The following is a 245,089-nucleotide window of genomic DNA, read 5'->3' as shown; positions in this document are numbered from 1 at the left end:
ATCCACTTCTCCGCACTGAACCAAAGATGACTCCGGAGGCTCTGTCTGACAAAGCTGTGTGTTGATTACCAAAAAGCTGCTGAGGCCCTAAATCCCAGTCTATTCTGTTTGTGGGAATGTAATTTAATATTAATACAGTTGCATCGCTTAAGTATTCTCCATTGAAGATTTCAAATTATATCACAATTATTAATGAGTTAAGATTCACAACATTTCTGTGAGGTAGGTACATATTGCTTATGGATGGGGAACTGATGCACAAAGGAGTGACTTTCTGAGCGTCACAGAGATGTCTGTGGCAGAGCCAGGAACAGAATCCAGATCTCCCAAGTCCCATCCCAGTGCTTTCCCCAAAAAACTATCTTTCCCATATAAAATACTTATGGAAAAATTAAAGATGTTTCCCCTTTTGTTTTCCTTTCTGGGCACATGAATGTGAGGGAAGATGGGGTGGCTAACCAGTTATGACCTATGTGCCCTCTTAATCAGATCTACATAAGTTGGAAACTTGCTCAGGCAATCAGTTGGCTATGTCAATCCAAACTGATTTCTGAGAGAGGAAATAAACAGTTAATCATGTAGCTCGGGCTTGTCCTTGCTTGCAGGTACTTCAGAGGGTGCAAAGAAACAATCGGGCAAATTCCCCACTGGTCTCAACGGGTGCATCTCCAATTAAGTTTCTCCAGTGGTGTTTCTTCCGCATATGCTAGCAGTGAATTTATCTCAGTGACTTCTTGTGAATACTTGCTACCATTGCTCTCAGCACTCAGTAATAGGGAGTTATGCCAATCACCCATTTCTCACTGCTGATGGTAAAAAAAATGAAGGGGAAAAGTTAAAGGCAGGGGGGGAAGTTGGAGCATGCCATCATTTCTGAGAGGTGCACCATACTGCCATTTCCCTCCCACTTGTCTGATCACTGATTTCATTCTACTCTGGATTGTAAAGGTATGTCAGACTGCAAGGATTATAAGATTTTGTTTTGCTTTTAATTGCCTAGGTTCTTTCAGTTTATGAAGCGTTTTCTTATTCTTTTTCCAAAAGCAGAGGTTCTAATGGTCTTACCTTTGTGGTCTTCTTGACTGGACAAGGAGGCAATCTAGTTGGAAGGAAAGTACTTGCTGTGTGTCTCCAGCAGAGCTGAGCTTGCTTATATATACTTTAAGTTGTATACCATATACAGATTTTAGATTTCAGCGTCATGAAGGGGGAATGGTGTCGAATGAACTTGCCTAACTAATCATCTTACACTATTTTTATCTCAAGAGAATACATATGATATTTGCAAATGAAATAAGATAAGTGGCAAGATATGTAGAAAGGACAGCGTTGTATTAAATTTCTTCTGATTTAAGCAGAAAATATCAACTTCTTCATATGATCTAGGCCACAAATGAACAATCTAATACATTTGATCCCAGTACTCAGATGAACTGAAGCTGGACCGAATCTTGATGAGATGCATTAGATAGATGCATTAGATAAACATTTTAATGTGATAACTTGTTATATTATTGTAGACAAGGCTTGGGGTAAAGGAAAAAAAGGAAATTAAAGTTTACTCATGTAAGGAATATTGCCATACTGAAATTTTGGGTAGCATACAGTTTAAGGAGAATAATAGTCATTCTCACAAGGATTTTGGGGCTGTTGTCACTTTAAAAACAGTGACTGTAATGCTGCAATAGGTAAAATAATATTATGCCAGTCCATCTGAACAGCAAAAAGCATCTATTTCTGTAATGGTTGAGGAATTTGGTTTGTTCCTGATCAGAACCTGAGAATTCTTTAAAGTTAAGAAGCAGCTCCCACGTTTAGCTGTGTTATGTCTGAGTTATAGGAATGGCCTGATCTATTTAGCTGTCTCTGAGATGAAAGCCCCTGAGCTTCAGCTTGAGGGATCTTTGCATTTATAATAAAAAAGAGGTGAAATTTTCTGAAGCATCACTGCAGAGGACACTCTGAAAGCGATGTCTTTACAATTTTTAAGCTGTTTTCAGATCTCTTTTAGGTATCTAATCCTCTTAATTTTTTTCCCCATTGCTGTTTTCCAGAGTTGCTATGGTACACTTTTCAAAAATTTAAATAACTGAGAAACAATTGAATTGTCTGAATTTTCTTTCATGAGATGTAATGTACAAATATGGCAGTGCCTAGGTTTAGTTGATTTATTTCAGAAACTGTTAATTTCTGCTAGAAAAATTACCCTCCATTTTTTTTTCAAATCAGAAAATGGCCCACATTGTGCCAGCAACTGATATGAAATCAGGGGGGAGTCCTGCATAAAAATGGATGGCATAATATTGGCTAATGAAACTAAGTTAAGGAGAAAGGCAAAATCTGCTAAAACTCTGGGATGGCATGAGTATAAATGAGAATTTGAACCACGGGTGTCTATGTCAGAGGATGCTTTCAATTTTTGAAGCAATAGCATCTCATCTTGCTCAGAGCTAATTCCACATATGTTAACCCCTCACCCCCATTCTTCTATTTAAAAATAGCATTGATTACTATTATTTGTTTTAGTGACTGGGTCCCATAACCATTAGTCTGCGCTTAAGTGTGTGAACCACTTGAGGACAGAAATGTGTTTTTGTTTTCCAATGGATTGTAGCCAGATGATTCCTTTTGTTTGCTGTAATTTTCAGGACAGATCCTGAATCAAATGATTTACAGCCCCAGACAGTTGAACTGTGGTTAGACTCTGGCAAATTTTGGAGCCTGGTTTGCACTGAAGTTGGAGGCAGCAGAGATCCAAAACATGTGCAGTGGCTGGCAGGATGAAATGCACAGAGATCATGTAACACTATTTACAGCCAGCCTCCAACAGCCATTTTAGCAGCAAGTGCTACTTTAGAGACTGCAAAACACATCTGTCTGTCTGGCTGATTTTTATTTTTTTTCATCAAAGCCTGTTAATAGCCTTCCAGCAGCCACCCAATTTAGCAGGCGGAGGGAGATCTGTATAGCATTAGGAAACAGCAGGAAGTAAGGAAAGGATGATCCCCTTCAGACAGACAGATTCCTTCTGAGGGACAGTTTAGACCAAGGGACCTGCACCATTTCAATCCTCTTACATCTGGTTGCCTGCTATAGGATTTCTTGTTTAATGCATGAAGAAGCAATGGTATAAATACTGTTCTCTTTCCATTTTAGGCCTCCAGTCTTGATTATGATTTTAACCCTGCTAGTGCCAAAATTATCTTCTCCCCCCAGGTCAAAAGGCCACATTTTAGATGAGAGGACATTAAGTTGCTCTCCTTTGGAAATCAGGATCTGTGGGGCCATCAAAATCCTCCCCTCTGCCCCCCTCCCCATTTCCTCCCCACCTGTGTAGTGTGCTGTGCCAGTTGCACTCATCAAATCAGGGAATAGAAATCATACCACGTGACTTACTTCACCAATCATATATAACCAATACTATTTGAATAGTGAAAACAAAGTATTCATTCAGCTTGTAAAATATTTTGAGATCCTACAAGACAAAAGTGGTCCCAGTGGCCTAATGGATAAGGCATTGGCCTTCTAAGCCAGAGGCTGTGGGTTCAATTCTATCCCATTTGTGGTGAAGTGCTTCTTTGTTTAATAGGCAGCAGGTTTAAAACAAACAAAAGGAAGTATTTCTTCACACAACACATGGTCAACTTGTGGAACTCTTTGCCAGAGGATGTTGTGAAGGCCAAGACTATAATCGGATTCAAAAAAGAACTATATACATTCATGGAGGCTAGGTCAATCAATGGCTATTGGGCAGGGATGGTGTTCGGTAGCCTCTGTTTGACAGAAGCTGTGAATGTTCATTCCCTCACGGGTACCTGGCATTGGCCACTGGCGGAAGACAAAATATTGGGCTAGGTGGACCTTTGGTCTGACCCAGTATGGCCTTTCTTACATAAATCACATAAATTTATTATTATGCCAGTGTACCATCCTGTTTGTTGAACAGATATTCTAGGTTTGAGAGCACTCAGTTGTTCTGTTTTCTATTGTATAACATTGTACGGAGAAGTTTTTACTTTCTGTGAAGGTGATTGTAGAGTCACAACTTTCAGTAATTGCCAGGGATTCTAGCAGACAGACTGTAACTGTATCGTACATGGGAACATTTGTATTAAAGTATTTTCCCTCAAGAAGGTAGTGAAAGAGAAGCATGTAAATAGCTGCTTTGCTGGCAGGAAGCAGTGCATGAAAATCAAATAAGATTTGGCTTATTTTGTGCAGACTTTAATTAACTATAACAATTGTTAGATAACTTACTGTATGGTGATAAATTGATGTTACTGTCTGAAGCCACATACGTACAATTTATGTGATTGATTTTAAGAGGTGCTGAGCACTCAGACCTCCCATTGACTTCAACCAAACTAACCATATATATACTAATTACAAACCTTTCTACCTAGAGTCAGACCTTACTCTTCTTATTTATGTGAGTCAATGGGATTACACCTTATTCATACGAGACAATGGGATTATTTGCATAATACAAGCAATATTTCTATTTAGCCCCTCATCCGTGATTTGCTAAAGATGAGTGCCAACCCTGGGTCCAAAACTTTAGGGAAACTTGGATCCAGATCTGAATGTCACATCTGGGCTCTATCATGCTAATGGCCTCAGATCTGATCACACCTGCACTTGGAGGTTTTCATGTCTGAATCCACTCTGTAGATCATTCCCATTTCTAATGCTTACTAAACGAGTGTGCATGTGAAGGAAGTAAGAAAAAGGCTTTTTCAGATAAAGACTTCCTAGATGAATGATACATTAATCCATTTCATCCACTGGATTCATTCATGAATCCATTTAATAAAACATTTGAACTTCAGGGTGATTGTTTCTGTGGTTTGAAAACCCTACACAGACCACATCAGAAAAATACAGCAACCTGCCTGCCATAATACTAAAGTCAAAAGCTACTTCATTACCTAGTGGAATGCCACCTGCAAGGATCCTAACAAGATGGCCAATGTAAATGTAGGCGAGGGATAACCTTACCATTAGTTGTGTGGGAAAATAACTTCAGCTACACCAAAGCAATTTTCAACACATGAAGAAAATATTTTATATCTAAGTCATAAGCAAAAGTTAATGATTAAAAGAAAAGAGCTACTTGATGTTTGTCTGGCCAGTTTTTTCCTCCTAAGTGTAAAAACAATAGGATAATCAAAGGAGGCCATTATTCATGCACAGGCAACCTACAGAGCTGGTTGTAGCTTTGCACTGTGCCCACACCTTAGAGCAAAGTTTTCTTTAATAGCCTAGAGAGACTCAACATAAGTCACTACAAGTGCACTGAACCTGCAACTTTTACTTATGTAGTAATCAGCTGAAGATATTGGGACTATTTGCATGAGTGTTGCAGAAATCAGCATAATATTGACCACAGCAGTAAGGAAGCTCTTTGGGGCAGGGACCTTTTTTGATTTTGTGTTTGTACAGCACCTAGCACCCTGGTGGCCTGGGCCATGACCAGGGCTCCCAGGAACTACAGTAATAAATAATAATGTAATTGTATGTCAGATTTAGAAAGTTACCAGAAAATTACAAAAATGGATGTGGCATAGTTGTCAGCAAACCCTTCCAGACATAGAGGGCCTGATTCTCAGTTACACAAGGCTGCTTACACTACTCTGGCATGTAAAGAGGCTTTAACAAGGGAATAAATTACATTTACACTCACTTTAATGCCACTTTATGCTACCAGAGCAATGTAAAGGGGCCTCAGGGCAACTGACAATCTGATCCAATAAGCCTACGGCCAGATTTTGTCCCACATCAACATAATTATTATAAATAACAATTCCTGGGATCAGTGAAACTGCATTGGAAAAGGTCTGTTGTCATTGAAAAGGCCTGCAAATAACTGCCTCAGCAAAAAATTGTTAGTCACAGGAGACTGTCAGACATACTAATATTTGAGATGAATCCAGGTTTATTTTTTGGGCCGTATCACAATGTAAATCGGGGTAACTCCATGGAAGCCAGTGCGGCTAGAACTGTATGAAATCAGAAGCAGGCCCATTATTTCAACAATGCCCTCATCTGATGATGATATTATTGCTGAAATGCAATGCATTCGTTTTTCCTATAACTGAGTTACCTGTCAAGCCCATACATTTCTAGCTTACTGAAAGCATGTTTGCTATAATAAAAATGTTTCCTGCCATAAAAATTAACCTTACAGATGCTGTCTCCAGTGCACAAAAACTACCAAAGCACTAACAATAATCAGAAAGAGAAACATAGAAAAATAAGATGAATTAAAACGGAAGCTGATACTACGGATGTAATGATATCGGATATGGAAGCATTAAGTCTTTAGAAACAAGAATTCATCCAGCATTTTAATGCTAAGCCTGGTTTAATCAAATAGTGCATCAATAATAATGATTCAGTTGTTCAAATATTTAAAGGATCAGTGGCATGAAAAAACAGAAAAGGGTATTGTCCTTTCTATACAGTACTGTATTTGTACTGTAGTTCATGAGCATTACCACTTGTATTGGTGTCCAGATCTCCTGCTGATTTCAGGCTTTATTATAGACTGCAGAACAATGTAAACAGAAAATGTGAGTCCCTATTATTTAGAGATGCTGAGTTCCCAGTTGTGGACAAGCTAGGTGACTTTCACAGTGGCTTCTACTAGCAAATTGCTCTAGTCAGTGGGAGTAAAGTAAAACGGCTTACTCTTCTTGAAGGGAACATATTTCTTTTCACATATGTTGCTCTGTTGATTGATTAAATGCATTTATCAGGTGATAAATTAATACACATAAAGATTCATTTACACAAATTGTGATTGCCATAGATGCAGTTGGATAATAGCACTGACTGCATTTTGCTAACATTTCCAAGATCTAAAAGAGACATTTTCTTAAGCTAGGACTTTTTGGGGGAAAAGGTTAACTGAAGCTCTACCATGTGAAGCCTCCCTCATTATTAAGAATATAAGGCTATAAATGACTAGGTATTATAAAGGAAATTTCTATGAAATGTCCAGAAATTGACCATGAGCTTTTGATACCCTTTCTGCAGACACTGGCAAGTAAAATTGGAGTGATGCTTGAGTGGCTCTATTATTTTCTAAGATAACCCAGAGAGCAGCATGAGGCAATTGCTGTTTTGCCATGAGTGGTCTCTTCTGTGGGTTGCCATAAAGTTCTGTTCTTTCACCCCTTCTATTCACTGATTAAGTGAGGCTGCTTGGGCAGATAGTGAGGCAAGTTGGGTGAAAGAGCCATTAGGCTACAGACAAGCATCAGCTCTACTTCTCCTTTTCATCAAATCTGAACATTGAAGTCTTTCTGGTCTCCAGTTGTCTACTGAAGGCTTTAACTAGATGAAGATTGGCTGGCTAAATCTCAGTCCTGCCAAGACAAAGGCATTGCTGGATGACTGGGAGGAAATGTCCAGAGGAAAGTGTTACCTCAGTTTCACTAGAAACCAACCCAGAGTTACACTTACATTGGTTTTATTAAACGCCGCTATTGGATCAAACAGAAAAGGAATGGAGCTTATTCATGCACGCACACATTCATCGCATTCATACCCTCATGCACCCACACACTCACGCAGGCGGAGAGTTATTGGAGACAGCAGAGGAAGCCGAGAAGCCAAAGCATAGTAGATCTGGTGTGTCCACCTGTGGTCACGGATCCAGGCCAGCGAGCAGGTCAAGAAGAATAGAGCTTGTGAGCATGCTTTCTTCCTTTTATTGGAACTGGGCAGCTCTGAGTTTTCCTTCTGTGCCCATCACCAAGAAGCATTCCCAGACCTCATTCTTTTCATGCATACCAGGTTCTTCTTTTCTTTAAGGCACCCCGTGATTGCCTTCTCTGGGCAGATTACATCACACTCCTGGCTCCTGGCTCTTTTCTCCTTGCAGTTTCTCTCGGTCCAGTCTCACACACACTCCCTTGTTCACGCTCCCTTATCCCTCACATACACACCCTTTTTCATACTCCCTTATTGTGTGATGGAATGTTGCAAAGCTCAGAGGTTACACAGGTAGTAACTAAAAAGGTTACAAAGCTTACAAAAGTTACAAAATTTAAAAGGCTATGCTAATAATGACTAAAAGTAACAGAGTTTGCAAAAGGTTACAAAACTAAATGATCATACTAGCAATGACTGAAAAGTTACAAATTTTACAATCGCATTCTACTGGATTGAGCAGAGGCTTTACACAACAGAAAGTATAATGTTGATATAATGGGAATTGGTTCACCTTTTGTTAACAAGGTCCTAGAGGTTTTCCTGTATACTAATCTGCTTTTAAAGGGCCAAGAAGTAGATGAAGCCAAAAGCACTTTCTATAATCTGTGCTTGGCAAGGAAGTTCTGACGTTATCACACAGGTACAGATTTTACCACAGTAATGGGTACCTTTGTCACCATCTGAATGGATTACTGCAATATGTTCTTTATGGGGGCATGTCTGAAGGCCACTTGGAAGCCTGGGCTGATACTGAATGCTCTGCCCACTCATTTTGCCATGTTTCTTGAAGAAAGGATGTGACTTCTGTGCTCCACAGTCTCATCAATCCCTTTCTCGATGAAATTTAAGATGTTGGATTTAGTCTGAGAAGCCCTGCTGGTTTTGGGTCCTGACTCTCCTAGAAAACATCTACTTTGTGTGTTCTTTCCTGAGAGAACAGCCAAGGTGCTTAAGGCAGGCAGTGTTGCCAACTCATCAGTGATTTTGACTCCTGCAAAAGCCAGTCTCATTTAGGTGATTTCCAGTCTTGCCCCCACTAATTGCCTCTATTCCCCATTTGCCCACCTCCTGGGAAACAGCATCAATCAGGGCTGCTGCAGGGGCCAGGCAGACCTCTCTCCCTGCCCTTCAGGAGCCAGAGACATTTTTGGGTAGAGACAGGGGAGAGGGAGCAGCTGACAACATTTTCACAGGAGAGGAGGGGAAGGAAGGAATAGAAAGAGCCCAGCAGCTCAGTTCCCTTCTTTCCTCTTCCTTACTGTGGGAAAAAAAAATAGGTTGGCTCCTCCCTGCTCTTCATCCTTCCCCAGATCAACACCAATAGCACCAACTGGATATAGTTCAGCACAACTCCTGATGGGAAGACAACTCAGAACTACTGTTCCAATTTTGGAACAGAACCTATCTCCAGAGTGGCCAGGCATGAAAAAAAGTAGCCAGACCAGATAAAGAGGCAAAAAGACCTTACAAATACTCTTATAAAAGACATCACTCAGCTAGAGAACTGCAGGGTCTAGAACCTAGTGACTGTGCTTGTGTCAAATTGGATAAAGAAATAGGATGAAGAACTCCAGCTGTTGTAAAGAAAAAGAATTGACCACCCAGGTTATATGTGATCAAGACCAAAATAGTTCAGCAGAAACTGTTGACATTTACATTTGGTCCCCCAAAAGAACAATCAACAGTGCAAATTCTACAGATGGCAGATGCAGAACAAGAAGAAGACAACTCCAAGATTCCAAATGGACCAGAGATGATCATTGCAATTAATGGACAGCCAGATGACCAAGTTGTTACGTGTTCAGATCTTGTAATTAGAAAACCAGTATGTTTCGGAGACACTTTACAGACTGAGCCGTATTGAATTTTAAAGATAGTGTGATAGTGTACATTTTGTAAATGGTAGGAAGGTAAAACTTAAAGGGGGGAGAGGTAATGGAATGCTAAAATGTATGATACTGTTTAGTCACTAGAGGGCGCCATGTGCAACATACTTTAACAAGTTTCAGAGTAACAGCCGTGTTAGTCTGTATTTGCAAAAAGAAAAGAGTACTTGTGGCACCTTAGAGACTAACCAATTTATTTGAGCATAAGCTTTCATGAGCTACAGCTCACTTCATCGGATGCATACTGTGGAAAGTATAGAAGATCTTTTTATACACACAAAGCATGAAAAAATGGGTGTTTACCACTACAAAAGGTTTCCTCTCCCCCCACCCCACTCTCCTGCTGGTAATAGCTTATCTAAAGTGATCACTCTCCTTACAATGTGTATGATAATCAAGGTGGGCCATTTCCAGCACAAATCCAGGGTTTAACAAGAACGTCTGGGGGGGGGGTAGGAAAAAACAAGGGGAAATAGGTTACCTTGCATAATGACTTAGCCACTCCCAGTCTCTATTCAAGTCTAAGTTAATAGTATCCAATTTGCAAATGAATTCCCAATTCAACAGTCTCTCACTGGAGTCTGGTTTTGAAGTTTTTTTGTGACCAGAGAGATTGAAGTGTTCTCCGACTGGTTTTGTGCCAGCAATGCCCCTCTGCCATGTACATTGGTCAAACTGGACAGTCTCTACGTAAAAGAATAAATGGACACAAATCAGATGTCAAGAATTATAACATTCATACACCAGTTGGAGAACACTTCAATCTCTCTGGTCACGCAATTACAGACATGAAAGTTGCGATATTACAACAAAAAAACTTCAAAACCAGACTCCAGCGAGAGACTGTTGAATTGGAATTCATTTGCAAATTGGATACAATTAACTTAGGCTTGAATAGAGACTGGGAGTGGCTAAGTCATTATGCAAGGTAACCTATTTCCCCTGGTTTTTTCCTACCCCCCCCCCCCCCCAGACGTTCTTGTTAAACCCTGGATTTGTGCTGGAAATGAGAGTGATCACTTTAGATAAGCTATTACCAACAGGAGAGTGAACCTGGATTTGTGCTGGAAATGGCCCACCTTGATTATCATACACATTGTAAGGAAAGTGATCACTTTAGATAAGCTATTACCAGCAGGAGAGTGGGGTGGGGGGAGAGAAAACCTTTTGTAGTGGTAAACACCCATTTTTTCATGGTTTGTGTGTATAAAAAGATCTTCTATACTTTCCACAGTATGCATCCGATGAAGTGAGCTGTAGCTCATGAAAGCTTATGCTCAAATAAATTGGTTAGTCTCTAAGGTGCCACAAATACTTTAACAAGCTCACAACAGCCATTTCTGGTGATACATTAAATGTCTTAAGATAAACACATCTCTGATGTATTCTCAGGGAAGGACACTCTGTAGCCATTCCATATCTGGTACAAAAGCCTGACCTGCTAGTAGCAGCCCTGCAACCTACCATGTACAAGGTGTACATCACACCCTGCCCATTCCTGCAACACCATGCCTGAGAAGAGTGAGGGGGAGTGAAGAATGCCTGAAACTGTGCCTGGGAATAGGGAAAGGGAGACCATAATGCAGCAGACCCCCAGTCCTGGGAGTGAGTTAAGAACCCCTGGAACTGCAGGAGGAGCAGCAGTATGCAGAAGGGCAAGACGCAGATGTGGGATGGGGGGGGCAAAATTGATGTGGGAGTAGAGGGGGTATGTAATTAATTGCTGGGATGGGCAGTGTCACAAAGTGACACTGGCCCTTTAAGAAGGAAGAGGCCAGTGCACTTGTGACTCATTACCAGCCTCCCAGTTTGGCTTATAAGTGGGAACCTGGGCTCAAGGGAGCAGGGGGAGAGACTGGGCAAGTTGTAGACCTGGAGAGCAGCCTGAGAGTCAGTCAGGAAAGGGGACAGGTGAGAGCTGCCTGTGGAGAAAAGAAGAGTCTCAGCACAGGAGAGCTGGTACAGAGAACCATTGGGAAGAGCAAACATTGATGGTGAGGAGTGATCAGACCTGGGGAAGCCGTGCTGAGTTAAAGGAGAGGTCATGCTGAGGCCCCAAGGAAGAAGGAGAAGGACCAGCCTGGTTAGGGGAAGCTAAGCCTAAAACAAGAGAGTTGATGCAGGTGGCTCTCAGGAACAGGGGAAGGACTCATAGGCAAGGAGGCCTAGGTCAGTGGAATACTCAGAGAAACCCCCTTGTAGCAGGCCTATAGGCACCACTTTGTGATTTGCCAGGGGGGTGCTCTATCCCCTGCTCCGCCCCAGCCCCCACCCCTGCCCGCCCTGCCTCTTCCCACCCCGCTCCACCCTCTGCCCCAAGTGGGCCCTGCCCTCACTCAGCCCCCTCCCTCCAGAACTTCCTGCACACCACTGAACAGCTGATCGCTGTGGGTGGGAGGTGCTGGGAGGGAGGGGGAGGTGCTAATGGGTAGGGCCCACCAGCAGGTGGGAGGCACTGGGGGGGGAGGAGCTGATCAGCGGGGTTGCCGGTGGGTGTTGAACACACACTCTTTTTTTAGTCAGTGCCTATGAGCAGGCCTGAGTGGAGGGCTGCAGTGAGTCAAGCCCATGACAAGGGTTTGGTCCTGGAGGGAAATTCCCTGGGCAAGGATACCACTCACAGGCAGGGAGACCTGGCTGAGTGGAACATTGCAGGGAGCTATGTCACAGGACTTGGAGCCCTGCCTTGGGGCTACTAGAGAAGGATCATGGGAGATAAATGAATCTTGGAGCTCTCAGGCAGATGGCCTAAGGAGTGGAGCCCTGGAATAATGGCAGAAAAAGTCTGGAAACAGACTGGAGATGGACTTTTGAGAGGGGATGCTGCAAATGATATCCCAGGATGGGGCCTGGAAAACTGATGTGAAGCTGTTATACTTTGGGGAGAGTGGTTTTATCATATGGATTGTGTGGAATATTGAACATGTACAGGAATAAATTATGCCTAGAGGAGGGCTTTTCAATTGGACATTTTGAGAAACTATGTTCTTTTTTGTGGCTGCAAGAAGGGGGGAAACTGAAGCAAGGGCACTTGTTGTTTTGTGGCCTGTCAAAAAACGGTGCTCTGAGGAGGTTCTGTCTTATGACAGGCAGATGTGGGGTTGGTTGGGCACATAATTAAGTAGAATTGTGGGGTTTGAGGAGAAGCTGGAAGCTCGCCACCATCAGGCAGCCAGCAAGAACTCCAGCTGCGGGTTCCAGAATCAACCTACTCTGTAAATTTGCAAGAGCTGGTAACAGTAGCTGCCACATACATGGTGGAAGAGTTCAAAAAACAGTATAATCTTATGATTTTTGGACATTTGGAATTGGTAATACTGGGTAGCAGCTCCTATATGTGAACATCATGAAGCTGAGATGCACTCAGCATGCTTTATGAACTCTTTTATATAAAAATTCCCATGGGATTCATAGAATCTTGACTGAGTTTCACAGGATGTAATTCAGGGTAGGATTTATCCTGACATTTTTACTCAAATGTTAATTATTTCTGTACAATATGAGGTTACAGAAATTAGATCATCATATTAAGCCTGTACTAACCATTTCCCCAGATCTAATATTTCAAAATGCTGTGGAAAAGGTAATTTCAGAATACCAAATCTCAGCTATTTCCTGAAAGATCTAATACTTAGAGCTTTCATTAATAGTCATGTTGAAAAATGCTTGCTTGTCAGTGCAAAAAATTCTCTAAGGTTGAGGATCACATACCTTTAGAATGGACGGAGTAGTTGACAGTTTAGACAGCAGTTTCAATTATGCAATGAATCCGATTATGAACAATAGAATACTTTGGCATAGGAAACTGTGTATTATTAGAAGTTAAACCTACCAGGATGAGCATCTCGAGTCATGTTTGGGAGAAATGTTAGAGAAGGTCTAAAGTTCATGAATACTTGGGCATCCAAGCAGTCAGATATTTTGGTATTAAGCAAACAACTGGATACCACAAAGTAGATAAAGAAGCATATGTCAAAAAAATATTGTTCTGTCTGCCAGGAAAGTGAGCCTACTGAGATGAAGTTAATAAGCCCTCAACAATCAAGGGACTGATTGCGGTAGAAATGTCATTGGGATATTGATGGCCACAGTAAAAAGGATACCAGGACCCTCCCCCCCTTTTTTTTTTTGGTAAACTTCTTCCAAAATCTCAAGCAGTTGTTAATAAATCTGGAAATTGACCATGTGCCATATAAATGATCTGTCGTCGTTATCATTCTGTGATGCTCCAAACTTCTGGGCACTTTGCAGTAGAAATAAAAGGACATTGGTCCTGCCCTGAAGATCTTAAATTCTAAGTACAGCCATGATGCATCACTATGGGTGTCAAAAGAGAAAGGGGGAAAAGAAAGGTATCAGCAAGAAGATCATCAAGATACTCAATTAAGGCACGTTCACACCATGCAGGAATAACTGTTTGAGGGAATCCAAATTCAAGATGGAGATATTCAAATCCACTCTGGCTACAGTCAACAAAGCGGGTTTTCTGTCATCAACAGGATGAGCAGGATGCCTACTGAGGCCTTGACTACACACAAAAGCTGCACTGATTTAACTAAATCGGTTTAGTTAAAATGCTGTAACCTGTTGTGTGGACACTATTAAACTGATGCATTTGCCTTGTCTGAACACTCTTAAATTGGTTTAAGAATGCCTTATAGCAATTTATTTAAACCAGTTATTTAAACTGATGCAAATTTTGCATGCAGACAAGGTGCTGGAAATACCCATTCACATCTCATGGAAGATTTCTTCAGTTTACCTTTGGACTGCACCATTCCCAATACAGATCATTCTTGATGCCTCTACCAGATCAAGGCATGTATTAAAAATTGGATGCAATCTGGAATTCTCACCAACAGAATGATCCATACGTATAATTCTGCAGAGGGCAGAATCTGGTAGCTCTTCTTTTGCCTCTTATTAGCCTAATTGATACTCCTTTTATAGACAAAACTCCCACTGACTTCTCTGGGAATTCTGTGGTGTAATGAGTGCTGGAAAGGGCTTCATGTGTGCACAGAAATCCTTTAATATGTCTTCTAGTGACCTGCAAAAAAAAAAAAAGGAAAAAAACAATTGGGTGAGTACCCTCTTTTGCAGATTTATGTTGCATAAAGAAGGCCTGAAAGATGGTGACAATTTTTTTTTCTGCTCATTTTTACCTTGTAAATATCAGAGATGTTGTCTTTCCTAGTTTTGCTGGAGGTTTCAAATATAGACTGAATTTTCTCAGCCTTTATTTGAAGGGGCAGGGGTGTTAAGTCTTTAGCAAAGACTTCCTTTCTTCCAAATGTTTCTCACTTAAGGTCCAGCATTTAAGTGGCATTAACAAAAGCAACCGAAAAGCATAGCGGGTGAAATCCTGGGCCCACTGATAACTATGATAAAACTCGTACTGACTGGACTTGGGGGAGGGTTTCACTCACAGTTTTTAACTGTTGGAATAAGAATAACTTCCCTTTTCAATTAAGGTTGACAAGCAGGTTTCACTTGCATGGTATCCTTATGTTATAGGGTATCAGTTCTCCACAGTGCTTAATTTGTAATGAAAGAGGTGCCAGGGCTCAAGCAATTTTTTTTACATTCATAACTGATGCAGCAAGCCCAGAAGTGTTGGGGCTATGAACTGCCAAGCCTAGAAGTGCCGGTGTAAGCCCTGTCACAAATTAAGCACTGGTTCTCCAGTCTCCATAGAGTCTTCCAGGAAAAACAGGATAGATCAGGGATCAGCAACCTTTGGCACATGGCCCACCAGGGAAAGCCTCTGGCGGGCCGGGACGGTTTGTTTACCTGTAGCTCCCACTAGCCACGGTTTGCCGTCCCAGGCCAATGGGGGCTGTGGGAAGGGTGGCCAGCATATCCCTTGTCCCGCGCCACTTCCTGCAGCCCCCATTGGCCTTGGATGGTGAACCGCAGCCAATGGGAGCTGCAATCAGCCAAACCTGCAGACACTACAGGTAAATAAACCGTCCCAGCCTGCCAGCTGCTTTCCCTGGTGGGCCACATGCCAAAGGTTGCTGATCCCTGGGATAGATGAACCTTTAACAACAAATCTTTCAAGCCCACTTCATACCTAATAAAGTAGCTCACACCCATACACAGAGAGACACACACAGACACGCACGCACACAAATTCAAACCCCAAGGCACATACCCAATTTCTCACCCCTTTAAACACTCTCGCACCAATCCTCCCATTGCTTTGCACCACCCCACTGGTGCAGAGCACCCTTAAACCAGATGGATATGGCCCCTCAAGGATCTCCTGTGCATAGAGGATTCCTCAGGTGACAGAGCTGCAGATGCTGACAAAGACGGTGTGGCCCGGGCTCCCCAGGATTTCCTGGGGATCTCCAGCTGCCATAGTGTACCCTCGTGGCCATTGCCAAATGGTGCAGGTTGGTGCTGGCTCAGGATCAGGGCAGCACAAAGGGCATCTTTATGCCTGCTAATTCAGCTTTGCCGAGTGCTCCCCAGTGAATTACCAGGCTGGGGTTCTGGCTCTCTATTTTTTTTCCTCTTCCTTACAGAGATAACATCTCATTAAATATCATTGAGGAAAGTTTGACCTTTTTTTTGTGTTTGTTATGTAAAATAATGAGAGCACACAATTTAAACAGAGCACTGTTTTGTTTCTCCTTCAGTGACCTTATCTTGTGGACCACTAAGGGAGAGCACTGTATTGTAGGTCAACTGAAACTACTGTTTTTTTAAGACCCCACTAATGGAGATTAGGAATAAAACTAAATATCCTAATCTACTGTGGTACTTGACCAATCCATTAGCCAGCTGAGCGCTCCCACTTAATGCTTGTAATGACACAGGTTTGATGAAAGAAATTCAGAAGCGAGCTAATATATTTGCTGAGCCTGTAATTATCTGTGTCACGAAACCAAACAGCACTGCACCTGCGCTGCAGAGAAGATGTGGAAGCTTTAGAACGTGTACGCATATTGCAGCTGAGAAATGATTGCCAACGTTCGCTATTAAAGCTACAAAAGGGATTTGCGTGTATGTATCTTACGGATTTATTTTCTCTGAGAGGCTATTTCAGGGAGGGGAGTGAGCATGGGTTACGTAAGGACTGCTGACTCCATTTAGAATTAAATGGATTTGAGTCAATGGATGCTTTTCTGACATGATTCCCCCTCGCCCCTCTCCTCTCCCCTTCCCGCCTCCCCAAATCAGTAGGTTTCATTATTCCATCTCAATTTAGGACCATTTTAAGTTGTCTGATGAATTTGACAATTCAGCTGGTCCTCTACTGTTTCAGCTACTAAGGAAATTCCAGTGGGGATCTGCTGGATCAAATGTCTTACATCTCAGTTGACCCAAATCCCCCATGCTGGCTTTAGCACCATTAGGGAACTTTGCAGACTTGGTGGCTGACAGGCTTGTTTACCTGCTCACAGCACAGACTTTCATTAAAAAAAGATAACAGGTATTAGAAACCTCAGAGAATTTCAAAGGGACAGAGACGTTAACATTTTTATTTCTCATTATTGTCCAGTGTGGTTTTTTTAATAGCATTGAAATGAACAGAAATTACAAGGAGATTAATGGGCCCCTTTCTGTTTCTGGGACACTTTCAGAGTTAACTCACAAAAAAAAGGACCACGTTGATGAGAGGAAATCACTGTGGATCTCAGAAATGACTGTATCGGCTTTTTAGGCTGTGGATTACGTGCCTCATTTACACTGTACTCGTTCTGAGCAGAGTTGAATGACACAGTGGTAAAAACTCCAACGCCAGCTTGTGCTGCTGTTAGCATGGAGGGGGAGCTGCCTTTGTGCTATTGCTATGGTGGGAAAACCTGACAAAAAACTGAATGTTGCTACAGCAATGGAGGCTTTCAGAAAGCACAGACTTTCAGGCAAGCTAAGTAAACCTAGTTGATGTTAGAACGCCTTCATAGATCCCTGACAGGGGTGTAATGTTACAAACATCTCAGCGTAGTTAAGGCTGACACATGCTTTCAAGCATAGTGAGAGTTTAGGGCTATATTTAACAAAAACTCTGAGTTCTGCGCTTTGGTGATGTGCCTGTGTGTCTAAGAACCTGAGACTGACAAATTCTCTGTAGCTTCGCTTTCTCATGAGTTGCTCTGAGCAGGACTGCAGTTTCATCAGGTTGTACTTGTTTGAGGCAAGGGATGTGGCCTCAAGGTGAACCTGTTGAAGGTATTTTATTTAATCACAGCCAATTTTTAAGCCTCCAAGTAGCAGGAGAGAGTGCCTTCATTCTCTCATCTTAGTCCAGACAATGAATGCAGCAGCATTTCCTTTCTCCTCAGAGGAATGAGCATGTGTAGGACAGGGCTTACTCTACAGGTACAGTGCCACAAATTATGGAAGGGGGGCATGGGGTCATTACAACTTTTTGTCTCTCCTCCAAGGATGACATCAAAATTTGGTCCATATATGGCACTTGGCCTGTAATGAAGTAGCACTAAAATGACCAACTGAGCGAGTACCAAGAGAAAAAAGATGTTGACACCAGAGGGAAGGCGTGGTAAAAGGCAAAAATGGCAACCTTTCCACTGTCAGGTTTCAGAGTAGCAGCCGTGTTAGTCTGTATTCGCAAAAAGAAAAGGAGGACTTGTGGCACCTTAGAGACTAACCAATTTATTTGATCATAAGCTTTCCTGAGCTACAGCTCGCTTCATCGGATGCATTCAGTGGAAAATACAGTGAGGAGATTTATATACACACAGCACATGAAAAAATGGGTGTTATCATACACACTGTAGGGAGAGTGATCGCTTAAGATGAGCTATTACCAGCAGGAGACCCGGGGGGGGCAAAACCTTTTGTAGTGATAATCAAGGTGGGCCATTTCCAGCAGTTAACAGGAACGTCCGAGGAGCAGTGGGGGGTGGGGGAAATAAACATGGGGAAATAGTTTTACTTTGTGTAATGACACATCCACTCCCAGTCTCTATTCAAGCCTAAGTTAATTGTATCCAGTTTGCAAATTAATTCCAATTCAGCAGTCTCTCGTTGGAGTCTGTTTTTGAAGGCTTTTTGTTCTAATATTGCAACCTTTAGGTCTGAAATCGAGTGACCAGAGAGATTGAAGTGTACTCCAACTGGTTTATGAATGTTATAATTCTTGACATCTGATTTGTGTCCATTTATTCTTTTACGTAGAGACTGTCCAGTTTGACCAACGTACATGGCAGAGGGGCATTGCTGGCACATGATGGCATATATCACATTGGTAGATGTTCAGGTGAACGAGCCTCTGATAGTGTGGCTGATGTGATTAGGCCCCATTATAGATATGCTGACACAGTTGGCAACGGGCTTTGTTGCAAGGATAGGTTCCTGGGTTAGTGGTTCTGTTGTGTGGTGTGTGGTTGCTGGTGAGTATTTGCTTCAGGTTGGGGGGCTGTCTGTTGGCAAGGACTGGCCTGTCTCCCAAGATTTGTGAGAGTGATGGGTCGTCCTTCAGGATAGGTTGTAGATCCTTCATGATGCGTTGGAGGGGTTGTAGTTGGGGGCTGAAGGTGATGGCTAGTGGCGTTCTGTCATTATCTTTGTTGGGCCTGACCTGTAGTAGGTGACTTCTGGGTACTCTTCTGGCTCTGTCAATTTGTTTCTTCACTTCAGCAGGTGGGTATTGTAGTTGTAAGAATGCTTGATAGAGATCTTGTAGGTGTTTGTCTCTGTCTGAGGGGTTGGAGCAAATGCGGTTGTATCGTAGAGCTTGGCTGTAGACCATGGATCGTGTGGTGTGGTCTGGGTGAAAGCTGGAAGCATGTAAGTAGGAATAGCGGTCAGTTGGTTTCCGGTATAGGGTGGTGTTTATGTGACCATCACTTATTAGCACCATAGTGTCCAGGAAGTGGATCTCTTGTGTGGACTGGTCCAGGCTGAGGTTGATTTTGGGATGGAAATTGTTGAAATCATGGTGGAATTCCTCAAGGGCTTCTTTTCCATGGGTCCAGATGATGAAGATGTCATCAATGTAGCGCAAGTAGAGTAGGGGCGTTAGGGGACGAGAGCTGAGGAAGCGTTGTTCTAAGTCAGCCATAAAAATGTTGGCATACTGTGGGGCCATGCGGGTACTGATTTGAAGGTATACATTGTCTCTAAATGTGAAATAGTTATGGGTGAGGACAAAGTCAAAGTTCAGCCACCAGGTTTGCCGTGACATTATCGGGGATACTGTTCCTGACGGCTTATAGTCCATCTTTGTGTGGAATGTTGGTGTAGAGGGCTTCTACATTCAAAGTGGCCAGGATGGTGTTTTCAGGAAGATCACCGATGGATTGTAGTTTCCTCAGGAAGTCAGTGGTGTCTTGAAAATAGCTGGGAGTGCTGGTAGCGTAGGGCCTGAGGAGGGAGTCTACATATCCAGACAATCCTGCTGTCAGGGTGCCAATGCCTGAGATGATGGGGCATCCAGGATTTCCAGGTTTACGGATCTTGGGTAGCAGATAGAATGCCCCAGGTCGGGGTTCCAGGGATGTGTCTGTGTGGATTTGTTCTTGTGGTTTTTCAGGGAGTTTCTTGAGCAAATGCTGTAGTTTTTTTTGGTAATCCTCAGTGGGATCAGAGGGTAATGGCTTGTAGAAAGTGGTGTTGGAGAGCTGCCTAGCAGCCTCTTGCTCATATTCCGACCTATTCATGATGATGACAGCACCTCCTTTGTCAGCCTTTTTGATTATGGTGTCAGAGTTGTTTGACGCTGTGGATGGCATGGTGTTCTGCATGGCTGAGGTTATGGGGCAAGTGATGCTGCTTTTCCACAATTTCAGCCCATGCATGTCAGCGGAAGCACTCTATGTAGAAGTCCAGTCTATTGTTTCGACCGTCAGGAGGAGTCCACCTAGAATCCTTCTTTTTGTATTGTTGTTAGGAAGGTCTCTGTGGATTGGTATGTTGTTCAGAGGTGTGTTGGAAATATTCCTTGAGTCGGAGACTTCTCAAATAGGATTCTAGGTCACCACAGAACTGTATCATGTTCATGGGGGTGGAGGGGCAGAAGGAGAGGCCCCGAGATAGCCCAGCAGAAGAATCTGTCCTAAGAGTATAGTTGGATAGATTGACAATATTGCTGGGTGGGTTAAGGGAACCATTGCTGTGACCTCTTGTGGCATGTAGTAGTTTAGATAGTTTAGTGTCCTTTTTCTTTTGTAGAGAAGCAAAGTGTGTGTTGTAAATGGCTTGTCTAGTTTTTGTAAAGTCCAGCCACGAGGAAGTTTGTGTGGAAGGTTGGTTTTTTATGAGAGTATCCAGTTTTGAGAGCTCATTCTTTATCTTTCCCTGTTTGCTGTAGAGGATGTTGATCAGGTGGTTCCGCAGTTTCTTTGAGAGCGTGTGGCACAAGCTGTCAGCATAGTCTGTGTGGTATGTAGATTGTAATGGATTTTTTACCTTCAGTCCTTTTGGTACGATGTCCATCTGTTTGCATTTGGAAAGGAAGATGATGTCTGTCTGTATCTGTACGAGTTTTTTCATGAAGTTGATAGATTTCCACTCCATATGGCTAAACGCAGTGCCTTGTATAATGACAGGTTACAGAGTAGCAGCCGTGTTAGTCTGTATTTGCAAAAAGAAAAGGAGTACTAGTGGCAACTTAGAGACCTTAGAAACCAATTTTTAAGCCTCCAGGTAGCAGGAGAGAGTGCCTTCATTCTCTCATCTTAGTCCAGACAATGAATGCAGCAGCATTTCCTTTCTCCTCAGAGGAATGAGCATGTATAGGACAGGGCTTACTCTGCAGGTACAGTGCCACAAGTAACCACATTTGTTCCAACCCATCAGACAAAGACAAACACCTACAAGATCTCTATCAAGAGTTCTTACAACTACAATACCCATCTGCTGAAGTGAAGAAACAAATTGACAGAGCCAGAAGAGTACCCAGAAGTCACCTACTACAGGACAGGCCCAACAAAGATAATGACAGAACGCCACTAGCCATCACCTTCAGCCCCCAACTACAACCCCTCCAACGCATCATCAAGGATCTACAACCTATCCTGAAGGACGACCCATCACTCTCACAAATCTTGGGAGGCAGGCCAGTCCTTGCCAACAGACAGCCCCCCAACCTGAAGCAAATACTCACCAGCAACCACACACCACACAACAGAACCACTAACCCAGGAACCTGTCCTTGCAACAAAGCCCGTTGCCAACTGTGTCAACATATCTATAATGGGGCCTAATCACATCAGCCACACTATCAGAGGCTCGTTCACCTGAACATCTACCAATGTGATATATGCCATCATGTGCCAGCAATGCCCCTCTGCCATGTACGTTGGTCAAACTGGACAGTCTCTACGTAAAAGAATAAATGGACACAAATCAGATGTCAAGAATTATAACATTCATAAACCAGTTGGAGTACACTTCAATCTCTCTGGTCACTCGATTTCAGACCTAAAGGTTGCAATATTAGAACAAAAAGCCTTCAAAAACAGACTCCAACGAGAGACTGCTGAATTGGAATTAATTTGCAAACTGGATACAATTAACTTAGGCTTGAATAGAGACTGGGAGTGGATGTGTCATTACACAAAGTAAAACTATTTCCCCATGTTTATTTCCCCCACCCCCCACTGCTCCTCGGACGTTCCTGTTAACTGCTGGAAATGGCCCACCTTGATTATCACTACAAAAGGTTTTGCCCCCCCCGGGTCTCCTGCTGGTAATAGCTCATCTTAAGCGATCACTCTCCCTACAGTGTGTATGATAACACCCATTTTTTCATGTGCTGTGTGTATATAAATCTCCTCACTGTATTTTCCACTGAATGCATCCGATGAAGCGAGCTGTAGCTCAGGAAAGCTTATGATCAGATAAATTGGTTAGTCTCTACGGAGCCACTAGTACTCCTTTTCTTTTCCCACTGTCAGTTACCCTTAAAGGGAAACACACATTTCTGTCTGAGCTCTGCTACCAGGCAGCACCAGATCAGCACAAAAGTGTTATAACCATAGAAACAGACCACACCCATTTCTATGGTCTAACAGCAAGTGATGTATCAGCAGCATTTTTAACCCCATCTATGCAAGATGCAACAAAGGGTGTTTCTTATGCGGATCTGACAGATACCAAGAACCTGTTTTTGTCTTTATCTCATGATAAGTAGCATTACACAACAGGGTGCAGATTTTCAGAAGAGCTCAGTGTATTGAGTGCTGAGCTCTTCTAAAAATCTGTGCGTAGGTGTCACAACGAGTGTGGCTTCATGCCGAGCACTTTGGAAACTCAGCCTGAATTATAGGTTCTGAGCACTTGAAAAATCTGCTCACTCTCCTATCATAGGACTATGTATTCTCTGCATTTTGCCCACTTCCAAGCATATGCAACTGATGTCTTAGACTCCATCACGTTGACTCCTTCGTGGCTGGGCTTGTCCGATGGGCTTGCATTCACATTGAGCACCTGCGGGCTGTACACTTATGTGACAATGGTTAGACACCCCCACCTAGTTTTCATAGATGTGCAGGCACCAAGTGGACCACACCCTATATTTATTTTTCAGTCTTGTTTTGCTGGTTGCCTACTGGTTGCCTTACTCTACAGAGAGTAGTCCTATTTACTTTCATGGGACTCATGGAGTATGGTATTGTTCAATGCAAATAACAGTCTGGTCCTACATAAGTTACTTACCCTCTCTGCTCTGGCACCTCATTTGTAAAATCGGGATAACTACTTACAGAGATATTATTGTAAGGATTTGTTAGTTAATATTAAATGAAAGTGCGATGTAATTGCTAAGTATAGGCCAAATTCTTCTGTTTTAACTCAACTGTAATTCCCAATGAAGGCAGAATTTGGCCCTATATTAATACTGGGATGAGCAAGGTGCCATCCTAACAGAAGACCATGAGTACAGCCAGCCCAGTATCCATCTTTGACTTTAGTTCAAGCTGGAGTTGCCTAGTTCTCCTGAAAATCAGGCCCAACATGTCTCAAGTTGCGCACCCAATCAGTAGCCGCTTTTGAAAATGGTGAAATGTGGGGCTCTTGTGTCAGGCTGCAGGCACAGAAAGGCAGCTCTGCAGGTGCACAGTCAGAAAGCTTTCTCGACATTCACGACTGACTAGTAACTTAGGGTGAAACCTTGGCCCCACTGAAGTCAGTAGAAGTTTTGCCATTTACTGCAAGGGGGACAGAACTTGTTTTTTGTAAATGGAAGTTTACCTTCTGCAGGCAAGTTCTGCTCTAGAGTGAATTCTGTCAGTTCTGCAGCCATAGAGTTGCAGAAAACATGATATCTGCATTAGTAACAGTAAGGTCTGTAGAACCAATCTCTTAATTTCCATTTTTTAACCAGAAATAGCTCAAATTCTTTTAGTGTTTTGGGTTTTTTAGAGATTTAATTTGTCATAGCACTGAAGCATAGTATGCATATATGAGGCAAAAACATGTCTTGTCAAGAATGAATTTAGAATCCTCATACAGCTAATCTGTTCCTTATTAGAATATTTTTACTTTCTAGTCTTGCAAAGCTTTTTAATTGCTCTGCATTGAGAATGTGGCCTTCTAATTAGATATTAAAATGTAAATCCCCCCAGCTGAACTACATGCAAAATATTATCCTCTAAAGTCAGTGACACTTAGACAGGATTTTCTCCTTGTACACTGAAAGGCAGATAGGCTCAGTGGGTATCTGATAGCCATGTCAAATCTTTCATTATGGCTTTTGGTTTTTTAGATTGGGGGGGCGGCACAAGAATGGTTAGAGCAGGGGGCTGAGTGTCAGAATTCCTGGATTCTGTTTTTGCCTCATCCATTTACACTGAGACCAAGGGCAGTTCTTCACAGTACCCACTTTGTGCATCACTGCAATCATCTGAAAACGGCCATAGTAATACTTAACTACCTCACAGGGATGTGACAAGGGTTAATTAATGTTTATAAAGTACTCTGAGATCCCCAAACTTAAGCTGCTATAGAAGTGCAATGTATAATTATAATAATCAGTCATTTGTCATTGACATTAATTACTCCATCTCACCAGACATGGCTTCTCTGTGTAAATGGAGCTTACCCCTGGGCAGCCCCATAGCCCATCTGAGACTCCCTTGAACACCTGTTTCATCCCTCTTTATTCCCTCGCCTCCAGGTTCATGTGGCATAGTGACCATCACTTCTGTATTGGCCAAAGAATAGATGAGACTGCAGAGTGAAATGGTGTTGGAATGTCTGGAGTGTTTCCAGACCTGAGCCAGGGAAATTCCATTGCTTCTTGCAGAGAGCCCTGGCTGCAGCAAGATTTAATCTTCCCAGCAGAGAAAACATTTAGGGTTTATAGCAGGGGTGGCCAAACTTACTGGCCCTCTGAACTACCCGGGAGCTGGGGCTTGGGGCTTCAGCCCCATTCCTGCTGAAGCCCCGAGCCCCAGCAGGTGCGCTCTGCATGGCTGAAGCCCCAAGACAGCATCACCCCACTGCAAGGCAGAGGTCCTGAGCTCCCCACAAAGTCTGCTAGGCAGAGAAGGGTGTGTGTGCAGGGGCGGGCCTGCAAACCACACTTTAATGGTAAAAGAGCCGCAAGCCACAGTTTGGCCACCCCTGATTTATAGGCACAAACATATGACATTTATAGATGCCTGCTCTACAGAGAGTTTTCCTATTTCCATTGAAGTCAAGAGCATAACTCCCATTGACTTCAGTGCAGTCGGATCTGGACCATAGTCCTTGATAGATATGTTTCCTATTAATAATATGGTCTAATTAGTGCTGCTCAACTGCTTGAGGAGCTGGATCCAAGAGTAACATAAGGTGCCGATCATTAGCATCAATTCTTCCCTGTTCCTCTACTAATTTAATTTACATGAACACAAGAATGGCCATACTGAGTCAGACCAATGGTCCATCTAGCCCAGTATCCTGTATTCCAACAGTGGCCACTGCCAGATGCTTCAGAGGGAATGAACAGGGCAATTTATCAAGTTATTCATCCCTTGTCATCCTGTCTGTGCTTCTAGTTAAAGGTTAAATGGTGTCTGTATTATTTTTAGGCTCTAAAAACTACCCACAATACCTACTACCTGTCTTATTATTGTTATTAGTGAAAGTGTGTATTGTGATTGTGCCAAAAGGCCCCATCAGCCTTTGGGCCCCATTATGCTAGGCTCTGTACAGACAGTTACAGAGACAGTCCTTGCCCACAGAGAGCTTGCAATGTATCTTTATCCAGCAAAGTTAACAAGCATTCAGATTATTTATACTAATGAGAAAGGCAAGTGCTAAACACAGAATAGATTCTGAGTTCTAACCTTGGCTCTGACCCTGACTCTTTCTGTGGCCCTGGGCAATTATTATAATTTATTTGTATTGTGATAGCTGCATGAGGTCCCTGTCAGGAAGTCAGTGCTGCCATTTTGCTAGGTGCTGAAAACACACACATAATAAAATGATAGTCTGTGGCTAAAGGAGCTTACAACCTAAAGGCCAGATTGTGTTATACTCATGCAGGTTGGACAGAACCTTACTCTACAGAGAGTAGTCCTATTTACTTTCATGGGACTCATGGAATATGGTATTGTTCAATGCAAATAACAGTCTGGCCCTACATAAGTTACTTACCCTCTCTGCTCTGGCACCTCATTTGTAAAATTGGGATAACTACTTACAGAGATATTATTGTAAGGATTTGTTAGTTAATATTAAATGAAAGTGCGATGTAATTGTTAAGTATAGGCCAAATTCTTCTGTTTTAACTCAGCTGTAATTCCCAATGAAGGCAGAATTTGGCCCTATATTAATACTGGGATGAATCCTGAAGGAAGTCCTTATTCTTTATGTAGGCAGAGATCCCACTGGAAGCTAATTGGACTTTTGCCTGATGTGATGGGGTGTTCACCTCACACAAGTTCTAGAAGGTTAAGATGGCTAAGTGGGCCAGTTAGCTGCCCAGGCTGCACCTGGAGAAAGAGACAGGGAGTAGGAATTAAGTAGAACAGGCTCAGCTGGGTAGGAACAGGCCCTAAATAAGCCAGGAAGCTGGTGACAGAAGGGGGCTGGAGGGAAGGAGTCTTCAATTTCCCTGGGAGGAAGGCTTGTGGCTTGGCAAGCCCAGAGAAGTGGGAGAGCCAGAAAGGTAGGCAAGACTCAGGGGAAAAGCAATGAGGTATGGGGTAGGTCAAACCTTGGCTGCTGATGAAAGGGCCCCTGACCTGGGATCCGGAGTAGAGAGCAGGCCCAGGTCCCCCTACCAGTCATTGACCAAGTGGCACTGATGAGCAGGAAGACTCCCTGAGCCCCTTTGTCAAGAAGGGCTTTGATACCCTGGAATGAGGGAGCATGTATGATGACCTGGCTGGATGGCTGAGTCATGAAAGGAGGCTGCAGTGCCTTGAATGAGAGGGGGTCCACAGGGTGAGAGGACAATGGGAGAGGCACCACCAGGGGAGAGTGCAATGCCTGGCTGGAGCTAATCCCCAGGATAGCCAGCAGGAGGCACCACCAGCAGTGAGTGAACTCTGTGACACCTGAGTAAGGACTGATTAATGACCTTAGGCCCAGTGTGTATATATCATGGATTCTCCCAATTATCAGCATGATACATGCTGCATTTTGAACTGCAGCACTCCCTCCTGAGCCAGTAATTGAGTCATAAGGATAACAATAACAAAGAGTTTAGGTTTAATTCAGAATAACAAACATTGTTAGTCTTCATCAGTAACTTAGTGTCCTCAGGTTCATCTTGGGTTGGAGAGTGAAAAGAATATTGTTATGGATGGTGAAGAATTGCATAAATATATTTGTGCACTTTCTAATTTTGTCTTATGGTGTTGGGTTGCATTGGGTTAAGTTGCATAATGGTAAGTAAAGTAACTGGATACAATCCAGCGTCAAGCAATGCATGAAAGAGGCACTTTCACCCCCAGTGGGTGGAAATCTGTATCAGCAGGAAACAGATATTCCAGTACTACTTGTGAGTAGTTGGAGATCTGCATGCACTTTGATACCCACATTCTTTTAAAATGAATCATTCTTTAATGCAGACATAAGATACTGAGCTTACTGAAACTAACAAGCCACATGCTGACATTGAGCTAGATTAACCCAGGATCTTTACTGACTTCTGTCTATGTACTGTGACAAAGCTCTGTCCTTGTCTCCATGGGTCCCACGTTTCCTGGCAGATTTTGCTGGCCTCAGAGGCTCACTGTGACCCTCCACATAACCCTTCTCTCTCTAGAGACAAGAATCACAATCTACTGAGCCATTTTCATCATAAGCCAGCAAGGGAGGTGAGAAGCTATCCTCCCTTGCACAGTCTTTGTTGTCTCCCAGTCTCAGCAATTAATCGGGGAACGGGGGGAGGGCAAAGGGAGGTGCCCAGGCCAGCCCTCTACTCCAGGCTCCAGCCCAGGGACCCTAATAGTATCAGCTATGGTAGCTGACCTTTTAGAAACATGACACAAACAATTCCCTGGGCTACTTCCCCACAGCAGCCCCCACTTCCTCAAGCTCCACTTCACTCTTACCTCAGGGCCTCCTTCCTTGTGCCTGATTATGGTGCATACTGCTCAGTCTCTCCAACAGCACAACTTCCTCCCACAGCTCCTGACTAACTGGGAGGCTTTTAACTAGGTTCAGCCAGTCCCTGATTGGCTTCAGGTGTCCCAATCAACCTGGCATTCTCCCTGCCTTCTAGAAAGTTCTTAATTGGCCCCAGGTGTCTTGACTGACCTGGAGCAGCTGCCATTTAATTTATTTTGGTACCAGGGATTTGTTTAGCCTGGAGCTAATATATCTATCTCCCACTACTTTTCTATAGCCATCTGGCCTTGCCCCGTCACAGTACTTATATGGCTCTCATCACTGTAGTATAAGTGCTGGCTGAGCAGGAGCTGTGGTTAAAGTAGGGGTGACACAACATACTATTCTGGCCAGCAAGTTTGTGTCAGAAACAGGATCAGAACTCAGGTCTCTTAACACCTTCTCCCAAACTCCATTTACTAGACTATGGTGCCTGCAAAGCTGCCTTGCTTTTGTTTTACCATTTGAATCCTCAGAAGAACACATGACCAAAACTCAGCAGCCAGTTCAGTCACTCTTTTTCCAGAGGCTGGGACCTGGGGGCCTGAATTTTAGTCTGTGATCCTACAGAGTTCTGTTCACCATATATGCCCACTAGAAATTCATGTTCACAGCAGTTATGCTGGCAATCAGGAAAGTGAAGAGTTGGAACAAATCACACCCCAAGAGAAGATATTCAAGAACAAATTATGGCAGTTCTTATGCAGGCAAAATGTCCAATAAAACCAAAAGTAATTTTGCCATGGACTTCAATTGGAGCAGGGCTTTGGCCCATATCCAATTTATCTTCCCAATACGTAACCTTACAACAACATGATCTTCAAAGGATTTCTAAATTATTTTAAGTTTAAAAGCATCATCCCTTATATTCCTCTTGCACCTTTCACCCTGAAGGACTCTGAAGCACTCTAAAAATAAACTGAAATACCAAGGATCACTAAAGTGAAGTCAGATCCTTTCCTGTGGAAAGAAATTAGCCCCTTCAGTTTCTAAGAAATTATGTTTTTTAAATAATTTTTTTTAAAAAAATCACGCATTGGATAGAAAATGATTGTCTATCTTGCTTTACTGGACACTTGCCCACCAATTGCTCTGATGGAGGAAAAACACAGCAGTAATTGAGAGAGAGCTAAGATTCCAGAATGGATTTCCTGTTTGTTTGGGACAGTTCTTTCTAAGACCATGTGATCCTTGATGTAGCAGTGATATTGCAATATGCAGAAGTGCAATAATGTATGTAGGACACAACAATCAGTTTATTCCAGGAGATGAGGTGCGGGCCTGTCGACCTCACTGACTAACCTATTGCAAAAGTTAGCTAAAATCATGCACTGAAAACATCAAAATTCTGTAAACTTTTTTAATGTCTGTGCTCTAACCTAAAAAAAATGCAGCTGATTCATTTAACCTTCTCAAGTGAAGATTTTGGTACCTAACTTTGGCTCAGAATAACTTTTTTATGGCTGAGTTACAAAACCTATCAAAAATGGACTTTGTATTGGAAAAGCTAACAGATCTTTAACTGTTGTGGTACTTACTGGTTGCTACTCAAATATGCAGTGGGTAGCTTTGTCCTACAACATGAGACTCTCTTCCAAACCCTTGGGTTTGCTTACTTGCTTGCATTAACTTCATTTACATATGGGGAATGGAACAGACTAAGGGTATGTCTATGCTACGAAATTAGGTCGAATTTATAAAACTTGATTTTTAGAAAGCGATTTTATATAGTCAACTGTGTGTGTCCCCGCTAAGCGCATTAAGTCGAGGGAGTGTGTCCACAGTACCGAGGCTAGTGTTGACTTGTGGAGCGTTGCACTGTTGGTAGCTATCCCACAGTTCCCGCAGTCTCTGCCGCCCATTGGAATTCTGGGTTAAGCTCCCAGTGCCTGATGGGCAAAAACATTGTCGTGGGTGGTTTTGGGTACATGTCGTCAGTCACCCCTCCCTCCGTCAAAGCAAGGCAGACAATCGTTTCTCGCCTTTTTTCCGTGCGGGCGCCATACTGCTTTCCGCAGACAGTGCAGTAGGACTGCTAACCGTCGTCATCGAACCACCACTTCCGCTGCCACTCTGCTCTCCTGCTCTTGTCTCGATAGTGAATTTCTCCATGTTGTCTCTCATGGGCTCCCGCTTCTGCTGCCACTCTGCTCTCCTGGTTGTCTCGCAGGGCAGCGTCCACTGCAACTCTGCTTGGCTGCTCTTGTCTCGCCATAATATGGCAAGCGTGCAGCCCGCTCAGCTGTTGTGTCCTGGCAGCAGATGGTGCAGTAGGTCTGCAAACCATCGTCATTGAACAACCGCTTTCGCTGCCACTCTGCTCTCCTGCAGACGCCATAACATGGCAAGCATGGAGCCCGCTCAGATCACCGTGGCAGTTATGAGCATTGTAAACACCTCGCGCATTATCCTGCAGTATATACAGAACCAGCAAAAGCAGACAAGGAGGCGACTGCAGCGCAGTGATGAGAGTGATGAGGACATGGACACAGACTTCTCTCAAAGCATGGGCCCTGGCAATTTGGCCATCCTGGTGGCAATGGGGCAGGCTCATGCCTTGGAACGCCGGTTCTGGGCCAGTGAAACAAGCACAGACTGGTGGGACCGCATAGTGTTGCAGGTCTGGGATGATTCCCAGTGGCTGCAAAACTTTCGCATGCATAAGGGCACTTTCATGGAACTTTGACTTGCTTTCCCCTGTCCTGAAGTGCAAGAATACCAAGATGAGTGCAGCCCTCACAGTTCACAAGTGAGTGGTGATAGCCATCTGGAAGCTTGCAATGCCAGACAGCTACTGGTCTGTCGGGAATCAATTTGGAGTGGGCAAATCTACTGTGGGGGCTGCTGTGATCCAAGTAGCCAACACAATCACTGAGCTGCTGCTATCAAGGGTAGTGACTCTGGGAAATGTGCAGGTCATAGTGGATGGCTTTGCTGCAAAGAGATTCCCTAACTATGGTGGGGCGATAGACAGAACCCATATCCCTATCTTGGGACCGGACCACCAAGGCAGCCAGTACATAAACTGCAAGGGGTACTTTTCAATGGTGCTGCAAGCACTGGTGGATCACAAGGGATGTTTCACCAACATCAGCGTGGGATGGCTGGGAAAGGTACATGACGCTCACATCTTCAGGAACTCTGGTCTGTATGAACAGCTGCAGCAAGGGACTTACTTTCCAGACCAAAAAATAACCGTTGGGGATGTTGAAATGCCTATAGTTATCCTTGGGGACCCAGCCTACCCCTTAATGCCATGGCTCATGAAGCTGTACACAGGCAGCCTGGACAGTAGTCAGGAGCTGTTCAACTATAGGCTGAGCAAGTGCAGAATGGTGGTAGAATGTGCACTTGGACATTTAAAAGCGCGCTGGCGCAGTTTTCTCACTCAGTTAGACCTCAGCGAAACCAATATTCCCATTGTTATTGCTGCTTGCTCTGTGCTCCACAATATCTGTGAGAGTAAGGGGGAGATGTTTATGGCAGGGTGGGAAGTTGAGGCAAATTGCCTGACCGCTGATTATGTGCTGCAAGACACCAGGGCGATTAGAAGAGCACAGCAGGGCATGCTGCGCATCAGAGAAGCTTTGAAAACCAGTTTCGTGGCTGACCAGACTACAGTGTGACAGTTCTATTTGTTTCTCCTTGATGAAAACCCACCCCGTTGGTTCACTCTACTTCCCTGTAAGCCAACTGCCCTCCCCTCCCCCCTTCAATCACCACTTGCAGACACAATAAAGTCATTGTTTCAAAATCACAAATTCTTTATTAATTTATCACACAAATAGGGGAATAACTGCCATGGTAGCCCGGGAGGGATTGGGGAGGAGGCAAGCACCCGGTGGGGTGGTGGATGAGGGGAGGAGGGAAGGACAAGGCCACACTGCACTTCAAAACTTATTGAATGCCAGCCTTCTGTTGCGTGGGCAGTCCTCTGAAGTGGAGTGGTTGGGTGCCTGGAGGCCCCCCCCCCAATTTTGGGGCATCTGGGTGTGGAGGCTATGGAACTTGAGGAGGAAGGTGGTTGATTACACAGGGGCTCCAGTGGCAGACTGTACCTTTCCTGCACCTCAACCATATGCTGGAGCATATCAGTTTGATCCTCCAGCAGCCTCAGCATTGCATCCTGCCTCCTTTCATCATGCTGCTGCCACCTCTCCTGTTGCTCCAGCCGTCTGTCCTCACTTTCATTTTTTGCTTTCCTGGACTCTGCCATTGTCTGCCTCCACGCATTCTGCTGGGCTCTTTCAGTTTGGGTGGACTGCATGAGCTCAGAGAACATTTCATCGCAAGTGCGTTTTTTTTCGCCTTCTTATCTGCGCTAGCCTCTAGGACGGAGATGCTGGTCGCAGCGTTGAAACATTTGCAGCTGCAGGAGGAAAAAAGGAGATTAAAATTGAAAAACACATATTGGCCGTTTAAAAGGAGGGGCTGATGTTTTTGGGTTAACGTGCAGCACAAACCCAACTAACCCCCCCGCCCCAATTCTCTGGGATGATCGCTTCACCCCTCCCCCCACCGCGTGGCTAACAGCGAGGATGATTTCTTTTCAGCCACAGGCAAACAGTCCAGCAGGAAAGGCCACCTCTGCATGTCCCCTGAATAAAATTCCCATATTTCAACCAGGTGACCATGAATGATATCACTCTCCTGAGGATAACACAGAGAGATAAAGAACAGATGTTGCTTGAATGCCAGCAAACACTGGGACCACACATTGCCATGCTTTCTTATGCAATGATTCCAGACTACGTGCTACTGGCCTGCCATGGTAAAGTGTCCTACCATGGAGGACACTTTAAGGCTGCCCTCCCCAGAAACCTCTTGTAAAGGCTTTGGGAGTACCTCTAGGACAGCTTCATTGAGATGTCCCTGGAGGATTTCCACCCCATCCCCAGACACGCTAACAGACTTTTCCAGTAGCTGTACTGGCCGTGAATGCATCCCAAGTCATCAGGGCAAATCAATCATTAAACACGCTTGCTTTTAAACCATGTATTATATTTACAAAGGTACACTCACCAGAGCTGCCTTCTCCTCCTTCAAGGTCCAGGAGCCCGGTTGGGAGGGTATTGGATCCAGGGTGACAAAAACGTCCTGGCTGTTGGAGAGAACAGTTTCTCCGCTTGCCTGGTGTGCACCATCTTCATCATCCCCCAAATCCTCATGCCTGTTGCATGAAACTCACCCCTTGCAGCAGTCCACATACACGGGTGGGGCAGAAGTAGGGGCACCCCCTAGAACTGCATGCAGCTCATCATAGAAGTGGCATGTCTGGGGCTCTGACCTCGAGAGGGTGTTTGCCTCTTGGGTTTTTTGGTAGGCTTGCCTAAGCTCCTCAAGCTTCATGCGGCACTGCTGCGGGTACCTGTGATAGCTTCTGTCCTTCTCTGTCCTTGGAGATTTTTTCAAATATTTTGGCATTTCGTCTTTTGGAATGGAGTTCTGATAGCACAGATTTGTCTCCCCATACAGCGATCAGATCCAGTACCTCCTGTTCAGTCCATGCTGGAGCTCTTTTGAGATTCTGGGACTGCATGGTCCCTCTGCTGATTAGCTTGCCACACTGGCCAAACAGGAAATGAAATTCAAAAGTTCATGGGGCTTTTCGTGTCTACCTGCCCAGTGCATCCAAGTTCAGAGTGCTGTCCAGAACGATCACAATGGAGCACTGTGGGATAGCTCCCGGAGGCCAATACCATCGAATTGTGTCCACACTAACCCAAATTCAACCTGGTGATGTCGATTTCAGCACTAATCCCCTCATCGGGGAGGAGTACAGAAATTGATCTTAAGAGCCCATTAAGTCGACAAAAATGGCTTCATTGTGTGGACGGGTGCAGGGTTAAATCGATCTAAAGCTGCTAAATTCAACCTAAACTCGTAGTGTAGACCAGGGCTAACTGGCAATTCCTTGTAGGATAAATTTAGAAATGCATCTGTATGGCATTTAATGATTTAGGGCCTGATCCTGAGTAACTGCAACTTCCATTCCCCATAGTGGGGGATTGAGGGCATTCAGCACCTTACTTAAATTGCACTTCTTCATGGGTGGGTGTAATGGGGCCAGACTCACCCCTGCAGCACCTCCTGCTGGTCTCTCAGGGAATTAGCTCTTCCAGCCTCCAGAGCACCCTCTGCAGGCCAGTGTCCTGCTTGCCCCTGCCCATGTCCCTTCCAGACCCTGGTGCCCCTTTTTTCCCCAGGGTGCTGCCCCCTGGCAGTACCCCCACCATCTCTGGGTCTCCCCCTCCAAGGGGAACCCTTACCCACTATCCCCTCCACACCTCAGTCTTTGGCTACTGCCAGTCACTGTTGAGCCCCCACACACTGAGGCAGACTGCAGTGTATAAGCCAATCATCACAGGCAAGGGATGGTTTGACCTGCTGCCTCTGCCTACCCATGGGCTGCCCCCTGCAACCCCAGTACCTATCTTAGGCTGTCTGCCGGGCCTGCAGCCTGGGGCTTTTCCAGTCTGGAGCCTCCCAGCTCCTCTGGCCTTCCCTAGCCCTGCTTCACCTTAGGTACCCAGGTATGCTCCCCAACAGCCAGGCCCTTCTCCCTCTAAAGGCAGAGAGAGAGTCTGTCTGCTCCTGGCCCACTGCCCTCTTATAAGAGCCAGCTGAGCCCTGATTGGGGTGTGGCCACAGATGAGCCTGCTTCCCCCAATCAACCTGGGAACTGCCTGCTCCCAGCCACAGCCCTCTTCTGGGCTATTTTAAGTCCTTTAAGGCCGGAGCGGGTGACCACCCTGCTACACGTCCGCTGGCTCCCTCGACAGCTTTGAGGAGCAGTGGGCGCTGTCCGGGGTTCTCTGCTCGGTATCCCCATCCGGTCTCCTCATTTTGAACCTCTGACCCTCACTCCGATCCCTGTTTTTCATTAGTTGTCCCCCGTAATCAGTTGGTCCCTGGGTCCAGTAGTCCCTCCCGCTAGGCTGGAAGAGGGGCCTTCAGCAGTAGGTGGGCTTGCACCCGCCCACTTCCTGGGTTTTTCCAATAGACCCCGCTACGGTGGGGTGTGCTACATGTGCTTGGAGATTGTCTGGAATGAAGATCCTCTTAATATCGTTAAAGGGAGTGATGCAGATCAGGCAATCTCTGCTAGAACAGTAGAGGAACTCATCTAGGTGATAAACTAGGCTAGCAAGGATGGCTGTGAACTAAAGAGGAATCTGTAAATCCCATCCCCCTGACCAAACACAAGTAGCCAGCCTTGTCACAGAGCTATTCCACAGAAGCTACAAGGCAAAGAATCCTCCCCCATCTATAGAATTTCAGCAGAGCCACTCCAGAGCCCCTTGGGCACCTCGGAAGTTGCTGTAACACCTGCTGCTCCTGCAGGCGCACTCCACAGGGAGCAATGGCAGTGGATTTGCACAGTGGAGCAAACTTGCTTCACTCTCAAACCCTTCCCACTGCCTGGGTACATGCAGGACACTGACCATGGAAGTGGGCTCTGCAAGGGTGTGCTGACTTCACCATTTGGATTCCTTAAATCCTGCCATACCTGGTAGTGGAATCTCACAGGTTAGACTGTGTCTAGGGCCCTCTGTGGTCATAGAGAAGGCAGGATGTGCCCCTAACAGCAAATGCCATAAAACTAGACTGTAATAGAAGAGAATGAATTGAGTTGCTAAAGGCATGCCTGTGACAGATTTAAAAAAATGTAACTAATCAAATTCTGACAAGGCATTAAGGAGGAAAGAAGCGAAAGCATTTCTGAGCTGTCTGAACTAAGGCTAGATCCATGCAAAATAAGGAGAGGTTCTTATGTATAAACACAATCTGATCTTTTAGCTGGCATTACATAAAGATAAGGCACATGACTGAAATGCTACTATATAACAACCATTGACTTCAATGGGAGCGGGACCAGGCTCCAAATGTGCTGTTGATCAGAGTGGTAGCATGAATGCAGGAGGACAGAACTAAATAATAAGATTTGAGACACATGCTGCGAGATAAAATGCAATCTAAATTAATGCAGAGGGCCTAATCCTGTTAATCTAATACTCATCCAAGTAGTTCTATTGACTTCTATGGGAAGTGACTTGATTATGTAAGTAAAGCAAATTATAACTTGGCCAGCTCTATAGACAAGAGACGCACAGTGGGCATGGTTACAACATATTTAAAATCCCATTGAAGTTGATGAGAGCCTTTCTATTGATTTCAATAGGCTTTGTATCAGGTCCCACATCCTTTGAAGATAACCATACAAATTCACCCTCTCAACAGACAGCTGGACAAAGAGCAATGGTCACAAATTGAGAAAATAAATGTTCAGGGAGAGATCAGCGGTGTTTAATTGGCTGGCTTTCGCTATGGAGGTTGAAATGAAATATCTGTTCATGAAGGGGATGCCAATACTTGACATTACAATAAAAGCAGACAGTCCCTCCCTGAATTGCCCAGTATAGTGTGGCTCTGCTTCTTCCCCAGTGCATTGCTTCTGAGCCACAACTGAGCCTTTTCAAACAGTCTCAATCCATTTACTCCTGAGAGAGACCTCATGTTCACATTTTAGACAATAGTGAATTAGATCCTTTAGCTAGACTAATGCAGTGCACAGATGCATGTTCTCAAGGAGTAATATTCCTCCTACCTTAGGGCTAGATCCACCTCCCAGTGCAGTGGTAGTAAAATCAGACTTAAACAATAGCTAACTACATTTGCTCACCGAAAGCCAGTGAGGCAGACAGAGTGATGAGGCACAATCACTGCTGACATTCAAAAAAGTTAGATAAGTAGAGCCCTGCAAATCTGCGGATATCTGCTTTATATCCGCGGACCATGTTTGCGGATCACGGATCAGATGCAGACACAAATTTTGTATCTGCATGGGGATCTATAGATGAGGGGTTAGTGGAAACAATGTAGGAAGGGATCCTGGTAAATGCAAGGTATCAGACTCCATGACCCAACACTGTCCCCTGGCCCTGCTCTTTGTGATTCCTGGGAAACTGTATCATGGAAGGAGTGAATGGGAGAAACTATATAAACTGAAGAGAAACTAGTGAAAAATATGAAGAAAAAAGTATGGGAAGTATGAAATGATTCAGAATATAGATATAAAATGAGAGTGAAAAAAATAAACAAGACCCTGCACATCAGACTGCACTTTTGGGATAGCCCTGTCTTCACAGCCATCATCTCAGCTCTTTCGCCAGTGAGAACAGTCGAAGGGTGGCAGGTCTGTAAATATTAAGGAATCTTGAGCCACAAGCTCTTGTAGACTTGACGCCTGTGTGTAATCGTGTCTCCTTGCTGATATTTTTCTGTGCCTCAGCTTCAGTTACAGTGTTTTGCTTAGTAAGACTTGTTAAGATGCAAGCCCTCTAAACCTAGGTGATTTGTCAACTTTGATTTAGAAAATACTTGCCTAAGGACTAAGATGTAATTTTGTGAAATATTCACCCAGCTTGGCTTCCAGCCACCAAACCATCTGTATCCCTGCGCAACCTCTCGCCATTTGTGTGTACAGGCTCTCTGTGTTAGAGATGCTTCAAAGAAGGCTAGTGAGTGCCACCTTGTGGCTTCTTTGGATGCAGACACAGTCTCTGTGGTTGCTTGGGGGTGGTGGGTGTTCTCTGCAGCAGCCCAAGGAAAAAGGTGGATTCCGTTTGTGTGTTAAAACATAATACCCTAACAAGGTGCTGCTGGGGCTCAACCCATGAGTCACTGTGTGTAACTGGCAAGAAGAGAGCTCCAGAACTTTATCTGCCTATAGTAACATTCCCCTTTATCTAGGGTGACCAGATGTCCCAATATGCGGGGCTTTGTCTGATATAGGCGCCTATTACCCCCTCAATCGCCATTGCAATATTTCACACTTCCTATCTGCATCAGACTTGCTATCAAATAATTTGGGAAAACTTATGTCTGCTACTGTGCTAAGCTGTTTTATGGGAGCAAAGGAGAAGGGCAGGCTCATCCGCATGTGCTGATTGGCCACCCAGTCCTGCTTTGCAGTGGGAAAATCAGCATGAGAGGAAAATGTCAGCAGCAAACTCAGTGAAGTCAGTCTGGCAAAGTCTCTGTTGTGCTATCCCCACCCTCTGTTGTATCTGTATCAGATCTCTGTTGTATCTACCTGTTGTCTCCTCTGTCATACTTAAATTATAAGCTCCTTGGGACAGAAGCTGTCTTTCTGTTCTCTGTTTGTACAGCACCTACCACAATGGGGGCCAGGTTCATGACTGGGGCTCGTCGGGTATGCCTACACTGCAATAAAATACCCACAGCAGGCCCGGGTCAGCAGACTTGGGCTCACAGGGCTCAAGTTGTGGGGCTGTAAGATTGCTCTCAGACCACAGGGTCGGAGACCCCAGGCTCCAGCCCAAGTCCTAATGTCTACACTGCACTTTTATAGCCCTGCAGCATGAACCCAGCGAGCTCAGGCCAGCCGAGGGTATTTTATTGCAATGTAGACATACACTGCTACCAAATTATAATAACAATAGAGGGAGAGGTTTGAGTCCTGGCAGAGGAGGCCTTTCAGCTTTCTAGTGGCAAAAAAGCAAAATTATTTACTTTTAGTCTGATCAGCTTCTATTGGAGAACAAGGAAAGCAATGATGAAAGAATAAATGACAGAGAGAACACAGTATGTTATTCTCTAATCCCATCTCAGCCTCACAGCACCACCCCTAGAAGACAAGCAGAGGCTCTCCACAGGTCAGTGTGCAGTACAAAGATAATAGAATCGCAGATTCACTCTTACATGTACAAACAAGGGCCCAGCAGTCTTAGGGCCAACAGTCAATGGGCAAACCCCCTGGATTCCACAGTCTCTCAGCAAAGAACTGTTCCTCTCCACTGTGACTCCTGGACTCCCTTCCCCCTGCCAGCACAACTTCTGCAGGAGCCTTTCTCCTACTGACTTCTTGGCCTGTTCCTGTATGGAACATGCACTGGAGATATTTAACATTACCACAGAGCTTCTTCCCAGGGGCTGAATTTTCCCACTAAGGGTATGAGTAATTCCCATTGTTGTCAGTGGACCTATTCATCCCCTCTTACTGAAATCCCTCAGAGAGCCCCAGTGGGCGGGGTTTGCCCCACTCAGAAAAGACCCCAAAGTTGCTCCGGTACAGAAGATCCTCATGGATCTACTTATATCCTGCCAAACTGCAGGATCCAGTGGAGGAGATGGCACTGCAGACATGACTGAGTCCATTCTGTATAGCAGAGTGACTATGGTGAACATGCTTTAAGGAGCACAATGAATTCTCAAGATGAGCTGGATCTGCAAAGTCTTCATAGACAAAGTTATTGACTATGCTTCTTATATGGAAAGGTTAAAGAGAAAATGAAAGAACACCACTGTTCCAAAATCTGGTAAACTTTATTGTTCTGGGGATTATTGTTAATCAATTAGTTGGTTGTTGTTATTTTATTTATTATGTACTCATTAGTGCTTGTGGTGTGTTAGACGCTTTCCAGACATACAAGAAGAGATGTTCCCGGCCCAAGGCGCTTACAGTGGGCTAGGAACTTTTTTCAGTTTGACTTGAAGAGAAAAAATAAGGAAAAGATAGGATTTTGCCAACTGAGTAAAGTCAAGTGGCTGGGTATTGGAAACATATTATGTAAATATTAATGGCAGGTTTCTTTCTTTGTAAACTAGGTGGGGAAGGAGGTAGGAGTGGAAAAGAACATTAATTTCGTGCATCCATCCATGCTGCAGCAGTTCAGAGAGTCACCTCTGGCCGGCACAAAAGCTGTGTCCATGAATTTCTGTAGTGTGGATGGTAGCTGATTTTTCTTAAGATCCCCATCACGTACCATACTGTGATAAGGGAAATAAGGACAATCCAGGGAATTACAGACCAGTCAGCTTAACTTCTGTACCTGGAAAGATAATGGAGCAAATAATTAAGCAATCAATTTGCAAACATCTAGAAGATAATAAGGTGATAAATAACAGTCAGCATGGATTTGTCAAAAACAAATAGCGTGAAACCAACCTGATCGCTTTCTTTGACAGGGTAACAAGCCTTGTGGATGCGGGGGGAAGCTAGACATGGTATAACTTGATTTTAGTAAAGCTTTTGATACTGTTCCGCATGACCTTCTCATAAATAAACTAGGGAAATGTAACCTAGATGGAGTTACTATAAGATGGTGCAAAACTGGTTGGAAAACTGCCCCTAGAGAGTAGTTATCAGTGGTACACAGTCATGCTGGAAGGGGATAACAAGTGGGGTCCCGCAGGGATCAGTTCTGGATCTGGTTCTGTTCAATTTCTTCATCTGTGATTTAGATAATGGCATAGAGAGTACACTTATAAAGTTTGCGGATGGTACCAAGCTGGGAGGGGTTGCAAGTGCTTTGGAGGATAGGATTAAAATCCAAAATGATGGGCAAACTGGAGAAATGGTCTGAAGTAAATAGGATGAAATTCAATAAGGACAAATGCAAAGTACTCCACTTAGGAAGGAACAATCAGTTGCACAGATACAAAATGGGAAATAACTGCCTAGGAAGGAGTATTGGGGAAAGGGATCTGGGGTCATAGTGGACCACAAGCTAAATATGGGTCAACCGTGTAATGCTGTTGCAAAAAAAGTGAACATCATTCTGGGATGTATTAGCAGGAGTGTTGTAAGCAAGACACAAGAAGTAATTCTTCCACTCTACTCCGCTCTGATTAGGCTTCAACTGGAATATTGTGTCCAGTTCTGGGCATCACATTTCAGGAAGGATGTGGACAAATTGGAGAGAATCCAGAGAAGAGTGACAAAAATGATTAAAGGTCTAGAAAATATGACCTATGATGGAAGATTGAGAAAATTGGGTTTGTTTAGTTTGCAAAAGAGAAGACTGGGGGTTGGGTGGGGGGGGACATGATAACAGTTTGCAAGTACGTAAAAGGTTGTTAAGGAGGAGGGAGAAAAATTGTTTTTCTTAACCTCTGAGGATAGGACAAAAAGCAATGGGAGGTTAAGGTTGGACATTAGGAAAAATTTCCTAACTGTCAGGGTGGTTAAGCACTGGAATAAATTGCCTAGGGAGGTTGGGGAATCTAGATCATTGGAGATTTTTTAAGAGCAGGTTAGACAAACACCTGTCAGAAATAGTCTAGGTAATTAGTCCTGCCATGAGTGTAGGGGACTGAACTAGATGACCTCTCGAAGTCCCTTCCATTTCTATGATTCTGTGATTCTAAGGGTATGTCTACACTATGAAATTAGGTCGATATAAAAGAAGTCGATTTTTAGAAATCAATTTTATACAGTCGATTGCGTATGTCTACACTAAGTGCATTAAGTCGGCGGAGTGCGTCCTCACTACTGTGGCTAGCATCAATTTATGGAGCAGTGCACTGTGGGTAGCTATCCCACAGTTCCCGCAGTCTCCACCACCCATTGGAATTCTGGGTTAAGCTCCCAGTGCCTGATGGGGCAAAAACATTGTCGCGGGTGGTTTTGGCTACATGTTGTCAGTTGCCCCTCTCTCTGTGAAAGCAATGGCAGACAATCGTTTTGCACCTTTTTTCCATGCGGACGCCATACTGCTTTCAGCAGACAGTGCAGTAGGACTGCTAACCGTTGTCATCCACCGCTTCCGCTGCAACTCTGCTCTGCTGCTATTGTCTCAATAGCAAATTTCTCCATGTTGTCTGTCGTGGGCTCCCAGGTACGTGTGTTCTTCCTTGGGAAATGTGCGCGGTGCTAACTGTTGTCCTCCACTGCTTCCGCTGCAACTCTGCTCTCCTACTCTCATGAATCCATCTTGCAGGTCCTCTTGTCTTTCTCTTTAAATATCTATTCTCGTGACGTCTGTCTTCAGCCACCGCTTCCGCTGCAACTCTGCTCTCCTGCAGACGCCATACCAGGGCAAACATGGAGCCCGCTCAGATCACCATGGCAGTTATGAGCATTGTAAGCACCTTGTGCATTATACTGCAGTATGTGCAGAACCAGAACCTGCAAAAGCAGGCAAGGAGGCGATGGCAGCACGGTGACGAGAGTGATGAAGACATGGACACAGACTTCTCCCAAAGTATGGGCCTCGGCAGTTTGGCCATCCTAGTGGCAGTGGGGCAGGCTCATGCCTTGGAACACCGATTCTGGGCCCGGAAAACAATCACAGACTGGTGGGACCACATAGTGTTGTGGGTCTGGGATGATTCCCAGTAGCTGCAAAACTTTTGCATGCATAAGGGCACTTTCATGGAACTTTGTGACTTGCTTTCCCCTGCCCTGAAGTGCAAAAATACCAAGATGAGTGCAGCCCTCACAGTTCACAAGCGAGTGGTGATAGCCCTCTGGAAGCTTGCAAAGCCAGACAGCTACCGGTCGGTCGGGAATCAATTTGGAGTGGGCAAATCTACTGTGGGGGCTGCTGTGATCCAAGTAGCCAACACAATCACTGAGCTGCTGCTATCAAGGGTAGTGACTCTGGGAAATGTGCAGGTCATAGTGGATGGCTTTGCTGCAATGGGATTCCCTAACTATGGTGTGGCGATAGACAGAACGCATATCCCTATCTTAGAACCGGACCACCTTGGGAGCCAGTACGTAAACCGCAAGGGGTACTTTTCAATGGTGCTGCAAGCACTGGTGGATCACAAGGCACATTTCACCAGCATCAATGTGGTATGGCTGGGAAAGGTACATGACACTTGCATCTTCAGGAACTCTGGTCTGTTTGAACAGCTGCAGCAAGAGACTTACTTTCCAGACCAGAAAATAACCATTGGGGATGTTGAAATGCTTATAGTTATCCTTGGGGACTCAGCCTACCCCTTAATGCTGTGGCTCATGAAGCCATAAACAGGCAGCCTGGACAGTAGTCAGGAGCTGTTCAACTATAGGCTGAGCAAGTGCAGAATGGTGGTAGAATGTGCACTTGGACATTTAAAAGCGCGCTGGTGCAGTTTTCTGACTTGGTTAGACCTCAGCAAATCCAGTATTCCCATTGTTATTGCTGCTTGCTCTGTGCTCCACAATATCTGTGAGAGTAAGGGGGAGACATTTATGGTGGGGTGGGAGGTTGAGGCAAATCGCCTGACTGCTGATTATGTGCAGCAAGACACCAGGGCGATTAGAAGCGCACAGCAGGGCATGCTGCGCATCAGAGAAGCTTTGAAAACCAGTTTCATGACCGGCCAGGCTACAGTGTGACAGTTCTGTTTGTTTCTCCTTGATGAAACCCCCCCCCCCTTCGTTCACTCTACTTCCCTGTAAGCCAACCACCCCCCCCTTCGATCACCGCTTGCAGAGGCAATAAAGTCATTGTTGTTTCAAAATCATGAAGTCTTTATTAATTCATCACACAAATAGGGGGATAACTGCCAAAGTAGCCCAGGAGGGGTGGGGGAGGAGGCAAGCACCCGGTGGGGTGGTGGATGAGGGGAGGAGGGAAGGACAAGGCCACACTGCACTTCAAAACTTATTGAATGCCAGCCTTCTGTTGCTTGGGCAGTCCTCTGGGGTGGAGTGGTTGGGTGCCCAGAGGCCCACCCCCCCAGCGTTCTTGGGTGTCTGGGTGTGGAGGCTATGGAACTTGGGGAAGAGGACGGGTGGTTACATAGGGGCTGCAGTGGCAGTCTGTGCTCCGACTGCCTTTCCTGAAGCTCCACCAGAAGCCGGACCATATCAGTTTGATCCCCCAGTAGCCTCAACATTGCATCCTGCTTCCTTTCATCACGCTGCCACCACCTCTTCTCTTGCTCCCGCAACCTGTCATCTTGCTCATCCCTCCTGTCCTCGCATTCATTTTCTGCTTTCCTGGACTCTGCCATTGTTTGCCTCCACACATTCTGCTGAGCTTTTTCAGTGCAGGAGGACTGCATGAGCTCAGAGAATATTTCATCGTGAGTGCATTTTTTTCGCCTTCTTATCTGTGCTAGTCTCTGGGACGGAGATGATAGCGGGAGCGTTGAAACATTTGCAGCTGCGGGAGGGAAAAAAAGGGAGAGTAGTATTTAAAAAGACATTTTAGAGAACAATGGGTTGACTCTTTCACAGTGAACCAAGCTGTTAACATTACATAGCACATGTGCTTTCGGTACAAGGTCGCATTTTGCCTGCTATATTGAGGACCTGCCAGTTTGGTGTGAGAGATCACACACGCAGGTCCGGGCAACAGAATTCGGCTTGCAGACAGCCATGGTAAGCCACAGTCTTTCGGCTTCTTCAACCTTCATAACATGTGGGAATGGTTTCAAACAGCAGCACCCTCCTTTCCCATACCAAGCACCCATTGGGTTGGCCATTTAAAAGGAGGGGCTGTGGTTTTCGGGTTAACGTGCAGGACAAACCCAATGAAGCCCCCCCCCAATTCTCTGGGATGATTGCTTCACCCCTCCTCCCACTGTGTGACTAGTATCAGGGAAGATCCCTGCCAGCTAAACAGCTCAGCATGAACAGGCCCTCCCCCGACCACATGGCTAGAAGCGGGGATGATTTCTTTTCAGCCACAGGCAAACAGCCCAGCAGGAACGGCCACCTCTGAATGTCCCCTTAATAATATCCCTGGAGGATTTCCGCTCCATCCCCAGACACGTTAACGGACTTTTCCAGTAGCTGGCCGCGAATGCATCCCAAGTCTTCAGGGCAAATTAATCATTAAACGCGCTTGCTTTTAAACCATGTATTATATTTACAAAGGTACACTCACCAGAGGTGCCTTCTCTGGCTTCATGGTCTGGGAGCCCACCTTGGGAGGGTATTGGCTCCAGGGTGATAAACAGTTCCTGGCTGTTGGGGAGAACGGTTTCTCCGCTTGCCTGTTGTGTGCTGTCCTCCTCCTCCTCCATCTTCCTCATCCCCCAAATCCTCATCCCTGTTGCTTGAGACTCACCCCTTGCAGGTGTCCACAGACAGGGGTGGGGTAATGGTAGGGGCACCCCCTAGAATTGCATGCAGCTCATCACAGAAGCAGCATGTCTGGGGCTCAGACCCGGAGCGGCCGTTTGCCTCTTTGTTTTTTTGGTAGGCTTGCGTGAGCTCCTTAATTTTCATGCGGCACTGCTGCGGTTCCCTGTTGTAGCCTTTGTCCATCAAAACCTTGGAGATTTTTTCAAATATATTGGCATTTAGTCTTTTAGAATAAGAAAATGAGTACTAGTGGCACCTTAGAGACTAACCAATTTATTTGAGCATAATGCTTCCGATGAAGTGAGCTGTAGCTCACGAAAGCTTATGCTCAAATAAATTGGTTAGTCTCTAAGGTGCCACTAGTACTCCTTTTCTTTTTGCGAATACAGACTAACACGACTGCTACTCTGAAACCAGTCTTTTGGAATGGAGTTCTGATAGCACGCATTTGTCTCCCCATACAGCGATCAGATCCAGTACCTCCCGTTCAGTCCATGCTGGAGCTCTTTTGTGATTCTGGGACTGCATGGTCACCTCTGCTGATGAACTCACCACACTGGTCAAAAAGGAAATGAAATTCAAAAGTTCCCGGTGCTTTTCCTGTGTACCTGGCTAGTGCATCTGAGTTGAAAGTGCTGTCCAGAATGATCACAATGGAGCACTGTGGGATAGCTCCCGGAGGCCAATCTGTCAAATTGTGTCCACGCTACCCCAAATTCGACCAGGCAATGTCAATTTCAGTGCTTATCCCCTCATCGGGGAGGAGTACAGAAATCGATTTTAAGAGCCCTTTAAGTCAACAAAAATGGCTTCGTCGTGTGGACGGGTGCAGGGTTAAATCAATCTAATGCTGCTAAATTCAACCTAAACTCGTAGTGTAGACCAGGGCTAAGACAGTGGAGAATCAATAAAACAGAGATCATAGATTGTGGACCAAGGACACTTGAAAGGAAAATAATCAACTGAGATCCCCAAATCTATAATAATGGGTGTGGTTCCAACCTGACTTCCACAGGGTTCACTGGTGTAACCCCTTTGACTACAGTATAGTTACTCCTGATTTACTCCAAGGTAAATGAGATCAGAATCACACCCAATGATCTGAGAAAAAGCAAGAAACCAAGGAATGGTTTTATTGAGAGTTTGGTTGTAAGACTGTGTAGGATAAAGTAACAAAGCAAGAGTAGTGCAATGAATGGAAGATGAGAGTCCTAGACTGGAATAGTTTAAGGGCAGTATGTCAGGCTCTGCTTTCAGTTTACATATGCCACCCCACTGGAGCCAAAGCAGCAGCACACATGGAACTGAGAATTTGGCCCAGGGGAGTTACACCTGGGATTGAACTCCTGAGTTCTAATCTTGGCCATGGCACTGACTCTGTGTAGGATTGGGCATATCCAGGGTGGCTTTCAAAGGGGATGTCTGGGACATGCAGGAGAGAAGTCATATTGTCTTTGGCCACTCAGGTAACTGAATATTTTTCAGAGGTGAGGATGTGCTGTACTCAACACTTGATAATTCAGATGCCTCTCTAGGCACCTAGACTGCCCTAGTGCTCATGTTCCCCCACTGCACTCAGGCAGCAGGATTTTCAGAAGGAAGCTGTGACAGGGTACCTAACTACTGTTTTGCTCAGTTGTTGGCAAATGCTGGAGATTTGCTTTAGTATCCTGGGCTCCCAGCAGGAAACCAGGCTGGGTCTATTGTTCTGGGAGAGATCCACATAGAATTAGGAATAATTTAGGACATCACAGAAAGACAAGGGGCTTGTCCTTCATTTTTAATCTACCTGCTCAGGGTACCTGCAGGAGGAGTGTGCAGAAAAGAGATGGACTCCACATAAAGGGTTAGTGCAGGATATTTTCACTCACAGGCAATCAGTTTCTTGTAGGAATGTAAGTCCAAATCAGGAAATAACCTTTGCCAGCATCACAACAAACTGCTCAGGGGTCTCTGTCACCCCTCAACATGGTGAATTCCACTCTGTGAGCTACGAGACTGACTGTGAAATGGCCATGAGCTGAGGACACTCAATTTTTTCGGTACACAGGGTCAGTACCCAGGGTCACCACCCGGGGAGAGCTCTCCTCGGATTACCAGAAATCAACTGTGCCCCATGCTCAACCAGCCACCTGCCAGCCTTGGACTTGGGTTCTTCCGAAGAATAGGCGCCAACATCATGGAGGAATTCACTCAGAGTGCCAGTTTCAGTGGGGACAGGGGAAGGGGCCTCCGGGCTGGGACAGGGGGTTGGGGTGCAGGAGCAGGTGGGGGCTCTGGCTGGGGTTGCAGGCTCTGAGGTGGGGCTGGGGATGAGGGGTTTGAGGTGCAGGAGGGAGCTTCAGGCTGGGGGGTGGGTCAAAGGGGTTCAGGGTGTGGAAGGGGGATCTGGGCTGGGGAAGGGGGTTGGTATGCAGGAGGGGGTGAGGGCTGTGTCTGGGGGTGTGGGCTCTGGGGATGAGGGGTTCAGGGTGTGGGAGGGGGCTGTGGGTTGAGGCAGAGGGTTGGGGTTTAGGGGGGTGAGGGTTTCATCTGGGGGTGCAGGCTCTGGGGTGGGGCCAAGGATGAGGAGTTTGGGGTGCAGGAGGAGGCTCTGGGTTTGGGGGTCTCAGGGTTGGGGCATGGGCTTACCTCCAGCGGCTTCCGATCAACGGCGCAGCAGGGCAGGGCGGGAGGGCTAAGACAGGATTCCTGCCTTTCCTGACTCCGCACTGCACCCCAGAAGCGGCCAGCAGGTCTGGCTCCTAGGCAGAGGCATGGCAGGTGGCTCTGCGCACTGCTCTCGCTCGCAGGCACCACCCCTGCAGATTCACCTGTGGGAGTGCTGAGCTGGTGCTTGGGGCGGGGGCAGCACCCGGAGCCCAGTGGCCCCCCGGCCTAGGAGCTGGCCCTGCTGGCCACTTCCGGGTCACAGCATGGTGCCAGGACAGGTAGGGACTAGCCTGCCTTAGCTCTGCAGCACCGCTGATCGGACTTTTAACAGCCCGGTCAGCAGTGCTGACCGGAGCCACCAGGGTCCCCTTTTGACCAGGTGTTCTGGTCGAAAACCAGACACCTGGTCACCCATCCCAGTACCAGAAATTTGCTTCTCAACAATTAGTACTGGGCAAATGTCAGATGGAAAATAATTTGCTTAGAAATTACCTAGTTGATTGTTCTACTTTCCCTGGGCAGGCAGGGCCAAACACACCCAGCTGCCCCTGGCAGAGAGCAGCTCTGAAACTGATTTCACAATATGCTTTTCTATGCTAGCGAAGGGGACTATATAGTGTGGCTGGAGCCCAGAGAAAAAGTTCTGCAGTGACAGGAAGGAGTTATGTTTGTCTCTTCCTGATTCAGGGTGAGACTTCTGCCATGCTACTCTGGTAACACTCTCTCTCCTTCGTCTTTTACCACTGGCTGCAATGCATTGTGCCCGGTTTCTCAGGGATGTAAAATTACATTAGACAGAAGGGCGAGAGCAGGGAAACGTTCAGTGAACCAGCCCTAGCTTTCAAAGGCAGGGTAATTTGTATCTGATTAATCTTCAGACCCATCCGATCACATCCAAAATAGCTCAACTCCTCTCTGAAGATAACATTCCCAGCAACACATGCCTCAGCCATTTCACGTTGTTTACAACTTAGCAGCTCACTTGCAGTCGCTTCATCCCCCAGGCGTTGTATTTCTTCATATAGCAAGGGCTTAGACTTGTGGTGTGAAAGCGACTACATTATTAGGTGTGACTGAGATGATGATGCTCCTAATGTGTGGCTGATGCACATCATTGACCGTGTTCTACTGCCTCTGTGCTCACATTCTTCATTTTAGTGTGTTGTTTACAAGAATGATTAGCCCTGATCTATAATTTTACAGCTATAAGGAGCTTTAAGTTAAGTGTGAATAAAACCTCACAACACCCTGGTGAGGCCTGTAAACATTGCTTTCCCCACTTTTAAGGGTTGCTGGGCCATTAAAAGTCCGGTCAGAGGCGCAGCCGGGCTAAGGCAGACTCCCTGCCTGCTGGAGCTCTGCGCGGCTCCCAGAAGCAGCGGCATGTCCCCACTCCATCTCCTAGGTGTAGGGGCAGCCAGGGGGCTCTGCCCAGTGCCCCCATCCCAAGTGCCAGCTCTGCAGCTCCTATTGGCCAGGAACTGCGGCCAATGGGAGCTGCAGGGGTGGTGCCTGAGGACAGGGCAGTGCACAGCAGAGACATCTGGCTGCGCCTCCGCATAGGAGCTAGAGGGGGGATATGCTGCTGCTTCTGGGAGCCGCCTGAGGAAAGCACCGGCTGGAGCCTGCACCCCTGGCCCTCTCCAGCACTCCAAACCCCTGCCCCAGCCTTGATCCTCCTCCCACCCTCCTCCCACCTCGACCCCAGCCCAGAGCATCCTCCTGCGCCCCAAACCCCTCATCCCCAGCCCCACCCCAGAATCTGCTCCCCCAGCCAGAGCCCTCACCCCCTCTCGTATCCCAACCCACTGCCTCAGCCTGGAGCCCCCTCCCATACCCTGAACTCCTCATTTCTGGTCCAACCCTAGAATGCACACCCCGAGTCGGAGCTGTAGGCCTCTCCCTCACCCCAGCCCCCTGAGCCAGCCTGGTGAAAATGAGCAAGTGAGTGAGGGTGCAGAGAGCGAGCGATGGGGGATGGAGTGAACGGGTGCAGGGCCTCGAAGAAGGGGCGGGGCAAGGATGTTTGGTTTTGTGCGAGTAGAAAGTTGTCAACCCTACCACTTCTCAAAGGGAGGAGCTGGGGCAGTGAGGATAGTACTTTTCAAGCCTGAAATGGCTTTTTGTGCACTCTGTCTGGGTTTCATTGTGTGGATGCCTGCCCAGGAATTTCAGAGCAGGTGTTTAGTCAAAGTCACATCCCCCAAGCACTCAGAGGACTGAATGCTGCAAGAAGGTGGTCTGGGGCATGGTTTAGAGGCACAGCACAAATACGACAGTGTCCTTAGATTCACAAGAATGATCTGTGAAGAGGACTTTGACTTTTAGATGTCTGAATTGGACTGGTGGATCATTAGTACACGTCCTCCAAAAAGACTGATAGGATATTGTTGGTGTGCCCGTGTGCTAGGTGCTGTACAAAGACAGAACAAAGAGACAGCCCTTGTTCCAAAGAGCTTACAATCTAAAGTGCTATCCAGTCAGAATAGTGTCATTTTACATTCTCTTTGCTGTTGCTTTGCATTCATGTACTTGACTACATTAGGTGCAGGGAAGCAGTGAATTGGGGCCATTGTGTTAAAGAACATAAATCAAGAAAACCTGCCAAAGTGGTAGGCTTTGAAAAAATACTTGAAAGTTGCGCTTGCTGAGCCAGTTTGTTCAAACACTAGCTCTTTGGAGGTGTGGATAAAAAATACTGATTTAAATCAAAGATTAAAATTACCCTGAAAAAACTTCTAAATACCCACATCTTGGATATTCGTGCACCTCATCTATTTAATGGGTAAACATTACAATATGGATTTTCTTATTCAAACATTTCCCATTCAGCATTATTTTCTGCTTTCACTGGATATTTACATCACTTTTTCAGGTCAGTCATGATCAAGTTCTGTTATGCTCTGATTATTATTGATAGACAAGACCTGAGTTGTGTAAACTGGGGACCTTGGTTTAGTTTCTAGTGGAAAAAATGTCTCCACCTCAAAACCCCCAGCACAACTGGCACTAACTAGCACTTGCTGGAAGCTTTAAGAGAAGGGCCAAGGACTGAACAGTGAATGACCTACCCTTTCCAGCTCTCACTCCAGGTCTGGTTTGAGGCTCATTGGTACGTGTGAGGAAATGGTGTGGCGAATCCTATAATTTTGATGCCTGTGTTGCAGAGACAGGATTTTAGTCTCTAGCTGTCAGTCCAGTTCTTTTCACCAGCGCTACATTCATTCAATATCTATAACAAGGAACTTTGCAATGGGATCCTGCCTTGTGATTTTAACCCTTTCAGATTTCAGCCAATTTTTGTATTTGGGCAATAGTAGCAGACCCAAGCCACTGTCCTCGAACTGGATCTTCGTGGGTAGACCTTTGTGGACACATGGATCCCTGCAGAGATCTGACTGCAGGATCAATGTCCAAAAACTCCCAAGTTTAACATACCACAAGGCTGGAAAGGCCTGATCCAGTAATCTATATCTTTGTTCTATAATCTGAAGCCAGATAGCATAATCTTCCAAATTAGTTTTTGGGTTCAGGTACTCATGGGTTATGGTTAGGAAAGATCCCACTGTCCTCGCCTGTCATTGTTGGATCCATTAGAAGTCAGAAAAACAGATTATTTGAGTGATCATGTGCTTATTTTTCCAAAAACAAATCTTGTGTGGTGTTCCTGGTGCCAATGAAAATACAGAAACATTTCTTTTAAAAAGGAGCCTATCCTATGGTGCAAAGTTCAGTTCTCTTTCCTCCACAGTGTGGATGTATTTTAGAACTATGGTCCAGCTGTAATGGGTTTTAAAATAAATAAAGTTACAACTTTCTGTGATTTACCTCTTTAGGTTTCAAATTGCCGAAGAGGTGTTAGTATGTGTATGCGCAAAAAGGAGAATGCTAGTGTCTTGTTGAAAATATGGAATAACTTGTCCAACAAGAACCATTGTTTTTATTTTAAAGGTATGCTCCACATATTGTAAACAAACAAACAAAAAGTAATTGCTACATATTGTTAAATGCTTTAGTTTGACTCATCTCAGTTTTATAAACAGCATTGGCTGGGGAACTAATTCCATCAGAGTCAGTGGAGAGAAAATTGAGGGAAAACTCTATTCACAACAAATCAGGATTTAACTGGAAAGTTATCATTACTGTATCAGAGGCTGTTTGAAGGTCATGTTGCTTGGAATAACTGGAAGGCTTGTAACTGACAACAATCATCTTTCTGACAGAAGCTCACTCTTTGAAATTTAATGTGAAGTTTTCCGTAGGCCCCTATTTCTTTTCCAAACAGCTTTGTATTTCCCCTTTACTGTGCTTCCTCTTTCTCTCTCCCAATTAGCTTCATATTTCCATCATTTTTTTAAAAAAGCAAACAACTGAGGATGAAGGAATCTAAAGGGATGCAAGTTGTACCTTATTCCCACTCTCTCCACGTGTATATCAGCCAACCTTGGCCCTCTTGAATTATTTAGACTTACTTTCTTAAGACTATCTTGTGCCTTTAGGCACAGCCCTGACAAAGGGTAGATGAACAAGCTGGGCCACCCAAGGGGTAGTCCTGAGAGACATGGGGACTTGGACACATCTCTGAGGCACAGTTTTCTCCCTATGTCCTCACTGCACAAGGGAGAGGAAGGGTGCAGTAATTTGCTCCTGGTCTAACCCTTTTTTCTCCCCACCTGTCCGCTCCACATTCTCCTGCGCACAGCTGGACCCCAGATCTGAGTGGCCCATGCAGGGGCCTAAGGTGGAGTGCTACTTCCCTTTACACCTCTGCAGAGGCACAGCCTAACTCTCTGTAAACACTTCATACCTTCCTCATAGGATCTGACCCTTAAGATGCTCACTATTCTTTCTCCCCCACATTCTGGCTTATCTTGCACTCCCATGTAATGGGAGGAGGATGGGGGAAGGAATGCGGGAAGCTGTGATGAAAAGGAGTAAATGTTCAGAACCATGTTCTTTGGGGACGTGCTCCAGTTCTCAGAGGTGGACAAAACCATGAGTCAGAAGGGAGTGGAGTAGTAAACAGAACAGAAAAAGGACATGGTTACAGGAAATGTGGGTATGTCATGCCCATTGGCCAGAGTTTTGCATGCTGAGCATTCAAAATGTCAGACCTCCTAGATGCTCATCACTTATTCCAGCCACAAGCAGGAGTGTGTAGTTTCTCTGGGCCCTCTGTGCAACTTCCACCCGAGCTAGCCTGTGGAAATGGGAAACAGAGAACCAGGCTTTGGCTGAAGCAGCTCAGGGCTCTGTGGCAGCCTTTGGCAGGAGCCAGTAGGGTACAGACAGTACCTCCTGTCATAGGTGCCGACTTTTACTTTTCCCCAGGGGTGCTCCACTCCCGCTCCGCCCCTTCCCCTAAGGCCCCGCCTTTGCTCTGCCTCTTTCTGCCCCTGCTCCGCACCCTCCGCCAAGGCCCCACTCTCGCTTCGCCTCTTCCCGTCCCCAAACCACCTATCAGCTGTTTGACGGCATCCCCAATAAGCTGTTTGGTGGCACCCCAGATTAGCTGATGCGGGGGCGCCACCAAACAGCTGTGGCTGGTGGGTGCTGAGTACCCACTATTTTTTTCCGTGGGTGCTTCAGCCCCGGAGTACCCAGGGAGTCGACGCCCATGCCTCCTGCCCTTGGCATTCGTCTGTGATGTTCTGGAAGGCTCCCTATGTTAGCACGGCCTCTGCCTCAGAATCTTCATCTGCTGTGGTGAGGGATCAAGTAACTGAATGGGGGCTGGGGCCCTTATTGTGGCTGTTTTCTCCTCAGAGGATCTGCCCATCCAAGGAATCTGGGTTGGAGTGCAGAATAGATCAGGATGCAGGCTCTTTATTGCCAGGTCTGTGTTTACAAGCTGGAGCAAAGCACTTTCAACAGAGAACATATGTATAAACCCATCCCCTGTTATGGGACCAGCTACTGGTTGAGCACTGTTGACAGGGAGGGCAGCTCTAGCAACCATTTTCACAGTGACACCTGCAACATCTATGTCCAAATGCCAGGCAGAGGGAACTCAAAACCAGTTCCACTGCTGGCCTTGCTTGTGCACAGAGGTCAATGGAGGAGATTGGTGAAGGCCACAAGGCTAACAGCTACATGGGAATTTAACATGAGGTGAAGTGTTAATTTCCTTGGCATAAATAACATTTTCTATTAACGTACGTTCAATGATTCAGCATTTCCGAGACACATCACTAAAATAAAGTGTGTGGAGGTTTGTGAGGGATGGAGACTATATTTGGATCTAAAATAAAAGGCACCCATCAGTGTGTGGAATGGCTGAAACGTACGATTCTACTAAGCAGAGAGGACAGGTGTTAGCCCTGCTTCTAAAATATCAGCTGAGCAGTAAACTGGGCAGCAGAAGCCAGCCATGTTTAATCCATATATTGGTGGCCATTGGGAAATGGGAATGTTAAAGGCCATTCTATCTCTGTGCCAGAACCGAGTACCTGGATTTCTAATTAAGAGCAATGGCTGAAAAGACTGATCTGGCACAATTGAGCACCTGGGTTGCCTTCAAATGAGAATGTCTTTCTTTACAAGCTGCTTCCTATAACATCACACTATAGATTGCGCTTGTGATATAGCTTTATAAATTGTCAAGATAACCACAGTCCTCTTTACACAAGGTCAATGTAGAAGTTGTCATTTTGTTGGGCAGCTTTCGAGCCACCTGCTGAAGGCAGGTATACATAGCACAAGCAAAAGATCATATCTTATTTTGATATGACTTCATCACAAGGGTTTATTAGACTGAAAACAGCTTTTAATTACTAATGACACGCTTAATCCACCTCTGCTTTATTTAGCCTAAAGGGAAGTTTCAAGAGGAAGTGTTTTTACCCTTTCTGATACAACTTCTTGGCATATATAGGTCATCTTTCTCCAGTTACACAGAATCCTTAAATGCAAAAAAAGTTTGGATGTATAAAATCATTTGGATCTGTTGATATGCACTTGGCAGGAAATGAATATTACTGTTAATAGTGCGTTCATCCAGTATAATCTCTTGTGATAATTTGTAGTCAATTTAGAATGATTGTCATGTGGAATATATCAGAATAATCTCAAATAATATATCTCTTTGATATTGTAACACATATCCTACTAATAGGAGCGTTTGGAAGGGTTCACATGGATCCAAAAGCCATAGTAGGTTTGTGGCACAAGTGTCTATCTATATGTGTCTATCTTGCACACCTAAACTACAGACTCTTTCCCCAGTGCTGGATCATCTATTAACATATTTCACTCAGATTAAAAGAAACAAAATATAGAGAGCCAGACCCTTGGGTGGTGTAAACTGAAATAGCTCTATTAAAGTCAATGGCTCTATCCTAATTTCCATCTTCTTAGGATCAGGTCCCTATAATTTGTTATTGGTTCTTACAGAAAAACAAACAAAAACCCCACACCACAGGAGGAATAAATTATGCTTTACACTGTTATTTTATTGTGTGACATAAGCAAAACAATAAAATAAATGTGTAGGTCTAAACATTGTGCAGTAAAGAGGAATTTAGTAAATAGTTTTGGATTAAACAAATTGTTTTTAAATATTCTTTATCAAAGACAAATAGTGAGATAGTTTTGGCATCCCCAATGCACTTCCTTACTACTACTTTTACCAGAAACCAAGGAGCGAGCATGTATGAGTGAATTAAGTTACATTCTTAAGCAGAGTGTGAAGAGAGTTTTTTCCAAAAATATTCTGAATTTTTAATAGTGTAATATCACTGACAGTCCTTCCGATCTGGTATGAGATCACTGTGGGGCAGGAAAGTGAATGCCTGGTAAGATTGCCAATGTTGATTGGATGTATTCCTGGCAGTTTCATCACGATATAATCTTTCATTCAAAACTAATCTTTAATTCCTGGAGACTCCAGGACAATCCTGGCAGGTTGGCAACCCTACCAGGGTATGTTTGAAGATGACACTCCATCTGTCTTAGCCCTGGTCTACGCTAGGACTTTAGGTCGAATTTAGCAGCATTAAATCGATGTAAACCTGCACCTGTTCACACGATGAAGCCCTTTATTTCGACTTAAAGGGCTCTTAAAATCGATTTCCTTACTCCACCCCTGACAAGTGGATTAGCGCTTAAATTGGCCTTGCCGGGTCGAATTTGAGGTACTGTGGACACAATTCGATGGTACTGGCCTCCGGGAGCTATCCCAGAGTGCTCCATTTTGACCGCTCTGGACAGCACTCTCAACTCAGATGCACTGGCCAGGTAGACAGGAAAAGAACCGCGAACTTTTGAATCTCATTTCCTGTTTGGTCAGCGTGGCAAGCTGCAGGTGACCATGCAGAGCTCATCAGCAGAGGTGACCACGATGGAGTCTCAGAATCGCAAAAGAGCTCCAGCATGGACCGAACGGGAGGTACGGGATCTGATCGCTGTATGGGGAGAGGAATCCGTGCTATCAGAACTCCGTTCCAGTTTTCGAAATGCCAAAATCTTTGTCAAAATCTCCCAGGGCATGAAGGACAGAGGCCATAACAGGGACCCGAAGCAGTGCCGCGTGAAACTTAAGGAGCTGAGGCAAGCCTACCAGAAAACCAGAGAGGCGAACGGCCGCTCCGGGTCAGAGCCCCAAACATGCCGCTTCTATGATGAGCTGCATGCCATTTTAGGGGGTTCAGCCACCACTACCCCAGCCGTGTTGTTTGACTCCTTCAATGGAGATGGAGGCAATACGGAAGCAGGTTTTGGGGACGAAGAAGATGATGATGATGAGGAGGTTGTAGATAGCTCACAGCAAGCAAGCGGAGAAACCGGTTTTCCCGACAGCCAGGAACTGTTTCTCACCCTGGACCTGGAACCAGTACCCCCCGAACCCACCCAAGGCTGCCTCCTGGACCCAGCAGGCGGAGAAGGGACCTCCGGTGAGTGTACCTTTTAAAATACTATACATGGTTTAAAAGCAAGCATGTGAAAGGATTACTTTGCCCTGGCATTCACGGTTCTCCTGGATATACTCCCAAAGCCTTTGCAAAAGGTTTCTGGGGAGGGCAGACTTATTGCGTCCTTCATGGTAGGACACTTTACCACTCCAGGCCAGTAACACGTACTCGGGAATCATTGTACAACAAAGCATTGCAGTGTATGTTTGCTGGCGTTCAAACAACATCCGTTCTTTATCTCTCTGTGTTATCCTCAGGAGAGTGAGATATAATCCATGGTCACCTGGTTGAAATAGGGTGCTTTTCTTCAGGGGACACTCAGAGGAGCCCATTCCTGCTGGGCTGTTTGCCTGCGGCTGAACAGAAATGTTCCCCGCTGTTAGCCACAGGGAGGGGGGAGGGTTGAGGGGGTAGCCACGCGGTGGGGGGAGGCAAAATGCGACCTTGTAACAAAAGCACATGTGCTATGTATGTAATGTTAACAGCAAGGTTTACCCTGAAAGAGTGTAGCCAGTGTTTTATAAAATGTGTCTTTTTAAATACCGCTGTCCTTTTTTTTTTCTCCACCAGCTGCATGTGTTTCAATGATCACAGGATCTTCCCTTCCCAGAGGCTAGTGAAGATTAGAAAGAAAAAAAAAAAGCACTCGAGATGAAATGTTCTCCGAGCTCATGCTGTCCTCCCACACTGATAGAGCACAGATGAATGCGTGAAGGCAAATAATGTCAGAGTGCAGGAAAGCACAAAATGACCGGGAGGAGAGGTGGCGGGCTGAAGAGAGTAAGTGGCGGGCTGAAGAGAGGGCTGAAGCTCGAATGTGGCGGCAGTGTGATGAGAGGAGGCAGGATTCAATGCTGAGGCTGCTGGAGGACCAAACCAGTATGCTCCAGTGTATGGTTGAGCTGCAGCAAAGGCAGCTGGAGCACAGACTGCCACTACAGCCCCTGTGTAACCAACCGCCCTCCTCCCCAAGTTCCATAGCCTCCACACCCAGACGCCCAAGAACGCGGTGGGGGGGCCACTGGCCAACCAGCCACTCCGCCACAGAGGATTGCCCCCCAAAAAAGAAGGCTGTCATTCAATAAATTTTAAAGTTGTAAACTTTTAAAGTGCTGTGTGGCATTTTCCTTCCCTCCTCCACCACCCCTCCTGGGCTACCTTGGTAGTCATCCCCCTATTTGTGTGATGAATGAATAAAGAATGCATGAATGTGAAGCAACAATGACTTTATTGCCTCTGCAAGCGGTGATCGAAGGGAGGAGGAGAGGGTGGTTAGCTTACAGGGAAGTAGAGTGAACCAAGGGGCGGGGGGTTTCATCAAGGAGAAACAAACAGAACTTTCACACCGTAGCCTGGCCAGTCATGAAACTGGTTTTCAAAGCCTCTCTGATGCGTACCGCGCCCTCCTGTGCTCTTCTAACCGCCCTGGTATCTGGCTGCGTGTAACCAGCAGCCAGGCGATTTGCCTCAACCTCCCACCCCGCCATAAACGTCTCCCCCTTACTCTCACAGATATTGTGGAGCACACAGCAAGCAGTAATAACAGTGGGAATATTGGTTTTGCTGAGGTCTAAGCAAGTCAGTAAACTGCGCCAGCGCGCCTTTAAACATCCAAATGCACATTCTACCACCATTCTGCACTTGCTCAGCCTGTAGTTGAACAGCTCCTGACTACTGTCCAGGCTGCCTGTGTACGGCTTCATGAGCCATGGCATTAAGGGGTAGGCTGGGTCCCCATGGATACATATAGGCATTTCAACATCCGCAACAGTTATTTTCTGGTCTGGGAATAAAGTCCCTTCTTGCAGCTTTTGAAACAGACCAGAGTTCCTGAAGATGCGAGCATCATGTACCTTTCCTGGCCATCCCACGTTGATGTCGGTGAAACGTCCCTTGTGATCCACCAGAGCTTGCAGCACTATTGAAAAGTACCCCTTGCGGTTTATGTACTCGGCGGCTTGGTGCTCCGGTGCCAAGATAGGGATATGGGTTCCGTCTATGGCCCCACCACAGTTAGGGAATCCCATTGCAGCAAAGCCATCCACCATGACCTGCACATTTCCCAGGGTCACTACCCTTGATATCAGCAGATCTTTGATTGCGTGGGCTACTTGCATCACAGCAGCCCCAACAGTAGATTTGCCCACTCCAAATTGATTCTCAACTGACCGGTAGCTGTCTGGCGTTGCAAGCTTCCACAGGGCTATCGCCACTCGCTTCTCAACTGTGAGGGCTGCTCTCATCTTGGTATTCATGCACTTCAGGGCAGGGGAAAGCAAGTCACAAAGTTCCATGAAAGTGCCCTTACGCATGCGAAAGTTTCGCAGCCACTGGGAATCGTCCCAGACCTGCAACACTATGCGGTCCCACCAGTCTGTGCTTGTTTCCCGAGCCCAGAATTGGCGTTCCACAGCATGAACCTGCCCCATTAGCACCATGATGCATGCATTGGCAGGGCCCATGCTTTCAGAGAAATCTGTGTCCATGTCCTGATCACTCACGTGACCGCGCTGACGTCGCCTCCTCGCCCGGTATCGCTTTGCCAGGTTCTGGTGCTGCATATACTGCTGGATAATGCGTGTGGTGTTTAATGTGCTCCTAATTGCCAAAGTGAGCTGAGCGGCCTCCATGCTTGCCTTGGTATGGCGTCCGCACAGAAAAAAGGCGCGGAATGATTGTCTGCCGTTGCTCTGACGGAGGGAGGGGCGACTGACGACACGGCTTACAGGGTTGGCTTCAGGGAGCTAAAATCAACAAAGGGGGTGGCTTTACATCAAGGAGTATTTCAGGCAGGACTTCACGGAGGGTTCCAATAAGAAATGGTGCACCTAAGTTATTGTTCTTATTGGAACAAGGAGGTTAGCCTGGCCTCTGGTTGATACATGGCTAGATTTACCTCGCTGCACCTTCTCTGTGAGTGACTGCAGTGTAACCTAGAGAAATGAGTCCCCTAGACGGGGGAGGAGGCAAATGAGTACAAAACAAATCTGGTCTATTTCTTGTTTTGATCCACTCCATCTATCTTTTACATCTTTAGCTGGCAGCAGACGGTGCAAAAGGACTGCATGCCATCCACATCTCATGGCTGCTCGGCAGAAGACGGTGCAATAGGATTGCTAGCCATCCTCATCTCTTGCCTGCCTGGCAGAAGATGGTGCAATATGACTGCTAGCCATCGTCATCTCTTGCCTGCCCGGCAGAAGATGGTACAATACGACTGCTAGCCATCGTCATCTCTTGCCTGCCCGGCAGAAGATGGTACAGTACGACTGCTAGCAATCCGTATTGCCTGCCTGCTCACCATAAGACGGTTCAATAGGACTGACTGCAGGATTAAAGAGAATGACCTGGTAAAGTCACTCCAAATTTAGTCCCTGCCCCATGTCTGCCCAGGCGCTCCCAGCCGACGTGGCCAGGAGCACCTCGGACATGACGAGGACGGCTACCAGTCATACTGCACCGTCTGCTGCCAGAAGGCAATGGGTTGCTGCTACTGTGTAGCAATGCAGTACTGCGTCTGCCAGCACCCAGGAGACATACGGTGACGGTTACCCGAGCGGGCTCCATGCTTGCGGTGGTATGACGTCTGCACAGGTAACTCAGGAAAAAAGGCGCGAAAGGATTGTCTGCCCTTGCCTTCACGGAGGGAGGGAGGGAACGGGGGCCTGACAATATGTATCTAGAACCACCCGCGACAATGTTTTAGCCCCATCAGAGTGCTCCATTGTGACTGCTCTGGACAGCACTCTCAACTCAGATGCACGATTGTTTGCCGTTGCTCTGACGCAGGGAGGGGCGACTGAGGACACGACTTACAGGGTTGGCTTCAGGGAGCTAAAATCAACAAAGGGGGTGGCTTTACATCAAGGAGTATTTCAGGCAGGACTTCACGGAGGGTTCCAATAAGAAATGGTGCACCTAAGTTATTGTTCTTATTGGAACAAGGAGGTTAGCCTGGCCTCTGATTGATACATGGCTAGATTTACCTTGCTGCACCTTCTCTGTGAGTGACTGCAGTGTGACCTAGAGGAATGAGTCCCCTAGACAGGGGAGGAGGCAAATGAGTACAAAACAAATCTGGTCTATTTCTTGTTTTGATCCACTCCATCTATCTTTTACATCTTTGGCTGGCAGCAGACGGTGCAGAAGGACTGCATGCCATCCACATCTCTTGCCTGCCCGGCAGAAGATGGTACAATACGATTGCTAGCCATCGTCATCTCTTGCCTGCCTGGCAGAAGATGGTACAGTACGACTGCTAGCAATCCATATTGCCTGCCTGCTCACCATAAGACGGTTCAATAGGACTGACTGCAGGACTAAAGAGAATGACCTGGTCAAGTCACTCCAAATTTAGTCCCTGCGCCCATGTCTGCCCAGGCGCTCCCAGCCGACGTGGCCAGGAGCACCTCGGACATGACGAGGACGGCTACCAGTCGTACTGTACCGTCTGCTGCCAGAAGGCAATGGGTTGCTGCTACTGTGTAGCAATGCCGTACCGCGTCTGCCAGCACCCAGGAGACATACGGTGATGGTTACCTGAGCGGGCTCCATGCTTGCGGTGGTATGGCGTCTGCACAGGTAACTCAGGAAAAAAGGCGCGAAACGATTGTCTGCCCTTGCTTTCATGGAGGGAGGGAGGGAAGGGGGGCCTGACGATATGTACCCAGAACCACCCGCGACAATGTTTCAGCCCCATCAGGCATTGGGATCTCAACCCAGAATTCCAATGGGCAGCGGAGACTGCAGGAACTGTGGGATAGCTACCCACAGTGCAACACTCCGGAAGTCGACTCTAGCCTCGGTACTGTGGAAGCACTCCGCCGAGTTAATGCACTTAATGCACTTAGAGCATTTTCTGTGGGGACACACACACTCGAATATATAAAACCGATTTCTAAAAAACCGACTTCTATAAATTCGACCTAATTTCGTAGTGTAGACATACCCTTATAAGTAAAAAGGCTTTATTTTTAAATTCTGACAGCACCTCTTCCTCCCAATATTTACTGAAATCAGGGGCAGGGCAGGAAGCACGTAATAAAATCAGCCAGGTAAGGCAGGCAGTTTCAAAGGACAGGAGTATAGTTAGGGTTGGAGAGGTTTGATTTTTTTTTTAAAATGGATTTCAGAAGATAACATCAGGGACTTGAGCCATAAGATTCAATGTTGGATCCAATTTCTGAATACCCCAAGAAGTGTGGTGTTTTGGTCAGGGGTTTTAGACTGGTATTTCTTTCTCAGGTGTGTGTGTGATTAAAAACACAACTTGTCAACTAGTACTTGTTACTAATTCCATATTTATTGTTTGTAGAAATTAAGATTCTTAAGACTCAAATAATATCAGAATAGTTGATAATCATAACATTTTATACTGTTCATACTAATGTTTAGATTCTATGGTGATTGGTATCCTATACATTCGTTTGATACATTTATCAACTGACAGTTCTAATTGACCGCAAAAGAAGGAAGCAATTCTCTATAAGTGCATCAGGTAGTTTTAGTGATAGACAATTTTTTGTGTGTTCTTGAATGGAGGGAAATTGACAGTTACCAATATTTACTGGTTTCAGAGTAGCAGCCGTGTTAGTCTGTATTCGCAAAAAGAAAAAGGAGTACTTGTAGCACCTTAGAGACTAACAAATTTATTTGAGCATAAGCTTTGCATCCGTTGAAGTGAGCTGTAGCTCACGAAAGCTCATGCTCAAATAAATTTGTTAGTCTCTAAGGTGCCACAGGTACTCCTTTTCTTTTTGCAATATTTACTGAATAAAATCAGATCTTTCTAATCAGACTTCACCAAGGGGAGCAAGGATAAGCATCTTGAAAAACACCTTCAATTTCTTGTGCTTGAGGAGCAGCTGCTCTAGCAACATGGGCTCATTGCCCAGATTGTCACAGAATGCACTGATGCAGACATGGGACAAATGAGTAACTTAAATCACATGAGCAGTCCCACTCACACGCCTGTTTGCATGACTGTGCAGCATAGGTCCTGGAACTAGGAGTCCTTGGGGTGCTACCGCACCCCTGGCTTGAAGTGGTTTCCCTCATATACAGGGTTTACAGTTTGGTTCGATGGCTCTCAGCACCCCCACTATACAAATTGTTCCAGCACCCCTGCTGCGCAGCGTGCCCAGAGCTGTACAGTGCAGTATTGTAGAAGGGGCACCATCACTTTCTGTGGACCCGCTTGTCGGTGAGTGAGGCTCTGTTGTGAACTGCCTTAGTTTCATAGGTGCTGGTGCTGCGGGTGCTGCTGCACCACCTGGCTTGAAGAGGTTTCCATTATACGCAGGGTTTACAGTTCGGTTCAATGGCTCTCAGCACCGCCACTATACAAATTGTTCCAGCACCTCTGCTTAGTTTCCTCTCCTGAATGAAGTATCAATGAGGTCACTTAAGCAGCCTGCTCAAGGAGATGCAAAACACTCTATTTTACAGCTGTGTATCTCCCTTTAAAAAAGCCTTCTGAAAGGAACACTCACACAAGGGTTTCAAGCAGTGGTAGGCAACCTGCGGCCCGTCAAGGTAATCTGATTGCGGGCCCTGAGACATTTTGCTGATGTTGACTGTCTGCAGGCATGGCCCCCTACAGCTCCCAGTGGCTGCGGTTCGCTGTTCCCTGGAGGGCTGGCTCTAGGATTTTTGCTACCCCAAGCAAAACAAAATTTTGGCCAGCCCCGCTTTTTTTTGGTGCCCCCCCTGCCCCCAGCTCCGCCCCTACTCTGCCCCTTCCCAACTCCTTCCCCAAATCCCAGCCCCGCCTCCTCCCCCGGGCATACCGCATTTCCCCCTCCCCCCCCCCCCGCAACCCCCTGCCCTAGCTCACCTCCGCTCTGCCTGTTCCCCTGAACACGCCACCGCTCCGCTTCTCCCCCCTCCCTCTCAGGTGAGGGAGAGGCAGCGCGTTCAGGGGAACAGGCAGAGCGGAGGTGAGCAAGGATAGGGGGGAGCGTAGGAAGTAATGGAGGGGGGGGATAGAGGAACTGCTCCCCGCCCCAGCTCACCTCCGCCGTCTCCCTCGAGTGCGCCACCGCTCCGCTTCCTCTCCCTCCCTCCCTCCTTCCCAGGCTTGTTGCGCGAAACAGCTGTTTCGCACGCGGCAAGCCTGGGAGGGAGGGAGGGAGGGAGGGGGGAGAAGCGGAGCAGATGCGGCGCGCCCAGAGGAGCAGGCAGAGCAGAGGCGAGCTGGGGCGGCGGGGGCACATTTCTAGGGGTGGCATGGCCGGGGCCGAAATGCCGCCCCTAGAAATGTGCCGCCCCAAGCACCTGCTTGTTTTGCTGGTGCCTAGAGCCAGCCCTGGTTCCTGGCCAATGGGAGCCGTAGGGGGTCGTGCATGCAGACTGTCAACGTCAGCAGAACGTTTTGCGGCCTGCAGGTTGCCCACCACTGGTTTAAATGCTCTTACCTTTAACTCATAAAGCCCACATAACAGTCCCCAAACAAGACTTGAGCTTCCAGCCGCTGCTTCTTCTGCTGTAAGGCTTCAGGCTTCTCAGCTGTCTGGAGAGCTCTGTCGTCTCTCCCTTGTTTGCTTAGTGTCTTTCCCAGTCCTCCCTGCCTGGAAAGCTTTATAGTCTTTCTCCTGTTTGTTCAGAGTCTCTCTGGGTGCACCTGTGCAGTGAGCAGTAGCAAGTCTCATAGCCTGGGTTAACAAAGTCAGGCTCGCACTATGGCACTGAAAATAGCCGTGTAAACATTGCTGCTTGGGTTGGAGCTCGGCTCTCTCCTCCAGGCTGAACCACGTATACACAACTATTTTTAGCTCCATACCACAAGCCTGAGTCTGCAGACCCAGGCTCTGAGACTCACCACTGCTTGCTGTGTAGAGCCACCCTGCCACATCTCCCTACCTGGAGAGTTTTTTGCAATCTTTCTCCTGCTTGTCCAGGGTCTCACCCAGGCTTCCCCACCTGGAAAACTTTTGCCTAGTTCAGCTCACTAAGGCTGTGTCTACACTGGAGACCTGACAGTAGCACAGCTGTACCGGTGCAGTTACGCTGCTGTAAGATCTCTCACGTAGCCACTCTGTGCTGACAGGAGAGAGCTCTCCCAACGACATAATTACATCACCTCCTATGAGCGGCGGTAGCTATGGTGGCAGGAGAAGCTCTCCTACCCACATAGCGCTGTGCACATTCCCACTTATGCCAGTGAAACTTATATCACTCAGGGGTGTGTTTTTTTAAATCCCTGAGTGACGTAAATTGTAGTATAGACATGGCTTAAAAGCTTCCTTTCTTCTCTAGAGCTGTTCTTTTCTCCTCAGGAGCTTTTTTTTTTTTTCCCCAACTAAGCTCTCCTAAGCCTTTTATTAGGCCCAGGTGCTCCTTTTTTAATTACCTGTCTTCCAGCTACTTAAGCAGTTCACTGTTTCCTGGTGGACCTGGTTTGGTTTATTCCCTTCAAGTAGGCTGGGCATCTGACTCCTTTAAAGGGCCAGCCCTGTGACGGGTATATGTGGCCATGCAAATACCATTGCAGTTCTGTTGTGGCAGGAAAAAAAAAAATTGCGGTGTGATTGTGCTGAACTGTGTTAGGTCTAATTGTCAGGCGTGTGTGTGTCAGCACCCACTTGGACAAACATAATTATGTCTTCAGTGCTCATGATCTCTCTTTCTCATCATCATGGTATCAGAGCACATTAATTCATAAGAGTCTTCAAACATTTTGATTGCTCTGTGAACTGTTTCTGCCCCATTCAGAGAGTTAATTATTATTACTAAAAAGGACATGAAGGGGATATACATGAACAGAGGCCTTTTGATCCTGGATGATCTTTAGACTCTGAAGGCTGCTGTGGTGATGAAAGGGAACCATCGTTTGTTTTGGATTTTTTTTAAGTAACTAGTTAAAATTAATAAATAAACCTTTAAAATAAGACATTTTCTATCATTGTCAAGCTGCCTTTTAAAGGAGTCAGCAGCTTGTCTCTAGAAAGTTGTTCATTGAGTAGGGCATTAGACTTTGCTCCTTGTTTTTTACATCTATACTAACAAATCCCCGTGGCTTTTTTTATTCTGTTTTAATTTTCTGCTGTCATTCGAGATATTACAGTGCCCTATTGATACCTTACATAGCTACATCTGTGTTATGCATTGATATTTAAATAATTCAGAGATGAATCCAAACAAAAATCCTGAATCCAAATGCTTCACATCTTTGAGGTTTTAAAAATCTGGGTCCAGATTGAATCTTGTGTCTTAACCCCATGCTATTAAAAAAACAAGCCTCCAGCCCCAAAAGGTATACACTCCCTGATATACACTCCTTGGACATATCACCTTGTAGTCTGCTGTCCTCTTTATTCTGAGGTCAACTTCCTTCCACTTCCATGTAACCCCAGAGTTGGCAAATTTCCTTCTGGTCCTGCATAGTTTGCTGGCAATGCAGGAACTTGAATGCTATGGACAGCAACATTCAGGGGTGGGAAAAGGATAAACAAGATCCAAAGTCACCAGTAATTCAAGGCTTCACCCATCTCCCACAACACTTTTCCTCCCAAGTGCATTCCTTCCAACCTTGAATTCTTGATCTTTCCCCCAAGTGTGGCAGCTAAGCTCAGAGAGTTTGTGGGCAGCAAAATCATCTGTGTTGCTGCAACTCAGCCTGCTGCTCTGAACTTCTCACTCACTGTTCCCTCTGGGTCTCCTCTGAATTTGAGACCATTTTTCATGTGACAGCACAGTATATTCAGCGGGTCTAAGCCTGAATCCTTTATTCATACTAAACTCTCATTGAAATTTGGGGGGTAGAAGGAGAGTCTTATGGTTAAGGCACTGGACTGGAACTCAGCTGATTTGGGCTCAATTTCTGGCTCAGCCTTGGGCAAGTCCCTTAGTGTTTTTGTGCTTCAGATTCCTCACCTGTAAAATGAAGATAATAATACTGTTACAAACCTTAATGTTTATAAAGTAAGTTGAGATCAGTGGATTGAAGGTGATATATAGAAATGGAAAATAATCAGTCAGTGGGAGTTTTGATTGAGAAAGTACTGCTGGATAGGGCCCAGGTACAGCAATGTTTTTGTAAGAGACTTCTCATACTGTTGCTCTCTTTCAAACAGCCCAGACATTCGGATTATGATCTGTGTGTTTATTATAGACTTATATCTATAGCATTAGTTTGTTAGAATATCTGCAAATCATATTATACCCTCTTTTCAAAGTTTGCCTTCCTCTGTTGATTGGATTTGTGAGCTCTGTGGTCAAGAGACCCAAGTCCCAGGCATGGCTGCACTCACATGGACCTCCTTGCAGGATCACAGCTTGAGAGACTGTCTTTGCTGGAAGCTCACTTGGATACTTGCTTACACCAACATGGGATTAATGTATATAAAACTGGTTCCACAAACATTTAACATTACAATCCACCCATGTCAATTTGCAGCTAGATCTTTCTTTTTCCTGGAATGGTTAATTCTGCAATCTTTGGAGGATTCTGCTGAGTCTAGGGTTGCCGCCCATTCAGTTTTCACCTGGACAGTCTGGTTTTCGGCTTCTGTGTCTAGGTGCCATTTGACAAGCCCTGATGTCCAGTTTTGTTTATTTGGGGGGGAGAAGAGGTGGAGCAGGGGTTGGGCCTTGGGGGGAAGAGGCAGAGAATGGGGCAGGGCCTCGAGGGAAGAAGTGGAGTAAGGCGGGGCCTTGGAGGGAAGAAGCAGAGCAGGGGATGGGGCTTCGGGGGTCCAGTTACCAGCCCTGAGAAAGGTGGAAACACTAGCTGAGTTTGTGTGCTCAAATAAAAATTCATAGGGCCTGATGCGGTCATGGTTATTCAGTTGAGCAGACCCAGTGGTCCAGTTCCTGAAAGGTACTGAGCACATGCTACAACCAGTGCCTTCAGTGAGAGTATTGCTTGGGTAAGTACCAGAGGTGAAAGTAAGCCGGTCTGGTCCGGTCCGGCGTACTGGCAAGAGCCAGTATGCCGTGCCGGACCGGACCGGCTTCCCCAGCGGTGATTTAAAGGGCCCAGTGCTCCTGCCACTGCGGGGAGCCCTGGGCCCTTTAAATCACCTCCGGAGCTCCGGCAGTGGCGCTTGGGCGGCACTTTAAAGGGCCCTGGGCTCCCTGCAGTGGCAGGAGCACCGGGCCCTTTAAATCACCCCTGAGCCCTGGATCTCCCAGCCGCCTCTGCAGCAGGGTGATTTAAAGGCCCCAGGTCTCCCAGCCACAGCCCAGGGGCCTTTAAATTGCCTGTTCTGGTTGAGGCCACGCCTCTTCCTGTTGAGGCCACGCCCCCACTCAGGACTCCGGTGTACTGGTAAATCCTTTAAGTTACTTTCACCCCTGGTAAGTACTGAATAAAAACTTCATTGTCTGATCTATTGACTTTACTGGCTCTATTAGTGTGAGTTAGGTCTCAGGATCTGGCCTACAACATGGTAATAATTTCTTTGCATTCTGTTTAAAGCATTAGTTGGTCTATATTAGGGCTGTCAAGGGATTAAAAAAATTAATCGGGATTAATCGCATGATTAATTGTGCTGTTAAACAATAATAGAAAACCACTTATTTAAATATTTTTGGATGTTTTCTACATTTTCAAATATATTGATTTCAATTACAACACAGAATACGCGTACAGTGCTCACTTTATATTTATTTTTGATTAAAAATATTTGCACTGTAAAAAACAAAAGAATAGTATTTTTCAATTCACCTACTACAAGTACTGTAGTGCAATCTCTTTATCATGAAAGTTGAACTTACAAATGTAGAATTATGTACAAAAAAGAAAGGCATTAAAAAATAAAACAATGTAAAACTTTAGAGCCTACAAGTCCACGCAGTCCTACTTCAGCCAATCGCTCAGACAAACAAGTTTGATTGCAATTTGCAGGAAATAATGCTGCCTGCTTCTTATTTACAATGTCACCTGAAAGCGAGAGCAGGCGTTCGCATGGCACGGGTGTTGCCGGCATTGCAAGATATTTATATACCAGATGCGCTAAAGATTTATATGTCCCTTCATGCTTCAACCACCCTGATGACGGATTCTGCTTGATAACGACCCAAAGCAGAGCAGACCAGCGCATGTTCATTTTCATCATCTGAGTCAGATGCCACCAGCAGAAGGTTAATTTTCTTTTTTGATGGTTCGGGTTCTGTAGTTTCCACATCTGAGTGTTGGCCTTTTAAGACTTCTGAAAGCATGCTCCACACCTCGTCCCTCTCAGATTTTTGGATGGCACTTCAGATTCTTAAACCTTGGGTCGAGTGCTGTAGCTATTTTTAGAAATCTCACATTGGTACCTTTTTTGCGTTTTGTCAAATCTGCTGTGAAAGTGTTCTTAAAATGAACATGTGCTGGGTCATCATCTGAGACTGCAATTACATGAAATATATGGCAGAATGCGGGTAAAACAGAACAGGAGACATGTAATTCTTTCCCTAGGAGTTCAGTCACAAATTTAATTAACACGTTATTTTCTTAATGAGCATCATCAGCATGGAAGCATGTCCTCTGGAACAGTGGTTGAAGCATGAAGGGGCATACGAATGTTTAACATATCTGGCACATAAATACCTTGCAACGCTGGCTACAAAAGTGCCATGTGGACGCCTTTTCTCACTTTCAGGTGACCTTATAAATAAGAAGCAGGCAGCAGTATCTCCTGTAAATGAAAACAAACTTGTTTGTCTTAGTGATGGGCTGAACAAAAAGTAGGACTGAGTGGACTTGTAGGCTCTAAAGTTTTACATTGTTTTGTTTTTGAGTGCAGTTGTGTAACAAAACAAATCTACATTTGTAAGTTACACTTTCATGATAAACAGATTGCACTACAGTACTTGTAGGAGGTGAATTGAAAAATACCCTTTATTTTGTTTATCATCTTTACAGTGCAAATATTTGTAATAAAAATAATATAAAGTGAGCACTGTACACTTTGTATTCTGTGTTGTAATAGAAATCAATAGATTTGAAAATGTAGAAAAACATCCAAAATATTTAATAAATTTCAATTGGTATTCTATTGTTTCATAGTGCGATTAATTGCGATTAATATTTTTTTTAGTTAATTGCGTGAGTTAAGTGTGATTAATCGACAGCCCTAGTCTATATACATATCTATTTAAACAAACATTGTAGTAGATACTCATTTGATTAACTAGTTTCTTACTATATGTAGTGCTCCTGCCATACTGTGTCTGGACTAGAATGTTCTAACTTTGCACAGAGTTCAAGTATAATATTTACTAAAAACAAATGGAAGGGGGAAGCAAAAACCTTATAATACAGTACAGACATGAAAGTTATGCAACAGGGAGCAAAGACCAAGCCTCTGCGATTGTGTTGACTAAACACCTCCTACAAGGTCATGAGTGCCCTTGGTTAAGTCAGTGGGAGTTGATGATACTCAGTACCTTGTCATATTGAGGCGATAGGGATATAATAGTTTATCTGGGCCAACAGAGATGTATTATATTAATTTTCACAGGCATTTCAGAAACAGATACAAATCCAAATCAGAAACTGCATTAGTCAAGAAGATAATAAATACTTAAAGAAATATGCCAATGGCTTCAGGACTATTATTTAACTTATTTTAAAATTACTGGGCACTTCTAGATTCTGCAGACTCAATTTTCAACCAGCATCCAAAAATGTGTGTGCACAATTTTCAGGAGCACCTGTTTGTGTAATCCTTTTGCCTAACAAAGAGATATCTCTTTAAGAGACCCGGGGGGGAGGTAGGAGTTAACTGTGTCTGGGTCATTGTTTTGTTTTTTTTTTCTTAAACTTTGAATATGTTTAATATGGAAAACCACAGAAGATGGTTTTGTTACAGCTGCACATTTTTCACGGAACATAGATGCAATGACACGTTGGCACCTGGATCATCGCAGGTTCACTTGTACTGTACATTCACAATAATGGGCAGCAAGCAGAGCTTGGAATCCAAAAAGAAACTGCACTGTTCTTCCAGCTGAACGATGGAGACAGATGGTTGCTAGGCAGATTAAGCACTCCACATCCAGAAGCTTCTGGAATTGGGTGTGGTAGTTTTGGGTATGCTCCAATAAGTTCCCCGTTGTTAGGGTCAGACTTCATGAGCGCAAGCAGTCAAGGCAGCTGCTTTGCAGAAGGCCATGTGTTCTGTGTGAGTTGGGAGAAGCTAAGCCCAGGAGCAGAAAGCAGGCTATTATCCCTAACTCTGAAGCATTTTGCAGCAGCCCCTCTAACGGAAGCCTGGGCAATGCTAATTACAGCAAGGGGAAATTAGGAGGGAAAAATAACTTCTATTTTAATTGTATGCTTTGAATGTTGTTTTGATTTTAGCCAAACTGTTCCAGTTAAATTGTCTCAACTAGTCTGATTCACCACCTTTTCTTTAAATGTAGTAATGGGGAAAGAGTCATTTATATTTTGCTATTCTCAATTTTATATTTTCTTGTAACAGGGTTTTCTTTAAATCTATACACGTAACTGAGGAAGCACTGGGAGGGAGGCGGAGGAACGGGGACATGGAAGGGAGGGGGAGGGGGAGCTTGGCTGCTGGTGGAGTCGGCGCCTATGGCGGGCCACAGGAAATAACTCCGCCACGTGTTTGAGACCCCTGGTTTTGAAGCTACTCTTCCATAGCCAATTTTTTGCGGGATCCATAAAACCACATTTTGTATTCTCATGCTGGCTCTGCAAAGCAGTTAACTATGAAACCCTATCCCTAGAGCTGTAAAAACACCATCAAGCTACTCTGAAGCCAAATAAATGAAAGTTGTTGTTAAACAAAGTCAGCCATGTTAACTTCAGCCCCATTTAAAATCAATGGGGAAACAATTAGTTTGTTACACTGGAAAAGACAAAAATAAGTGGAAAAAATATGTTGTTTGCAAACAATAGAGACAAAAAACCCTGCACCGGACAGTCTATTTTTATGGGGGGAAATCCGCATCATCATTCAAGATAATGCAAAATAAATGAAAAGTCTAAAAGTTAAAATAGTGATCTAGGAATAAGGAGATCCAGGGGCCACTTCCAGTTATGCCACTGATTCTCTGTGTTCTGCAGTTACTAATCTTTCTGGGCCTGATTCTCAGTTACTCTATGGACTCTTTATGCCACTCTGGCAACATAAAAGGGCCTTCAAGTGGGGAAAAAACAACATCCTGAGTATGTGTCCTACCTAGCTGGAGCAGAGCTGACGCTTCTTCCAGCCCAGCTGCTCCAATTTATACAGGGTCTAAAAAGCCCTTGCCTAGCCTCTCCATCCTGCCTCATGTACAGAAATGGAGCAACTGAGAATCAGGCTCTCTGTCTGTTTCCTCAGCTGTAAAGTAGGAATGATAATACTTATGTACATATCAGTGGGGTCATGAGGCTTAATTAGCAAATGTTTGTAAAGCACTCTGAGGTCCTCAGATGGAGGGTATTGCAGAAGTGGAAAATATTTACTCAAGTAAAATAAAATATATTAATCAAATCAATAATAAATAGTGCTTTGCACTTCTATAGCAAGGTGTAATGCAAATATCTCAGATTGCTTCAGAGATATTAATTAATTTAGTCTCACAATAGCCCCATGGTGCAAGGAAGTATTATGCCCAATTTACAGATGGAGAAACAGAGGCACAGAGAGCTTAAGTGACTTGCTTACAATCACATCGTTCATCTCAAGGAGAGCTGGTAAAATAACCCAGTACTCATGACTCCCAGTTCTCTGCTCTAGCTGCTAGACAACACTCCTTCCAAACGAATAAAATTATCAGAAGCATTTAAGAAAATCTGCCAGAAATAAAACACTACACATCCCTCAGTTGATCCAATTATCTCTCTCTAAAAAAAGTTTTTTAACACCTCCCACACATAACAGCAATTTGGCAACGTTAACAGTGCATAATCAAGAAACAGGAGGCTGTGCTATTGGGTATGCATATCCCATTCTGTGTATGAGATTTTTACTTCATTTTAATAAATATAAATGTTTGGAAATGTTTAATTTTTAAGTGTCTACTGGACTATTTGTCGTAATACTACTCATTGTATTAGGCTAATATAGTTGCTACAAATGTCTCACTGCAGAAACATCTGTAGGTAGATTGTACAATTCCTGGTGATGAGGGTAGATTTTTGCATCTTTGTCGCTCTGATAGTTATTTTTCTGAAGGTGAAGAGCAACACGGGCAAGTAGTTAAAGCATGGGACTGGGAGTTAGATTTTCTGTATTCTACTCCTGGCTTTACTGACTTACTCTGTACTTTATTATCACTCACAGTACCTTATTGTATCACAATTAGAAAATGGCATTGGGAAACTTTGCACTCTGACTAGTACCTCTGATGATATCCGAGCATAACACCCAGAATATTGTTGTAACTTGGCGTCTTATTGGTTTAAAGGCCTGATGTTCAGTTATGATAAGTGGATTGTGAAATAAATGTATCTGCTGTATATAAGAAACACTAGCTGCTTGTTGTCTCACTGCTGAAATGAGAACACCCTTATATTGTAAACTTATGAAATGGCTACAGATGTATCTATAATCCTACTGTATGTAGACACCTTGATACTATGGTGATTGGCACATTAGACATGCCTACACAGATATGTAGTAGATGGGGTCTTTTATCACATCTGCAATGATAGTGCTGTAGTCTGGATTAGAATCATAGAATATCAGGGTTGGAAGGGACCTCAGGAGGTCATCTAGTCCAACCCCCTGCTCAAAGCAGGACTAATCCCCAACTAAATCATCCCAGCCAGGGCTTTGTCAAGTCTGACCTTAAAAACTTCTAAGGAAGGAGATTCCACCACCGCCCTAGGTAACGCATTCCAGTGTTTCACCACCCTCCTAGTGAAAAAGTTTTTCCTAATATCCAACCTAAACCTCCCCCACTGCAACTTGAGACCATTACTCCTTGTCCTGTCATCTGCTACCACCGAGAACAGTCTAGAGCCATCCTCTTTGGAAGCCCCTTTCAGGTATTTGAAAGCAGCTATCAAATCCCCCCTCATTCTTCTCTTCCGCAGACTAACCAATCCCAGTTCCCTCAGCCTCTGCTCATAACTCATGTGTTCCAGTCCCCTAATCATTTTTGTTGCCCTCCGCTGGACTCTTTCCAATTTTTCCACATCCTTCTTGTAGTGTGGGGCCCAAAACTGGACACAGTACTCCAGATGAGGCCTCACCAATGTCGAAGAGAGGGGAACGATCACGTCCCTCGATCTGCTGGGCAATGCCCCTACATATACATCCCAAAATGCCATTGGCCTTCTTGGCAACAAGGGCACACTGTTGACTCATATCCAGCTTCTCGTCCACTGTAACCCCTAGGTCCTTTTCTGCAGAACTGCTGCCGAGCCATTCGGTCCCTAGTCTGTAGCAGTGCATGGGATTCTTCCGTCCTAAGTGCAGGACTCTGCACTTGTCCTTGTGGAACCTCATCAGATTTCTTTTGGCCCAATCCTCTAATTTGTCTAGGGCCCTCTGTATCCTATCCTATAATGATATCCTATTCTATAATGATAGAAAATGTGGACCCAATGTGAGATAGAGGGAGCCAGAAGGGGCCCAATACAAATATCCTTGTGACACAAGAACCCCTCAATGCTGCTATGTACATTCTGGTAACCAAAGAATGTCATGTGAAGTCATAAATGAAAGGCAGGGTCACTCTGGTCAGTAATATCATTGTCAAATGTATGTACAGATACTGTAGGAAGTTACATATCTATACTGAAAACATTTTAAAGACTGTGTGAAGGCAGGGTTGACAAACTGGTTTTCAGTCAGACAAAAGATGTTTATTCAAGTGTCTGTTTGGCAGCATGTAAATTAAGCATTGTAAGATAACACAATAGATGGACATTCACATTCAAAGTCAACAGGGAAGAGCACACAGCTAAAACAAGCAATGGTTGGGTTATATTGTCTCTGAGTACATACAATTAACTTTGGAGATATAAGGAGAAGGCAAAAAGGATATCCCCTTATCCTGTACCTAGAAAGTAAACTTGCAGTGTGTTTATATTCATCAAAATGGGATCACAATCAGCTTTGGCTGAAGATGCTGCAGAAGGCTTTGGGTGAGATAAACTTCTTTAGACTGGAGGTTAACCTGTTAAGTTTAGTCTCTAGAAAGCATGTTATGATTTTGTTTTTTTATATGTAATCTTTTGTTTACATTATCCTTACACACTATTTCTTGAATCTTTGGTAATAAACTTATCCTTGTGTTCACTATAAATATATCTAAGTGCTGTGATATTAAACAAAGTGCTGATCCTGAGTTGAATCATAGAAGCTGGTATGTACACTGTTCCCTTGGGGACAGGAGACCTGCTTTTTCTGTGAGCGTTCAGTGCATCTGAGGTTGGACACTACAGGGGAACACTTATAAGGCACTTGGGGAGTAAGAGAAAAATCAGGGCCAGATATTTTAGGGTGAAAGGAACTGCTTATCCACCTAGTTCCTCTCCTTCCTAAGGTTAAGAATGACTAGTTTTCAAAAGTTATGTCTGTGCTGTACATAGCCTTGTAACTACTATGATTTTATTTTCTGTGTACAGCACTGTGATCAGTCCCACTTACTGAGGGTGTTACCCACTGTAAACTTTCTCCACAGAGACTACAATGGTAAACTAATAATGAAAAAATCAGGTGTTCTGGCGCATCACACCTCAACCCTCTGAAACATGCCTTCTACATTACTGTCCTTTGGTCATTCTCCTGTTCCTCCCTCAAGTCATGTCTCTGGGCAGAGTTCCTCATGTCCACTGGCTCCCTGATGCCTTCTGAGGAGCAGTGGGCGCTCTCTGCTCAGGGTCCCCCTCTGGATCCCTGATTTTTATTTGTTGCTCCCTGAAATTATTTGATGCCTGGGTCTGGTGGCTCCTCCCCTTAAGATGAAGGAGGGAGGGGCTCCTGCCTATCCCCAGTGCTTCAGTAGGTGCACTATGATGGGGTGTCTACCGCACACAAGGCCTGATTAGGCAAAAAAAGGCCAATTAACTCTGTGATAGGCTGAACCTGGAGAACAGTCAGGGCTGATAAGTCCTAATGGCTGATGAAACCCAGGCGGGGGAGGAGCTGGGCTAGGCATAAAGAGAGGAAGTTGGTGGTAAGGGGGAGGAATGGGACTCTTTAGAGAAGATGGGTGTTGGTAAGAGACAAGGAGGAGTCCTAGGGGAACAAACCCTGGGATCCTGCCTGGGAATATAGACTTTGGCAAGAACACGAGAGAGTGTGAAGTAGCCATGGGGAGCAGAGGAGGCTCCAGTGGTAACCTGGGGTAGGATGGACAGGTATCTGGTGTTTGACCATAAAGTCTGGTCAAAAAGGGGACCTGACAGTGTCCAGTTAGATCTACTGACTGGACACCCAAAGTCAGTTACTGTGGGTGGGGGAGGCACTTGGTCATCATCTGCACCATTCCCTACTCAGATGGGGCTGTCGCTTACTTGCATCGGGCAGCTGCAGCTCCCAGCCCTAGCTCTGCAAGTGAGTCCCTCCTGACCTGGGGAGAGGTGGGGTAGGAGGGGTGTCTTTGGGGAAGAAGTGGGGCAGGTGTGAGGCCTTGGGGGGAAGAAATGGATGTGACACTGTACCTCCAAGCAGCATCCTGGAACCTCCATATTCACCACTGTCATATAATTATGATATGGTTTGTACAAAATATGCCTTGTGAGTAGGATGACCAGATAGCAAGTGTGAAAAATCATGACTGGGGTGAGGGATAATAGGTTCCTATATAAGAAAAAGCCCCGAATATCAGGACTGTCCCTATAAAGTTGGGACGTCTGATCACCTACGTACTCGTGAGGTATCATTTTCAAAGTCTTGATCTGTTGAACATATGTGCTATCATTGTTTGTGAAGTTATGAAGTTTTACTATGTGTGTGTTACTGAAATATGTTGTGAGTTTGGGAACACCCACAACCAGCCTTTCAGGCACAACAATGGAGTAGCCAGAGGTGCTGATGGCCCATTAAAGGGAAGCCACACTCCCAACAACTATCCCAGGAACTGAATACAATGGAGACTTCTCAGAGAGAGTATATATACAATGGAGGCTGCTTGATCCACATCATAGCAAAATATCTTTCCAGCAAGCTGGAAGAAACTATAAAAGAAGGGGAGTGACATCATGACTTGGCCTCACTCCCCCCACAACTCAACACCTGGAAATAGGTCTGCGGGACAAAGATTTTGAACTGGGGAGGTGGTCTTGTGATGGAGGAGAGTTCCAGCCTGTATGTGACCTGTTTGTACTATCGATCAGGGTTAGACACCGCTTGACCCAAATCCTGTTTAGTTTATAAAACTAAGACTATGAATCTGTTTTATTTCTTAGATAATCAACTTTGATCTCTATGCTCACTACTTATGATCACTTAAAAATCTATCTTTCTGTAGTTAATAAACCTGTTTTATATAAACAGTCTGTTTTGGTTGAAGTGCTTGGGAAATCTCAGCTCTGTGTACAAAGGCTAGTGTATGTCCTCTCCACGTTGAGGGAGGGGTGGATTGGGTAATGAACTTACACTGGTCAGGCTTCTGACCAAATCAAGATGGTATATTCCGAGGGTGCAAGGCTGGGGAGCTAGGGGAATTGGCTGGAGGCTCTCTATTGTTGGTTCATGAGTGGCTGGGAGAAGCATTCATGTAACTCAGTTGGGTGTGTTCCTGCCTGTGGATATCTGTGTACGTGCAGTACCTGCCAGAGGTTTGTAGCTTGTCACAGCATCACAGTGTGAGAGGGATACCCCAGGTTGGTGGGACAGAGGTCTCAGCAGTCCCACAGTTCAGGTTGCACCCCAGGCAAAGGTGGAGTGGGGGAGGTTCCATATCTCCTGCTGGAGTGTCCGGTTTTTAAATATTACAAAGTTGGCAACCTAACCTGAGGGGGCAGGAAAGGGGGCAGAAGACAGGAAAGAAGGTAGGAAAGAGCCCAGGGAAACAGTGACAGGGTCTGATATTGGGTAGACTGTGGTTGCTGGGGCACAGGATTCCTGGGCTGGGATCTGGAGTAGATGGTGGGCCTGGATTCCCCTACTAGCCACTGGGAAAGTGGTACAGTCTGGGCAGTGAATTGGAAGACTGGCTGGGACAGTTAGGGACTGTGATACCCTGGAAGGGGAATACTATAGTGACCTGGCGGGAAGGCCAAGCCACGAAGAGGGAGCACACTGTCATAAGGAGGGAGTAACCGGACCTCAGAGAGAGAGAGAGACCACAGGGTGAGCAATTGAAGGAGGGGGCATCAGACTGGTCAAAAGCTAAGCTCCAATGAGCCACACGGAGGTGTCCCTGAAGTGAGTAGTGAACCCTGTCACATCCACCTTAATATTTATAGTCTGTGTGAAGGAGCAGCTGCAATTTTCTGAGGCAGAGTTAATGTAGTATATTACAAATGAGACACATGGTCTAGTCTCTCTCATGGAAAGCTTACTTTTTGTTCTTTTCTTGTTTTCCCTCCATCTAAAATAAGTTATTCAGATTGAAGCTATATGGTTCTTATTTGTACATGGAAAAAGGGTAATATTATTCCACAAACACATTCATTTTAGGGCTAACTTGTGCCCTCCAATTTCTGAGATATGCACTGATAGTCAAATAAAGGAAGCTCTGGAATGGTCTACTGCTGGTTTTTAAGAACTCACACCAGACAGTATGGAGCTTTAACAATACAGTAAATGTATTCTAAAATCAAAATTAAGATTTTTTTCTGCATAGTATTGTGCAAGCAAAATATTTCTGAGAAAAAGGAAAACTAATTAGAACACCTTAAAAATATGGGTCAGTTGGTAATAAAATTGATGCCATCAAGCCAGTGATAGGATATTTAAAGGAGACACAGAGTAGCTGGAGTTGAAGTGGATCCTCTTTTGTGGGACAAAATGACCTTAGAAAAAAATTGCTTTAAGGCATCGGAAGGATTTGGGTTTGTGTGTTGTCCTGGACATAATGTCATAATTTCTATTTAGTTCATATAACTTTGAAGTCTTACCTGTGCAGTTAATGAATATATCTTTAGACGATTTGTGCTCTGAAAGCCATTATCTAATCTTGATGTAATTAGCCTTTTCTGTGAATTATTGGGAAACTGGGAATCTAATTTGCATATGTCTCAACTTTTCCTCATTATATATAGAACCTCATTGATTAGGATTAAAACACCCATTTATTCCATTTAATACTGCCACCTTGCTTTTACTTATTGTAATTTTTAAAATTCAGAAGAATTCTGAACCTAAAACATAAGAACCTGTACCTTATTTCTACATCATCTGGTGTTTCTCATTTTCATGTAGAGTGTCCTTTATCGAGATCATGTTCTGCATTGGAAATCTACATGGAGACGATATTAAGGTGTGTGTGCCCATTTGTGACTGTCCTTGTCACGCTGCTTTCCATGTGAACTAGTCCTTCCAAGGGTACAAATAATCCAAGTTTAGGGGGCACTGATAGGGTGGAGGTATATGTGTATTATTGTCCCATTCTCGAGCTGAGAGGCTGGTCAAAGTTTGGGGCTCTGGGGTGTTCCAGCTGGGAACAGAAATAGGCATTTCTTTGCAGTTTTGTTTAGCTACGAAGAAGGTACACACAGTGCACGGGGCATTTGACCCGGGGAAGCCAGAAGGGTTTAAACTACACCCAGGTCTAGGCCAGGCCCAGGTGGCAGCTCAGGCGCATGCTGACCTGAGTGGGGACGCAGACACAGGCAAGGTGTGACGAGAGGGACCACACCACTGCTCGTGACAGGAGGAGAACCGTGGCTCCAGCCTTGGCGTCTCAGGGGATGGACCCATGATAACAGGGGTTCCTAGCCACCAGCTGGGACCTGTTGGTGGCACGTGCTAGGGAGCTGCGGCCAGAGGAGACAGTGGGGCCCGGCATCCCCCGCTACAGTGAAGGGTCAAGGACCTGGGGTTCCCCAGCGGGTACTGCTCTCCCCCTCCCTGCAGGGGGCGCTGCTCTCACTTCCCCTTCCTCCTTCCAGGGGGCGCTACTATCCCGCCTCCTCCCACCTATCTTCTTTGCGCACCCGCTTCCTTTTAGTCCCACCTCCTGAGTCTGCGGTGCGGTAGTCTCGAGTTAGCTCCGCCCCTTTGTACCTCACTAGCCAAATCCGAAACGCACACTGATTGGTAGACCTGCTTGTCAATCCCGCGTTCGCCCCACCTCACTTCCCTGCTCGGGGCGGGTTGGGCTGCCAAGCGGGGATTAATCTTCCGGGGCGCGAAGATTGGTGTATAGGAATGTCAATCGTCGATTAGCTCCACCCCTCACGGTCAGGTAGCACGGAAGATGGCGGCGGCTGCGGCTGCGGAGGCCGGTTGGGTTCTGTGAGGGGGAAGGGGGATTGCGGGGTCCGATGCCGGAGACCGCCGGGCCGTGGCGGAGGGGGGAAGCGGCCGCTGGGGGCGCTCGCCAGAGACCCTGAGAGCCAAGTCCCCGTGTCCGGCGTTGAACGTTGGGGCCTGGAGCGGGCGAGATGCGGTGGCGGCTCTGCGGCGGGAGCGGGCAGCGGCGGGGGGCGCTGCTGCCCCTCGGACCCGGGCTCGGACTCAGGCTTTTTTTCCTCTGGCTGCTGCTGCTGCTGCTGGAAGACGGCGAGGCGGCTCCGCTTCCGCAAACAGGTGCAGGTGAGAAAGGGGTCGGAAGCGCCTCGCGTAAGGGGGTCCGGAGCCAGGGGAGCAGGGCGCGGTGGGATGAGGGGCGAGACAGGTGGGGGGAGAAGGGGGGACCTGCTGTGCGGGGGGGCTGGGGATGAGAGACCTGCTCTGGATGTGTGTGTGGGGGGGAGGGGTGCGAGAGGGGAGAGACTTGGTGTGCAAGGGGGTCAGAAGGGTTACGGGGGTGGGGGGGAGGAGAGACCTGCTGTGCACGGGGACTGGGGCGGACTGTGGGGGCGGAGAGACCTGTTGTGTGATGAGGTTATGGGAGGGAGGAGGAGGAGGGAGACGTGTTGTGTGAGGGGGCTGTGATGTGTAGTGGTTTGAGGGGGCTGGCCCGGAACGATGAGGCAGATCTGGAAGGGAATAAACTGGGAGGAGCAGTAAGGAGGGGGGTGAGACACCCACCATAATCCTTGCTGAGGTGTTCATTGTGATTTGGGGAGGACAGGAAGACTGGAGTCTTGGGGGCTAGGTGATCCATGGTGGGGGTGGGAAAGCAGGATCAAGTGTATCCAGTAAATTCTCCCAATATAATTTTGGTAACATTTGTATTATTTGGAGTCAGGGAGGAGCTGCTCCCCTTCCTTGTTCCACCTACAGGGTGTCACATTTAGCTAGGTGTGTTGTTATGGTATGTGCTAAGGGTTTTACCTTCTCTGAAGCATCAGGTATTGGCTATTGACCGAGTCAGAATCCTAGATTAGTTGGTCCGGTGTTCTGATCCAGTTGGGCAAATCATGTGCTTGTATCATTATTAAATGTTGTCTTACTATTTATCTAAGTCTCTGGAGCTGTTGAGTTTTGTGGTTTCAGAGTAGCAGCTGTGTTAGTGCGTATCCGCAAAAAGAACAGGAGTACTTGTGGCACCTTATCTATTTCCACAGTTTTAAGTTCTTTGTATGGCTTCTACCTCTGTTGCCCTCAGCTATGAGACCTTTGTGTGATTCTCTCTTTCTTTTTTTCTAATTTTGGGAATGAATCACTGAGACTAACAGGCAGAGGGTGGAGGCGCCCTAGTACAGATGTTGCTTACCCTGTTTCTGGCCAGATTGCTGTAATTTTTTACTTGCTGCTTGTGGTTTATCTTTGCCTGTCACACTTGTTTGCTGGCTGTCAGCCTCCATTGGGTTTTCCTCCTATTTTCCTGTACACCAATTTAAAATATGGTTTGGAGGGAAAAAACCCCTCTGTGTTGGTAGTATAATTTGGTTTTAAAGATCTTTCTAGTGGTGATGGGAATGATGTAGCTTATTTATTTATTTGTATTATATTAGGGGCTAGAAGCCCTAACTGAGCCTGGGACCCCACTTTGCTAGGCACTGTACAAAAGCATAGTAAAAATGATCCCTGCCCCAAAGAGCTTTCAGTTGAAATAGACAATATGGTCAAAGTGTGGGCGAAAGAGATACAGCATGCAAGCAGAGATTGGGATCTGATGGACAGAGATTAAATGCTTTGTCCAAGGTCCCACAAGAATTCTGTAGCAAAACTGGGGACGGAACTCAGTTCCCCTCTATTTTAGGCCAGAGCCATAACCAAAAAACCACTCTTTCTCCTGAATTTTCTTCTGAGTAAGTAATTCTAAATTGTTTATAAAGCACTTTTTTAGTTTATGTAAAGATGAATATTTGAAGAGGAGAAATTGGTAAATGTATATGCTGCTTAAGAACGGAATGGCAGTTTTCTCACCTGTGAATCTTAGGAAGGTTATCCAAATAGGATAAATTTGTCAACAGGCTGTATGACTTCTACATGGCAAATTCAGTTTTGTGATTTTTCCTTCCTTTCCTAACTGGAATGCAGGGTTTGTTTTTCTAGAGTGATCTCAAAAGCAGAAGACTTTTTTCCTGATTATGTTGGACTCATTCTCAAAGTATCTCTGCTTTGTTTTTTTGTTTAAGTTCCTCTTTACTATCAGTATTATGCAGTATATCTTACAAAGCTAGAAACTCAAAACATTAGTTTTTAGTGCTAATAACAAGCTTTATCCTCAGTCTGGAAGATTGGGGCCAAAACTGAATAGATGCTATATGGGATATAGTAATAAAGATGTATTAATAATAACAACCTAAACATGATGTGCCATGTACAGTGCAGTTAAAGAGATACTAATGTATAGAGCCCTTCGCTTGAGAAACGAAGTTATTACTGAATGGAGTATTGTAGCTCTGCATGAATTCAGTGTTAGACCAAAAGACATTGAATACTTAATAGACCAGTTGAACTCAACCTTTTTCATACTGAGGATGCCAGGTGTCAGTAGATCACAACTACCACTTCCCATTTTGTGACCCCCAACTTGAGTTTTCATGTTCTGTCTCTGGAAGTAAGCATTCAAAGCAAGCCAGTGCTGATCAGTATAATATTCTGCAAGAGTAGAGGAATGTTCAACATGGAAAATTCTGGGGTCTTCTCTGAGCTTAACCAAAAGATTGATTTTTGCCATGAGAAAGTCAGTGAACTTTGGTGTGGAAAGGGGAACTGCTGATGTTTCCTAGCCATTTCTTTGCATAAAATAGTGGAGGTGTGCATTGGTTTTACCCCTTAATAAATGTCAAAACTGTTACAGTATCATAGTATCTTTTTCAGTTCCACTGGCATCCTCTTTACTTCCAAAGCTGCTTAGCGTATTCACTGAACAATGTGTTCAAATGGTTTGGTGAGTAAGAGACTGACTTCTAGTCCCAAGGCTGCTATGAGAGTTTCTGTCATGGATCAAATAAATTGGTTAGTCTCTAAGGTGCCACAAGTACTCCTTGTCATGGCTCAGGCACTGTCAGTGTAAATATCAGTACAGCAATACCAATCCAGCAGCAAGAACGAGTTGTTAGAAAGCTTTCCTTTTTTTCTCCTGTAGAATAACCTGGTAGTGGACAAAAAAATTGGCAGTCCTCATGTATGAGCCCTTTTCACTTGCACCAAACAAATGCTAAAAATTGGGTAGAAGACCCATCTGTAATTTTATCCTGTTGTATTGAGTAGCTCTGTTCCCAAACGTCTGCAGCCGTGTCACAAATTCATCAGGTGACTGCATCATGAAGAGAAAGTGCTTTGACTGGCTGACAGCAGTAGATTCCAACACAACATTTAATGACATTTGAAACAGTCTGCAGTGTTTCCCATGTTTTGAAGCTAGCAGCTTTCATTATTTGCAGTGACAAAGTATGATGCTCAGGGGGAAGTCGTGCTTACAAAATTGCTGCTGTTAAGTCATATAGGTTTGTAAATCTGTAAGCTTTTGCTTGAATGATTCAGTCGGTTTCTTTCATAAAGATGGATGATTGGTCTCCAACGAGCTCAGTTGTCCCTCTTTTTGATGTCTGTATGCATGCCTCAGAATCCTTTGCCAGCTATTGTGACTGGTCCTTTGAAGAATTTTGGTAGCTAACAAGCATTCGGGGTGTGTGTGTGTGTGTTTGTGTGTGTGCGTGTGCGTGTGCGTGTGCATGCATGCCCTGAGGCCATGAGAGGTAAGTGAGGAAGGGGTAGGAAAAACTGCTCTGTTGCCAGACTTTCTTGAACAGTGTAGGGAACAGGTACTGTAATCAAGTTAACTTCCCTTTAAAGCTAAAGCTGAAGACAAATTACAGGCAGTTCCCAGCAAGACAGATGGACAAAAAGATTACATCGGACACATGACTAGAAAAAGTTGAATTCCATGTTAAAAATAATGCTGCATTTTGTGGCATCATGGAAACAAGCTAAATTCCATGACCACAGAATTGCAGAGTCGCCATGGCCTTGATTGAGATGAATGAGGCAGTTCATACCTCTTGGAGTTATTGTTTTTCAGGCTGTTTGGAGACTCAGACAGCCATTCCTGCATCAATTTACATTTGGCTCAGATTTTTGGCGTTATCTTCCCAACCATAAGGGTTAAAAATACACTTTTTTTTAAACAAACCAACCAACAAAAAAGGGGGAGGAAAGGGAGGAAAAAAAAAAAGATGACTGTGATCCCCTGGTGATTGCAGCCCAGAGATTGAGTGCCACTGTGGTACACACAAGAAAAAGTTACATGGGAAGGGAAAGAGTGGCTGAATAAAGCACCAGCTAAAAGTAGATTGACCAAGATCAAGTTAGTTGATGCTGTGAATGTAAAACCGAAGATAAAAATATGGATGGTAACATGCATAATAATTGAGAGCTGGAGTGAATGCTTAATCTTTAGTCAGGGAAAAGTAGATGTCTGATGCTTTCGGATTTACCCAGTATTCCTTCAGCACAGAGAAGTCCATAGAATGAAGCATAGTTGTTAGCTGTGCTTGGAGCCTGTGGAGCATCAGTGGTTTTAAACCTGAACACCTTAGGATGAGAGGGCTGTCTTGTAAAGTTTTTATATTTTGTGTGGCACAGAGCTAAAGGGGTTGGGGGAGATTACTCTTCTGTAAAGATCTGTGTTTGCAAACCAATCTACTGCACCACCATTTGACACTTCTATGTTAGCACCTGGTTGACTTAAGTCCAAAATCAAATCCCTTTCCAATGTTGCCAGCTTCTATCCTCATATCTGACCTTATACTCTTAAAACTTAACTCAGTCCCCTCCCCCCCCAAATGAAAATAATTGAAATTAACATGATTATGTACCTCCCATAGAACAAAATGTCTGTCATGATTATAATTCCAGAGTCCCTGTCAAGTAATAAAAAGAAGGAACAGAAATTCCAAAAATAAATTCTCTGCTGTGAAACTTGAATAGGTGGTAGAATTTTTTCTGAGAGTGGGTGTGTCTGACTTTATATGTATGAAGAGTTATTGTGAAAATGCTAAATAAAAGAAATGGGTTTTGCATTTAATTCCATATGCTGAAAGGTTGACTGTCATGTTGCTTTCGCAGGAATAAGTTCCATTGTCTGGGTCTGGCTCTCATGAAAAGAGTTCTGTTGGTGTTCACGGGCCGGTGTCGGTTGCCAGTTTTGCAGTTCCAATGGAGTGTAGCTGTTAAAGGTGGTCATGGTCAATAACTGGGAGATGATCTGCTATCTATGTTAGGCCACTTTTGGAGAGGGTTTTGAATATTAGGGTGGACGCCTGGAAATAGACTGCATATTTAATGGAGAGTCAATGTTAAGAGCAGAGCATTGAGTGTGGTGTGTTCATAACCACCTACATGGGACTGTTGCATTTTGTACTAATTGAAGCTCTTTCAGAGTATGGCTTCATTTCTAGTTAGAACCTGCAGTAATCTAGTTTGGTGATCACTGTGGCCAGATGTATGCCTCATAGGATGAGGTATAATCTTCTACACATCTGTAAGTGGAAGTGAGAGACTCTCTGTCATGGGCAGTTGAGAAGGACCACGGGGACAACTTTACAATCAATTGGCTGGTGCCCCCGACAATAGGCGATGTTATTGAGGAGGCAAGTCCTTAAAAGCATTTCCTTCTTAGAACTAGTGTCTGCTATGTCTTGCCTTGGTTCATCTTAAGCTAGCTGCTTTTGAAGTAGGTGCTGTTCTTCAGTAGGTCTTGGAAGATCTGGGAGACGATGGTGTTGAAATCTGCCATTAGGAGATGTGAACTGTGTATTGGTAGAATTTCAACTTGTGTTGTCTACCCAGCTTTCTTCAAGTTGAGGAATTGTAGTTGAATCTCTTGTCTACCTCTGATGGTTATCACTTACTTTTATATCTAATTTAAATTGTGAAGCACTCGGAGTTAATTTCTGCGAGTCCCATGCCATATCTGCCCCACTATACAGGTAACAAAATGGGATATTTAGTAATCTTCAGCTAGGTGCTATAGAATTTGTATATTCTTGGAACTAAGCTGTTTAGGTGGTTAATCAGGCTTTTTGTAGCCTTCCCAGGGAAAAGGGAAGGATTAGAGCCACACCTATCAAAGTAGATAAGATTATACATCCTGCCATATTATGTGATAGCACATGCTTCTGTTCTTAAATGTCTTAGGGTTCACCCAACTAGGGAGGTGGTAATTTCAAGGGCATTTGTCTGCTATATGTACTTAATCTGTAATCTGTGTGTGAAGTTTAATTCACAGATTCATGGATCACTATTCTCTCACAATGTATCAACAGCAGATGCTGTTTCAATCCTTGCTCAACTGCAGCAGGATCCACGTGGCCAATGACAGGCTAGGGTGCTTTAGATATACACTCTGGTTTGCTGTGCAGTAAATTGCCATATAGATAAGCCCTTTAACATCTGAGTTTTAAAAAGCCTGTGTGAGAGGTTCAGATGTAACCTAATAAAAACTCCTGTATGTGGTTATATCTTTCTGTTGTTTTATGGGCACATTGAAATGAGGGAACATGTTTAGTCTCCACTTGAAATAGTTTCAGTGGTCTGAAATATATTATTTTTTCAAAATACTAGCATTGTGCTGAAGTTACCACATCAGCAGAAGTCAGATAAATTGGTAGTGTATTTTCTTACTGAGTACCAGTTGCTAATAGATGTTTGCAGTACAATATAAGACAAATAAGAGCTACCTGAAGCTGTATGAAGAGCGTGTTTTAATTTTCTTTATTTTCTTTTAAAAGAGATTGAACTTCAGGTTACATTCCTTCACCAGTTCCTGTTAACCTGTGCTTGTTGCTTGATTGCAGTGTGTCAGAAGATGATGAGTGGTGCTTTCTGAGTAACAGACCTAGTGTAAAACATATACATTCTGTAATTTTAAGGGCTGTTTGATTTTATTATGCAATGATATATTCTATTGTGCCACTGCAGAAATAGCTGTTAAAGGCATTATCCTGAGAAAAATTGTTGTTTTTGACTAAGAGTTGCTCAACAGAGCACAGGAGAAAAAATGCAGGATGACAGGAATGGGGCGCGCAACGGAATGCGCTTCAGAGTCTGTCATTCTGAATCTAGGACAGTCTACTGATGGTATTGTTTTGTTTTAACCTACAAATCGGGCCTTATCAAGAATATGTATTGTGACATAGTTTTAAACAGGCTAACTGGTTTAAGGTCCTAGCCTGTCATCTATATGCATTCAAAACTCATGGACTTGAGTAAGAAAATACTAGGAATGGCACCATCATGTTTCCATGTCTATGCATGCTATGGTCCTGTAGATATTTAGATAGATCTTAAAATGTATTTTGGAGACTTTGTAGAACAAATAAAGGTCTGATATGGTCCTTCTCCTGAACTGCTAACAATCTAAGAATCAAGACTTATGAAGAAGTCAGGTAGAATTTCCAGAATATTTCTCCATTTGAAAACAATTGCTAACATGGAAGAAAAGTCGAAGCCCCTGTAGTTTCTCACCAATAGGTCTCCTGTTTGGATTTACACTTTACCCCAGAGCCATTGACATTTGCAAAACCATATAATCAATTTTACAGATACACATGAGATTGCACGCTTCAAACATGTGCTCTCAGTAATACCTTGATAAGACAAGCCCTCAAATAATACATTGTCCAGAAACAGAGAGGCCTGATACTTATAAGTATGAAGAAATGAACTGAAAAACCAAAGAATGGCCATAGAACTACCTGGAACACCTATCTAAGTATTTCAGAATAATAGAGACTACTCTGGATCTGACTCAGTGTCAGAAAAAAAAAAAGAAAGCTGTTGTCCACTATCACATTAGTATTGTGATGTTAACTCTCAGTAGTAATATTGCTCACTCCCTACATGCTCGCCCCAATTCACCTTGCTTACGGATTCTATTTGTGTCCTCCATTGGGCCTCACAAGCTACCATTGCCCTATTTTAATCCTAAGTGTGTAGATGCATATGTGAAATAAGTGTTCCCTTCAGGTTTTTACCTTGCTCAGTGCATGTTCAGTTGATACTCTTATGACAACTTCAAGATTAGTACTGTAGTAGCTTACCTGCATTCTGCCATATATTTCATGTTGCATCAGTTTTGGATGATGACCCAGCACGTGTTCATTTTAAGAACACTTTCACTGCAGATTTGACAAAAGGCAAAGAAGGTACCAATGTGAGATTTCTAAAGATAGCTACAGTACTTGACCCAAGGTTTAAGAATTTGAAGTGCTTTCCAAAAGCTGAGAGGGATGAGGTGTGGAACATGCTTTCAGAAGTCTTAAAAGAGCAGTATTCCAATGCGGAAACTACAGAACCTGAACTACCAACAAAGAAAATCAAATTTCTGCTGGTGGCATCTGACTCAGATGATGAAAATGAACATGCGTTGGTCTGCACTGCTTTGGATCCTTATCGAGCAGAACCCATTATCAGCATGGATGCATGTCCTCTGGAATGGTGGTTGAAACATGAAGGGACACATGAATCTTTAGCGCATCTGACATGTAAATATCTTGCGACGCTGGCTACAAGAGTGCCATGCGAATGCCTGTTCTCACTTTCAGGTGATGTAAACAAGAAGTGGGCAGCATTATCTCCTGCAAATGTAAACAAACTTGTTTGTCTGAGTGATTGGTTGAACAAGAAGTAGGACTGAGTGGACTTTGTTTTGTTTTTGAATGCAGTTTTTTGTACATAATTCTACATTTGTAAGTTCAACTTTCCCGATAGAGATAGCATTATAGTACTTGTATTAGGCAAATTGAAATACTATTTTTTTTACTGTGTAAATATTTGTAATAGAAAATAAATATAAAGTGAGCACTGTACACTTTGAATTCTTTGTTGTAATTGAAATCAATATATTTGAAAATGTAGAAAACACCCCCAAATATTTAAATAGATGATATTCTATTATTAACAGCTCGATTAATTGTGATTAATTTTTTAGTTGCTTGACAGCCCTCCTTGAAATGTATACATTTGAATTTTTACTAAAAACATTAACTGAAACTATAGCATAACTTTCCATCGAATGTGTAGGATTGCAATAAAATGAATTTAGCTGAGAGGGAGACAGTCAACCCTGATAGGCTGAATGATTAACACAGTGTTCACTTTTATTTGCAAATAACTTTACTGTTAACTACAGATGTTCAACATAGATCTGTACACTGTGGGTTAGAACATTTCTCATGTGTATGCAGCTTCCAGTATACTGTACCCTACAATGTTTTTTATTTGCCTCTTTATTTCTAATAGAAGAAAGTGGTGAAAATCTGATCTGTGGTTATAAGCTCATAGCATCGTATTTATATGTAAAGATCATAGCGTCTAACCGCTACATAATGCTCTAAGATTTTTGAAAAAATCATATTTTGTGTATTAATGACTTACAATCTAATATGCTTGCACAGATGTCATTTTGGAAAGTAACATATTTGCTTTTGCTGGCATTACCTTCAATTATAAAATTGCCTGACTTATGTTTAAAATAATGTTAAGTTAATCATGGTAACCATGTGGTAATAGGAACACGCTGGATTTTGTATTTGTATTTAGTGATTTTAGTGCAGTAGTAGTGAAGCAATATTCTTCCATGGCATTCATCATGCAGAGATGAAAGATTTCAGTTCCCCCAAATAAGACCAAATTTTGGAGCTTCTACTCACATTTTAAGTAGCATTTATTCATCTGTTATCCTAAATGCCTAAAAGTTGCAGTCCATAGTGGCTTAAAAGAAAATAGTTTAAGTGAAGCATATGTATTTCACCTATTATTTTGTAATGTTTGGAATTACAGAGCTCTTCCTTCTCCCTCTCTCTGGAATTTCTGTGCTCAGCTCTCTATTCTGAGGTTGTCATCTTCTACCGCTTTTTCTTCCCCCTTCACTAGCTTCCCCAATTGATTGCTGTAGCTTCACATTCTTCCCAATTCATTTTCAAGGGATTATGTTGGAGTGGGCAAACTTTTTGGCCCGAGGGCCACATCGGGTTTGCGAAACGGTATGGAGGGTCGAGCAGGGAAGGCTGTGTATCTGCAAACAGCCTGGTCCCCATCACCTGTCCACCCCCTCCCACTTCCCGCCCCCTGACTGTCCCCCTCAGGACCCTCCCCTGCTCCTTGTCCTCTGACTGCCCCCTCCCGGGACTCCCTGACCCATCCAACCCCCCGCCATCTCCCCTGACTACCCCCTCCCGGGACCCCCATCCCTAACTGCCCCCCCCCAGGATCCCACCCCCTATCCAACCCCCCCTGCTCCCTGTCTCCTGACTGCCACCCCCCCCAACCTCCGCCCTATCCAGCTGCCCCCTGTCTGCCCCCCGGGACCTCCTGCCCCTTACCCAACCCTCTCCTCCCCCCACCCCCTTACCTTGCTGCTCAGAGCGGCAGGACAGGCTTATTTGAAAGCCTGGGAGGTGGGCGGGTGCAAACCGCACTGCCCACTTGGCGGCGTGACTGTGGTGGAGAGGGGACAGTGGGGGGCGGGGCCGGGGCTGGGGTCTAGCCTCCCTGGCTGGGAGCTCAGGAGCTGGGCAGGACGGTCCCGCTGGCCGTAGTTTTCCCACCTCCGGATTATGTGAAGAGGAGACAGATATTACCAAAGGGCTTTTGAAAAAATCTGATTTGTATATAAACACTTTTTCTAGCTTTTAGACTCCAATGCTGTTAAGATATTCTTCTGAAAGCTACTTTGCATATTTTAAAACTGGCATTCATAGTCCTTAATGAGCCCCTTTTTAATGTAAATTGCATAGACAATGCACTTAGTATGTTAATTCAGTAGTAAACAAAGCTCATAAACATGACTTCCTTCACTCCCTGTATCCAGTTCTAAAATGTGGTAAGCACAACAGTAAAAGAGTAGACAGAAAGTTTGGATTCTCAGACATGAAGAATTAAGTCATGAGGATTTGGAAACAAGTAGTTCAGAAAACTTTATAAGTGGGTATACAGGTTTTAGCAGTTCTAGCCACCTATAACTTTTACTAATCCCGTTTCCATTGTTAAAAAGGTACTATATCCCGAGTATACTTTTTTATTGTTAACTGCAAACTGATGGTTCAATAGACATCTATGTGTTCATTATGTACTTTCATCAGACAAATATACAATATTTTGGGATAATCCAAAGAAAATCTATTTTCAAATCCCAATATTTGATGCAGTCTAAGATTGTTTCATGCTATTATTTTATATTTCAGTGTCATAGATGGAACTGCTGTGGTTCTTGACTTAGTATATGTCTGTCTTCAGAAGCAAATAGGAAATTCCAGTCTAGGTTTGTGTCTCATTTCTCCTCTCCCACGTTTAGTGACAGAACAGACCGTGTGATGATAGCCAATTTGTAATGTTGCAAGTAGTTTTTCTATATTGTGAAAGGAGATGGTAACATTTCACAGGGAACACATTTTGGACTGTACAGCCAGCCTACCTATTGAAGAAAAACCTTTCAAAGATTTGCTTGAATTAGTCTGGTGTTGCTTCCTTCACAAGGAGCATTTTAGGTGCAGTCAATCTCCAGTAAAAATCAACCTAGATTATATAGTATTGCCAAATCAGATTTTTCTGAAAGTATACTTAACACATGTCTTTCCTAATGGTCCTACATTTTATGATTTGGTTTAAATTAGAAGGTCAAAGTAAATTCTTCAGCTCTCCAGTTAAGGTTATCTCAAATTGATTGCAGCACCTGAGAAACCACAGTAATCTTACTACTTATATCTCAGGTTCAACAGAATATGAAGTAAACAATTTTCAGTGCTCTACGTAAGGTTACTGATGACAGAGTGCTGGCTAACTGGTTTTACGAATGGGCTGTTGAGCATCTTTTCTCTAATTATATTAACAGTACTTGTCTAACACAAATTAAAGTCTGCTTTTTACCAGTCCAGTTTGATTGCTTGAGAAATAATTTTTCAAAATTAGCAAGAGCAAAAATTCCAAACTTCATGAAAAGAATGTGTCTGATCTCCAAGAGTGAATGACTTTAATTTGTGTGTTTCGTGAATAACTGAAAAGTAAAGTAAGAGTAGTCCACTTTTAAATCAGCTGTATTTCTTACCCTCTTTCCACATTTAACAACTCTTTTGGAGGACTACTATGTTTCAAATAGGCTGTTTTTCTTGATTAAAGTACTGAGATACTGTTTTTGTACCTCCATTCAATATAGCTAGAATAATGTTTTCAAAATTTAACATGTTAGTTTGAGCTAGGATTCATATTCTTTAAACTGTAATGAGTTATTGTTTTGTTGCCTGTTTAAATACTTCCCTCAGTTAATTTTCCTGTTGACAGATATTTTTTCCCTTTAAAGAGTTAGAATTTCTCCGCCTCATGTTAAGATACAGATGAGGGTTTTAGGTTTCTTTTGTCTATGGGAGAACTCCTTTTTCATGGAATTTAATATCACATGATACTGGTGAACACCCCACCCGTATTACAAAAAAAAAGTCTTGCTAAATTAGAAACGCTATTTTGTTTTGTTTTTTTTAAATGCCACTACAAGTAGGGTATCTTTCCTGAATTTTATAGAACTGCAGTAGGCAAAAAAACAAGGTATTAAGGACCTGAGCAGGTATGTAACTTTTATTCAAACAAATAGTCCCATTGAGGGCAATGGGATTTCTCATGTGCTTAAAATTAAGCATGTGTATGAGTGTTTGTAACAACAAGGGCTAAAATTTTATTTTCATTAAGAACGTCTTTTTAGCTGGCATCAAACCTGTCACTTCAAAACAATATTGCATTTGTGTTAACAGTGCAAAGTTATTTAGATTTTTAGTACATTAACAAAGTTATTGTGAACTTTTTTTATACACACAGGCCAAAATTGTACCAAAGCGTGGGATTTTAAAAGCACCTACATGATTTAGGTACAAGTCCTATTGAGTTTAGACTGCAAACCCTGACAGAATATAGCCTGGTCAAAGCGTTTCAGCTTTCTTGACTTGTGGAAGTTGAATTCGTTGTGGGGGGAGTGGTGTTTGCAAATAAAGCATGGACTGTTTGCTTAACTGTCTTGGGTTTGTGGTGTTTCAGTAGTAAGCATGTTAATGAGACTTGGGTTTGTCCTTTTCAGCAGATGAACATTTTAAGGGTGGAACCTCTTAAAGTAGTTTAAAAACAAAAAAGTCTGTAAAATCTGAAACTGAAGAAACAAGTACAGAGTATATTTTTTAAAACCCTGTTCGAGCATTAAGTTTCTCTCCTTGTAAAACTGTTGTCTTAATCGTCGACCTCAGTCACAGAAAAATATATACTAATTAATTTTTATAAACTACATATTTTTAAAATAGGCTTTTCATAAATCAGAATGTCATGATTGTAATATTTGATGTCTTTTGACCAGATAGTAGGAATAAATAAAGAAATAAACTTTTTACCGCTAGAAAGGGTGAGATTCCTGGCCAGTCACAAGATATAGAAACTTATAACTATCACTGGTTTTTGACTGAATATAGAGGATCTGATAGTGCTGTTCTGGTGATTCAAAGAAGAGTGCCTGTTACACTACTTTTTGTTGCCAGAGCAGTGAAGAGCACCCTAATTGTAAATATAGCCCACAAAGTGTAATTTTCAGTCAGTGCTTTTACCTGAAACACAGCTAGGAGGGAAAGAAGGAAAGTTTTATGCAACTTTTTTATTTAAAAGGCAGTTACTTCTAAGTTTCAAGTAGCTTTCAATCATCCTAGAGGAAATGGATTTGTGGGCAGAGAGGTCTAAGGTACAAAGTAAACCTACAAACAGGTATACTGATTCATCAGTCATTTTCAAAATTTCTTGTTTTAAACATCTGTAAATTTTACATTTTCAGTGTTACAGGTACTGTTGCTTTCAGAATTCAGAAAATCTGGGTGTGTGTGTGTGTAACTTCGTATACTATACCCAGCCTTATTAATTGAGGAAACTTGAGTCAGAGATGTGGAATAGATTATGCGACAAATTGCTGACATTTCTAAATTATTACAAATGGAAAAATATATAGGCATTATGTAGAAGACTTTATTTGAATGCATATAATTTGTTTTGCTACCAGAGCTCTTTCCGTGCCTGGCTACATAATTCTGACTCAAAGGCAATAGTTGAGTAACCCTGTGGTGTACTAAGATGTCTGTTGTGTTCAAATAAATAGTCAATATTTACAATAGTGGCGTGCGTGTAATCTAATTAGATTAGCATGCTTAGAGCCATTTTGAGGGAATAAATCAAAGCCACCAACTACAGCTGAAGTCTCTTAACGTCTGAACTTGTTATAATTTCTGCATTAATAATTCATACTTCTATTGTCTGAGTAAAAATGTTTAAACGTTGTAAAATACACCAATATGATCTTTGTAAGCCATATTTTGATTCATTATGTCAACTGAATTAATTTTAAAATGTGTACAGAATAAGTGAGGGGTTCTTTTTCAGTTTAACTCTCATGCTGAAGACCAAGGCAAAAATCTGTTTTACAATTAATCTGTTAAAGCTTCAACACTTAAAACCCTGGAAAGAATATGGAAAAGGTAGAAACAGACGTTTATACGTATTTTCTCTGTAACAAATAGTTGACCTTCAATAAGTAAAGTAGTTGTGTCAGAAATAAAATTCCTTTGATTGTAGACCTACACTGTTTTTGTTCAGATTACTTGAACATTGTCCACAGTAATTGAAGGTTATCTTTAGGGACAATTAGTTGACTACTTTTTCCTTTCAAGTTCTGACCCTATATCAAGATGTCATTTTGGGTGGATGTTCTTAGTTATTAAAGTGTTTCAGAGTGCATTTGGTTTCAAGGTGTAGCTTTTGATGTTAGTAAAATTTTATGGAAACAAGGGAGGCTTTGTGCACTTGAATTAGTACAATATTTTTAAAAGACTGTAGTATCTTTAAAAAAAAAAAAAGACAAATTAACTCAATTTCTTAGGCTTTCCTAAGCTTGGTTACTAGTCGACTAGGGTGGTTTTATAGATGTCAGTTTTGATCTAAATGGTATTATATAATGTTCTTAATCTGCGGTATTCCAGCTGTCCCTCCCTAGCCCATTCCATTATTTTTGTGTATTACAGTGGTTACTTAGTATTAAAAGTGAATGGGAAGTTAATTTAGCAGTCACTCAAGACTTCCAAATAGACATTAATATTTTCTAATTGAAAATATGTTCTCCTGACCAAATCAGGTATTCCCTTGCTGCATATGCAAGGTCAGAAAAGTCATAGAATCATTATGTATTGATGTGTTGGACCAGAAAGGGAAAGTTTACAGGCGGGCAACAAAAGAAAATGTTGAATCATTTTGTGCCTTGGAGTACTGACATTCTGCAGCAAAACACTGGCAGAACTGGTGAGTCTGCAATTGAGAGGATCCACTGGCTTTAACCCCTTTGTTTGGAGGAACGCAGCAGGCATTAACATGCTCTCCTGTTGGGTTTGGGTTGGGAAGCAGATTACACCACCTCCAAACCCCTGCCTAAATTTACTGCAGAGGAGCTCACTTATTCAGGTTGACTAGGTTTCCTGGGATGGAGAATTCCTTTAAATGTTCACAAAGGAGCCAATAGTTTTAAAAACTATGTAAGGTGAAAAAGAATGGTACAAGATGCATCCCTTTAGTAGCACCACAGGCCACATTCAGGTTAAGGAACCGAACCTCTCTTGGTAGTGATGTTACTCTAACGTAATTCCTACTCTACTCAGCTTGCCTTGCCATCCTTGTCACCCAGCCTACCTTTTCTTCATTTCTCAACACTGTGCTCCTACTCAAACACACTACTTCTACCCCATCCCACAATCATGCTCCTCCCGATTCCCTAGTTGACAGCCCCTACATATACCCATTCACGCTGTACTTGTCTGGACACTCAAATAGTACTGTTTATTTGTACTGTGGTAGTACCCCGCCATGGTCCAACACCCTATTGTGCTCGGCTTTGTATTTAATAGTCCTAGAACAAAAAGAGGGTTCCTGTCCTAAAGAGTTTATAGTATAAATAGAATCTTTGGTGCTAACTTTTCACAAATGAAGTAAGGAATGACCAGGTTAAGGTAGAAGAGGTGTGTAGTGCTCCATAACTCTTAATTGTACACTAACATAGAGTCCATAATTCTGAGTTAAAACTGCACTCTAATCTTTTACAGCAATATTACTGGTCTTCATATTAGGGCTGTCAAGCGATTTAAAAAAAATTAATAGCGATTAATTTGTGTGATTAATCGTGCTGTTAAACAATAATATAATACCATTTATTTAAATATTTTTGGATGTTTTCCACGTTTTCAAATATATTGATTTCAGTTACAACACAAAATACAAAGTATACATTGATCACTTTATATTTATTTTTGATTACGAATATTTGCACCTAATACAAGTACTGTAGTTCAATCTCTTTATCATGAAAGATGAGTTTACAAATGTAGAATTATGTACAAAAAATAAGACAATGTACAACTTTAGAGCCTACAAGTCCATTCAGTCCTATTTCTCGTTTAGCCAATCACTCAGACAAACAAGTTTGTTTACATTTGCAGGAGATAATGCTGCCCGCTTTTTTACAATGTCATCTGAAAGTGAGAACAGACATTCGCATGGCACTGTTGTAGCCAGCATTGCAAGATATTTACGTGCTAGATGCTCTAAAGATTCATATATACCCTCGTGCTTCGACCACCATTCCAGAGGACATTCATGCTGATAACGGGTTCTGCGTGATAATGATCCAAAGCAGTGCAGACCATTGCATGTTCATTTGAGTCCGATACCACCGGCAGAAGGTTGTTTTTCTTTTTTTGGTGGTTCAAGTTGTGGTTGTTTCTGCATTGGAGTGTTGCTCTTTTAAGACTTCTGAAAGCATGTTCCACACCTCGTCCCTCTCAGATTTTGGAAGGCACTTCAGATTCTTAAACCTTAGGTCGAGTGCTCTAGCTATCTTTAGAAATCTCACATCGGTACCTTCTTTGCCTTTTGTCAGATCTGCAGTGAAAGTGTTCTTGAAATGAACAACATGTGCTGGGTCATCATCCAAAACTGCTGTAATATATGGCAGAATGCAGGTAAAACGCAGAGCAGGAGACATACAATTCTCCCCCAAGGAGTTCGGTCAAAAATTTAATTAACACACTTTTTAATGAGCATCATCAGTATGGAAGCATGTCCTCTGGAATGGTGGCTGAAGCATGAAGGGACATATGAATGTTTAGCATATCTGGCACGTAAATGCCTCGTAACACTGGCTACAAAAGCACTATGTGAATGCAGGTTCTCACTTTCAGGTGACATTGTAAATAAAAAAGCGGGCAGCATTATCTCCTGTAAATGTAAACAAACTTGTTTGACTTAGTGATTGGCTGAACAAGAAATAGGACTGAGTGGACTTGTAGGCTCTAAAGTTTAACATTTTTTGTTTTTGAGTGCTGTTATGCAACCAAAAAAAGTCTACATTTGTAAGTGGCACTTTGACGATAAAGAGATTGAACTACAGTACTTGTTTGAGGTGAATTAAAAAATACTATATATTTTGTTTCTTTTACAGTACAAATATTTGTAATAAAAATAATAGTGAGAACTGTACACTTTATATTTTGTGCTGTAATTGAAATCAATATATTTGAAAATGTATAAGAAAAACATTGCAAATGTTGAATAAATTTCAGTTGGTATTCTGTTATTGTTTAACAGTGCGATTAAAACTGCAATTACTCGCGATTAATGTTTTTGAGTTAATTGCATGAGTTAACTGCGATTAATTGACAGCTCTACTTTTTTTCCTCCCCAAAACAACCCTTTCTCACATTTTATAAGGGTTTTCATTACATGTACTTTGGTGCGCGTGCAAAGTCCTTGCCTTGCTCTTATAATTGGCCATTCATCTGCAACCTGAAAGACTGTATGTCTTGACATTTTGGATTGTAACAACTCCCAGATTTATCCTTTGGATTTATGGTCAATTATGCCAGCTCTCATGTTCATGTTTGTATTTCCTTAACCTTTTTACAGTGTTTTGAATAACTTGTGTTCATGAATGTGAGACAAATGACAAGGGGTAGCATTCTTGTTTACAGTGTTGTAGCTGTGTTGGTCCATATCGTGAAAGAAAACCTGCACAATGCTTTAAAAAGCTTAAAAGCATAACTTTGCTGGACACTAAAAGTCATGGACTCAGTAAAAAGACATTGGATTTATGGCTCAGTAGAACAATATGTAACTCACTAATGCTCCTTTATCTTATGACTGTGAGGTATTAACTGCCCACTTCGCCTTTAATGGTCTCTTGTAACATGTGTTAACTCAGGGGTACACAACCTATGGCATATATGCCAAAGGCAGCACGAGAGCTGATTTTCAGTGGCACTCAGACTGGGTCCTGGCCACTGGTCCGGGGGGCTCTGCATTTTAATTTCATTTTAAATGAAGCTTCTTAAACATTTTAAAAACCTTATTTACTTTATATACAACAATAGTTTAGTTATAGATTAAAGACTTTATAGAAAGAGCCTTCTAAAAACGTTAAAATGTATTACTGGCATGCGAAACCTTAAATTAGAGTGAATAAATGAAGACTCGGCACACCACTTCCGAAAGGTTGCCGTCCCCTGTGTTAACTCCTTTGCTTAATGGTTTGTTCCACCTTGTATATAGCTGTGGCACTCCGAGTACCTTTCCAAGACTTGAAGAGCTTTGTGTAAGCTCAAAAGCTTGTCTGTTTTGCCAACAGAAGTTGGTCCAATAAAAGATTACATCATCCACCTTGTCTCTCATAAGGGCTAGCATTGGGAATAGAAAAGCAGTGTTCTGTACCAGCTTTCCCACATAACTGTCATCTTCCAGCTATAGATATTTCCTGGGCTTGTTCCTTCATGATATAATTTGTGACAACTGAGAACTAATTTAAGACTTCTAAGCAAGTTTGACCTACATTGAAATAACTTTTGCAGACCTGAATTCTGTCTGTTGCACATGTCCACTAGCCTGGTTTTTATATTGCCCTTCTGTTCCCCTTTTGGCTCTGTCCTCTTCACTCTTGCTTTGTTTTGCAGTGGCATTGGCTCCCAGCAGTCTTCCATAGTCATCTCTATCATGTCTATGTTGTCCTATGTGCTCTTAAGGCTCTTCTGATATTTACTGGATGCCAGCTCAAGCTGTGTCAAAAACTGAATTAATCGTTCTCCCGAAGTTCTCCCTTATTTTATCATTTTCAACATCTTTATTAGTCTCCCTTTCCACATGTCAGCAAGCTTGCTGTTATATTTGGCTCCTTTCTCTTGTTCCATCTCATAAACTTGATCACTAAATTCTGTCAGTTTTGTCCCTGACGTTTAAGATGTTCTCGTTCCTCTGTTCGCACTGTAAAAATTTTGTTCAGTCCTAAATCTTCCACTTCATTTCTTTGGCCTTCCTAACACTTGAATCACCTTCAGCTTCACTACAAAATGATTGAGTGTGATTGTAACATCATGTAATGCCAGTGGCTGAAGCAGGTTGGGGCAGTCCAGAGCGCACCTTCAGGAAGTGTTGAAGTTGACGTTCAAAGTTTACCGGGTTGATTTGCCTGCGGAACTGGTAGGGTCCTAGGTGCTCGTTATCCAGCTTATGTGCAAGCAACTCATTTTGAGTTATTTGTCTGTTAGCCATACTTCAGCCCTACTGCAAATGTAGGGCCCTCCTGCCGGTGATAGTGACCATGGTGTTTGTATAGTGCCTTGGCTGCATCTGTTTTGTTTCAGCTCTTCCTGTATTTGATGAATATGACGACACAGATCTAAGGCAGTAGGAACTATGAATGCTGTGGATAGTGTGGGGTGGGAACAGAAGTGGAAGCCGTAAGTGGCAAAATGTGGGCTCATCTTGGTCAAGGCGTGGTCTGCATTGTTGTATGTGAGTTGTGCCATATGGAAGTTGTAAAGCCCAGTAATTCTGGTGGTAATTTGTGAAGCACTTAGGGTATAGGTCCAATTCCTGGTTCAGTCTTTCTGATTGACTGTTTATTTGTGGATGGTAGGCAGTTGGTGAATAGAGATGCACCTCTAGTAGGTGGCATGCCTCCTGCCAAACCCGAGATATGAACTAGGATCACCGGTCTGAAGTGGAAGGCTGTAGAGCAAGGGTGGGAAACCTTTTTTCTATCATGGGCCATTGAGCCACAGAAAAAATCAATTGCAGGCCTCACACACAAGTAAAAAGCAACTTAAATTAATATCAGGTTTCAGAGTAACAGCCGTGTTAGTCTGTATTCGTAAAAAGAAAAGGAGTACTTGTGGCACCTTAGAGAGTAACCAGTTTATTTGAGCATGAGCTTTCGTGAGCTACAGCTCACTTCATCGGATGCATAGCATATCGTGGAAACTGCAGAAGACATGTTCTGCAGTTTCCACGATATGCTATGCATCCGATGAAGTGAGCTGTAGCTCACGAAAGCTCATGCTCAGATAAACTGGTTAGTCTCTAAGGTGCCACAAGTACTCCTTTTCTTTTTAAATTAATATATTTCTCCCTCAAAATAAAATAAACATTCAACTCGCTGGTTTTTTTAGTATGATAGCAGTTTTTCACACTACAACCCTTGCAACCCGAACACCACCGTAGGCATGGGGACACTACTGGCTGCTCCCCACTAGAGCACTGGAAGCACGTGAGGGCCGAGGACGAGATATGCGCTGCTGGGCTCCAGCACTGGCTGTTGTAGGGTCACAACGCACTAGAGTGGCTGGAGGCTTCACCTTGCCCCAGTGTTGCTGTTACAGCTGCTGTCTGCAGCTTACCTCCTTCCGGCTACTGTCATAGGTCTATATGTTTAGAAATACTTGCTACAGGCTGGATGAAATTAAGCAATGGGCTGGATACAGCCCGCGGGCTGTAGGTTCCCACCCCTGCCATAGAGGGAGAACGTGCATGATGAGGAGACTAGCAGTATCCTCGGCTGTGGGAAGAAGTGCCCCAGTAACGAAAGGCACTGCTTTTGTCAGTTGATCCATTACTATCAATGTGGTTTGGTGTGTCTCAGGTTCTGTTAGCTTGATGACTAAGTCCGTTGTAATATTGGCCAAAGGCCTTGAGGGGGTCTTGGTGGGTGATTTGCTCCTAGGGGCTCAGCATCCCCTTGGGCTCCTTTGATGCCATACGTATTGGGTCCATACCATTTTGGAGTAGGATGAGCTTAGGAGGAGACTGAGCAGTGTGAGCAAACTAATGCCCAGTGCCTGAAGTGGGTTAGGGGCAGTCCAGAGCTGTGCTCAAGTGGTGCATGGGTGGTCTGGTATTCAGGAGGTCAACTGCTATTAGAAGGAGTACAGAGCTATGGTCGGAGTTCTTGTAGGGGAGTTTGTAGCTGGGAGATCCAGTGTGAAGGACTGGGTTGGCAGGATAGGTGGGCGAGGTCAGATGAGGCAGCAGGGCAACAAGGCCAGGTGGTCTAGGCAGCAACCAATGGGCAAAAACATGTTGCTCAGACAGCTTCCTCTTCCTGTTGGGGTCTTTATATAGTCCAGGTATCCAATGGGAATGCTGCCTGTCCACCCAATCAGGGGTTTGGGGTGTAATTCCTTTGGAACTGTAGATCCTTAGCACTAATGCTGCTGGTTGGGGCAGTGGCTCAGCATTACTGCCACGGCACAGAGGCTGGGAATGTGGTTTAGGTACCCAGCAGGCCTGAATTCAATACTGGGGTCCTGTTACAGCAGGCACCCTCTCTGAAAATCCCTTCACTGGCTTTCTGGCCTCCCAAATAAAATTCAAACTCCTCATTCTTGCATTGAAAGTAACCCTCAACTTAAATCTTCTTACTTCCCTGATTACTTATTTATTTATTTTTTACTTAGGCCCACTAGTTTCCCCTTCACACAATCCAAACCATCTCTTTTTGTGTGTCTGCCTCTTTTCCTTCTTTCATACGTGGAACTGACTCATCTAGTCAAACATACTTCCCTTTTAAATACTCATTAAAAAGTATTGCAAACTATTTTGTTACGTATGTGTATATATAGCTTCATATTTCTTTTAAAAATAAATTCTCATTCTGAAGATGTATGTCTTGGCATCCTCCCAATTAACTATATGAACATGTCTGTCTTTGCCCTGGTTCTCACTCCTTGTCCCTCCCTGTGTTGTCCTCTTAATGCAGCTATTCTGGCAAGGACTTAATTTGTTTGTTTGGTAAAATGTCATGCAAATCTGTAACTATGTACGTGATAACCCAGTTTATCTATATGCAGTATTTTTGGACTTTTTTCATAACGTCCCTAGTAAAAAGCAGTTGATCCTAATCTATTATACATGTGCAATGCTGCAAAGGAAGGTGTAAAAACTTCTAGGTATTTGCCAATATGTCATATTTCTCCACAAGCCACGCTTAATTCTGTGGATGTGAACAGGAATTATCAGAAGCACTGAGGGTATGTCTACACTGCAATTGAATAACTGTGCTGACCCGGGCAATAGGGGTATAAAATTGCAGTATAGGTTTTCGGGCTTGAGACGAACCTCCGAAATCCCCAAAAAAGAGAGGGTCCTGGAGCTTGGGCTCCAGCCCGGGCCCAAATGTCTATACTAGTTTTACAGCCCCACAAGCCCGAATCAGCTGATGGGTCAGCCATAGGTGTTTAATTGCAGCATAGATATATACCCTAAAATGTATTTGTCTTGCAAAGTAAATAGTGATAGGCAGTGTATGTTTTAAAGAGTTTTAAACTTTAAGACTTAAATAAATTTGTTTAAAACTGCATATGTGTTTATTTCTAGGGGAAACAGCTGCAGCTGAAGTTTCTTCCTCTCTTGTGGCTTTGGCTGCATGTAGTTTAGTAGTCCTGGTAATACTACTTGTGAACTGTGTGTCCTGCTGTAAAGATCCAGAGATAGACTTCAAGGTAAGCATTGAAATTAAAAATGATACAAAAGTAATCTGGGATGGATAATGATATAACTAATGTACAAATGATTCAGAATATCACTCTACAGTGGATGTGATTTAAACATTTTTCCTCTCCTGAAAGGGCCAAATTCTGCACTTGCTTAGATGCTATGCAATACCACTGAACACAAATAAGTGCAGAACTTGGCCCAGAGTGCATACTACAGCAAGTTACTTGTAATTTACTACAGTAAAAAGTTTATCTTAAGTGTATATATTTGCTAATAATTTTACTAGTTGTTTAATGCTTTGCAAGACTACATGATAAAGATCAGTTTTTCCTATATTGTCCTTGTTTTGTTTGTCTAATTGCCATTTTTACGTATTGACAGGATTACAGAACTTCTTTTAAGTCATTAGAAGGTACAGCCTAACAATAGCTAAACTCTACCTAGTGGAAAAATTCTGATTAGTATTCAAATACAGCTATCTTTGTGACCTCTGTGAATTTGGAATTACTTCGAATCACTGGAAGTGAAGCTTAGGCTCAGCTGCTTTGAGATAATGTAGATGTTCGATTAAGTTATTTACATCATCTGAGGCAACATCTTTTGAAATCTTTCTGTAATTTTTAGCATATCAGACTAGCAGTGCTTCTACCTCATAACACTGTGATTAAATGAAAAAAGAATAAAGTTATTGCTACTGATTTGTTTTTGGAAATGCAGGACTTCTGGGAATCTTGTCTTCAAATGAAGTCCTTTTTTAAAATGGAAGTGGTTTGTTGAAAAGAATAAATTTGTTCAACTACTAGAGAACGTGAAAAGACATTAGATCAAAATGATTTAAAAAAAAAAAACCCCAAAAACCACTTAAATATATTATAACACACATTGCAGTTGTCTCTGGATGGGGCTGTTTGTCACTCTGGAGCTGCTAATTCTGATAAGTTTTCATGTTCAAATCTGATGCACTGTGAAAGAATATATTAGCCTTCCAGTTTGAAGGCAGTAAGATTCCTTGTATCGTGGTTTCCTAACATCTTTGCCCTTGCAGGAATTCGAAGATAATTTTGATGATGAAATAGATTTTATACCACCAGCAGAAGATACCCCATCTGTTCAGTCTCCAGCAGAAGTGTTTACTCTTTCAGTTCCGACCATAGCTTTACCAGCTCCATCCCAGTTTCAGCCAGCTGCAGGTGATGTGAACCTTTTCTTACTATGAAACTGAAGATGACCAAGTGATAGTCATTTAGTATTCTAGTATCTGAAATTTGGTATTCATATGTACATCTTGTTTATACGGTATATATTACACAAATCTATTGTTTATTTACTAAAGAGTTTACTGACTGAGTCTTACAAATAAACATTTGCCTAATCATTTTTATTGCAGCATAAGAACTTTATAAAATCCAGAAAATTTTTTTTCTGTTTAGATACAAAATAAAATGTATTCATATTCCCTCTCTTCAGAAATCAGCTATAAAATAGTTTTCAGACTCTAAATTTTCAAAAATGAGTACATAGTAAATATTTTAATAGATGACTTTTTCCACTCTTAAACTAATATTAAAAAAAGGACTAGATGGAGAGACTTAGTTCGGCCATATATAATTTTTGCCTCTTAATAGTCGTGGTTCATGGACCGGGGTCTGTTCTCAATGAAGCTAGTAGAATTTTAGCCACTGACTTAAGTGGCAGCAAGATTGAGCTTCATTTTAGCAGATTTTGGGGGGGATCTGAAACTTGCACCTGTAACCGTTTGTCACACCATTGGCTTATTTTTACTGAGAACATCCTTTGCCTCAGATTTGTGAGGATGATGCTGAAAAATTGAATCAGATTAATTTTTTCCCCTGTGATTAAAAAGGTTTCATGTATACTTCCAAAAAAAAAAAAAAAAAAAAAAGACACAGTCCCCATATAGGAAACTATAGTTACCTTTAATTTAATTGCACCATCTCAAATATTACACACAAATTACTATTTAGTATAAAATATGGAATTATTATTTTCAGATGCACATAACACTTCTCATTTAATACAAAGAAATCTCCCTGGCAATACATCCTTAGCCAACTGCAAGTGTTCAGAGAGGAGACCCAAAGGAGACTTCAGTAACTATCCAGAGTTTTAAAAAGAAAACCATTAACTAAATTTTTGCTTAAGAAATACAGTATCTTATATTTCAGCAGTATGCATGCTGAATTTTCTATATGTCTGCTACCTGTTAATGTGGTCTTTCCAGGTTACCAATGATTCCATGAGACTATCTAACTTTGCCACAAGAATTTTCTCTAGGCAAATGTATGAACTGGATTGCACCTTTAAAATGCTTGGAAGCTTTGAAGTTAATAGTGAGAATTATAAATCACAGTGATTTCAGGTGTCTTTTTACTCTCTTATCAGAAGATATCTATTTTTTATACAACTTTTTGAAGGCCATTGATCCAGACTGTAAAGTAGACTAATACCTTTAGAGCATTTTGTATGGGGTAGGAATGGCTTAGAAATGTCTAGGAATTGTCATGTCCACTATGTATGAGCAATAATCAGTGTAATTTAAAGGTATTTGAGCCCATGTGTTAAATCTGTAAGTACTGTAGGTACATTTGCATGATTTGCTATGAAATGATATACTTTTATTGTGGTTCACAAATCGGTGAACTCTAGGCCTTGATACAATGGAATATAACAGCTCCACAGGAACTGTCCTAGTCTGTCATGTCTGGAATTCACATGCTGAAGAAGGCTTAAAGACCCCTCCAAACCAGAGATCAATGGTGTCTGTGCTCAGTTCCTCAGGGTCCAATTATAAGATTTCTGGCAGTCAACCTCCCTCATCTGTGTACGTAAACCCATGCTTGAAAAATGTACTCAGCTACTGCTAGCTTGAGCACTAAGCCTACTGCCATCCCCACAAGTTTATACCACCTTCAACTTAAAAGGAAAAAGCATTTGTATACTATGTATAAAAAAAAATCTTCCTGTTTATGTTTTTAAAAATATTACTACCAAATCTAGCCAAAAAGTAGAAGAAAATTAATCCTGTTCGGTGCAATTCAGTAAATATCTTTGTCAGATAGTGTTCAGTCAGGCCTACTTACTGTCACTATTGCATTTGCTTTTCCTCTTTTCCACTCCTGACTTCATGCCATTTTTTCTTTTTTTATATTAGATCATGGTGTATTTCTTTCTGAGTTGTTTTAAACATATTCCGGCCATTCTCACCACCCTTCTCTTTCTCAAAGTCGTGTTGTTTGTCTCTTCCCCTATATTTTCTCTTATTTTCTCACAAAATTTGTGTATGATGTGTTCCTGTTTATCTTTATTTTATCAATCATTTACACAGTCTCATGCCCTTCAGGCAGATGTCTGGCAGAAATTTCTAAGCCTTAATAGCCAAAAGACTAAATTTACTAGACACAGGCTAATATGAAAGGTGGGATTTGGCAGGGTCTTATGTCCAGAGACAATAGCAGGTAAAAAGTCAGTCCCACTCCTTAACATACTGTGAAAATCAGAAGGTGCTGGGATTCCTATTAGGGTTCTCTCTTTGGACCCTACTTGTGAGCCCAATCTTTATCTTTCTCCAGGTAGTAGGTTTTTATACACAAAGGCGCCCTTCAATTTCCTGTGCCTTCTCCCAGTTTCCTTTTACAAGGGTGAAGGAACACTGTTTGTTTGTTTCTCCTGTCCTCAGCCTTCTAGTTACAATGAGAGGAGTCTCTGCTACTCAACGCATCTCCCAGGCTCCATTTAAAAAAAAAAATCTATATATATCTTTCAGGTGAACAGATCTACTGCTTTCCTTTGCTGTTGCTCTTAGTTTTTCCCAACGCCAGCAGAATGAAAATAACTATCAGTTTTACTGTTCTCATGAGATTCTGAAAATCAGCAGTGAAACCTGACAAGGCTAGTTAACTTTCATTCTTCTGCAGGTTGCAGAAAAATATGAGCAGCAATAGATGCTCTGGATCTGTCTGTAGAAGAAGACAGCATTATATCAGTTAGCCTTCCTAATATGGTCTTTGCAACCTTAAGGGCTTGAAACTTTTTTTTGTGGGGCGGGGAGAGGAAGCTTAGCTTTAGCAGAAGCTGATGGCACTCAGATTGAAAATGCTTGGGTCTCAGTGAGGGAACTTTTAAACCCTGTGTGGAACAACTTACTGCAGACACTCAATTCCCCCCCCCCCCCCCCCCCCAAAAAAAAAAAAACAACAAAAAAAACCCCCAACAAACCAAAAATCTTAGACCTGGGAGGTGAAAGATCTTAAAAAGCAGGAGACTTTCTGAAAGAGGCCTGTTCTCCCTTTATTGCCCTCTTTCTTCTGCCTATTTGCTGATATTTGCATTTTCCCCTCTTTTTGTGCTGTTTGTCTCTTTGTACCTGGGTTTTTGGTTTTTTTTCCTACTTTTTTTTAAAAACAAAGTGGAGAGCTGTAAAGGAAAACTGATTAGGATTAATCAGCTGCTTCTTTAAGCTCTGCAGAACTGACTTTTAAGCAAAACTGACTACGATCACAAAATCTCAGCACTTGATTTAATGCTCCTCCCCCTCCCGCACACCTCTGTCCCAAAAGGGGAGACTGTCTGGTCACCCCAGCAGATTGCTGCCTCTCCCCAAGATTGTTTCCATTGCAAGGCCTACACTACAAACTGTTACTGGTATAGCTGTATTGATTAGGATTGTGATGACTTACGATCCCTGACTGACATAGTTGTGCTGAAAAAGCCCATGGTTTAGACAAGTATACTGGCAAAACTGTTCATTTTCAGATATAGGGTGTTTTGCTTTGGGGTGGGGAAGGAGGGCGTGGAATAAGCTATGCTGGTAAAGTACTCCTAGTGTAGACCTGGCCTACAGTGGCAAAAATGGGAGCTACCACTAGAGCAACTCATAGTAGCAGTGACAAAAGCTGTACTGTACAGTAACTCCTCGCTTAACATTGTAGTTATGTTCCTGAAAAATGCTACTTTAAGTGAAACGATGTTAAGCGATGTTCTTACATTAGAATTAATGTAAATGGGGAAGTTAAGTTCCAGGGAAATTTTTTTCGTGAGACAAGACATTATATACATATACAGTATAAGTTATAAATAATTTTAAACAAACTATTTAATACTGTACTCACCAATGATGATTGTGGGGCTTGGTTGAGTCAGGGCATAGTGGGGTCGGGGCGCGGGGGCTTGCCCCCACTCTGCCTGTCTGGCGCTCCTGCCGGGGAGCAGGGTTGGGGGCTTGCCCGCTCCCTGGCTTGAATGCTGGGCAGGCGGAGTGGGATAAACCTCAGCGCCTTGACCCTTCTCCCCAGCTGGAATGCCAAGTGGGCGGAACGGGGCAAGCTCCCTCTCCCTGATCCCACTCCCCAGCTGGAACGCTGGGTGGGTGGAATGGGGCAAGCCGCTGCTCCCCGACCCTGCTCTCCGGCAGGAGTGCCGGGCGGGTGGGTGGAGTGGGACAAGTGAAACAACCTTATAACGGAACGTTGTGCAACTTTAAATGAGTATGTTCTGTAATAGATCAGCAGCCTAATAATGAAACAATGTTAACCGGGATTACTTTAAGTGAGGAGTTACTGTATTGGCAAGAGGGCTTAGGTCTCTTTACCACTGTGTTCCTTACCATTTAGATGACAGAATGGTTAAACACATCTGAGCCTTGTCTACCCTGCAACTTCTTGTTTCCACCAGTGGAGCTGCACTGGCAGTGAATTATGGGTATATTTTTGCCAGTGTAGATAAGGGCTGAGGGTTTCAGATTTTCCAGCAGTTGGCCAAGGGGGATTTTCATGTGAAGTACATTATTTTAAAAAGAGAATTTTCCGTCACATAGGTAGAGGCTGCAGTTAGAGCAGCTGGGTCGGTGTGTAAAGAACTGGAGCTCTGCTGGTAAGGTGGCTAATCAGGGCTTGTAAAAGTAGTGAGTATTCCATGATTTGCTGTGGGCTTGTGTTCTGCCATTTATGTAGGATTCCTGTAAACAGTGATTTAATAGATTCCATGACCGTCTAATGCAGATATATTTACAGAACCAAATGCAAACTCAGCAGTTTTGACTTTCTTTCTTTTGTTGGTTTGCAGTATATCTGGATGTGTTGAAAGCTAAAGTTTACACGCCATTCTTAACTTGCATTACTGTGCAAAGGTATTTTGGTGGTCTTGGATCAGTTTCTAGTTGAATCTGTTTAAAAGCCTAAACAAGTTGAGAAGTGTCAGCCTTGGCTTTCGTTCATCTGTTCTTAGGTTAGCTTTGTTTTAATACTTTGTCATTGTATATGTTTAACTATGTTTTCTGCTGCTTAGCTTAATATGTGCATTGTATTGTAGTGTACTCTAAGTAGTAGTGTAAGAACTAATTTTTTTTAGCATTTTAAGATCACACATTATTTCTTCAACAGTAGCATAGGTAATTTTGGTCATTTGAGTGGCTTGATGTGTGTCTATTTTTTGTTTTCTATAACAGAAGGATCAAAGTCTCAAGTCGCACGCCAGAGTCTAAACTATATTCAAGAAATTGGAAATGGCTGGTTTGGAAAGGTAAAAAGTCCTCCTTTTAATATTGTAGTTCTGCAGTTGACAGTTTATTCCTAAGTAGAGACCTATATTACCAATTAAAATTATATTTATTCAAAATAAGAACATGACAAGAAAATTGTCTTTAGAACTTAATTTGTATTGCTGTTTGTATGCACTTTGTTTTCTATCTTATTGCTGTCTCTTTAATTCAGATGCAAGTGCTGCTTAACAAAACATTACTTAAAATAGTCAGAAATTCCACTTCAGTAGACTATGTAAATCACTGTTTTAATTTTAGCAGCTTTTTTAGAAGCACTTTAACTCCAGTTTTTATTTTTAAAAAATCTACATAATTTTTTTAAAATGCAGAGGATTAATATCTCTGTGGTGTAATTGAGGTATAACAGGAAACCAGATACTTCCTCTTTAAATGTGACTGAAACTATGTAATGTAGAAATTGTTTGTTTTTCAGGTCCTGCTTGGGGAGATCTACTCAGGTACTAGTGTAGCAAGAGTAATAGTGAAGGAATTAAAGGCAAATGCAGGTCCCAAAGAACAAGAACAGTTTTTGAGAAATGGAGAACCTTACTAGTAAGTAGCCTCTCACATCTTGCGTAACTTGAAGATAGTCCACGCTACTAATATATATGTAAGCCAGGGAAAGCTGTCTTGTTCAATGTTATGCTTTTTTATATAATACTCACCTCTGTCCTCCCTTTTCAGTCTGTTAATATAAAGTAAATGTTGGTAGTTTAAGAAATGAAAAATACACATTCAATATTGTCAACACTAAATTATCAAAAATTGAGTCCCCCCAAATCATGAGATTTTTAAATAGTGCAATTTGTGTTTTTATTGCCTTCCAATTTTTGAGCCTTTAAGAGTACACTTGGTTTGCATGCTTAAGCTTTTCTCTGTGGGCATGAGGGCTAGAGATTTTTTTTTTTTTAATTGATGCTGAGATTTTCATGTAGTCACTTGCCTCCAGGAACTCGAGCTTTGAGAGAAAAACCAAATATAGTGAAACTTGTGATAAAAATCACAAGAGCGGGCAATGCTTTACGTACTTTATTTTTTTAACAAACTTATTTTTAAGCACCATCTTACCTGTTTTTAAACATTAAACGAATCTTAAATCCAATCAGAGTTACTAGGTTATACAGATAGCTTTTTATCGTTGTGTTTGGGTCACTTGCGATTTAACTTGGTGGTGGGAAAAAAATTAGTGAAGTTTGAAATCAAGCAAACTTCAGTGCTCACTATCTTGCTGTACAGTTTGTAAACTGTCGTCCTTGCCAAAGGTGCCAGTAATTCTGCTTTCTTCGAATGATGGTCCTTTTTTGTATTCCACATGTGGGATATGCAGGTGCACATGCGCCTGAGTCCAGAATTTTTTGCAAGCGGTGTCTGTTGGCTTGCACATGTGCCGTAGCTGTTCTCTTGCTCCAAACTGAGGGCATAAAAAGTGGTGTGAGCTGATGCCTCTCCAGTTCCTTCTTACTGCTGCATGGTCTGAGATGGAATCTTTGGTGTCAGCTCCTCTCCTACTGTGTCATTCTGTAAGATATTGTATATAGTTTTAACAATTGCAGTAGTTTTTATAATATAGTCTACATAGTATAGTTAGTTGTTTTTCCCCATTTTCTTCCCTGGGACTTCCGCAACCCCTGAGAAGTCTGGGATTATGTCCAGGGTTCTGGGGTTCAAAATGGTGTTTTGTTCCCTCACTCCTTTTTGGTGAGCGATGAACATCAACGCTGCCTCTACTACCTGGGTGAGGCTCATCTTTCTGCCAAACACTGCATCTACCTCCCCCCTTCCCCTAACACCATGTGTTTCTCGACACTGTTCCCCCTCTCCAGTACCGAGAAAGACGCATAAGAAATGATGCTCCAAGAGGGGACACCCAAATACTGAGAGAGGACAAACAAGGGGAGTGCAGTGAAGCGTGACCTCTGTTGGGCCTCTGCTCCAGTCCTGTTCCGACAGCAGTACCGTTGACTCCACCCTGGTCACAGGTGTCAGAGTCTAGTGCAGGACCACCCACTGATGCCAGGGGGACATTGTGGTGCCAGCAGAATTGTGGTGCCTTCCACCCCAGAGGCCTTTGCAGTGGCCAGGGATCTGTTGACATTCCTGGTTTTGCCAACCCCGATGGGACAGTTACTGGCCATGGCAAGTGTGTCGAGCAGAAGAGAGCATGTTGCCCCGAGCTCATACCTGGTGCAGGGCCCTTGGATACTGACCAGAGGAAAAACAGCCCTTTTGTTGTGTGTGAAGACTTCCCCAATGTGGCACCGATCCCCAGACCCTCAGCACCGGTCGGTGGGGGAACAGTACCCTTCTGTTCCATGGTCTCAAGAGGACTCTTCCTCTGAGTCCAAGATGGAGCCCTGCATGGTCTATGTTCCACCGGATCTCAGTGCAGGCCCTCTCCCCAGCACCTGGCCCAGAGAACAGTGGTGGCTGATGCAGGCCCAGCAGTCATTCTGGAATCACTGGAGTTTTTCCTGGTATTGGGGCCTCTGTCCAGCCATTTCTGTTTGGTGATATCTGAGAGGGCTCCTCCGCTGTACCATCCAGCACCTGACCCAGATTCTGGCACCGAGGCAGGTACCGACATGCAGGACTTGGGCCTGGATGAGGTGGTCGGGACTGAAGAAGAGGAGGAAAGCCCCCTGATGGTACAGGCCTCTTCCCCCTTGTGATGGGGTTGGGACTCACCACCGCTGCGCCTCCCACTGGCACGTCTGGGAATTAGCTTTCTCCGTTGCAGAGCACCCTCTGCTGGTGGTGTGATGTCCCGTCCGTCGTCTGCTGTGCCAGTATCCAGCCTTGCGTTGCTCCCCACTCGGCGACGTCCACTCCAGGACACTGCCCTCTGGCAGTGCCCCCTAGTCTATCCTTACCCCCTTCTGGGCGGTGGGAAGACGACAGCAGTCTTCCAATTCACTCCTGCCACAGTGGCCAACCACAACCCCCAAAGTCTAGCCCCTCTGCTCAAGGGCCGGTTGCAGTCTGTCATGGCCACTCCTCCATAGCCAGGTGCAGTATAAGGGGGAAGGGGGGGACCCAGGCCCGCCCACTGCTCTGGGTCCCAACCCAGGGACCCTCTAGTGGTGGCCTCTTCATCTTCCTTGAGTCACTTCCCCTCTGACCCCTTGCACCCTCTAGGGCCTTCTGGTTAGGTCCCGCAGTCTGACAGGTATCAGGCTGGAGCGCTCCTCTGCTCCCCCAAGCTTGCCCAGCACTGCGCTGTCCAAGGTGCTGGTCTCCTTATCTCAGGAGACAGACCTTCCCCTCTGAAGGTCTGGGAGAGACTGACCGCTTCTCTCCTGGATAGCCTTTATATAGGGCCTAGCCTGGCCCTGATTGGCTGCCCTCTGCTTGGCACTGATTGGCTCCCCCCATAGGCCCTCTCTGATTAGCTGCCGTTCCGCGCAGCCACTCTGGCCTGTTATAGCCTAATCTTGCCTGGGGGTGGGGCACTGCCCCACCACACTCCTCCCCAGCTGAACCAGTCTCAGGGCCAAGTGTCTTGGTGCCACAGGATGACTTTACAGCTTACCAGAAACTTCTAAAAAGGCTGGCTTCTGACCTGGGCCTAGAGATGGAGGTTCTTACAGAGTCCTCACATAGCCTCATTGACTAAGATGGCTCTACCTCTCAGTGAGGCCGTTACAGGTCCAGCCAGGACCATGTGGCAGACCCCACCTTCTCTCCCTCCCACCTCAAAGAGAGCAGAGAAAAAGTATTATGTGCCTGTCAAGGGGTACAAATACTTGTACTCTCACCCTCCTTCCAGGTCCCTGGTGATCATACAGTCATAGAATATCAGGGTTGGAAGGGACCTCAGGGGGTCATCTAGTCCAACCCCCTGCTCAAAGCAGGACCAATCCCCAGTTTTTGCCCCGATCCCTAAATGGCCCCCTCAAGGACTGAACTCACAACCCTGGGGTTAGCAGGCCAATGCTCAAACCACTGAGCTATCCCTCCCCCAGCGGCCAATGAGAAGGATAGACTAGGGCAGTTAGATGCGACCTCCCAAACAAAAGGACTTAAAGAAACTAGACCTGTTTGGTAGGAAGATTTATTCAATGGATAGGTTACAGCTTCTCATTTCCAACCAACAAGCCTTGCTTGAGAGGTACAATTACAACATTTGGGATTCTATGGCAAAGTTTAAAGACTTGCTGTCACAGGTAAGAGTTTTTCTGCCCGGATCTATGAACGGAGGACTATAGCGAGAGCCTCCCTCCAAGCGGCCAGAACGATGGCTTCGGCTGTTGTCATGAGAAGGTACTCCTGGCTCCAATCCTTAGGGCTGCCACCTGAGGACTAGCAGTCAATCCAGGATCTTCCATTCGAGGGTACCTCCCTGTTTTTAGAACAGACCGACTCAAAGCTCCATGGTCTGAGAGACTCCAGGGCTACCCTCAGATCCCTGGGCCGCTACTCCCTGGCATCTTTGAGAAGCATTTCAGGCTTCAGCAACTGACCTGCTTCTCCGCTCCACCACCTCGCCAGGACCTGTGTAAGAAACTGAGCAGGGGTTACAAGTGCAGGCAGCCACGCCCCTCCACCTCAGTCTTGCTACCAGGGTCACAAGGATATCTGGGAGGCTCCAAACAGAACTTTTGAAGGTGCGCCTGAGCGCATTACATCACTTCCTGCATTGGATCCTGCCCCGCCCCTCGTTTTCAGACTAACTCTTCTTCAGCCTGCGGTGGTCCCTCGTCATCTTGGACCACTGGGTGTGGAGTATGGCAGGGGAAGGTTACACCCTTCAGTCTTCTTCCACCCCTCTGTGTCATCCTCATCCCTCTTCAGGGACCCTTCCCACAAGCAACATCTAGCTAAAGAAATGCAAGCCCTCCTGTGGGTAGGGGCTGTGGAGGAGATGCCTCCGAATTTGAGATGGAATGGGTTTTACTCCTTATATTTCCTAATCCCAAAGGCCAAAGGGGCTCTTTGACCCATCCTGGACCTGTGTTGCCTCATCAGTTATCTCAAGAAACTGAGGTTCCACATGGTCTCCCTGGCCTCCATCATTCCCTCTCTGGATCCAGAGGACTGGTACGCCAACCTTGATTTGAAAGATGTTTAATTCCACCTTTCCATCTTTTGAGGTCACAGAAGGTTCCTCAGATTTATCATAACCCAGACTCATTGCCAGTTTACTGTCCTCCCCTGTTTACTGCCAGTTTACTGTCTGTCAACAGCCTCTTGGGTTTTCACAAAACACATGGCAATTGTAGAGGCTTTTCTCGGAAGGCAAGGTGTTCAAGTCGACCTGTACTTCGATGACTGGCTGATAAAGGGCCGCTAAGAGGCTCAAGTGAAAAGCAGCATCAGCCTGGTTCAAGCCACCTTCTGTGCACTGGGCTCATTGATAAACGAGCAAAAGTAGACTCTCATTCTCATTCAGAGAATAGTTTATTGGGGCGGTGCTAGACTGGGTCCAGGCCAGAGCCTTCCTCCCAGAGGCTCAATTCCAGTGTCATCTCTGATATCCAAGGTCAAGGCCCACCCTGTCATGACAGCCCAGTTTTGCCAAACTTTTGGAGCACATGACTGCATGTGCTTACGTGGTTCAGCATGCAAGGCTGTGCCTCAGACCCCTGCAGGCTTGGCTGGCCTTGATGTACTCACCGAACTGACACCACTTAGACTTGATGTTTATAGTTCCTGCTCTTCCTTGATTGGTGGAAGGCTCCCCAGTTGATGGCTGTGGGCATTCCCTTTGTCATCCCCCCCAGTTTTCAGTATCCTTAATTTCTGATGCATCCGATCTAGGTTGGGGGGATGACCGTGAGCACCTCAGGAGTCAGGGCTCGTGGTCCCAGAAAGAGCTTTCCCTACACATAAATTTCAGAGAGCTCAGAGCAGTCTACTCAGCTTGCCAAGTATTCCTTTTCTAGATCATGGACAAAGCTGTGCGAGTGCTTACGGGCAACACGGCAGCCATGTTTTACATCAACAGGCAAAGAGAAACACGATCCCCTACCCTGTGGCAGGAGGCCATTCGTCTGTGGGACTTGTTTGTGAAACGCTCCATCCACCTGGAAGTTTCCTATCTTCCGGCAGCCTGGAACGCACAGTCAGATTGCCTCAGTAGGTCTTTCACTTCTCATCACAAGCGGTCCCTTCACCCAGAAGTGGTCAGATCCATCTTCTAGAGGTGGGAGTCTCCCCAGGTAGATCTGTTTGCAACCAGGCAGAACAGGAAATGTCAGCAGTTTTGGTCGCTACGCGGTCACAGCTCGGGCTCTCTCTGATGCCTTCCTGCTTCCATGGGCAGAGATCCTCTTCTATGTGTTTCGTCTAGTTCCCCTGATACACAGGTTCCTTCCGAAAGTCAAGTGAGACAAGGCAATAGTCCCTGCATGTTCCCTGCAACAACATTGGTTCAGAATGCTGCTGCTGCTTCTGTCTTGCCTGGACCTGATCTCACAGGCCGTTTACCCTACCTGAACCTCGTGGCCCTTCACCTGACCATGTGGAAGTTCCATGGTTGAACCTAGAGGAACAGGCCTTTTCAGAACAAGTCTGCCATGCCTTGCTAGGTAGTAGGAAACAGTCTACTAGAGCGACTTACCTAGCCAAATGGAAATGTTTCTGGGCGTGGTCTTCAGTGAGGTCTCTCACCAACTTGGTCATCCCTCCAGTCTGTACTGGAATACCTGCTCCATCTGAAGTAACAAGGTCTGGCCTCTTCATCAATCAAGATGCATCTAGCAGCAATCTCAGCCTTCCATCCTCCGGTGGACGGTAAGTCGGTCTTCTCTCATGAAATGTCCATCTGCTTCCTCAAAGGGTTAGAGAGACTTTGCCCTCAAATTCATGAACCAATTCCACTATGGGGGCTAAACCTAGTCCTGTCAAGGCTCACAGGCCCTCTCTTTGAGCTGCTGGCATTGTGCCTCTATCTCTCTCCTAGAAGTGATTACTTCGGCCAAGAGGGTCTCAGAGACCTCTGTATACAGTGTTCTTTAAGGATAAGGTTCAACTGTGCCCACACCCAGTGTTCCTTCCAAAGGTGGTCTCATCGTTTCACAGTAACCAGGCTATTTTCCTGCCAGTTTTCTTCCCGAAACCGCAGAGGAATGCAGAAGATCAACATCTCGACTAGTTGGATGTTAGACACACCCTGGCCTTCTACACTGAGAGGACTAAGCCGTTCCATAAATCCATGCAGCTCTTTGTGGCAATAGCAGACAGGATGAAAGGCCTACCTGTTTCAGCCCAGAAAATCTCATTCTGGATCACCTCCTGTATTCGTATGTGCTACAGACAAGTGGGCATTCTACCTCCTGCCATCTTGATCATTCATTAGATGAGCTCAGGCTTCATTATCAGCATTTCTGTCCCAGGTCCCGATCCAAGACATCTGAAGAGCAGCAACCTGGTCATTGATACATACCTTCTCCCACTACACCATCATCCAGCAGGCTAGAGATGCCAAGTTCGGAAGAGCAATGTTGCAATCCGCAAGTCCATGAACTCAGAGCCCACCTCCTTGGATACCGCTTGTGGATCACCTAACATGGAATGGACATGAACAAGCACTCGAAGAAGAAAAAAAACTAACCTTACCACAACTGTTGTTGTTCAAGATGTGTTGCTTATGTCCATTCCACGACCTATCTGCCTGCCTCTCTTCAGAGTTAACTGGCAAGAAGGAATGGAGAGGGTGTGGGGCTGGCTGGGCCCCTTCGACTGGCGCATGAACATGCAGCATCAGAGTGTGCTAGAGCCGGCCTGATGGATACCACTGCGGGAAAAATCTCCAGCGATGGTATATGCAGCACACGCACACTTAATGTGGAATGGACATGAGCAACACATCTTGAAGAACAACATTTACACAAAGGTGAGTAACCATTTTTTGACATCAGCTCCAATGGTGAAGGCTTGGGATAAACAGCTACTGGTGTTCTCATCCACTTTGAGAGTTGATGCGGTACTGATAGCGACCTGGCCCTGGAGGGAGCTGACCATGGTGACCAGGGAAGCTCTAGTTCTGACGACTTTGCCCTGAGGTACAAGGAGAGTCTGTTTGCTATCAGAGATCTACATCTCCCTGGAGGACATCCTTTGCTCTTCACTATCCATGTTCACCCCTCCTATTAGGACCATCTCTATTCTGAAACAATACACCAGAAGAAGAGACTATCTTGATGAGGCAGTTGTATCCATTCCATCTGCCAGCCTTGAGGCACAGCCATCGGTATTGTTGGTTCTGCTGGAGATGAGGGATCTGACTTTCTCTTCAGATGAGTCTGAGGCCCTGCAACTGCAGTGGTTCTCTACCAGTTGATCCATCCTACTGCTAATATTGGGGACTGTGGGAGCCTTAGGCTAGATACCCAGGATCAGTTCAGGAGTCCTATTTGCCATCACCTTGTCTCTTGCAACCGGCCCTGTTGGAACACTTGGAAGGGGAAGGTTAGCTGGATTTGCTGTTTCTGAAAGCAATCTCATCGTCTTCACCGGTTGAGGTGGTTACTCTAGCTACTCCCTCTCTGACAGATGACTTCAAACAATATCAAAAGCTCATGTACAGGTACAGATTCAGTTTGAGAAAGTCCAGGAGCCTCAGTTTAGTTTACCATACACCAAGGTATAAGGCAAGACAGTGTCCTCAGCTGTTTTACCACCAATGTACTCAGGAGGCACCATGCAAAAGACAGAGGGTATTATAGACCCAGGTACCCAGCTTTTACAACATCCAGTGCTACATCATATTTTAACCCTCAATCAAAGAGTTTCTGTTGGTGGGACTGTTAAGACTCATGTCCCTTTATTGATGCTGCTTCATTTCCCTCCTCTGATAGGCCACCTTACCCAATTTGCCGAAAACTGGAGGGCTTTAAATACAGATGAATGAGTATTAGAGATTATTCATGGTGGCTATCTAATTGAGTTTTCTGGTACCTCCTACCCACAAACTCCCTTCCCAGTTCCTTTTCAGGGACCACTCTCATGAGGAGATTCTATTACATGAGGTGAACTTCCTTCTTCTCAGGGAAGCCATAGAAAGGGTTCTACCTCCGCATCAAGGGAAGAGGTTCTATTCCCTTTACTTCTTGATCCCCAAGAAGAATGGGGGATGGAGCCCAATTCTTGATCTGAGCTGAACAGGTGCATTTGAAAACTACAATTCCACATGATATCTTTGGCATCAAAAATTCCTTTGTTAGAGAAGGACACATTGTTTGCAGCTCTTGACATGAAAGATGCATATTTTCACATAGACATCCACCCAACCCACAGGAGGTTCTTTTGGTTCCTCTTTGATCAAGAGCATTTCCAATTCAGAGGTCTCGCCTTTGGTCTAGCTACTGCGTCCAGGGTCTTTACAATATTTTTTTCAGTAGTGGCAGCTTGGGTGAGAAGAGAGGGATTTACAGTCTTTCCTTACCTAGACAACTGGCTTCAGATGGGCAGTTCTTAGAAGGAAGTCCAGCAGGAAGCCAGTGTTCTGATCAACCTTCTGCCTTCTTTGGGTGTCTGTGTCAATCACGAAAAATGCATGTTGACCCTGTGACAAAGTTCCTCCTCTGCCTTAGTGGGTCCTGCACTTATTGGCGGATTTGCTTGCCTCAGAGATTCACGGCAGCCCTCAGTTTGGCCACTCTTGCTAGTGGCTCAAACCTGCTGTCCACTCAGCTAACCTCATCACTGGCCAGTATGGGGGAAACGGAGAACAATCCCCACAGTCTCTGTGTCCCACCTAGTGGGTCGTGGACAGGGCAGATCCCTTTCCAATTTAGACCTTCCCTTCTGGTGTTTCTCAGAGACCAGGTCAACTCCTCCTGTGTCCGATCAGGGGATGGTGGGGGAACCCAGGCCCACCCTCTACACCGGGTTCCAGCCCAGGGTCCTGTGGATAGCAGCTGTCCACAATGTTCCCTGTATCAGCTGCGTGACAGCTACAACTCCCTGGGCTACTTCCCCATTGTCTTCCCCCGAGCACCTTCTTTATCCTCACTGCAGGATCTTCTTCCTGAAGCCTGATCACGCTTGAACTCTTCACTCCTCCAGCAGCACGCCTTCTCACTCCCTGCTCCTGGCGCAACCCCTTACTAACTGATGGGAGGTCCTTTTTAAACCAGGTGTCCTGATTAGCCTGCCTGCTGTAATTGAATCTAGAAAGTTCTTAATTGGCTCCAGGTGTCTTGATTAGCTTGCCTGTCTTAATTGGTTCTGGCAGGTTCTGGATTGCTGTAGGGCAGCCCCTGCTCTGGTTACTCAGGGAACAGAAAACTCTTCATCCAGTGGCCAATATATTTGCCTTCTACCAGACTCCTGTATCCCACTGGTCTGGGTATCCCTCCCCCCTGCTCAACACCAAGGGATTGGGCAGCTTGGGACGCCAGACAGTGCACACGTGACAAGCCATCGGCATTGCCGTGACAGCTCCCTGCTCTGTGTTGCACACGGAACTGGAAAGGTTGGAGGGATAAGAACCACCTGGTCACCCTTGCGTTCTTCTCTTTGTTCCACTGCATCCATTGAAGAGGGGCATGGTCGGTCACGAGGACAAATCTGCGCCCAAGCAGGTAGTAGCGCAATGTTTCCATGGCCCATTTTACAGTGAGGCACTCTCTCTCCACCACTGCATATTTTTGTTCCCTCTGAAAGAGTTTCCTACTGAGGTAGAGAGTTGGGTGTTCCTCCTCCCCGACCATCTGTGATAGGATGGCCCCCAACCCTACATCTGATGCATCAATCTGCAGAATAAATTTCTTGGTGAAATCTGGGGCTATCAGTGTGGGGTTACTGCAGAGGGCAGTCTATAGGTCTGTGAACACTCTCTCTGCTGCGTCAGACCATCTCACCAGATCAGGTCCACGGGCCTTCACTAGGTCTGCCAGAGGGCTTGCCCTTGTGGCAAAATGGGGGATAAATTGTTGGTAATACCCCACCATACCTCGGAATGCCTGGACTTGTTTCTTGCGACTTGAACAAGGCCAATTTTGGATGGCCTCTAACTTATTCAATTGGGGTTTTACCAGACCTTTCCCACAATGTAGCCAAGATATTTGGCCTCGGTAAATTCTATGGCGCACTTGGCAGGGTTTGCTGTAAGGCCAGCTCACCTGAAGGTATCGAGGACTGCCTCCACCTTCTCTGAGTGGGTTTCCCAGTCTGGGGTATGAATGACCGCATTGTCTAGGTAGGCAGCGGCATGATGATTATGGAGGTATAATAGCTTGTCCATGAGTCACTGGAAGGTAGCTGGGTCCCCATGTAGTCCAAAAGGGGGGACAGTATATTGCAAAAGACCCTCTGGTGTAGAGAACGCAAGGCAAGGGGAATCTGCCAGTACCCTTTTGTCAAGTTTAGGGTAGTCAAGTATCGGGCATTGCCCAGATGGTCCACTAGTTCATCTGTGCGAGGTATGGGGTATACATCGAACTGGGATACCTCGTGTAGTCGCCGGAAGTCATTGCAAAACCTTGTGGTGCCATCAGGTTTGGGCACCAACACATTTGGGCTGGACCACTGACTGTGGGATTCTTCAATGATCCCCAACTCCAGCATTTTTTTTTACTTCCGCTTTTATTTCCTCCCTTTTGGCTGCTGGCACCCGGTAGGGCCTCATTGTTACTCTGGCCCCAGGGTTTGTGACGATGTGGTGGTATGTCTCGGTTGTTTGACCCGGTTTTGTTGAGAACACATCTTGGTTCCAGAAGATGATTTCAGACACCTCATTCTTCTGGTCTGGCGTTAAATCGGGAGACACCCTCACCTGTTTGGAGGGTTTGTTTTCCTGGGGTAGGTCTTTTTTGGACAGCTGCGCATGCCTCTTGTGCATGCCAGGGTTTCAGAAGGTTGACATGATATATTTGCTCTTGTTTCCAATGTCCTGGTTGTCACACCTTATAATTTACTTCCCCTACTGGTTCAACTATTTCGTAGGGTTCTTGCCACTGGGCCAAAAGTTTACGCTCTGTTGTGGGTACCAACACTATTACTCGGTCTCTGGGCTGGAACTGCCAAACTTTGGCTTGGCGATTTGTACTGAGCTCGTTGGGCCTCTTGCGCCTTCTCTAGGTGTTCCTCACAATGGGAGTGACTCGTGCTATCCGGTCCCTCATTTGTAACACACGCTCAATTACATTCTTCCCCTCATTGGGCTCCTCCTTCCAAATTTCCTTGGCTACATCCAAGATGCTGCGAGGGTGGTGCCCATATAAGAGCTCAGGGAGAACACCCAGTTGAGGCCTGAGGTACCTCCTGGATGGCAAACATAAGGTATGGTGGTAGGGTGTCCCAGTCCTTCCCGTCTTGACTTACCACCTTCCTTATCATAGCCTTCAGGGTTCAGTTGAACCTTTCTACCAGCCCATCAGTCTGTGGATGATAGCCCGAAGTCCTCAAGGTATGTATGTGGAGTAGGTCACATAGGTCCTTCATTAGTTTTGACATAAATGGGGTTTCTTGGTCCATCAGTATTTCCTTTGGTAGCCCCACTCGGGCAAAGATCCCCACTAGCTCTTTGGCTTTTGCTTTAGAGGCTGTGTTCCGCAAGGGGACAGCTTCTGGATAACGTGTAGCATAGTCCAGAATGACAAGTATATATTGGTGGCCCCGGGTAGTCTTCTCTAGGGGTCCCACTAGGTCCATGGCTATTTGCTCAAACAGGACCTCTGTGATGGGTAGGGGTACCAAAGGTGCCCTCAAGTGGGGACGGGGACTGTGCAGCTGACACTCTGGGCAGGAGGCGCTGTATCTCCACACTTCTTCGTGTACGCCGGGCCAGAAAAATCTTCGTAGAACCCTTGCCAGGGTCTTCTCTACCACTAAATGCCCCCTAAAAAGATGGCTATGTGCGAGGCTTAATACGGCCTTCTGGTGTTTGTGAGGCACTAGGAGCTGCTCTGCCTTCTGTCCTTGTACTGGTGCAACGCGGTACAGGAGATCCTTTTTTATAATGAAGTAGGGGCTGGGTCCCTGGTTTTTCCCTTCCACGGGGACCCCATCTATCTCTGTTACCTCCTTCCTAATGTTGTCGTACTTTGGATCTTCAGCTTGGTCCCGTCCAAAATGTTCCTTCCTGGGGCTGGTCTGCCTGAGTTCTAGGGAATGGGTCTCTATTGCTTCTGCCGGTTCGTAGGCATTAGGGTTGGGGTCTGGCTCAGCTGCTTCTCCCTCCTGGGCGGCTTCCTTTTCAGCTGCTCGGGTCCACCTACCTACGAGAGCGACCCTCTGGCTTTGGGTCAGTATTTGGGTTCCCAAGGGCTTAGCTGCCCTTCTTTCCTTTTTTGTCTTTCTGCGCCGCCTGGGAGTGGAGAAAATGTCTCGGGAAATTTCGGAGAAAATTGGGAGTTGACAGTCTACTGTGGACGCCTCATTAGCTTCCCCTCTCTCCAATCCCCCTACTGGGAGTAAGTCATCAAATCCTTGGAAGTCCCTCCCTATGAGCACTGGGTAAGGGAGTTTAGGCACTACACCTGCTGCTACCTCTGTAGCGTTCCCTTGGATTTCAATTTTTACGGGGATGGTGGGGTAGTAACTAACTGTCCCATGGATGCATGTCACCCCTGTGCGTTTTGTCTGTAGTAACTGACTACGTTTCACGAGCTTTCCTGAGATGAGCATGATGGCGCTCCCCGAATCTATCAGTGCTGTGGTCTCTACTCCCTAGCAGAGTGCCTGAGCAGACCTTTTTCCACAAATCAGAGATTCACAATTTGGTTCTTGGCAGCGTCTTTGCCCATTTAGGGAATGCTGACCTGGAACCTTTTTGCCTCATGGGAGAACAGGAAACTTCCTCAGTACTTCTCCAGAGCAGCCCTGGGCAAGGGCCCCAAGGCAGATGCCCTGCTGGTTTTATGACAGGGTCACTTGGGATGTACCTTTCCTCCCATGCCATTGATACAAGTTCTATGGAAGATCCGCCAAAACAGAGCTTAAGTCATCCTGATTGCACCCAACTGGCCGAGACAGTTGTAGTTTACGCATCTGCTTATGCTGTCAGTTCACCCACCCTTGAACACCCACATGCTGCTGGACCTTTTAACACAGTATAAGGGCAGGTTCAAGCCCACAGCCAGGTATTTGGATGGGCATCAGAAATAGAGTGCTCATGTTCTAAAAGGGTGAAGTCCATCCTTAACCAAAGACAGAAAACACTCTATGAGAAGCTGTTATTCAGCAGATGGAAGCGTTTCTCCTCTGTGACTCACTAGTGTACCTTTTGACAGGTTTCAGAGTAGCAGCCGTGTTAGTCTGTATTCGATGCATCCGATGAAGTGAGCTGTAGCTCACGAAAGCTTATGCTCAAATAAATGTTAGTCTCTAGGGTGCCACAAGTACTCCTTTTCTTTTTACTAGTGTACCTTGTTTATGGAATCTGCTGGGATTCTTGCTATCTTAGAGTATCTACTTTCAAGTCTTTTGGTCTTGTGCTCAGTTCTCTGAGTGCGCATTTAGCAGCGATCAGCGCTTTCCATCCTCTGATGGATAACCATACATATTCACTCATCCTGTCACAACTAGATTTCTGAAGGGGATTCTCAGATCCTTTCCACTATTGAAATTTGCGCCTCAGTGGGACCTCTGTTTTGTTTTATATTTGCTCACTACGCCCCCCGTTGAGCCTCTAGCCATATGCTCTACGACCTGTCTGTCCATGAAGTTGGTCTTTCTAATAGCCATAATGTCACTCCGGCGACATTGGATAGGTCATTGATGTACCGTAACCACTTGAAAAAGACAGCAGCCAAAGTTAACACTCAGAACATCTTGCTCAGGAAACTGGCCAGCTCAACCTGGGGTGCTTGCACCCAGGTACTTAGAACATCACCCTTGCCCTCTGCTACTCAAGAGCAGAGTATTGTGCTCCTGTTTGGTGTCACTTGTCTCACATGAGGCTGGTCGATGTAGATCTTAATTAAGCTATGTGTATTGTTACCGGGACTTTAAGTGCAACTCCATTGCCGTGGCTGCCAATACTTAAAACATAGCACCGCACCATATTCGCCATGAGGGGGCCTCCATCATGCTCCTGGTCAAGATCTGTGAGAACAGCTACTTGCCTCTGTATTCAGACCTCTTCAACCACCCACCAGTTCGCCTGTCTTATAGACATCCTTTATGGTCACTTCTGCCTCCACAGGACGTGACAGTGGAATGTGCTTAGCGTAACAAGTGGTTAGCGACGACAGTCGTTAATCACTCTCTCATCACCGATGCAACCATCTGCCTGTCAGCTTTTGACTTGCCAAGGTACCTGTGGTCATTCCTGAACTGGTTTTAAACCGAGCAGGGCAATGGTGCTGCCAGCATTTTCAAAGGGGGTATTTCTAATGACCCATGATGCAGATGTGGTCAACTTCAGACTCTGTTGCACATCCTTGACAACTGCTCACTGACTTACTTCGACAGTGGACTATTGGCTTTTCACTGGCTGATGACGATGCAGTCAAATGGCTGCGCATGTGCTGAGAGAGTCAGAACAGAACTGGGAGCACTCATGGCAGACTCACCATATACTGTCTTCTATAAAGAAAAGATCTCTTTACAACCCCACCCTAGATTCATTCCTAAAGTAGTTTGAGTGTCATATGAATCAGGTAATTCACTTAGCAGTATTTTTTCCAAAAACCACAACTACAAAGAGAGATGGCTGCATTCTCTAGATGTCCAAAGGGCTTTGATCTTTTATCTGCAAAGAACAAAGGATGTTAGACACCTAAACTAGTTGTTTACATAACGGAGGGATCAAAGGGTCAAGCTAAATTAACCCAGGGACTTTCAAACTAGATCTCAGGTTGTATTACCCTTTGTTACAACTAGTTCATAGTCCCCCTCCAGAGGAGGTGAGGGCTCATTCCATTAGAGGGAAAACTACTCTGGCTGCATTGCTGAGAGACATACTCCTCCTAAAGATGTGTAGGAGAGCTACTTGGAGCAATTTGCATACCTTCATGAGATATTACGCTCTGGTCCAGTCATCCACTGCAAATACAGCTCTGAGGACAGCAGTATTACCGTCAACTATTGAATCTGCATCCTCGCACTCAAGCCATTTGACTGTTGTCTTGTTAATGTCCCATGTGTGTATTCCACATAGGGACTATCACTCAAAGAAGAAATTGAGGTTACTTACCTATAACTGGAGGTTCTTCAAGATGTGTGGTCCCTATCTGCATTCCACTACCCCCACTCCATCCCTGCAGATTATTTTGAACTGCAGTAAGAATGGGAAACAGGAGAGGCGTTGGCATGCACCACCTTTATACCCTCAATTCTGAGCACAAGGGGAACTACAACGTAGGTGTAGGCCAGCTGACAGTGCTTGCAAAAAAAATTCCTGACTCAGGCACATGGTGCGGATACATATCCCACTTGTGGAATACAGACAGGAACCATAAGTGAACTCCATTTGTTTGGTCTCCTGGTTTGAGTCCAAGGATACTCAAGAGAATTGGCTGGAAACTAAAGGCTGAATCTTCATGTGCTTTTCAGGGAGTGGGCAAAAGTGGCTGTCATGTTTCCACTGCCAGTTCTGGGGGCAAAGGGGTCCCTGAATAAGTGGCTGCTTTAAACTACAATGGTTGTACAGGCCCACTGGGGGTACTGGAGCACAGTATGCCCCAGCCATGCCCTGCATGCTCCTGACACATCCACCATGGGGGGCGGGGAAACAGGATGTAGCAGCATTGTCTTTACACCACTTGAGGTTCCCCACTCCAGGAGAATTCTCAGCAGTCTACTTAAGGCATCTTGAAGATTTCCTTGCACTGCTAGAGCATATCAAAGGGGATTTAGATCTGCCTCTTATACTGTTTCTGTGTGGATTTAAATCTGACTTTCAAAAGCAAAAACTGAGGTGGATAATAGTATTCCATCATGTTAGAGCTATTAATGTGTACTGCTGTCTTTCTGACTTAAAATAATCTGTTTGTATTTTATTATAGCATTCTTCAGCATCCAAATATTCTGCAGTGTATTGGGCAGTGTGTGGAAGCCATCCCATATCTTCTGGTGTTTGAGTTGTGTGACTTAGTAAGTAAACTTAATAGTGAAAATCGTAAATTTAGTAATAGTTTATAGTTAGAAAATATTGTTTTCTTTAGAGTATGTTTTAAGAGGTTTTTGTGAACCTAGTTATTGAAACCACCTGTTCAAGGAATATTTCAGAAATGAAGAGTCAAATGAAGGTATTTTAAAAGGTAAATAACATTTATTTACTTTTTTCAGTTACTGACCACAAAAGCAATATTTGTTTATACTTAGCTCTCTAAGGTCAGGATTTGACTTCTAGTTCATTGTGGGACTTTCTAAAGAAGAAAATTATTGTACAGAAAGTAAGTTTTGCCACTTTGTTCTTCCTGGACAACAGACTTGTTAGTATATCGCATTTTGAAAAAACAAACAAACCTCTGCTAATTCTATGCATGAATGAGGCAGAAGTCCTGTGGGGGTGGAGGTAGGGAAGGAAAGGGTGAAGTACAGGATCATCTAACTGAAGACTGGTATCATAATGCATAAGCCCAAGGAAACCAAATAAAGGTTGCACGGGTAACCTTAATTTATACATTTCCTAACTTTTGAGAATTTGAGTTTAGTGTTAACATTCTTTTAATGTCATTTATTAATGTAACTTCTTAAATTAAGAACTTAAAATTTAAAAAAAATTAATTCAATAAGGTGGAAATCTGTTAACACTTCATATGGATTTTCATCAGGGTTTGGGATCTTCAGATCCACAGCACAGTTCTTAGGCTTCTAACTGATAGAATAGAAGGCTGTTATCTTTCTCGTGGATTTGCCACTAGAAGGACATGGTGATGAGATTTCCCAGTCGGTTTCACAGCAGTTTGTTAGCAAAAGAATGTTGAGACTCGGGAATAATAGGCTCAATTTCAGGTTCTGTAGGGAAGGGTTCTCTTATGGTTAACAGACTCTTCTGTCCCTGCCCGTCAATCTCTCCCTGTCCATTTCTACTCCTATTTTTTCTGGTTTCTGCCCCTCTTGTTCCTGCACAGTCAGCTTTCCCCTCTGATCCTATCCTTCCTGCCCCCAACACTCTCTCTTCCCCCTTGCCCCTCTACGTTCAAATCAGGCAGCTTCCTCTTTCTCCATGCTGTGAGGGTGGCAGCAGGTGGAGCATTGAGAGCATAGGAAAGACAGTCTTCCCTGGTCTCAGTTCCAGTTTTTGCTGCTACAGTAGCCATTGGCAGTGGGAAGAGCAGTTGCAGAGAAGGTTCTGCTTAGTCCCGGTAGCCCTGGGTTAGAACATGTTCGGTCTCTGTGGGTATGGTGTCTGCACAGTCTGGTTGGAATGTAGCTGCTGTTAGGAAATGGAGCGTACTCAGTGAAAAACAGAATCTTTGGAGAATCTAGCTAACCTATGCTGAGCATGTGCAAACGGAGATTTCAGAAGCTTATAAACTGCCCAAAGGTAAGCATATTTTTTATTGGCACATTCTAATGCCGGTATGACCTCCTTGCGAAACTTCAGTTCCCTGTTCCAAAATATGGAAAGTTAGAGCTTCTCAGATGCTTTTTTTACTCAATTTTTTTTAATATGGGCAAAGCAACTTATTTTCCCCTAAATTTATTTTTGGAAATGTATGAACCATTTTACCATAAATTTCCCAGAAAAATTCAGCTTGAGGCAGATATGGGTTGAAATTTTCTGTGCCCAAATGACTAATTTGGCAAAGTTGCAAGCAACTGAAAACAACTGTGTAATGGACAAGGAGCTGCTATGTAATAATCTAAGAATACTGAGATGTAACAATTTTATGAACACTCTGTGACCTTGTCAGTGAAGTCAAGTTGTTGTATACTGGGTTCTAAGACTTTCTCGTGTGAATCCATTGATCTAGCTTAAGTGACTGGGGAAGAACAAACAGGAAGGCAACACAGTAGCTCCCTGTTTAAGCAACCTCGGACAAAACACTTCCGGGGTCGGGGCCAATTACAGAACTATGCTGTATTTCTAGGCCCCTGGCCAAAGTGACACAGCTGTTCTATCAGTATTCTGAATGAAGAGACCAAAAGAACAGTAAACAGTTTAAAAAACCCTTCTGAGGAAATGGGAAGGTGGTGGTGGTAGAGGGGAGTCCATTGTCAACAACTGTTAGGGGGACAGGTTGATACAGAGAGACTCTGTAGAAGAGTCTAAGAGAGTTGGATTTTTTTCCCCCAGCTTCCAGGGAATGGTAAGCCTTGCAGACAGATGGACAGGGCAAACATAGGGGTTTAAAGGATTGTGGTTTCAAAGAATTCCTAAATTTCATTGCAAAATGTATGAAGACAGAAATTGTCTCAAATGTGCATATATAATTTACATGAAAAGTAAAGCTCCCAGAAGCAATAAAGTAGTGATTAGGCTTTGCTTGTAAAATTTTCATTGTTAATCAGTTTTACCAGTATAAAATTCTTTCCCTAAAAGCTCAGTGCACAAGTATGATTGTATTCACATTAATTGATGCAAGCAATTTGAAACAGAATAGCAGAGTGAACCTATGACTTTTCTCAGAGGAAATGCTAGTTAACCTCCAAAGATGACTACACTGTTTTAATCATTGGCTTTTTGCTCAGATTGTATTAGCTGGATTTAAATAAATTGAGGCACATGAATCCCTGATAGAATATCAGTCATCTTTTCTTTTTATAGAAAAATGGTTTGAGTTTAGAAGAAAGTTGCATTTTACATTGCTTATGTTAACACAAATAAACACATAATCAGCCCTTACTGCCATATTTCTGAGTAGTTAAATTATTTACCTTGACTTTAAAAATTACTCAATCTTAAAATGTACAAGTTGCCCTGCTTCACTTAGTACAGAAATATTTTTTTATACTCTCGTTTGGTTTGAGACTTAACAGTTAATGCCAGAATTTATCATGGTCTGGTAGAAGGTAATCCAGAGAAGGATTTTACTTATAGGGGATAAAATAAACTTTCAGCTTAATTGCAGCCAGTAAGCTTGACAGCCAAAAAAGTGGCTTTCATAAACCTGAATGCGGTTAAATTATCTCATTGGCATGGAAAATAAACACGTGCTGGTTTCTGTTCCAAGCAAACTAAAAATTGTATCTAGAAGATAGAATAATAAATGTATAATTAAAATATATAGTAAATTAAAATTAAACAAGGCTGGCCTGTATAATTTGAGTTTCTCAGACTGAATATCTAGCCTACCTGGCGGAGTTCTGACCTCTAGGGTAGGGTTCTATGTATTGTGATTTTTTTTTTTTTAATTCACTGAGAATACTTATGTGCTAGATGCCAGACGGACAAATAAGATGTGGTCCCTACCCCAGAGATCTTACAGTTAATCAGACATCATAAGGGAAGAGGTAAGGATAATGAAAAACAAGATTTACTACTTCAAGAACATATGTGCAGTACTATTAAACTAATTTCTCAGTCTCATGCCTGTTTAGATGGTGGGGTGGGGGAAGAGGCTAGGGAGTGAGGATTAAAAGGCAGTAAGATTTGGAGTGAGGGTGGTGGAGTGGTGAGGGGAATATGGGATGGGTGAGGAAGGGCCTCAGGGATTGGAGTTCTGTGATTGTAGCAGTCCAAAGAAAACTCAAGTATAGATATCAGTTCTGATATCCAGAGTCTGCTATTCTGGAAGCTGCTTCTACTGCTGTGGCTGCAGTAGAAACTGCTGGTGGAATTTCTGGGCAGCTTAGGCAGATATAGAAAAGGTGGCGGGCCCTGCACTAACCTTGTCCCCAGATGACTGCTGCTAGGTGTACATGGGTATTTGCAATGACTTGAACCTTGCATACTCTGCCATTCAAGTTTCCTCAGTTCCCATTGTGGTCCTGGCAAGGTTGGTGGCTAGAGTCATTGGTGCCTTGAGTGGCTTCATGTGGGTCTAGTGGGAGGCAATATATTATATATACTATAGCAATATCATCCACAGTAAAATCCTTCACTTTGTTACTAGTATTTGTGAAAATGTGTGCAATTCTAGTCAATAGAAAATAAATTTCCTGTGTTAACATCTGCATGAAGAGGAAACTGATTTCTAGCAATAAGATGCAAATCATGTTTGATGCAGGAACTGTAATGCTTTCAGAAATTACCTGAAGTGACTATCCTTTCTGGGGGTGAGAATTAATCCATTGTTCATGGCACTTCTGGCAGTAACGTGTCTTTGTGATAGAGCTATTAAATTTATTTTACTTTACTCATCTTACAGAACTGAAAAGGAAGCAAAAGAACACTCTGAAAATGTGTAAATTTACATGGGTGGCTGGGTAAAGAGATTAAATCCTAATTTTCACTTTGTAACATAAAGAATTATAGCCAACTTCTTTAAAATAGTTACTGTAGAAGAAGTATGTGCTTAATATATGTTACTTCATCTTAAATGATCCTGTAATAGTTTACATGATATTTTGGGTGCAGTCTTCTGATCTATAATTACTTAATGGTAAAATGGTTACTGTCTTAAGATGGTGCCAAGTTAGTATACTAGCCAGCTTATTTACCTTAATATATTACCAGCCAGATGCAGCCAACTTTTTGTTAGCACAGCAAATCCTTTGATAGAATGACCTAAATTATGAGCAAAGAAAACTTTAGAATAAGTGGAGTTACCATTTGTATTGTGAGGTTGGCTTACCTGTCAAAATCTACTTCTGCAGAAACTCACTCTCTCGGAGCCTACCAGTTTCATGAGCAAATGAGGTCAGCAGCAGTCTACAGTTATTTGAAGTGCTCTGCATGTGCTTAGAACATTGTGTTGCCGGTGAAGTCTCAAATAGTTGGAGTCACAAAAAGAGCAGCCTTCCACTGACAGTCATTTTTAAAACTTCAGAAGCTAGGTTATCTGTTTTTACAGATATCTTAATCTTTCAGTGTATGAGATTCAGGACTCTCAGTCGTGATTAAATTCTAATGCTTGTGTTTTTCCACAAGTCTTATTTATTAAACTTAACTTTCCTTAGGACTGTGAAAATCATCTTTCCCCCATGCCTTTTGATGCAGTCAAATGCTGAGCACCTCTTCGTTTTGTCACAAACTGTCAGCTGAGTACACTACCTGTTGAGAAGTAGCAGCAAAATGGCAGCATTCATTGAAATAAATTAACATGATTCACAGTGAGATCTAAGCTGACCAGGGACAACCTGAATTTTCAGAACTTTTTATTAGTAAATGCACAATGCTGTAGTGGCATAAAGGCTTTATAAGTATGTTTGGGAGGCTACATTACTTAGAGTGCTAAAGCCATGGTTACGTAATGCGTGTCATCCCAAACAAATCCCAGGAAAGTCATTATACAGCCACGTACAAGTTGTTTTTGTGTCCTCCTTTACTGATACTTTTTATATTGCTGCTTGGAAGGTAGATTGCCAGAGTGCTTATCTAGATGGAGAGTCAGTACATGGCTGTAAATTTACAGTGCACTAGCATGTGGTGCCCGAACTGTCTGTGTGGACCCTGCTACTGCACATTAAAAGTTCACTAGTGCTTATTGATCTGAGATCAAAGCACACTAAGGAACTTCTAGAGCATGGCAGTAGAGTCCACATGGATGGTTAGTATGTGGCACGCTAATGTACTGTAGATTACCCCCTAGTTTGCTGTGCACTGACTCTCCCTTTTGATAAGCCCTTAATTACTGTGTACAGTGACAAACTAAAATGCATTTTAAACTGACTTAAAATAGCTCATCTATAAAACATTGTTTTATGTAAAACATATATAGCTAAATTATTTACTAAATGAGAGCCCCATAGTCCATTTTTCTCCCTAAATTTTAAATATGGGTATCAGAAACTCCTATTCAGTGCACTTGAGAGACAATCTAGGACTTTAATCCAACTGGAGCAAACCGTAAATGAACAGTTGCTGTCATTCTGAATGATAGTTTCACAAAGAACATATTGACTGTTATTCTTGCAGCTTGCTGCCATCTAGAGCTAGCTAGGCAGTTTTGTTCAATGCTTTTTTAACATGTAATTTGAAACTGAATTGTATAAGTGAGGATGCTGTTTTCTTAGTGAACTAAATTTTAGATTGTGTGTGTGTGTGTGTGTGTGTGTGTGTGTTCACTGGCAAGGTAAACAGTGTATATATTGACATATGCATCCTATCTTTGGGATATAATCCACATATCAAATTAAGGTTTCAGAGTAGCAGCCGTGTTAGTCTGTATTCGCAAAAAGAAAAGGAGTTCTTGTGGCACTTTAGAGACTAACAAATTTATTTGAGCATAAGCTTACTTCATCGGATGCTGTAGCTCACGAAAGCTTATGCTCAAATAAATTTGTTAGTCTCTAAGGTGCACAAGTATTCCTTTTCTTTATATCAAATTAAAACAATTGTCTAATCATACATTTAACTGTTCTAAAAGACTAATTCTATAGCATGATGAAAATATCAAATATTACAGACTTTATGAAATTAGCAATTGAAAACAGGGCAGAAGAAGAGATTATAATGAAGGACCCAATGTACCCATAATAGAAAAGCTACAGATTGCTTTAATTGTAAGTAGTTATACTGATTTAAAACAAAGGATTTATACTAAACTTATTGTAAAAGCAAATGTGGATAGAATAGCAACTTGTACTGTAGACATAATTTTGATGTCCAGATTATTTAATGTGTTTTAAACAGGGATGGCGGCTGCTTATTTTTTTGAACAATCCTTATTTAGTAAGTTCTCCATTGCCGCGTCATTTGTCATGCAGTATTAGATGAAAGTAACATGTTAGTAATCTCTTTCATAACCTGTATGTTCATGAGACCATGCATGAATGCCTAGGAAGGAGTACTGTACAAAGGGATCTGGGGGTCATAGTGGATCACAAGCTAAATATGAGTGAACAGTATAACCCTGTTGCAAAAAAAGCAAACATTCTGGGATGTATTAGCCAGAGTATTGTAAGCAAGACACGAGAAATAATTCTTCTGCTGTACTCTGTGCTGGTTAGGCCTGTACTGGAGTATTGTGTTCAGTTCTGGGCGCAACATTTCAGGAAAGATGTGGACAAATTGGAGGAAGTTCAGAGAAGAGCAACAAAAATGATTAAAGGTCTAGAAAACCTGACCTGTGAGAGAAGATTGAAAAAAATTTGAGTTTGTTTAGTCTGGGGAAGAGAAGACATAACAGTTTTCAAGTACATAAAAGGTTGTTACAAGGAGGAGGGAGAAAAATTGTTCTCGTTAACCTCTGAGGATAGGACAAGAAGCAATGGGTTTAAATTGCAGCAAGGAAGGTGGTTTAGGTTGGACATTAGGAAAAACTTTCTAACTCTCAGGGTGGGTTAAGCATGGAATAAATTGCCAAGGGAGGTTGTGGAATCTCCATCTTTGGGAGATTTTTAAGAGCAGGTTAGTCAAACACATGTTAGGGATAGTCTAGATAATACTTAGTCCTGCCATGAGTGCTGCAGACTAGACTAGATGACCTCTCGAGGTGCTACGATTCTATGTGCTACTTTCCTTAACTTGTGCATTCATATAACATACAACCAGTTAAGATCTTTGAGTAAACTAATTCTAGTGACCTTTTAGCAGAAGTATGAATATAAGTCTATGCTGCATTCCTGGCTGTGTTCCAAATGAGTCATTATGTAGGAGTATCTTACCTTCTGCAGGACTGGAGCAGTGTGCACACCCAGCATTGTTGTAGGATATGCCTATAAAAGACTATAGTACCATAGTTATGTCAGCATATCTATGCTGGCATAGCCCCATATTGTAGATGCAGTCTACACTGACAGAAGGGTTTTTTTCTGTCAGTGTATGAATACCAGTTCCCTGGAAATTAACTGTTGATGGATGCCCAATGAAGTGAGCTGTAGCTCACGAAAGCTTATGCTCAAATAAATTGGTTAGTCTCTAAGGTGTCACAAGTACTCCTTTTCTTTTTGCGAATACAGACTAACACGGCTGCTACTCTGAAACCTTTTAATACTGAGTCATTAGTGTTGTTTGCCCAAACCCGTATGAATCACTAAAATGTTTTGAGTTGATAAGTTATTGTTTGGCTTGGTATTGTTTTTTATGTACCTTTGTATTATCACTTGCCTATTGACAATGTTAGCTGATGCTGAGACCTTTGCTTTGCTTTGCATAAATCTCTAATCAAGAGTGTATAGAGATCATTTGCACTGACTTTCATTTTTTGGAAACGAACCAGGTTGATATATATGAAGTTTAGAGGACTGCAAGTACCAGTGTTTTGAAAGATGAAACTTGATCAGGCACAGTCTTTAAAGATCAGCAGCTGAGAAGGGCTTAGTTTTGTTTACTGTCTCTTTTCCTGGAAGATATGTTTGTGATTAGTCCTAAAATGATAAATACCAGACAAATATTTGGATTTAATAACAATTGTAGTGCAGTTTAATGTTGAAGTTGCGACTTCATATCTTTATAAACAAGACAAATGTATTTTTGTGCTAGAAATGAAACTTCAAATGGTCACCTTAAAATGTAGGTGATATTGGCTCAGTGGATTATAGAACTATGGTTGGGTTAGTATTATATACTGCTATGAAGGACAGTTTCCCTTTTACACCAGCTCTTCATCCAAATGCATTCCCCCTTCCCAGCAGGCTCCTTGCCCACCCGCCCATGTCCCATCCCATCTCCCTTCCTCTGCAGCTCCCAGTCTGTCTTAGGAGGCTCCTTGTCTCAGTATACTCCCTGGTCTATTTTTTTGTTCCCTCTGTATTGAAATCAGGCTGGTTTGTCCTCCATACTGACTGGGGTCCAGCCGGGGAGAGTCATTGAGAGCAAAAGAGAAGCAGTGCCCATCCCAGAGTGGCCATTAGAGGGAAAGACCCCTGCTTGGTTCTAGAGTCCTGCAACCCAACCCAAATCGGATTGCAAGTGTTGGGTCCAGGTTGGGTCAGGTGAGAAAACAACTGGACCCAATCTGGTCGGTGTGATGGTGGCTGCATGTCCTGCTGGCTGCTGACATCTTGCTATGTTGTGTGCACTGCAGAGTGAGTGTGCCGAGGAGTCTCAGCACCTCTTTCTCTGCAGTACACGCAGCGCAGCAGGGGATGGTGGATGGGAGGAACAGGGCATGCAGCCACCACTGGGACAACCCCATGGGCAGGAGGTGACAATAGCACTGACTTAGGTTCATGGGGAAGAATTGATCATGTGGGCTTGGGTCTGGGCTGGGCTTAAAAATTAGTCCCCAGCAGAGCTCTACTTTGCTCCTGTAGCATGCTCAGTCATTATGTAATAGTGCATGTGCAGTCTGGTCAATGCTAGAAGCTGAGAGAGGCTCAAATATGCTCAGCGTAAATGGAATCTTATAGGAGTATAGGGCTGGAAGGGACCTGGAGAGGTCATCTAGTCCACACACCTCCATGTTAAGGCAAGACTGAGTATACTTAAGACCATCTGTGGCAGGAGTTTGTCTAATCTCTTTTTAAATTCTTGGTAACCTATGACAATACTTAACTTTGCATATAGTTAGAAATTTTTTCCTAATCTCTTCCCTAAATCTCCCTTGCTGCAATTTAAGCCATTTATTTCTTGTCCTACCTTGAGTGAACATAGAGAACAATGGATCACAGTCCTTAACATATCTGATGACTATTATCTGGTTCTCCCTGCAGTCTTCTTTTTTCCAAGATAAAACCTACTCAGTTTTTTAACCTTTCTTCATAGATCATGTTTTCTATAGTTTGCTGTTGTGCCTTATATATTGTCACTTTGAGAATCTGCCGGCTCTCCTGAACTCCTTTTTCCCTTAGATTTTGTTCCCATGGAACCCTACCTAACAGTCCTCGGAATTTGTTCGTTTGGTTTTTTGAAGTGCTTTGGAGATTTTAGCTGCTAAAATCAAAGAAGTCTCCACTTACCACATGTGAATTGCAATTTTTCAAAGGCTTGTAACTTGACCAAATTTTTAGGCACTTTTTCACATGGGTGGCAAAGTCACATACCTGACACACAAGGTACTGCCAAATTTCAAGTCATTGCTCCGAAGCATATGGTACAGAGCTGTTTTTAAAAAATGGTCCCCAGAATTTAAGATGGACAAAACATACTTCTACCTTAGCCTCCTTCTTGGAAACACGTGAACCATTTTGGCTGAAATTATTTGGAAAACTTCAGCATGAGGCAGACACCTGGGCATCTAAAATTTCAGCCCAAGTGGTTAGTCTGGCAAAGTTATAAATAACTGCAACGGGATCTTGTAATGGGAAGAATTAGGCAGGCTTAGTAGGTGGTGCTGCCAGCCCCACCTGAAATGAATTACTCTGTACTTTTTACCTGTTTGTTGAATTGAATCTTATTGTGGTATACCAAAGACTCTATGGCACTGCAAAGCCTGGTGCTGATAACTCTCTAAATCCAAACATAAGAGCTATAGTGGCATTTTGGAGAGATTTAGACTTTCACCTTTATTACTGGATACAATTACTGTATTCTTGCTTCTGGACACTTTTGATAAACTGGTTAATTTTGTTTGAATGTTTAAGAACACACATTATTTATTGTAAACTCTCTTTTCTCAATTGCAAAATGACTCTATTTCTAGCAGAGTTTATGGCAAGGACTCTACCATTTTTATATGATTTCCTTTGTTACATCTGATCCAAACTCATAAATCAAATCAGATGGAGCCCTCCGATGGACACATTCACTTGTGTATCTTTTATTCACCGTATCACTTAAGTTCCATCCACATGCTGCCCTCTTGTGATGCCTGAATTCTCACTAGGAATGTGGCAAATAAGGCATGCAATTGACATTGAAAGAACTGACCAATTGGGGACCGCTTATCTTTCCCCACTTCCAAGGTCAGCTCTGCTGGTTTGCAGAATATTGTCTTTAGATGGCTTCACACCAATCTCTTTGTGGTAGCACAAGGCCATCAAGCCATATTTTTCATTTTAAGTATTATTGCTGTTCATTGTATACATATGAAAAAGTGATCTAGAGTGTTAACTACTGAATGACTTGAAATGAAATACCCTTAAAAGAAAAGTACCATATGCCTTAGATGCCTCCTGTAAGAATACCTGTAGAGACTTGAAACTTGATGAGGAGACTCTTTATTAAGAACAAACTTATGTTTAAATACTAATAATAACCTTGTTCACTAATGAGGACCAAGTAATATGTCTTGTTGCTTCTTCATTAAGTATCTGGGTGCAAGCAGTGTACTAGACAGTTGATAAGAATTTCCATCTTTTTTTTTTTTTTACAGGGTGACCTAAAAACCTATCTCTGCAATGAGCAGGAGCATATTAATGGAGATTCACAAATAATGCTGCTACAGAGAATGGCGTGTGAGATCGCTGCTGGACTTGCCATAATGCATAAACATAATTTTGTGCATAGGTACGCTTTCCAAATAAATAAGAATGTTTGTTTTGTTATGCTGCACTCTAAAACTCATGCAGACTTTTTCTTTGTGTCATGATTGAAATAAAAGCAATACGTATCAAAGTAAGAAATTTTAAGATATGATTCTGAATCAGTTAGATGATATTTTTCTTCATTAAGAAGGGTTATTTGTATTCATGGAGTTGGTAACTAAACTGTAGTATTTAAATCCTATAACTGGACCGGGGCGATGTGGCTCCTCCCCCCTGTCCACTTCCGCCACATGTGTCACAAGTGGCAGAGGAGCTGGAGCCGAGCAGAGCCCGGGATCGGGGCAGGACCTGCGGCCAGTAAGGGACCCACTGCCCTGGGCGGCTTGGAGCTCGGCGGGCACCCCTGGTCCACCCCCCTCCCCGCGGCTGACCCGCCCCCCAGCCGCTCTGTTGGTTACTGTCCCCTCTGTGGTGGTGGGGCCGGGTCTGAGATCGGGCTGGGTGCCCACGGGTGGGATGTACAGCCCCAAGCATCTCACTCCAAACGTTAAAGCTATAGCATTACGGATTCTTTTAACATTACCAGTATCAGTGTCTTCTAGTGAGCGCAGTTTCTCAAAACTGAAATTAATAAAAAATTATTTGAGGTCCACCATGTCTCAAAATCGTTTCGGGACTCGCATTAATTTCAATTTAAAGTACCATTGCAAAAAATATAGATTTCACTGAATTATTAAAAGACTATGCAAGTATAAGAACCAGAAAAATTCAGTTCATATAATTTTTTTTAATTTATGAGAAACTGGGCGCATTGGAAGACACTAACGTTTTTCATTACAGTGTATAGTTGAACCCAAATTGTTTGTAATTGTGATTTTGTTAAAATGAGTACACTAGTAGGAAATTGTTTTATTTCACTAACTACAAATTCTCTGTTTTCATTTTTTTAAATTTTAAACAGTCAAACCCCCCCCCCCCCCAAATATTGCAAAGTGCAAACGTGTAAAAGCCCCGCTTCCCCCCCAAAAGTGGGGAGGGTGGCCAAAAAATGTTTTGCTTGGGGCGGCAAAAAACCTAGAGCCGGCCCTGAACGCAAGCAGCCAGCCAAGGGGTGAAGTAGACATTTCTGCTACCATGTGGAAGAGCTAGTTGTGCTCAAAAGAATTGAGTTTGAGTTTGGTTGAGCTCAGGTGCATTGCTGTGTTGTATGAAGGAAATATGAGCATAACGGTTGTGTTCTCAGATGATCTGTGTGTCCACTTTAAGGGCCAACAACTGCTTAAGTTGACTGTCCTGAGCAAGAATTTCAGAATCATTTTGTCTTAATGAATTCCCCCAAGACTTAGCATCTATATAAATAGTGTTGTCAGTGAAGCTTATTAAATCTCATGATTCCAGACACTGCATACTGTCAAATTTTTGTCAAACTTACTTACTGAAATCTTAACCCTAAAAATGACAATTTATATAGTACAGTAGAAAATATATATGTCCCAAAACAGCATGGCCCAACTAGAGAATAAATGGAAGTAACTGCAAGGTAACTGCTTTCATATCATTTCAAAAATTGCTATGACTTTTTAAAAATCTCCAATTAAGTGCAAGACTTAGCTATAAAGCTGTATACTTTGTTATGAAAGCTCTTATAACTTAGAGCTTTAACTTGAACGCAGCCATTAATCAGTTTCATTACTAAAATGGAGTAAACTGGTTAAGATTGTATTACAAGGAGAAAGGTTTGCATTAGATCCAATTATTTTTGCCATTTTTTGTTTGTAGGGTGAGGAGGTTAGGTTAATTGGTTTTTGAGCCAAATTCAGCTTCAGTTTAAGCACGTGCAATTCCACTTAATTTATAACAGACTTTTATAACATTTTCTTCAAATTACATTTTTACTTAGTTACCAGAGTTGAATAGCTAGGGTTTCAAAAGATTATATGAAGTAATCTGAAAGTGATCTATTCTGATTTTTTTTAAATCTTGGAAAAAGGAATACAGAATTTTTCCTTTCTGTGCTGGCTGAACTGCACCTAGTGCAGGGAATAATGTTTGAAAGTGGAACAGTGGAGATGTCAAACTGAAAAAACCCTCATCCATGTTTGATGATACTAAATGCAAGGGAACATCTTAAGAAACCAGATTAACTGAGGAGAGACTTGCTCCTGTGTGTGGTGTTCATACATTCTGAAATAGCAAATCTGGCAGTCTTTGAGTCCTGTCTACGATTCTGTAGCTGTAGTTCTAACATAACACGCCATTCCCGGCCTTCATTGGCCAGAAGCCTGAGACTTTCTGTTCCTTAAATTCAAGATTTCCAATGCAACATGTTGCTTAAATGCCACCTGGACCAATTCAACCCTGAATTTGAAGTGCTTCCATTGGTGTATTTGCAGTATTATAAATAGCATATGTAGCTCAAACATGCATCTTAAAATAAAGACAAACCGAGAGAATAGAAACCACTTTTTCTCCCGGTGAGTAAAGTAAACCTAAATGTAAAGATGGCCGTGAATGTAAATCTGTTACTCTGTTTATCTGATCTTTTCTACATGCTGAGAAGAGTAGGGGTTATTGAATTACACAACTCAAATAAATGGGTGGGTGTCACAACTGTTACAGGAACAGGATGAATATGCATTTTAAAGTTAGGGGTCATTTGATATTTGATTTTTTCCCCCCTAGTCTGTACCTGTGTGTCAGAATTAGTGAGGCATAGATAATTTGTAAGTTCATTCATACTACCAAGGATATTACATAGTTGCATGCCAACTGCTGACTTGATTTATGGAAGTACACAGTCTGTAAAATGTCAGGTTTGTCTTAAGTACTTTCCCATTCCTATCTTATGGCCTACAGGAAGTCTGTCGGTTTTATATTATACATTGTACCTGGCATGTTTGTCTCTGTTTTTGCTTACATTGAAATACATTGTCTAATGAAACATTTGAAATAATGGGATTTCTTTTCATTTTAACCCTTTTTGTTTCTGTTGCTCTTTGATCTCCTCAGGTTAGGGGTCATCTTTTTTACTTTAAGTGTTAAACACATTGTGAGTGCGCCTGGAAATAATAATATACTTAAAGTAAATAATAGATGACAATTTTTAAAATAATTTAAACTTTGTATTTAATTTACAGGCCCATACTGATTATCTTTATTTAAACTGCTTCGTGTACACATGTTCATTAGTTTTACCAATACAGAATGTTACTCTTATCACCCAGGCAGATATATCAATTTATGAACAGACTTTCTTTTTCCCAGCTATCTGTATATCTAACATCTCTTGGCTTCAGAAGAGAGCACTAGATACCAAATCTACTTGAAAGTGTTAACTATGGCGTAATCTTTTGCCAATGGAAAGAAAACTGTAAACAAGCTGGTTGTCTGAAAGACAGCCCTGTGTTAGCTATTGCTTTGATGTGAAGATATGGAATGGGAATTACCTTGCTGTTGACGTTTTTGGATATGAGGAAACTATTAAACTGGTTGAACAGGAATTACTGAGGGCCAACTGGAGTGACTTCAGGAGGGAGACTAAGGAAGGGAATATTAAATATGGAAGGGGGTGTGGTTTAATTTGTGCTCAGTGTCTCCTCCTTTTACTAATTGGAATTTTGAGCATATAAAAATACATCTAATTCATTTTTGTTAACATTTGTAGAGAACCTCTTTATTAATGGCAGTAGGTCTGTGGATAAGACTATGGCAAGACGTTTGGTTTAGGTGGAGTGATGTAACACTTGAATTGGTGCTCTTGAAAATAGGCTAATAGTTCGGGCAGAGTTCAGGCATGTGCTGGGCAAGTTCCCCACAAAGCTTAACCAGTACATCTCAGTCCTGACCTGAAATTCCCTTGCTATTCCTGTCCTGTGTTCTTTTTAATCAGACTGCCAATGTGCAAAATATGTGGTGATTCTATACGTGTAAATGTTCACTAAAGACCAGAACTGAAATCACCAAATTTATTTTTGTTTGTGACCTAAGAGTACTATGCCTTGTTCTCCAGAGGTGGCGTATGTCTTGAGGATGCCTTTTGCACATACATGAGTATGTTATGTTTCTGGGTGTTTGAGAGAGCAAAAGACCCTAAAAGTACCAAAGCAAAATCCTTGCTCCTCTTTCCCAAAAAAGATGTGGCATGCTTCTTGAGCTCTAACCACAGACTGTGATTACTAAGTGTTAAAAACAGAACACAAGGCATCCATTTCTCAGATAAGGTAATCAGGTGCCAAAGGCGTGTATATATTCGGATACTTTAACAGAGTTTTTGGTCCAGACTCTTCAGCATCCCAAGTAGTGCTTAAACTGTGGATTTTCATGACTGGGATGGTGGGGGAGCACACAATGAATTTTTAGTATTTGCATGTTAATAATACTTCATTTTAGTTTGGTAGTAGCAGTGATAGATCCACAAAGTATAATGTTCCCAAAACCTTTCTGGAGATGTTACTGATCCTCAGCCTGAGCTGACTCACAGTATTCTTTGCTTGCAAGAACTTAAAAAAATTAAGGGCCACGATTGCTTCAGTTTAGAGGATGTGGGGAAATAACTTGGCACCAGAATATTTTGAAGATGTGTATATGCAGCAAAGTACCAGATTTTTTTGGTTGGTTCCAAGACTGGAATACTTCTAATAATAGGAATTTCCATTTATTCTGATGTTTGCTCCCAGGGTTTGCACTGTAGTCCTGGTAGTTGTGAGAAGAATATGCATATGTTCATGGATTTTGTTTGGATAACTTCGGTCAAGGTTATCGCAGTTGCTTCAAGGTCATAAGAATCTTGACCAATTTGATTCTTCACTATTAAGTGAAGAAAAACACTATTTTTAGTGCTCTCCCAATTTCTTACCATCTTCTGGATCCAGTTCAGTAACCAGCTGGGATAGTAATACAAACATAGGAAAAGATAACTAGGATCAGAGGTAGTGACAATGCATTGCCAGTCATAAATAGTGTAAGGCTTAGGTCAGGATGTATCCTGTGAAGGCCTAGTAACTTAGGTTAAACCAAACACCTGCCCTGTATTTAATAAATAGCATCCTGTCCTAGTAGGACTAATGTAGAAACTAACTGGAAGGTGGGCGCATTGTGCTCAGACTTCTTGTCTGAACAAGCAAGGACAGAAATCAAGAACTTAAATGATGTTAAGCTGGCCATCACCACCATCTCTTATCTATTCAAATCTCCACCTTGCACAATCTCAACAAGACAGCCAGTTGACTGAGACAAATGGTCCTCCCAGATGAATGGTAATTCAGCTGATAGGTCTTTTAACAGATTTGCATCATCTGGAGATCTGTCACTTGACCTGTTCTTAACCTGGGTACAAGATGGTCCAGAGTGTGTTTTTTTTTTTTTTTTTTTTTTTTTTTTTTTTTTTGCAGTAGTTACTGCAAGCCATTGATGTTAACAGTAGTTTATCTAGTAAGGTATTCAGTCTGAGATATTTTTCCTTTTCCCAGCTGCACTTATTCTGTTGGTTCCCAGAAAGATCCATAATATCAGTGGGATTCTCGTTTTCAGACTTAGCCCTAGTTATGAAGTATTCTTGCAACATAACTGCATGTCTCAATGCAAAAGAAAGACCTTAGTCCAACTTTCCTAGTTTTCTTACATAATCTTTCTGGTGGGAAAAGTTATGATGACCTTTTCAAAGGTATGATATATGAAGTAGGGCCAGGAATAAAATGGTGGCATTCCAAATTATTTATTCAATGAAATACTCTGTTGCCACTCCAAGACTTCCTACTAGCTCTGGATAAAGGACTAGCTGTTGAAGATTTTTCTATAGTGATCAGTAGCAATGCTAATAGGACTAATTTTCTCCGGGTTGCCTTTTGCCATTGGAGCTGTAGTGGCTGGACTGCTGTGTGGAGATGAAATATGCTCATTGGGATCCTGGAGCTTTTAATATATGATGCATGGACTCAAGATGCTTGCAAAATACTCAAACCAATTTTATAATAAAGCAAACACTATAAAACGCAGTGAGAGGAGAATGTCAGAAGCTAATCAGATTGTATTTAACAGAGGTTGGTTCTTCCAGCTAGGTTCCTTCACTTCTAAATACTTCCTCTGTCGCAGCTTCTCTCAGACTGAGGCTGTGTCTAACTATATGCTAGAAGTGTTATTTCCCCAGCTTGTTTTCACATACTCACTCTAGTGCTCGTCAAGCTAGCACAAGTATAAATAGCATGGGTGGTGGCAGCAGAGTCACAGCTGAATCATGACACACAAACATATTTGAAAGTGGTAGGTATGTACTTGACATAGCTCAGCCAGGCTTCTGCTGCCACTTCCTGTGCTACTGGGACTATGCTACTATTTATACTTGAGTTAGCTGGCTGAGAGCTAGCACAAGTTTGTGTACACAATCACACCCCTAGCTCATGGTATAGAGGTAGCCTGAGAGTCCTCTGGTAACAGTTCCATATCTTGGAAGTGTTTCCCACCATGCACCAGTTTTAAAGGGGTGTACTCTTTCTCAGATAGTGCAAAAACACTGAAAAAGGAGAAAATATAAGAGTAGAATTATGTTGGCAAGTGCCTTGATAGGCAAAGACAATAGAGAATTAGAATTTTGGGTTACTGCAGTTGGAGAAAACCTTACAGGGATATTGCCCAATGCCACAATCCTTATACTGCAACAATGCAACTAGTTAGCTTGAGACAGATAGTATGATGCAATATATTATAAAGACTTGGAAATGTAGGGCTGGAAGGGAGCTCAAGACCTCATCTATCCCATCCCCCCTGCACTGTGGCTAACCTGTTCTTAAAGACACCCATGGGCAGGGATTCCACAGTCTCCCTTGGCAACCTATTGCAGTATTTAACTAAGATATTAGGGAAAACTTCCTAATTATAAGCAAACTTAAATCTCCCTTTTTGCAATTTGAGCAGATCATTTCTTGTCCTACCTTCAGTAGCCATGGAAAACAATTACTCACGATCCTTAACATATTTAAAGACTGTTGTCAGATGCCTCCTCAGTCGTCTTTCCTCAAGACTAAGCATGCCTCGTTTAACTTTGCTGCATAGGTCAGGTTTTCTAAACCTTGTATCGTTTTTGTTGCTCTCTTCTGCACCCTCTAATTTGTGCGTATCTTTCCTGAAGTTTGGTGCCCAGAATTGAACACACTACTCCAGCTGAGTAAAGGGAATAATTATGTCCCATGTCTTACATATGACACTCTGGTTAGAACACCCCAGAATATTAGTTTTTTTTCACAACTGCATCTTCTTAGCTCATATTCAATTTATGATCCACTATAACCCCCAGATTCTCTTCAGCAATGCTACTGCCTAGTTAGTTATTCCCCATTTTGTATTTTATGCATTTGATCTTTGCCTTCCTAAGTGTAGTACTTTGCACTTGTCTTTACTGAATTTCATCTTATTGATTTCAGACTAATTTTCCAATTTGTCATGGTGTTTTGAATTCTAATCCTGCTCTCCAAAGAGCTTGTGACTGTTCCCAGCTTAGTGTCATCCACAAATATTATCCATTATCTAAGTCATTAATGAAAACATTGAATAATGACAGACCCCTGCGGGACCCCACTAGAAATGTCTTCCCAGTTTGACAGTGAACTGTTAACTGTTCAATATGGTCTTTCAACCACTGGTGCACCCACCTTGTAGACCATCACCAACCAATTTTATCTAGACCATATTTCACTAGTTTGCTTATAAGAATCTCCTGCAGGACTGACAAAAGTCTTACTAAAATCAAGATATATCACCTCACAGCTTCCACTCTCCATTAACCCAGTAACCCTGTCAAAGAAGGAAATAGGTTGGTTTGGCATGATTTATTCTTTACAAATCCATGCTGGATATTCCTTATAACCCTATTATACCCTATGTGCATACAAATTGATTGTTTAATGGTATGTTCCAGTATTTTTCCAGGTATCAGTTAGGCTGACTGGACTCTAATTCCTTCAGTCCTCCTTGTTCCCCTTTTTAAAGATAGGTACTATGTTTGCCTTTCTCCAGTATGCTGGGACCTTCACCTATCCTCCATGAGTTCTTGCTAGCAGTTCTGAGATTGCTTCCGCTAGTGCATTCACTATCCTAGGATGACTTTCATCATGCCCTGCTGACTTGAATACATATAACTTATCTATTCTTAACCTGTTCTTTCTCAGTTCTAGCTTGTGTTCATTGCTGCTTGTTGTTAATAGTGTGTTGAGTATCTGTTCAGTTAACTTTTTTAATGAAGATTGAAGCAAAGGCATGCATCTCATCCCAATTTGATGGTGATGTGTCTTAGATGCTTCAGCAATGGGGGCAACTGACTTCACCCACTGTATGAAGTTGCAGGAGAATTACGTTTGACTTCTGGGCTCAGTATTTCTGTCCTTGGAACTGGGAGTACCATATCACTGCTACAGTTCCTCCAGCAGGTTAGGGATAGTATTGATGAGCTCCAAAATGCATCCCTTCCCTAAGCCAAGGAAAGTAGTGGATAAGAAAGGTTTTGTTTTAGAGCAGGGGATGGAATATAAAAACTTGAGTCCTCAACTGAGGATGAGTAGGTGATAGCTGTTACATCCTCTAAGATTCCCTGACAAGTAGAAAGCTTTTATTTTAATCTGAATCTAACAGTTTTGAATAATGATTTATAATAGTACCACCAGTCTTAACTGACAATATGAGTGATGGTACTGTAATGCAAGAAACAATGGTTTTGCAATTATTAAATAAACAATATATTTTTTTTTTCAAAATGTAGCTAAGTTTGGTAGATAACTGCCTGTGGACCTGGAAGACTGTCATTGCAAATGTTTATTTCTGGCAACACTATCCTGATGCTGTCAGAGTATGTGGTAAAGCTCCAGCATCAGTGATTTTGTTGTTAGTGGTAAATTCAAGCAGCTAGAATTGTATTATATTCATATTCTCTTCCAGGTTTTTTTTTCCAGCTATAGTTGCCTGAAATTAGGTGGGAATTTCTTGTCTTATGGGTGTAAATATAAATGCTTCAAATGCATTGCCAAGTTGTCTGTCAAGTGATGACATTTGCAAAAGATATTGTCAAAGGGGAACAAGTTCCCCCAGCTTAAAGGTGAAAAATGAAGTTCTAATATTTTTATGTGGAGTCTTTTTCTACAACCACTATTGACTTACTATCATTAGCTGGAGCAGCTATAGCTACCTTACTGATCGTGTGTACCTGTGACGAATTTATAATGGAAACTGGATATGAGTAGTGTTGGTGTTTCTCTAAGCTTTTGGGTTTGTTTCTTGTGAGACAACTTCTGTGCACCTCCTACTTTTTTCCTCTTTGCTTTGATAAATTGCCTTTTTATGGATATTTAAATTCAGTTTATAGTATATTTATATTAACAGGAATTCAAGTGCAACTTAATCATTATGCAGAACATGGATTAGTTCCTTATTATTTGTATAACAAATTTGTGCTATTGAAAACCATTTCAAATGCTTAAATCTAGTATCTAAAACCTAAATTATTTGTATCTTCCGTTTTGACAGGAACTGTTAACCATGGCAGAAATGAAATGCTAGGTGTGTCAAGTAAAAGGGTTCTTTTAGATAGGGTAGAAGAACTGAGAACTCATATGATGCACAGCTTCTTGTCAGTGGCATAAAATGATTGAACATACATTATCACAACCAGCTTTGTGAGCATTTTTTTTAAGAGCATGCATAATTACAGCGGACCACAAGGGGGTAGTAATTTGCTGCATTTTGAACTTTGTTTATAATGCTCAACAAAGTTCATTATTTTTTATTGTCTGGCTATACTGAAAGGAGGACAGGAGACATTTGATATGGTTTTTAATCAGGCCGTAACTTTACTATTAGATGTCTGGGACTATCCGGCGGATAAAAGTGTGCAGCGTGGATAACACCATGTTCATTCAATAACTTCCCCGAGGCGGAGGGTTCTACCAGACGCCCTCCACCCCACTTGTTTTTCCATCCAGGTGCCCCAGCCAATCCATTGCTGGGACCTTACCATCCACTCCCCTCACAGGAGGGTTAAGGTGGGCTATAAGAAAAGGGAGTTGGCTCCCTGCTGTACCAATCATAGGTGCCCCAACCGCCCCTTCTCCTTAGTTCCAGTCCTTTAATCAACACCACCTCTTAAAGTCCTGTCAAGGTTCCTTCCCCACTCTGAACTTTAGGATACGGATGTGGGGACCTGCATGAAAGACCCCCTAAGCTTATTTTTATAAGCTTAGGTTAAAAACTTCCCCAAGGTACAAACTTTGCCTTGTCCTTGAACCGTATGCTGCCACCACCAAGCGTCTTAAACAAAGAACAGGGAAAGAGCCCACTTGGAGATGTCTTCCCGCAAAATATCCCCCCAAGCCCTACACCCCCTTTCCTGGAGAAGGCTTGATAAAAATCCTCACCAATTTGTACAGGTGAACACAGACCCAAACCCTTGGCTCTTAAGAACAATGAAAAATCAATCAGGTTCTTAAAAGAAGAATTTTAATTAAAGAAAAGGTAAAAGAATCAACTCTGTAAAATCAGGATGGTAAATACCTTACAGGGTAATTAGATTCAAAACATAGAGAATCCCTCTAGGCAAAACCTTAAGTTACAAAAAGACACAAAAACAGGAATATACATTCCATTCAGCACAGATTATTTTACCAGCCATTAAACAAAAGGAAATCTAATGCATTTCTAGCTAGATTACTTACTAACTAACCGTTGTAAGGCTGCATTCCTGATCTGTTCCCGGCAAAAGCATCACACAGACAGACAGACCCTTTGTTGCCCTTCCCACCCCCTCCAGCTTTGAAAGTATCTTGTCTCCTCCTTGGTCATTTTGGTCAGGTGCCAGCAAGGTAATCTTAGCTCCTTAACCCTTTACAGGTGAAAGGGTTCTGCCTCTGCCCAGGAGGGATTTTATAGCACTGTATATAGAAAGGTGGTTACCCTTCCCTTTATTTTTATGACAAGTCCTTTATCAAGCCATTTCTCCAGTCACTGTACACCTTCCCTATGGAGTACCTGCACTGAACATCTGTCCCACTTATATAATGAGTTGTGACATATCGCCTAACTCCTTTCATGCCACATGTCAACAAAGCCCTTCCCAAACCTGCTGTGGGGAGGGTGGAAAAAACCCCAAATCCACCTAGGCCAGTCTAGTGGTAAGGGGAAAATTCCTTCCCAGCCCCTCTAAAAAGAGGCAGCTACTGCAATGCCCACAGCAGGTCTAGACCAAACCTGGTACTTCAGCACCTAAAGGGGAGGGAGCATGGGTGCTGCCTCAGCCTGCTCCATGTAAAAGGGGCTTCACTGCATGGGCTGCCCCTTTTAAACTCTTCTGCCCATCCAGATTCCAGGGGATGTCCGTGTTGCCCCTTTTGCAGCAGTTAGACTCTCTTCCCCTACCCCAGCCTTAAAGCACTGCTCCTTTCATTCCGCCAGCCAAATTCCCTGCCCTCCCCCTCCTCCCGCCCCCCACCTCCCCACCCCGCTTAAAGGTGCAGTGCGGTCATTTTCAGCACAGCATGATAGAAAGTTATCATACTATTAGATTATGGTAGATTATTTAACCACACTGATTATTCATTATTGGAAATCCTGGCATTTATTTTTAGTTTGGCACAGTGTGCTGTCACTTTCTAATATTCTGAGATTTAAATGGTATTGTGTTTTGTCTCTAGATTTGTCACACTCAAATTGTTCAGATAATTCTGATACCTAAAATATGTTGTGAAGGGCTTTCGTTTAACAGCATGCTCAGAAATGACTATCTTTGTGTGATAATAAACATGACCCACATCTATGATTGAATAGATTTTTTTTTTTTCAACCAGTAGCAGTGGGAACCTTCAAAGTAGCCATGTGGTTGGTAGATTTTACTTTTTTTGTGGGGGAGGGGCAGGGGTTAAAATAGCTTTACAATTTCTTGATGGCAAACAAACATTGATGGCAAAATATTCATCTTTTTAAATTACAGAAACAAGAAAATAAATTCACCTCAGGATTGCTCAGACTTCTAATACCTTAACTTCATGCACAGGGCATGATGACAAATTCAGGTTGTGGCAGCACAATTCAACCACAACCTCCCCTGTGTATAAGGTACATAGTGGGCTAGTGCCTGGTCAGTGACAGATTATAGAATGTGCTGATTGAGAGTATCCCCTCTGCAGCCTCCTCCATTGGGAGCAGTCCTTAGCAGGCACTAGCATTACTTTCACTGGGGGATATCATCATCTGCCTTTCCTTTGGTGAATGCTCTGGGATGTATAGTGAGGTGGGCTGGCATAAGGAGGGGTCATTTGTAGCTCCATGTACCATAGAAGTATATCTGGTCCAATAAATTTATTAATACTTACTGTTTATATAGAGAGATGGATAGCTTCTTAGTACATAAGTTGTTAAACTTACACCTCTAGAAAAATGACTGACAGAAGCATAAATGATCTCCACTGTTCCGGTGCAACATAATGTGATCTTTTGTTGGCTTGTGTGGCTTCTGAAATGCATTGAAAATGTAAACAAGAACAGTCCTGAAAAAGGGCATATAAATATACTTTTTGTGATTGCATTTTCTATAGATTTTTGTGCATTTAACATCATAATAGGTCTTTAAGCTCTGGTGTAGTCTGATGCTAAATTTAATTTCATTACATTCTCCAAATTGATTTTTCTCTCAAACGTGTATTGAATATCCTTTTGTCTTGTTTTTTTTTTTCCTCATTACGGTACTCTTTGTTTTCCAGTGATTTAGCCTTAAGGAATTGCTTTCTTACATCTGATTTAAATGTAAAAGTAGGAGATTATGGAATAGGATTCAGTAGATACAAGGTAAGTCAATCTATCTGTTTCCTTTGTCTAAATCAATTTTAAAGAGATTCAGAGCAGCCTAAAATTAAAATGTATCAAATATATTTGGATGAAACACATTAAGATTACAAACCAGTATTTTATGGGATGACTGCTTCTATGGGACTATGATTTTGATCAGTTACTTTACAAATTAGATAGTTGGTTTTCATATAAGTAAAGGATGTATAAAACGTAACTGAATGTTAACACAATAAAATCGCTTATTAGAGAACTGACGAGTGGATCAAGAGTTCTTAACATGACTAAACTGTGATTGTGAAATGCACAGGGAGATGAGGCTACAAAACCAAAAAACCCAGTAACAATGGGGGATTTCAGCTAACCCCATATTGACGGGGTACGTATCACCACAGGACAGGATGCAGAGATAAAATTTCTAGACACCGTTAATGACTGCTTCTTAGAGCAGTTAGTCTTGGAACCCACAAGGGGAGAGACAATTCTTAATTTAGTCCTAAGTGGAGCACAGGATCTGGTACAAAGGTAAATATAGGTGAACCACTTGGTAATAATGACCATAATGTAATCAAATGTAACATCATAGAAGGGGGGGAAAAGATCAAAGAAACATTTAACTTCAAGGGGAACTACACACAAATGAGGACGCTAGTTAAATATAACTGAAAGGCGCAATCATGAGTGAAATGCCTGCAAACTGCTTGAAAACTATTTAAAACACCATAATAGAGACTCAGACTAAATGTATACCCCAATTAAAAAGAAAAAAAAAAACCAGTAAGAGGACCAAAAAAATGCCACCATGGCTAAAATGCAGCGTAAAACAGGTGGTTAGAGGCAAAAACACATCCTTTAAAAATTGGAGGTCTGGCAAGTCTCTGGAAAGTCAAGTGTAAATAGGCAGGCCAAAAAAGAATGTGAAAAGCAACCAGCAAAAGATACATGAACTAACAGCAAAAAAATTTAAGTACATAAGAAGGAGGAAGACTGCCAAACAATCAGTGGGGGTTGCTTGGTGACTTAGGTACTAAGGAGCACTCAGGAAAGACATGGCCATTGCAGAAAAGCTAAATGAATTCTTTGCATTGGTCTTCACTGCAGAGGATGTGAGGAAGTTTCCTATCCCTAAACCATTCTTTTTAGGTGAGAAATCTGAGGAACTGTCCCAGATTGAGGTGTCAGTAGAGGAGGCTTTGGAAAAAAGTGATAAATTAAACAGCAATAAGTCACCAGGGCCAAATGGTTTTCACCCAAGAGTTCCTTCAGAACTCTGATATGAAATTGCAGAACTAACAACTGTGGTATGTAACCTATCACTTAAATCAGCCTCTGTATCAGATGACTGGAGGAAAGCTAATGTAGCACTAATTTTTAAATAAGGCTCCTGAGATGATCTTTGCAATTAGAGGCCTGACTTCAGTACCAAGTAAATTGTTTGAAATTATAGTAAAGAACAGAATTATCAGACACACAGATGAACAAGATATATTGGGGAAGAGTCAACATGGCTTTTGTATATAGGGAAATCATGCCTCACCAATCTATTAGAATTCTTTGAGTGGGTCAAGGGTGATCCAGTGGATATAGTTTACTTGGACTTTCAGAAAACTTTTGACTAGGTCCAACACAAAAGGCTCTTAAGCAAAGTAAGCAGTCATGGGATAAGAGGGAAGGTCCTCTCATGGATCAGTAACTGGTTAAATGATAGGAAACAAAGGGTAGGAATAAATGGTCAGTTGTCACACTGGAAAGTGGTAAATAGCGGAGTCCATTGGTCCCTGTACAGATCCATGGCTGTTCAACATATTCAAATGATCTGGGCAAAGGGGTAAACAATGAGGTGGCAAAGTTTGCAGGTGATACTAAATTACTCAAGGTAGTTTAAGGCCTGCCTGCCTGCCAGTGAAGAGTTAAAGGGATCTCACAAAACTGCCTGACTTGGCAACAGAGTGACAGATGAAATTCAGTGTTGATAAGTGGAAAGTAATGCACATTGGAAAAAATAATCCCAACGATACATATAAAATGGTGTGTTCTAACTTGACTGTTACTACTCAAGAAAGAGATCTTGGAGTCGTCATTGATAGTTCTCTGAAAACATTTGCTTAATGTGAAGTGCTAGTCAAATAAGCTGTAAAATAAACAATGTTAGGAACCATTAGAAAAGGAATAGATAATAAGACAGAAAATGTCATAACACCACTATATAAAACTGTGGTACACCCACACTTTGAATACTACATGTAGTTCTGATCATCCCATCTCAAAAAAAGACTTATTAAAATTAGAAAAGATGCAGAGACTAGCAACAACAATGGTTAGGGGTATGGAATAGCTTCCATATGAGGAGAGATTAAAAAACTGGGATTGTTCAGCATGGAAAAGAGCTGATTGAGGGGGTGAGATGATGGAGGTCTATAAATCATGAGTAAGGCTACGATTTAGTCACGGAGGTCGCGGAAGTCACAGAATCCATGACTTCAGTGGTGGAGAGCTGCAGGGTCGCCTGCCGGGGCCAGGAGCTGTGGGGTACCCCACCGCCTCTGGAGGCCCCCAGAGCTCCCAGCCGCCACTTGCAGTGGGATTCCCTGCAGCTTGTGGGTGGCGGGGGAATCCCCGGGCAGCCGGGGGTGGCAGGTCCCCAAATTGAGTGGTGGGGGTACCCCGTAGCTCCCAGCTGACACGGGAGCCAGGGGCACCCCACAGCTCCCTACCCCCATGGGCAGTGGAGGATCCATGGAGCTGCAGGTGGCAGGGGTACCCCACAGCCCCCAGATGCGGTGCCGGTGGCTTCTAGCGCCTGCACAGCTGCCCCGCTTCAGGCAGTGTGGGGATCTGCAGATACCCATTTTGTCCCGGATATTTTTAGTAGAAGTCACAGACCAGTCACAGCTTCCGTGAATTTTTCTGGTTTTGCTCGTCACCTGTCCCTGACTTTTTTACTAAAAATATCTGTGACAAAATCTTAGCCTTAATAATGAGTGCTGTGGAGAAAATGAACGGGGGAGGTGTTTACCTTTCTAACTCACAAACCAGGGGTCACCCAATAAAACTAGTAGGCAGCTGGTTTAAAACAAATATAAGGAAGTACTTCTTCACACAATGTGCAGTCAACCTGTGGAACTCGTTGCCAAGGGATGTTGTGAAGGCCAAAAGTATAACTGGTTTCTAAAAACAATTAGATAAATTTCATACAGGATAGGTCCATCCATGGCTATTAGCCAAGATAGTGAGGGATACAACCCCATGCTGTGGGTGTCTGTCTCTAAACCTCTGACTGCCAGAAACTGGGATTGAACGACGGGATGGATCTTTCGATAAATTGTTCAGTTCTGTTCACTTTTCCTGAGGCATCTGGCACCAACTGTTGAAAGACGATACTGGGCTAGGTGGACCATATGTCTTACCCAGCATGGCCATTCTTGTGTTCTTAAACTTCAACTTACCATTCAGGCTTGTATGCCCCGTCCTACAAGTGTCCTAAAATAAAAGAATGCAGGGGATGATGTAGAAGTTAAAATTTTATTAAAGAAGATATGCATTAAGTTTAAAGTCAAGGTAAAACACATTGTTGATCAATTTTTTAAAATATTGTTTGAAATGTAAGTGTTCATAATATTTCATATTAATTCAAACTATAATACTCAACAAATTGGATAGTAGAGGGAGAAGGGAATGTCAATTGAAATCCATTTTCTCACTTAACCGATTTTCCAAGTATTTTAGCTACCAAACCATTTCTAAATGTTTTTAATATGTTGAGAACTGTTCTCTTAATACAAATTGATTGAAATTTGGTATACACTTGTGGAAGATATTCTTTTTCAATAGGGACCTCTATGCTGCATAGAAAATTACCTTAATTTTTTATGGTGAGAAGGATGCTTAGATCACTTATTCTATGTGTAATCATTTTATAGAAAGATTTAAGGACCTTCAGAGAATATTTACTTGCCATTCTGCTAAAAGAAAATATTGAGAGGAAAGGAAGTGGCTACAAACCTCTTTTAATGAGAGAAATCAGGGAGATAAATTAAAAAACAAACCTTGAAGCCCCTAGAAAGTATAAACCTTGGATTAGCTTTTATTTTGGTTTTCTTTTTGTCATCACTAGGAGGATTATGTTGAGACAGATAAGAAGAAATTTATTCCTCTTCGATGGATTGCACCTGAGCTAGTAACAAGCTTTCAAGACAGATTGTTAGCAGCAGAGCAAACCAAGTATAGTAACATATGGTATGTAGTAGACTTTTAAATATTTGAAAGAATTGGAGTTCATACATTTTTCAGTATAAAATACACAATTATTAATCAATGTATTTTCATTGTAAGGAGTGGACTGAATCGACTGACTGTTGGCTTGATGTACTGGATTTAATATTCTGCTATCATTCATTTTGTAGCAGTTTTTCAAATTAATCTCTATTGGCTTGAAATTGTATTTAATGCTCTAAATTTGCTGTTAAGTGGTTATAACATCAAAATAAAATTATGGGAATATGTTTAGCAGAATAGGTTTTTACATTTCAGTTGTAAAAGAAATACTTGCTGTATACAAGGCAAACACTTGCCAGCAGTTAAGAAGTGAAACAGCAAATTATTTGGCCATTAAGGTAACAGTCATTGATGATGGAGACCGTTTTGATAGTGGAGGCCAAAATATTATTCCTGGGTCAGATGTGGCCTTCGCACAATTCACTACAGTAGAGCTTTAACATTTGTGCTCCACAATATACCATTCATCTCAGAGAAGTAAAGTTAAATACATTCATTTACTCCCATTTGCATTGGTTGTTGCCATCGGTTAATAAGCATGGTCTGCAAAGAATCGAGGCTATGGGTAAAATTTTCAAAATCACCTAAGTTCTAGCTTCAAAGTCTCATTTCTTTCAGTGATATTTAGGCTTCTAAATTACTTTGAAAAAGGGACTTTGGCTCCTGAGTCACTTAAGTGCTCTTCAAGATTTTACCCAAAATCCTAATTTCCTATTGTACCTAGACAGTAGAATAAAATGCATTGAATAGTAGAATAAGTTGATTTCCTGTTTGTTGCACTAGTCAGAAAGCAGGTGGCCTGTGATAGTAGTGGCTCCAAGTCTCAGTTTGTAACATCTGTTCATCTTACATGCCAGATCCGCAGATAAGACATTGTGCTATTATGAGCTCATGCAGTTAAACTTTAAGCATTCCAAGTGAAACTCTGGTGGCTATTCTATGCATCATACACGGTAGATACTCCAGGGTTGTGGTTTTTTTTAATAGATAAATATCAGATCTTAATGTTTCTGGGTTGTTTTTTTTTTTTTTTTTTTTTTTTTCAGAGATTGGGATAAGAGGGCAGGTTAGCCAGGGTGATATAGTTCCTTATATTTTAAGAGATAAATTGCTCTGAATAGACATTTTAGATAGGATGAGGGTTAAGGTGTTGCTGTATGTGTTCCTGCCATAACTCATTGTGACTTTGTTTATAACATTTATTTTACATAGCTGAGCAAGAAATGCTACACTTAAAAACAAATTTGTTCAATGCAACGCAGTGGGATAGGCTGACCCTTACCGGGACAGAAACTAAATAAAAAATAATTCTTATAGTAGAATCCCTTAAGGCTCTTATGTTCCATAGGCTAAGGATTTTGATTTTTGTTTGAGTTAACAAAAGGCTGAATTGGAGCTGTCATATATACACACCTGTTTTATGCTGCTTGAGTAGAAGAGGGTTTGCCAAAAGCTGGCATCTGTAGCATTGTCTTGATGCTCTGATATGCATCATTTAAAACAAAACAAACCTGCTTTTATTTTAATCTTTTATGGGCACGTGTTTATCACATCTAGCACAAGAGGGCCACTATATAGTACGTCAGTACAAATAATAAAAAATTGTTTAATAGAAAACTGTCACTTCTCTTTTTCAGGTCACTGGGTATAACATTATGGGAACTCTTTGATAATGCTGCTCAGCCTTATTCACACTTTTCTGACAGAGAAGTTCTAATCCAGGTCATAAAAGAGAAACTCGTTAAACTCTCTAAGCCACATCTGGAACAGCCATATTCTGATAGATGGTAATTTTCTTTTTAGATTCTTTCTATTTAAAAACAAACAAACTCTGAACTGTTAGAGGTTTCTCAAACATAGTAATTTTTATACTATCAAAAATAAGTCAGAAGAGCTGCATATTCATATATTTCTGGAAAAGTGATTCTAGCTAACAAGCAAAAGGAATTGCAACAGATAAGGAAAGCATTTTAGCAAAGTATACGAATAAAAAAGGAAACCTCTTGAGTTTAATTGCTTGATGTAAAGTAATGAACTGAAAAGTGTAGCCTGTCCATGCAGTGAATGAAAAGGGAATGCAGTTATTTTTGTATATTGTAACTGTTGAAAATATCCTTTTCTTCTTCACAGGTATGAAGTTCTACAGTTCTGCTGGCTACCTCCGGATAAGAGACCAACAGCAGAGGAAGTACACAGACTTTTAACATATCTCCGCATGCAAAGCCAAAGGGACTCTGAGATAGATTTTGAACAGCAGTGGAATGCTCTTAAGCCAAACACTTCCAATAGAGAATCAAATAACTCTGCATTTCCAATCCTAGATCATTTCACAGGAGATCGACTTGGCCAGGAAATGGAAGAAGTCCTCACTGTAACTGAAACAAGTCATGGACTCAGCTTTGAATATATCTGGGAGGCAGCTAAACATGATCATTTTGATGAATGCGGTCAGGTGAATTCTGATGAAGCAATGGCATATACAAACATTTTCTTTCCAGTTGAGGTTTTCGAAAGGTCACTTTCAGAGCAACAGTCTGGAGCACAGGATGAAAGTGGTCAGGAAGCTTCACTTAATGTACCTGGGGTGCTTCCTGTTTTTGATGCTCACAAACTTTCTCTTGGAAGTGATTACTATATCCAGTTAGAAGAAAAAGACAGGGGCAATCGCATGAATTTTGATAATCAGTCAGCTGTACTAACAACAGAAGTTGATCATCAAGAAGTTGTACAAGACAAAAATTCTCTCTTCATGGTTCCCAGGGATGTTGATGCTGAAGAATCCAGCACAGATGGGGAGTTTTTCCACTATAACAGAGATCCTAAAGATGAGGCTTTGCATGTTACTAATGGTCCTGAAAGCCCTTTCCAGAATATATTTAGTGATATTGACAGAGCAGAGGAATTGACAAATAACAGAAATATATTTGACTTAACTGAACTAAATGATATTCATGTAGAATTTAAGCCAACAGTTTTAAGTTCAAGTGTAGAGGTATCAAAAGCAGTCAGTTATCCTTATAAGGAGAGTTCTAGTCATGTTTCTGCAAATGAGGCTGTTTCCTTATATGAAAATATGAGAGAGTCTGATTTTAGCGTGCTATCTGTAGAAGAACTCTCTGATAACTTTCTGTTCCTTCAAGAGAAGAATTTATTAAAGGGGATATTGACTAACAAAGATAGCAGTGATGATATCAGGCCAAAATCAGCAAAAACAGATTTTAAAAATATATCAGAAACATCAACTAGGAACTCTCTGGACATTGAGCTAAAACTGGCTAAAAATACACCAGACTTTTCTTTATTGCATGATGATTTAAAAACTGGGAACAAAGAAGATCATATCCATGTGCCTGCAGATGAAGATTTGAGTGTTCTGCTTCAGTCTCTTGCAGAAATGCAGGTGCCTTCTGTTTCTTCACTTGTAACAGATGAGAAGTCACAAGATGAATATCAGAACTTCCCCATACTGAAAGGTGGTGATAAATTTTCATATGTTGGAGTGGATAAAAACTCAGTTCACAGTATTAATGATAGTCTCTGTCAAGGAAAGGAACAAGGCATTGAAGATGCCGCCATTGAAATACTATCCAGTAATGCCAAAAATCAAAGTTCTGGAAACGATTCATGTTATGGCGTCACACTTGAAATTGAAGAGTCTGAGGGACAAATAAAAAATGAAACACTTGTTAATTATGATGAAATTACTTTTGGGAGAAACCTTGGTGTAGAGAAAGGAAATACTAATAAGGAATCTATGAACTATGATTTGCAGAACAAGTCTTCTGTCTTAGAACAGGATGATGGGGGTTTACTGGAGAACAACAATGAAACTTTCAATCATCTTCAAAAATATAGTGACGCTCCTAAAGAAGGGACTTTAATATCTGGCATTTCATCAGACTGTGCAAATCAAGATAATCTGTTGGAAGATAGCTCATCATCTCCCTCACAGACTACAGAACAATCCATAAAAACACCAGACTCCATGGATTCATTAGATGTGAATGAGGTATTAGAGTCTTTAGGGGCCCAAAGTCCGCAGAAACTTTTGCCACCTGATAAACCTGCTGATAGTGGCTATGAAACTGAAAATCTGGAGTCTCCAGAATGGTCTTCACATCTTACTGTTGATGATACGTCTAACACAGACACTGCATTATGTGGTGTTGGTGATAGGAATGCTAGTGATTTGTCAGCCAATCCAGTAATCATTGTTTCTGCAGAAACAGCTTGCTCAGATTCAATACATAGCAATAGTAACTTTGAAATAACCACGCAGAATTTTGCTAATGGAAATCAGAACTCTTACAGGGACTCTGCTTATTTTTCTGATAATGATTCTGAGCCAGACAAAAAAACAGAAGAGATTGTAAACAAATCAGCAGAACCAACAGTAGATATTTGTAGTACCTCTTCCAGCATAGAAGAGAATAAAACTGAAGATTATTATTATTTTGGAGATATACAGTCAAAGCACAGTCAAATAGAGGATTACCAGGACCCCAGTAATTTAGACACACAGTTAGAATTAAATGACAAGTTGGGGACACAGAAAACAGATGTAATGATGCAGGTGTGTCCTGACAAATGGAATAAAGAAACTCCGATATTTGCAGTGAATTCTGAACAGAACTATAGGGGTGAAATTAAACTATGTGAGGAATCTCGCAGAAATGTCTCTTGTGTTGGCACTAATACTTCAGAATTTCTTGCATGCGGAGACTTAAAGTCTATTCATAACATACACAGTCTTTCAGGTTCAACTGATATTGAAAAATCCTTGTGCCACATTGAAGGACCTAAACTGAAAGAGCCAGATATTGAAGGAAAATACCTTGGTAAACTTGATGTTTCTGGAAGGCTTGATTCATCAGAGGATGGAGATGATGCAGATGAAGAAGATGAAAACAGTGATGATTCTGAGGATGATATGAGAACTTTCCGTATGTGTAGTCTTAGCTCTGACAGTGAAGATGAAACTGTGCATCAAGTGCCTGTGATACTTTCTGATAAAGATGATGGAAAACATCTGAGAAGCCTGCTGAAACTTCCAAAATCTCTTAAACATGACATGCCCTCTGAGTATTGGAAAAATGAGAAAAAGGCAGTAACATTCTTCGATGATGTCACAGTCTATCTGTTTGATCAGGTATCTTGACCTCTTACTTACTAAGCATTGATTCTAGAATTTAGATATTTTTTTTTTAAAAAAAGGACATGATCAAAATTTTAAAGCCCAGATTCAAGATGATATACCAGCAGACTTCATTATTATTGTCAAGTCTTCACAAACTTAGCCACTCATCTAATTAAAAACTAATAAACATGTATCCACATTGGAAAAGGACCTTTTGAAATTCCAAGGTTCAGTGCAGTGTATTAGTGCAAGTTAGTATTTATAAAGTGAAATGTAGTTTGCTTTACATGGAGAGTATGAAAGAACTTGAATAACCACACCTGTGCTAGATAGAAGAATATGGTCTTCAAGACTGTCATTTTGACACCTTTTACAAGCACTTCATTTGTCTGGGCTATTTTTTAATATATATCACAAATATTTTATAGGTCAGGACTGTTCTTATACTGATGGTAGAAATATTGCCATTTTTATATTTAACTGGTTTAAGTATTTGAATTCTAATATACTTCCAATCCAAGTATCTTCATTTACTATTTCAGACTAACTCTTTCCCTGCATTTCACCTATCCAGGGTGGATATACATGTATCTAATGAGCCTAAACTAAAACAGCAGAGTAGTTCAGTATTTGAATTCCAGTATTATTTTCTTCTTTTTCTTCATCTGATACATGTGATTCTTCAAGTTAATCCAGTACAAATAAAATATAAATGCTTGATCTACTTAATAAAATCCAAGGTTATGTTTGTTTCCTTATTCACTTCATACAATAACAAGCTGTGTTTTTTAAAGCTTATAGCAACCCAGACTAGCGTTGTAATTTTAAATGAATAGAGACCTACTGTCAAGCCTTGGAAATGTTGCTTGTGAAGAAGTGGATAAAAAATATTAAAAGGGCTATTGCATATTGGAGTAAAAAAAATAGAGGTGACTCTTTTGCTCTGTGGCCTCTGCCATAAAAAAAATAGCAATCCTTTTGCTAGAGGAAAAACATCTGCTACCTTAGAACTATATCTCTACCAATATTTTGTCTCTTATTTCTCGGTTTCACTAACTGATTACATGTTAGTAGCTTTTTCATATACCATGCCTACTAAGCTTCTAATTTACTTCCCTCACCCTGAAGTATTATTAAAGGATAGAACTGTAATGGTGGCGGGTGGAACTGAAGGATGGATTTTGAAAATGAAAAATAGTTAACTAAATTGTTTCATGCAAAGAAGATGACAATGGTCAGTCTAAAAGTCTTACACTTCATTGCTATATGCTTTTTTTTTTTAAAGGACCCTCTCTAAGTAGAGGACAGTAGGGGGGAGTTTAAAAATTCACACTTCCGGCACACATTGTAGTGTTCATCCGTGCAACTTTACTATGGATTACAATGTATAATATTTCAATTCAAATACATATATAAAATATAAATGGAATTTTGGCTGTGATCTTGGTTGAAGAGTGACTGTACAGTCTAAGTGGGTTTGGGAAATAACATGATTTTGGAACTGCTGACATCTGAGTATATTTGTGTGTGTGTGTGTGTATGTATATATATATATCACATGTACAGTAATGGAATTGAACTAAATTTTTTGGGGGTTCTCTTAGGAAACACCAACCAAAGAGCTGGGAAACCGTGCAACAGAATCAAATAACCAAGGCTCTGCTAGCACTCCTGTCCTCTCTTCAGGTCTCAGTTACTTGAACAGATTTACAAATTCAGAAAGCTCTACTGATGAAGAAGGTACTTCTGGTTAACAAAATTCTATATTTTAAACAAAACCTAGTTCTGGGTTCTTTGGTAGCAATTTAAATGTGTTTTTATGGAATATAATCTTCATAAATATGCCATACAACACTGCCTTCAGTTTCTCAATTTTATAAGATACTCTTTAGCAGGGCTCAAACATTTTCCTCTGACACATACTAGGGCCTGGAAGACTTTACTGGCCCTGCAGAGTATTCCTGTTCCTGGTGACCTGTTGTAACTGCTTAATAAACTGGATGACATTTATGGTTTTAACTTTCCCACTGTTCTTTCCTTGTAAATTTGTAAAACTTCTTCATGCTTCCTTAAAAATTAAAAATTTGTCTTCACAGTGGCTCCCTCTCCTGGTAAAGCCAGAGAAGCTGTTTGAAGGGAGTTCCTCCTGCCATACCAGAGGAGCTTCAATGGCCTAATGAAGCAAGAGGAGAAAATAAAACTTTCTTTTTTTTTCTTAAGTAATATTTCCACTGGGCCGTTGTAGCTCCTCTTGACCATGGAAACAAACTTTTCATGATGATCGTATGGGAGTCTGTAGCTTCTTAAGCTTCACTAAGATAGAGACCTGGAGATATCAAAAAACTTAATTTTGGAAACTTCTGAATAGGTCCACATGATTTATCATAGAGAACATAACATAATTAAAGATTTTTAATAAAGAATAATCTTTAAAAATCAGAATTCCTACCTTGCATCCCCATTCCATTTAATTTTCCACAATAATATTGGTATATATCTCAAAGCCATTAGTTAGCAATTTAATGTTTTATTTCTTTGAAAACAAGTTCCCCTAGCTTCTCTTAGTTAGCAAGCAATATTTTCCGATAGCAATTCTCAGTAACAGCCACTAACATCCGATTGGAATTGAAATGGTAGAAAATGTTGGGATTTTTAAGGCCCCTTATTCTGTGACCTGTACATTCTACCACCAGAAAGCTAGTAACGTCAGATTTCCTTCAGCATTCATTTGTAGCCCCAATGATTCCCTAAGATATAGCACTTTTAAATTTAATTGTATTTTCTGATAAGCAGTTGTTTTTATGGAGCGGGAATGTGATATACCAAGTTGTACTCTTCAAATCCAGTACAGTTTTTCACTGCTTGCTTTTTAAACTGATTATTTTACACTACCTTAAATTATGTATATCTTTATCAATTCTGATTGTTTATTGTAGGTGGAGGTTTTGAATGGGATGATGATTTCTCTTCTTCAGAACCCTCTTTTATAGCTAAGTCAGCAAATAACCTCATTAGTTCTAAGCCGCCTCTTCAGACTTCAAAGTACTTTTCTCCACCTCCACCTTCCCGGAGTCTTGAACAAAACTGGTCACATTCATCACCTTATTCCAGGTTCTCGATCTCTCCTGCAAACATTGCAAGTTTTTCTCTTACACATGTTACAGATTCAGATATTGAGCAAGGAGGTAAGTAGATTTAGGTTTCTTTCAAGTAAACGGTGTATATTTTGATGACTTCTGTAATATTTGGTTTTTAAATAAGACCTGTTCTTAATAGCTTGTTGAACAAGTGTTATATTAAAATAGAATGCAGAGCTGTAAATAATGCAAATACTGTCAGTGAATTGAATAAAAGAAAAGGAGTACTTGTGGCACCTTAGAGACTAACCAATTTATTTGAGCATAAGTTTTCGTGAGCTACAGCTCACTTCATCGGATGCATACTGTGGAAAATACAGAAGATGTTTTTATACACACAAACCATGAAAAAATGGGTGTTTACCACTACAAAAGGTTTTCTCTCCCTCCACCCTACTCTCCTGCTGGTAATAGCTTATCTAAAGTGATCACTCTCCTTACAATGTGTATGATAATCAAGGTGGGCCATTTCCAGCACAAATCCGGGTTTTCTCCCCACCCAGTTTTCCACAGTATGCATCCGATGAAGTGAGCTGTAGCTCACAAAAGCTTATGCTCAAATAAATTGGTTAGTCTCTAAGGTGCCACAAGTACTCCTTTTCTTTTTGCGAATACAGACTAACACGGCTGTTACTCTGAAACCAGTGAATTGAATATAATTCTTGGTGTTGGGGCCTGTATTTGAGTGTTTACTGTCTTGGTAAATCCAAATAACTTTTTCCTTGCTAATAAGATATTAAATGATTTTCCTGATTAAACAAGTAATTTATTAATAGTTCTCATACTGGGCTCAAAACATTTTAGATCAAAATAATTGTGTTTTTGTTGCTAAATGTTCTCCAGAAAAACCTGTGCACATGCATTGCCAAAATTCTGGGTTTGTTCCTAAAGCAGAGAACTACGTTATCCCTTCTAGGAAAAACAATAAAATTTCTACCTTGGCGGCCACTCTGTGGAGCTTTGGAAGGAACCATGCTCCCCCATAAAGAGGAAAAAATTATAGCGTCTAAAGTATTTGAGAATCTTTCTATGATGGCCCCATCACTGGCCATAATTTAATTTTTGTTTTTATTTCACTAGTTAAGGACCTTTAAGAGCAGTATTAGACTATTGTAGTACCTACATTTGTTTTATAATCTAGTTTCTTGTAGGAAGTATGTCCCTGAGACTCTCCTAGGGATTGCAACGTCTTTTTAGAGCTTGATCTGTTGTAGGTAGGGAATTTCCTTCTTAAAGGAGGGTTTAGCAGTAGACCCATATACAGTAATGTTAAGGTACTGATGATATTTCTGTACTGAGCAGTTTCCTTTATATTTCTGTCTCTGCTAAAGTGTTCCTCTGTATATTTTAGTACCAAAATGCCTCAGAAAAAAATGATAAAATAAGAATAGGGACAAACTCAAAAATAATTTCAAAGTATCATTATAAATACAATATTTTATCAAGAGATTAAAAATAAATATTAGCCACTGAGGTTCCCTGGTTCTCAGTTTTTATAAAAAATGAATCAATATTAGTTTTATTTGCATTGTATTATATTTGCTGCTTAGTAATCTATTGATAAGAGATGTTTTAGAGATCATACATCACTTTCTCATCTGACCTAAACAGTGACATTGAACTGTGTGATTTAAGCAGATGTGCCTATGTATGCGTGTGCCACATGTTTAACTTTGGAGTAGCTGAAAGTTTAAAAAAAGGAAATTTTAACCAGTACTTTAGAAAGTGAACCAGAATGTCATGTTCTAGGAAAAGTCTAGCAAAGAATTTAGGGAAGGCTTATACAGAAAATCCTTAGTATATTTTTAAATAATAAAGAAAATGTGCAAGTATCTTACCTATGTCTTCCGATTTTTCCTCTCCTAATAGGAAGCAGTGAAGATGGAGAAAAAGATTAGATGAGTTAAAGTTTCCTCACTGGAATTATACATGTGGTACATACCTACTCTGGACTAATGTCTGATAAACTCTGTCTAAAACTTATGTGGGTCTGCTGGAGTGAAATACAGGTAATCAAGAAATACTAAGACTTAAAACAAACACTGAAAGCAATGTTAAATCAGGACATTAATCTGAATGTGTATTTAACTTTGTAATGTATTGTTTTTAAATCAATGCAATTTGCTTTTCATTGAATGATTCTGCCGCTGTTTTCAAGTACTTGAAGTATTCAGATAATTATTTGTAACAAACATGTAAAGCAGTTACACTACACTCTGGTTTATGTATGGGATTGTATCATATTCTTTTTATATTTTTCCATGTAGTTCGTTATCTATTGAACATACTACCTGTTGTAGAATTGTGTATAATTGTCCTGTGCAACAGGTGGCTGTGTTGTTGAAACTGTATGAATGATAGTTGATCAATAGTGAGCCATATTTATTCTGAAAGATATCACTTACTACATATTACTTTGCTTACTGCAGTTGCACTATAGATTTTTCTTCCCATGTTCCCCAACATTGTATAGAATCAAAATCTTAATTTTTTTTCAAGAAAATTAAGACAAATAGAATTGGCCCAGTTAACCAGTTCATTTTGTACTGTTAGTCTTTGCTATGCACTGCACTTGTAAAACAAACATAATTTCTGAGTGTTATGTTAGAATTGCTGGAATCTTACATGCAGTACCATTTAAAGTGGTAGCTACTACAAATTGTGAGAGTGCCTGTATTTCATAGGAAATTTGGGGAGGGATGTCTGAAGTATCTTTGGGATCCATTTTGGATTAAGTGAATATCTTATTTTCACTCTTGAAAGTGATCATATAGTAGCACCTTCCTGTCTAGTCATATTTGATGGCCTTTCTGCATTCCATTACAACTGTCTACTTTTGGGGGGAGGGAGGTATATGTTGGCCCTGAAACCCAGTTTCAATGCAAGTTATCTTGTAAAAAGATTAATTTTAATAAAAATTGACCCATCAGGCCTGGCTGTTCACTTGTTCATCCTATGAATTCTGAAGCCCAAATTATTTTTTTTGACTGTGGATTTGGGCCTTCCATGCCTCCTTCCCATTCAGAAAGATCCTTCTGTCTCAATTACTGCAAAAACTATTGAGTATTAGGATTAACAACTGGGGATTTAAGCATGCGAATAGTCCTGCTTCTAAATCAGTAGAAAATTGGCATTCATACTTTGTCACCCAGAGAACTGTCCAGGCCTGTATTAAGACATCACCAGGGCTCCATGGTGCTGATTGAAATGTGCACTGACCCAAAGATATAAGATAGTAAAGCTTGCCATTAAGCTGTCCAAGTGAAGTGAACATAGTTTTATCTCTCCTTTACAAATCCAGCTAGTTTTAATTAATCCTTTAAATAAGTTGTCTAACAAGTTCCCTCACTGTCTCACTAAACACAGTTGGGCAGTAATTCCTTCGCCTGTGAAATGCATTATGCAGCCGCAAATGTGGGGCCAGATTGGAAAAAGCTGAAAAATGCTGGCATTTAGAGCTTTGTGGTCAACACTGCTATCTGGCTGTACAGCATACTGCATCTTAGTGGCATAAATATTGTTTACTCTGCTTTAGTATAGGACTAGTTTTTCTGCTGAATAGGTCTAGGTACAGAAAAGCTAAGAATTGTAATCATCTGCAGCATAAAGAACTACATATTTTCAGCTGTTAAGCTCTGTTTGATGTTGCAATTTTATTTTATACACAGTTTGGTTTAAAATAGGGCATTGGTTTTAAGTGACAGGAGTACAAAAAAGTAGAATATATATATATATTTTTTTTAAAGAGTTATTTGGCCCTTACAGCTAGAATGGCTTTCATACCCCTCAAGGGAAAGAGATTAGTTCTAGAAATAAAATGAATTGCTGAGATACTGAGTTGTCCTACTGAGGAGCTCAGGTCCAGAGGGAACCTGAGAGTCACAGGGAGACTTGTACTTCAGTGTGAGTAACATCACAGAAATTTGCTGTTGCACATGCAGAGCAACAACTTTTCATAGAATTTTTCAACATATCTTTAAAGGCAAAGCCAGTTCTAAATATACACTTACAGTATATACTGTAATGGGTTTAAAGGAGCTTTTACGTGGTATGCTCTTTATACATATTAAAATATAAATGATAGGCTGTGGCACACTAAACATCCTATTAGTTCTGTAATACAGACTTTTAAAAATTCCTTAAACACACACCAGATTAAGGTGTCTCATCAGTCTTTGTATTTTTCTGTAACACTTTTATATTACCATAAATAAAAAAGCAGGGAAATCCAAAATTAAGAATGAAACTCCATATGCTGAGTCTCCAAAGAATGTATGGAATTGTCTACCCCATGTGTGCTGAAACACCTAAAGTATCACAGGGTTAGAGAAGGAGTTTCAGCCTTAATTCTGAATCTCTTGATTTTGAACATAGTTTCTGAGGTTAAATAAAAGCTAATATAGTTTGACTGGAATATTGAGATGCAGCTTCACTTTTGTTCCTGTTGTAACTTCAGGAATTTAGATTATGGAACAGATCTTGTGCAGCTGAGCAGTATTTAACCTTGCATTCAACACATCAGGATTTTCCTCGGTTGATAGGGCGTTAGTCATTTGTGACTCCCATTGTCTTTAGTAAGAGTACCAGGTCTTAAAACCTTACATAATAATGAAAGTTTACTCCTGTGTCAAAATGGACTGTTTGCTAATGAATTGCCAAACAGACATTTTTTTGTTCAAAATGGGATTTGTGTGTGTGGGATGATATACAAAGTGTTTCTTTAGCCATATTACAAAGAAAAATCATTGTTATATCTGTGAATTTGCCACACTTCCTTAATCTCAGTGGATACTAATTTCATTAATCCAATTCACTAGATTAAAATTGTAATCAGTTTTTTAGAAATATGTATCGTTAAATTTTATTACAAACTACTACCGTGTTCAAGTGGTAAACCACGTTCCAACAATGAATTATGCAAGGAAGGCAAATTTGTGGAGTAGCTGAAATGTAATCATGTTGAGGTGATTTGTCAAATGGGCCATACGTTAAATTCTGTAATCTCTTGCACTAGTTATCCAAATGGTTTCAGTTTTAGAAATACTTATCTGTTTTTTTTCAATGGTTTATTATGAGGGTTGATTCCATTTTAGTTTCTTCTCTAATAGAAGGCCTTGACTATTTATTTAAATGCTAAAAGGCATTATCTTAATTTGGCTACTTAAGTATCTTACAAAAAAGATCGCATCTACAGTTAAAATGGAAGCTAACGTGATTTAAAAAATTTCTTGGTGAGAAAATGTGACTCAGTCACACAGAGAGGCCAATGAAGTGAGAAGTAAATTTTTTTTATTTGAAACACCTGTACCTTCCCGAGTCCCTAACCTTCAGCTATACGTTGTACATGTAAGTTGCCGTTTCCATGGAAACAAACAGATTAAACACTTTTTTCATATCCTTGGTGATGCACTAATGAAAGCCATTCAAGCCTCTTTCTTTTATCAGTATTTTAAGTAATACATTTATATGTAGTATTGAATCTTTTTTCATGAGGGGCTGGTTGGTAGGGAAATACTTGTGTTGGTTTATTTTTGTTTTTTTAACTATTAAGCACTATGCTAAAATTTCAGTGGTAAGTCAGGTGTTAGTGACATGGCTATTTGTTGGATTTAGTGAAAGGTGGAATCAAAGTATATTAGCCTTATAAGAAATAGCCTTAAAATAAGAATGGGGTGTACAAAATTTCTTCAGCTTTAAGTCATACAAAAATATCCTTAAATATTAATAAGTTTTGGATCAAGTCTTTGATATGAAAAAATCTAGAGAGAGTACAAGACCATATAAATATATTGAAAATAAGTATTTGTGATACCAGCAGCCTGTTTTTCAGATAAACTTGAATATGACTTAAAATTATTAGTTTTATTAAATTGTTTGAACTTGCACAGTCATAGGTGTAACTTAATGATAAATGGTACTGATGTGTGTGTATATATACAATGTTTAATTCAATTTGTAAATGAGAAGCTATGTAACAAAATCATAGGTATGAGGTTTTCCTATTGTAATTTAATACAGGTATGAAGTTTTTGGCAATACATCATAGTTAATGGAATTTCAGGTCAAATTGTCTTGCAATTGTGTACATTTTTAAATTGTAATATTTCTACTGTATATTGATTACCATGCATAGTGTGATTCAATAAATTGCTTGTAATTTAAAAACACTATTTAATATTCAAAAATAAAATACAGTTATATATTTATAACCTTCATGTCTGTGTTTGTTTATTCTTAGCCCAACTCAGTTCTGGTACTTGTTCAGCTCTTCGTTTCAGTGAAGTGAGTGGGACTACTTGTGGGAGTGAAATCAGTGTGCTCATAAGCGAGGAACTGGGCAGCATCTATTCTACCCCAGGTGCCTGAAGCCCCAGACACTTCAGCCTACACAGCACAACACAGCCTATATGAGAGGGTGTATTTTAGATTCCTGATCTCTTCTGCTAGTATGTGTCACCATCACTTGAACATCACATCACATAACACATACCCTCTACAGGGAAGCACTGTTCAAAGTACAGCATAGATTTAATTTGTAGTAATATCTTTCAAGTGAAAATGTGTTGAAATGTGTTAGCATCTGAAATCATCACCGTGGGTTTTGCCATAATTATGTGAGGTTTAATAGAGACTACACATGAATGTACATGTCTTTATATAAACAAAACAAACCCTGCTATTGTCATGAAGTAGGCATGGATTCCTGCTCTTTGGCATAAGGAGGTCTCAGTAGAACTGACATACTCGCTGTCTTGTTGTGAAGAGGTTGCATATCAGTTCTCCCTTTTACAGACAATTAACGGGGTGAATGGCATTGGTATAAACCTCTGAACTCCTGTTTTCCTGGTTTAGATGATGATGGAAAACATTTTAAAATTAAAAAAATGTAAATGAAGTGCTCAAAAATGCTTCAGTAATACAATTCTTTATGCCTGGGCCTTCTAAAGCTGCCATTACCAACACCACCAAAATTGCATATAGTGAGAAGAAAGGTGGGTCCTTGGGTAGAGGATTCTAAGTCACAAGATTTAGACTCTATTTCCAGCTCCTCAGCAAACTACTTGTGTGACTTTGGAGCAAGTCAAAAAGAGCCAATGCTTCCAAAAATGGCCTTCAATGCATTAGATTTTGGGTGCCCAACTTAGGGGCACTTTCATAGTGCTGAACACCTGCATTTCCTGTTGACTTAAATTGGAGTTGTGTGGTCATCACTTCCTCAAATGAGGCTGTATGTGTCCCACATTAGCCATATAAAGTTGGATGCCTCTTTTGAAAATGTGGGCCAAAAATTCTATATGCCTGTTTTTCCATCTGTAAATCGGGGATAGAGCTTCCCTAGTCACAGGTCATTGAAGCTTAATGTTTGTAAAGCACTTTGATTTCCATGTGGCAGGATAGGCACAAAGTATTTGTTGTGTTTGCAACTCTTGACTCTTTCTTCTACTGTAGCAATGTGAAAAACATGCAAGAAACTAAGACTGAACAATGGAAACAGTGCAAGAAACTTGGGAAAATATTGAACAGGTGAACATATTTAAATACAGATGACATAATTAGCTTCTAAAAAGAAATCCATTATTATAACATTTGTACTTTAAAAAATGCAACTGAAATGGAATTTTAGTGAGGATGAGTTTGGCACAAAATTATAATATTTCAGAATTTGTAGCATATATTTAGTGAACAGCAATATAGATTGTGTAGAGTTAACATGGTAAACTGTTGCTATGCTACTAATTTCACTACTTGTGTTCCTGTTTTCAGTTTAGGAAGTGACAAAACTACCCCAAAGTGCACAATAAATAGAAATAATTCTTTTTCATAGACCTTTTTCATTGTCATGATCCTAAAATGCATTTAAAGATTTTAAAAGAAATGCTTTCAATTCTAGCCTTCAGAAAACAAATAACTTGGGTTACACTATACAATGGAATATATGAATCTTTTGGTATCTGCCTTTAAGACATGTAACTCTGCAGTTTTTTTCCAACTCAAAATTCCTTCCATGGATTTTAACCAACAGACGCTTCAACTTAAATCACAGTAGGAGCTTTAAGTGGGCAAAATATAATGGCTCAGATTGAAATTTGACTAGGACATGGGGGCTTTTCCCACAGCCCTTAAAGATCCCATGGCACTTTTATCACTTTCATATCTCATGGCTCCGAGCACCATAGTATCTGAACACCTCCCAGTCTTATGCATTTACCACTACAACACTATTGTGGAAGAGGGAAGTGCCATTCACTGCATTTTATAAATGGTAAATTGCAGCACAGAGAGACAAGGTGACTTGCCCAAGGTGTTAGTTTGTAGTGGAATATGGAATTGAACCCAGTTCTGTGAAGTCCCAGTAGTGCCCTATCACACACCCTTCCTCTCTAGGGCTGGGTATTTGACCAGTCAAATATTGTCAAATGTCAAAAATGGTCAAGTATTTTAAAGCAGTAACTTATTAGAATAGTAACAAAAAAGAGGAAGACTTTATGGTCTCCAGTAGGCTTAGCCTTAGATTCTTATGCCTAATTATATATAATTAAAAAGCTAGTGTAGTGGGTTATTTTAGTTCAGAAAAATGCACAACAAATTTTTTTTTTTAAAGAACAAAGATGGAATAGTACCATCATGCAGTCAAAAACGCAGGCTGCCACCTACCTCAGGGAATTCTTGCTGGAACACTGGACTATATTTAACCATGGACAAATAGGTCGATTGACCAGCTTGCCAAGCCTGTTCCTTTATAATGACAAGTAGTCATGATGACTTCATTATCTGTGCTCTGTCGGAGAGGCTCCCGCAGCAGAGTGCCAACTGCGATCGTGTTGGATGGAGCATTGTTTCGGTACTGACTGTGAGGGAAGAGTTTCTAGCTGTTGAATCACCAGTCCCACTTGCAGCACCCGAGTGTTGAAGGGGAAGTCCCCCAGAATGCGGACCCATCCAAAACCAGCGCAGTCTCGGTGCCCAGCTGGAATTGCAGCACAGAGCAGAACCCGTGTACCCCAGTCTCTTAATAATTTAAAAACCCCCCTGACATTTGGGAACATTGAGTTGGCAAGCTGAAGCTGTCCTCTGGTGAACTGACACAATGTTTGCAGGAAGAGCGCCCTGTGCCGCACTGATGTGGGCACCTTTCCTGGTGTTTTGTTGTCATATGGATTAAGCTGTGTTTGAACAACTTCTCCAATCTCTTAGACAAACGGGCTTTTCTTCACAGGGCAGGGGGGCCCATCTCACGCTTAACTGGGGCCGCACAATGCCGCCTTCTGTGCCGCAGGAGCGGGCGGCGCCGCCCGCGCGATAAGGACCCACGTTCTCGCCGCGCTGCCCCGTGGAAACAACAACTTGCCCCGCGGCTCTGAGGTCCCGGCTCTGCCCCCGTGCAGGTGGCGCGGAACCTCGGTCGGCCCCGCACGGGGCCAGCCGCGCGCCCCGCCCGCAGCCGCCCCCGCCTCCAGTGGGGATTTGCCTGGACGCGCCTGCTGCGCCGGGCTCCGCCTCCCGCTGGCTCCGCCACTAAAGCGACGTGTCCCAGGCCCGGCGGGCGGGCTGCGGTCACACGCGTCTCAGCCACCTGCGAGCGGCTGCTCGCCCGGCGGCCCTTCTCCGGCGTCCCGCCCTCCGCGCCGGCTCCCAGGTACGCGTGCCGGGCACCAGGCTCCCGGCGCGGGGGGCAAAGGGCCGCTCGGGGAGTGGCGGAGGGGCTCCCGCTGTCTGAAATTGCACTGGCCGCTCCAGCCCCGCCGTGCCCACCGCCTTCCCTCTGGAGCCCTCCCGCGGGGCTCCGGTCCCTCCTGGGGGCTCCCTGCGCCCTCGGTAGGTCTTTTCTCCGGTCGCTCTCTCCTCTGCCTTCCCCCCGCTCCGTCCCCCGCTGCCCCGACCGAGTTCCTCCTCTGCCTGCCCGCTTGCTCCCTCCCTCGCTAGCCTTCGCCTCTCCTCCCGCTCTGCGAGCTCTGAATGCCTCCACCGGCCTCCTACCCCCAGCCCCTCCTGCGCTAGCCTGCCCCAGCCCCCATTGCCCTCCCCCTTGCTGACCCCAAACTCCCGCCAGGACTCTCCCTCATCCCCACTGTCTCCCCCTCTCCCCTGGAGGTAGTGTCGAGCCTGTCCAGTGACACTACAGGACTGTGGGCTGTAGGACGAGGGGTTTGGGGGTGGGTAGCGGATGGGTCTGGGGTGTGTAGCTGTATTTGAAAACAACCTTCCCCCAAGCCACTTCATGTACCCTATCCTCACCTGCTATCCTTAGTCTACTGGTTCCACCTGGCTCCGTGCTCCCCTTAATCTGCCAAATCCTCTTGTCCTAGGAGCTCCCCCCTTTCCTCTGCTGGCTGCCACCCCAGTCCAGGAGGGTGGGTGTCTGTCAAGGAGCAGCTGGTTGCTTTCCCAGGGGCAGTGCCTTCTGCAGGGGAGGTAGGGATTTGGCTGCTCTCCTTGGTGCCTATTTGCACTGTTCCATCCTATTTCTGATTTGCCATCTCTCCAAGAGAGAGAAGCTCCAAGGTTTCTCCTGGCCTGGCTTTGGTTTTTCTTTTCCCCAGTATCAGCCCTGTCCTCCAGCTGTTTTCCTCAGGCGCCCATGACTCTCAGGCAGCATGGTGTGGGGCTGGTGGGTGAAACCAGAGATGCAGTCTTGTCTTGCTCCCCTGGCAGCCTTGGGCTGGAGGCCCCCAATCAAGCCACTCTGTGAGGTGAGCATAGGTCCTCTGTGGAAAACTTGAGTACCCTGTGATGAGGTATGAACCCAAAGAACGGCCAGAGTAGCTGGCACAGGGCAGCTGGAACACTATGAACACGGAGAAAGGAGCAGCTGAGGATGCTCCTAGGTGGCGGCGGTGGTGATGTCGGTTTTCCCAGCATCCTCAATCAGTTTTACCCTCTACTGCAAGAGGTGGTGATGTGGAGTGGTGGTGGTGCACCTCTCCTGTCCTTCCAGGAGGGGAGTTAAGCTCTGTGGCCAGTCTCTAACGGCAGTCCGACTCTCCAGTCACTCGCATTTCAGTGCATCACCAGAAATATTTTCTAAGACTGGAACGAAGGGGAGTAAATGGACACCCCCCCCATTAATACCAATCATCAGCACAAGGGGGGGCTGCTGCCAGGTGTCTGCCATTGAACCAAGCATTGGCACAAAGTGGAGGTAGAGGGTGCTTCTGCATCATCACTGTCTAATGGCTCATCAGCCTGGAAGGAAGGGGCATTGCAGCCCCTGTGCAGGTGCCCTGTCCCGTGGCACAGGAAGACTAGACTCTGCCATGCTGCCAGTGTTGGCTGGATTATTGACTTGGGCGGTGTAGAAATTGCTGTTATCCTGGGTGTCAGAATGGCTATACCCTGGCCATTAGCTGGTGAAGGAAGCAAGGCTGCAACCCACTCCCCCTCCTGCACTGCTATTATCACTGCAGGAGGAGGTAATGCTGCCAGCATGCCAGTCTTCACTGTGCAGCAGGAACTCTGCTGCTGCTGCACCATACAGGAGCTTTCACTGTGGGTGCTGATAACAGCCAATCTTCCTCCTCTAACTGCAGCAGTCCAAAATAGCCAGGTGGTGTCCCTGGAAGAGAGCTGGGAAGACCATCAACGAGGAGGAGCAGTCTGAGCCTTCCACCAGTTGTGGACAAAACTGACACAACTGGCATTTTAAAGGCAAGACTAAAAGCAAATGACAAATAGGAAGGCATTGGCTTGTGAATGAGAAGTGAATACAAATTTGAGTTAATGGCTCCTAAAAGTTGTCTGGATGGCACGAAGAGAAGGTGGGGAGACATATGGTGAAGTTGGGAGAGCTGTGAGAGGAAGCAAGAGAGCAACACTCAAAGCAATGGGGGGGAAGAGAAAGGGGGCATTCAGAGGACAGCATAATGTGTTGGCTTTGCGATGTGAGTGTGTGCTGCTGCCCACAAACAGGACCTCCTACTCCTTTAGCTCCAGTGGAAGAGGCTTGCCTTGTTTGGAGCTCGATATCCAGGGATCTAGTCCCAAATCAATTCTGTGTGCATGCACATGGATGTGATTCAGCTCATAAGGAATGGGTGCCAGGAGCTGGGAGGAAAGGGAGTTTATAACTAAGCCTTTACTGACAGTCATGCTCCTGTCGTGCTTCTCACTTTCTGGTTTGCTGACGCCAAAGACCTCTTTTCACTGTTGAGATCTCTAAACTGGAAATGCTGCATCTCAGTCCAGCCTTTAAATTCCTTTCCTGTTTTCCCTCAGGACAGCTCTTGCTTAAGGGAACAGACTTGGCTCACCAATGTTTGCAGTCACTTTTTTTTTAATATTGTTCTGTTTCTAGTTGCTCAAGACAGACCAAATTCTTCTCTCACTTAAACTAGCGATACCATTGTAGCCAAGAGGAGAACTTGGCCAAATGTTTCCATTGTCCATCTTCCTTGTAATGCCTTACTCTGTGGTTATCAGCATTGTCACATTGTAGTCATTTCAGTTGGCCTGTGGCATATGTGAAATGGAACTGGACTGAAAGCCAACAGGCTCTAGTGGACAGGAACCCATGTCAAACACTCATTTGGCTCCAGTTTTAGCATGCTCATTGGCATTCTCAGCAGAGAGGCCAAGGACTGAATGAACCTGGAGAGGATCTCTCCACAGAGAACTACAGTGGCCTCTCCTTCAATTAGAGGGGAGGGGCCCCAAACAGAGGCCAACTGTATCAGACAAATGAGACAATGAATGTTGCCAGTTGGAGACTGAAATTCAAAGCAAGTACATTAAGAACAGATGTAGTACAGGCTCCCTCCCTCTTCCCCTCACCCCCCAGTCCCACTAACATGCATGAATCAAGATGCAAATACATCACCACCACCACTGCCCACGTGCTGTGGTTAAGAGGATCCTCTCCAGGGGCCCTACTTCCATCCACAGAGCCCAGATGGGCTGATGTTAACAATCAGTAAAACATATACTAACAAACAAAAGATCCAGCTGGTAGTTTTACAGTATTTTGCAGGTAGATGCTGGTACAAAGCAAAACAGCACAATGACTTTCCATTTGTTCAGTATGAAAGGTAACGACAGCTGAAGATGTTGATGTTATGTTTTTGCAGCATGTTGATGGCTAGTACCAGAAGATTAACTTAATGGGAGAACAGGCTGGGTGACGTTTCCCCATCATCTACTGAAACATGAAGACCAAAAGCAAAAGAACGAAGCACAGGCTTGCTGTTGACAAAGAAGCCTTTCTTGGGGAGACAACTTTGAGCAAAGAGGAACCGGTGAAATGTTTGCGACGCAAAGAAAGGAGAAATGGCAGAAACAATGAGAGCAACAAGACTGGTACAGTCAAAGCCAAACATGCTTGGAACAACAAAGACAGACACTTGAGGCGATTGGAAAGCAATGAACGGGAGAGGCAGAGAATGCACAAGCTCAATAATGCATTCCAGGCCTTGCGGGAGGTTATCCCTCATGTGAGAGCTGAGAATAAACTTTCTAAAATTGAGACTCTTACACTAGCCAAAAATTACATTAAATCACTGACTTCCACCATACTCCATATGTCCAGTGGGCACCTTCCAACTGTAGAAGGAACTGGGGCAGCCAATAGCTCCAAACTGTACCAGCATTACCAACAGCAACACGGCGATGAGGAACATGATGAACAGTTAAAAAAATACTCCACACAAATTCACAGCTTCAGACAAGGCAGCTAAAGTTAGCTACTGGCCTCGTTCTCTCTTCTCCACACATTCCTGTATATTTCAGCATTTAGAGGATTAAGGGGTTATTTCCTGCTGGTGGGTTTCTTTTTTGTTTGTTTTTGGAAAGACAGATGTTTAGTGACTAGATCTCATAGTTCTTGTTGAAATTATCCTAAATTGTAGGTCAGGCTTTTCAAAGAGATTAGTGATTTTGGTTGCCCGATTTGAAACACCTTCTCTGTTCTTATAGTTTTTGTTTACCTGCTTTGTTTGTAATTTTCCTGAGGTCAGAATGTTCTTTTAATTTGTAATGAGAAATTGTTTGATTGTTCAACACCCAGGTTGCTTTTGCAGGGCAGGCTTTATAAACAAATTCTTTTTCAGTGGGAGGGGGTGCTCTGTCCGTTAGGAAAATTACTCTTTTTATAAGGTACCTCGAGTTGGGCACCCAACAGTGATGTCCTAAATCACTAGTCATTATTGAAAATACTGGCTGTAACTTCTGTTCCTCCAGAAGTGACACCATGTAATGGGGAATCTTGGTGCAGAAATAATGAAGTTTATGGCCCGGTACGGTACTTTGGAATGTATACAGCTACTGAAGGGACATATCTAACTGACCTGATGTTTGGATAGCAGGACTAATTTCTTTAACCACAATTACCTGGATTTTTTTCCCCTTGAATTCTTAAATATGCTGCTACTCAGAGGGAGGAACAATTTTAATGACAATAGAAACGTATTTTGAGTAGTTTGATTAGTGTGATCGAACAGGTATGAATACTACCTAACAAAATGGCCTTGGATCAGATCCTAAATGCCCTAAACCAGCAGTTCTCAAACTTCATTGCACTTCTGACAACAAAAATTGGGGTGCTATGTGCCGTGGGTGGGGGCATGTAACCTTAGCCCGGGGTGGTGAGGCTCAGGTTTTGGCTTCAGCCCCGGCGGGTGGGGCTTGGGCTTCAGACTTGCTGGGAGCCAGGGCCAACACCAGCCTTGGTGACCCCATTAAAATGGGGTTGCGACCCACTTTGGGGTCCCAACCCACAGTTGGAGAACCCCTGCCCTAAACTCATTGAAGTAAATGGAAAGGTTCTAATTCACTTCAGTGGGCTTTGGGTCACGGTCCTAAAATGTAGTCCTACAAGTACACTTAAAATGCACAATAATTAATGTGATCCTTGTTGCATTATATATATTTGAAAGTGCCTTTTAACAGAAACCTTAAAAGAGATTTGTTAGATTGTAAGTTCTTCTAGGCAGGAGCTTGTCTTTGTACAGCACCCAGTCCAATGGGACCCCAGTTCCATTTGGACCCTTTGGATGCTATTGTATTATAAATATTTAACAGTTAATTCACTTGTGATCTTTGCAAAAATGATGTGATTGCAGAACAAATGTTTTGTATATTTACCAGGTGGACAATGATAATCTGTGCATTTAAAATGAACTCTGCTAATAAAGCCTGCATTGTAATCAATTAGGATTCATTCTGGGCTAGGTACTATAAAATACAATAAATGAAACAGGAAATATCGAAACAAGAAAAGAAACTTTAAAAAAAAAAGTTGGAATAAAAACTTCCATTTCTCCTAGCCCTGCTCTTCTTCGCCTCCCCCCCAAGCTAACATTTCTTTGTTTGGAAATGTTGCATGTACAGCATATGTCACAACTGTCCCCACCTATGGCCATAGTGTGCTGATGTTAGCCGGACAGTTGTGGTTATGCTGCAGAGGGGGCAAGGGCAGGATTTAGGTGCTCATGTTTGCACAGGATGTAGCTTCATGGGCCCTACCTTTGTCCCCACAGAGTAGGGTAGTGCAAGGGGGAAGCAGGCTGGTGGCTAAGTGAGGGAGAGATTGGTGGATCCTTTGCAGGGGGTGTTGAAAAGAACAGCTGCAGAGACCCCCTAGAACATAAGAACGGCCATACTGGGTCAGACCAATGGTCCATCTAGCCCAATATCCTGTCTTCCGGCAGTGGCCAGTGCAAGGTGCTTTAGAGGGAATGAACAGAACAGGCAATCATCAAGTGATCTATCCCCTGTTGTTCACTCCCAGGTTCTAGCAAAACAGAGGCTAGGGACACTCAAAGCATGGTGTTGCATCGCTGCCCATCCTGGCTAATAGTCATTGATGGACCTATCCTTCAGGAACTCCTCTAGTTCTTTCTTTGAACCGTATTATAGTTTTGGCCTTCACAACAGCCCCTGGCAAAGGGTTCCACAGGTTGACTGTGTGTTGTGTAAAGAACCCATGCAACCCAAGGTGCTCTGTGTGCAACAGAAAGCAGTTCTGACCCTTATGGGTGTGTCTACGCTGCTATAAAAGACTTGTGGCATGGCCATGGCTGGCCTGAGTCAGCTGACTTGGGCTCGTGAGGCTCGGGCTGCAGGGCTAAAAATAGCAGTGTAGCAGTTCAGGCTTGGCCTTGGGCTCTGAGACCCACCCCCTTCATAAAGTCTGAGAGCTGGGCTCCAGCTTGAGCCTGAGCATCTACGCTGCTATTTTCAGCCCTGCAGCCCGAGCCCGAGTCGACTGACCCGGCCTCAGCGTTGGTGCCATGCAATGTAGAGAGACCCTATGAGTTCTCCCTACTCTAATGCTTGGTGCAGTGTGGAGAGACTTCGTAATGTGATATTTATTCCACTGGACCGGATAGTGTGATAATGTTTTTATCTGGAATACGTAAAGTGTCAGAGACCAGCTGTGAGAGAGAGCACGTTTCCATCTTCTGCGGTAGCTACCTGCTGATACAACAGGGAACAATGAATGTTGCTTTTCACACACTGCTCTCTCTTAACTGCAGGGGCTGGATTCTACCGCCTCAACTTGAGTTCTTCCCAACGACTTTTTTCCCTCCCCAAAAAAACCCCATTACTTAGTGAGAGGTGTTTTGAACTAATCTCTCCCTCACAGGGATTTGAATGGCAGATCAGACCATTGAGCCATCTAGGCTAGTATCTTCCATTGTGCAGTGCCCACAAGTGCCTGTAATATCTCCAGTTTAGCTTAGTACCATGCTCTACTGGGGAGGGGGGAGATGGATAACGTTGTCCAATCAAGGTATTTTCTGTCACTTGCGCTCTCTTTTTGTAGACGGATGGGAAGAGATTATTTATTAAAATTTAACTGCTCACTTCTCTTATCTACTGCAAACCAGGCTTCAGTGAACAAAACCTCTTCTCTCTCTAGCAGAAGCAGATTGCTAAAAGGAGGAAATCTGCTAGGTGCTGAGGGCCTTTCATGGGTTTTTTTGCTTGATGAAGCAGAAGGAAAGGAGCCAGCACCTCAGCCGATCAGCATGTGGAAGTGGGGGAGCCTGTAGCCTCGAGGGCAAACTGTAGACTTTCAATCTGAGACCTGCTGAGGTCACCTCTTGTCCACAGGGGAGGCCTTCTTGCAATGATTCAGACTCTTTAAAGAGGTGGCAGACCTGCTAGTATTCATTTTTGATAGAGGATTTGCCCAGAGAGCTCAATCAACTGCTTAAAACTATTTCCCCCAGACAACAAGTGAACTTCCGAATGCATGTTTCATTTATGCATCCCCACCTCTTCTGATGCAGGGGTGAAATCCTGGCCCCAGTGACATCAGTGGCAAAACTCCCATTGATTTCAGTGGTATCAGGATATCACCCCAGATGTTTGTGTCTGCCAGAGGCCATAGGGTTGTCAGTTTCGGTTGGATGTTTTCCTGGAGGTTTCATCACATGACATAATCTTTAATTAAAGATTAAGCTTTAATTTCTGGAGACTCCAGGACAATCCTGGCCAAGAGGTGGCATTTCAGACTTGATGGCTCAGTGGTCTGGTCTGGCAAATCATAGGTACCTCTCCTAGCAACAGACTTGGGTAGTAAGGCCCAGAACTGCTGAACTTGCAGAAGCACAAGTGTGATGGGGTATCCACCCACAGCAGCCCTAAAACAGTCCAGGAAGCCAAGAAAGATCCAGTTAGTGTGATAGGCCACACATGAGGGGATTAGGCTGTAGATGCAACTCCTGAGCCAAAGCTGAAGCTCAGCTGAGCAGGTGTGGGCTGGCAACAGCAATGGTTGCAGAGAGGAAGTCTGCCACCATCCTCCTCTGTGCGTTAGAGAAGGCAGGAAGGCACCCAGGGAAAGAATTAAACCCCTGGGAGCATGGCCCTCGTGGAGGACATACCCAGGAGAGAGCAGGGTAGAGAAGATTGTCTGTGGGAGATAGGGTTGCCAATTTTGGTTGGATGTATTCCTGGAGGTTTCATCACATGACATAATCTTTAATTAAAGATTAAGCTTTAATTTCTGGAGACTCGACAATCCTGGAGGGTTGGCAACCCAAGTGGGAGGTGGCGTAGGCAGCAGCCCAGGGAGAGAGCAGCAAGGTTGGGGACTGAGCAGACCTTGGCGGTGTGTTGCAGGGTCCCTGGGCTGGAACGTGGAGTAGTGGGTGGCCCTGGGTTCCCCTACCCGCCAGTGATGGAGTGGCATAGCCTGGACCAGTGGTTCTCAACCTGAAGGTATGCAGAGGTCTTCCAGAGTGTACTCAACTCATCTAGAATGGTGTTTCTCAACCTGGGGGTTTCTGTGCCCAGGGAGGTCATGGGATGGGTTTAGGGGGATTGCAAGTGCAGAGCTGGCATTAGGGGGTGGCAAGCAGGGCAATTGCCTGGGTCCCCATGCCACAGGGGGCCCCGCAAAACTAAGTTACATGCTTCAGCGCTGCCGCCTGGGGCTCAGGTTTCAGAAAAAGCTCACAAGTGAAAAACATGCTCAAGTATCATAGTGAAATGTAAGTACAATATTTATATGCCAATTGATTTTATAATTATATGGTAAAAGTGAGAAAGTAAGCAATTTTTCAGTAATAGTGTGTGTGATACTTGTATTTTTGTCTGATTTTGTAAGCAAGTAGTTTTTAAGTGAGGTGAAAGTTGGGGTACGTGAGACAAAACAGACTCCTGAAAGGGGTACGGTAGTCTGGAAAGGTTGAGAACGACTGGCCTTATCAACAGGTCCAGTAAGACTTTATACCCCAGAAGGAGAAACCACAGAGTTTGGCTGGAGGGCCGAGTCACAAAGAAGCCCCTTAAGTGAGAGAGGGGGTGCAAGGTAAGCAAGAGGATAATGGGTTGAGAGCCTGCAAGGGCAGCTGTTAGACCTGGAAGAGAGCTGTTCTCCAGAGGAAGTGCTACCCATGGTGCGTACCCTGTGATAAGTCTAGATAATGTGACAACCTTCCTGCTATTTTGGTTTTTAAAAACCCAGTTCCCTGTGGGCCTAGAGCCTTAGTCTGGCATTTAAAGTCATTGTTGCAAACAAAGTAGTAACCAGACACTGGCCCAAAGTGAATTAGGCTGAGGGCTCTCATCTGCCTACATGACAAGCAGTGGTAAGGGACACATCACGTTAGCAAATGCTTCCAATATGTAACAGGTGCAGATAAGTATGTTCAGGATTTTGTCTCCCCTCCCTCCCCCCACCACCCAAAATGAATTCTAGTGACCCCTATGGCAGCTGGAGAAAGCTGGCTTAGGAGGAAAATGGCTGCAGCAGCTGGGAAGCCGCCAACCTGGAAAGGCTAATGAAGGTCAGAAACATTTTTAAATACTTTAATTGCAATGTAAATACTAGATTGTTTGAGTAAATATTGAAGTGCATGACAGGAGCAACACAGCAGCCATTTGTGCCTGTCTCTCTGGCTCAACTAGTTTTTGTACAACGATGTTTTAACTAAATGAAAAGGGGGAATAGGGGGATTAACACGTCACCATCCCTGGGCCCAGTGCACGTTTTGGGGCCATAGTACCTGCTCTGCACAGTCTTACCTGCTGCAGGGATCCTGGAGGCAGCTATGGCTGGGCGGAGGCCCTGGTAGCCTGGCTGTCAATGACTGTGGCCACAACCACTGAGGCACAGGCTCAGAGCCTCCCACAATCGTCAGGGGGAACTCACCAAAGAGGTCTCTGGACAGCTTTTTTTGGTGAGTCCCCTCTGGTAGGATTCTTTGTGGCCAGGGGAGAAATGGACCCAACTTCCTACCTTTCAAACACTGCTGCTACTTACTACTTCAGTAGCGATTCTCCCTACACTTCTGAAATGTCTCTCTTTGCATCTCTTATAGAGACTAGGCCCCACATTGCTAAACTGCACATTAGCAGGAACAAAGCTGCCTTTAGTGTTCTCTTATAACCTCAAAATAATTGAACTTGGGCCATTAACTGAGTCTAATCCCCCTTAAACACACAAGGGAAGAGTTATGCAAGTACCAACTTACAATTCAAGTTAAGATGTCATGTAAAAGGCATTTTATATGGGTAGAGTTACACTAGTTCCTGGGGTTAGGGTCCAGACAGACAACTCAGCGTACTAGCCAGGCTTTGGAATACAACAAAGGGCAATGCCATGTACATGGCTCTCCAGTTTTCTTGTTATGCCTAGATTTACAGACAGTTTAGTTTTGGTGAATCCTGGTCCCATTTCTTAAAAGCTCTCTTGACTGTTTATATAGGCCCTGATTCAGCAAAGCACTTAAGTGTGTGCTTAAGTGCTTTGCTGAATGTGTCTAGGCACAGTAATGAAAGTGAGAGAAGTAATATTGAGTGACAAACGTTAAGGGAGTCTAATAAATCTTGCAGGGGTTTTTAAGCTCCTCAGTCACCAATACATTACAATTGAGATTCCCACAGCAGCATTCTGTGGACTTTAAAGTCCTTTTCTGTAGGATTTTTTATGGGGAAGGGGAAGGGGACAGACAGCATTTTAGCTACCAAGACAGCGTATCAGTATCTGGATTCAATGCTTAGCGTAAATAAAGGGGCATTATTACAAGTTATTAAAGCATTTGGCAAACAATACTGCATAACCTTTAACAGTAAATGCAGTATCAGGTAGCTAGTGGTACAGAGATCAGATATGAAGGGTATGCCTTCCCTCAGTAAATACTGCCCTGCTGTCAGCTATGACCTGCTTCTCACTGAACAAAATTGCTAGGATATTTTATTTCTTCCAGTAGTGTTAGCATTATAGCTTAGGGCAAGTAGCTACCCCTAGTTTCAAAATAGTAGCTAGTGACAAGAGTTTTTCTTGGACAAATTCAAGGGAATTTCACAATGGGAGCCTTTTTTCTGACAGATGAACTTTATTTTTCAAAATCCATTTCAACCTTCAATTAATTTCAGTAAAGTTATCTCACAGTTAGGGGGCTGATGTACATTTTAATTCCATCTGTCACTTTCTACTTTAAGAAGACTTTCAGGGGCAGAGATTTGGTGCTCAGATATAGATTTTATATTTTGCATATGTTCCCTTAAACAGCTTTTTGTTGTACAACAGACAAAATGGGGTCCCCCCCTGGGGGGGGGGAAAAGGAGAAAATGCACGATTACATTAGCGTATATTTTATTGAGTCAGTTAGTATTATATGTAACACTTGCATTGAAGATGTAAACATTGGATATTCAAAAGGAAAATATAAGTTGACCTTCTAACATAGATTATGTGTTAGTGCAGAGAAAAAGCAAGCCTAAGAGTATATGTGGTAAAGCTATTAATGATGTTTATTTGGAACAATTGCTGTGTAACTTCTAGAACTGTGTGTAACCTAGCATTTATAGGAATGAATGCAAATAATGTCACTTACGACACTTGAAACACCACAGATGTAAAAATCAATAAAAAAAACTATAATCACATATTGGAAAGTTCAATAGGTTAGACAGTAGCATCTTTAAGATTCTTTTTCACATTCGGACATAAACAGTGTCTTGGCATTAAAATATCATATATATATATATTAAATACAGTCAATAGTTACTTCTACAAATACAGTACTTGAGACCATGCCACATTGCTATTCAATTTATATAAAAATAACTCCATATACAATCACACACAATATAGGGAAAAAGAATGTAAACTTGCAGTGCTACCATTAAGAAACTTGGGGTCTGAGCCTGCTCTCGACATTCCCATCGAATCTAAGTGTGCAAGATTAGCCCCTCCGTGACAACCTCTCTAAGTTACAATGGATAAAGCCTTATCCTGTAAGGTGTGGAGTGCCCTCCTGAAACCAACGGGAGGTGAACGCTCAGCACCTTGCAGAAGGTGACTGGCACCACACAACATTGGGCTTTAAAATAAAGAGGAGTTCAGAGGAGAATCTAGGCTTAACTACAATTTTAAAGCAGGACAGAACTAGACCTTCTCTTTTGAGGAATAATGTACACTAAGGTGTTAACTCACTAGGAGAAGAGCCAGGAATATATTCAGCACAGATCACTTAGTTCAAACTAACAGCAAAGCCCCATTCTGAGTGCATGCTAGTCTACACTGACTTCACTGGAGTGACTAGCTCTCTACCACTATGAGGCTGGAAATAGGCATAGAACTTTTTCCAGTCTCTCACTCGAAGAGACTTGGACAAAGCATGAGGTGTGAGCCATTGGAGGACGAGCTGAACGTGAGGCTAAAAAGATGATTTTTCCACCTCATATCTGATAAATGTAGAAGCACTCCTACTGAGAGATTAGGACTCTCTTCCACATGAGTTCCGCTGACACCAATGGGACCACTTGTGAAATAAGATTCTATGCAGCATGAGAACGGGTACCAGAAATTGGCCCTTAGTAATGTGTACTCCCTCCGCTCCAGTCCTGCAAACAAACACTTATACTCATGTGGAACATTATTGATGCAAGTCATCCCCGCTCAATGTGAGGGTAGCATAGAAATCAATGGGCTGACTCACATGAGCAAAGTTAAGCATGTCCATAAGTGTCTGCAGGATCAGGACCCTAGATTTGACACTAATGCAGTGACTAGAGCGCTCTGTACAGTAATCAACTATATATTGATACGATTTTTAAAATCCTCCTATCTGCCCAAAGACGAGCAATACTAAAACTGGAGAGTGGCGTATAAGATGAGTGAGTGTTAAGGGATATAGGGAAGGGAATTAAAGACTTCTACAGGAAAAATAAACAAGTCTGCAAAGATATTCACATTCACACAGTTTGTGTAGCAGCTTTAAAAGGGGGTCAAGGCTATTCCTGCAGCTCCAAACAGCACCTTGTCTCTCTTGGCAAAACTCTGTCAGTTCTATCAAGCCATACTCTATTAACTTAGTAGTACAAGAATAAATTAAATATTAAAATGCCCATCTTGTAAATTCCAGTTCTAAAAAATGCCTCAGTTTTATCAGAAGGCTTTTTTTTTTTTCTGAGCAGAAATGGAATGAGTTTATTGTATCCTACAGTTTGTTTTTCTTTAAATTACTTGGGAAACAAGCAGCAGCCAGTGTACAGAGAACAGAACATACTAACAATTAACAGAGTTTCTGTCTAGTGCTTGCCCTTCGTTAACCATCAAGGTGGTTTTAGAATGGTTTCCTTTTCCTCCATTCTCCCCATCTTCTAGATCCGTTGGCTTTGCTGAATGCTCTTCAGAGGTCTCATGTAAAGCAGTCTTAGGAGCTTCAGTTGCGTTTCCTCTGACTGTAATGTGCTCCCATCCACCCTACATGAGATTTTAATATATTTTAAAGAAACATCGCAATTTGATTCAAAGCTTTGTTTACAGGAAGGTTTTTGCACTATTTATTCTTAATGCCCTGCCGGGGGTTAGTTTTCCCACCCTAGCTCAGCTCAGAAAAAGGACTCCTTACAAAATCCTGACCTGCTAGCATGTGTAACTCCCAGAGGGAGCTGGGTGCATAACTGCCTGGTCCACACACTCAAATCCCCATGACTCCTATCTCTTGGATATTCTGGTTAGAGCATCTAAAATGGATGAGACACATGCTCAAGGAAAGGAGCAGGCCCGGACAAGGATTAGTATTCTGCATAATGAGGATTGGGTGAAATCCTGTCCCCACTGAAGTTGGAATTTTGCCATCAACTTCAAAGGGGCTACGATTTCAATGAGACTGTTTAAATATCTGCACTTCAAACACTGCAGCATCATGACAATGGGGGATAATCACGCACAGACCATGGAGAAGCTTTACTTATAAAATGCTGCCGTGTTAATTGCTGTATTATATTTAATTTGGCTAATCACAGTTAACTACATATTTTAAAACAGTGTCACTGGACACAAAATTAATGAAGACTTCAAAGCGCTCAAACTAAAAACCAACCCTAGTTTAAAGATTAGTATAATGTAAATGAGGCACTGTTCTATACAGTAATTGCATAACACACTTCATTCATTTTAAAAAAAGACGCCAATACTTTTGAAGACACAATCACTTGACATGGAAATGTCTCCATAGTCAAGACAAGGAATGCTCCCATTTGAGAGTACAGGGTGCAAGACCAGTTTCCTGCCTTGCACAAGGAGATGAGCACGTATCCAAAATTTCGTAGGCGCCTGCTGAAACAGGGATTGTATCTTCCTCTATAGACAGTGCCCAACCACCTATAACTGTGTAGATACCAACTCTAGAGCAATTCTGTGCTCCCAGCACTCACCCCAATGCCGTAGTCCCATGAGAGCCCTTTCGGTTCCAATGGTTGGACTCCTGTTCGATGACAGACTGTCCCGCAACTTAGGCTGTGACTTCCTTGCACTTTATCAGCTATCACCCAAACCTTAAAGAGAGAGAATGAATAAAATGTGTTTCACACACTGCTCTCTTCCTCTAAATGAAAACCACGACAGTACCCGGCTCAGTCACACAAACAGCTCCAAAGACTGGATGCAGTGACCTTGCTTAGAGCCAAAGAGCTCTAATTTGGGCAAACAGAAACCCAAACGTCCCTACACAAATGAGACCCAGGCACGAAGATTAGCAGTGAAAACATTTCCACTGAGATTTAACAAGGAAGGTTTACAATATATGCTATTTGCATAGTCTCAGTGGGACAGCAGAAATCTGTGTTACCATTTCACAGAGTTAATTTTCAGGTTGTCAGGATGCCGGCATGTGAGTCACTGTCTTATGAGGGAAACAGGAGTAGAAACCACTGTTTACTGATGATTTAACTATGTCATTCATAAGTAGTGACATGCAAAGTTAAATACATACCTGATCCAGGGGTCCCACAGAAACTTTACGGATATTATTTGAAACATGGTCCCAACTAGATCCTTGAGGGTAGCTTGGTGTGATTCCCTGACGGTACCAGAGATTACCTATAAATAGATCAATTAAATCCTATGAAGGGAAGGATGGTCTTTTAGAGAGAGTTCGGGAGTTCTGCTCATGTAGGATCAGCCCACTGCATTAAAGCCATGAACTCTGCACTGTTTAATTAAACATCATAAGAGATCAGCAGTTATTGCTTCCTTATTTTCTATGGAATCCTGTTACACTTTTCACTAGTGAATGGAACTTCATAGTCTCTATTTACCCTATTTTGACCTTCCTGAATAATGGTGCACACCCTAATTTCTAAAGCTCCTTGGGGAAAGGACCATGCATTATAGATTTACAACGATCCATGCACACCATTGGCGGTACAGAAGTAATGCAACATGGAAAAGGAGTTCTCTCAGACAGGATGCTGCAGAGTTAAAGGCTTGTTTCTTTTGTGAAAGGATCCTTTAATTTTGTCTAGTGATGATGCACCAGTTTGTTTGCTGTGAATGATGTGCATGGTTCACTGTAAGGCATTCTTCCTGCAGATTTGCATGTTTCGGGGTTTCTGGCAAAGCTCCTGAGACGCAGTGAGAGAGGTTATTTTCTTCTTTGTGACAATCCAATAAATATTTTAAAAAAGCGTTCTAGATGCTGTGTCCATGTTATCTATGGCACTAGCTATGTCAAATACAATCCTAGGAGCCAGACAGTGATTACCGCACCCAGTCCGTCACTGTGCCAATGCAAGGCTATTCCCTCTGAACACACAGAGGAACAGATCCTCAGGTGGTGTAAACCAGCATAGCTCTACTAACTTCAATGGAGCAATGCCAGTTTACACGAGTGGAGGATGTGGCCTAGAATCTTGTTTTAAAGCAGTCAGATCTCTGGTTCATTTCCGAGTCCTTGTCATTTAAAACTCACCATTTTTATCCACCGCCAACATAGATGTCCGTCCTACTGACACTTGTTTTAATTTTTGTTTTGGAGGTGAAGGGATATGGTACCAACAATCGCCTAGAAGTTGGAAATAAATGAACGAGACATTGAGAAAACAGCAGTAAGAAGGGTATTGTGATAGGCCAAAGAAAGCTTTGTGTTCAGACACCATAGGGGTAGGAGCATTAGAAATACCTAATGGCAGTGGTGAATCACAGGAGAGGGAACCAAGTAGCCTTCCAGCCCTTCTGGCTATACAATAACATGACTGGCTGACATGAGAAGTGCTGGTCTAAAAGTCAAGCACACCCAAACCACTAATCCTCTCCATTTGAATTACACATGGGGAGAATACCTAGCTCTTATATAGCACTTTTCATTGTTAGATTTCAAAGGAGGTCAGTATCATTATCCTCATTTTATAGATGGGGAAACTGAGGCACAGAATGGTTAAAGTAAAGAGTGGGAACCTACTTCACATAAAGCAATATTCTCCATCTCCTTTCCCAACTCAGTATTTTCCATATTGAGGTGTGTTTAATGGTAGATAGTTTCTACCCCGACCTTCTCAAGAGAGTTTGGCCTGGAGAATTTAAGGAGGAATGTTGCTGACCCCTGTGAAATGGCATTTCCTTGTGGGCAAGGCTGGTAAAACTTCTCTTGGGCTTCCAAGAAGTTACCCAGATACATTGCTAACAAAAAGAAACTCATCTCAAGGTTTTGTAAACATTAACTAACTTTTTAAAAGCGTCCTAAAGCATGTTAATATAAGCGAGGAGGAGGCTGTTTATTTTGCATCAGCCTCACACTCTTTGCAGTGATGACGTTGAAATGTCTCCGTCCTGTGCTCATTCAGCTCACTACATCCTTGCTGTGAGAAGACCTACTCTGTTCCACAGCACTCACCTGCAGGTTTTTTTGGAGACACTGAACCCCGGTAGAAGGTAGAGCCATCTCTGGCAACAGCCCAGACTTGGTGGAATGCCCCAATCGAGACCGACATGAAGGGCTGATCTGTTCCCACGTGAAGCCATGATGTTCCCTAGCAAATGACAAAGTATGGTTTGGGAACCACGCACCTGCTGCAGAACTGAATAACAGTGCGCCTGCTGGCTGATCTCACGTGATGGGAAAAATCCTACAGAATGCAATTGGTTCTGAAGAGTAACTTCTATAGAACCCTATATGACTTAACCGACAAAGGCCTTTCCCTGGTTTGTTTAGATCAGAGGTGGGCAAGCTACGGCCCGCAGGAACGTCCTACCCAGCCCCTGAGCTCCTGGCCCGGGAGACCCGGCCCCTCCCCCACTGCTCCCCCACCCCCGCAGCTTCAGCTCACTGTGCCGCCGGCGCAATGCTCCGGGCAGCGAGCTCTTGTCGAGTAGCGCAGCTGTAGAGCCGTGGCCTGACCCGGTGCTCTGTGCTGCGTGGTGGCATGGCTGGCTGGCCTGGTGCTCTGCGTGGCACGGCTGTAGCGCCGCCAGCCACCGGTGCTCCAGGCAGCGCCGTCAGGGGGCAGGGAGCAGGGCGGGTTGGGTAGAGAGCAGGGGAGTTTAGGGTGGTGGTCGGGGGTGGGTGTGTGGATAGGGGTCGGGGTGGTCAGAGGGCAGGGAACAGGGGGATTGAATGGGGGTAAGGATCCCAGGGGGCAGTCAGGAAGGAGAGGAGAGGTTAGATGGGGCAGCAGGGGTGGGGGGGGTTCGGCGGCAGTCAGGGAGGGGTGGATGGGGCAGGATTCCCAGGGGGGCCATCAGAGGGTGAGAAGCAGGGGGGTTTGGATAGAGGGTGGGGGCCGGGCCACACCTGGCTGTTTGGGGAGGCACAGGCTCCCGTAACCAGCCCTCCATACAATTTCGGAAACCCAATGTGGCCCTCAGCCCAAAAAGTTTGCCCACCCCTGGTTTATGCTAGAGCAGGGATGTAATCTTCCGTTCAATTCTTTGGGACTTTTCTATAAGCGCATTATGATTTTAGTTGTACCTAACAGTACAACTGTTGAAACAGAACTGGTAGAAAAAACAGGAAACATATTAGTGAACATTTTTTTGAATTTTTTTTCATACTGGTTTTTCCAAAGTTTCGAGATGTCTACATTTAAATTTATATTAAAAAAATGAAAACTTTCTACAAGCTCTAGATATGACTTTCGCAAAAATTAGTGCACAATTTGGCCGCAATCCTGTAAAGCACTTACACAGGCTTAACATTAAACATGCAGGCATCCTTCTGAAGTCAAAGGGCGTGTCACCAGGTGGACTGGGCCCTTTATGGGTATGTCTATACTGCACACTTCTTACATACACTGCCCCCTCCATCCCCAGCACAGGTATGAATAGCTTAGGGGAATAAAAGCACCCCAGAACCTTTGGGTATGTACCCTATATGGCGCTTTACACACCCAAGCAGTGCTTCCCACATCTGTGCTGCTATTTTTAGTAGTGGGGGAGGTCCCATGGCCTCCCCGCTGCCAGACCCTTTCCCCATGACTTCCCCCCTGCCAGAGCCTCTCTCTGCCATCTGTAGCTACATGCTGCCGTGTGGACACAGCCTGCTTTTCACTGCCGTCTAGAGCTACACCTAGCCTACATGCTGCCCCCAATGGGGTGCAGACTAGATATAGCCTAAGAGGGTACTGATCCAGCCCACCTGTGCCTCATTAAGAGCCTTACAATGGGGCCTAATAGAGGGCAGCTGGCCTTGCTGTAGAGCCAGAGGGGAGGCATGGTTCAGGGACTCAACTGATGCTTTAATGGACACCTGAGCCTTATAAAGGGACAGAGAGAGCAGTCTGGGAGCAGAACCACAGGGACTGGTCAGTCTGGCTGCTCTGTGCCAGGGAAGGCACTGAACCAGACAGGCTGCAGGAGAACAGTACTCCAGGGGAAATCAGGCTAGAGGCTGAGTTTTCTATACCAGAGCAAGCAGAAGACTCAAAGGTAGCTCGGAAAGGTGCTGGAAACACAGCCCCGGGGTAGGCTGAAGAAAAGCCCATGAAGGTTCTTTTACCTTTTTGTTTGCTGGGACTTTTCAGTTCTATTTTTTTGTTATCCCCGAGAAGGGTTAAGTTTGTTTGTGAGGTGGCTAGAGGGCTAATCCACATCTCCAGCACTAACCTGTCTGTGGAGTTTATTAAGGAGCCCCGAAGAAGAGGGAAACTGAGGTATTCCTAGCCAGGAGGGGGCACTTGGGAAGCAGCTGCTATTACAGGGATGATTCACATGGGTAAGTACTTTAGTGGATGGAGGTTACTGTTTTGCAATGTCTATTATAGTCTGTAGGTAAATGTGAACCTAGTATTAATTATACTAGGCACTATAGATGTGCATGGTTCCTTATAAAAAACACACAGCACAATACAAAGCCCACTGAAGTTAATGGAAAGACTTGCATTGACTTCAGTGGGCTCTATATGGGGGCCACAGCTTGGCCAGGTTCCTGCCCTGAGCAGCTTAATATCTAAGTCAGATGGACATGCTACCAATTATTTGAAGAGAAGGCAGGAGCAGACCCCTCAGTGACTGAAGGGGAAGGAAAGGAAAGGGGCGGTAGGGAGACATATGGGGTACGAGAGGAGAGCTGTATAAGACACAGGAGGCAGCATGAGTCAAGAGGTGGGGAATGAGCGCACCTCGGGGGTGGGTGGAGCAGGAAAAGAAGGCTGAGGGGTTAACGGGGGTTTACACAAGAGACAAAAAACCAGTGAAGTGATTTGAGGGATACATGCACGCACACGCTACATACATGCACTTTAAATGACACTTATATGAGAGAGGTAGTAACGAGAAAGTCTTACAGCTGGATTTTGCTGTGTTACTCCGAGTCTGCACAGCACGTCTCCCTTGTTGCTAACTGCCCAGAGTGCTATCGATTCTTCTTTGTCTGCTGACGAACTAGGGATTATGGCGATGTCCCACAGGGCGATGGGTGGCACTTCCAGCCAGGGTCCATTGGTGATTATTTTACATTTTCTAAAGAGGAAAACCCCCACAACCCTTTAGGAACACGCACTTCCTGTGAGTGGATCTGCTCCCAGGTTGACAGAATAACTCATAAGGGTGGGGGAAGTCCCCAAATCCTTTCATTCAATGGGTAATATGGAAAGCAGAGATACCATGCAACAAATATTTTCAGTTTGAAAGTGAGTTGACACCAACCAGGTTTGTGTTTCCAGGTTGAGTTCTGAAGCACTAGACACAGGATAACATGTATCAGGGTTTCTTTTCTAAGAGCAACTTAATAAAGAAAAAACAGGCCCTCTTAGACTTTGCTTCCTACCTGTCTAAACCTAGCCTACAACTTCAGGATAAAGAAAAGCATTTCATCGTGTTAGTGGGAGAATCCATTGCTGAGAGCAGAACTCTGTAGGTGGTCCGTTCCCTCCTCTGTACTGGCAATGGGAGTGACAGCTGGGCTTGATTCAGGAGGGGACTGTCTGAAGGTAACACAGAGCATCCCAAGGGAGGGAGGCATGTTTGTTGGCTAAGAGCTGGCAGCCTTCCATTAAAGCAGTACAGAAAAAGGTTCTCTCTTAATGGGCCATTACAGAAAGCTACTCTGCTCTAGTTTCGATGTGGAAATAAGTAGCATTGCAAATTAGGGAGGATACATTAGACTCCACAGGCAGAATGTCTACCTGCACCCAGCCCGGGAACACTGGGAATTTCTCTCTCCTCCAACCCACAAATCCAGGATCTAGCCCTAAGCAATCCCCTATTTGTTTTCAATTTTAATTTGTGCAACTGAAAGAGAGGAACAGTTGGGCTCAAGACTTTTCTCAACTTGTGTCAGTTATATTTGGCATCAGCACTTAGTTCATTTGGTTAGTTCAATTTGTTACAGGACATACAGCAGAACTGTTTGTGGCCCGAGGGCCTTGCTGAGCGGGAGGAAGAGATGCTTGAGGCCTAAAACGTTGACTCTGCAGCCACAAAACAAGCACCAAACATCAAAGTCTTTAATTTGTAGGCTCATAGCACCTCATTAGTAAGGGTGTTTGACAGCTTAGCACAAGAAAATGCATGAGGAAAACTAGAGTGATTCAGAATTGCCCCAGGATCCCTCGGGAAAGAGCAGGGTGCAGGGGTGCTTCCTGCTCAAGGCAGGATACAGTAACGGTTTGATCTTTTCTGGTTCCATCCAATTACAGTAAAGCCTGGCTGGAAAGTCATCAGTTGCCTAGTAAGTAGGTGGTGCTGGTCACATTTATATTAGGACTCCATCTATAAGAGGGTTAAAGCCCTATTGTTATGTGTATTGTAGTGCCTAGGAGCCCCAGTCATAGACCATTGTGCTAGGTGGTGTACAAACATAGAACAAAAAGACAGTCCCTGCCCTAAGAGCCTGCAATCTAAGCATATGAGGCATGTGTTATAAATGGTTACAAGCAACCTACTGGCTTGGCGGACTCTCTAACAACATCTACTAATCATTTAACCACCATTTGTAAAGGGAGCTATAAAAGGGTGGTCTGCCCCTTTAAGGGCTAGAGGCCTGGGCCCAGCCAACCCTAGTTACTAAGGCTCATCTGTAGGGGGTTTAGCTGATTCCCTTGTAATGAGCAGCAGGAAGTGAAAGATGCTCAGGGAGACTAGAATACAGAGGCTGCTGGGTGAAAGTAGGCTCCAGTAGAGAAAGCTGGGACTTGGGGAAGTGAGACTATGGTAGGGAAGGCCTGAGCGTGTCCTAATAAGGGGATAAATGGCTTACGAGAGCTTCATTTTGAATTTTTTTGTTTATTTAACAAACCAGAACCCGAAATAGGCTGTGACTGGACACAAGGGTTTGAGGTTTTGAAGAAGCCCCTTAAAGGGGAACACTGCGGCAGGCTGCCTGTAGGACTGCAGTCCACGAGGCGATACTTCGGGCACTCTGTCCTGTGACAAGAACCTTGATCTGAACTGTGACCAGAAGGCTTCTACCCAGAGATCTCACACAGTCACAACGGAAACGTTGGGACACTTGTGTGCAAAGGTTGGAAGTGAAAAATGTAATTTAAGTGGTTGCTAAAGCCATGGGCTGCCCTGCTGGAGATGGGTTCTTCAATGCAGGTTTCAGTGCTTTTGCCCTTTGTTAGCGGAGAGATATTTAAGGGACTAAACAGCTTGCTCTTAAGAAAGGAGCATGTCTGAATTCTAAACTTTATATCCATAACTTAATCCCTTACCTGGCCCAGCGTCTTCGTCGAACAAAATCCTTCATCGTCTTGTGGCCATGGTAGGATCTGCCAAAGATACGTGGTTTAATGCACGTTTGAGAGGACTTGGAAATACCTCACATTTCAGCAACAGCCTGTCAGCGCTGACTATGCTTCAGCCCAGCATTATTTTCCATGCAACTGTTCTGTACAAAGCTCTCCCTCACACCACACAGTGTTGTGAGGATACCAGGCATTGGCTTGCAACTGTAAATAACTATCCACCCTGGAGACCTCCCTGCCACTTTAGAATATTGGCAAACCCTTATTTTGCTGTGTGGGACTTATATTTCACCCCTCCTCCCCAAACGCCATGGACACTAATACTTCAAATCGATACGGTACTCAACACTGATTGTCCGCAGCTCTCTCCCCCTCATTTTGCAAAGGGGGAAATCAAGGCACAGATGCCATCATTAAAGCAAAGCTGAAGTGCAGATCAACTAGTTTTAAGTAATTGCTTGCAGTGTGGTTGTAGCCAATCAAGTGTTAAACTTGGCATGGTCCTGCCAGGCTATTAGGTACAAGAAGGTAACTCCTTACGCTGGAAAGTCTGCTGCATACTGCCAGCCTTCCCGATCAGTTCCACCGGAAATGTTAAAATCAATACACCAGTCAGACACCTAGAGTCAGAAGGATAACGTGAATAGGAGCACAACAGAAAGTGAAGGCAGGGAGATCACCTTTCACCTCTTCTTCTGCACACTTTGCATTGTAATTGCTTGTATGGAATGTTCTGATAAAAATACTTATAGTACAACTTTGCCTGTTCAGAACAACTTCATCCTGGGTCCCCAAGGACTTTAAAAACATTCAGGGTGGGATTCACAAAGGAGCCAAAGAGGAATTGGGTTGGGAGGGTGGGGGGACAATCAATCCTCTCAGCATCCCTAGGATGCAGGGAGATCATCTCCATTGTACCGATGAGGAAACCCGAGGTTAAAGTGACGCAGCAGGTCAGTGGTAGAGCCAGGAATGGAACCCAGGTCTCCTGACACCTCCGTTCTGTGCCTGAGCAACTAGGCCATCCTTTTTTATTTTTAAATAAAAAATAGAAAAAAAAAATAATTTCAAGACAAAATTTACCCAAGACCACTGCGGGGATGGAGGCTTTGTGTTAACTTTTGTGCATTCTTGTAAGCCAGACGCGTCACTCCACATGTACCTGTCTGTGGGCAGCCCTCTGCAACACAAGTACAAGGAATAAAGAATAAGCGACAGTGAGAGAAGGATAAAAGATAAAGCTCTTCACCTCTGCCTAGCACTTCCCACGTCCACACACTGAACACTGTCTTCAATCACTAGACTCTCTTGAAGAAGGGACTGAAAGGAAACAGGTTTGCTCTGCAGCTCAGTTGCCTGCCAAACACTGATCAAAGATCTCAAAAAACTGACTATTTTGCATTTAAAAACCAGGAGGGTGAATCTTGAGAATTCTGCCGTTTTCCAAAGTTTGGTGGAAAAACCTTTCCTACCCACCAAGGAGAGATTTATTGACTTCCATTTCATTAGACCCCAATGTCTTTAGATGATTATTAAATATGGTTATTAAATGCAGCATCCAGAGGCCCCATTTAGGATCAGGGACCCGTTGTGCTTAGCACTACACGACACACAGGAAGACATGGTTCCTGACTTGAAGCGCTTACGATCTGTGACCTTAATCCTGCAATGTGTTGCTTGCAGGTAGGTTTTGTGCCTTCCCAGGGGTGTGCTGGTGTACAATGCATTGCAGGATTGAGGCCTACAAAGGCATCCTTTAATGAAATCTAGCCTCTCAAAGCCCATGTGCCTTCCATCTCAATTTAACACATGAAATAAAAGTTTAAAAACACCCTGATATTTCCCTTGACCATTATAAACGCACACACTTACCTGTTGCTATATCCTGTGACTGGATTCCACCGCTGGTTCTCATAGATATAAACACATTTCACATCTGATTGCATGTAAATATTATCGGCGCTGCTGGTCAATCCTGTAGGCAATAAATCACTCGGATTAAAAGCGAAATTAAATATTAAAGAAGAAAGTTGTAATAGTTCAAAATTTTGCCAGGTGGAACTTTTATGCACGTTTTATTGCTCATTTTTGAGCCAAAGATAGAAAGCTAAGATGCACAGCCTGCTTCCCTTGCAGAGATGGGACATGCCCATCACCTCATTCTACAGACTAGACACAATACAAAGATGGGGGATTGAAATTTTTCGTTCTGCTGGTGCCATGCAGGAGGTTAAATAGGGAATTTATACACCCTGGTAGAATAAATGTGTCATTACCTTGAATGAAGCCGCCTCCGTATCCCCCAGTATAAACCCAGGCCGTGTGATCGTAACCTATGCCCCATACTATGCCATGGCTATTGCACTCTATCAGGCGGAGATGCCCTCCAATCTGTCGCCAAAACCTGCAGGGAGAGAGAGAACATTTTACATGAACTCAATGGCGGAGTCAGTAACGGCACGTGTTCCCTGCCCTGCACCTCAGCCCTGACTTAGGGAGGGTTGGAGGACAGTTCAGTCGCTAGCTCATTCGGCCTCTATCCAAACCGTGGGGAAGGCGATTGATGCCAATTAAGAATGTGCCTTTTGACTGACTCCTGTCAGTGGGTGGAGGCCACTTGGCTACCTCAGCTGCGAGTCTGCAGCCTGTCAAACACCTCACTTACGTCTAAGTTTAACTTTGAATTTCCTGATTTGAACCATTGCTGGTTTGTTTAGAACAGTTAGCTAGGATATACTGGTGAGATTTTCACTTGTTAGGTGTGGATATTCGCCCTCAGGTTCACTTCGCCCAGAAGCTTTTCCTCTAGGAATTTCCTTGGTTTAATACACATGAATTGATGGTCCTAATATGGGCCTGGGGGAAGGCAGGAGGCCAGAGGGGATTCCCTCACCTTCTGCAGGAGCAGAGTCTTATTTTCACGTACTCAAGATGGACCCCCAAGTCTGCAGCTCTGAGGAGGTGCCTAGTAGAGGGAAATCCCTTCCTGGGGACCAGGAGCCACGCAGGGTGTGGAGCGTGTGTCTAGGGAAGAGTAGGGAAGGCAAAGGGACTGTAGAGGAACATGCCAGTGCGGAGTCTGGGGGAGTAGAAAAGAAGACCTGCTTTTACAGATCAGGAAGTGTGCAGGAGTAGATAAAGGAACCAGCAACCTGGCAAGCTTTAGGGCCTGAGTGGAGCCCCACCCACCTCTCCCTTCCACTGTTAGGACTCTGATGGTATGTCTACACTGCAGCTGGGAGGTGTGATTCCCATCCAGGGTAGACAGACTCCGACTAGCTCTGCTCAAGCTAGCATGCCAGAACAGCACTGCTAGCTACCTGAGCTCTGACCCAAGGGATCAGGCAGGCTTGGACTCCAGCAGCTACCCTAAGCTGCCCTCCATGCTGCAATCTCTCTCCACACTGCTATTTTTGGCATGCTAGCTGGAGCTGAGCTAGTGCCAGTCTGTCTACCCATACTGGGAATCGCACCACCCAGCTGCGCTGTAGATGCACCCAAGGGATTTTTAGGGTTTCATAAATCAGAAACACCTCATGCAAGTCACTTCCAATTAGTAGCAAAAATTCTACTTGGCCCTTAACCTGCCAATTTTGAGGCAGATTAAGGGCCTCTTTGCTTTTGGACTACAGTGGTCAGGGCTGCAATATCATGCTTAGAATAGAAACCCAGCTGCTGTCCTCACTAGAGAGCATCTACCACCACTGCATGTGGGATTCAGAATTCTGAATCCCCTCACTTGGGTGCTATTCAAATCTCAGCCCTAATGAATGGAATGTTTCATTTACTCTAAAATGCCATCCACTAATTTGTGTAGGATAATTTAGCACCCAACCCTGCAAGTCTTACAGGTCATCCCAATGAAATCAGATAGGAAACCTTGCAAGATCTGGCTCATAACATGCAGCTTGAGCATGTGAACATCAAAATGTAGCCTGAGGAAACTTCTTCATCTCACTTATGAAAACAAAGGCAACTCCATGTCTCTCTTCATCATTGGCTGACATCTACAGCACACCATGCGTTTCACACAACAGAACGCATAACCGCTGACATGGAATTAAAGAAAATTCTGGCTGCTTGAAATGCACAGTAGTGAGGGGAACTTTAAAACCGTCTTACATTTGGTCACATGGCATCAGGTGTGGTGCGGCCTCTAATTCAGGACTTGGCTCGCTGACGAAGATGTCTCCTTTGCAGGTAACAGACCAGATGGCCTGGTGGGAGGGAGGGCCTTGAATCCGTCTGCTTTCACGGCAGGACATGCTCAGCAAAGCCAGCTACAATATAAGGAAGCAACAAAGAGCGAGGAGGTGCATTTCATGGTGCGAACACGGGTTTTCCCTTAACGTAGGTCATCTAGTGCTAGTGAAAGGAGGTTTATCCTCATTGCCTTTTACAAATCTCCAAGGTGAACTAGCAGAGTTCAGATCAAAGGTGTCATGATTCCTTGCTATCAGCATGATTTATCTTTCAGGATCCCCAGAGTCTTCACAATGTCTCTGTACACACACGCACACACCTTCCTCCTTCCCTCTCGCCACTGCTGAAATGCAGCCATTTTTGTGCCACAGAGACGCAAGCATGCGGATAGACAGCTCAATGCACAAAAGTGAAGGAAAGTTTTGTCCCACTTGTTTAAGCTCTTTATGAGAAGTAGAATATCTACACAGCGCTGAGCAAACCTTAGTAGTTAAGGTGGTCTGAATGCCTGTAGCCCTGCCCATCACACACAACTCCATTTCTCTGTCTCCAAAGAAGGGTAGGACTGAGTTAATCCTGCCACAGTTCCTGTGGCCTGGTCTACAGTAGGGGATTTTAGAGGGGACAAAAATCCCACAAGAGTGATCATGGGGTCAGCTGCACCACAGGTCACACCGGCACGAGCCCTAGTGGTGACACGCAGCGGCAGGTGTTTTCACTATGATGTCAAGTAAACTTGGGCTGAATTTTTGTAGCACTAGTGGTATATCTTCCCAATGTTTGCTAGTGCAGACATAGCCAAAGAGTCCAGAGGTTGCAAACCTGATGCTCAAACCTCACACAAATGAGGGATTAAGGAAGTCATTTCAAATGTAACCAGACTGCGTTAGAAAGTTGGCAGAGTTACCCAGTCATGCATTTCTTGTTCTGTGGCGGCTGCTAGACGAATTGGCCACCGCTGCTTTGTCCTCTCAGGCGTGTAGAGAGCGAAGGAGTGTTTGGCATCATTCAGAACTTCAACCAGAATGGTAACTTCGTTCAGGAACACGTGCATGTACTGGCACAATACAAAGGGCATTCGTGAACAAGGCAAACTCCCATTAAGCCTCCCCCACAATAGGGAAACCTTGCACAAATGGTCCCTGGTAAGGATGGCAGAGGGACTAACATTCTGCTTGGGAGAAAACCCACATTGTATTTGGGAGTGCTCGTGAAATGGGGTTAGACTTACAGCCCTGGATGACTGAGGTCCTATCTACCGCCTCTACACCACTCTGCTAGTGTGTGTCAACCCTACCTCAGAGGGGCCCCCCTGCTAGGCCACAAAGGTTGGTTCTTTCTCCATGACCATTCAGTCTCTGGGCTGTCAACAAGATGGCTAATTGGTGTCAACCTGGTGGTGGCTTTCCCACTGAGAGCAGGATTATTTCTAACAGGACCCTGAGACAGCCATCAGAGAGAAAAGACTTTCATTTGCTACTGGCCTGGGCCAGATCGGAAATGGTGACCTAGACAAGAAACCCTGTATCACAATGCCCATCCCCATCTAGTCATGTTTTTCCTCTTGTCAAATGGGACACCAGCACTGCAATGTGCTTCTCGAATGCACCTTCTTCTCCTCATGATACATGTAATAGATGAACAGAATGCTGTCTCGCATGCCATCATTCCCAGTGAACTGCTCCAGCGCTACTCGCACATCTGTCCATTTATGAGGCTTCCAGCTTCTCCACCACTGCAAGGTCCCCGTTTTCACCCAGACAGACTGTGGCAGAAACACAAGGTTACAAGGAGCTGCAAAGAGTTTTCTTGACACCCCCTCAATTGCTCGTTCTTTCTATACAATACCGAGAAGCTCTGACACAAGCAGAAGATAATGTGATCAGATGAAGGCTAACAAAACTCGATGGTAGAGAGGTGAGATGCCACCTTCAGAGAGTCATCACTTCAGAGAGTTTAAAATCACAGAGAGAGTCTCTGACTTGGGGAAATACAGCAGGTTGTTTCTCACTGGGGTTAGAGTTAGAAACAGTGTTTCTAGAGCTTGAGTGCTTTTAACATAATCATCTATTAAAACTGACTGAAAGTGCATACGCCAAACTGTTCTATATTGAAACGAATTGTATTTTAATACTTTAAACAGGTGATATTGGATAACTCAAGTCTTAGAAAAGGAGGGGCCAAAATCCTGAATGAAATCTAAGAAGAGCCCAAGGAAATTTTGTGTGATAATCAAAGGGAAATATTAACGAGAAATCCTGTTATTCAGATGTTCTTGACATTATAAGCACTACTTATGGAAGCCGTGGTATGCCCCCTGGTGTTCACAGAGAATAAGCTCACTCATTTATTGAAGTAATAAGGATATTCATGCAAACAGAAGGCCCTGAATTTGTGTAGTGCAGTAACTCACATGCATCTAACACATTTAAAGGTGTCCTGGATTAGGAATTTCAGCATATTCAGTAACAAGTGCAACAGAGTCAGCCAGTGTTCTTTTTTATAGTACTAGCTTTTAGAATGGAACTTTTCTACAAGAGCAGCTGTGACAGAGGTCTAATGGCTACTAGGGTTTCCAGTTGGAGTGCCTGGGAAAAGTTGCTCTAAGAGCTGTGGTAATGGACAAATGTGAACGGGCGCAAGGATACAATGCTTAATAACAGTAGGTTGCAGCCCATACACTGGACAGTACCATCACGGATGCCCAATCCTGTCAGATGTTAAATCATGATCAGAGTTAAAGGGAAGGAAACAGGAGGACTTTCACTTACCTGCTCGATAGCTTGTTCATAGTGTCTAAAGTTCTCCAGTTCCCGCTTGGTCCTTTCACTGAGCTGCTGGAAAATCTGCTTTCGCCACGCTGCTGTCTGTGCTGGACTGATAGACAGGGAAAGGGACTGCACAGAGGATAACAGACCTAGAGCAGAACCAACATGATGACCAAGTGAGCTTTAAACTCAATTATGTGAAGTATTAGATGCTCAAGACACAATTTGCCACTTCAAAAACACTGGGTGAAGTGCCTCTGGTCTCACACCACTATTACATGGACACACTAGCCCCAGTGGCATTACCAAAGGGCCAGTGAGAATACTGCAAATGGTGCATAGAAAATGGATTGAAAGACTTATCATAAACTCCTCTCTATATTCCTCCACTAGAGTAGCACCTGTATGGTCCTAGGAGATGACCATATGCTCTACAGATTCTGATACAGAGCTGAGATGACCAGTAAGACAAGACTAAGTATTGCGATGCCACATACTCACTAATTTGACAACCAACTTATTTGGAAATTTGACCATATTTCACTTTCTTCAAAAGCCTCCCTGTTCTAACCCCTCCAGGAGTCAAGGCTGGGCTTCCATTCAGAAAACCACCTTTCAGTTCCTCTTGCCATTAGAAAGGCTTACGATAGTGTATATCTCATCCTCGGATCACAAGGACTATGGTACCAGCAGGGCACTGTGGTATTTGTCTCTAAACAGGCTCCCTCCACAACTTGCTTTTGACTAGTTTTCAGTCACACCCAGGAGCCGTTTTATCCTGAGCTCCAGTTTCAACGCTATGGAGAGCTAAACAGGTGTGTGGAGTTCCGACAAACTGGATTATTCCCTGTGTAACATGTCTGCCAAATATGCAGAGAAATAGTCACTAACTACGTTCATAAAGTGCTTTACAGGTAGATATGCACAGCAGGAAATACCTTCTCTTCTGGGATGAAGGGTAACAACTAACTGGCATGCAGGATACTAGGTAAGAGAGTGGGTGGGAGAACGAGGGATTATTTTGAGATAAGGACACGCTTAAAAAAATAAAAAAGCACGGTATCTTATTAGGCCCTGAGTGGGGATCAAGGCCCAGCTACACTGAGCTGACAGTACCTGACTGAAGAGTGAACCATTTCAGCAAGCTGTGTGAATCCACCAGGCAGCCTCCCCCACACACCCAAGCCCACAACGGGTGCTCATCAGCTCCATAATGTTCTTCAACTCCAACTGAGAACATGCCAAGGGAAGACAGGCTGGATGTCTCCGGGAAGGTGCTGGCAGCGAGCAGAGGCTTTTTATGGGCCTCCTTTAAGTCAATGTTTGTCCACTGCAGTTCTGCAGGATGGGGATCCTGGTCAGCAGAAGACTTGGGTTTTTCGAGACCAGCCTTCTTGCCATTGTCTGAAGCAGGGCTGACTTCTTCGGGAGTAGAGTCCAGAGGATCCACAGCCAAGTTTGCACTCGCTTCTGCTGACTGGCTTCCCACGCTGTTACCATTGACGCTAGCTGCAGCACCTGACAGGGGCATGTCAGCAAGGTTTGGGTGTATCTGTGGGCTCTCGGTATCAGAGGAAATGTCCGCATCGCTCTGAACGATCAAATTCATTTGCTCCCTAACGTCGTCACTGAAGAAACAGCCAGCGCTTGGGGACAAACAGACAAGTAGCTAATCAGCCACCATTCTCCGAATTATCAACCGGCACAGAGCCATAGAAAAGACCAGAGAACGACAGACAGAGATGGCTACACAGTGAACAGCTGATACAAACCAGACCTTTTATGGTAAAAGCTTAACTCCATCCCCAAGGGAAGAGAGCCCAACGCATGGCTTTGTAGGCCATGCTGGGAAATCCTTTTAGGACAGCCTGTAGGGTTGGCTGCACAGAACTCTCCAGAATACCCCAAGTGTTAACACCCCAAGGCCCTGTCTTTTGGTTTACAAATGCTGAGCAGGACTTTTTTGAGACTCCAACTGGTAGGAACAGAAGCAGCCAAAGCAGGGACTGCTGCATTTGGGAGGGGCAGAGGTAAAATATGGGTCCAGCCAGGCCCCTTTCTTCCTCCCAATGTGCCCTTGGCCCCAGAACAGTGCAGGGGAAACCCCACACACCTTCTAGGGGTTCTAGGGCCCATGCGGTGCCTCCTGTCTTTTCCATGTGGCCTTGGAGGAGAGGTGCAGAGAGAACCCAGCTAGAGACTCCAGCCCTTTGGAAGCAGAGACCTTTGGATGTTCCAGTCAGGACTACAGAATGGGTGGACATTCTGTGCCCTGTGCTGATCAGCTGTTTCCTTCAGCTCCCCGCCACCTTCATCTCAGATTCACCCCACAGCTACCTTCCCCCTCCTACCCGCCCCCCACCCCTCCATTCCCTGTTCTATTTAGCCGATCCCCTCCTAACTCACTCCACCCCTCTGCCGGCAAACTAAAAAGAATCCTGGCATTAACATGATGTTCGCTGCCATTACACTGTTCACTCTGCTTGTGTGTGCTAACCTTTCCCCCACTCTGTGTTTGTCTTGTCTGTAAAGACATGATTGCATCATTGTTTCCTTGCGCTCCCCCTCTGTCTGCATCCATCTGTTCTCTTGTCTTATTCTCAGACTGCAAGCTCTCTGGGGCAGGGGCTGTCTTTTTGTTCTGTGTTTGCCTAGGACAATGGAGGCCTGGGGCTCCCAGGTGCCACTAGCACAAATGAATAATAATAATAGAGTCTATCAACACTGTGGTTTCATTCTCAACTGCAGATAGTTTCTGTTCAGCAACACGAGATGTTCTGAGCCCTAGGGCTCAGCACGTGGCTTCTCGCAGTGTTCCCAGCATGGCCGATGGGCCAACTGTCATCATGGAACCATTTGTTTATCCCCTCTGGGAAAGAAAGTGGCAAGATGCCACACAAGTGACCCCCAAGAGAAAGATAATCGTTAAGTGGAGAAAACACCTCCAGGATATCTGGCAGGTAACATTTCATCCTGTTCTAGACTGGACCCTGGAATCTGAGGGCAAATCCCAGCTCAGCTCCCTTTACTACCAGGCTGCACTGAATTCTCAAGTCAGAACATTGCCTCCCTCCCCAGAGAGGAAGAGTTTGCTGCTCACTGTTGCATTTTAATTGGAAAAAAAAAAAAAACCCAAACAAATGGACTTCAGTACCTGGCGAGAAGCCGGAACCACGTGCGGGGTTTGCTCAAGGTCACAGTGAGGAGCCTTGAACAAACTGGATGGATTGTGTTCACAGAAATACTCCTCATGCCCTGGCAGCACCAAAATCTGATGGCCTTTAGGGCTTGTGGACACTTTATTAGCTACCTGAGCAGACTGGTCGAGCTGCCGGTCTGAGACCTGTCACTCTCTCTGCCAGATACAATCGCCTTCCATGTCTTCCCGCTGAGTTCGCTCGGTGTGACGCCTTGCCGGAAATAAACAGCTCGATCCTCGCAGCCGATTCCCCAGACCTAGGGGAGAAAGGGGTCTTGACGGGAATGTCTGTGTGTCCTAAGGGGATGAATGGCATGGAAAGCAGATGGGCGTCAGCTACAACAGGGGAGTGAGAAGAGGACAGTTGAGGGCAAGAGTCTTTCCTGAGTCAGGGGTTTTCTTTGGGTTTGTCTCTAGTGCTGGTAGTTTAGGTGCAGTGCATCACTCCTGTATAGGGTTGATTGTGGGATGGGGGCTGGTTTGTACTCAGGTGTGTCAGATGAGAGGCAGGTTCGCTGAACGTTCTCGCATTGCAAACCCCCAGTGCCTCATGGGCTTTTGGCAGTTCAGGCAATTGGGCCCCTTGTTGGGCTGAACATCCTGGCGTCCCCCGCGTGTATTCCAACCGCAAAGCTGAACAGTGATCCTACAGAAGGAGTCTAAACATGCTCATGTGTTCACACAATTGGTGTTCCGCCGCCTTACCTGGTCATTTAAGCCTACGTTTACCATCATCATTTCTCCAACCATTTCAATCCAGCTGGTGCCACATGGATTGTGCGAGTTCACACCTCTTCTGAACCACACCTGTCACAAGTTAAAATCCAAGTTTTGAACTATGGTACTAGCAGGGAGACAGTTAAATGGTTAAAGCCGTGGCTGGGAGTCAGGGCTCCTGCGTCTCATTCTCAGTTCTGCCATTGCCACGTGGCCTAGAGCAACCAATAATACTTCAGTAGTGCCTTTGGTCTGAGGCTTCCAAAACATCTTGCAGACTGTGGCACTGAGCCATTAAGAGACTTGCCTAAGGTGATACAGCAAGTCAGTGGCAGAGTGGGGAATAGCACTCCAAACTCCCAAGGCTGCACTATCACCTCCCTCGGGGCAGCACAGCATACACCAGCATGCAGCTCTGACAGGGCAGTTATCCAGAACAGCTTTGACAATCCTACCCTGAAAAGGGACCTAAGAGAGTTAGGCTCCTAAAATCCCCTTGGCAGTTGGGTTTCAAAATCCCAGCAACAGTTTTTACTAGCTAACTCTTTCAAAAGTTACTAATACACTATGAGAACTTCAATACTAAAGAGCTGCTCTAGGAATGAGGGAGAAGCGATCAGATTCTCATTTGCACTATGGCCCCTTTACACCATTCTGGCAGTGCAAACAGGCCTTACAGTGGGAGGAAATGTAACACACCCACTTTAAGGCCCCTTAGAGTGCCAGGATGGTGTAAATGAGAGGCAGTTCCATAATTTCTGTAAGGAGAACTTCTCTGAGAAGTTAGAGAGCAAATAGCTGACAAGGGTGAGCCAGCCAGTTCCCCATCTCTTCCCCTCAGAATGAGAGTTTCTCTGATGCATGGGAAAATTCATTCTTTTATATCTCAATTGTAGGATGGCTTTTATCACATCTAAAGGCCCCTAACTACTAAAGGCCCCTAACTACCTCCAAGTCACCTCACCAAGCTTTTCAAGGGCTTTAGACATTTTATTATATTACGTCCAAAGGAATAGGCTGTGTTTACTTTAGAAGTTGTTTGTTAAATAGTGGTTGGATTTTTAAATAATCAAAACATACCAAGTATTTAATCTCCTATTAGATTAGCTTGGTTCTATCTCATTCTTTACCAAATAAAAAACATCTAAAAGATTGTCCACGAGGGAGATTTTTCCAGTTACATTAGTATAGCTATAGCCGTTTAATTATACCAGTATAAGTGTGTGTGGATGTCCTTATTCCGGAAAAAGACCAACTTCTTACGTCTTAATTTAAACCACTTCCAAAACAACATAAACTAAACTGGAAAAAGACACTCATATTGGACTAAGAGTGCCCACACAGGGAGTTATCCTGGTATAACTACAGAGCTTTAAATTCACCCCCTATATTATACCGGTATAATGTCCCTGTCTAGACAAGCCTTAAGCTATACATGCTATTGTATTGTACTAATAAGGGACCTCATGTTTGTTATTTAACTTCAATAAAGTTATCATCAATAAACCCTGGAAACTACTAATTTGCAGTAAGAACCTGAGATAATTACACTCTGTTAGCGCTTAGAACCAGTGATTTTTTTCCAAGTACAGCAGATATTTGTTATTAGTCAGCCATGCAGTATAATATAGGTAAAGGGGGTTTATTGTCATCAGAACAACAGACTATCTGGGATTTGCACAGAGACTTGAAGTTGTAAACACAATGAGCAAACACATGCACATACATGGGCATCCTAGGTTAAGAAGCCAAGATTGAACCATAATTTTTGTTTTGTTATAAAGTATAAAGTAGGGACTGAATATTGCCTTGTTCCCATAGGTGGGATTTGCTATATTCTGTCCTGGATCAGTAACAGAAAGCACTACTAGATGGAGGGATTGGTGACCTTTATACGGTCAAGTATTTTGCTAATCACCAGGGTTAGAAATACACAATAGACTTTATCACCCAAGGCTAGAGACTAATGCTTTAGCTATTCTGACTATGGAACCTGCCTATTTCACAGTGTGCTGGGGCTATAAACTCTTTGGTGAAAAGGCATTTTGGTTTTGGGACTGGTACATATTTCTAAGCTTTGAATCTGTAAGTGACCATCAGCTAGAGATAATCAAGATGCCAGTGTGAAGTAAGCAGTTTTCACTCTTTCCAGGGGGCTCAAAAACCACAGCGGGGGAAATGACTGTACATCTCTCAGTCTAGGCCCTTCTGTATTCTTCACTGAGAATTCCACACTGTGCCTTGCTCCTTGCCTCCAGTTTCTTTTCATATCCCCGTTATCGCTACATGCCACTCTACTGGCCATGTTCAGATGTAATACATGACAACCATCACTGAGCAGCTGTAAAGGAGTCCCAGCCTAGGGTTGTGAAACTTCCTCTTACACTCATTTGCTGCTGCTTGACTTGAGTTTGGCCTATTGTGTATAACATTATCCCAAATGGGCAGCAGCGTGCTGTCGAGCTGGAACCTATTTCTGTTCTGGGAGAGTGACTGAGCAGCCTTCTCAGAGACACTTACACACCCTTATGCCTCTTGGTCGTTCAGTCACTAAGAGCCACAGAGCACACCTGCAATTTTGGGGCACTGGAACTTACCCAGCAAAGGGAGCAAGAGATCCCAAATCACTGACATTTCATAAGCTTGCACAGAAGAACAACACACTGTAAACGTACAGGGAAGAGAACCAGAAATGTAGCTCCAGGCCTCTTACTTTTCTGTCTTTAGTAACCGCCCACACTACATTTACACCCACAGAGATGTGCAGGATCCCATTTTCAGAGCTTGGGGGTTCCACAATTGTCCAAGAAATTCCTGCCAAGTAAAACAAGGAGTCATTGTTCATTAGCCTCTTGTTTTCTCTACAAATCAAAGCGACTTCCCTGCATGGCATGACGGGGTTTTACCTTGAGGGTTATTTCTATCAATCCCTTCTCTCACAATAGCTTGCCCCTCCCAAAGTGTTGCCCACAGGAGGTCATATGGTCCACAGCTGATCTGTACTGCTTCTCCGGGGGTGGCTATTAAGGACCACCAGGAGCCTTCTGGATTGTGGTGGCAAACGTCTTCTCTATACCATACCTAGGATAGACACAAAAGCCTTAGAAAAATGCTACCCTAATATAAACAATCAGAACCTTTCGGGCAAACAGATGTCCAGCCTGACAGAAAGGAGAGAACCATTCTTCTCTAGCCAAGGCTCCTTTAATAGCATTTGAACTCTCACCTTTAAGTGGCATTAGTTGAGTAGATTATACAGCTGCAGACCATTTAGCTGTGTATCAAGGGAGGAGGCTTTTCTATAGACTAGCTTTTATGACGCAAGCCAATTTGGACTGGACCCATGATCTCTTACCACAGGATCTGTGTGGTTTTTCAACATTCGGAGCAGTTAAATATAATTCAAGGCACGTTAAATAAACTTAGAATCATTGAATCGTATGCTAAGAATCCTTCTTCCTTAGGAAAATATGCAGCATTCACACACCCAGGTTACTGCTATAGATAAAAAGTCATGATTTGGCATTAACTGTAATGAGCTATCCATTTAGACAGACACCATTTGTGTAAGGGCCAATACCTCACCACCTTCATTACCTTTGATGGTGTCCAGCCCAACATTTACAAACAGCGGAGAGAACATGCCACTTTAAGGGTTTTGTACTTGCCAGTCCTGATCTCTCACATGTGTTTCTCCACCTTATGTTTGAGAGAACTTGGTGGGAAGGTTCAATATGGAGAGAGCACAGAGCATTCTTAGGTGGATATTCTCTCCTTGTGGTGGACAGTGAGCACAGCCCCACATGTATTAACAACATTTTGCTTTGGCAGGACTTCCACTTTGGGGAACCCAAAGCACTTTAATGTTAATTAAATAAGCCTGTTAGGCAGGGAGCTATCATTTCCACATGGGGAAACTGAGGCACAGGGAGTTTTGGTTTTCTAAGTGACTTGCCCAATGCTACACAGCCAGTCAGTGGCAAAATGTGAGTAGACCCTAAGAGTATTTGTTATAGCCACTAGACTACACTCTCTCAAACATCTAAAGTTACTTCTAGACCTGTTAAGACACAAGTTAGGGATAGACCATGGCTAGAAGAATGGCAGCTAAGACATGTGCCTAAGAGTGAAGGATGGAAATCCTTACAGCATGGGGAAGGATAAGACAGACTTCATCGTGGGCCTAAGAACAGGATGGGAGATACATACTCTTTTTGTCATTTAATATTATAAATATAAAGTAAAACCTTGCCAAGGCTGCATTCCAAGACTACCCTATTGCCAGCTGAGGAAGGTTTAACCCGTTAAGCAAGCTGAACTTTTCCCTTTCCCTATTCAACGCAAGAAAGGGTGAGCAAAATTGGATCCTTTCTATAAGTTCATTTTTCCACACTGAAGAAACACTCACCTATGACACAGCACCTCTAAACTCTCCCTCTCTATTTTGATATTAAGCAGCATCAGTCAACAGCCTATCACAGAAAGGGTTTTATTTCCATGTCCCCTGTCAGCCGTGCCAAACAGCAAAGATCCTGACTAGCGTATGAAGGCAATGCTTTAGCTTGCAGCACATCTGTCTGGGCTTAAACACTGAGATTCACAGCCACCTAGTCAATTGTGATCTGGCCTTCAGATATCATCCCCCATCCCCGCAACCTCATCACCAGAAGCAAGCTTCTTACGGACCAGGACCCACCAACGCAGAGTGGTACCAGACCCTTACCATAACAACAGATGCAAAACCTGCAGGTATATCTCCGCTGCTATGATGATAAATACCTACCTGCAACACACCTTCCAAGAAGCACAGGTCCTACACATGTCTATCATATGTGGTGTACCTCATCCAATGCACTAAATGCCCCAAAAACAACTGGAAGGGTAAAACCAAACAATCACTATGCTCTCAAATGAACTCTCACATAAAAATGATAAAAGAAAAAAAACACCACATTAAAGGGCGAACATTTTTCACAAAATGATCGCTCCATATCTGACCTCTCAGTCCTTGTCCTCAATGGAAACCTGCAGAACACCTTCAAAAGATGAACCTGGGAGCTCAAATTCATAACTTTGCTAGATACTAAAAATCATGGTCTTAATATTAGGGTATGGCTGCACTTGCAGAGCGCTTTGAGTTCAACCAGCGTTCGTAGAGTGCAGCAGGGAAAGCGCTGCAGTCTGTCCACACTGACAGCTTCAAGCACACTGTTGTGGCCACATCTGCGGCACTTGCAGCAGCACTGGGTGCAGTGCATTATGGGCAGCTATCCCAGCATGCAAGTGGCTGCAACGTGCTTTCCAAATGGGGGTGGGGGGTGGGGGGGGGTGTGACAGGGAGTGTGTTGTGTGTATATGGGGGGAGAGAGAGTGGGTTTTTGGGGGGCTGAGAGCATGTTAGTATGCTGTCTTGTAAGTGCAGACAGCAGCAGACCTCCCTTCTCCCCCCGCCTCTCTCTCCCACACACAGCATTCCACACTAATGGCTTGCTTTGTCTCAGAGCAGATAAGCAGCCGGCTGTCAGAAATGGAGCTTTCAAAGGGCATTTCTGCATTCCTACAGTGATTCAAAAAACAATGACAAGAGTGGCCACTTGACTTAAGGGGCTTATGGGACGTTTCCGGAGACTGATCAGAGCGCAGTAATGCAACACCTCGTCCACACTGGCGCTGCGGCGCTCCAGCGGGGGCGCAGCAAACGTTATTCCACTCACCAAGGTGAAGTACCAGCAGCGCTGTAGCCGCGGAGTCAGAGTGCTCTATGTGCCTTGCCAGTGTGGACGGGTAGTGAGCTAGTGCGCCCGGGGCTCCTTTATTGCAAGTGTAGTCAAGCCCAAAGACACTGGATTGATGCCTCAGTACAACTACCTTTAACCCACTAACATCCTCTTTTTGCCCGATGACAGAGGTTTTAATGGGCCACTTCACCTTGAATGGTCTCTTAGAATATGTGTTAACTACGAATGCTAAACCATCTGTTCCACCTTGTATTTAGTTGTGACACTCAGAGTATCTTTCCCAGCCCTGAAGAAGAGCTCTGTGTAGTTCCAAAGCTTGTCTATCTCCCCAGCAGATGTTGGCCCAATAAAAGATATTACCTCATCCACCTTGTCTCTCTAATACCCTGGGACCAACATGGCTACAAAACTACTGCAGATAAGGAATACACACGCACACACACACACACACACACACGTTATACCCTTCCTTGTAAGGACACCGCCCAGACCGATAACCGGCCCATGGGCTCGTCAGTGATTTCCCATCCTCCAATGGAGATATCGTTGAAAGGATCTGGCAACTGATTAGGATCATCAGGGGATGTTATCTAAAGCAAAGAGAGGGAGAAAAATTTAGAGAGCAGAAGTAGAAGGAGACCTGACCCCACATATACCTGCTGGCTATTTGGTGCACTCTGGTATGAGGGGCTTATCTCATTTTCTAGCAGACAAATCTTTGCATCACAAAGCCACTACCTGGATGCCAAATGGTTAGGCATAGAGGACGGATTCCCTCTCTCACTCATGGCTGCTTCTTCAGATCAGACAGGGTGGGGCCACATTTGTGGAGCAGCATGGAAGAAGCCTGCACTCTTGCTGCTGGGGCTGTTCTTATGTAAAGCCATAGACTTTTGCTCCCACACCTGTCAATCCAGCATTACAGTCACTAAAATAAATAATCTATGTTTTTGTGTGTGCTCTCATTAGTGCATGCAAACAGCAATCACACATGCCTGTAGGGCAGACAGCGAGTGGACTGACACCAAACGGCTGCCATGTACTGGGAAAAGTCCTGTTAAAAATGGAGCATGTTTTTTCATCACGTAGCATTAGCTGCCTGTGGACAAGTGATCAGAATTCCTCTCTCTGCCTATGTCTCCATACACAAGATTGTGAATCAACACATGTCATATCCCAGACAAAGATCCGAGGGCTGGATTGAAGTGCTTTATGTTAGAAAAGAAAAAAAATTCAAAGCTATGGTGGAAATTTTCAAAGGCACCTAAAATAAATCCAACTGAATTTCAATGGGATTTGGGCACCTAATTTCCTTATGTTCCTTTGAAAAATTCCAGCCTTGAATTTGTAATGCTTGAGAGAGGTGCTAGATCAGCAGCTGCAGAGTCCAAGGTCCTATCTTTGCTGACAGCACACACCACAGTGACAGCAGTGCAAACTTCCCCACTCTCATGTCATCACTTCTTTCATATACACTTGAGCTAATAAATAAAAAAACAAACATAGAAAGAGACCTTTGCCCAAGTGTCTCGTGACTTGTATCTCCTGTATCTGATCCACCTCCTACGTCGGACACAGGAATTCCATTTCTTATCCTTTGCGTAGGTAGCTGGGAAGTCAATGGCATACGTCCAACCCTAAAAACAGAGGTTCCTTTCATAAAGATTGGGAGCAGATGGCTACAGTAAATAGTAGCTCAGAACAATTCTTCACAAGGATCACTCCTACAAACATAATACAAATTACTTTGCACATACATAGGGGCTTTTATCTCCTAACTCTATAGACATTCATGAACTATTTCTCAACTCCTCTGTGCAATGCATACAGGACAAATAAGATATAGAAAAGCATTTTACTTTTGTTATAATAAAGATGTTATAGTGAATAACAGCATCCAATTGCTAGCACTTCAAGGCCTGATCCAAAGCCCGTTGAAGTGAATAGACAGACTCCCTTTGGTTTCAACAGCCCTTGAAAAAGATGCCTCCAACACTATACTATAGCGATCTCCATTCCCAGCTGTGGGAAGATGGGAGGTGCCTCTACTTTTACAGAGTGGATTCCCAGAATGGATCCCTTGCCGGTATTGTTCACCTACCCCTTTCTCTGTTGGTTCCCCTCCAATATTTTCATCCACGTACCAGTCAGACTCCCATTCCCAGTGCGGCGATGGCAGTGTGAAACTGTCAAGCTGCTGATGTTTTAGCCCGCTCACGTCACTCCATTGCCAGCGATCACTGGGCATTAATTTCTCACAAAAGCCACCAACCGGATTCCAACGCTGCCAGAAAGGAGACAAATTGCACAGGTTAGGTCTTTAAGGTCATGTAACCTTGGGGGCCTTGGGGATGTTCAGATGTTCCACACCTCAAGAGAAATGATCCACTCGGGAAACAAGAAGGCATCCAAACACTGGCTACTGGCTAATATCTTTGGAGGGAGTATCTTTCAGATACCAGCTACTGGCTCATACACTCTTTAAAGAGTGTGTCCTTCCTTTAATACCAATGCTAAGGAGGACAAGGTGGGTGAGGTCATATCTTTTATTGGACCAACTTCTATTGGTCAGAGAGACAAGCTTTCGAGCTTACACAGAGCTCTTCTTCAGGCTTGTCTTTCTCACCTTCAGAAATTGGTCCAATAAAAGATATTACCTCACCCACCTTGTCTGTCTAATATCCAGGGACTGACATGGCTACAATTACACTGAATAACGCTAAGGGGGAAAGTTACTGCAGGCAAATGCACGATCTTCTCTTCATTTTACAAGCATGTGGTGGGTGTCATTCTAATTGATGACATTCAATTGTTCACTCTATTACCAAAGATCATGGAATAATAAACAATAAGATGCACCATCAAGTGTTCCCATTCACATACTAGAAAGCATTATTGATTGGGGGACCGTCTGCAGCATTTCATTTCTAGCGTACTGGTCCAAGTTCAGCTCGGCCTGGTAGCCAATAAAGGCCACCACATCAGACAGCCATCAAGTGGCCATGGATTATGGGGCCTTAGTCCAATTCCTAATGGAAAGGTGACTCAGGGTATGTCTACAATGCAATTAAAAACACATGCCTGCCCCGTGCCAGTGGACTTGGGCTTGTGGCGCTCAGGCTAAGGGGCTGTTTAACTGTGGTGTAGATGTTTGGGCTCGGGCTGCAGCCTGAGCTCTATGACCATCCCTTCTTGTAGCGTCCTAGCACCTGGGCTCCAGCCCGAGCCCAAACATCTGCACCACAGTTAAAGAGGCCCTTAGCCCAAGTCAGCTGGCACGGTACAGCTGCGAGTTTTTAATTGCAGTATAGACATACCCTAAGACTTTGTCTACCCTAGAAAGACTTTGCCAGTATTCCTATACAGACACTCCCCGGGTTACGCAATCGTTCCAGAACGCCTTGCATAACTCGAATTTTGCATCAGTCAGAAATGTATACCCGACCGTTACGCAAAAAAACAACAATAATAAACAACCTCTTATTTCTAGCTTACGGGACTTTTTCCGTAAGTGTGAATTTGCAAAAGCCGGGTCTTGCATAACCAGGTATGCGTTGCATAACCAGGTATGTACCAGTAAACCCTCCTAGTGGAGATACAGCAAATAACAGCAATTCTTTTGCTCGTTTAGCTTACACGAGTTCTCCTAATGAAATAAACCAGTGGTTTTCAAACTTTTTCCATCTGCAGACCCCCAAAAAATTTCAAATGGAGGTGCAGACCCCTTTGGAAATTCAACCTGCAGTCCGCAGACCCCTACCATAGATGTCTTAGACTGAAAACTGACTGAACAGAATTCAACTATAAATGTTACATTGGCTTGGCACAGCATCTGATGCAGCATAAGAAAGGGCAGTAAACTGTGGGTTTCTATGGTAACAACACTTCCAGGTTTTGACCTGTAGGTGGGGATATTCACATACTTTTGATTGGTCCTTAGAGGTGTCCCCCCAGATCAGAAGCTGACCTGCCACGCTGCTCTCTACACTGTATGACTTTGGTTTCCAATGCTGTCAAACCTGCCCAAGTTCACTTACATAATAATAATAAAAATTTTGAAGGACCACACACAGCCCAGTGCTTTAAAACAACAAAAACACAAAAAAACCCCCACAACAAAGAACCTTAATCAAATAAAATTGCCACGAAGTTTTACCCAACTTGCTCTCTATCAGTGACATTGGGCTAGTCCACAGCCACTCCCTTGTCTGGTGTAAGACCTCTTATGTGCAAAGATCGTAAATGATTCAAGATGTTTCAATATTGGTTATAGTGTATACAATATTATTAGGCTAAACTCCTTTGCACATTCTTTATCCATTATTCAAGGTCTGATAGCTATGACTTTTTTAGTTTGTTCCCACAGAAAAGTTTCACATCTCCGATTTCTATTTTTCATGTTTTAGACCAAACAAAGGGAAGAATGCACAATTTACAACCCAGATAACGCATATTTAACTGAGATCATTTAAAATGTTTTCATAAAAGGAGGAATGTTCTAAAAACACAATGCATAATTATATCAATGTTAGACAAAATATAAAAAGGTCAGGAAAATATGCCTTCCCCTGCTTAAATATAAACACAGCACTCTATACTACATTTATCTAGTGATCCCTTAGAAAGCAAGAGAAACAAGAAAAAAATCCTTTGTAGCTCTAGAATGATTTTACTAAATACTGTATATGAGCTGGGGGGTTTTTTGGGGGGAGGGGTGTTTGTTTCTTTTAAGAAAAGCAATTAATGAATTCACTCTGTTGAAGCATCTGTTACAGAGAAGCCCTATAGAATGTGACAATAACATTTTTTACAGGTTTTTTTAAAAAGACTTGGTAGATTTTAATAGGGAATTGTATCTGGGGAATTTTTTTTTAACCTACAGAAACGAAAACATTTTCTAAATAACTCTATAGGCTTTGTTAGTGTTAAGTTCCATGTGACTTTTTCATAAGGGAACGGGTATTGCTCGCTGATGGAACCAAAACATCAGACTTAGAGACTGAATGACCCCCAACTGGGATGGCCGGTGCTCAAGAGGACACTATTTTCAAGGGGAAGAAAGAGGAAGGATTTAGGGGGACATTTAGGATCTGCTCTTCAGAAATACGCATCAGGGATTAAAACAAATGAATAAATAAATAAATACAATCCCTGAACACTCAGGATGGTTCACAGTACCCAGAGAAGGGAGAACTCCACCCAAAGCTAGGAATTCTTTCCCTAGCTGCCACATTCACTTTGAACCCCAAATATGAGGTTCCTCTTGTCTGCTCTTACATTTACACATTACACAACAAACAACCTTACTACTGGACAACAGATCAGTCTGGACAAGTAACCATATCTCTCACTGCCAACCCTCTCTGAAAAGCACATGGCAAGTTTGACAGATGTGCTCATGACTTTACATACCTGATTCTCATAAGTTTCTTCCTGGTATCTGATTGGAACATCACTTGAGAATATGTAGGCATATACCTGGTGATCACAAGCTATTCCCCAGCAGCAATGTTTGATAGCAGAGACTCGTTTGAATTCCAGCTGTCTGTCTTTACAGAGCTCCCAGTACTGGCCGGCTGTAGAAAGCGTGTAAACCCTCCCAAAGATATCAACTGCCCACAAGAGGGAGTTGGGCATAGCCATAGCTGAAAGGCAAAGGAAGAGGTATTAATGCTGAGGCTAATTTTTAAGAGGTGGGTTCAAACCCCACTCCCAGTCCAACAGACCCAGAAACTGAACTGAATACTGTGGGCCCCTGTCCAATGATACTAAACTGGAGAACAAAGGATGATATTTTCAAAGGAGCTTAAGGGACTCATCCATCCAAATCCCATCACCTTTCAATGAGAGTTGGATACCTAACTGTCTTAGGCTCCTTTGGAAATCCCAGCCCAGGGGATACCAACTGGAATCTACATTGCAAACCCTTCCAACACAATTAGCAGCAACAATCTCAGGCCAGGAAGAAAAGCCAAAGGTCAAATGGATACATGGGGCCTGAACTGCTCTCACCCCAGAAGAGGGACCTCCAGGACTGGGCTAAGCCACATTAACTAGGCAGCATGGTGGAGTTTGTGTTGCTACTGCTCTCTGGCTAAAGAGAAGATTTCACTCTCCCGAGCTGTATGCACTCGGTGTCCAGGACCGCACAAAGTCACAGGAATGCCTCATCAGTCTCCTCCTGGCACTGGCTGAGATGGCCTCCATCAATCCAGGAAGAGGAAGCTCGAGAGGGAGATTCTCTGTGACTGTGTTGCTTACTTTCAGTTCCTACTTGTCTCTGGGCAGCATTCCTCTGGAGCCTTCATGGAGCAGGAGGGGCTGTCCAGGGTTCTCTGCTGGGTGATCCAGAGTTCCCCCATAGAATCATAGAAGTGTAGGACTGGAAGGGACCTCAAGAGGTCATCTAGTGCAGTCCCCTGCATTTTGAACCTTTGACCCCCCCCCCCCCCCCCCCCCAGTCCCATTCCTGGTTGATCATTTGGTGTCTTACACACTCTTGTTTTCTGGGCTCTGTGGCCCCTCTCTCAACTGAGGAGGCAGACCTTTTGTCCTTGTAATGGGATACTGGTCCTTTAAGGCCAAAGAATGTAGTTACCCCGTTCCATGTGTCCAGGGAAGAAAAATGAAGCCATCACTGGAAGAGACAAAAATGATCCCCAGAGCAGTTAGTGCTAGGGAGAGGAAAGGTCTAGGGCTATCTCAGAACACTGTTCCTTTAAGGGTCTGTGACCAGGAGCTTTGTAGAGTGAGTGGAGCAAGGCTCCAGTGTCTCCTAGCCAACACAGACAGGTGTTTGGGGTTATTACACTCACCTGGGAGAAGCAAGAGATTGATTAGTTGACTGTGTGGGAAACTCAAAAGAGGATCCAAAGCCAGGCTAGTGGAAGAACCTAGGTGGGGGCTGTGAATATCTAAACCTGAGCAGAGAGTCTACAGGCCAGGACTGAAAACAGTCCCAAGGAGGAGGATTGGGAGACCTTGAATCTGAGGGGTGAGCAGAAAGGGGCCCTTTGGAAAGCTGAATAACATTTAATAAGTTAGACCCCCAAGTCAGGGGAATATTGTTTCAAAGGCTATGGGTGTGACTGGATTATTCTGGGAATTTGGAGGGAAACTGAAGCAGGGTGTGCAGTAGACCTCCCCAGGTCATGGGCAGGATGTCCTGGGATGGCACCTGTCTGCAGTCCGACATGGAATTCGAACAGGCCAGCACTAAGTTCATTTCAAGAAGAATAAAGACTTATTTCTGTGGGCATGTGCATCTCCTACCCCTGGAGAAACAGTGGAGAGAACTCAGAGCCACTCATTCCATGGGAAAGGTGGGATTCACCTATGGGAACTGCCAACCCAATTTTTTTTCCTGTTGTGCAAAGTGATATGCAGCCAGCAAGGCAGGAAGCAAAGCCCAAAACAAGGAGAGGAAAAGAGAAAGCACTGCTTGGAAGCAGCACATGCTATTGTTTCTTTGCCTGTGAAAGGGCAACTTGCTCTCACGGGAGCCTAAGGAAACTAGCCTGCTCGCCTTCTGACCAGTAACTAATAGTGATGGAGACATGCTGACTAGTACCACTCTATTGTGTCTAATGGGACATAAAGTTGCACAGAGTAGAGACAAACATGTATCAGCCAAGGGGGAAGAGATGCAGGGCAAAGTTCTCCTGTTAGTTACAGCAGCACAACTCCAACTGAGTCCAAGAGGTTGCCCTATTGCTAGAGAAGCCCTCTCTAGGTTTTAGATTATGCCTAACTTTTGCAAGAGTAGCTGCATTGATATGGACCCCAAGTGCAGACATGCATCAGCCCAGGTGTGGCATCTTCATACGTAGTCTAGCCTGTCTTTCTGGGGATCTTAATCTGAGCCCAGACCTCCCTCTCTGGTTGTAGCTCATCATCGCTACTATTTGTCATGAGCTGGAGACGTTCAGAGAAGCTGCAGTGATGAGGGCCATAGAGGTACTTACCATAAAACAGACAGAAGGATAACCTTGTGTTTAAGGTGCAGCACTAGGAAGTGGGTGATGTGTAAAACCTCCCATCTTATTTTGGGCAAGTCATTTCACCTCTGTTTCCCCATAGGTAAAATTGGGATAATATTTATCTCACCGAGGCTTGCGTGTGTAATGTTTAAGTGCTTTGAGATCTTTGAATGGAAGGTACTGTGCAAGTATGAAGCATTATAACAACCATATGGGGGTGAGGGCCAGATCTGTAGTGTACTGCATGCATCGCTGGAAGAATAGAGCCCAAGATAAGGAGCCTTTTCAAATTAGTGTTAGAAAAATACTGCAGTGCAAGTTACATTTTCTAAGTAAGAAAATTTGAATAACTGTCGAGTAAAGCAGAATGGCAAAGATAACCAGGCTAATATTCTGGGATGTAATACCAGGAGGGTCATATGTAAGACACAGGGAGTAACTGTTCTACTCTACTTGAGTCTGGTGAGCTGGAGTACTGTGTCCAGTTTTGGGACACTATATTTTAAGAAAGGTGTGGAGAAATGGGAGGGAGTCCAAAGGAGAGCAACAAAAGTTCTAGAAAACCTGACCTATGAGGAAGGGTTTTTAAATATGTATAATTTTTTTTAAGTCTTGAGAAAAGAAGACTGGGGTGGGGGGATGACTTGATATGTCTTCAAATATGTTAGAGGCTGTTATAAGAAAGGAATGTGATGTCTCCATGTCCAGTGAAGGTAGGACTAGAAATAACTGGCTTGATCTGCAGCAAAGAAGATTGAGGATAGATATTATGAAAAACTTTCTAACCATAAAGGTAGCAAGTACTGGAATAAGCTTCCAAGAGAGGTTGTGGAATCCCCATCATTGTAGGTTTGTAAGAACAGGTTAGACAAACACCTGTCGGGGTGGTCTAGTTATATTTGGTCCTATTGCAGGGGGATGAACTAAATGACCTCTCAAGGTCCTTTCCAACCTTACATTTCTTTGACTGATCTCAGACCCCCAACCTGCCGGATCCTAGGGGGAAAATGACTCCTCATGGATAACTCAATTAAGATATCTGCCTGGAGCACAGTAGTTTGGGTTTCTTGTTTTTTTTTGTTTGTTTGTTTGTTTTTTTTGTTTTTTTTTTTTTAAAGTGGAATGCTTGGGAGTCTTAAGACAAGGAGGACAAACAAATATCAATCCAGATATGGAGGGCTCTGTCCAATGCTGGTTAAAGATAGCACAAAGATTGAAAAGGTTCAGAAACAGGCAACGAAAGAGCTTAGCAAAATGGAGGGATCCGTACACAGTGAAAAATCACAAAGATTATTAAGGCTACTTAAACCAGGAAGAAGAATTAGATGGAACTAGATTGAGGTATGCAAGAGTAAGGATAGAGGGAAAACTAGTAGTTCCTGTTTACTCTGTGTTATTTGAGAATAAAGGGTGTGACAATGAACTAAAGGGCAACAAGTGTAAAGCCAACTGAGCAAAAGACTTCAGGTAAAATTTTCACAAGTGATTTACGAGTTTCAATTATTTTTGAGAATTGGATTTAGGAGTCTGTGGCATTCATTGCAGCAGTAGGTCACCAAAGCGAGAAATACTTCCTGAGTTTTCAAAGGTGCTCAGTGCCTGCAGCAGTCATTCATTACAGTGAGTGCAGAGGTTACCCGTTAAGTAGGGCTGGGGGAGAAACCAGACCAGGACTGTGTAAATCATCCATTCCTTCCCCACCCAAATTAGGACAACTAAATAGTTTAAGTAGCTATAAATATTTATGGTTAAAGTTAACATACTGATACAGGTCATTGAAAAGCCCTGCTACAAGGGATTGTTCTTGACCCCTGTATGCCTATCTGTTTGTACAATACTGAAAAATTACTTGGGCTCTTCAGAGGGGGTTTTCAGCCTCTCTCTTCAGGTCCTGGCCACTGGTGGAGGTGGGATGCCACCTTAGATGGATCTGTGGGCTGTGCCACTATGGACATTCTCTTGCTCCAATGTAAAATTTACACTTACAGGCTTCTCATTCATTCCCTATGAATGCACTTGACAAGTATTTCTAGGACTAATAATAAAAGGGCTCCATGATAATGGTCTTCCACACATTCGCTGCCTTTCATTCAAATAGATCTCAAAGCACTTTACAAACATCACACACTATATACAGGAGAATAAATCTGTTATTGAATGGCAGCTGACTGTGGGGTGGAAATAAAGCAGCTATCAGAAACATTTCACAGCCAGGGTAAAGTCTGTTGATCTGGCCCCCAGTTCATTCCATATTCCAGCCAGTGGCTGGTCACGTCCCCTGACAGATGTGTAGGTCAGGAACTGCTCCTCCTGAGTGCAAAATGCCCTCTTCGTGATAACTAGGGTTTACTATGGGGGAGCCAAAGAGGGGTCCAGGGCTCTTTCCCAGAAATGGTGCCATACACACAAGCTTCATAGCAAAGAGGGCAATTTGCTATATGCTGCAGCAATTCTCACGTTTTCAGATGTCACCATAAGTTCCAGATGACAGCTATTCAAAGCCCCCTTTGCAAAACAGAAACAAATGCCCCAGCATGACCCCAGGGCCACGGCCCTGGATTATTTATTTATTTATTTATTTTTTGTTCCTTCCTGTTTGGCTGGTGACAAAAGCATCAGCATAAAACCTGCATAATACAAGGAAGGCTCTTTGGCACCCGCTAAACACCTGCTGTTAATTAACCCTTTCGCGGCTAGGAATGCTTCAGCGATTGCATTTATCGTGCCATTCCAGACGGGCAGAGCAGGGGCCTTGAAACAGGACAAGGGGCGCGAGCCCCACGGGGGAAGGGGGACACAACCCGCGCTGGCATCCCAGCAAGCTCTGGAGAAGAGGGGGGAAGACGTTCCCCGGGGAGGGACAGGCGCCAGGGCGCTGGATTCCCCAGCCTGCCCAAGAAAGCCCCGGCACCGGCCGCAGAGCTCTGATTGCCAGCCCCAGGAATAGGGGCGGAGGGGCCCGCTCCAGCCCTGGGCCCTATCCCCACCGCCTCCCAGGACCCAGCCCCTTACCGGCTCCTCCTGCAGACCCTCCACCGCCTCCTGCCGCTCGAGCCGCTTCCCCGCACCTGCGGCCCGAGCAGCCCCAAGCCACCACAGCAACGAGGGCCGCCGCGGCTCAGGCTCCAGCAGGAAGCGCGCGCGAATGTAAGCCTCCGACCTACTGGCTGCGCGATCCCAGCTCGGATCTAAGCCCGGCAGCGATTCGCTAAGGAGTGGAGTCAGCTGGCTCCACCGCGTTCCACGGCTCACTCTCCCCCGCCCCCTCCCGGGATGCAGGTGGGCGATGGAAGCAGCCGGCTGCCCCCTCCCCCCCACGTGGGTGGGAGATGTGTTGGCTGGCAGCTGAACACCTGGTCCCTCCATTCCCGTCCCTCCACAGGCCCAGGCCACTGCACCCTCCCTGGAGCCATAAAGGTCAGGAGGCCCAGTGTGAGGCAGACGGTGTCCCCCGATGTGCAGTGTACGGAGCCAGCACAATGGGTGGCATGACACAGCCCCCTGAGGCTGGCGCAGCACCTGGCATGCTGTCGGTGCTGGATGAATAATTCATAACAGCAGCAACTGGATTGTAATTTGCTTGGGGTAGAAACCTCATCTTCATGCCCGATGCGCTGTGCCAGTACATCCCCTTGTGATACAGCACTGGAACATGGTGAAGTGTCACTAGACCCCTCCTCCCCCAAAGGGTATTTGGGGATCTCTGTGGGGGTGCAGGATGAGGTCTGGGATTGCCCAGCATGTTGTACTATCCATACTAATGTCTATTCTGTGCAGGCTCTTATATCTCCCTCATCACCACAGAGCACCTTCCAGTAGTTTATCGAGTGATGTGACTAAAGCACATGGGAAATGTGGGCATCAGTCCCGCTACTTCTCACGTGTTAAGCAAGTGCTCTACCATTGAGCTAGCTCCCCAACACATCCCTTAGCATCAGCTTGAGAAGTGGTTATCCAACATTAGATGTTGGTCATCTGCACAGGTTGTCTGGCTCAGTCAAATCTGTATCAGGCAGAAGAAGATCTTTGCAACAACAACAAAAAATTGCCTCAGAAATGCGCTAGATTGAACAGAGGAATTTAAATTTGAATTAAAGCCCTGAGACCCCCTGCCCCACAGCTGAAGCCCTGAACCCCGAATGGGGTGGGTGGGGTTCCAGGAAATACTCTATGAGAATTTAAGCCCTGGTATGATGAGACTGCCTATAATGACATGTAGCTGATCTGCGACTGCTAGAAGCAATAGCTCCAATGGCTGGTGATGGGATATTAGGTGGGGAGCACTGTTCCCTCTAAACTGTGCACGTATACAGATCCTAAACCCTGCTCACACGGCAAAACACCGCGCGCACATTTGTCCCTCGTCCCAACTGCACATCGGTCAGGATGCCCTTTGTCCCAAAATCGGGGACCACTCACCAACACTGCCAAAGTCCTGGGGCTGGCGTGGCGGTGCTTCCTGGGGCAGCTCCCGGTGGCGTGCCTGCCTGCCAGCAGGAGCCTGCAGTGCGGGCAGCCCCTAGGCACAGAGGCGGAGGGGGTCTCAGTGTGCTGCACCGGCTCCCTCCTGCCCAATCAGAGCTGCGGGGGCGGGGCTTGCAGGCATCAGCAGAGGGCAGAGAACTCTCCGCTCCCCCCCCCCGACCCGACCCAACCCTAGGAGACAGAGGGACCTGCTGGCTTTTATGGTCTCTGTGCGTTGCCGGCACCTGCAAGCCCTGCTCTGTGGCTCTGGCAGCTCCCATTGGCGCTTTTCCTGGCCAACAGGAGCCATGGAGCTCGCGCTTGTGGCAGGCGCAGCACGTGGAGAGTCTGGAGACACTGCTTCCCCCCTGCTGCTCTGACCCTAGGAGCCAGAGACCTCCCAGCAGTTGTGGTGGTGGGTCTGTGGGGAAGGGTACTGGGAGGGAGGGAGGGAGGAGAAATCTGTGTGTATTGGGAAACTAGCGAGTGGGGGGTTCTGTGTGGGGTGCTGGGCAGCTGTGGTGGGGCTGTGGGCTGGGGGGTGCTGGGCAGGGGTGGTGGTGTGCACAGCACTGTGCATTTGTGGTGGAAATGTAGGAGGGCTCTGGGCATAGTGGGTTCAGGGAGTGCAGGGCAGGGGAGCTCTCTACCTCCCGCCCCCCGCTCGTCCAGTGTGTCCTGGTATTTCACTCTTGCGATCTGGTCACCCTATTTACGGGTGACTTTTGACATTATTCGCCCGCCAGTTTCTAAATACTGCCACAAAAAGCTGAATACCATGGAATACCGAATAACATTAGAAGGTTTGAATGATGTTTTGTCAGAGCTTGCTTCACTATCCACACTGCTCCAGAAATGGGGTCTTACACCTCTTGAAGCATTTCACCTTGCCTGAGGTAAACTGAGCAAGATCAGAAGACAGTACCTTGGAGATTCAGTCTTATGGAGTGACAAAGTTAAGGCTCTCTTAGATATGAGCTCTCAAGAAAATAATGAAATTGATACCAGTTCCATAATAACTTTCATAAACATCTTGTGTGCACATTTGGCAGACAGGTTTCCAGAGGATGAAGTCCAGGAGTCGTCCGCTTTTGATTGTGCAGCAATAGTTAAGTGTGACTTCAATTTTGGAATTCATCAGGTCAAATCCCTATGTTCAAAATACAAAGACTTTCTTGCTGAAGAGATTGTTATAGTCAGTCAGTACAATGACTTCAAGTTTGCAGTAGCCGAAAGAATCAAAAGCCAATTGGTTTTAAGTTTCCCGGATATGGTGACATTTGCTCACCAGAATGAACAGTTTCAGGATCTTGCAAAGTTGATGGATATTGGAGGAACATTCCTAGCATCAAATGCAGACTGTGAGTGTGGCTTTAGCTTAATAAACACTCTAAAAAACAAACTATGGAATCGTTTACAAGTATTGTAGATCATTTGGACATGCTGATGTGTATTAAGAGTTACCAGCTGGATGGAGGACTGATAGATCTGGACAGAGTTTATATTGAATGGGCAAATGAAAAAGATTGCAGGGAAAAACAGTAAGATTAGTTTAGCAGTCTTTGACATTTCGACCAATAAGGAAATTAAAATGCATTTGTAATTACATCTTATTCTTTGCTGATAATCATTTATTGATTTTTTTAGGAAAATTTTAAATTTAAACAAACTCTTGTTTTTCTTTTTTTACTTATGATGTCTCTATCTGAAAAACCCATATAAATTGACAAATTACAAATTAAAACTTTTTAAATGTATAAGCATTTTACTTGCTTGGGCGCATTTGCCTCATGGCGTACAAATTTGAACTCTGCTTCAAAAATTTGCACAGAAGAAATTTTTTGCGCACATGGCCTGTCAGAAGTTAGAGGGAACATTAGTGGGGAGGGCTCTGAGTTACTACAGATTCTTCCCCACGTGTCTGGCTGGTGAGTCTTGCCCACATGCTCAGGGTCTAACTGATCACCATATTTGGCGTCGGGAAGGAATTTTCCCCCAGGTCAGATTGGCAGTTTTTTTCCGACTTCCTCTGCAGCATGAGGCATGGGTCACTTGCAGGTTTAAACTAATGTAAATGGTGAATTCTCTTTAACTTAAAGTCTTTAAATCATATGAGGACTTCAGTAACTCAGTCAGAGGTTATGCATCTATTACTGCAGTGAGTGGGTGAAGTTTTGTGGCCTGCAATGTGCAGAAATTCAGACTAGATGATCATGGTGGTCCCGTCTGACCTAAAAGTCTATGAGGAGCCAGAGCATGGATTACGACCCCGTTGTGCTAGCCCAGGGATCGGCAACGTTTGGCACGCGGAACACCAGGGTAAGCCCCCTGGCGGGCTGGGCTGGTTTGTTTACCTGCCGCGTCCGCAGGTTCGGTTGATCGCAGCTCCAACTGGCCGCGGTTTGCCTCTCCAGGCCAATGGGGGCTGCGGGAAGCGGCGGCCACCGCATCCCTCGGCCTGCACCACTTCCCGCAGCCCCCATTGGCCTGGAGTGGTGAACTGTGGCCAGTGGGAGCTGCGATCGGCCGAACCTGCGGACGCAGCAGGTAAACAAACCGGCCCAGCCTGCCAGGGGGCTTACCCTGGCTGGCTGCTTGCCAAAGATTGCCGATCCCTGGACTAGCCACTGTATGAACACAGAACAAAAAGCCTCTGTCCCCAAGAAACTTACAATCTAAGTATAAGAAAAGAGACAACAGATAGATATGGGCAGATAAGGGAATACAAGGAAACAATGCTGGTGATAGGCAGTAGTCACAGCACTCCAGGAGCCGAACAGTTGTCAATTTTTTTGTCAAGTAAACAATGGATCACGGCAAAGAAGAATTATGAGGAGGGGTTTGAAAGTGGATAATGAGGTAGCTTTGCACAAGGGGCAGCAAATACTGAACTAATACTGCACTTGATCTTACGTCCTAACCGTAAAGTGCTGCGCCTGCTTTGAGAAAGTAATGAGCTTCCTCTCTTGCAATGAGAAGCAGTGTCAGATTGAAAATGAAAACTAAGGAAGCCATTATTATGTGCCATCAGTGTGCTTGGCCCTGTACAAAACACAGAGGAAGAAAATCCCTGTTTCAAGGAGCTTGCAGTTTATATTGAAAAGATGATGCAGTTTATATGGGATGATTGGGGGCTCAATCCTGCAAAGTGCAGGAGGTGAGGATGCTCAGCACCTCCAAGATCAATCCTTAGATGACAACTGGATCACAGACCATTTCAGGGAACTGTTCTTTTAAATAGTCACTTCTTTCTTTGGGGGATTAACGGTGAAAGGTTTTGTAAGTGACTTGTTCTGAAGAGAGGGTAAGTAAAGAGATTAGAAGATAAGATGTCATGTTAGTCTCTTTTCTTTCTTTCTAAATTTTTTTCTTTCTATCAAGACAAGAACAAGCAGGTACTAACAGGACAGACAAATAAACAATGGATTCCCTCCTCATGCTTTGATATCCTTGACAGTAGGTAATGTTTCTGCACGTTTAGAAGCCATGCTACGTTGGGTTGTCCATTCATAGGGGAAGCAGAGACAATCCTGGACAGTAATTTGGGTAACCTGAGTGGAAAATTCAAGGGGCTGAAGGAAGGGGTGCTGATGATTCAGTACTGTACTATGTTTACTGCATTTCTCAGTCACTACAGAAGCAATGAGAGAGCATAATGTTAGGGCTCTGTGTTGCTGGTGGTCCACGGTGGCAGAGCCTAGGGGGATACGGGCCTGCCGTGGAAGTGACAAATGTGTCACTTCCGGGACCGACTGCGCCCGGCACCGGTCTACATGGCCAAAGCGCAGGGCCTGGAGTGGTCGCCCCGATTCGCCATACCCAAGGGACAGCTCTGCGCGGTGGTGCCATCCTTTGGACAAGATGTAAAACCACTATTCTGACCACTTGTGGTCCTTAAAATCCCATAACAAGAGTTGGGGAAAGTTGTATTGAACAAATTCCATTTTGGGTAATTCCATTCTTTCATACATTTGCCCTGAAGTTTAAATTGGATACAGGATGCTTCACTTCCTGTCTTAAACTGTAGCGTACTGTTGCTTTGTGCTGTCAGACAACTGCTGCATTTCACTTAGTGAGACAGACAATAGAGTCCAGTCACGTAATGTACCACATGCCCTGACAATGGCCATGTCTCTGAGCAATGCAAAGGAGAGAAAACAAATAAGTATGGTCTTTCTTAAGTGGCGGATAGGCCTTGAATTGGCACAGTGGTGAATTCCTGCCTTGATACAGAAGTTCCAAACATGGGGTAACAAGAAGGAAGCCACAAAGACGACAGTAGACTCAGGATACAAACGATTGTTTAGGCAGGAGGTTAGATAGGAGTGCCGGCAGTGGAGTGGAACTAAAGGAAATCAGATCAGATCTGTAGGCAAGGTGGAGTGGTACAGAGTCTTGAGAGGAAGGATGAGAACTTTGAACTAGCTGTAGTATTTGAAAGGAGACCAGTGGAGGAATCCATCCAAGAAAAGGACATGGTCAGAACAGTAAGAGCAGAATAATGGTCTGATTTTTCTCTCACTTACACCTGTTTTCAATGGAGTTACTCCTGATTTATTGTGGTGTGAGATCAGAATCAAGCCCAATGATTTTAGCAGCAGCATTGTGTATGAGTATGATCTAACTACGTGTGTGAAAATTGTTTTAATCAAAAGTAAAAGTGAGGAATTATTTCTTGTAAGAGAGTCATGGAGGATAAGCCTAAGGATATGTCTCCACAGCAGTGGAGAGGTGTAATGCCCTGTGTAAGTAGACATACATGTGCTAGCTCTGCTCAGGCTAGCATGCTAAAAACAGCATTGTGGCTGTGGCGGCCAGGTACCCATGGAAGCAGGAGGTGGTGGTGGGGTTATACTTGGGCAGCTAGCCTGAGCTGCCACCCATGCTGCTGCTGCAGCCACTCTGTTATTTTTAGCTGTGACATACCCTAAGAGCTGCATCATAGAACTGACAGCTTTGGGGATTGGGGGGGGGGGGGGGGGGGGCACTAAGGTGGCCTTTGTGCCTTCCTGAGCCTGCACTGTTTCAGCGTATGGAGAGGCTCCTGATGTAACTTAGACAGCCCTGAGGGCCTATCTAAGTTACAGCAGTTTCTTTGGACTGCCCCACTGGCTACCACACTGCCTGAAATCTGCAGCGCTGTGTGCTCTTGACCTACCCCGACACGATCTTTCTGCTCCTAATCCCACCCCATCTCATGTTCCTACACCAGGACTCACGGTGGAGTCCCTGGAAGACAGCCTTATGGCTGTCTCTGCAGTGCATGTATTGGGGGAATCCTCCCTTGGCTGGATACAGACAAGGCTTTTAGGGTCCCTTTATGCGGCTCTGGACCTTTTGCCCAGTGTAAAAGGACTGGAGCCGGGTGGGGAATCTCATCCATAGTTTATAAAATCTCTTAACATTGTGTGAGACATTGGATGACTCAGGAGATGGATAATTGGGATATGGAGCCTTTCACCTCTTGAACCTGGATGTAATGGGGTGCTGTCCATTTAAGGTAGTGTGAGAGGCCAGTTACCCCATACCAAGTGTCTGGAATGACCGAAGCAGTCATTGGGAGGAAGGAAGATGGTTCCAGGGAGCAGTTAGTGTTGAAGGAAGGTCTAGGGCCTCCCAGACCATTGTTCCTTTAAGGGCCTAGGACCAAGAGCCTGGTAGAGTGGGCAGGGTAAGGCTCCCTTCTCTCCCTGCAAGCATAGACAGGTGGTTACTGGGCCAACCTGGGAAGAACTAAGATCCTGATTAGAGGCCTGGGCAGGTGAATCAAAAAGAGGCTCCAAGCACAGGCAGGGAGAGTTGCTGAGCCTGAGGCAGCTGTTTAAGGGGAAGGAATTCAGGCAGGGCTGGGCAATGCAACATAGACCCTACGAAGGAGGGCTGGGAAACCCCTGAACCTAAGGGGAGGTCTGTGGGCCAGGGAGGCCAGAACTTAAAACTGCAGTTCCAGGAAGGAGGATTGTGAAACGCTTAATTTAAGGGGGCTGAGTCTGCAAGGCAGGGAGGCTGGGACTTAAAGCCACAGTCCCAAGAAGGATTGGGAAACCCTAAACCTGAGGGGTGAGCAGAAAGAGGACTGAATGGTAGTGAATAAATTAGACCCCCAGGAAAGGGGGAATATTGTTTCAAATACCTTGGCTGTGACTAGATTATTCTGGGGAAATTCAGGGGGAAACTGAGGCAATGTGCCTTCAAGGCAACTCCAGGCCATGAGGGGATGATGTAGGATGCCACCTGTCTATGCTGCAGAAGTTCAAATCTGGAAGGATGGTATATGGCTACAATATTACCAACTAGTGGCCCAAATTAAGAGAGCACCTGGTCTCAGTCCAGTTCTGAGGGGGTAACTGTCACTGAACACCAGCACAGTTATCACGAACTGTCACCCTTGCTGGCAGTCAGAGCAAAGAGACCAAGAATAGAATAGGCCTGGAAAAGCTTTTGGCCCACAGTGGTGGAGAGACGTTTGGATGGCTACTAACGCATGCTCTACGTCCTATGGAAAATAGAGAATTGTGCAGTCCCAGGGTGAAATCCTAGCCCCGCTGAAGTCAATGGCAAAACTCCCATTGACTTCAGTGGAGCCAGGATGTCACTCAAGTCAGTTTCCTGGCACCTCTCATGAGCGATAAATACACACCCACACACAGCACCCAACATGGTTTTGTTGTTGTTTGTCCTCTCCTTTCTTTATTTTATGTTGTCCTCACTACTGTACATATCTTTCACATCTGCTTATGACCCGCTACAGTTCTGATTTGTTTCATGTTAGTGTCAGTGGGGTCTCTCGTGTATAAAACCGTTTTCTCACTAAAGGCCCAATCCTGCTCTGTCTGTGGCAGGACTGGGCCCTAATGCACCATTTATGTATCTCTCTACCTGTCATGGGTTATGCGAGTTGTATGTACATTTAATATATAATTCAAACTATTAATTTTAAAGAGAGTGTTTAAAAGTACTTTATAAATTGCTTTAGGAATATTTCTGTGGAGGGCAAGGCAATTTAATAGTTTTAACTTCTAAAGGTGTCTGGTTTTCTTTCCAGATTGTAGAAGATCCAAAGGACAAGTGCAGGCTGAAATGCTGGCATGAGAGCCTAGAATTCAATTAAAAATACTATGCCTTTCAGGAACAAGATAGTCATATACAGAATTATAGCTAGCTTCTCTGACTGACAACCTTGCAAACCTTCTTCTCATATTGTGTGGATTGTACTTACTGTGAATTGTTATTAACCTCTGTGAGATGTAGCTGCTGAAAAAGGCATCTGAGCTGCAACATTTATATAAATCATATCCAGGATTGAAAATTGATTTGCAGATGGGACCGAAAGCCATTCTCATAGAAACTGTTTTCTGTTCAGCTGTTATTATAAATGAAGAAAACAGAAACAGTGAACTGAAGAAACAGATTGACAGAGCCAGAAGGGTACCCAGAAGTCACCTACTACAGGACAGGCCCAACAAAGAAAGTAACAGAACGCCACTAGCCGTCACCTACAGCCCCCAATTAAAACCTCTCCAGCGCATCAAGGATCTACAAACTATCCTAAAGGACGATTCCTCACTCTTACAGACCTTGGGAGACAGGTCAGTCCTCAGTTATAGACAGCCCCCCAACCTGAAGCAAATACTCAGCAGCAACTACACACCACACAACAAAAACACTAACCCAGGAACCAATCCCTGCAACAAACCCCATTGCCAACTCTGTCAGCATATCTATTCAAGGGACACCATCATAGAACCTAACCACATCGGTCACACCATCAGGGGCTCATTCACCTGCACATCAACCAATATGATTTTTGCCATCATGTGCCAGCAATGCCCCTCTGCTATGTACATTGGCCAAACTGGACAGTCTCTATGCAAAAGAATAAATGGACACAAATCAGACATCAAGAATTGTAACATTCAAAAACCAGTAGGAGAGCACTTCAGTCTCCCTGGATACTCAATAACAGACTTCAAAGTGTCAATTCTTCAACAAAAAAACTTCAGAAACAGACTTCAACGAGAAACTGCAGAACTGGAATTAATTTACAAACTGGACACCATCAAATTCGGCCTGAATCAAGACTGAATCAAGAGTGGATGGGTCACTACAAAAAGTAATTTTCCCTCTGCTGATGCTCACACCTTCTTATCAACTGTTGGAAATGGCCGACGTCCACCTTGATTGCATTGGCCTCGTTAGCACTACAAAAGTAATTTTCCCTCTCTTGATATTCACCCTTTCTTGTCAACTGTTGAGAATAGGCCACTTCCACGTTAACTGAATTGGGCTCGTTAGCACTGACCTCCCCACTTGGTAAGGCAACTCCCATCTTTTCATGTGCTGTATATTTATACCTGCTTACTGTATTTTTCACTCCATGCATCTGATGAAGTGGGTTTTAGCGCACGAAAGCTTATGCCCAAATAAATTTGTTAGTCTCTAAGGTGCCTCAAGGACTCCTCGTTGTTATTATTATGAAGGCACTATCGATAGCCACTGAGACCAACGACTGATTTATGGACATACTGGGAGTTATAAAACATAAGCCATATATCAGGTTGTCTTTATGATACTGAATCTCTCCGCACAGACAGTATAAAGGATTAAACATCTGTTTTATAAAGTTTATTCTGTGGTTCCAGAACAATTGTGAGTGGCTTTGTATTCTTCACAATTCTTCATCTTGTTAGTGCAACATTGTGGACCAAACCCTGATTTTTCTGGTTATATTCTATTGCATTGCATACTGCTTTCCCCTGCAACATCTAGTTGATATTTATCAATATTTCCAGCAGTTTTAACCCAACTTTTATTATTTCTCTCTGTATCAGATTTTGAAGGACTAAGTAACTTTACTGAATTTTCAGTGCATCAGTCTTTGAGATGACTTATTATCAAGTTTCAAATTTATTTGGATTATTGTTTACAAAAAGGGTACAAAAGGAGCTTCTCCACAATTGAATATTGGTACGTATGACCCATTGAGAGATCAATTCAAATACTTGCACATGTGCCTCGTACTTCAATTAACTATGTATTTTGTGGGCTTAAATATGTAAACTCCATTCTGATCTCACTTATGCTGGTGTAAAAGAACTCCATGGAGTTACACTGGTATAAAGAGATCAGAATTAGCCATAAAAAGAGTAATTTTGGTCAGTGTCTAACAACATCTGCTGCTTAATATAGAACAAGAAAAACCTTAAATGTCTGGTGGATATAAAAACTGGAAAATAGAGGAAATGAAGTGTTTACGAAGACAGTAAAGATGATCTGGGGGTAGAGATAACTATTTATTTGAAGGGATTTTTTGCTTTGCTCACACTGTTTCTTATTTATATGCTGCGTATACTCACTATATGATTTTCAAATACCAATAGCTTTGCTAAGTGTCATTTCTATTGTAATTTTTGTGTACCTATCATAGTCACTAGACACACTTACAGAATTGAAAGGACACTGTGAGGGCAATTTTGCCCACAAATGTAGATTTTATAGAATGAAGTTTTTATGAAACCTAAGACCATTACAGAAAAATGTCTGCACAAAATCTAAAACAATCCCAGTGGCAAGTTTTTAAGAGAAAAACAAATAAATAAACATTCTCCTTCAGGTCTGCAACCCAAACACTTGCAGCAATGTGCTAGGGCAGGAAAGTGAAAATTACTATAAACAGAGGTGGAACTGACTAGTTAGTATCATTGTCCAACAGGAGAGAAATGCAAAAAGTAAGTGGCATGAACAATGACAAGTAAATAAGGGATGAGATTTTTCGAAGACTCTTAAGTGATTCGGATGCTTGAGCATCCAAATACCTTAGGTGTCTTTGAAAATCCTGGTTTAGATGTACAAATTCTTTCCAATTGGAAAACATTAGGTGTCATTTCTCCACCATCTAAGGACTCCCCTGAGCCAAGGAATCCTCAGCTAGCTGAATCAATCAGCTTTACGGTCTGTTTGCATTGCCAAAGTGGTGAAAAGGGTCACAGAAGGGGTCAGTATCTGGATGAACTCTGAGGCATATTATTATAAATTCCTTTATAACTGTCCCCTGTAAAAGTGGGGAATCGCCTCTTTTCTTCCATGGGTAACTGGAAAAGATCAGTCTAGCAATGCAACACAACAGCTCCTGAGAAACTGGTTTGCAGCACTGAAAACAAAACTGAAAGCTAACAAGTCACAGGCTGGCAGGAAGTGATTTCATCCAAAGGCTCTGAAATTTCTGCCTTCTATGGTATTAAGAAAAATACAGAGAGAGAGGTCCAAGAGCAATTAGAGAGGGAGGCTGAGAGGATATGACTCACCTTCAAGTCTTTGTTGAAATCTCTATTTTCCTACCATTCCAGGCTTCAGGGAAAGCTAGATTCTAGAAAAGGCCTACCAACGGTAGGGGCAAAAATGGGTTTGGGACATTTTCATTCTTTGTGATGCACAAAGAAGGCCTGAAAGGGGTTTATAAAGGAATTGGGGTTTTGGTTGTTTTGTTCCTAAACAAATGTCAGAAATGTCAAGTCTTTTCTTACTACTTTTTGCTAGAGGACTCCTTGGAGGATAAAAGAAATGAGGTGGGAGCTTTCTCAGTGATCAGTGGAAACTGTTTGTATCTTTAAAAAAAAGGAGAGCTTGTCTCCTAAGTATTTGTCAGGAATTTGAGATACATCAGTGTGTACAAAAACAAACATGTAAAGCATAGGGTGAGGCGGTGTTCTTTTTACTCACACTGAGGGTATGTCTACACTACGAAATTAGGTCGAATTTATAGAAGTCGGTTTTTTAGAAATCGGTTTTATATATTCGAGTGTGTGTGTCCCCACAGAAAATGCTCTAAGTGCATTAAGTGCATTAACTCGGCGGAGTGCTTCCACAGTACCGAGGCTAGAGTCGACTTCCGGAGTGTTGCGCTGTGGGTAGCTATCCCACAGTTCCTGCAGTCTCCGCTGCCCATTGGAATTCTGGGTTGAGATCCCAATGCCTGATGGGGCTAAAACATTGTCGCAGGTGGTTCTGGGTACATATCGTCAGGCCCCCGTTCCCTCCCTCCCTCCGTGAAAGCAAGGGCAGACAATCGTTTCGCGCTTTTTTTCCTGAGTTACCTGTGCAGACGCCATACCACGGCAAGCATGGAGCCCGCTCGGGTAACCGTCACTGTATGTCTCCTGGGTGCTGGCAGATATGGTACTGCATTGCTACACAGCAGCATCAACCCATTGCCTTGTGGCAGCAGACGGTACAGTACGACTGGTAGCCATCATTGTCATGTCCGAGGTGCTCCTGGCCACGTCGGCCAGGAGCGCCTGGGCAGACATGGGCGCAGGGACTAAATTTTTGGTGACTTGACCAGGTCATTCTCTTTAGTCCTGCAGTCAGTCCTATTGAACCATCTTATGGTGAGCAGGCAGGCGATACGGATTGCTAGCAGTACTACTGTACCATCTTCTGCCAGGCAGGCAAGAGATGAGGATGGCTAGCAATCCTATTGCACCGTCTTCTGCCGAGCAGCCATGAGATGTGGTGGCTTGCAGTCCTTCTGCACCGTCTGCTGCCAGCCAAAGATGTAAAAGATAGATGGAGTGGATCAAAACAAGAAATAGACCAGATTTGTTTTGTACTCATTTGCTTCCCTCCATCCCCCGTCTAGGGGACTCATTCCTCTAGGTCACACTGCAGTCAGTCACAGAGAAGGTGCAGCGAGGTAAATCTAGCCATGTATCAATCAGAGGCCAGACCAACCTGCTTATTCCAATAAGAACAATTACTTAGGTGCACCATTTCTTATTGGAATCCTCCGTGAAGTCCTGCCTGAAATACTCCTTGATGTAAAGCCACCCCCTTTGTTGATTTTAAGTCCCTGTAAGCCAACCCTGTAAGCCATGTCGTCAGTCGCCCCTCCCTCCGTCAGAGCAATGGCAGACAATCATTCCGCGCCTTTTTTCTGTGCAAACGCCATACCAAGGCAAGCATGGAGGCCGCTCAGCTCACTTTGGCAATTAGGAGCACATTAAACACCACACGCATTATCCAGCAGTATATGCAGCACCAGAACCTGGCAGAGCGATACTGGGCGAGAAGGCGACGTCAGTGCGGTCACGTGAGTGATCAGGACATGGACACAGATTTCTCTGAAAGCATGGGCCCTGTCAATGCATGCATCATGGTGCTAATAGGGCAGGTTCATGCTGTGGAACGCCGATTCTGGGCTCCAGAAACAAGCACAGACTGGTGGGACCGCATAGTGTTGCAGGTCTGGGACGATTCCCAGTGGCTGCGAAACTTTCGCATGCGTAAGGGCACTTTCATGGAACTTTGTGACTTGCTTTCCCCTGCCCTGAAGCGCATGAATACCAAGATGAGAGCAGCCCTCACAGTTGAGAAGCAAGTGGCGATAGCCCTGTGGAAGCTTGCAACGCCAGACAGCTACCAGTCAGTTGGGAATCAATTTGGAGTGGGCAAATCTACTGTGGGGGCTGCTGTGTTGCAAGTAGCCCACGCAATCAAAGATCTGCTGATATCAAGGGTAGTGACCCTGGGAAATGTGCAGGTCATAGTGGATGGCTTTGCTGCAATGGGATTCCCTAACTGTGGTGGGGCCATAGACGGAACCCATATCCCTATCTTGGCACCGGAGCACCAAGCCGCCGAGTACATGAACCGCAAGGGGTACTTTTCAATAGTGCTGCAAGCTCTGGTGGATCACAAGGGACGTTTCACCAACATCAACGTGGGATGGCCGGGAAAGGTACATGACGCTCGCATCTTCAGGAACTCTGGTCTGTTTCAAAAGCTGCAGGAAGGTACTTTATTCCCAGACCAGAAAATAACTGTTGGGGATGTTGAAATGCCTATAGTTATCCTTGGGGACCCAGCCTACCCCTTAATGCCATGGCTTATGAAGCCGTACACAGGCAGCCTGGACAGTAGTCAGGAGCTGTTCAACTACAGGCTGAGCAAGTGCAGAATGGTGGTAGAATGTGCATTTGGATGTTTAAAGGCGCGCTGGCGCAGTTTACTGACTCGCTTAGACCTCAGCGAAACCAATATTCCCACTGTTATTACTGCTTGGTGTGCGCTCCACAATATCTGTGAGAGTAAGGGGGAGATGTTTATGGCAGGGTGGGAGGTTGAGGCAAATCGCCTGGCTGCTGGTTACGCGCAGCCAGACACCAGGGTGGTTAGAAGAGCACAGGAGGGCGCGGTATGCATCAGAGAAGCTTTGAAAACCAGTTTCATGACTGGCCAGGCTACGGTGTGAAAGTTCTGTTTGTTTCTCCTTGATGAAACCCCCCGCCCCTTGGTTCACTCTACTTCCCTGTAAGCTAACCACCCTCCCCTCCTCCCTTCGATCACCGCTTGCAGAGGCAATAAAGTAATTGTTGCTTCACATTCATGCATTCTTTATTCATTCATCACACAAATAGGGGGATGACTACCAAGGTAGCCCAGGAGGGATGGTGGAGGAGGGAAGGAAAATGCCACACAGCACTTTAAAAGTTTACAACTTTAAAATTTATTGAATGCCAGCCTTCTGTTTTTTGGCAATCCTCTGTGGTGGAGTGGCTGGTTGGCCGGAGGCCCCCCCACCGTGTTCTTGGGTGTCTGGGTGTGGAGGCTATGGAACTTGGGGAGGAGGGCAGTTGGCTACACAGGGGCTGTAGTGGCAGTCTGTGCTCCAGCTGCCTTTGCTGCAGCTCAACCATACACGGGAGCATACTGGTTTGATCCTCCAGCAGCCTCAGCATTGAATCCTGCCTCCTCTCATCATGCTGCCGCCACATTTGAGCTTCAGCCCTGTCTTCAGCCCGCCACTTACTCTCTTCAGCCCGCCACCTCTCCTCCCAGTCATTTTGTGCTTTCCTGCACTCTGACATTATTTGCCTCCACGCATTCGTCTGTGCTCTGTCAGTGTGGGAGGACAGCATGAGCTCAGAGAATATTTCATCACGAGTGCGTTTTTTTTTCTTTCTAATCTTCACTAGCTTCTGGGAAGGAGAAGATCCTGTGATCATTTAAACACATGCAGCTGGTGGAGAAAAAAAAAGGGACAGCGGTATTTAAAAAGACACATTTTATAAAACAGTGGCTACACTCTTTCTGGGTAAACCTTGCTGTTAACATTACATACATAGCACATGTGCTTTCGTTACAAGGTCGCATTTTGCCTCCCCCCACCGCGTGGCTACCCCCTCAACCTTCCCCCTCCCCGTGGCTAACAGCGGGGAACATTTCTGTTCAGCCACAGGCAAACAGCCCAGCAGGAACGGGCACCTCTGAGTGTCCCCTGAAGAAAAGCACCCTATTTCAACCAGGTGACCATGGATTATATCTCACTCTCCTGAGGATAACACAGAGAGATAAAGAACGGATGTTGTTTGAACGCCAGCAAACATACACTGCAGTGCTTTGTTGTACAATGATTTCTGAGTACGTGCTACTGGCCTGGAGTGGTAAAGTGTCCTACCATGGAGGATGCAATAAGGCTGCCCTCCCCAGAAACCTTTTGCAAAGGCTCTGGGAGTACATTCAGGAGAGCCACGAATGCCAGGGCAAAGTAATCATTACACCTGCTTGCTTTTAAACCATGTATAGTATTTTAAAAAGGTACACTCACCGGAGGTCCCTTCTCCGCCTGCTGGGTCCAGGAGGCAGCCTTGGGTGGGTTCGGGGAGCACTGGCTCCAGGTCCAGGGTGAGAAACAGTTCCTGGCTGTCGGGAAAACCGGTTTCTCCGCTTGCTTGCTGTGAGCTATCTACAACCTCATCATCATCATCATCTTCTTCGTCCCCAAAACCTTCTTCCGTGTTGCCTCCATCTCCATTGAAGGAGTCAAACAACACGGCTGGGGTAGTGGTGGCTGAACCCCCTAAAATGGCATGCAGCTCATCATAGAAGCGGCATGTTTGGGGCTCTGACCCGGAGCGGCTGTTCGCCTCTCTGGTTTTCTGGTAGGCTTGCCTCAGCTCCTTAAGTTTCATGCGGCACTGCTTCGGGTCCCTGTTATGGCCTCTGTCCTTCATGCCCTGGGAGATTTTGACAAAGGTTTTGGCATTTCGAAAACTGGAACGGAGTTCTGATAGCACGGATTCCTCTCCCCATACAGCGATCAGATCCCGTACCTCCCGTTCAGTCCATGCTGGAGCTCTTTTGTGATTCTGGGATTCCATCCTGGTCACCTCTGCTGATGAGCTCTGCCTGGTCACCTGCAGCTTGCCACGCTGGCCAAACAGGAAATGAGATTCAAAAGTTCGCGGTTCTTTTCCTGTCTACCTGGCCAGTGCATCTGAGTTGAGAGTGCTGTCCAGAGCGGTCACAATGGAGCACTCTGGGATAGCTCCCGGAGGCCAATACCGTCGAATTGTGTCCACAGTACCCCAAATTCGACCCGGCAAGGCCGATTTAAGCACTAATCCACTTGTCAGGGGTGGAGTAAGGAAATCGATTTTAAGAGCCCTTTAAGTCGAAATAAAGGGCTTCATCGTGTGGACGGGTGCAGGTTTACATCGATTTAACGCTGCTAAATTCGACCTAAAGTCCTAGCGTAGACCAGGGCTGAGTAATGCCTTATTGCACAAGGAGTCTTATCAACTTCAATGAGATTGCTCATGCTGTTCGGTTCTGTTTGCTGTGAGCAAGAGGGTCACAATCTGCCCCAAGTAGTCCAAATAAAATTTCTTCCCCTTTGAATTTGCTCAGATTTCCATCTCTTGTCATTTGTAAGGTCATGATCCCACTTGCTCTCCAGTCGCCCACAGAGTCCAATAAAATAGGATAACAAGAGGTGGCGTGTGTAATAGGATAAAAAAGCAGGAAAGAGACTTACAAACAAAAAACATTTGCAAGCCTTCTCTATGCATGCTAATGACTTAGTAAAGAGAGGTGTAAATTCAATCATTTTTAATTGCAAGCCACTTTCAAGCTGAACTGGAATACTCACCGTAAACCTGAATTGGGCAGAATCCATCTGCCTTGCTCTCATCTTCTAGTCAGGGTGGGGGGTGTCAGGGTCTTATGTGTGCATGAAATGCTTTAGGGAGAAGTCTGCATATAGAAGAGCCTCCCAGTTTGGATCATCACTCAGCAGACACAAGGAGTGTCTGGCTGACTCTCCTAGGACTAAATTCTGGTCCCATGGGGGTCCGGTTAGCTCCATTTAGAAAAAAAGTGCAGATGAAAAAGGGAACAGTGCTGCAGAAAATGTTTGCCAAAAATGGGCCCAGAAAAGTCATTCCCTCCCCCTTTTGCAGTTTACTTTTGCCTTGCTAGGCTTAGAGCTCCTCTTGTTTGTTTCATCTATGTGAGGCTTCGCATGTCAGACTGTCTGACCATATCCACTGTTTCCTGCAGGACTGATTATCCTTCAGGAACACAAGCTTTACAGGCAAACTTCCCTGCCCTTGGGTAAAAATATGAACAGTACAACTGTCCTCTGTTCTAAACTGATCCCTTAGGGGTTTTGTGGGGATTCATTCATATTGCAAAGTGCTATATAAAGATGAAGTATTATTTATATCCCCTGAGTGTCATTCCTTGAGGTCCGTTGGAGGGTGTGGAACTTCTACACTTGTACAGTACTCAGGAATTATGCTGTCCCCCTAACTCCTAGACCAGTCCAACTCTCATTAAAGTCAGTGGAGAGACTCCCATTGTCTTCGATGGGAAAGGGATGGTGCCTTTGTGGAGTAAAAGTTCACGGAGCATTCTCTTTGTTTTTCTTACAGTCTTGGATTTTGAAACCATGTCTTCCGACACGATCACATCCACATGATGCTAGTGTGCAGTATTGCCCAAGAAGCTCACATGATAAGCCAGTGGCAGAGTTTCCTCTTGCTTGTTATAAATGATAAGTTTGGAGGTGAAACTAAATCAACAATATTGAGTGTGGTGCCTTTGTGTAACTTATCTCTGGTTTGTAGCCAGCTAACACATGCACTGGCTCACCCTTCACCTGCTCCTCCAAGACACAGCATAACGTTAAAGTTAGGAGCAGGCGAATCCCCTATGAAGACTCTTAGGGTATGTCTCCACTGCCAACCCTCCCTCCCCCCGCAAAACATGGCAGCGAGTCTCTGAGCCTCTCAACTGACTCGGGCTTGTGGGACTCATACTATGGAGGTAAAAAGAGCAGTGAAGATGTTCCCACTGCAGCTGGAGCCCAGGCTCTGAAACCCAGTGAGGAGGGTGGGTCTCAGAGCCAGGCTCCAGCTGTGTGTTTTGTTTTGTTTTTACAGTGTAGACGTACATACCCTTATTTACAGCCTGGTGCCTAATGCAGAGCACTGCCTTGCTCCATTGCTGTTGTTTCAGTGTGGCAGCTTTCACTCAACATGGAGGCATCCCTACCCATCCCTACCCATTTTGGGGCCCTATGCAGCCCCCCACGGGGGGCGGGAGGGGCTGTGTGGGGTCCCAGGCCTCCGTGGGGTGGGGGCTGGCCACTTCCTGCAGGAAGTGGAGTGACCTGGCCCCAGCCTGCTCTGCTCCCCTGGCTCACAGCCTTGGGGGGCAGGGGGGAATTGCCCCGCAGCACTTGCTGGCTGCGTGGCTGGGAGCCAGGGGAGCAGAGTGGGCTGGGGCCAGGTCGCTCTACTTACTACTTCTGGTGAGTGCAGGAAGCCCAACCCCTGCTGCAGTCCTCAGGAGAAGGGCTGGCTGGAGTGGGGGCAGGGCTGGGGTGGAGCAGGGGTGGGGGCTTTGGGGAAGGGGTGGAGTGGGGGCGGGGCTGGGGCGGAGCAGGGGTGGGGGCCATGGGGCAGGGGCTGGAGCAGCATGCAGCTGCGTCGGACCGCCCTGCATGGAGGCAAGGAGAGGAAAATTCTGTAGAAATAAACAGCTAGATGCTAGACCCATCGGAAGGTTTTACATGGTTACATTTTAGTATAGAGCTTGTTTGCATCACATAATCACTTCTAAAGAGCCTACATAACCAGTGTCTAGGGCAGCTGTGTCAATGCTGTGTATCCCCTGAGCATTGGCATGATTCTGAACCTCAGTCAGAGTCTGTAGATTCTCTGCAGGGAGAGACTGAAGTGCCATCTCATGGGTGCATACTGTACACATCTGGTCAGAAGGAAGTAACTATCATCACTGGGTTTTAACAGAACTAGAATCTATAAGGAAAATGATTTTATCAAGTAGCATTAATAATACTCATCATTTATATGGTGTTTGCAGTCTGTGAGGTACTTTATTATTAGCACCATTTTACAGATGGGGGGAAATGGGGCAGAGAATGTACAGGATTTGTCCAAGGCCACTGAGGGAAGGAGCATCTGCACCAGGATTAGAACTCAGGGAGCTGAAGTTTCCTAGCCTTTGCTCATGGAGCGGGATTGTTATTCAACTGTCTTCCTTCCTGACACCTGTCTTGCTGTTTCCCCTGCTCTTCAGCTCACTCACTTGGGAAGGTGACTCAGACCTCGTCTAGGCTGGAGATTTGTCCTGCTTTTAGCTAGCATGGGGCCGGATGTCACGCTCAGCACTGATCTTCCTCTCCGGGGCAGGTGGAGGGAGGATCTTGGAAAGTTGAGAGTAACCCCTACTGTAGTAACCCCTGGCCAATATTTGCACAGGAGAAGCTTACCCCAGTAGAAGTAATGGTGGTGCCTATCTACACTAGGGGTTGCAGGAACACTCATGGCTGTAATTGGGCGGAAATGCCTCGCCAAGGCTTGAATCACGTGGGGTTCACTTTAAGGCAGTTTTTAAAGTCTCTCCCTCATGATGGACTTTGCTAGGTGCCTTTCACAATTAGGACATTTAAAATCTTTTTCATCATGTGCTGGGCATCTTTCTCATGTAAATTTTCCAGGTTGAGACAGAGCCCCTGTTGCAATTTAATAGCTCCAAGAAAAATGATTTCACTGAGGATGAAAATATCCCCTCAACATTCCGGCAAGCCCTATCTAGTAAGTTTCCCTTCCCTCTTGTGTCTTTTCCAAGCCCTCCTCAGTTTCAACTCTTTAGAAGGAAGTCTTCTCCGTGCCACGTGACATTCATTTTAAGGAAGTGCCCTTGTTCCCGATGAGAAAGGATTATGCTGTGTTCCTGTTTCAGCAAGGCTTTTAAAGTTTCACATAGCATGTACGCATACCCACATGAGCAAAATCCTTCATCACCAAGAGAAGGAAGGAGCCTGTAAACGTTGCTGCAGAATCACTGCTGAATTCCTCCTAATGAGGCTTGCAGGTCTGGAGGAAGAGGGGAAAAAAAGGCAGGCACACCCGCATGCCTCCCTCCCTCCCCTGGTCTTAGACTGGAACTCAGGATATCTGGCCTCCATTCCCAGGTGTGTCAAAGGCTTCCTGTTTGATTTTGCACAAGTCACTTAATCTCTTCGCTTTTTAGTTTTCCCAGCTATAAAATGGGGTAATCCTTCCCTGCCTCACTGGAGTGTTGTAAGGATAGGTCCTTAAATGTCTGGGAGAACTTAGCTACTGCTGTGATGGGAGCCATCTAGGTATCTGGACTGATGGAAACATTCCCAGACATGTATCTAATAGAAATTGATAGTGATTAATACATTCAGGGGGTGGGGAGGGACAACAGTCAAGAATTTAGATTTCAAAAATAACTACTAGTACTCAAAGCACCAAGAAATCACTGATTCAGGTTACTGTACTGGGGAAAGCAAGCAACTCCGTATTTGCTTCCTCCCTACTTTCCTTATTCTCTTCCAGCAGCTCATAGATTTTCATAGCTTTTAAGGACAGAAAGCTTTGTTTCCTTAGAACAAAGGTCATCTAGTCTGACCTCCTATGTAACCCAGGCTATTAAATTTCACTCAGTTACAAATAATCGGGCTCAGTATAAGCGTGTTTGTCTAAAGCAGATCTTCCAAAAAAGGCATCCACTCTTGATCTGAAGACACCAAGAGACAGAGAGTCCATCGCTTCCCTTTGTACTTCGTTCCAGTGGTTAATCACTCTCACTTTTAAAAATTTGTGTCTAACTTGATTTTTGTCTGGCTTCAGCTTCCAGCTATTTGTTCTTGTTTTGCTTTTCTCTGTTAGATTAAAAAACCCTTTCATACCCAGTATTTTCTCTGTGAAGGTAATCAAAGCACCTCAGTCTTCTTTTTGATAAACTGAACAGATCAAACTCTTTAGCTCTCACTGTAAGGCCTTTATCTCTGGTCTTCAGTCATTTTTTGGCTCTTTTCTATACCCTCTAGATTTTTCAACATCCTTTTAAAACTATGGACACCAGAACTTGACACAGTATTCCAGTACTGGTCTCAGCAATCCCAAATACAGAGGTAAAATGATCTCCTACACCTCACTACTCATTTCCTTTTAGACCTCATGTCTTTTCTTCACTTACACAGTATTTCCTTAGAACAAATTTGCTATAACTGTTCATCTTTAGAAAATGTTTCCATTCATTCCCTACGCCCACAAATCTCTCTTTTTTTTTTTTCTTTCTGGACTCTTATGATACTTCTCCCAATGCACGGATTTAAGCATGTGCATAAGTCTTTGGAGGATAAGGGCTTTATTTCATTTCTGATTTAAGATGACCAGATGTCCTGATTTTATAGGGACAGTCCTGATTTTTGGGTCTTTTTCTTACATAGGCTCCTATTACCCCCCACCCCCGTCCCGATTTTTCACATTTGCTGTCTGGTCACCCTATTTCTGGTTTGGTCTTGCCGCCTTTCTCCCCATCCTGCCATGAGATCTGTACAGACACTTACACCTGCTTGGAGTCCAGCTGAAGTGATTAGGGTTCTGCATGAGTCTGTCCAAGTGGATCCAATTGCAGGATGGGGGTGGGTGGGTGGTCTTTGTCCTCTCTCCCTTCCATTCCAATTCCCCGAGTCTTCTTGATTTAAAGAGACTTGAGCCTGGGTCCTGCTCTCCCTCCAGCTCAGCGTGAGATGAGAACCTTGGCTCGGATCAACTGGATAAGGAATATAAAGTGATGGTTTTCATTCTTCATTATGTTTCGGCAGATGCAAGCTGTCAGTTTGCATCAGGGGCAGGATCTCAGTTGGGGTTTGTTTGAGATTTTTTTAAATGGTGTCTCAGCGAAACACACACACAAAATCCTACATCACCATAAAAACAAACAAACAAACAAACCCCTCTCCCCAACCCAAAACCCCTAGCTTTGAAAAAGAATCCACAGCTGGACAGTCTCCCTTCGTCCCGGGGTTAGCTTTTCAGTCTGCAGTGGTTTGGTTGGTGTGTTTTTGTTACGGGGTGAGGATTCATTTGCTGGATGTGCTATTTTATGTCATGGCCTGTGTGCTCTTAAACCT

The 245,089-nt window shown here is 43.7% G+C and overlaps 4 protein-coding genes across 12 annotated transcripts in view; 2 read left to right on the top strand and 2 right to left on the bottom strand.

Annotated features, from left to right (window-relative positions):
* The window catches only part of LOC102947375 (parvalbumin beta), a 5,723-nt gene extending 4,498 nt beyond the window's left edge, over positions 1-1,225 (bottom strand). Inside the window, exon 1 of the mRNA XM_007060642.3 lies at positions 1,066-1,225. The gene's annotated coding sequence lies outside the window, so the exon portion shown is untranslated. The remainder of the gene's footprint in view (positions 1-1,065) is intronic.
* A 78,491-nt stretch (positions 1,226-79,716) lies between these two features.
* On the top strand, positions 79,717-170,002 carry LMTK2 (lemur tyrosine kinase 2). Of its 2 annotated transcripts, XR_006284340.1 has the most exons (15): positions 79,737-80,116; positions 102,620-102,744; positions 103,785-103,929; positions 109,203-109,276; positions 109,729-109,847; positions 126,191-126,278; positions 137,435-137,568; positions 150,278-150,362; positions 154,477-154,598; positions 156,275-156,424; positions 156,768-159,786; positions 161,379-161,514; positions 162,711-162,959; positions 164,781-164,920; positions 169,150-170,002. XR_006284340.1 is itself a non-coding variant. In XM_037910868.2 (14 exons), exons 1-14 carry the CDS (start codon positions 79,966-79,968, stop codon positions 164,807-164,809), a joined length of 4,626 nt encoding a protein of 1,541 aa, XP_037766796.1. In that variant the 5' UTR covers positions 79,717-79,965; the 3' UTR covers positions 164,810-169,120. The 2 variants fall into 2 exon arrangements, 1 of the variants encoding a protein (XP_037766796.1); XM_037910868.2 differs by lacking the exon at positions 169,150-170,002 and having other exon boundaries at positions 79,717-80,116; positions 164,781-169,120.
* A 2,406-nt stretch (positions 170,003-172,408) lies between these two features.
* On the top strand, positions 172,409-178,031 carry BHLHA15 (basic helix-loop-helix family member a15). 3 transcript variants are annotated; one of them, XM_037910870.2, is made up of 2 exons: positions 172,409-172,548; positions 175,973-178,031. In XM_037910870.2, the coding sequence occupies exon 2, from the start codon at positions 176,051-176,053 to the stop codon at positions 176,576-176,578; it is 528 nt and encodes a 175-aa protein (XP_037766798.1). In that variant the 5' UTR covers positions 172,409-172,548; positions 175,973-176,050; the 3' UTR covers positions 176,579-178,031. The 3 variants fall into 3 exon arrangements, with proteins under 3 accessions (XP_037766798.1, XP_037766797.1, XP_007065437.1); XM_037910869.2 differs by lacking the exon at positions 172,409-172,548 and adding an exon at positions 172,560-172,727; XM_007065375.4 differs by lacking the exon at positions 172,409-172,548 and adding an exon at positions 173,199-173,602.
* Positions 178,032-183,934: 5,903 nt separating this feature from the next.
* On the bottom strand, positions 183,935-222,542 carry TECPR1 (tectonin beta-propeller repeat containing 1). Of its 6 annotated transcripts, none has more exons than XM_037910872.2 (25): positions 222,385-222,542; positions 216,806-217,038; positions 213,495-213,677; positions 212,908-213,030; positions 211,858-211,983; positions 208,562-208,736; positions 208,369-208,469; positions 205,644-205,745; positions 205,050-205,195; positions 202,856-203,385; positions 201,743-201,888; positions 200,581-200,736; positions 199,879-200,028; positions 198,891-199,048; positions 197,045-197,172; positions 196,641-196,743; positions 195,852-195,948; positions 195,309-195,388; positions 194,736-194,792; positions 192,366-192,540; positions 189,479-189,614; positions 188,558-188,650; positions 187,580-187,686; positions 187,023-187,142; positions 183,935-186,066 (listed from the first exon to the last, which is right to left on the bottom strand). In XM_037910872.2, the coding sequence occupies exons 2-25, from the start codon at positions 217,034-217,036 to the stop codon at positions 185,869-185,871; spliced, it is 3,621 nt and encodes a 1,206-aa protein (XP_037766800.1). In that variant the 5' UTR covers positions 217,037-217,038; positions 222,385-222,542; the 3' UTR covers positions 183,935-185,868. The 6 variants fall into 6 exon arrangements, with proteins under 6 accessions (XP_037766800.1, XP_043379982.1, XP_037766801.1 ...); XM_043524047.1 differs by lacking the exon at positions 222,385-222,542 and adding an exon at positions 217,992-218,025; XM_037910873.2 differs by lacking the exon at positions 222,385-222,542 and adding an exon at positions 217,655-217,798.
* Positions 222,543-245,089: the final 22,547 nt, after the last annotated feature.

The sequence above is a fragment of the Chelonia mydas genome, chromosome 10 (assembly GCF_015237465.2).
Source record: "Chelonia mydas isolate rCheMyd1 chromosome 10, rCheMyd1.pri.v2, whole genome shotgun sequence".
NCBI classification, from domain to species: domain Eukaryota; kingdom Metazoa; phylum Chordata; order Testudines; family Cheloniidae; genus Chelonia; species Chelonia mydas.
The sequence above is the reverse complement of the archived record's forward strand: the minus strand, read 5'-3'. Positions and strand labels throughout refer to the sequence as shown.

What these genes read in the sequence shown, in the direction of transcription:
- BHLHA15 (XM_037910870.2), top strand. Translation starts at nt 176,051, where the DNA reads ATGAAGACCAAAAGCAAAAGAACGAAGCACAGGCTTGCTGTTGACAAA.
- TECPR1 (XM_043524047.1), bottom strand. An exon ending in GGGAACCAACAGAGAAAGGG is followed by an intron (nt 213,031 to 213,494) that starts GTAGGTGAACAA and finishes CTCTGTTTTTAG; the next exon opens with GGTTGGACGTATGCCATTGA. An exon ending in CATGGGACTACGGCATTGGG is followed by an intron (nt 186,067 to 187,022) that starts GTGAGTGCTGGG and finishes AATCTCATGTAG; the next exon opens with GGTGGATGGGAGCACATTAC.
- LMTK2 (XM_037910868.2), top strand. Translation starts at nt 79,966, where the DNA reads ATGCGGTGGCGGCTCTGCGGCGGGAGCGGGCAGCGGCGGGGGGCGCTG. An exon ending in ATCCAGAGATAGACTTCAAG is followed by an intron (nt 102,745 to 103,784) that starts GTAAGCATTGAA and finishes TTGCCCTTGCAG; the next exon opens with GAATTCGAAGATAATTTTGA. An exon ending in AAACATAATTTTGTGCATAG is followed by an intron (nt 137,569 to 150,277) that starts GTACGCTTTCCA and finishes TTTGTTTTCCAG; the next exon opens with TGATTTAGCCTTAAGGAATT.